General features: G+C 48.6%; 7 protein-coding genes and 2 long non-coding RNA genes across 39 annotated transcripts in view; 6 read left to right on the forward strand and 3 right to left on the reverse strand.

The window, feature by feature from the left end:
* Positions 1-8,065: 8,065 nt before the first annotated feature.
* On the forward strand, positions 8,066-32,091 carry LOC140207223 (uncharacterized). 4 transcript variants are annotated; one of them, XM_072275629.1, is made up of 9 exons: positions 8,066-8,155; positions 12,541-12,653; positions 13,248-13,319; positions 16,850-16,969; positions 26,318-26,434; positions 26,846-27,163; positions 27,737-27,879; positions 30,760-30,824; positions 31,147-32,091. In XM_072275629.1, the coding sequence occupies exons 2-9, from the start codon at positions 12,587-12,589 to the stop codon at positions 31,334-31,336; spliced, it is 1,092 nt and encodes a 363-aa protein (XP_072131730.1). In that variant the 5' UTR covers positions 8,066-8,155; positions 12,541-12,586; the 3' UTR covers positions 31,337-32,091. The 4 variants fall into 4 exon arrangements, with proteins under 4 accessions (XP_072131730.1, XP_072131732.1, XP_072131731.1 ...); XM_072275631.1 differs by having other exon boundaries at positions 30,760-30,864; positions 31,147-31,235; XM_072275632.1 differs by having other exon boundaries at positions 8,079-8,155; positions 12,471-12,653.
* A 14,723-nt stretch (positions 32,092-46,814) lies between these two features.
* On the reverse strand, positions 46,815-54,391 carry LOC140207227 (uncharacterized). Its single transcript, XR_011888531.1, has 4 exons — positions 54,124-54,391; positions 52,493-52,543; positions 48,548-48,877; positions 46,815-46,942 (listed from the first exon to the last, which is right to left on the reverse strand). It is a non-coding gene; the product is annotated as an uncharacterized lncRNA (long non-coding RNA).
* Positions 52,019-93,787, forward strand: LOC140207224 (uncharacterized). Of its 15 annotated transcripts, none has more exons than XM_072275636.1 (13): positions 52,019-52,162; positions 54,041-54,169; positions 56,630-56,749; positions 63,498-63,617; positions 66,689-66,808; positions 69,880-69,999; positions 73,514-73,570; positions 84,688-84,807; positions 88,931-89,047; positions 90,335-90,706; positions 91,635-91,777; positions 92,544-92,605; positions 92,910-93,787. In XM_072275636.1, exons 2-13 carry the CDS (start codon positions 54,103-54,105, stop codon positions 93,106-93,108), a joined length of 1,617 nt encoding a protein of 538 aa, XP_072131737.1. In that variant the 5' UTR covers positions 52,019-52,162; positions 54,041-54,102; the 3' UTR covers positions 93,109-93,787. The 15 variants fall into 15 exon arrangements, with proteins under 15 accessions (XP_072131737.1, XP_072131734.1, XP_072131739.1 ...); XM_072275633.1 differs by lacking the exon at positions 52,019-52,162 and adding an exon at positions 52,933-53,160 and having other exon boundaries at positions 53,637-54,169; XM_072275638.1 differs by lacking the exon at positions 52,019-52,162 and adding an exon at positions 52,933-53,160 and having other exon boundaries at positions 53,637-54,169; positions 69,883-69,999.
* Positions 93,788-106,607: 12,820 nt separating this feature from the next.
* On the reverse strand, positions 106,608-120,491 carry LOC140207776 (uncharacterized). Of its 2 annotated transcripts, XM_072276331.1 has the most exons (6): positions 120,413-120,491; positions 115,386-115,502; positions 111,193-111,627; positions 108,541-108,683; positions 108,066-108,130; positions 106,608-107,113 (listed from the first exon to the last, which is right to left on the reverse strand). In XM_072276331.1, the coding sequence occupies exons 1-6, from the start codon at positions 120,456-120,458 to the stop codon at positions 106,924-106,926; spliced, it is 996 nt and encodes a 331-aa protein (XP_072132432.1). In that variant the 5' UTR covers positions 120,459-120,491; the 3' UTR covers positions 106,608-106,923. The 2 variants fall into 2 exon arrangements, with proteins under 2 accessions (XP_072132432.1, XP_072132433.1); XM_072276332.1 differs by lacking the exons at positions 115,386-115,502; positions 120,413-120,491 and adding an exon at positions 115,077-115,225.
* Positions 120,492-125,981: 5,490 nt separating this feature from the next.
* LOC140207233 (C-type lectin domain family 7 member A-like) lies at positions 125,982-173,669 on the reverse strand. Of its 8 annotated transcripts, none has more exons than XM_072275662.1 (9): positions 173,619-173,669; positions 170,309-170,491; positions 162,141-162,313; positions 149,335-149,424; positions 135,404-135,517; positions 133,197-133,316; positions 128,951-129,093; positions 128,092-128,156; positions 125,982-127,070 (listed from the first exon to the last, which is right to left on the reverse strand). In XM_072275662.1, the coding sequence occupies exons 4-9, from the start codon at positions 149,399-149,401 to the stop codon at positions 126,881-126,883; spliced, it is 699 nt and encodes a 232-aa protein (XP_072131763.1). In that variant the 5' UTR covers positions 149,402-149,424; positions 162,141-162,313; positions 170,309-170,491; positions 173,619-173,669; the 3' UTR covers positions 125,982-126,880. The 8 variants fall into 8 exon arrangements, with proteins under 8 accessions (XP_072131763.1, XP_072131764.1, XP_072131762.1 ...); XM_072275663.1 differs by lacking the exon at positions 173,619-173,669 and adding an exon at positions 170,743-170,906; XM_072275661.1 differs by lacking the exon at positions 173,619-173,669 and having other exon boundaries at positions 149,335-149,429; positions 170,309-170,906.
* A 17,228-nt stretch (positions 173,670-190,897) lies between these two features.
* On the forward strand, positions 190,898-214,259 carry LOC140207231 (uncharacterized). Of its 2 annotated transcripts, none has more exons than XM_072275657.1 (9): positions 190,898-190,977; positions 191,669-191,755; positions 192,238-192,309; positions 193,972-194,091; positions 197,299-197,415; positions 202,860-203,012; positions 207,955-208,097; positions 209,283-209,347; positions 214,182-214,259. In XM_072275657.1, the coding sequence occupies exons 2-9, from the start codon at positions 191,689-191,691 to the stop codon at positions 214,222-214,224; spliced, it is 780 nt and encodes a 259-aa protein (XP_072131758.1). In that variant the 5' UTR covers positions 190,898-190,977; positions 191,669-191,688; the 3' UTR covers positions 214,225-214,259. The 2 variants fall into 2 exon arrangements, with proteins under 2 accessions (XP_072131758.1, XP_072131757.1); XM_072275656.1 differs by lacking the exon at positions 214,182-214,259 and adding an exon at positions 210,690-212,780.
* Positions 214,260-253,930: 39,671 nt separating this feature from the next.
* LOC140207235 (C-type lectin domain family 9 member A-like) lies at positions 253,931-259,258 on the forward strand. Its single transcript, XM_072275669.1, has 4 exons — positions 253,931-254,182; positions 255,387-255,529; positions 258,345-258,409; positions 258,956-259,258. Exons 1-4 carry the CDS (start codon positions 254,080-254,082, stop codon positions 259,152-259,154), a joined length of 510 nt encoding a protein of 169 aa, XP_072131770.1. The 5' UTR covers positions 253,931-254,079; the 3' UTR covers positions 259,155-259,258.
* Positions 259,259-275,485: 16,227 nt separating this feature from the next.
* Positions 275,486-281,176, forward strand: LOC140207237 (uncharacterized). The gene is made up of 3 exons (XR_011888532.1): positions 275,486-275,598; positions 278,153-278,295; positions 281,084-281,176. It is a non-coding gene; the product is annotated as an uncharacterized lncRNA (long non-coding RNA).
* Positions 281,177-287,684: 6,508 nt separating this feature from the next.
* The window catches only part of LOC140207228 (uncharacterized), a 13,290-nt gene continuing 12,616 nt past the window's right edge, over positions 287,685-288,358 (forward strand). For 2 of the 5 annotated variants that reach the window (XM_072275650.1, XM_072275651.1), the window contains exons 1-2: positions 287,685-287,980; positions 288,264-288,335. In XM_072275650.1, the coding sequence (XP_072131751.1) occupies positions 287,914-287,980; positions 288,264-288,335 (139 nt within the window). In that variant the 5' untranslated portion in view covers positions 287,685-287,913. The remainder of the gene's footprint in view (positions 287,981-288,263; positions 288,336-288,358) is intronic. The other 3 variants (XM_072275649.1, XM_072275652.1, XM_072275648.1) reach the window with 2 other exon arrangements.

The following is a 288,358-nucleotide window of genomic DNA, read 5'->3' on the forward strand; positions in this document are numbered from 1 at the left end:
AAATTACCTCGCGTTACTCATAGCCCTCTAATTTGCTGAGCTCCATGTACCGGTCCAAGAGTCTCTTAAAAGGAATGTGGCAGGGAATGATTGCAAGCCTGAGTCTTAAAGAGAAAGTGGCATAACCGTACCCCGGGAAATGGGGCTGCGGGAACCCGGATGCCTGTCCCGTTCAGTCGGCCACATGACACCTTCTTCGTGTCTGCATGAAGGTGTTCAGGTCACTGTAGATCCTCTGAGTTGTTCACAAGCAGGAACCCATGGACTTCAATTAAGACCATAAAACATAGGAGCAGAATCAGACCATCAAGTCTGCTCGCCATTTCATCAATGATGATCCATTCTCATCTCAGCTCCAGTCTCCCGCCTTCCCCCGGTTTCCCTTCAACTCTTGAATAATGAAAAATTTTTCAAACTCTGCCTTAAAATACTGAATGGCCGGGCATCCCCGGCTGCCTGCGGCAATGAATTCCGTAGATTCACCGCTCTGTGGCGAAGAAAATTCCTCCTCCACGCCTTCCTAAAGGTATCCCGTGATTTTAAGGCTGTGTTTTCTGGTACGAGACTTTCCGACAACAGAGAACCATCTCTTCGCATCCACTCTGTCATGGCCTTTTACAATCAGAGAGCTTTTCATAAGATCACCCCTCATTCTTGTGAATTCCAGCGAGTACAGGCCCCAGAAACATGAACCCGCCTTCACATGACAAGCCATTCAATCCTGGAATCAATTTCAAACAGGAGCACAGACTTTGTTCGATAAGGGATCAAAGCCTGTTCACGATACTGCAAATGCGGCCGCACAGTCTCCTTCTAAGTCTTAGCATTATATACTTGCTTTTACATTCTCGACCTCTCGAAATGGATAGGTGGAGGGGAACTGCATATCATGTATGAACCGCGAGTGTGTGACGGGGCGGGGAAGTAGAGGTTTCATTCTGTGTGGTACCAGAGAGAATGACATGGTGCAGTGTGAAGGGGTGTTCACCGTGCGTCACACGACTAGTGGTGTGATATACCTTTGCTGATTGAGCGTCACTCCGTGTCTAACCAGGAGAGTGTGTGATGGGACGGTGTGGATATGATTGACTCTGTGCCTACTCCTGGAGTGTGTGATGGGACGCTGTAGAGGGAGAGTCACTCTGTGTCTAACCCGGGAATATGTGATGGGACGGTGTGGAGGCAGCTTCACTCTGTGCCTGAACATGGGAGTCTGTGATGGGACTGTGTGGAGGGAGATTCACTGTGTGTCTGACTCCTGGAGTGTTTGATGGGACGCTGTAGAGGGAGAGTCACTCTATGTCTAACCCGGGAATATGTGATGGGACGGTGTGGAGGCAGCTTCACTCTGTGCCTGAACATGGGAGTCTGTGATGGGACTGTGTGGAGGGAGATTCACTGTGTCTCTGACTCCTGGAGTGTTTGATGGGACGCTGTAGAGGGAGAGTCACTCTATGTCTAACCCAGGAATATGTGATGGGACGGTGTGGAGGCAGCTTCACTCTCTGCCTGAACATAGGAGTCTGTGATGGGACTGTGTGGAGGGAGATTCATTCTGTGTCTGACCCCTGGAGTGTGTGATGGGACGGTGTGGAGGGAGATTCACTCTGTGTCTGACCCCGGGAGTGTGTGATGGGACGGTGTGGAGGGAGTTTCACTCTGTGTCTGACCCCAGGTATGTGTGATGGGACGGTGTTGAGAGAGATTCACTCTGTGTCTGACGCCGGGAGTGTGTGATGGGACGGTGTTGAGGGAGATTCACTCTGTGTCTGACGCCGGGACTGTGCGATGGGAGGGTGTGGAGGGAGATTCACTCTGTGTCTGACCCTGGGTGTGTATGATGGGACGGTGCGGAGGGAGATTCACTCTGTGTCTGACCCCGGGAGTGTGTGATGGGACGGTGTGGAGGGAGATTCACTCTGTGTCTGACCCCGGGAGTGTGTGATGGGACGGTGTGGAGGGAGATTCACTCTGTGTCTGACGCCGGGAGTGTGTGATGGGACGGTGTGGAGGGAGATTCACTCTGTGTCTGACCCCGGGAGTGTGTGATGGGACGGTGTGGAGGGAGATTCACTCTGTGTCTGACGCCGGGAGTGTGTGATGGGACGGTGTGGAGGGAGATTCACTGTGTGTCTGACGCCAGGAGTGTGTGATGGTATGGCACGAAGGCAGCTCAGAGGAAAGATGAATGCTCCTCTTGCAGGACGTAGGACGGCAGGGAAACCTCCAGTGTCTCTGAGAACTTCACCTGTCAGAAGTGCATCCGGCTGCAACTGCTAACACTTCGCGTTAAGGAGTTGGCAGTGATACCGGATGAAAATCAGAATCATTCGGAAAGCTGAGGACAGATAGCGAGGACAGACTGGGAGGAAGTTATGCCCAATGTGCAGTTCACAGGAGACTGGGGTACAGTCAGGAGGATGGAAGGGGTTAACCAGCCAGGCCCAGTGCGAAGAGCCCTCTGTGGCCGACCGGCTGAAAAACAGGTATAGCACTTTGTATTCTTCTGGGTGGGGGAGATGGGTGCATACGACCAAGTAGCGATGTGTCTCACAGGTCAGGACTCTGGCACTGAGTTCGGTTCTGTGGTTCAGGAGGGAAGGGAGGAGAGCGAAATGCGCTGTGGTGCTTGCGGGGTCATTGTTCGGGGAACAGATCTGTGTGCCAGAGGGTGATTACTGGATGGTATGTTTCCCTCCTGCGTGCCAGGGTTGCAACTTCTCCGATCGGGTCCTCAGCAATCTCAAGTGGGACGCTGAGCAGCCAAATCTCTGCCCGGGCTGGTGTGGCCAGAAATAGGATAATCACACAGATGAACACGTGGCCAAGCTGTCGGGGTCGGAATGAAGTCTTCAGATAGCTCGATTATTGGGTTCTCTTCCAAGGAATGTGAGCCCGGTGCATAAGAGACTGTTTCAATCCAATCCAAGTTTAGTTTTCATTCAACCACAGGTAATATCCATGAATACAGACAAACGGGCCAGCGTTACTCCAGTAAAAGAAAAATAAAACAAAAAACAAAATAATAATAAAATAAAACACGTAATACCAACAGTCACACGTGGCTCAAAGTACACACAATACTTCTGGGATGGAAAGATAGCAAGCACACGGTTGGTATCAGTAGTTTATACGATCACCCTGTTATACTGCTTTAAATACATACACATATATGCAAATCTGCAGTCGACCACAACAGAACATATCTTCTGCTGGGCGAGCACTAGGGGGCAGCACATGCGCCAGTTTGGAGGCCGCGCCACACCGCCCCCACATTGCACTGCTTCTTCAGTTTCAAGTAGTCTCTTACATTTCACTCGTGTATCCACCACTGACTCAGTCAGTGTATTCCACGCACCAACCGCTCCCTGAGTAAAAAAATCTTCCACTAATATCTCCCTTGATCTTCACACCCGTTAGCTTAAAGTCAAGGAATAAAATTACATATGACGTATATAGGAAACAGGGAGTAAATAAGTTGACAGAGGAGTATAAGAAGGGCAAGAAAATACTTAAAAAAAGAAATCAGGAGGGCTAAAAGAAGACATGCGCTTGCCTTGGCAGTCAAAGCGAAGGATAATCGAAAGAGCTTTTACAGCTATATTAAGAGCAAAAGGATTCTAAGGGATAAAATTGATCCTCAGGAAGATCAGGGTGGTCGGCAATGTGCGGAAACAAGGAAATGGGGGAGATCTTACATAGGTTTTGTGCGTCTGTATTTACTAAGGAAACTGGCATGAAGTCTATGGAATTAAGGGAAACAAGTAGTGAGATCATGGAAACTGTACAGATTGAAAAGGAGGAGGTGCTTGCTGTCTTGAGGAAAATTAAAGTGGATAAATCCCCGGGACCTGACAGGGTGTTCCCTCCGACCTTGAAGGAGACTAGTGTTGAAATGGCGGGGGCGCTGGCAGAAATATTTAAAATGTCGCTGTCTACAGGTGAGGTGCCGGAGGATTGGAGAGGGGCTCATGTTGTTCCGTTGTTTAAAAAAAGGATCGATAAGTAATCCGGGACAGTTTAACGTCGGTAGTAGGTAAATTATTGGAGGGAGTACTAAGAGACAGAATCTACAAGCATTTGGATAGACAGGGACTTATTAGGGAGAGTCAACATGGCTTTGTGCGTGGTAGGTCATGTTTGACCAATCTATTGGAGTTTTTTGAGGAGGTGACCAGGAAACTGGATGAAGGGAAGGCAGTGGATATTGTCTACATGAACTTCAGTAAGGCCTTTGACAAGGGGTCGCATGGGAGGTTAGTTAGGAAAATTCAGTCGCTAGGTATACATGGAGAGGTGGTAAATTGGATTAGACATTGGCTCAATGGAAGAAGCCAAAGAGTGGTAGTAGAGAATTGCTTCTCCGAGTGGAGGCCTGTGACTAGTGGTGTGCCACAGGGATCAGTGCTGGGTCCATTGTTATTTGTCATCTATATCAATGATCTGGATGATAATGTGGTAAATTGGATTAGCAGATTTGTTGATGATACAAAGATTTGAGGTGTAGTAGACAGCGAGGAAGGTTTTCAGAGCCTGCAGAGGGACTTGGACCAGCTGGTAAAATGGGCTGAAAAGTGGCAGATGGAATTTAATACAGACAAGTGTGAGGTATTGCACGTTGGAAGGGCAAACCAAGGTAGCACATACAGGGTTAATGGTAAGGCACTGAGCAGTGCAGTAGAACAGAGGGATCTGGGAATACAGATACAAAATTCCCTAAAAGTGTCGTCACAGATAGATAGGATCGTAAAGAGAGCTTTTGGTACATTGGCCTTTATTAATCAAAGTATCGAGTATAAGAGCTGGAATGTTATGATGAAGTTGTTATAAGGCATTGGTGAGGCCGAATCTGGAGTATTGTGTTCAGTTTTGGTTACCAAATTACAGAAAGGATATAAATAAGCTTGAAAGAGTGCAGAGATAGTTCACAAGGATGTTGCCGGGACTTGAGAAACTCAGTTACAGAGAAAGGTTGAATAGGTTAAGACTTTATTCCCTGGAGCGTAGAGGAATGAGGGGAGATTTGATAGAGGTATATAAAATTATGATGGGTATTGATAGAGTGAATGCAAGCAGGCTTTTTCCACTGAGGCAAGGGGAGAACAAAAGCCAGAGGACATGGGTTAAGGGTTAGGGTGGAAACGTTTAAGGGGAACATTGGCCGGCGGGGGGGGGGGGACTTCTTGTGGGAGTATGGAATGAACTGCCAGACGAGGTGGTAAATGCGGGTTATTTTTTTTTAACATTTAAGAATTACTTGGATAGACACATGGATGGGAAATGTATGGAGGGATATGGTCCGTCTGCAGGTCAGTGGGACTAGGCAGAAAATGGTTCGGTACAGCCAAGAAGGGCCAAAAGGCCTGTTTCTGTGCTGTAGTTTTTCTATGGTTTCTATGGTAAATATGAACACGTTCATGGGGCCACATTGTTGACCACCTTACAATCTTGGGGGCTTAGTGGAACAAATTTGTATGAAGTCGCAGTCTGTTACAAGAAACAAAAGCTTGTGATCTTGGCTGATCTTAACCGGAATTGACTGTGAGTCCCATACTGTGAAAGGACCAATGGGATAGATTGTCAAGTGTTTGAAGGAAAGCTGCCTTAAGCAGTACGTGTAATGTCTCCTACCGAAATGGGACAAGGCACGTGGCAGAATTTTGCTTAGGGGACCATTTGGATGGCAGTGACAGGATCGGCCCTAGACAGCATGCACTTACGAAGGGGAAAACATGCTTCTGGAATTTTGCTGTGGATGTAACTATGAAAATGGACAAGGGAGAGCCAGTGGATGTAGTGTACCTGGACTTTCAGAAAGCCTTTGATAAGGTCCCACATAGGAGATTAGTGGGCAACATTAGGGAGTTATTAGTGTGCAGTTTTGGTCTCCAAATTTGAGGAAGGACATTCTTGCTATTGAGGGAGTGCAGCGTAGGTTCACGAGGTTAATTCCCGGGATGGCGGGACTGTCATATGTTGAAAGATTGGAGCGACTGGCTTGCATACACTGGAATTTAGAAGGATGAGTGGGGATCTGATTGAAACATATAAGTTTATAAGTGATTGGACACGCTACATGCAGTAAACATGTTACCGATGTTGGGGAAGTCCAGATCTAGAGGCTACAGTTGAGGAATAAGGGGTAGGACATTTAGAACCGAGTTGACGAAAAACTTTGTCACTGACGGAATTGTCGATCTGTGGAATGCTGTACCTCAGAAGGCGGTAGAGGCCAATTCTCCGGATGCTTTTAAAAAAGAGTTAGAGCTCTCGATGATAGCGGTGTCAAGGGATATGTGGAGAAGGCAGTAACGGGGTACTGATTGTGGATGATCAGCCATGATCATAGCAAATAGCGGTGCTGGCTCGAAGGGACGAATCGCCTACTCCTGTACCTATTGTCTATTGTCTATTGTCTATTGTCTATTGGACCACTTTGCTTCTTGTGATGGTAATGCTATTAGATACAAGACATTATGGAAAATGATAGGTCTAACCTAGGGTTTGGTTTCGAAATTGGATAAAGGCCAACTTTACTGGGGAGGGGATTGATCTGCAACTGCAGACAGGGAGGGCCCATTCCATGAATAATGGGAAGCATTGAAGGAGAGAGCGACTTCAGTGTACATGACTGGGGGGCCGAGGAGCCGACTGGCAATGTACATAGGATTTGGGAATGGATTTGACGTTTAAGAGTTCACTAATTCATTTCTGGCCGCCCCGTTACAGGAAGAAATTGAGGATTTTTAGAGACGACACAGAAGCTGTTCAACGGGACGCTGCCTGGACCAGAGAACAAAATCTATAATCAGTGGTCGGATATTTTTAGCTTCGTTTCTGTGGAGCGGGGGAGTCTGAGGGAACACCTGACGTTGTTTATATCATCACGAAAGACACAGGTAGAAGAGGGAGCGGGTTTTCTTTTACCCCCAGGATTTGAATATCTAATAGCAGAAACATAAATTAAGGTGGCAGGGAGTATGTTGCAGGGAGATGAGTTTGGCAGGATTTATTTCATAGAGAGTGGTGTGTGACTGGAAAACGCTGCCAGCGCTGGTGGTGAGGGAAGATCCACAGGGGAGTTTAAGCGTCTCTTTAACAGTCACGTGGGTGTGCAGACGGGCATTGTGTCCGCATAAGGGATTGAGTTGAATTGGAAGGTCACAACTCTCTGGGCCGACAGGCTGCTCTGCTCTGTGATTACGTTCTCTGCTCTGTAGCAAGAGCAGAGAGTGATTTGAACTCATCAGGTGGGAAGGGCAGTGGGGTTGGTTAGATCAGAGAACTTGGCGATAAACACAGGGAACGACCACCTCAGAGACGGCATAAGCTGTGAACGATTCACAGAACCTCACTGTGACACCGAGATCGTCTTCAAAGGGCTATTGAAAGACCCTTTACAGTGTTTCGGTGTCACTGACACAACCCCCATCTGACACGAACACGCCCCGCATCGTGACACCAACACACTGACAGGGTCTGTACCGTATTCGGAACTCACTACTCAACGATACTGACGCATAGTCACGACCCGCACTGTAACTCTGAAATACTCACACGTATGGATAACACCCTCCGTCTCCAAACCTTGACGGCTTCGTCAAACTCTCCCTCTCCTACACTATACCCTGCCACCGTCACACACTGCCTTCAGTACACCATGCCTGACCCCGTCGCCCATCCCTCACTAAGAAGCCACACCGGCTCCGTGATCATCATCCTGTCATGCACACTTCGCCGTCTGCATTATACCGAGCGTTCTCTACGCCCCTCCCCGTCTCCGTGATACACTCCATCCGCTAAACTCTCCCCATCTACGTTTCCCCCTCCACCACTCTGCTCTCTCTCTCTGTGTCACAGGCCATTGAGGGGAGAATGAGGGAGAGATGACGTCTGGTGTTACAGCTCCCCCGTTCCACCGGATGTCTATCACCAGGATCTGAGCCTGTCAAAGCTCTGCATGCACGGGGCGGTCATGTGGTGGAACAACACTTGCATCAGTGGCTGCAGTCTCATCACCCTTTCCCTGGCCTCCTCTCTCCTCCCCTTCCTTCCTCTTCTCGCAGCACACCATCCGATCACACACACACACACACACCATCTCCGAGAGACACACTCCATTCGAGAGTACTGGAACGCCGAGGGCCGGGTAGTGGTGAGTGGGGAGATCGGGAGAGGGAGCTTCGCTCTGTGTCTGACCCTAAGATAGTGTGATGCGACACTGTGGAGGGAGCTTCACTCTGTGTCTGTCCCCGCGAGTGTGTGGTGGGACGGTGTGGAGGGAGCTTCACTCTGAGTCTTTCCCTGGGAGTGTGTGGTGGGATTGCATGGACAGAGCCTCGCTTTGTCTCTGACTTACAGTCATGGGTCAGTGGGCTCCGATCAGAGAGAGTGAGCAAGAAAATGGTAACTCACACGTTCTGCTCGAAAGGCTGCAATCTTAACACCTTTTCCGTGGCCTCCACTCTCCTCCCCTTCCTTCCTCTTCTCTCAGCACACCACTCCTTCTCTATGATTCTAAAGTGAGTGAGTGAGCAGCCGGAGATCAGGGTCCATATCGGTACGAACGATAGCGGCATGAATAGGCAGGTGTTCTGCACAGTGCGGTCAGGGATTTAGGCATTAAAGTAAAGGACAGGGCCGCTGCCCAACCCACCGATGTCAGGCACAGGAAGGCCACACAGTTTAGCAAGAGTTCAAGAGTTGCTTTAGGTGGGAGGGCTTCAGAATTTGCGATCAGTGCGTCTATTCCAAGAAAGGAGGGATCTGTTTCTGATTCATACTCATAGGTCAGAAGATTTCGGCGTTCAAATAGACTTGAGATAGGGAGCAAGAAAATGGTAACTCACACGTTCTGTTCCAAAGTCTGCAATATGAACACCCTTTCTGTGGCCTCCACTCTCCTCCCCTTCCTTCCTCTTCTCTCAGCACACCACTCCTTCTCTCTGGTTCCTAAGCGGGCGGGTCAGCGGTCGGAGGTCCTGGCCCATATCGGTACCAATAACGTTGGTATGAATCGGGAGGTGCTTCTGCAAAGTCAGGTCAGAGATTTAATTACTAAATTAAAGGATCGGACCACTATCCGTCACATTATTTCCTGACCTAGGAAGACTATACAGTTTAGCTCGTGGCTCAGGAGTTGATGTGGGTGGGAGGTCTTCAGAATTGTGTATCTTTTTTCCAAGGAAGGTGGGATCTGTACATAAGAGATACAAGGCGATTTACACCTAAACTGGAGTGGGACTGATATCTGAGCTGGACGATTTGCCAGGACTGTGCAGGAGAGGTTGGTGCACAGTTGTTAAACTGGAGTTGCAGGGGGCTGGGATTCAGAGCTTCAGAGCAGATAACGAGTCGGTGTGGAGACAGATGTTGGAAAGGCCTCAGGCAAAGGCAACTATCATAAGGATGTTCATGATGCGACTGGTGTCCTGTGCTGCGTATAATTCCATGCAGGAACTTTTTAAGAAAGGCAGGTGAGCTCAGGGCATGAATCAACACATTGAATCATGATAGTGTAACCATTATTGAGAATTGATTGTAAGAGGAGAAAGCAGGACAGCACAATTTTTTTCTGGGTTCCCTATTTTTAAACGGGATATAGTGAGGGATAAAGGAGGAGGGCTGACATTACTGGGCAGAGAAAATCTCACAGCCGTGCACAGTCAGAAGAGATAAAATAACTCGTGTAAGTGAGGCGGTGTGGGTGGAAATGAAGATTATGAAATGTATTACAATGTTCATGGGGCTACATTATAGACCAGCCGGCAGTCCGCTGGATTAGTAGGCATACATCTGCGGAGAGATCGCAGACTGTTGCAGGGAATATAAGATTGTGGTAACCGGTTTATTTTAACTTTCCACGTATTAGCTGAGTCTCATCCTGCAAAAGGCGCAGTGGGATAGAGTTTATCAAAAAAGTTCAGGGAATTTTCCTTAATCAGTATGTAAAGGTCCCAACAAGAAACATCAAAACTTGATCTCCTACTGCGGAATGAGGCAGGTCAGGTTTGTACAGGGGTACACTTTGTACCGAGTGAACATAGAACCTAGAACATAGCATAGTACAGCACAGTACAGGCCCTTGGGCCCACAATGTTGTGTCGACACTCAAACCCTGCATCTCATATAAGATCCCAACTTAAATTCCTCCATATACCTGTCCAGTAGTCTCTTAAACTTCACGAGTGTATCTGCCTCCACCACTGACTCAGGCAGTGCATTCCACGCACCAACCACTCTCTGTGTAAAAAACCTTCCTCTAATATCCCCCTTGAACTTCCCACCCCTTACCTTAAAGCCATGTCCTCTTGTATTGAGCAGTGGTGCCCTGGGGAAGAGGTGCTGGCTATCCACTCTATCTATTCCTCTTATTATCTTGTACACCTCTATCATGTCTACTCTCATCCTCCTTCTCTCCAAAGACTAAAGCCCTAGCTCCCTTAATCTCTGATCATAATGCATACTCTCCAACCAGGCAGTATCCTGGTAAATCTCCTCTGTACCCTTTCCAATGCTTCCACATCCTTCCTATAGTGAGGCGACCAGAACTGGAAACAATATTCCAAGTGTTTTATAGAGCTGCGTCATTACATCACGACTCTTAAACTCTATCCCTCGACTTATGAAAGCTAACTAAGCTTTCTTAACTACCCTATCCACCTGTGAGGCAACTTTCAGGGATCTGTGGACATGTACCCCCAGATCCCTCTGCTCCTCCACACTATCAAGTATCCTGCCATTTACTTTGTAATCTGCCTTGGAGTGATTATAGATCCATTTGTCTCGAGGTAATTATTGAAAAGGATTGGACGGTCCCAACCAGAGAGAGCGAGGAATACTTGATCTCCTACTGCGGAATGACACAAGGCAGTCCTCCACACTATCCACAACACGCCCAACCTTTGTGTCATCAGCAAATTTACTAACATGTCCCTCCACTTCCTCATCCAGGTAATTTATAAAAATCACAAATAGTAGGACCTCAGGGTCGCGGAGCAGATCCCTGAGGCACACCACTGATCAGCAGCCTTCATGCAGGGTATGACGTGCCTACAACCACTCTTTGTTCCCCTTGTATCCCATATCTCTTTACTTTCTCAAAAGCCTTGCATGGGGTACCTTATCAAATGCTTTGCTGAGATACTTATGCACTACATCTACTGCTCTAACTTCATCAATGTGTTATGGCACATCACCTAAAAAAACTCAATCAGGCTCGGAAGGCACGACCTACCTTTGACCAAGACATGCTGACTATTCCTAAACATATTATGCCTCTCCAAAGACTTTCCTGAGACTCCAGGACACCTTCTTTCTATAAACCTACATGCCCAAGCTTTTCCGTCCGCTGAAAGTCATCCCTACAATCGCCAAATTCCTTTTCGTTGTGAATACTGAAGCAAGTTATTCGTTAAGTACGTCTGCTATCTCCCACGGCTCCATACGCACTTTTCCACTCACCCACTGAGAGACCTGACACTTGACCACGTGCATTTCCCAATACCAGATCAAGTACAGCCTCCCCTCCTGTAGCCGTGAAGCTATCCCTGAGCAGCAGTGCAAAGCCTCAACACCCTTGCCTCCACCCTCCGCCCCGTACTTTCTGAAACAGCTAAAGCCCTGCACTCTAATTAACCATTCCTGATACTCAGTCATCCAGCTCTGTGTAATCGACCCAACACGATAGCTCCAAGTACAGATCCACGCTCTGGGCTCATCCGCTTTGTTCAAAGCTAGAACTTACCGGTGTGAATTGGGGTGATGTTGTTGCAGTGAAATGTACTATGGACATGTGTTCGATGTTTAGGGATCTCTTGCAGGATGTTAGGGATAAATTTGTCCCGATGAGGAAGATACAGAATGGTAGGGTGAAGGAACCATGGGTGACAAGTGAGGTGGAAAATCTAGTCAGGTGGAAGAAGGCAGCATACATGAGGTTGAGGTAGCGAGGATCAGATAAGTGACACAAATCCCTCCGACGTTCCTTCATTCCCCACTCCCCCCTCCTTTGCTTCTTCCTTCCTCCCATTTCTATTCTTCTCTCCCCCTTCGTCTTTGCTTCTATCGTCTACATTCCTTTCCCTTCATCCCTCCCCTTCTCGCACTCCACTTTCCGCCTTGTACCACATACTCACTCCTCTCTATTCTCCTCTCCGCTCCCTCCAACACCCTCTCTTTCTCCATCGGCTTCACTCTTACTTTTCCTTCTCTCCCTCCTCTCTCCCACCACTCTCCCATCACGCCCTGTTCTCTCATTACCTCTACCTACTCAGTCCACCTCCACACAGTTCCCCCTCGCTCTCTGCCGACCCCCAATCTCCCCACTCTGTCCCTCCAACTCTTTCTCCTCAGTCTCACTAGTCCTCCCGCGCCACTCTTAGCTCCGACGACCACCCTCTCGCAAAAACTCAGTCTCTCCAAATCCACATTTACCGCCACCACCTGCTTTTGTTTCCTCTTTTTATCAGCTATTCATCTGGTGTTTGCTGGTTTCGATCTGACTCCTTGTCAAAACTCCTTGTCTTCCTCTGACAATAGTCACGTCCCGTTCCTGAGCTCAGAGACGCGTGTAATCCTCGACAGGATGGACGACAGCGAGACTCACAGGAATGCGAAGTTCGCCAAGACGGACACACGGTCTGCTCCCCGAGGTGAGAGGGGTAGAAACACGGAGAGAGGGAGTTTCATTCTCTGTTTGTCCACGAGGCAGTGTGATGGGACACTGTGGAAGGAGCTTCCCTCTACGTCTGATCATACAACGGGGGTGGTGTGATACAACAGTGCACAAGGAGTTTTTCTCTGTTTCTGACCCCGAGAGTGTACGGTGGGACGGTGTGCAGGGAGCTTCACTCTGTGTCTGACCCCGGGAGTGTATGATGCGACGGTGTGGAGGGAGATTCACTCTGTGTCTGACCACAGAAAAGTTGGAAGGGAGCTAACACTCTGTGTCTGACCTCGGGAACGTGTGATGGGACGGTGTGGAGGGAAGTTCACTCTGTTCCTGACACCGGGAGCATGTGATCGCACAGTATGGAGTTAGCTTCACTCAGTTTCCGGCCTAGGACTGTGCGATGCGACGCTGCAGAGGGAAATTCACTGTGTCTGACCCCGGGAGTCAGACCCTGAGTCTGATCCTGGCGTGGTGTGGAGTGAATTTCACTGTGTGTGTGATGCCGGGAGTGTGTAATGAGACGGTGTTGAGGGAGCCTCAGGCAGTTTCTAACCCTTACTCTTTTTTGTCCAAGCTGAACCTGATGTATCGTATGCAGAACTTAAATTCAAGACCCGCTCTCAGCTCCAGGTCCGGACAGATGCAGGTCAGTTTCACTTTGCTAGTTTGACGTTGCTCATGAGTCCGTCGAAAGGTTTTCGGGCAAAAATGTCATTAATCCTAACGATTCCCTGTTTAGAACATAGAACATAGAATAATACAACACAGTACAGGCCTTTCGGCCCATAATGCTGTGCCGACTCTCAAACCCTACTTCCCATGTAAGCCAACACCATAATTTCCACCATATAGCTGTCTCGTAGACCCTTAAACGTCACTAGTGTATCTGTCTCCACCACTGACTCAGGCAGTGCATTCCACGCACCAACCACTCTCTGAGTAAATAAAAATCCTCCTCTAATATTCTCCTTGCACTTCCCACCCCTTACCTTAAAGCCATGTGCTCTTGTGTTGAGCAGTGGTGCCCTGGGGAAGAGGCGCTGGCTATCCACTCTATCTATTCCTCTTATTACCTTGTACAACTCTATTGTGTCTCCTCTCATCCTCCTTCTCTCCAAAGAGTAAAGCCCTAGCTCCCTTAATCTCTGATCATAATGCATTCTCTCTAAACCAGGCAGCGCCCTGGTAAATCTCCTCTGTACCCATTCTAATGCTTCCACATCCTTCCTATAGTGAGGCGACCAGAACTGGACACAGTACTCCAAGTGTGGCTTAAGCGGAGATTTATAGAGCTGCATCATTACATCGCGACTCTTAAACTCTATCCCTCGACTTATGAAAGCTAACACCCCATAAGCTTTCTTAACTACCCTATCCACCTGTGAGGCAACTTTCGGGGATCTGTGGACATGTACCCCGAGATCCCTCTGCTGCTCCACACTACCAAGTATCCTGCCATTTACTTTGTACTCTGCCTTGGAGTTTATCCTTCCAAAGTGTACCACGTCACACTTCTCCGGGTTGAATTCCATCTGTCACTTCTCAGTCCACTTCTGCATCCTATCAGTGTCTCTCCGCAATCTTTGACAATCCTCTACATAATGTACAGCACCACTAACCTTTGTGTCGTCTGCAAACTTGCCATCCCACCTTCTATCCACACATCCATGTCGTTAATAAAAATCACGAAAAGTAGAGGTCCCAGAACAGATCCTTGTGGGATACCACTAGTCACAATCCTCCAGTCAAAATATACTCCCTCCAACACGACCCTCTGCCTTCTACATGCAAGCCAATTCTGGATCCACCTAGCCAAACTTCCCAGGATCCCATGCCTTCTGACTTTCAGAATAAGCCTACCGTGTGGAACCTTGTCAAAACCCTTCGTAAAATCCATGTAGATGACATCCACTGCACTACCCTCATCTATATGCCTGGTCAACTGCTTAAAGAATTCTATCAGGCTTGTAAAACACGATCTGCCCTTCACGAAGACATGCTGACTGTCCCTGATCAAATCATGATTCTCTAAATGCCCAGAAATCCTATCTCTAAGAATCTTTTCCAGCAGCTTTCCCACCACAGACGTAAGGTTCAATGGTCTACAATTACCCGGACTATACCTGCTACCTTTTTTGAACAAAGGGACAACATTCGCCTCCCTCCAATCCTCGGGTACCATTCCCGTCGACAACGAGGACATAAAGATCCTAGCCAGTCTCAGTAATCTCTTCCGTCGACACGTGGAGCAGCCTGGCGAATATTCCGTCAGGCCCCGGGGACTGATCTGTCCTAATGTATTTTAACAACTCCAACACCTCTTCTTCCTTAATATCAACATGCTCCAGAACATCAACCTCACTCATATAGTTCTCACCATCAAGTTCCCTCTCATTGGTGAATACCGAAGAGAAGTACTCATTCAGGACCTCGCTCAATTCCACAGCCTCCAGGCACATCTTCCCATCTTTATCTCTAATCGGTCCTACCTTCACTCCTGTCATCCTTTTTTTCTTCACATAATTGAAGAATGCCTTGGGGTTTTCCTTTACCCTACTCGCCAAGGCCTTCTCATGCCCCCTTCTTTCTCTTCTCAGCCCTTTCTTAAGTTCCTTTCTTGCTTCCTTATATTTCTCAATAGACCCATCTGATCCTTGTTTTCTAAACCACATGTCGGCTGCCTTCTTCCACCTGACTTAGTTTTCTACCTCATTTGTCACCCGTGGTTCCTTCACCCTCCCATTCTTTATCTTCCTCACCGGGAAAAATTTATCCCTAACATCCTGCAAGAGGTCTATAACATTGACCACGTGCCCATAGTACATTTCCCTGCAAAAACATCATCCCAATTCACAGCCGCAAGTTCTAGCCTCATAATTTGCCCTTGCCCAATTAAAAAAAAATCCTGTCCTCTCTAATTCTCTCCTATCCCATGTTAATGCTAAAGGCCATGGAGCGGTGGTCACTGTCCCCCAGATGCTCACCCACTGAGAGATCTGTGACCTGTCCTGGTTCATTACCTAGTACTAGATCTATTATTGCAGGATGAGTCGGAGGGAATTTGTCGCTGAGGCGGCTGGGAGCGAGGAATGTGAGGGCGTGGAGGTGTCAGTGGGGACGGTGCGCTTTCAGAAGGGCGGAGTGGAGAGAGCGCCATGGGAGGGCGGTACAGAACGAGGGCTGTGGATCGGGGTGAAGTGAGAATAGTGTGGGAGGATTGAATGTCATCGGAGGGGCTGTGTTGTGGGAGCGTCTTGGTCGGGACGGTGAGGTGGAAATGTAACTGAGGGGAGAGCCCTGAGAGGTCGAAGGAGGGAGCTCTGTGGGATGGCAGCTGAATAAGGAACGCCGTGGGCAGGCGGTGATGAAGGACAGCTCTATAAAATTTTAGAATCTCTCTCTCCCCCTTCTCTCATCTCTCGCCCCTCTCTCTCTTCTCCCTCCTCTCTGTCCGATCTCCAGCTGTATCCCTTCGATTCTCTTTTCCCTCACTTTCTCTCTCACCCACTCTATCCTTCTCTTTCCCTCTTTCCCCCCTACTCATGCCCTCTCCTCTCGCTCGTCCTCTGTCCGGTTTGTTCCTCATCTCAGCCTCTCATTTCTCCTCTCTCCATTCTCTTGCCCTCAAACCCGTCCCTCTATCGGCCCATTGACTCTCTTTCCCTCTTTCAATCTCTCGTTCCTCTCCCCTACTCTGCCACTGACGCAATCTGTTCCATTCTCTCTCTCTCTCTCTTTCCCTCTGTCTCCTCTCCCGCTCACACTTTCCCTCTCTCTTCCTCCTTTTTTCCGTCTTCTCTCTGCTCCTCCCTCTCCACTCGTACTCGTTCGTTCTCTCCGCTCTATACCCATCTCTAAACCTCTCTCTCCTCCTTCCCTATTCTCTCTTCCCTCTCTCACTGCCCACTTTCTCAATCCTCTCCCCTCTGTCACAGTACCACGGTCTCCCACTCTCGCTCTCCCCTTCGCAGTCTCGCTGACTTGGTCTCTTCCACCATCTCCCTCCAACTTCGATCACGCATGTCGCAGCCACCTCATCGATCCATTTTACTCTGTCTTCCCTCACCCGTCTTGCTGTCTCCCATCCCCGTTGCTTACCTCCTCTATCCATACTAATCCCCCGCTGTCCCTCATGCTTTAGCACTCTCTCTCACATTCTCTCGCTTTCTCTACCAGATGGTCTAACCCCCATCTACTCAGAGCTGAACTTTCGGAAAGACGACGTCCCCATCAATGAGATTGAGGATCCTCCCATTGCTTCGGCACCCGGCAGGTTGCCAGACACGGAACAAACAGGTCAGATTTCTCAAACGTGACGTCATTCTGGAGGGATGACGTGTCAGATACCCAAGTGGCCAAGTGTGTAATGCGTCCGCCTCTCTGTCAGCTCGTTGCACAGACTGACCATCATCTCGATACCAAAAGGTTCTCGATCGGCACCCCAATTAAATCTCTTTCCTCTCTCACCTTAATCCTGTGCGCTCTGGTGGCCCTCGGTTCCAAGTTCAGCGAAAATAACCTTGAACGTCAACTCTGTCTGTGCCCATCCTGGCTTTAGAACCCCCTGAAGGGTCATTCCTGATCTACAACGTATAAAGTCGCAACCAGCCGAACTTTTCTTCGTAGCTCAGTCCCTGTAGTCCCAGCAACATCTCCCTCTGCACTCTTGCCTTTTCGTTTGCATCTTTCCTGGAGCAGGACGATCAAGGCTGAATAACATACACCTTGTGCGGCCTTACCGACGTCCTGTACAACTGCAACATGGCCTCCCGTTTCTGACGGTCTTATGGTCTAATGATTCTCCAGAGCGGTACACATTCTGGGACCTAACATCCACCTGATCAACCCTTCACAATTAAAATTAGTCAGATAGATCTCTTTGTGTTCCATATCTTCCTTCAGAATAGACAGCTATCTGGGACTGCTTAATTGCCCTGTTATAGTCTACTCTCCGTGCCGGCTCTGTCTTATCCGGTCAAATCAGCCCGACAACTCACTCTGATTCTCATCGAGAATCTTCCTGCCTCTTCTATCTTCCACCCGCCCGTTCATCCCCTCGCAACCCTCTATCAGATCTCATTGTCCCTTCTGTATCTCTACCAGCCTTATCTTCCATCTTCCAGAGCGATCTACCTTCAGGGACCTTGTGAATGGATGTGTTAAAGTCAGTGTGCAGTATGTCTACCAAATCGAGCAAATCAATCCGTCAAATCTCCCAGGTCGCCACAACGTTAGTCTTGCGGGACCATGGATCTGCGCCTGGAAAGTCTTCACTCTCCTGGGCGTAGGCGTGGGCAAGGTTGTATGGAAGACCAGCAGTTGCCCATGCTGCAAGTCTCCCCTCTCCACGACACCAGTGTTCTCCAAGGGAAGGAGGTTAGGACCCATAACGCTTGACACCAGTGTCGGCGCACGGGTCGCCACACCATCATACAGAGTAACCTACAAATTGGAAACATGAAATGCCTTATTGAGATCCCGTCCTGGTTCCTCACTCAAAATATACAAACTGCTCCGCCATTAACCACATGGAACTGTAGAGCACTGTGGACACAGCTGTGAACATCTCCGAAACCCGAAACCAGCCTCCCCTCCAGGAACTTTGTCAGCATTTTCTGCTATCTCGGTAAATCAGCTAGCATCATCAAAAATCCACATCTGCACAGGCCAGCCCATCTCTCTTCTGCAGTAAACCCATGGAAAGGAGGAAATGAAAGCATGTATCATCAGAACATAGAAATCTACAGTACATGGCAAGCCCTTCGGCCCACAATGTTATTCCGACTATCTAACGTACTACAGTGACTGCCTAGAATTTCTCTAGCCGCAAGACAGTCATATAATCAATGTGTGAAAAAAAGAACAAAGTTTTAACAATAATATAGCGGGGAGCAAAAATAGTGTGCAGTTGACCCTCTATCTTTTTCCTCTCTCTCACCAATTCTATCTCGCTCCCTCTGTCCCGCTCTCTGCTACTCCCATTCTACATGTCTCCCCTTCACTCTTTCGCTGTCGCTCTTTTTCGGGCAGCTCGTTCCATAGTTGGACCGCCGTCTGGGTGAAAAAAAAGTCGCATTCGGGTCCCCAATTAAATCTCTTTCTGCTTTCACCTCAGACCTGTGAGCTCGGGTTCTCGATTCTCCAAGCCTACAGAAAATGACTTTGCGCATTCACCTTTTCTGTGACCCTCGTGCTTTTATTCACCTCTATAAGGTCACCCCTGCGCCCATAGATGTAAAGTCCAGCCCTGCCTGACCTCTCTCCGTAACTCAGTCCTCGGCTCCCTGCAGCATCCGCTTAAATCTCCCTCTGCATTCCTTCCAGTTCAGTGACAGCAGGGCGACCGAAACTGAACACCGTACTCCCTGTGCGGCCTCACCGACGTCTTGTACAACTGCAACGTGACTCTTGCCTCCCGTACTCAGTGCCCACTCATGAAGGCCGGTGCGTCAGACGCCTTCCGCACCGCCCTGTCGACCTGTGACTTCACGCTCAGGGAACCGTGCACCTGTACCCCTCGGCCCTATGTTCTATTAAATTTCACAGGGTTACACTCGGTCACTGTGATAATTCTACCCTGTTAGTCCACTTCTTGAAATACAACAGCTAGCCCTTGTTGAATTCAACTGCATCAGCCAGCGCTCAGCCCTCTTCCCCATCTGACCGATATCCCCCGTAAGTGATACCGGTCTTCGCTTTTAACAACTCCACCAACGTTAGAGTCGTCTGCAAGCTCACCAGCAGCATCCTGTATAATCTGCTACAAATGGTCGATATATTTGTAAAAGTTCATTTGTCCCACTACCGAACTGCTGGTGAACACCGCTAGTGACGGGCATCCAGCCTGAGAAGCGATTTTCAACCTTAAAGCTTTGCCCGCACAACAAAGCCAATTTTACATCCAGTTAGCCACCCCTCTCTGCTTCGCACACCATCCTCTAGAGCGGTGTGCCATCTAGGACCTTGTTAATAGTCCTATTAAAGTCTATGTATGGTACATCTGCTATCAGTGCCAATTCTGTCTTTCCCGGTTAAATAGACCCGATTACTCTCCCTGGGTCTCAGACCATCCAGCTTCTCCCTCCCTCTTCTATTTTCCAATACCCCTCTCGTCCCCATCCCTCCCCCTATATCTGCTCCGTTCCTTGTCCGTCTCTCCCTACCTCCCTCTCTTCCATCTTCCAGAGTGATGTACAATCTGGGACCTTGTAAATGGACCTGTTCAATTCTACAAATGCCTACCAATCCGCACAAATCAGTCAGTGAAATCTCCCTGGGTTCGACACCATAATACAGAGTAGTCGACAGTGGAAAAATTTAATGCCTTATTGAGTTCCCATCCACCTCACTGCTCTGATGAAACGTCCTGGTTCCTCAATCAGAAATAGAAACTGTGACCGCAAGAAACTGTGGACACAGCTGAGCACAACTCTGAAACCAGCCTCCCCTCCCATGAGGTCTGTCTGCACACCCCGCAGACCCGATAAACAGCCAGTATCATCAAAGAACGACCCCACCCACAGCCGATATTCTCTCATCTTTACCCACACCACGGAAAGGAAGACACGAAAACATATCTCACCAGAACATAAAACATAGAACATAGAACATAGAATAGTACAGCACAGTACAGGTCCTTCGGACCACAATGCTGTGCCGACCCTCAAACACTGTCTCTCATATAAGCCCCACCTTAAATTCCTCCACATACCTGTCTAGTAGACTATTAAACCACACAAGTGCATCTGACTCCATCACTGACTCGGCAGTGCATTCCACGCACCAACCACTCTCTGTGTAAAAAACCTTCCTCTAATATCCTCCTGGAACTTCCCACCCCTTGCCTTAAAGCCGTGTCCTCTTGATTGAGTAGTGTTGCCCTGGGGAAGAGGCGCTGGCTATCCACTCTATCTATTCCTCTTAATATCTTGTACACCTCTATCATGTCTCCTCTCATCCTCCTTCTCTCCAAAGAGGAAAGCCCTAGCTCCCTTAATCTCTGATCATAATGCATACTCTCTAAACCAGGCAGCATCCTGGTAAATCTCCTTTGTACCCTTTCCAGTGCTTCCACATCCTTCCTATAGAAAGGCGACCAGTACTGGACCCAGTACTCCAAGTGGAGCCTAACCTGGGTTTTAGAGATCTGCATCATTACACGGCGACTCTAAAACACTATCCCTCGACTTATTAAATATAGCACCCCAAAAGTTTTCTTAACTACGCTAACCACCTGTGAGGCAACTTTCAAGGTAGTGTGGAAATGTACCTCCAGATCCCTCTGCTCCTCCACACTACCAAGTATCCTGCCATTTACTTTGTACTCTACCTTGGAGTTTGTTCTTCCAAAGTGTACCACTTCACATTTCGCCGGGTTGAACTCCATCTGCCACTTCGCAGTCCACTTCTGCATCGTATCAATTACTCTCTGCAATCTTTGACAATCCGTTGCAGTATCTACAATACCTTTGTGTCGTCTGCAAACTTGCTAAACCACCCTTCTGCCCCACATCCAGGTCGTTAATAAAAATCACGAACATTAGAGGTCCCAGAACAGATCCGTGTTGGACACCACTAGTCACAATCCTCCAATCTGAATGTACTCCCTCCACCACCACCCTCTGCCTTCTGCAGGCAAGGCAATTCTGAATCCACCTGGCCAAACTTCCCTGTATCCCATGTCTTCTGACTTTCTGAATAAGCCTACTGCGTGGAACCTTGTCAAATTCCTTATTAAAATCAGACCATGATTCTCAACTGCCCTGAGATCGTATCTCGAACAATCTTTTCCAACAGTTTTCCCAACACAGGCGTCAGGCTCACTGGACTATAATTACCCGGACTATCCCTGCTACATTTTTGAACAAGGGGACAACATTCGCCTCCCTCCAATCCTTCGGTACCATTCCTGTGGACATCGAGGACATTACGATCCTAACCAGAGGCTCAGAATTCTCTTCCCTCGCCTCGTGGAGCAGCCTGGGGAATATTCCTTCAGGCCCCAGGGACTTATCTGTCCTAATGTATTTTAACAACTCTAACACCTCCTCTCCCTTAATATCAACATGCTCCAGAACATCAACCTCACTCATATTGTCCTCACCATCATCAAGTTCCCTCTCATTGGTGAATACCGAAGAGAAGTATTCATCGAGGACCTCGCTCACTTCCACAGTGTCCAGGCTCATCTTCCCACCTTTATCTCTAATCGGTCCTAACTTCACTCCTGTCATCGTTTTTTTTAATTCATATAATTGAAGAATGCCTTGGAGTTTTCCTTTAGCCTACTCGCCAAGGCCTTCTCATGCCGCCTTCCTGCTCTTCTCAGCCCCCTCTTAAGCTCCTTTCTTGTTTCCCTATATTCCTCAATAGACCCATTTGATCCTTGCTTCCTAAACCTCATGCTTGCTGCTTTCTTTTAACTGACTAGGTTTTCTACCTCACTTGTCACCCATGGTTCCTTCACCCTACCGTTATTTATCTTCCTCACGGGGACAAAATTATCTCTAACATCGTGCAAGAGATCTCTAAACATCGACCACATGTCCATAGTACTTTTCCCTACAAAAACATCATCCCAATTCACACCCGCAAGTTCTAGCTTTATAGACTCATAATTTGCCCTTCCCCAATTAAAAATGTACCTGTCCTCTTTGATTCCATCCTTTTCCATGATAATGCTAGTGACCAGGGTGCGGTGGACAATGTCCCCCAAATGCTCACCCACTGAGAGAACTGTGAACTGACCCGGTTCATTACCTAGTATTAGATCTAGTAGGGCATACCCCCTACTCGGTCTGTCCACATACTGTGACAGGAATCCGTCCTGGACACACTTCACAAACTCTGCCCCATCTAAACCCTTGGAACTAATCAGGTGCCAATCAATATTAGGGAAGTTAAAGTCACCCATGATAACAACCTAGTTATTTTTGCTCCTTTCCAAAATCTGCCTCCCAATCTGCTCCCCTGTATCTCTGCTGCTACAAGGGAGCCTATAGAATACCCCCAATGGAGTAACTGCTCCCTTCCTGTTCCTGACTTCCACCCATAGTGACCCAAAAGAGGATTCTGCTACATTACCCACCCTTTCTGTAGCTGGAATAGTATCCCTGTCCAGTAATGCCACCCCTCCTCCCCCTTTTCCGCCCTGTCTATCACATTTAAAGCACTGAAATGCAGAAATATTGTGAATCCATTCCTGCCCTGGTGTCAGCCAAGTCTCTGTAATGGCCACTACATCATAATTCCATGTAATTATCCAAGCTCTCATTTCATCTCCTTTGTTCCTGATGTTTGTTGCATTGAGGTACACATATTTCAGCCCTTCTACCTTACTGTCTTTACACCGTTTAGTCTGCTTCTGTTTCCTCAAAGCCTCTCTGTATGTGAGATCTGGCTTTACTCCATGCACTTCTTTCACTGATCCATCGCTCTGGGTCCAATCCCCTTACAAATTAGTTTAAACCCTCCGAAATATGCTAGCATACCTACATGCAAAGGATATTTCTCTCCCTCGAGTTCAGGTGCAACCCATCCAATCTGTACAGATCCCACCTTCCCCAGAAGAGATCCCATTGATCCAAAAATCTAAACCCCTGCTCTCTGCACCAACTCCTCAGCCATGCATTCAACTTTCATCTTCTCCAATTCTTACAATCACTTTCACGTAGCACTGGCAGCAATCCTGAGAACGCCACCCTTGAGGTCCTGTTCTTCAGCCTTATGCCTAGTCCAGAACCTCACACATCAGGACCTCATCCCTCTTCCTGCCTATGTCGTTGGTCTCAACATGTATCACGACTTCTGGTTGCTTTCCCTCTCGTGCCAGGGTGTCGTGCACCCGGTCAGAGACATCCCGGACCCGGGCACCCGGGAGGCAGCAAACCATGCGGGTGTCCTTCTCACGTTCACAAAATCTCCTGTCTGCTCCCCTGACTATAGAGTCTCCAATGACGACAGCTCTCCTCTTCTCCATCCCACCCTTCTGCACCATCAGGTCAGACTCAGTGCCGGAGGACCTGCCTCTGTGGCTCACACCTGGACGGTCGTCCCCGGCAACAGTATCTAGGACAGTAACTTGTTGTTCAATGGAATGGCTACAGGAGTGCTCTGCACTACCTGTCTGCTCATCTTCGCTTTCCCCCCTCTGACTGTCACCCAACGACCTGCTTTCGACAGCCTAGATGCGACTAACTCCCTGTAGCTCTCATCTGTGACTGCCTCATGGAAACATGGAAATCTCATTGACCATAGAGCGCAATGTTGTGCCGGCCATGAGACCTCCTCGAGAAACGACCTCGAATTTTCCTGGCTCATAGCCCTCTATTATTTCTAAGCTGTAAGGGTCTCTTAAAATACCCTATTGTATCCGCTTCCACCACTGCCGCTGGCAGTGCATTCCACACACGCACCACTCTGTGAGAAAATCTTACCCCTCACATCCCCCTCGGTATCTAGACTATACTGAACTCTACCTCCTCGTGTTAGACACTTCAGCCCTGGGGGTGGGGGTTGGGGGCGGGATGCCTTTGGCTATCCATTCCATCAATACCCCTCATTATCTTGTACACCTCTACCCGACACTCTCATCCTCTGTCGCTCTAAGGAGAAAATACGAAGTTCAGTCATCCTATTTTCATAAGGTAGGCCCTGCAATCCAGGCAGCATCTTTGTAAGTCTCCTCTGCACTCTCTCTATAGCATCCACATCCTTCCTGTAGTGAGGTGACCAGAGCTGAACACGGTACTCCAAGGGAAGTCTGACCAGGGTCTTAAATAGCTGTAACTCGGCTGAAGCACAGCTTCTGTCGCCCTGGTATCAGACGATCACCTATTACGATAGCAGGTTCTCTTCACCTCTTGATCTGGGTACCTGCGCCCTTGTACCGTATTGCCTTCCTGCAGTGCACCTTCTCTGAAACTGTGATACTTTAGTTTGCATCGTGTTATTGACTTACCTTGTTCTACCACTTTCTGTATCTCTGGATGTAATGAGGATCTCTCCAGTTGGTGAGAATGTTAAATGCTAAGAGATAGTGCAATATTAAAGCCAAGACTGTAAACAGTTTTGATTAGCAGAGGGATCTTGCGGTCGAATGCTATTGCTCATGGTCAGGCTTTCTGATAGGGTGAAGAAGGCGTCTATCATGATTGCCATTTTTCGTCCCGATAATGAGTTCAAAACTCAGGGAGTTACGTTGCAACTTTATGAAAATCACTGATCGGGTTGCATCATGCGTTTTGAAAAGAGTTCTGGTCACCCAACGATAGGAAAGATGTCAAGTGCTTGGAATGTCTCTGGAGAGTGTTTAAAAGTCTGTGCCAGGTTTCGATGACGTGTGTTACAACGAGAGGTTGGACACTTGGGTAGTTTCCTTTGGAACAGAAGAAGCTGAGGGTAGATCTAATAATGGGTTATAAGATTATAGACAGAGTAGACAGACAGTTGCCTTTTTTTTCCCCAGAGATGTGATGTCTAATAGTAACAGGAATGCAATCGGGACAACATTGTGAGCCGAATCATCTTATGGCGTACTGTTGGCCTTTGTGTGACAAAAACATACCACTTTACTGAATCTAGGATGCTGGATGTCCTGAACACACAGGTTTTCACCCAAGTCTTTGCCGCAGACAGCAGAGATCCCAGTGCGGATCGATACATAACACCATCAGTCACGGACTGCCAACTGGCAACCGGCACATGTCTAAATTAGCACGAGCTAATTCTTAACGCAAATTCCCAACTAACTGCGAATTCCTGTCACCACAATCTTGCGAATGAATCTCCCATGAGAGGGACGTTGGCAAAGGCCTGTCTAATCTCAACTTTTCAACATCCCATTGACCTGCGCGTTTAACCCTCGATACCTTTCTACGTCGACAATTAAGTGTATCGCCGTTAATGTCTCCGCTTCTTTCGCATTTACCTTCCCAGAACCTACCCGGATTTAATCCCATCAGCAAATTCTCCACCGATCGACAGCTGATCCGCTACCCATTAAAACCATCCCGGTTGTATATTTAAAACATATTCGACCTTGAATTTCATCTTTTTTTTTCCCAAAACAAATATTTAGATGTATTTATTTATTGAAAAACTGTGCGGATCGGCCCGTCCAGGCCTTCAGACCGCGCTGCCCAGCAGTTCCCCAATCCCGGCCTAGACACTGTACATTTTACAGTGACCAATTATCTTAGCAACTGGTCTGTCTACGGATTGTGGGAGGAACCTGCAGCACCTGCCGGTCACGGGGAGAAAGTACAATCTCCCTGAGGCAGCTGCGGGAATTGAACCTGGGTCTCTGCGACTGTAAGGCGTCGTGCGAGCCACTCCCTTACCGTACGGCTCTTGCAAGCAGCCACTAAACATCCTCGTAAATCTCGTCTGCACTCTTACCAGATCAATGGAATCAGCGGGACATGTGTCATCAGATGCCAAGCCAAGGGATTTGAGCTGTCAGCGATGTCGGCGAAAAGTAGATGTGATTGAGAGAGGGAAGGGGTGATGGTGGTGGAAGTAGATGAGATTGAGAAATGGAAGAAGTGATGGTGGTGGAAGGAGAGAACACTCATGGTGGGTGGACGTAAGCCAAGAAGTGGGCCACGGTTGACTTCACACACACGCTAAATGGACTCTCTCCAGATGCGCATAAACAGGAGCCGAACGAGAATAGCGGAGATAGATCGGACGGTAAGATCTGCCTACTGTGCCTTGTTATGTGCGTCCTCGTCGCGATGATGGTCGGGCTCTCGATTTATGGTGAGTCGTATGGGCTCCGTGTGGACTTAGACCGTAAACAGAATGTAATTAAATGCTGTCGTAAAACCTCGTGACACTGACACGAAGCTCAACATGACATCGAAGCACTCTCACTGTGAAAACAACACACCACTCACCGTAACTCCAAAACAACACACCGACACACCTCTCAAGGAGACAACCGCACGCCCCTCACCATGACACGGTCACAGTAACGCTGCCACTGCCCTCACAGTCACACCGTCACGTTACGCACCGTCAAACCGTCCAGCCCACACGTGAAAACTATGCAGCCCTCACCGTGACACCGATACACCCGAAACCGTGACGCTGTCACTGCCTTCACCATAACACGGACACATCATTCACCGTGACACTGACGGCGGCGTCACCTGACAACAACACTCTCAGTGTTACAGCTTCGTCAGTCTCTGATCATTTGCGACCGAAACTACCGGAGACTTTGGAAACAGCATCAGGAGATGAACAGGACCCAGCTCCAATATCAACTAAATGTCCATGAGTTGAACTCAACACTTGAGTCCAGAATCTCAGAGTATTCCCGCATCTCCACACTCGAAAATAACATAACCGTCCTCAACTCGGACCTCTCTGTTCTGAATCGAGCGCACACCAATCTCCGTCATCAATTCAATCACGTCGACATGAAATACAAGAACATCACCGAAAGCAAAGCTCAGATTTGCCAATACCTCACCAGGAGAAGAGGTGAGACAATGTACCCCGCCTCTGTTGCTCCTCATCACAGGGGAGAGAGCGATGGGTAGAGGGTGGAGGTGGAGAGTTTAACTCTATGTCTGACAGCGGGAGTGTGTAATGGGGCGGAATGGAGGGAGATTCACTCTGTGTCTGATCCCGGGCGTGTGTGATGGGACGGTGTGGAGGGAGATTCACTCTGTGTCCGACCGGGGGAGTGTGCAATGGGGCGGCATGGAGGGAGATGAACTCTGTGTCTGACCACGGGAGTGTGTGATGGGTCGGTGTGGAGCGAGATTCACTCCGTTTCTGACCCCGGGAGTATGTGAGGGGACGGTATGGAGGAAGATTTACACTGTGTCTGACCCCGCGAGTGTGTGATGCGACGGTGTGGGGGGAGATTCACTCTGTGTCCGACGCCTGGAGTGTGTGATGGGACGGTGTGGAGGGAGATTCACTCTGTGTCTGACCCCGGGAGTGTGTGATGGGACGGTATGGAGGAAGATTTACACTGTGTCTGACCCCGGGAGTGTGTGATGCGACGGTGTGGTAGGATATTCACTTTTTCTTGTTCCTGATTTGCAGAGCAAACGTGTTTTCAGGACTGGATCAGAAAGGCAGACCGCTGTTATTTCATATCCACGTTGAAAACATCTTACATTGAAGCGAAGCAACATTGTTCAAACTTTGATGCAAGGCTACTGGAAATAAATTCGAAAGCAGAGGAGGTATGTGTCGCACCGAGAGAGGAGATATTTACAACAATCAGAATCTCCTGGGGTGAGACATAGAGTGAATCTTCCTCCACGTGGTCCCATCATAAACTACATTTGCCAGACACAGAGTGAATCTCCCTCCACACCGTACCATCACACACTCCCGGGGTCAGACTCAGAGTGAATCTCCCTCCACACCGTACCATCACACACTCCCGGGGACAGACACAGAGTGAATCTCCCTCCACACCGTCCCATCACACACTCCCGGGGTCAGACTCAGAGTGAATCTCCCTCCACACGATGCCATCACACACTTTCGGGTCAGACACAGAGTGAAGCTCCGTTCACACCGTCTCAACACACACTCCCGGGGACACACAGAGAGAGAATCTCCCAACACAGTATCCGATCACATATTCCCGAGGTCAGGCACAGAGTGAAGCTCCCTCCACACCGTCCCATCACACACATCCCGGTACAGAACCGAGTAACCCACCCTCCACACCGTGCCATGACGCACTCCCTGTGTCAGACACAGAGTGATGATGCCTCCATCTCGTCCTAACAAACTTTCGCGGAGTCAGTCAGAGAGTAAAACTCCCATAACATACTCCCAGGTATCGGACGCAGAGATGAAATCCTTCCAGAACGACCAGTCACACCTCGTGGTGACAGCTACAGAGTGACAGTCCGTCCACGGTGTTCCATCACACTTTGCCTGGGTCTGGAACAGGGTGAAACTCCCTCTAAAATGTCCTATCTCACCCTCCCGGTGTGGGACACTGAGTGAAGTCCAGTACATTACCCAGCATCACACACTGCCAAGGTCAGAAACAGAACAAAGCTCCATCAGAAGCTCCCCGGGATCAGCCTCAGAGTGGTAGTAGATAATCAGCCATGATCTCAGAATGGCGGTGCAGGCTGGGAGGGTCGAATGCTCTACTCCTGCACCTATTGTCTATTGTCTATTGATGCTCCTTCCACACCGCCCCAACACACACTCCCGGCTCAGACACAGAGTGAATCTCCCTCCGCACCGTCCCATCACACACTCACGGGGTCAGACTCAGAGTGAATCTCCCTCCACACGATGCCATCACACACTTTCGGGTCAGACACAGAGTGAAGCTCCGTTCACACCGTCTCAACACACACTCCCGGGGACACACAGAGAGAGAATCTCCCAACACAGTATCCGATCACATATTCCCGAGGTCAGGCACAGAGTGAAGCTCCCTCCACACCGTCCCATCACACACATCCCGGTACAGAACCGAGTAACCCACCCTCCACACCGTGCCATGACGCACTCCCTGTGTCAGACACAGAGTGATGATGCCTCCATCTCGTCCTAACAAACTTTCGCGGAGTCATTCAGAGAGTAAAACTCCCATAACATACTCCCAGGTATCGGACGCAGAGATGAAATCCTTCCAGAACGACCAGTCACACCTCGTGGTGACAGCTACAGAGTGACAGTCCGTCCACGGTGTTCCATCACACTTTGCCTGGGTCTGGAACAGGGTGAAACTCCCTCTAAAATGTCCTATCTCACCCTCCCGGTGTGGGACACTGAGTGAAGTCCAGTACATTACCCAGCATCACACACTGCCAAGGTCAGAAACAGAACAAAGCTCCATCAGAAGCTCCCCGGGATCAGCCTCAGAGTGGTAGTAGATAATCAGCCATGATCTCAGAATGGCGGTGCAGGCTGGGAGGGTCGAATGCTCTACTCCTGCACCTATTGTCTATTGTCTATTGATGCTCCTTCCACACCGCCCCAACACACACTCCCGGCTCAGACACAGAGTGAATCTCCCTCCGCACCGTCCCATCACACACTCACGGGGTCAGACTCAGGGTGAATCTCCCTCCACACCGTCCCATCTCACACTCCCGTGTCAGACACAGAGTGAATCTCCCTCCACACCGTCCCATCACACACTCCCGGGGTCAGACACAGAGTGAATCTCCCTCCACACCGTTCCATAACACACTCCCGGGGTCAGACACAGAGTGAATCTCCCTCCACACCGTCCCATCACACACTCCCGGGGTCAGACACAGAGTGAATCTCCCTCCACACCGTTCCATAACACACTCCCGGGGTCAGACACAGAGTGAATCTCCCTCCACACCGTCCCATCACACGCTCCCGGGTCAGACACTGAGTGAAGCTCCCACCACACCGCCCATCACACACTCCCGGGGTCAGACACAGAGTGAAGCTCCCGCCACACTGCCCCATCACACGCTCCCGGAGTCAGACACAGAGTGAAACTCCCTCCACACCGTCCCATCACACACTCCCGGGGTCAGACACAGAGTGAATCTCCCTCCACACCGTTCCATAACACACTCCCGGGGTCAGACACAGAGTGAATCTCCCTCCACACCGTCCCATCACACGCTCCCGGGTCAGACACTGAGTGAAGCTCCCACCACACCGCCCATCACACACTCCCGGGGTCAGACACAGAGTGAAGCTCCCTCCACACCGTCAAATAACACACTCCCGGGGTCAGATGCAGAGTGAATCTCCCTCCGCACCGTCCCATCACACACTCCCGAGGTCAGACACAGAGTGAAACTCCCTCCACACCGTCCCATCACACACGAGTCAGACACAGAGTGAAGCTCCAATCACATAGTCCCATCACACACTCCCAGGACGAGGCACAAGGGGTGAATCTCCCTCCACACCGTCCCATGACATACTCCCGGGGTCAAACACAGAGTGAAGCTCTCTCCAGACTGTCTCATCACACACTCCCCGGATCAGTCAAAGAATGAAACTCCCTCTTTCTCGACCATCCCATCCCACACTCCCGGGTTGAGGCATTGAGGGAAGTTCCTTCTTAAAATTAATTAAAACAATTAATTTCGCAGAATATTGTTTTCAACGCTCTCAGCCATCATTACGGCGCATACCGGTGTGGAAAATGCGAAGACGGGTGAGATTCGGATTGTTACTGCCATGTGGCTTGGGACTGGGTCAGTACGATTAGTCTGGGAAAACACTGGGGCTGTGGGAAGTGAGGGGGTCACGATCGTATATTAGATTCTGACGCAGATTGTTCAGGAAGTGTGGGGCAGTGGCATCTCTTTAGGGAGAGATACTGGTCTGTGAGGAGAAAATGGTTCAGGGGGTTAGTTTGGGGACCGACGCGTGGTTGTGTGGAAAGTGCGATTCAGTGGGATCAGTTTGCTGACGGTCTCGGTTGTCCTCCTGGAGCTGTCTTGACTCTGTTGATATTGTTTAACCTTCTTTGACAGGGAAGAGACTTCTAGTCTTATTTACAAGTATAGCACTGGAAGGTCCGTCTGCGTGAACTGCGACTCGGACGGATGGAGGAACTATTGCAATCATCAACACCGTTTCATCTGCAAGAAGTGTACACATTCGTGCACAGATATTCCTGAGAGGATCCAGGGTCTCTGTCAGCAGTCCGTAGGGCCAACTTGATTCACATTACAATCTGTTTTTCGCGCCCGTCTCTCTTCCCCTCTCTTATCCACGTCATCCTCAAATTCCCTCTTCACCCAATCTGTCCCTCCTCCAACCATTATTCCTCCACTACTCGCATCCCATTCCCCCAACACTCTCCCACATTCCTCTTTCTCCAACAATTTCTTTCTTTCTCGCCATCTCTCCCACTCTTCTCCTCTCCCTGCACCGTTCCCCACACCTCCTTCTCTGTTATCTCTCCTCCACCCACTCTCACCTCTCTCCTGTGCACTCTGCTAAACAGATTCCCGACCCTGGGGTAAAGGACTGTGCGCATTCAGTCTATCTATGCCCCTCGGGGTTTTATACACCTCTGTGGTGTCACCCGTGTTCTCCAAAGAATAAGCTCCTCACGTCAGTCCAGTCTCCACAACGCAGCCACTCGAATCCCCATAACATCCACGTAAATCTCCCTCTGTACCCTTTCCAGGTCATCTTTCCTACACCAAGGCGACCAGAACCAAATGCAGTACTCCAAGTGTGGCCTCACCAATGTCTTGTACAACTGCAATGTGACCTCCCGAATCCTATACTCAGTGACGAGCAGCGTGCCACATGTCCTGTCTGTCTGCAGCGCATATTTGTAACCGCAATCACGATCTGATCTATTGTCTGTGACTGATACCACCTGAGAGTTGATCATTTGCACAATTAGTACGGTGGAAAAATGTAAATTTTTAATGTAAGTTCCAAAAATTAATAAAAACAAAAAATAGCTGAATATCGAGGGTACTCATGGATTCAGGAAGCGTTTAATAATCTGATAGTGGAAAGGAAGTAACCTGTTTTAAATCGTTGAGTGGGGGCCGTCAGGCTCCTGTACCTCCTCCCCGATAGTACTGATGATGACAGGGCATTTCCCGGGTGGTGAGAGTCCTCAGTAATGGATGCGGTTCCTCTTGAACATGTCCCCGATGGAGGGGAGGGTTGTGCCCGCAATGGAGCTGATTGATCTAGAAACGTCTTCAGCCTCTGGCGACCCTCTGCATTGCAGCCTCCACACCAGGCGGCCATGCGACTGACCAGAATGCTCACCGCCGTACAACCTGAGACATTCGCGAGTTTTCAATGACAGACAACAACTCCTGAAACTCCTAACGTTTTAATCCCCTCTATAACGACAGATATATGGACGCTGGTGAAGGTACCTGCAGAGTCAGACTCAGACTAGAAATATCCAAGAGGACAGTAAGGAAACCCAGGAGGAAATGGATCTCGTGTGGTTGAGCACGGAGTGCTCAACACGAGTCTTTTAACTACAGACATCCCACGAGGGAATGAGGGAGGCAATAATTGTCAGGCTGAGTCTCAAATGGAAAGTAACAGCTCTCCATACTCCGGGGAACGAGAGTGACGAACCTGGATGAACGTGCCCTCGTAGGTTAAATAACATGCTGTTCCAGAAAGACATCACGGCTGCAGTCTATGATGTCCTCCTCAGGACTGCATCGAACAATTTAATTGTGCAGGTTAAGGTCCCCCATGACATCTGTTCTTCCATTCTTATATGCCCAGATGTTTCTCTGCTTCTCGCCTGTGACTCTGCAAAGATATTATTCGTTGACCAACTGACAACTCACACCAGTGATTTATTTTTTTCCCTTTACTATTAGTTATCTCTACCCAGATGGATTCAACATCCTGCTCCTTAGACTTCATATCGTCTCTCACAGTCGCCCTGATCTCATCATCAATGAAGTGTGCTACGCGTCCTCCTTGACCTTCCTGCCTATCCTTCTGTATTACCTGATATACTTGGATATTCAATTTGCCATCTCTACACCCTGCAACCAGGTCTCCATAATGGCCACTTAATCACACCCCTGTGTACTGATTTGTGCCACAAGTTCACTGACCTTATTTCGAAAACTACGGGCGTTCAGATAAAGTGATTTTACACTCATTGTGCTTTTCAAATCATGTCAACTTTCTCTCTTTACACATGAATTTTCTTCGCTTCACCTCACCCCGCTATTACCTTTCTCCTTTTTATCTTTCGATGGCGGAGGAGTCGGTGCAGGAGGGAAGGCTCCACGTCTCTGTAAAATTGGTCCTTGTTCCAGGGAAGGTGGGACCTGTTTCGACGGGAACAGTTTTGCACCTGAACTGGACGGGGACTAACATCCTTGCGGGAAGGTTTGCAAGTGCTGCTCCGGGGAGTTCAAACTGGATTCGCAGGGGGAGGGGAACCAATGTGTTAGAGCAGATAAGTGAGAGGGAGGAGGATGAAGGTCATGTGAGAACTGGAAGTATAGTGCATGGACTAAAGACAAATCTAACATATAAAGCGGCTTTGAGGAAAGAGAAGCAGAATAAACGGTGTAAAGGTACTAAGGTAGAAGGGCTAAAGTGTGCGTATTTCAATGCAAAAAGCATCAGGAACAAAGGTGATGAACTATGAGCTTGGATACATACATGGAAATATGATGTAGTGGCCATGACAGGGACTTGGCTGGCACCAAGGTAGGAATGGATTCTCAATATTCCTGGATTTCAGTGCTTTAAATGGATATGGGGGGGGGGCGCTGCTGAGGAGGGTTGGCATTACTGGTCAGGGATACTATTACAGCTACTGAAATGTGGGTAATGTAGCAGGATCCTCTTTTGAGTCAGTATGGGAGGAAGTCAGGAACAGGAAGGGAACAGTTATAATATTGGGAGGATTCTATAGGCCCCCTGGTAGCAGCAGAGATACCGAGGAGCAGATTGGGAGGCAGAATTTTGAAAGGAGCTAAAATAACAGGGTTGTTATCTAGGGTGACTTTAACTTCCCTAATATTGATTCACACCTGGTTAGTTCCAAAGGTTTAGTCGGGGCAGAGTTTTTTTATGTGTGTCCAGGACGGATTCCTGTTACAGTATGTCGACAGGCCTACTAGGGGGAATGCTATACTAGCTTTCGCATCAGGTAACGAACAGGGTCAGGTCACAGATCTCTCAGTGGGTGAGCATCTGGGGGACAGTGACCACCGCTCCCTGGTCTTTAATATTATCTTGAAAAAGGATAGAATCAGAGATGACAGGAAGACTTTTAATTGGGGAAGGGAAAATTATTAGGCTATCAGGCTAGAACTTGCGGGTGTGAATTGGGATGATGTTTTTGCAGGGAGTGATATCATGGTACGATTTTGAGCGATATCTTGAAAAATGTTAGGGATAAATTTGTCCCGGTGAGGAAGATAAAGAATGGTAGGGAGAAGGAACCATGGGTGACAAGTGTGATGGAGAATCTAGTCAGGTGGAAGAAGGCAGCATACATGAAGTTTAGGAAGCAAGGATCAGATGGGTCTATTGAGGAATATAGGGCAGCAAGAAAGGAGCTTAATAAATGAATTTCCACCTCAAAAACAGCATTCACGACTCCATTTATTTTTATAACTGTACTCACGGTTGCTATCCTACCAAGCAAGTGTTTTATTTTAATTTGAACATTCTGCAAACTTGCTGTGTAACGTCATAAACCTTATTAAACCTTTTACAGAATTTCGAAACATAATCTAACACGCTGCCACACACTTTTGGTTTCGACCATTGCTCCTTGAGCAAGGTAAAATGTCTTTTGGGCCTATAGTCGAAAATGAATTCAAATGGACTGAACCCCAGGGATACTTGAATTAATATTCTAACAGTAAATAAGAGTACGGGAGCCCCCTCATCTCAGTTTTCCCATTTTTCACACAATATGTTTTAACCATGGTCTTAAGCGTGGAGCTGTACAGTTCCAAGTCTCCCTCGGACTCTGTGTGATATGCAGATGACCCAGTGTGCTTAGCTCCCAGTTCTCCAACATCCCCAGGAATGTTCTCGAAGTAAAGTTACTATCCTGCTCAACTTTAATTCCTTTGGGCAGACCTACCAGTGTGAAAAAACTTACTGAATGCTTTTACCACAGTCTAAGCCTTGATGTTTCCGCGAGGCACGGCCTCAGGGAACTCAGACACTGCACACATAACAGTTAGCACATACTGATGACCAGTTGCAGTCTTTGACAATGGGCCTTCATACTCCACTATGACTCTAGAAAAAGTTTCACCAAAACTAGGTATCAGTTTAAGTGTTGCTACTTGAATAACCTGAATAAGTTTCCTTTCAACCTGGCAGGTATGGTATGTCCAGCAAAAAATCACAGCATGCTTTCTTAAATTAGGCCAGCAGAATTCCTTCATAATCTGTTCACTGTCTTTCTCTCTCAAAAATGTCCACATTAAGGCAGACGATGGGCCAGCTTTAAAACTTCAGCCTATAAACCATTGGAATTACTACCTGATACGCAATAGCCCAATCCTGACTTGCAGGCCCAGTGGCTGGTCTCCACTTCCTCAGCAACACCCCAACTTTGAGATAATATCCCATTGACTCTCTCAGTAGCACTTGTTCTATGAGAGCTATCTCCTTTAATGCTATCATTTCAGAATCTTTATTCTGTTCCTCTATAAAGTCCCTCCTGGATAAGGACAAACCTTTCTCAAACACCTTACTCTCATCAGTTTTACTACCCTCTACGTCCTGCTGGAAAATGGAAGGTAGAAAAGTCTGTGACACATCATCATACTTTAAACCATTTGGTGTTGCTATCATGGGCCTCAGCAGACTTTCTAAACATGCTCTGACTTACTACAAGAGTCAACACCAGTCCCTCTGTGTGAATCATTAGCAGCAGCATGCTCATGCGTTGAACTGTTAAGTCAACCTTACCATGGAGAGTTGTGCACCTCCCCCATTGTTTCCTCAACTTAGCACGATCACCAGATTTATAACTACCATGTTTATGTTATGGAAGAGGCCAAGCAATCCTTCTATCTTATTCCTACGGCTTTTCTTCAGACCTGTCTGAATAGCAACATCTACCGATAGTCTCTCCTGGTCACAACAGCACTACAAATTTTGTCTCTCAACGCCCCAAACTTGAACAACATCATAACCTTGAAGATGTTTACCTCCAAAGGTCAAATCAAAATTCAACAGAATGGCACATACTTCCTCAGCACTCCTGCAAACAGGGCCAAAGGTTGCAAAGCCAATCCAACCTTCACAAGTACTTTATTCAATAGTCCAGGAACAACACTTTTACCAATATTTTCAGTGGCATTGACTTCACCAATTTTTATCTCATTACTATGTTTTAGAACATTACCTAATGCAAGTGACTGAGAATTCTCAATTTCCACTGGTACCAAAGTTAACCCCAAGATCATCTGACACAAATGAACTGCATTCCTTTCCAACCAAGTCAGACACTTCAGGTTTTAACTGAGCTTCAACACAAGGTTCAGTACCCTGTGAATCCACAGGTACTTCAACAGCCTGAACACAGACAATTGGGAAAGCTGCCTCTTCTGGACCTTCATCCTTTCCCCCAGTTTCATATTCATGGTCACTCCGAACCTCCCAGATACTCTCTGGGTAACTCTCATCTGGAGTAAACTCAACCCCGTGGGTGAAAACAAACTCCTCTGCTGTCTTAGCAGACCCCCGCAGGGTGGCGGCATCCTCTTCACCGAGGTGTGCCATTACATCATCAGGAACTCAACTTTTAAATTCATCAAACAGCACAAGATCTCTCGAGCTGTAAAAGTCAGCAGGGTCCGACACTGAACCTCTCAGCTGCCACATCTCCCTCTCGAACTGTCTCTGTCTTTCTGCCTCTTCTCTCTCGAGCTGTTTCAGGAGCAACTCATGCTGCATTTTAATTTTTCCAGCTGAAACTGAAGCTTAGCTTCAGTAAGTACTTTACCTTCAGCAAACATTTTCAACACATCCTTAGTAAATTGTTTCGTCGAAATATAATATTCAACTATTTTTCTTTGAATTTCTACCTTAGTCAAACCTTCTTCACTGCCTTAAGTTCCAATTCCTCAACAATTGTCCGCAGCTCATCCTTTTTAGTTCTCTTCAAAACCACAGACTTTGGCGATGCCAGAAATTTCCTAACACCCAGCTCTGCTCTTTTTCCACATGACGAAATCAAATGGGATTTTCCGCAATCAATTCAAACAAGCAGCCCAAATAATTTGTTCATGTCTCGGACGTAGGCCCCAATTCTGTCACGTGCCCTGTGACGGGTTAAAGTACCAGCTGCAATGGAAAACACTTTGGAGTCCTGCATTGCCATTAACTAATGATATTTGTTAGTAACCACGCAATACAGTCGTATAAATGCAGATATCTCACACAGGTTAGCAGTGATTATATATTAGTGAGCGTGGAAATATATGAAAACCAAGCTTCTTCACGTCTAGGGGTAAATAGATAGTCTTACGATGATGAGTAAAGTTCAGTTCAGGTCGAGGTATTTAGTTGAGTAGTGATGAAGAGAGAGAGAGAGGGAAAGATCTGAGTCCTCAGGTGAGCTGACGACGCCGATCTTCCCGTTGTCCTCGGAAATCCTTTAGAAGTCACCGACTGTGTCCACAACAAAAGGCACCCTTCTTCTGTGGTGGAATTATCAACCCAGGCGAGGGTCGGTCACACGAATTATTCCCAACGGGTCACACCCTTTTCACACTGCGAGATCCTCCAAAACCCACTTTTTTTCTGTGGGTGCAACAAAGCTCATTCAGTGTCCAAAACCATATGTCTGTAGGTCTAACAGCTGCCCGTCTGTTTATCTCACCGCGCTGAACACTGTCTGTCCATCAGGCGGCTCCTCCCTTCTCTCTCGTAAGAACACAGAAGCTGCCAGTGTCCTTGTAGAAAGTGTAAGCAGGCTGTGAGCCGTCTTCGCTCTCTCGCTCTCTCTCTTTCTTTTCAAAGAAACAATTGATAGGGGTAATTCAAGACCCCGCAACACTGTGCAAAAATATAATTTGCCAAACTCATCTCCGTTGACCCTTCACCCTATCACGCTAATGAGGACACTCTGGTAATAGACATTTCTACCCTGGGTGAAAAGATACACGCTGCCTGTTCTATTTGTGTCTGACTGTGATGTAAACTTCAATATGAAGCTAAACCCGAGTTCATACCTATGCTTTTCTATAAATATCTTGTATCTATTGGCATTACCATCACTAGAAGCAAAGCGGCCGCCTACACAAACATCTGTCCCCTGCATTGTCCCATTCCTCAGGAAGAGATCGATTATTGCACTGTCTCGTTGGTACTTTCTATGCACTGATAAGGAAACCCTCTTGAAAACATTTGAAAAACTAACCCACTGGTCCTTTCACAATATGAGGATGACGGTCGATCCCTAGAAATATAAAATCACCCAACATCATAAACTAATGTCTCTTGCAACAGTCTGCGAAATCTCTACAGGTTTGTTCCACGAAGTGCCCGGGAATGTTAGGCGGTCGATAATGTAGTCCCATGAACGAATTTATGTCTTTCTTATTCCTCACCTACACCCTTAAAGCCTCACCTAGCCGAGTTATTCAGTCTGTCCTAACTGAGCACCGCCGTGATGTTTTACCTAACGGGTAAAACAGCCCCTCAGCCTGAATTACTTATGCCTTAGCACGACTATAAACAGCTGTAAATTGGAAGGTTGAGCTAACAGACCTGCCCCTCCTGCACCCAAGTCTTACTAATGGCTAGAAGATCGCGCTTCCAGGCGTTGAACCCTGCCCTGAACTCATCTGCTGTACTTCCTGTATTGAAATGTACGCCGCTCAGAACTCGAGCCTCAGCAGGCTCAACTTTTTGCTTCCTGACTTTGTTGAGCTCGTACCAACATCTGTCCCATACGACCCCACTATCTATCCTTATTCACCTCCATTCCCCATCAAGAAGGCCTCAAGGCCCCCCCCCCGCTACTTTCTGGACAGTAGACCTCACCAGTTCCCCACCACCACTACCCTCCTCCGGTTGGCGGAACTGGTTCTCGCACACAATAACTTCTATTTTGGCTCTTCTCACTTTCTTCAGTCTAAGGGTTTAGCTATGGGAACTCGCATGGGACCCAGCTACGCCTGCCTCTACGTTGGTTATGTAAAACAGCCTGTACTCCAGACCTATTGTAGTACTGCCCGCCAACTTTTCCTTCGGTACATTGACGTCTACATTGGTGCTGCTTCCTGCACCCATGCTGAGCTCGTCAATTTCATCAACTTTACTTCTAACTTCCACCCAGCCCTCAAATTCACTTACTGTATTTCGCACACTTCTCTCCCCTTTCTCGATGTCTCGGTCTCCATCTCTGGAGACAGACTGTCCACTGACATCTTCTACAAGACCACTGACTCTCATAACTACCTCGACTATACCTCTTCCCACCCCGCCACATGCAAAAATGCCATTCCCTATTCCCAGTTACTCCGTCTCCGCCGCATCTGCTCCGAGGATGAGGCTTTCCGTTCCAGGACATCTCAAATGTCGTCTTTCTTTAAGGATCGTGGTTTCCCTTCTGCTGTCATCAATGATGCCCTCACCCGCATCTCCTCCATTTCCCGCACTTCGGCCTTCACCCCATCCTCCTGCAACCACAACAGGGACAGAGTTCCCCTTGTCCTCACCTACCACCCCACCAGCCTCCGGATCCAGCACATTATCCTCCGCAACTTCCGCCACCTTCAACAGGACCCCACAACTAAGCACATCTTTCCCTCTCTACCCTTCTCCGCTTTGTGCAGGGATCGGTCCCTACGCAAATCCCTGATCCACACGTCCTTCCCCACTGATCTCCCACCCGGCCCTTATCCCTGTAAGCGTAAGTGCTGCACCTATCCCTACACCTCATCTCTTGCAACCATTCAGGGTCCCAAATAGTCCTTCCAGGTGAGACAACACTTCACTTGTGAGTCTGTTGGGGTCACCTATGGCATCCGGTGCTCCCGGTGCGGCCTCCTCTACATCAGTGAAAACCGACGCAGATTGGGGGACCGCTTCGTCGAGCACCTCCACTCCGTCCGCCACAACAGACAGGATCTCCCAGTAGACACCCACTTCAACTCTGCTTCCCATTCCCATTCAGATATGTCCATACAGGCCTTCTCTACTACCATGACGAGGCTAAACTCAGGTTGGAGGAGCAACACCTCATATACCGTCCAGGTAGTCTCCAGCCCCTTGGTATGAACATAGAATTCTCCAACTTCCGTTAATTCCCTCCCCCTCCCTTCCTCTATCCCTATTTCACTGCAGCCCCTCCCCCAGGTCTCTCATGGTTCCGCCTCCTTCTTCTACCACCCATTGTTTTCAGGGCTATGACGTCAATGCTTCCCCTCCTCCACCCCTTTGTCTTTCAAATTACTGGTCTTTCAACTGACGCGACAAGCATTCTTCAAATCCTTCCCCATCTTTCAATCTTCAGTCCTGACGAAGGGTTCCGGCCCGAAACGTCGACTCGTCGTTTCTAACTGATGCTGCCCATCCTGATGAGTTCATCCAGCGTACTGATAGTGTTGCTTTGACTCCACTATCTGTTATGCCATTCTGGTTTTCGTCCCCTGCAACTCCACACCGACCCCCTTTTAATGACAAACCTTCCCACTGGGATCTTTGTTCCACTGCAGTTCAGGTATAAACTGAGAGAGTTGATCGCTGGCCCAGGAAATGATGGAGCTGCGCAACGTGGGCGTGGTGTGTGGCGGCCTCCAGACCTGAGTCTGTGCTGCCCCTAGTGTTCGTTCGGCAGAAGACAAGCTCTTTTGTGTAGATTGTAGATAGTCATAGTCATAGCCACAGTCATACTTTCTGGATCACGGCGGAAATTGGTTTTCGTGACAGTTGGACCATAAATCATAAATGGTAATAGAACCATAAATAGTTAAACAGTAATGTGTAAATTATGCCAGTAAATTATGAAATATGTCCAGGACCAGCCTATTGGCTCAGGGTGTCTGACCCTCCAAGGGAGGAGTTGTAAAGTTTGATGGCCACAGGCAGGAATGACTTCCTATGACGCTCTGTGCTGCATCTCGGTGGAATGAGTCTCTGGCTGAACGTACTCCTGTGCCCAACCAGTACATTATTTAATGGATGGGAGACATTGACCAAGATGGCATGCAAGTTAGACAGCATCCTCTTTTCAGGCACCACCGTGAGAGAGTCCAGTTCCATCCCCACAACATCACTGGCCTTACGAATGAGTTTGTTGATTCTGTTGGTGTCTGCTACCCTCAGCCTGCTGCCCCAGCACACAACAGCAAACATGATCGCACTGGCCACCACAGACTCGTAGAACATCCTCAGCATCGTCCGGCAGATGTTAAAGGACCGCAGTCTCCTCAGGAAATAGAAACGGCTCTGACCCTTCTTATAGACAGCCTCAGTGTTCTTTGACCAGTACAAGACATTCGGAGACATTCAAAGTACGTAGGTATCGTTCTGTTTTTTTTTCTACATTATTTGTGCTTTGTGCCGTGTGCGACTCTTGGTATTGTGTTTTGCAGCTTGGTCCTGGCTGTATTCATGGGTATTCATATATGAGGGAATTACAATTAAACATACATTGAATTGAATGAAACCGTCACGTCCTGTAGAGGTCGCACCTTCCGTGGAAGACAGTCCAATGATCCACATATCTGAAGCCCTCGTTCGGAAAGCAACTCTTTAGCTCCATGTTAAATTGATTTTTTTTTCTCTATTACTGCAACACCTGCGCATACATAACTTTATAGAACTACCTCCCCTTTTATATCGATATTACTGGTACTCAAAACGACCACATACCATCGAGTAATCTCGTTCTCGTTTATGGAACCACTTTCTGCTCGCGCAACAAAGATAACCCGATCGCTACAGCTGGTCACATTTCCAACTTACAACCCCTTATTTCCTTCTGAGCTACAGAAACGTACTCAGTGCCAGAGACACCAATCCCCAGCACTCCGCCGTTCTAATAGTCTTGAATTGTGTGTCGGACACAGAGATTGTCCGTGTGTTTGTGTTCAGATGATGTGCAGGGAAGAGAAGAGAATTGGAAGAGGAGCAGGGTGGTGTTTATGGCAGCCGGGACGTGCTGGTGAGACAGCAGTCACTGGGAGGAAGCTGTGTCGAACCTAACGAGCGGCCTGTCCACACCGAACGATGAAGAGGCACAGAACCGAGAGATCGATATCCGGTGGTGGTGGTGGACCGGGGGTCGGGGGCGGGGTAATGTAACATCACACGTCACCTTTCCCTATTCCTCCTCAATATTCCACCATCTCAGAGGATCTATCCTGGGCCCAACATATTCATGCAAACTCGAAGATGTCATGAGGACATTCCCCGGAGCTTGGTAGGCTGCGTCTTTCAATTTCAACCTCAGACTGCCAATTATTGTCTGTAACATACCTTCACGGAATCTCTGTAGTTGAAGGCCTCGCACTGAGCACTCTGTGCTCAACCGTATGAGATCACTTTCCTGTCCTCCAGCTTGTGATTTTACCTTTGAATTTCGTTCGTGTCCTCTTGTTTATTACGAGTCTGAGTCTCGGAAATTGTCTTCTCAACCATCCATAGCTCTCTTGTTACAGAAGGGATTACAACATCAGGAGCTTGAGAAGATACGGTCTTTCATTGAAGACAAGCAAATGATCATTGGGATAATTATGACGGGTCGCCTCGCCGCCTGGTGTGGAGGCCGCAAACCTTCAGGTCGCAGGATGTTACATAGAAACATAGAAAATAGGTGCAGGAGTAGGCCATTCGGCCCTTCGAGCCTGCACCGCCATTTATTATGATCATGGCTGATCATCTAACTCAGAACACCGCCCCAGCCTTCCCTCCATACGCCCTGACCCCCGTAGCCACAAGGGCCATATCTAACTCCCTCTTAAATATAGCCAATGAACTGGCCTCAACTGTTTCCTGTGGCAGAGAATTCCACAGATTCACCACTCTCTGTGTGAAGAAGGTTTTCCTAATCTCAGTCCTAAAAGGCTTCCCCTCTATCCTCAAACTGTGAGCCTCGTTCTGGACTTCCCCAACATCGAGAACAATCTTCCTGCATCTAGCCTGTCCAATCCCTTTAGGATCTTATACGTTTCAATCAGATCCCCCCTCAATCTTCTAAATTCCAACGAGTACAAGCCTAGTTCATCCATTCTTTCTTCATATGAAAGTCCTGCCATCCCAGGAATCAATCTGGTGAACCTTCTCTGTACTCCCTCTATGGCAAGGATGTCTTTCCTCAGATTAGGGGACCAAAACTCCACACAATACTCCAGGTGCGGTCTCACCAAGGCCTTGTACAGCTGCAGTAGTACCTCCCTGCTCCTGTACTCAAATCCTCTCGCTATAAATGCCAGCATACCATTCGCCTTTTTCACCGCCTGCTGTACCTGCATGCCCACTTTCAATGACTGCTGTATAATGACACCCATGTTGTATGTGGATGTAGATTCAACCAGCGCCATCACGGTTAACCTCTCCCCGCCCCCCAGTATCCAGGACATCCTCAAGAGGGAATGCATCTAAAAGGAGGCATCCATTACAGATGCCCCTCACACCGGGACAAGCTCCAAGATTGTTTCTTACATCCGGGAAGAGACGCAGGATACTGAAAACTCAACGATTCGCGAACATCTTCTTCCCCAGCGCCATAATATTTTTGAATGCATAAACTCCACCACCACATGTTTGCGGTATTTATTATCCTTTTATATTTTCTAATAATCTTACATATTTGCGCCATACTGATGCTTCAAAAGAACAAACCTCAAATGGTAAATTCACAGTAATAAAAGAGAACGTGAATCCGGCAGAAAACATGCGAGACAGGTGGACAGGACATTTGGCTCTCTGGCCTTCATCAGTCCGGACACTGAGTATAGGAGACCGGAAGTCACTTTGCAGTTGTACAAGCCGTCGGTGAGTCCGCACTTGGAGTACGGTGTTCAGTTCTGGTCGCCCTGCTGTGGGAAAGAGCACTGAGCTGGAAGAAAAAAAAATGCAGAGGGAGATTTCCGAGGATGCTGCCAAGACTCGAGGGACTGAGTTATGGAGCGATGTCAGGAATTTTGAGACTTTATTCTGTGACGTTATAGAAGTGTATATAACCAGAAGGGTAACAAATAAGGCGAATGCAAGCACTCCTTTTCCCCAGGGCTGGGGTATCGAGAACATTAGGGCACATGATTAAGGTGACAGTAGCAGTAGAGAGAAGAGAGAGAGTGAGTGGGGTTAGATTTAGAAAGAAGAGTGGGATGGGGAGAAAGCGCTAGACAGGGAGTAGAGAATCAGGGGACAGAGATTGTGAAGAGACGGGAGAAGAGTTGCGGGGAAGGAGGCAAGAAAGCGAGGGGAAGGAAATGGGGATAAAATAGAGGAGGTAGGAGGGGGGGAGGGTGATAGTGTTTAGATGGAGCAGGGGAAAGAGAGGTCGGGAGGGCGAGTAAGAGGACGATGGAAGGAAGGAGGATAATAGGGTAGGGTCGAAGTGGCAGAGAGGGTGGGGTAATAACTGGCGGAGAGACATAAATGGGGCAGAAGGAGTGTATTTTCATTTGTTTCAAGTCGGCTCCTCGGGCTGTTGACAGAGATCCTGGATCTTTTCAGGAATATCCAGGCACAAAGGGGCAGACCTCTCGCAGATGAAACGGCGCTGAGCACTGCAACGGCGAGACCAACTGAGTGATGTACATTCACTGCACTGGGACTTTCCAGCGTTGATCTGGTACAGGACATGAGAGGCCACATTCCTATCAAGGAGGGATAAACAATCTGAAATGGGACAACGCAGCGCCAGCAGACAGTCCTGCGTCAGTCCCTAACATCACTGATACACCCCCTCATCGTTGAACTATAGAAGACCCCGAAATCTCTCACTACTCCACTTCCCCAGCCCAGGCCTGTGTCAGTCTCCAGAATACTCCGACTGACACATTATTTCCCTGCACCCCTGTGTCAGTCCCTAAATTAATCTCTTGTCCCAGCCTCTCCCCACAGACCGGTGTCAGGCCCCAGAATAATCCCAGTAACCCACCTTTTCCCCACGGCCCCGTGTCAATCCAACATTACTTCCACTGCCTCTATCTCTCCCCTCAGCCTCGTGTCAGTTTCCGGAAGAGCCCCACAGATCCACTGTCTTCCCACGGCTCCGCGACAGCGCGCAGAATATACCTGCATTTCCCACTCTTACTCCACAGCCCTGTACCAGTCCCCAAAGTGATCCCACTGCCCAACCTTCTCCGTGTAGATATTCAAAACACTCCCGCTTTGCACTTTCCACCCACAGTCTATGTCAGTCCACAAATTAATCCAACTGCTCGCACTCTACAAAGAGCCTGTGTCTGTCCCTGAACTAATCTCATTGCCCAGTCTTTCCCTAAAGATCTGTGTGAGTCCCAGATTGAGCCTGGTGCCTACTATCTCCTCACAGTGTCCGTTCCTAAAATACCCAACTGACACATTTTCTCCCCATAGATCTGTGCCAGTCCCCAAACAAATCAAACTGCCCCGCTCTCTCCCCGCAGACCCATCTCTATCCCCATAATACCCTCACTGGGCCACACCTCACCACTGAACTCTGCCAGTTCGCAGAAGCTCCCCTTACCCCACCTCCGCCACAGACATGAGTCAGTCCCCAAGCACCCTCCATTTCCCCAGTCTCTCCCCATAGACCAGTGCCTCTGCACAAATGAATCCATCGGCACACTCTCTCGCCACAGTCCTGTGTGCGTCCCGGAACAGATCCCACTTCCCACAAGCACGGTCTCAGTCCCAAAACTAAACCCACTGCACAGTCCATCCTCGCAACCTGTGTCAGTCCCCAAACTAATCCCATGGCCCACACTCGCATCAGAAACCTGAGTGACCTGAAATCTCACACGGGTTTGCATTTTCCAATCCAGTACGAACTGCCTTGTTCGCGGAGAGCTTTGTTAATAAAATTCTGTGAAATTAAAGTGTGATCAATTTATAATTGAAATCAGGATCAATTTAAGGAGTGCCACTCTAAGTTTGACACCGGTTGTGCGTGAGGTAGAGGTTTGTGTCTGACGCAGGGAGTTTGTTATAAGACTATGTGGAGGAAGCTTCACTCTGTATCTGATCCTTGGAGTGTGTGATAAGACTATGTGGAGGGGGCTTCACTCTGTGTCTGACCCCGGGAGTGTGTGATGGGACGGTGTGGAGGGAGATTCACTCTGTGTCTGACCCCGGGAGTGTGTGATGGGACGCTGTGGAGGGAGAGTCCCTCTGTGTCTGACCCCGGGAATATGTGATGGGACGGTGTGGAGGGATACTCACTCCGTGTCTGACCCAGGGAATGTGTGACGAGATGGTTTGGAGGAAGCTTCACTCTGTGTCTGACCCCGGGCATGTTTGATGGGACCGACTGGAGGGAGTTTCACTCTGTGTCTGAACGCAGAGGTGTGTCATGGGACGGTGTGGAGGGAGATTGACTTTGTGTCTGACCCCGGGGGAGTGTGATGGGACGGTGTGTAGGGCGATTCACTCTGTATATAACCCCGGGAGTGTGCGATGGGACGGTGTGGAGGGAGATTCACTATAGCGTGGATAAAACTTCCGTCGATATGACACATACCATTTCCTCTTTTGAACTGATTTCAAAAAGGTTTGATTCAGATTTATCACAATGTTCTTTCGCTGCATTATAATATCTTGCAAATGTGGATATAAAATAGCAGCGGTCTTCATTTCCGATCCAGTCCTGGGGACATGCTTGCTCTGGAACTGAGAAAAAAAAAGAACAGTAAATGTCCCTCCGTACGCCCAATACATCCGCCGGGAGTCAGACACAGAATGGGGATCCCTCCACACCGTCCATCACACACACATCTGCAGTTAATTACAGAATTTATCTCCCTACAATACCGTCCCATTGCACACTTCCGGGATCAGAGGTACAGTGAATCTCCCTCCACACCGTCCCGTCACACACTCCCGGGGTCAGACATGCAGTGAATCTCCCTCCATACCGTCCCATCACACGCTCCTGGGGTCAGACATAAAGTGAATCTTCGTCCACACCGTCCCAGCACACACTTCTGGGGTCAGACAGAAAGTGAAGCTCCCTCCAGCCGTCCCAGCACACATTCCAGCGGTTAGATACAGAGTGAAGGTCTCTCCACACTGTCCATCGCAAACATCAAGTGTCAGAACACCTGAAGCACAATGCAGGCCCTTCGGCCCACAATGCTGTGCCGAACATCTCCTTACCATGGAACCTCCTAGATTTATACATAGCCCTCTATTTTCCTAAGCTCCAGGAGTCTCTTAACTGACCCTGTCGTTTCGCCTCCAGCACTGCTCGCCGGCAGCCCATTCCACGCACTCTCTACTCTCTGCGTAAAAAAGTAACACCTGACATCTCCACTGTACCTACTTCCAAGCACCATAAAATATGCCCTCACGCGCTAGCCATTTCAGCTTTGAGAAGAAGCCTCTGAATGTCACGATCAATGCCTCTAAATTATCTTGTACACCACTATCAAGACACTTCCCATCCTCCGTCGCTCCAAGGAGAAAAGGCCGAGGTCACTCAACCTATTCTCATAAGGCATGCTCCCCAATCCAGGCAACATCCTTCTAAATCTCCTCTGCACCCTTTCTGTGGTTTTCACGTCCCTCCTGGAGTGGAGTGCACGGTACTGCAAGTGGGGTCTGACCAGGGTCCTGCATAGCTGCACATTAGATCTCGCCATTTTTAACTCAATCCCACGATTGATGACGGCCAATGTACCGTATGCCTTCTTAACCCTGAGCCAACTTGGCTGACTGGATCCCTAACACACTTCAGGGTTCAGAAGTTGAGTGAAGCTCCCTCTGCATCTACCCTTTACAAACTCCTGTGGTCAGCAACACAGTGATGCTCCCTCCGCAACTTCTCATCACACAACCTGTTGCCGGGCACTGACCCATCATACTCAGCCGTGGTCAGACACAGAATGAGGCTCTCTCCCCGCGGCCGAACCACACACTCCGAGGATCAGACGCAGAGTGAAGCTCCCCCCACAGCGTCCCAACATACACTCTCTAGTATGTAACTGAGGGAACCTCTCTCTGAACCTTCCCATGACACGCCCACCCCTGGGGGCCAAGCAGATAGTGAAATTCCATCCACACCTTCCCATGGTACTCTCACTGTGTCATTCCCCTTCCACAACATCCAATCACTCAAAACGGTGTCATACAGCAGCTCCCTCTGCACTATCCCATCACTCACTCCCGGAGTCAGACACAGACTGAAGCTGTCTCTCCGCGATCCCATCACACACTGCCAGAGAGAGGCACTGCTGAGTGATGAGGAGCGGGTTAAAGAGGGAGATGATGCCTCACCTCTTCTGCTGATCAAAAATTCACAGATTTGAGCCTTGGTTTCGTTGACGGATTTGTACTTCGTTTCCATGTCAGTGAACTGGTGACGGAGTTCAGTGCGCATTCGTTTGAGAACGGACAGATTAGAGCTGAGAGCAGAAATAATCTTGACACAGGTTCTCTGGGAGAGATCCAGGAAGGAAATCTCAGATATCTTGGATACAAGAGTTGAGTTTAACTCATCAAATTGTAGTCGACATTGGCGCTAGGTCCTGTTCATCTCGTGAGAATCTTCCCGTTGGAGCAGATTGTCTACTTCGGAGGTGATCTGAGACTGACAAATCTGTGATACTGAGAGAGATGGGGAACGATGTTCAGCGTTCAGAGTGTGTCAGCGTCACGCTACCGAACTAGTCACAGAGAGTACCGTGTCACTGTCACGGTGAAGTGTGTCACAGAGATGGGTGTACTGGTGGCACAGTGAGGGGCGGCGCCGCCACCGTGAGGGTCGTGTCTGTGTGACGCTGAGGGGTATATCAGTGTCCCGGTAAAGGTATTTTGTTTTTGTTACAATGGGGTCTGCGTCACAATCGTGGTGATGGTTGATTCCCTGTCTCAGTGCGGGATTTGTTCGAGTTGCTGTGAGGGACGTGGTGGTGTCACTGTGACAAGCCTTCTTTTTCTGTACCGGTAGAAGTGTAACGGGTCAAAATGAAGTGAATCTCGATGTCACGGTGGGGGATATGTCAGAGTGAGGTCTCTGGTGGTGTCACGGTGAGTGCAGTATCTGTGTCATGGTCTGGGGTGTGTCTAAGCCACAGTAAGAGGCATGTCATGGCCACGCTGGGTGTGAGGGTGTCATACTGAAGTGTGTGTCGATGTCACGGAGAGTACTATATCGGCGTCATTGTCAATTTAGGTGTCGGTACCACGCTGACGGGTTTGCCTGCGTCAGTGTGAGGTGTAGGTAATTGCCTCAGAGTGCGGTACATCGTGCTATGTTGAGGGACAATACTGTCCCGGTAAGCGTGTCGGTGTCATTGTGAGGTGTGTTTCGATGTCGCCTTGATGAGTTTATCATCAACAAAGAAAAACGTCCTTGTTTCGTTTTGTTAATTTCTAACTATATGAGTTTTAAAACTGCCATTAATTGTTTGATGTAGAATTTGTATTGCACTGGGGAATATCTTGTGTTTTTTTTTGATCGTACAATAAAATAGCGTTTTCTTTTCCTTTTCTTTCATAATACCTTTTGTCTTTTTTTTACTGAGCCATTTCTCGTATTCCACTTCTTTTTTCTTGAAGTGCCATTAATAGTTGCTTATATTTGTAAATGAATAATAATATCGATTGGCGCTTACTCTTTTCTCTCATTTTAGAAACTGCAACATTAAGACGTCTTATTTTGTTGTATATGTCAATTTTTCGTGTTTTTCTGTTTTTGTTATATTGCAGTGTTTAATTTCTTTTGGGTTTTGGGTGGTTCTCTTTTCAACGTATATCTTTTGAGCTGCCTTCTGCAGAAATGGAGGCAGATTTAGTGTTCGTTTATTCTCTAGCCTTTTCTTGGACTAGTTTCGGGACTTTGTGGGTGGAGGGTAAAGGATTTTTACTATTAGTTTTTTCAAATGGGCTGACTTAGAACTACAAAAATGTCTGCACTGTCGCGCTTCCAGTTCCTTTTAGATTTTTTGTTCCTCTTCCGATTTCATGAGTTTGCATTTTGGTTAACTTTTTGCACACCAAAGAGTTGATTCTAGGAACATATGGATCAGACCATTAATTTTGTTTATTGGAATACAAACGGTTTAAACCATCCGATTAAACGGGAAAAAAAGTATTTTAAAGTATTCCATAGATTGAATGCTCATATTATTTTTGCACAATGAACTCATTTGAGGGGAGAGGATAATCAGCTCTTCTTTAAGTTTTGGAAGGAATAGATCACCAATCCAACTCTCAGGCCACAGTCTAAGGAGTTTCATTTTTATAGATTCCTCAATTATATGTGTACATCATGACATTTTTTTCAGATCGGAATGGTAGATTTTTGGTAATTACTGGGTTACTTTGTAATTTAAAAAATCGTTATGTTTAATGCCTATGCTCCAATCGTGGATTATCCTGAATTTTTAAGCATTTATTTACTCCTCTCCCTAGTTTAAATGAGTAATATGTTGATAATGGATGGTGAATTTATTGTTGTTTTTGGCCCCCGATCGTATGCGTTTGGACAGGGCAGAGGTTCTCTGTCTCTCTATTTTCTCGCACCCCCACCTCTTTCTTTCAGCCGTGCCACAGAACCCCCGCACCCCACCTGACTCTGAGTTTCTGAGACCCAGGAATCCAGGAAATTCAATTAAATCCATCCCGACAGAGATTTAGCCATCGAATCGACTCTGCCGTTTCTCCGTTAGTGTGTTGCGGGACAAGGCAGAAGGGGCTTCACTCTGTGTCTGAACCCAGATCGTGAGTGTTTGTATAGCGCTGAAACTCTTCCTCCTTTCCCCTCGCGCCTGACTTACAATGGAGAACGTGATAGAACCCGACTGCGGTGATAAAAAATGGTGACGAGGGTGTACGAGCATTTCACGACCTGGCCAGCGGGTGGCGCCTTTCCTGGGTACAGAACAGCCGACCGGTATAGTTATCAGATATCAGTGAGGACGGACAGACCGGGAAGAGAGGAAGGATGAAACTGAGGGTGGTGGAGAAAGGAAGAGGGTAGGTAGAAACAGCGGGCTAAGTGAGGAGGGCAGTGAGATGGAAATGCATTGGAGAGAGGGTGCAGAACTAGTGAGGGAACAGGAGAGAGGAGAGAAATTGAAGCAGGTTAGGGACATTCATGGGGGATAGAGAGGGACTGAGTGAGGCGGGCAGCGTGCGATACGGAGAGAGAGAGGGTAGATTGAGGGAAATGGACTCGGACTGAGAGAGAGGGCAGCAGGATGGAAAGAGAGAGGGAGAGGGCGGGAAAGGGGAAAGTAATAGGAGAGAAAAGGAAGGACAGTGGGGAGGGAAGATTGAGGGGAGAGGGAGAGGGAGTGGGAAAGGGGAAATGGGCACAGATGGTGAGTGGGCATCAGGAAAAAAGAGTAGGAGAAGAAAGCGGTAGGTAGGGAGAGTGAAGACTGAGGGAGGCCGGAGAGAGAAAAAAAAGATGCGATAGAGCGGGAGATGATGGGATGGAGAGGGGGAAGAGAAAGTTAGAGAGGTTTGGAGAGAGGGAGGGAGAGGCAGAGATGAGGATGTCACTTCTGGGGAAGTGGTGGGGGGAGATCGGTGAGCCGGATATGGAGAGTGAAGAGGGTAAAACGAGAGGGAGGAGGTGGACGTTGGACAAGGAAGGAGAAAGCGAGAGTGAGGGAGAAGCATGAGGATAAGGAGGGAGAGGGGAGGAAGAGGCAGATTGAACGGATAGCGCAGCGGGTGGGAGACTGAGAGAGAGGCAGATGGAAATGAGCGTGAGGATGTAAAGCGAGGGGAGAGGGAGACAGGGAGTTTGGAGGAAGACTCACAACGCGCTGGAGGAACTCATCAGGTCGGGCAGCATCCGTGGAAACGATCAGTCAACGTTTCGGGCCGGAACCCTTCGTCAGGACTGTAGAGGGAGGGGGCAGAGGCCCTATAAAGAAGGTAGGGGGAAGGTGGGAAGGAGAAGGCTGGTATGTTCCAGGTGAAAAACCAGCAAGGGGAAAGATAAAGGGGTGGGGGAGGGGAGGCAGGGAGGTGGTGGCAGTAAAGGTGAAGAAGGAATAAGGGAAAGAAGGAGGCGGAACCATGAGGGAGGTGACAGGCAGCTGGGGGAGGGGGCAGAGTGGAATTGGGTAGGGGAGGGAGGGGGAGGGAATAACACGAAGTTGGAGAACTCTATGTTCGTATCAAGGGTGGAGGAAGAGGTAGAAGAGACGAAGTGGTGTAATGAATAGGAGAGGGAGGTGGAGAGGATTCCACTCTGGCCCTCACCTTGCCGTGCGCCGTGCCGTGCCGCGATATTCCCCTCCGGATTTTCCGAGTCTTCAAAGAGAGGCAGAGACACAGAGTGAGAGTCGGCAGGTGCGGAGGATTGGGGACGAGGCGAAATTCTCCCCATTGTTAGCCACCCCGACACCCTTCCCAGCTCCTATGTCCCCCTGCTCACCACTGTATCCCGTCAATCTCCCCATCTTTTTTCAGAACTACATCCTGCTTCCGAGCGAGGGAGACATGAGATTGGGAGAAAGACTTTCTCGCCTGTGTCTTCAAGGCCCATTTCGACCCTATATTCCACTCCTCATCTTGACCGACAGGGGTGGTTTAGCGCCCCTCCTTCTATCGGAATAACACCATAACCATCGCTCCTCTACCTCCCAGGATCTTACCTCCTTCTGTCCTTTTGCCCTTTGTCTACCCCTCTCGAAACGATAATTTCCTCCCACCCATCTCTACCCTCCACTTCCCTGCCATAAATCTACCGCTTCCAATAACTCTTGCACGTCCCTCCCTCCCCCCTCTCCACTCCCACATCCTATCCCATCTGCAGCCGCATTTCCCCCTCCCTTGCAAAACCCTCCCCTCTTTTGCTTCCTCTCCTCGCGTCTCCACAGAGAACAGCGGAGGATAATTGGAAACCCATCCTGCCACCGGGTTACAAAGTAAGGGAGGTGCGCAGGGGGGTGGGCAGGGTTTTCTGGGAGGGAGGGACAGATGCAGCGAACGGGAGATATAGATAGGGAAAGAAGGGGAGTGAGGAGGGAGGGTGGTGGAAGGGGTGGAGGGAGGTGTGGGATAAAGAGAGAGGGATTGAGGAGGTTGGGGAGTGGGGAAGAGGGATCGGAAGAGAAAGGTGAAGGGCTGTTACCAATATTCAGGACAATATAAACTTTGCATGAATGACACAAATCGCTCCGACATTCGTTACACCCGCTTCTCTTCTCGAAATCCCTCCTTCCGTGCCTTTCCTTTCTCTCCCCCTTCGACTAATCTCTCCCTCCACCGTCTATATCCTTTTCCCTCAACCCTCCCGTTCTACACTCCTCTTTCCTCTCTGTACCGCTCTCCTAATCCTCCTCTCCGCTTCCCCCCATTCTCTCTCTCTCTCCCTCTATTCTTCCCGTTCAAACGCCTCCAGGTTTCTCCCTCTCTCTCCCAATCTCATCGACTTCTAAGTTCGCACACATATACCTCGTCCTCTCCGGTTTCCCCGTCTCCAACACTCTTATCTTCCATGCTGTCCCACCTCTCTCCCATCACTCCTTCTTCTCTTATTCCCTATAACCTACTCAGTCCACCATCACACAGTTCCCTCATTCTCTCTGCTGACCCCCAATCTTCCCTTCTCTCTCCCTCCACCACTTTATCCCCACTCTCCCGACTCTCCGACCCCCGCTACTCTCATCTCTCTCGACCATCCTCTTCCACGCCCTCAAACTCTCTCCCCAACACTTGCCGCTCCCCCCGCCCCGGCTCTCGGTTCTTCTACTTGTCAGCTATCCATCTGGAGCTGGTGTCGGTCTGATTCTCCTGTCAACACAGGCTTCCTCTGACAACGGTCGCTTCCCCCTTTGAGCTCAGAGACGCAGAGAATCGTCGACAGGATGGACGACAGCCAGACTTACATGAACGTGAAGTTCGAAAAAGCGGACACACAGTCTCCTTCCCGAGGTGAGTGGGGCAGAAAAAACGGACGGAGGGAGTTTCAATCCGTGTCGGACCCCGAGTGTGTGTGATGGGACCGTGGGGAGGGGAGAAAAGCTCGCCCTGTGAATGACTTCGGCAGTCTGTGAGGTGACTGAGTGTTAGCAGCCGCACTCTGTATCTGACCCTGGAGGTGTGTGATGGGACAACGTGGAGAGAACTTCACTTTGTGTCTGACTCCGGGAGTGTGTGATGCGACCGGGCGGAATGAGCTTCACTCTGTGTCTGACCTGGGGAATGTGTGTTTGGACGGTGCTGGGGGAGATCCACTCTGTGTCTGACGCCTGGAGTCTGTGATGGGACGGTCTGGAGGAATCTTCACTCTCCGGTTGATCCACAGGAGTGTGTGATGGGTCGGTATGGAGTGACATTCACTCCTTTCCTGACCCGGGAGTGTGTGATCGGACGGTACGGAGGGTGCTACACTCTGTGTCTGACCACTGGAGTGTGGGTCGAGACGGCGTGAAGGGAGATTCAGTCTGTTCCTGACCCTGGAGTGTGTGATGGGACGTTGCAGAGGGGGATTCACTCCATGTATCACCCCGGGAGTGTCTGCTGAGACGGTGTAGAAGGAGCTTCTCTCTGTGTCTGACCACCGGAGTGTGGGACGAGACGGCGTGAAGGGAGATTCAGTTTGTTCCTGACCCCAGGGTATGTGATGGGACGGTACAGAGAGAGGTTCACTGCCTGCCTGACCCCAAAAGTATGCGATGGCGCAGTACAGAATGAAAATCACTCAGTTTCTAACCTAACACTGTGTGACGCGTCGCTCCAGAGGGAAGATAACTGTGACTGGCTACCGAAGTGTGTGATGGCGCGGTGTGGAGGGAATTACACTATGCGTCTGATACCGGGAGTGTGTGACGGGACTGTGTTGGGAGACCCTCAGACAGTTTCTGACCCTCACTCTTCTGATCCAGGCTGAAGCTGCTGTATCGTCCCTGACCCCCAACGTCAAGATCCTCTCTGAGCCTCGGGTCCAGAGAGATGGAACTCAGTTCCATCTTTGCTCGTTTCACGGTGTTTATCTGATGACTCAATTCCTGTCCTGAGATCTCAGCGCGAAAGTGCCCTTAATCCCAACGGTTCCCTGCTTGAGGATAAGTCAGAGGGAAATCCTCGGAGAGCGAACAATGTAAGGGCGTCAGTGGGGATGGTGCGCATTGGGAAGGGCGGAGTGCAGGGAGCGACGTAGGAGGGCGGTATAGAAGGAGGGCCGGCGAATCGGGGTTGTGTGGGAGGATGGATTCCTATGGGAGGGGCGGTGTTTTTGCACTGTCGCAGTAGGCGCAGTGTGGTGGAAATGTAACTGCAGAGGGAGGGCTGATGGGTCGAAGGAGGGAGAGCGGTGGGATGGCAGATGTAGGAGGAATGCCGGGGGGAGGCGGTGATGAGGGAGTACTCTGTAAAATGTTATACTCCTCTCTCTCCCCTTTCAAAACCCAAAATCTCTCCTCTCTCTCTCGCCCTTTTCTCCCTTCTCTCTTCTCTCGATCCCAACACAAGCCATATCCCTTCCCTCTTTTTTCTTCCTTTCACTCCCACCCACTCTTTCCTTCTTTTCCCCTCTACCTCTATTTGCCCCCTTCTCGTCCACGCTCGCCTCTCTCGTCCTCTCTCCGCTTTGTCCCTTATCTCAGTCTCTCATTTCCCCTCTCTCCATTATCTCCGCATCACTGCCCCTCCTCTTTATCGGCCCCTTCCCCCCTCTCTTTCTCTTCCTAGCTCCCCGTCCCCTGTAACTCACACTATCTGTTCTACTTTCACTCTCCCTCCCCCGTCTCCACTCCTTCTCACACTCTCCATCTCTCTTTCCCCCCTCTCTTTCCTCCCTCTCTCTGCCCCTCCCACTCACTCTCGCTCGCTCTTTCTCCCCACTCTCTACCCATCTCTCAACCTCTCCTTCCCCCTTCGCCATTATCTCTTCCCTCTCACATTGCCCATTTTCTCAATATTCTTCCCTTGTCACAGTCTCCCGGTCTCCCACACGTGCTCTCCCCTTCGCACTCTTCCCTTCTCCTTCGCACACTTGGTCTCTTCCGCCTTGTATGTCCCACTTCGATCACGCATGTCTCAACCACCCCATCGATCCCTTTTACCCTCCCTCCGCTTCTGTCTTCCCTCACTCCTCCTACTGTCTCTCATCCCTCTCTCCCCTTCGTTTATCTCCTCTTTCCATACTCTGTCTTCCCCTCTCTCACAGTCCACCATTCTCTAACATTTTCGCCCACTTCGATCACGCATGTCTCAAGAAACCCATCGATGCCTTTTACCCTCTCTCCCCTGCTGTCTTCCCTCACCCCTTCTGCTGTCTCCCATCCCTCTCCCCCCCTCGGTGATATCCTCTTTCCCTACTCTCTCTTCCCCTCTCTCGCTGTCCCCCCATTCTCTGACACTGTCTCTCAATTCTCTCGCTATCTCTTGCAGACGGTCTGAACTCCACCTTCTCAGAGCTAAACATTAGGAAAGACGAACCCCCCATCAATGAGGATGAGGATCCTCCCTTTGCCTCGGGATGCGGTGAGTTGCCAATCACTGCACAAACAGGTCAGATTCCTCGACAATGACGTCATTCCGGAGGGATGACGTGTCAGGTGCTCACGTGTCCAAATAAGTAATGCATCCGCCTCGACCGCATCTCTGTCAGCTCGTTCGATAGACTGACCACCATCTCGGTAACAAAAGGTTGTCGATCGGTTCCCCAACTAAATCTGCTTTCCCTTCTCTCCTTATTCCTGTGCGCTCTGGTTCTCGATTCCCCAAGTTCAGGGAAAATAACTGTGTGCATACACTCTGTTTGTGCCCCTTGTGGCTTTAGAAAACCCTGATAGGTCACCTGGGCGCTACAAGGTATAAAGTCGCAACCAGCCCAACCTCTCTTCATTACTCAGTCACTGGAGTCCCGGCAACATCTTCCTCTGCACTCTTTCCAGTTCGATTGCACCTTTCCAAGAGCAGGGCGATCAAAGCTAATAACGTAGTCCTTGTGCGGCCTTACCGGGGTCCTGTACAACTGCAACATAGTCTCCCGACTCCTGTATTCAGTGCGCTGACTGATGAATGCCTGCGCGTCGGACGCCTTCTTCTTCGCCTTGCCTCCCTGTGACTCCACTTTCTGGGAACGGTGCTCCTGAACCGTATGTCACTCTGTTCAACATCACATCTCAGCGTTCCTCCCCATCATTGTGAATGTATTACTCTAGGCTGTCTTACTGCAAGACGATAGCTCGCACTTATCCGATCTAAGATAAGCGGAGAGCGGCCAGCGAGTGAATGGGCCAGTGTAGGAAGTGGAGCTTTGAGGCTTTGGCTCAAGAAGTTCCGGCAGTTATGTCAGTTGGATTGTGCAGTCAAGTCAAACAAGATCGGAATAGCTCAGACACATCAGAAAGCAGCTGAATGGGCAATCGAGTTCAGGTGGCCAAACAGTTTGATTGGGCAACCGAAAATTGAACAGCTCAAACAAATAAAAAGAGGGATAGCTGAAGCAGAGCGGCCAGTGAAGGAGTGGCGCTTTGAGGCTTTGGCTCGAGAGGCTTCGGCGAGAAGAGGCGGAGAACGAGCTTGCTCCCAGAGAGGTATGCCGGGGTAGTTATTTAAAATTTAATTACCTTAGGAGTTGGTGATGGAGGCAGTAGATAGGGCAGTCCAGTGCTCCGATTGTAGGATGTGGAAAGTCAGGGACAGCGCAGTTGTCTCTGAGGACCGCAGCACCTGTTAAACCGAGTTCGGAAATTGGAGCTGGAGCTGCATGAACTTCGGATCATTCTGGAGGCAGAGGCAGAAATAGATCCGAGTTTTAGGGAGACAGTCACCCCTAAAAGTCAGGAGACAGATAACTGGGTGACTGTCAGGAGAGGGAAGGGGAATGGACAGAAAGAGCCGAACACCTCTGTGGCAGTTCCCATCAATAATAAGTACACAGTTTTGGATACGGTTCGTGGGGATCACCTACCAGTGTCTAGTTGTACTAGTCGCGTCTCTGGCACCCAGACTGGACCCTTAGCTCAGAAAGGAAGGAGGGAAAAGAGGAGAGCAGTAGTGATAGGGGATTTTATTGTTTGGGGGACAGATACCATGTGCTGTGGGAGAGATGGAGAATTGCGGCTGGTCTTTCGAATCCCTGGTTCCAGGTTCCACGGTATCTCGGATCGGATTCTCGGTATTTTCAGGAGGGACAGTGAGCAGCTAGAGGTCGCGGTCCACGTGGGGTCAAAGGGCATAGATAGGAGTAGGGATGAGATCCTGAAGAAGGAAAATAGGGAGTTAAGAAAGAAGTTAAAAAGCAGGACCTCAAGGGTGGTGATCTCGGGATTGCTGCCTGTGACACGAGACAGAGAGGGTTACGGCAGATGAATGCGTGGCTGAGGAGTTGGTGCAGGGGGCAGGGTTCAGATTTCTGGATCATTGGAATATCTTCTGACGAAGGTCTGACCTGTACAAAAAGGACGGGCTGCACCTGAACTGGAAAGGGACCAATATCCTGGCGGGCAGGTTTGCTGGAGCTGTTGGGGAGGGTTTAAACTAGTTTGGCAGTGGGGTGGGAATCAGAATGTGAGTGCAGAGATGAGGGTGGATGGACAAGGGCATGATGCTGTGTGTTCTGAGTTGGTGAGGAAGGACAGGCAGGAGACAAAACATAAATGTAGCCAGGTAGAGGGGTTGAAATATGTATACCGCAACGATAGGAGTATTTGGGGAAAAAAGGGGATGAACGTAGATCATGGATCAGTACGTGGAACTACGATGTTGTGGCCGTTATTGAAACTTGGCTGGAGGAAAAGCAGGATTGTTTGATGAAGGTACCGGGGTTTAGGCGTTTCAAACGGAATAGGAAGGGAGGTGTAGAAAAGGCGGTGTGGGCGTGGTGGGGGGAAGGGCAGGGTGGAGAAGCATAGCTGTCCGGGATAGTATCACAGCTATAGAAAGGTGCGACCCTGCAGAGAGACTGTCCACCGAGTCGTTGTGGGTGGAAGTCAGAGATAGGAAGGGATCAATCACTCTACTGGGAGTAGTCTATAGGCACCGAAATAGTCCTCGGGACACCGAGGAGCAGATAAACAGGCAGATTTTAGAATGGTGCAGGAAATACAGGGTTATAGTTCTGGGTGATCTCAACTTCTCTCATATTGACTCGCACCTCCTGACTGCAGGGGAGATAGATGGGGCTGATTTTCTCAGGGGTATTCAAGAAGGATTCCGGGCACAGTATGAGGACCGGCCGACGAGAGGAGAGGCCATACTGGATCTTGTTCTTGAACATAGTCAGATGGCAGACCTCTTGGTGGGGAGCATTTTGGTAAGAGTAAGCACAACTCCCTTAAAATTAGCATAGCTATAGAAAAAAGATAAAAACAGACAACATGGTGAAGTGCTTAACTGGGGAAGGGCTAACTATGAAGGGATGAGGCAGGAACTTGGGACGGTAAATTGGAAACAAATGTTCAAAGGTGAAAGCACGGAAGTAATGTGGAAGAAGTTTAGGGAGTACTGGTACTGGGTTCAGGATAGGTTTGGCCTATTGAGACAAGGAAAAACAATGGTGGGAAAAGGGGACCGTGGCTGACGAAACACGTGAGGCAACCCGTCAAGGGAAAGAAGGAATACACATTACATATAAGAGGCAGGGAGCAGATGGGCTCATGAGACATAGAGGGCAGCCAAGAAGAAGCTGAATAAAGGAATAAGGAGAGCTCTAAGAGTTCAGGAGAAGGCCTTCGCACTTAGGATTTAGGAGAACCCCAAGGCGTTCTATACGTATGTGAAGAACAGAAGGACACAAGAATAAAGGTGGGGTCGCTAAAGGGTAAAGAGGGTAAAATGTGCATGGAGGTGGAGGAGGTTGGGGAGGTCCTAAATGAATACTTTGGTTCAGGATTGGCAAATTAAAAGGACCTTGATCAGGGTGAGGTCGAAATAGAACAGACCTATGTGCTGGACAAGGTGGAGATAAAGGAAGAAGAAGTGCTGGATCTTTTTAAAAACATCAAGATGATGAGGTCCCAGGGCCGACGTGATATACCTCAGTTTGCCGTGGGAGAAGAGATCGCTGGAGCAATAGTTATGATAGGAGGTGCGAGGGATTGGAGAAAGGCAAATGTATCTCCCTAATTTTACAAAAGTTATAAGGAGAATCCTGGGAACTATAGACCGGTGAGTCTTATGTCGTTGGTCTGCAAACTAGTGGAAAGTATTCTTAAGAATAGAATCCACGAGTACTTGGAGCCGTATAGTGTACTGAAGAATAGTCAACATAACTTTATGAAGGGAAGGTCCTACCTCACAAGGCTAATTCAGTTCTTTGAAGAAGTAACAAAATAAATTGATGAGGGTAGGGCGGTAGATGTGGTCTACATGGATTCTAGCAAGGCATTTGACAAGGTCCCACCCAAGAGACTCATCCAGAAAGTCATGAAGCGTGGGATTAGTGGAACCTTGGTCCTTCAGATTTAAAAAAAATGGCTTAAAGGAGGAAGAAGACGGGAGTACTGGAAGGAAAGTGTGTGTTGCAGCTCGGTGACTAGTGGAGCACCGCAAGGATCTGAGCTAGGACCCCTGCTCATGTGATTTTTATAAATGACCCAGATGAAGAGGTGGAAGGATGGGTGCGTAAATTTGCGGATGACATGAAGGCTGGAGAAGTTATGGATGGAGCTATAGGTTGTCGAAGCTTACAGGAGGATACTGACGGGATGCAGAGTCGGGCATAATGGTGGCAGATGGAGTTTAATTCGGATCATTGCGCGCTGATGCAATTTTGAAGGACAAACCAGAAGGAGAAGTACAGGGAAAATGGTCGGTTACTTAAGAGTGGGGATGAACAGAGGGACTTTGAGGTTCAAATCCAGTCATCCCTCAATTTCGCTGCACAGGTTGATAGGTTAATTAAGAAGGCCTATGGGATGCTAGGCTTTATTAATAGGGGGATTGAGTTCAAGAGTAGAGATGTCATGTTGCAACTCTACAAATCTCTGGTGAGACCACACCTAGAGTATTGTATTCAGTTCCGGTTATCTCATTATAGGAAGGGTGTGGAAGCTATGGAGGGGGTGCAGAGGAGATTTACCAGGATGTTGCCTGTATTGGAAAACAAGTCTTATACGGCAAGTTTCGCAGAGGTGGGATGTTTCTTTCTGGACAGTAGAATGATTAAAGTTGACTTGATAGAGGTCTAAAAGATTATGAGAGGCATAGATAAGGTGGATAGCCAGTACATCTTTCCCAGGGCACGAATAGCAAACACCAGATGGCATATGTACAAATTTAAGGGAGGGTTGTTCAGGGGAGACATCAGGGGTAAGTTTTTTTTACACCGAGGGTTGTACTTGCCTGGAATGACTTGCCAGGTATGGTGGTGGAGGCTAAAACATTAGGGGTATTTAAGAGCCTCTTGGACAGGCACATGGATGAAAGTAAAATAGAGTATTCATAAGCAGTGTTGGTTTAGTACGTGTTTATAAAGGAATATATCGGTCGGCACAACATGGAGGGCCGAAGGGCCCATACTGTGCTGTAGTATTCTAGTGTCTAGAGTCTAATTTGGTTTTGCTGCTCTAGGCCCTCTTACCAACTAATCGAGATCCAACTGTAAGAAATAACTGTCTTCACTGTTTATCACACCTCCAACTTTTCTGTCGTCTGCAAGTTGGCCTACTGCGTATTGTATAAATGTTCGGTGTAGTTGACAGTGATGACTAGTCCCACCGTCGAACGACTGGTAAACACCACTAGTGACGGGCTTCCAGTCTGAGAAAAGAACTTCAACTCGAAGCCTTTGCTCTTTACGCCAAGCCAATTCTATGTCTAGTCAGCCATCCTTCCCATTGTCGCACACCATCTTCCACAGCGGTATACTCTCTGGGACCTTGTTAAAATCTGTGTACTTTACAACTACCACCCCGACTTGATCCGTCCTCCGCAATCAAATTCGTCAGACAGATCTCCTTCGTTTCCACATTATCCTCCAGAATAGACAACCATCTAAGCCTGGTTAATAGCCGTATTAAATTCAATGTAGGGAACATCTCGTTTCCGTGCCTGATCGGTCTTCCCCGGTGAAATCAGCCCAACAGCTCACCCGGGGTCTCACACCATCTAGAATCTCCCTGACTCTTCTATCTTCCACCCTCCCTATCTTTGCCTCTCAGGCCCTCCGCCAGTGACCCGTTGCTTCTCCGTCTCCCCCATCCCTCTCTTCCAGCTTCCAAAGCGATCTACCATCAGGAACCTAATGTTAAATTCAGCGTACACTATCCCTCCCAATCCGCATAAACCAGTCAGTCAAATCTCCTTGGGCCCCACACCATTATACATAGTAGCCTACAAAGTGGGAACATAAAATGCCTTATTCAGTTCCCAAAGGTCAAGTCTAACCTCCCTGCTCTCGTGACTCATCCTTGTTCCTCAATCAAAATGTAGAAACCGTTTCGCCCGTGACCGCAAGAAACAGCAGGGCACTGTGGACACAGCTGACATCAGCTCTAAACCAGCTTCCCCTCCATGAACTCTGTCTAAACTTCCTGCTGCCTCGGTAAAGCAGCCAGCATCATCAAAAATCCACATCCACACACACCCACGCATCTCTCTTCTGCACCAACCCCATGGGAAGGAAGATACGAAAACATGTTTCGGCAGAACATAAAATATAGAAATCTACAGCACATAGCAAACCCATCAGCCCACAGTGTTATTCGACCACTTAACCTACTATAGAGACTGCCTAGAATTTCCCTAGCCGCAAGACCGTCATATATCCAATGTGTGAAAAAAAAAGTTTCAATCATTAATATTACAACGAGCAAAATAGTACAGCCATAACTCTCCGGCTTTTCGCACTCACTCAGCAATTCTCTCTCACTTCCTCTGTCCCTCTCCCTCCCCACTTTTTCATCCTCTCCCTCTACCCCTCTGACCTTCACTCTTTCGCTATCGCTCTCACACCTCTCACTCCCGCTTCACTCGAACCTCGCTCCCTCTTCTCCATTCGTAGCTCCCTCTCCCATTTCTCTCTCCGTTCCCTTTCTCTACTCTCTCTCTCATTCCCCGCCTATCGCCTCCATCTCCCAGCATCTTTCCCTCTCCATCCACCCAAAACACCTTTTCTCTCCTGCTCGGTTTCTCCGTGTTTCATTTCACTCTCTCCCTCACCTCCTCTCCCTGCCTCTCAGCCCTTAATTCCCCCCTCATATAACAGTCTCTCTTTCTCTGTTCAATCTCTCTATCGTCACACGCCACGTTCTCTACCGATCGTTCCTCCTCTATTTCTCTCTCTCTCATTCGTTCGTTTCTGTCTCAGACCTTCTGAAATCCACCTACTCAGTGCTGAAACTTCGGAAAGACGAACTTCTCATCGATGAGGATGAAGATCCTCCCATTGCCTCGGGATGCGCCAAAATGTCAGTGACTGGACAAGCAGGTCAGAGTTCACAGCAATGACGTCACTCTGAAGGGGTCACGTGTGTACGCACAATTGTTCAAGTCCTAATGTATCTGCATTAATCACCTCTTCTGGCAGCTGGTTCCATAGACGGACAGCCGTCTGAGTAAAAAAAAATGTCGTCACTCGGGTCCCCAGTTAAATCTCTTTCTGCTATCCCCTGAGACTGCTGCGGTCTGTTCTCAATTCGAATAAGAGGACATGAGTTGAGAGTTAAAGGCCAAAAGTTTAGGGGTAACCGAAGAGGGAACTTCTTTACTCAGAGAGTGGCAGCTGTGTGGAACGTGCTTCCAGCAGAAGTGGTTGGGTAGGTTCGTTGTTGTCCTTTAAAGTTGAATTGGATAGATATATGGGCAGGAAAGTAATGGAGGGTTATGGTCTGGCTGCGGGTAGGTGGCACTAGGTGAGAGTTAGAGATCAGCATGGGCTAGAAGGGCCGAGATGCAATTGTTATATGGTTATAAGGTTAAAACTTTGTTCCTACAACAAAGCCAATTTTATATCCAGTTAGCCACCCCTCACGGTTTTGCACACCATCTTCCAGAGCGGTGTACCTCTGGGACCTTGTAAATAGCCCCGTTAAATTCTGCTATTGGCGCCTGTTCACGTTTCTGGTTCAATAGGCCCGATTACTCTCCGTGGGTCACACACCATCTAACACCTCCCTCCCTCTTCTATCTTCCAATCCCTCATCTCCCCCTCTCTCTCTTTAAATCTGCTCCGTTCCTTCTCCGTCTCTCCCTACCTCTGTCTCTTCCATCTGCCAGAGCCATCTACAATCTGGAACCTTGTGAATGGAATTGTTAAATTCTATGTACAATATACCTACCACTACTCTCAAAACAGTCTGACAAATCACCCTTGGTCCCACACCATTCTACAGAATAGCCTAGAATGTGGAAACGCCTTATTGAGTACTCTACACATCACATCTACCTCGCTGCTCTCATGGTCCGCCCTGGATCCTCTCTCAGAATATAGAAACTGCTCCATTCGTGACCACAAGAAACTGCAGAGCACTGTGGACACAGCTGAGATCAGCTCTAAACCAGGCTCCCCTCCATGAACTCTGTCCGAACTTCCTGCTGCCTCGGTAAAACAGGCAGCATCATCAAAAGTCCACATCCACACACGCCCACGCAGCTCGCTTCTGCACCAACCCCATGGGAAGGAAGATATGATAGCATGTATCACCAGAACAGAGAACAACGAAATCTACAGCAGATAGCAAGCCCATCGGCCCACAGTGTTGTGCCGACGATCTAAACTACAATTCAGACTGCCGAGAATTTCCCTAGCCACAAGGCCGTCATATATCCAATGTGTGCAGAAGAAGTTCAAACAACAATATAACAACGAGCAAAATAATACAAACATAACACTCTGGCATTTCGCACTCTCTCAACAGTTCTCTCTCGCTCCCTCTGTCCCTCTCCCTCTTCCCCTCTCCATTTTTAACCCTCTCACTCTACCGCTCTGTACTTCACTCTTTCGCTATCGCTCTCACACCTCTCACTCCCCCTTCACACGAACATCGCTCCCTCTTCTCCATTCGTCACTCCCTCTTCCATTTCTCTCTCCGTTCCCTTTCTCCATTGTCTCTCATTTCCCTCCTATCGCCCCCATCTGTCAGCATCTTTTCCCCTCCATCCGCCCAAAACACCTATGCTCTCCTGCTCGGTTTCCCCGTGTTTCTCATCACAGTTCACTCTTTCTCTCTCACCTCCTGCCCCTGCCTCTCAGCCCTCACCGTGCCTACGCCTACCTGGACAAGCCAGCGGGCACTGTGAGGGTCATGTTTGTTGACTTTTCCAGTGCGTTCAACACCAACCGCCCTGCTCTGCTGGGGGCGAAGCTGACAGCGATGCAGGTGGATGCTTTCCTGGTGTCATGGATTATTGATTTCCTGACTGGCAGAACACAGTACGTGTGCTTGCAAGACTGTGTGTCCGACAGAGTGATCAGCAGCACTGGGACTTCATAGGGGACTGTCTTGTCTTCCTTGATCTTCACCATTTACACCTCGGACTTCAACTACTGCACAGAGTCTTGTCATCTTCAGAAGTTTTCTGATGACTCTGCCATAGCTGGATGCATCAGCAGGGGAGATGAGGTCGAGTACAGGGCTACGGTAGGAAACTTTGTCACATGGTGTGAGCAAAATTATCTGCAGCTTAATGTGAACAAGACTAAGGACCTGGTTGTAGACCTGAGGAGTGCTAAGGCACCGCACCGGTGACCCCTGTTTCCATCCGGGGGTCAGGGTGGACATGCTGGACGACTACAAATACCTGGGGATACGAATTGACAATAAACTGGACTGGTCTAAGAACACTGAGGCTGTCTACAAGAAGGGTCAGAGCCGTCTCTATTTCCTGAGAAGACTGTGGTCCTTTAACATCTGCCGGACGATGCTGAGGATGTTCTACATGTCTGTGGTGGCCAGTGCTATCGTGTTTGCTGTTGTGTGCTGGGGCAGCAGGCTGAGGGTAGCAGACACCAACAGAATCAACAAACTCATTCGTAAGGCCAGTGATGTTGTGGGGATGGAACTGGACTCTCTGACGTTGGTGTCTGAAAAGAGGAGGCTGTCTAAGTTGCATGCCATCTTGGACAATGTCTCCCATCCACAACATAATGTACTGGGTGGGCACAGGAGTACATTCAGCCAGAGACTCATTCCACCCAGATGCAACACAGAGCGACATAGGAAGTCATTCCTGCCCGTGGCCATCAAACTTTACAACTCCTCCCTTGAAGGGTCAGACACCCTGACCCAATAGGCTGGTCCTGGCCTTATTTTCTGGCATAATTTACATATTTCTATTTAATAATTTATGGTTTTATTACTATTTATTACTTATGCTGCAACTGTAACGAAAACCAATTTCCCCCGGGATCAATAAAGTATGACTATGACTATGACCATAACCGTCTCTCCCGAATCTCTTTCTCTATCTCTGTTCAGTCTGTCTATCGTCACTCGTCCCGTTCTCTAACGACCTCTCATCCTCTATTTCTCAATCTCATTTTGTTGCTTTCTCTCCCAGAAGGTCTGGACTCCACCTACTCAGTGCTGAAACTTCGGAAAGACGAACTTCTCATCGATGAGGATGAAGATCCTCCCATTGCCTCGGGACCAGCCAAAATGTCAGTGACTGGACAAGCAGGTCAGAGTTCACAGCAATGACGTCACTCTGAAGGGGTCACGTGTGTACGCACAATTGTTCAAGTCCTAATGTATCTGCATTAATCACCTCTTCTGGCAGCTCGTTCGATAGACGGACAGCCGTCTGAGTAAAAAAAAATGTCGTCACTCGGGTCCCCAGTTAAATCTCTTTCTGCTATCCCCTTAGACTGCTGCCGTCTGTTCTCAATTCGAATAAGAGGACATGAGTTGAGAGTTAAAGGGCAAAAGTTTAGGGGTAACCGAAGAGGGAACTTCTTTACTCAGAGAGTGGCAGCTGTGTGGAACGTGCTTCCAGCAGAAGTGGTTGGGTAGGTTCGTTGTTGTCCTTTAAAGTTGAATTGGATAGATATATGGGCAGGAAAGTAATGGAGGGTTATGGTCTGGCTGCTGGTAGGTGGCACTAGGTGAGAGTTAGAGATCAGCATGGGCTAGAAGGGCCGAGATGTAATTGTTATATGGTTATAAGGTTAAAGCTTTGTTCCTACAACAAAGCCAATTTTATATCCAGTTAGCCACCCCTCACGGTTTTGCACACCATCTTCCAGAGCGGTGTACCTCTGGGACCTTGTAAATAGCCCCGTTAAATTCTGCTATTGGCGCCTGTTCACGTTCCTGGTTCAATAGGCCCGATTACTCTCCGTGGGTCACACACCATCTAACACCTCCCTCCCTCTTCTATCTTCCAATCCCTCATCTCCCCCTCTCTCTCTTTAAATCTGCTCCGTTCCTTCTCCGTCTCTCCCTACCTCTGTCTCTTCCATCTGCCAGAGCCATCTACAATCTGGAACCTTGTGAATGGAATTGTTAAATTCTATGTACAATATACCTACCACTACTCTCAAAACAGTCTGACAAATCACCCTTGGTCCCACACCATTCTACAGAATAGCCTAGAATGTGGAAACGCCTTATTGAGTACTCTACACATCACATCTACCTCCCTGCTCTCATGGTCCGCCCTGGATCTTCTCTCAGAATATAGAAACTGCTCCATTCGTGACCACAAGAAACTGCAGAGCACTGTGGACACAGCTGAGATCAGCTCTAAACCAGGCTCCCCTCCATGAACTCTGTCCGAACTTCCTGCTGCCTCGGTAAAACAGGCAGCATCATCAAAAGTCCACATCCACACACGCCCACGCAGCTCGCTTCTGCACCAACCCCATGGGAAGGAAGATATGATAGCATGTATCACCAGAACAGAGAACAACGAAATCTACAGCAGATAGCAAGCCCATCGGCCCACAGTGTTGTGCCGACGATCTAAACTACAATTCAGACTGCCGAGAATTTCCCTAGCCACAAGGCCGTCATATATCCAATGTGTGCAGAAGAAGTTCAAACAACAATATAACAACGAGCAAAATAATACAAACATAACACTCTGGCATTTCGCACTCTCTCAACAGTTCTCTCTCGCTCCCTCTGTCCCTCTCCCTCTTCCCCTCTCCATTTTTAACCCTCTCACTCTACCGCTCTGTACTTCACTCTTTCGCTATCGCTCTCACACCTCTCACTCCCCCTTCACACGAACATCGCTCCCTCTTCTCCATTCGTCACTCCCTCTCCCATTTCTCTCTCCGTTCCCTTTCTCCATTGTCTCTCATTTCCCTCCTATCGCCCCCATCTGTCAGCATCTTTCCCCCTCCATCCGCCCAAAACACCTATGCTCTCCTGCTCGGTTTCCCCGTGTTTCTCATCTCAGTTCACTCTTTCTCTCTCACCTCCTGCCCCTGCCTCTCAACCCTCACCGTGCCTACGCCTACCTGGACAAGCCAGCGGGCACTGTGAGGGTCATGTTTGTTGACTTTTCCAGTGCGTTCAACACCAGCCTCCCTGCTCTGCTGGGGGCGAAGCTGACAGCGATGCAGGTGGATGCTTTCCTGGTGTCATGGATTATTGATTTCCTGACTGGCAGAACACAGTACGTGTGCTTGCAAGACTGTGTGTCCGACAGAGTGATCAGCAGCACTGGGACTTCATAGGGGACTGTCTTGTCTTTCTTGATCTTCACCATTTACACCTCGGACTTCAACTACTGCACAGAGTCTTGTCATCTTCAGAAGTTGTCTGATGACTCTGCCATAGCTGGATGCATCAGCAGGGGAGATGAGGTCGAGTACAGGGCTACGGTAGGAAACTTTGTCACATGGTGTGAGCAAAATTATCTGCAGCTTAATGTGAACAAGACTAAGGACCTGGTTGTAGACCTGAGGAGTGCTAAGGCACCGCACCGGTGACCCCTGTTTCCATCCGGGGGTCAGAGTGGACATGCTGGACGACTACAAATACCTGGGGATACGAATTGACAATAAACTGGACTGGTCAAAGAACACTGAGGCTGTCTACAAGAAGGGTCAGAGCCGTCTCTATTTCCTGAGGAGACTGAGGTTCTTTAACATCTGCCGGACGATGCTGAGGATGTTCGACATGTCTGTGGTGGCCAGTGCTATCATGTTTGCTGTTGTGTGCTGGGGCAGCAGGCTGAGGGTAGCAGACACCAACAGAATCAACAAACTCATTCGTAAGGCCAGTGATGTTGTGGGGATGGAACTGGACTCTCTGACGGTGGTGTCTGAAAAGAGGAGGCTGTCTAAGTTGCATGCCATCTTGGACAATGTCTCCCATCCACTACATAATGTACTGGGTGGGCACAGGAGTACATTCAGCCAGAGACTCATTCCACCGAGATGCAACACAGAGCGACATAGGAAGTCATTCCTGCCCGTGGCCATCAAACTTTACAACTCCTCCCTTGAAGGGTCAGACACCCTGACCCAATAGGCTGGCCCTGGCCTTATTTTCTGGCATAATTTACATATTTCTATTTAATAATTTATGGTTTTATTACTATTTATTACTTATGGTGCAACTGTAACGAAAACCAATTTCCCCCGGGATCAATAAAGTATGACTATGACTATGACCATAACCGTCTCTCCCGAATCTCTTTCTCTACCTCTGTTCAGTCTGTCTATCGTCACTCGTCCCGTTCTCTAACGACCTCTCATCCTCTATTTCTCAATCTCATTTTGTTGCTTTCTCTCCCAGAAGGTCTGGACTCCACCTACTCAGTGCTGAAACTTCGGAAAGACGAACTTCTCATCGATGAGTATGAAGATCCTCCCACTGCCTCGGGACCAGCCGAAATGTCAGTGACCGGACACGCAGGTCAGAGTTCACAACAATGACGTCAGTCTGGAGGGGTCACGTGTGTACGCTCAAATGTTCAAGTCCTGATGTATCTGCATTAATCACTTTTTCCTGGCAACTCGTTCGGTGGACGGACCGCCGTCTGGGTAGAAAAAAAAGTCGTTACACGGTTCCCCGGTTAAATCACTATCTGCTATCAGTTTTGAACAATGCGCTCTGGCTCTCGATTCTGCAACCGCGAGAAAAAGACTCCGCGCACTCATATTTTCTGTGCCCCGCGTGGTTTTATACTCTTCTGTAAGTTTACCCTTGCGCTGAAAGTTATAAAGTCCCGACATGCCCGACCTCTCTCTGTAGCTCAGTACTCGGGTCCCGGCAGCACCGCGTAAATCTTCCTCTGCACTCTGCCAGTTCAGTCGCATCGCTCCGACATCAGGGCGACCAAAATTGAGCACCGTGCTTCAAGGGCGGCCTCACCGACGTCTTGTAAAACTGAATCGTGACCGCTTGCCTCTCGTGCTCAGTGCCTTCTTCACCGCCCTGTCTATCTATGGCTTTACTTTCAGGGAACCGTGTTCCTGTACCTCTCGGCCCCTATGTTCTATAAAATTTCACAGGGTTGCACCCATTCACTGTGATAATCCTACCCTGTTAGTGTTCTTCTTCAAAGACAAGAGTTTATTTTTTTTCTGAAATAAACGTCATTTGCCACTGCTTTACCCACTTCCCCATCTGACCGATATCCCTCTGTAAGTGATAACTGTCTTTACTGTTAACAACGCCGCCAACGTCAGCGTCGTTTGCAAGGTCACCAACAGCCTCCTGTAAAATCTGCTACAAATGTTCGATATAGTTGACAGCGATCACTGGTCCACCCATGCTCGTAACTTCCCTGTAATTCCATGGGCTCTTATCTTGCTAAGCAACCTCATGTGCAATACATTTTTAAAGCCAAGACCCTAGACAGTGTTGATTAGCAGAGGGATCTTAGCGTCCAATATCATTGCTCATGGCCATGCTTCCCGATAAGGTGGTCATAAGGCGGATATCCTGCTTGCCATTAACATTTGTGACACTAAGTTAACAAGTTCGGAAGTTATGTTGAAACCTGAAACAATCTCTTGTCAGGCTGAACGGGCGTATTTTACACAGTACAGGTCACCGCATTATATGACTGATGTGAAAATTATGGACGGCTACCGGAGAGGTTTAACAGGATGCTGCCTGTTAAGTGTCCTGCCGTGAAGTGTGCCCTGTCCTTTCGCGTTTGACTTCCCAGTGCGCAACGCCACACACGGTTAATCTCCATCTGCCATCTCTCCACCCATCTACAACTGATCTATACCCTACGGAATGCATCAGCGGTGTTCTGCACTTTCCACAGCGCCACCAATCTCTGCGTCGTCTGCGATTTCAGCGACCACTCAAGTCTGCCTTACACGTCAGAAACAACCGAATACGAGGTTGCATATGTCAACGATAATCAACCTTGAGATTAATCTTTTTTAAACAATATATTTAGATGTATATATGTATTGGGATAAAAAACACTGCTGAACAGGCCCTTCCGGCGCTACAGGCGGCGCTGCCCGACAATTCCCCCATTTAATACCGGCCGAATGACTGTACAATTTACTATTAGCAATCAACCTACCAACCGTTCTGTCTGCGCACTGTGGGAGGAAACTAGAGCACCGGGACGAAACCCACTCTGTCACAGGTTCAAACTCCTTGCAGCCATCGGCGGGAATTGAACCCGCGTCGCTGGTACTGTAAACCACTACGTTACCTTCCGCTCTTCCTCTTGCAAGCAGCCAAGAAATAAAGAAACACAAAGGAGCGCGAAAATCGCAACATGTTAACCCCTACACGATCGTCATATATCCAACGAGTAAAAATAGTACAAAGCTTGCAAACAATAATTCAACCATGACGAGTAATAACACAAACTTCTCTCATCAATTCTGTCTCGCTCCCTGTGTCCCTGTCCTTCCATGCCCCACTTCTTCCACCCCTCATTCAACCTCTCTCTCTCACTTGCGCTATCTCTGCCTCACTTCTCACTCCCACTTCACATATAACCTCGCACCACTTATCCCTCTTCTTCTCCCTTCTCTCTCCCTTCTCTCTCCCAATCTCTCTGTGTTCTCTCTCACCATTCTATTCCATCTTCCAGTCTCTCCCCCTCGTTCCCGTCTTCCATCTATCCCTTCTAACCGACTTTCCCCTTCACTTCTCCCTCTCCCTCACCGTCTGTCCCTGCTTCGCAGTCGTTCACCTCCCTCTCACCTCCCTCCCTCTCCCATTCTCTCTTCCCCTCTCTCTGCTCTGTGTCTCCGTCCACCAATCTTGTATAATGTGCTAAAATTGTTCGAAATATTTGACAAAGATCACTGGTCTCGGTCTGAAACATCGACTATACCTCTTCCTAGAGATGCTGCCTGGCCTGTTGCGTTCACCACCAACTTTGATGTGTGTTGCTTATCCTTCATGAGCTCTGTCTACGCTTCCCGGCGCCTCGATAAAACAACTAGCGGCATCTCAGTGTTACGTACCAGCAGCAATACACCACAAACTGAGTCAGGGTTTAATGTTAAACCGGTATATTTCTTTCTATGCCCTCAAAATAAAGAAAAATAAGCAAAAACACTCTTCTAAACAGAGGTTAGCAATGGAATGCGTTTGTGGCTCCCAAACAGTCAGGCTTAGGAGCAGTTCTTAAAGTTTTAAGACGGCAAGCTGAAAAGTTTCAGCTATCCACGGAATAGGTGAGTGTATAAACTTGTAAATGCACATTAAAATGCAACGAGAGGGAGATCACGAAGAATTTCACATGTTCCACGCTGGGAAAACGAAGTAACATTTACAGAAGATCTTTGCCGTCTAGTTGCCTTCCGAAATCCACTGCATAAATTCAGTGGGATATGAATCAGTTACAGATATGGGATGGACAAATGTCAGATTGAGCTTAACCCAGACAAACGTGAAATGTTGCACCTTGGTTGATTAAATGCAAAGCAAGTGCACATTATTAAACCAAGACACTAAACAGCGTTGATTAGCAAATAAATCTCTCTGCTCCCTCTAACACTTCTTTCCTCCCCTCTCACCCTCGCCCTTCCGCTACCACTCTCACACTTCTCACTCCCCCTTCTCTCATAACCTCGCCATCTCCATTCCCTCGCCACTCACTTTCCCATTCTCTCCCTGTTCTCTCTGCCGCATTCTATTGAAATTTCGTGCATATCGCACCAATTCATCACGTTCTCCGCCGTCATATCCTCCATCCATCCCTTCCACACTCTCTCTCCTACTCAGACTCCCTGTCTTTCCCTGTCACTTCTCCTCTCCTTCTCCTTCTCCCCCTGTCTCTCAGTACTTTATCTCCCTCATTAATCGCTGTCTCTCCTCCTCTCTCTACAACACTCTGTGCTCTTCTCTGTTCTCACTTCCAACCCTCCTCCAATTCTTTCTCGGTCTCTCTACCTTCTATTTCTCCACCTCTCTCACATTCTTTCGGTTTCTCTCCCAGATAGTGAGACATCCACCTACACAGCGCTGAACCTTGGGAAAGACAAACTTCTCATTGGTGAGTATGAAGATTCTCCCATCGCCTCGGGACCCGCCGAAGTGTCAGTGACTGCGCAACCAGGTTAGAGTTCACATTAATGACGTCACTCTGAAGGAGTCACGTGCTATGCGCACAAGTGTTCATTTTCCAATGCATCTGCATCGACCACTTCCTCTGGCAGCTTGTTCCATAGACGGGCCGCCGTCTGTGTTAAACAACAAAAAGTTCTCACTCAGGTCCCCAGTTAAATCACCTTCTGCTATCATCTTATCCCTGAGCGCTCTGTTCCATGCTTCTCCAAACCTAGAGAAAAGTGACTCTGCACGTTCACCTAGTCTGTGCCCCATGTCCCCTGTGGTTTTATACAACTCTGTAAGGTCAGCTCTGCGCTCCATGGTATGAAGTCCCAACCTACCTGACTTATCTTCATAATTCAGTCACCAAGGTCCCGGCAATATCCTCGTAAATCTCCTCCGCACTCTCTGCAGTTTAGTGTCATCTTATTTAGAGGAGGACAACGGAAACGGAAAACTGTACTCCAAATGTAGCCTCACTGACGTCTTGTTCACTGCAACGTCACCCCCTACTCCTGTACTCATTGCCGTGACTGATGAAGGGTAGCAGGTCAGACGCCTTCTCCACCGCCCTGTCTATCTGCGACTTCACACTATGAGAACTGTGCACCTCGAGTCCTGGGTCCCTTTGTTCTGCAACACTCCCCAGTGTCCCTGTCTACCTGTCATTCCACGTTCAGGGAACCGTGTCCCTGTACCTCTGGGTCCTTCTGTTCGACAACACTCTCCAGAGTCCCTGTCTACCTGTGATTCCACTTTCAGGGAACCGTGTCCCTGTACCTCTGGGTCTCTCTGTTCTATAACATTTCCCAAGTTTCCTCCCGTTCACTGTGTAAGTTCTACGCTGTTGTTTGCCTTCTTGAAATACGATAGCTTGAACATAATTGCATATGCTCCTGCACTTCCCCAGCCAATCGAGATCCCAGTGTAAGTGAAAACTGCTTTTACTGTTCACCACACCACCGACGTTAGTGTTGTCTGCAAGCTTAGCAACCGCATGATTTATGTTCTGCTATAATGACCGATATATTTGACAAAAATCACTGGTGCCACCACAGACCCCCCCCCCCCCCCAACACACACACTCCCCGGTGATCACCGCTTATGACGGGCTTCCAGTCTGAGGAACGAACTGCATCCCTAAACTTTTGCTCCTATCGCCAAGGCAATCGTATATCCAGTCAACCATCCCTCCCAGCGTCGCACACCATCTCCCAGTGCGGTATACCGTCTGGGAACTTATTAAAATCTGTGTACATTACGTCTACCACCCCGTCCTGATTAGTCCGCAATCAAATTAATCTGACAGATCTCCTTGAGTTGAATCAGCAAATTTGCTGATGATATAAAGATTGGCGGTGTAGTGGACAGTGAGGAAGGTTTTCAAAGCCTGCAGAGAGATTTGGACCAGCTTTAAAAATGGGCTGAAAAATGGCAGATAGAGTTTAATACTAACAAGTGTGAGGTATTGCACGTTGGAAGGACAAACTGAGGTAGAACATACAGGGTTAATGGTAAGGCACTGAGGAGCGCAGTGGAACAGAGTGATCTGGGAATACAGATACAAAATTCCCTAAAAGTGTCGTCACAGGTAGATATGGTCGTAAAGAGAGCTTTTGGTACATTGGCCTTTATTAATCAAAGTATTGAGTATAAGAGCTGGAATGTTATGATGAGGTTGTATAAGACATTGCTGAGGCCGAATCTGGAGTGTGGTGTTCAGTTTTAAAAGAATTTAAAAGGATCTGGCCGGGACTTGAGAAACTGAGTTACAGAGAATGGTTGGATAGGCTGGGACTTTATTCCCTGGAGCGTAGAAGAATGATGGGAGATTTGATAGAGGTATATAAAATTATGATGGGTATAGATACAGTGGATGCAAGCAGGCTTTTTCCACTGAGGCAAGGGGAGAAAACAAACAGAGGACATGGGTTAAGGGTGAGGGGGGAAAAGTTTAAAGGGGACATTAGGGTTGGATTCTCCACACAGAGGGTGGTGGGAGTGTGGAATGAGCTGCTAGACGTGGTGGTAAATTCGGATTCTTTTTTAACATTTAAGAATAAGTTGGAGAGATACATGGACGGGAGGTGTATGGAGGGATATGGTCCGTGTGGAGGTCAGTGGGACTAGGCAGAAAATGGTTCGGCACAGCGAAGAAGGGCCAAAAGCACTGTTTCTGTGCTGTAGTTTTTCTATGGTTTCTATGGTTTGTAGTTCCAGATCATCCTCCAGAGCAGTCTACCATCTGAGCGTTTTTTATAGATTTGTTAAACCCTCTGTATGGTACATTTACTACGAATTACTAGTCTGTCCTCCCCAGTCAAATCTCCCTGGGTATAATACCACCTATCATCTGCTTCCCCTTTCTCTCTTCTGCTCTCCCCACCTTTCGTTCTCCCGCCGAGTCCCACCGCCTATTCCTTCTCCATCTCCCCCTACATCCCTCTTTCCCATTTTCCAGACTGACCTAGCATCTGGGATGTGAATAAGGGAGTTGCTAACTATCTATTATATCTAACAATCTGGACATATCAGCCTTTCAAATTCCCCTGGGTCCCACAGCATTCTGCAGAGTGGTCTAGCAAGTTGAAAAAAAAAAATGTCTTATTGTGTTCCCTGTTCACCATGACTACTGCCCTGCTGTCATGAACAGTCCTGGTTCCTTACTAAAAATATAAACACTGCTCGGCCCATGACCACAAGGAACTGCTGAGCGTTGTGGAAAGAGCTGAGCCCAGCTCCGAAACCAGCCTAACCAACATGAACTCTTTCTGCACATCCTGCTGCCTCGGTAAAGCAGCCAGCGTCATAAACAAAAAAAAAATAAAAACAATTCCACCCATCCCGAACACTCTCTCCTCTGCACCCTCCCATCGGAGGGAAGATGCGAAAGCATGTCTGACCGGGCTCAGAGACAGCTTCTACAGCACTGTGATCAGACTATTGAACGGTCCGCCACTACGATTAGATTATGAGAACACTCAGTCCTCGTTTATTGACATTTATAAATGCATGCATGCATTAACAAATGATACAATGTTCCTCCAGAGTAATATTACAGAAAAACAGGACAAACCAGAGACTAACACTAACAGAACCACATGATTATAACAGATAGTATTAACAGTGCAAAGCAATACCATAATTTGATAAAGAACAGACCATGGGCACGGTAAAAAAAAAAAAAAGTCTCAAAGTCCCGAGTCGATCCACTCCCGAGTCCCGGATAGCAGGCGGCGAAGAGAGAAACTCCCTGCCATAAACCACGAGGCACCGACCACAGCCGACACTGAGTCCGTCCGTCCGAAACTTCGAGCCTCCAACTAGCCCCTCAGTTACAGCCTCCCGAGCGCCATTCTCTGCCGAGTACCTTCCACCTCGTCCTGGCCACCGAAACAAGCGAAGCGGAGGAATTGGGGCCTTCTCCTCCGGAGGTTCAGGATCACACAGCAACAGCGGCAGCGAAGCGAGCATTTTATAAATTTCTCCAGATATTCCTCCGTACTCTCATGTCCGTCTCCATCAAATCAGAATTGTGCACGGTCCCCTACTTGATATGATCTAAACTTGACCACAGAATATACCTCCTCGTGGCCATTGCCTGCTGCAGAGCATTTTCCCTGTAATAGTGACACATTATTCTGCATTCTGTTAGTATTTCATTCTGTTCTACTCCAATGAAGTGATCTGTATCTATGGACGTGTCTGGGATACCTCCTGTCTGTGATGTATATAATTTAGCTGGATGGCAATATAGATGGGTGGGTTGGTAAGATTACAGTTGATGCGGAGATAGGTAGTATTGTAGTTCGTGTAGACGGCCTGCAATGAATTAGTCATAATCATAGTCATAATGATACTCTATTGATCCCGGGGGAAATTGGTTTTCGTTACAGTTGCACCATAAATAATAAATAGTAATAGAACCATAAAGAGTTAAATAGTAGTATGTAAATTATGCCACTAAATTATGAAATACGTCCAGGACCAGCCTATTGGTTCAGGGTGTCTGACCCTCCAAGGGAGGAGTTGTAAAGTTTGATGGCCACAGGCAGGATTTAAGTACTATGACGCTCTGTGTTGCTTCTTGGTGGAATGAGTCTCTGGCTGAATGTAGTCCTGTGCCCAACCAGTACCTTATGTAGTGGATGGGAAACATTGACCAAGATGGCATGCAACTTAGACAGCATCCTCTTTTCAGACACCACCGTGAGAGAGTCCAGTTCCATCCCCACAACATCACTGGCCTTACCAATGAGGTTGTTGATTCTGTTGGTGTCTGCAACCCTCAGCCTGCTGCCCCAGCACACAACAGCAAACATGATCGCATTGACCACCACAGACTCGTAGAGCATCATGAGCATCCGTGGGATATGGATCAGTTTCAGATATGGGTTGAAGAAATGGCAGATGGAGTTTAAAGCGAACAAACCTAAAATCTTGCACCTTTGTAGGTCAAATGCTAAGAGATATCACACTCTTTCAGCCATGACTCTAAGCACTGTTGACTGGCAGAGGGATCTTGGGGTCCAATATCATTGTTCATGGACAAGCAGTCCGATAGGGTGGTGAAGAATGCGGATATCCTGCTTGCCATTATTAGTTGGGGCAGTGAGTTTAAAATTCAGGAAGTTATATTGCAACTTTATAAAAATCTTTAGTTAGGCTGAAGCAGGTTTATTGTATAGAGTTCCACTCACCCCATTATCGGAAGGATTTCAAGACCTTGAATAGCATCCAAAGAGGTTTAACGGGATGCTGCCTGGTTTCGCTGATTTGAGGGATTGGACAAGTCGGTTGCTTCCTCTGGACTGGAGGAAGATGAGGGGACATCTGGCGTAGGTTCAGAAGATCATAAAAGCCATCGACTGACTCGGCAGACATTGCCTTTTCCCTAAAGATGAAATGTCCAATATCACAAGGAATGAATTTGGAACAACATTACGGGCCTGTCCTGTGCTGTACGGGTTGGTTTGTGTTCTAGGTGTGACAATGTAAAACACAATTTACTGACTCTACGGGGCAGGACATCCTAAAAGCCCAAAAAATTGTTGAATATTTAGATTTCCATCCAAGTCCTTGCCACAGACATCAGAAGTCGAGCGTAACATCACTAGACGCGGAATTCCAAGCAATAATCGTTGCCTTCTTAAGCCAATTCCGAAAACAAATTCTCAAATTACCAGTTCATTGTGAATCACAGAAATCGCAATCATGTGAACGAAGCTCTTCAATATGTAAGCAGCCATGAAACAAAGAAACACAATGGAACACGAAAATCCCCACAACATTGTAATCCCCACAAAACCGTCATGTATCCAAAGCTTGAAAAAATAACGAAGCTTGCAAACAATAATACAAGTACGAAAAACAATAAAACCGTAACATTCTCTTGTTTCCCCCCTCTCACCAATTCTCCCTCGCTCTCTCTATCGCTTTCCTCCCTCTACCGTTTTTCCTTCCCCCCCCCACCACTCTCTCGCTCATTCTCACGTTCGCTGTCACCCTTCGCACTCCCTCGTCACACATAACCTCGCTCCCTCTTCTCCCTCCGCCACTCTGTCTATTCTCTATTCTCTCTGCCCATTCTCACCTTTTTTTTTCTGTCCATCACACCAACCTCGAACCCTCTCAAATCACTGCCCCATCCATACCTTCCACACTCTCTCTCCTACCAGGAATCCTCGTCTTTTAGCCTCACTACCGCTCCCGGTTACTTTCACTCCCTGCCACTTAGGCATCTATTTACCCCTCATTAATGTCTTGCTTATGGGTTGTTAACTTTCATAAGTTGAGGGATAGAGTTTAAGAGTTGCGATGCATCTCTGTAAAAACTCTGGTTAGGTCACACTTGGAGTACTGTGCCCAGTTCTGGTCACCTCACTATAGGAAGGATGTGGAAACATTGGAAAGGGTACAGAGGAAATTTACCAGGATGCTGCCTCGTTTAGAGAGTATGTATTATGATCAAAGGTTAAGGGAGCGAGGGCTTTACTCGTTGGAGAGAAGGAGGATGAGAGGAGACATAATAGAGGTGTACAACATAATAAGAGGAATAGATAGAGTGGATAGCCAGCGCCTCTTCCCCAGGGCACCACTGCTCAATATAAGAAATATGGATTTAAGGTAAGGGGTGGGAGGAACAAGGGGGATATTAGCGGATTTTTTTTTTTTTCTCAGAGAGTGGTTGGTGCGTGGAATGCACTGCCTGAGTCAGTGGTAGAGGCAGATACACTAGTGAAATTTCAGAGACTGCTAGACAGTTATATGGAGGAATTTAAGGTGGGGAATATATGAGAGTTTGGGTTTAAAAGTCGGCACAACATTGTGGGCCTGAGGGCCTGTACTGTATGTTGTGTATTACCCTGTGTTCTATGTTCTCCCACGACTCTCTCTTCCCCCTCGCTGATTTGTCTCTTTATCCTCTCTCCTACCATTAGAAACATTGAAACATAGAAAACCTACAGCACAATATCGGCCTTTCGGCCCACATTGCTGCGGCAAACATGTAATTACCGCGGGTTACCCATAGCCCCCTATTTGTCGAAGCACCATATACCTTTCCAGCAGTCTCTTGACCTACCCCATCGAATCCGGCTCCACCACCATCGCCGGCAGCCCATTTCCCGCACTCGCCACTCTCTGTGTAAAACACATACGCTGACATCTCCTCAGTACCGACTTCCGAACACCTTAAAACTGTGATCTCTCTTGACAACCGTTTAAGCCCTGGTGAAAAAAAAAATCTGACTATCAACCCGATCAATGCGTCTTATCATCTTATACACCTCTATCAGGACACCTCCCATCCTCCGTCGCTTCAAGGAGAAAAGGCTAAATTCACACAACCTATTCTCGTAAAGCATGCCGCCCAATTCAGGCAAGATCCTTGTAAATCTCCCCTGCACCCTTTCTATAGCTTCCACATCCTTCCTGCAGTGGGCTAACCAGAACTGAGCAAAGTGCACCAAGTGGGGTCTGACCATGGACCTATAGATCTGTAACATTACCCCTGGGCTCTTACGTTCAATCCCACGGTTGATGAAGGCCTATGCACCGTATGCCTCCTTAACCACACAGTCAACCTGTGCAGCAGCTTTGAGTGTCCTATGAACTTTAAGCCAAATATCACTCTGATCCCCTACACTGCCAATTGATACTACATTCGGCCAGCATATTTGACCGAGAAAAATGAACCACATCACATTCATCTGGGCCGAACTCTATCTGCCACATCTCAGCCCTGTTTTGTATCCTACAATGTCGCGCTCTAACCCCTGACAGCCCTCCACACTATCCACAACACCCCCAAACTTGGTGTCATCAGCAAATTTACTAACCCGTCTATTACTTCCTCAGCCAGGTCATTTATAAAATTCACGAAGAAAATGAGACCGAGAACAATCCCCTGAGGCACACCACTGGTCACCGACCTCCATGCAGAATATCACCCGTGTACAACCACTCATTGCCTTCTTTGGTCAAGCCGCTTGAGGATCCGCAAAACTATGTCCCCTTGGATCCCGTGCCTCCTTACTTTCTTAAAAGGCCTTGCTTGGAGTACCTTATCAAATGCCTTGCTAAAAATCCATATACACTGCATCTACGGCTGAATGTGTTTAGTCACATCCTCCTAAAAAAAAAAAAAAAAAAAATCGATCAGGCTTGTAAGGCCCGACCTGCCTTTCACGGAGCCATGCTGACTATTCTTAATCATATTCTGCCTTTCCAAATGCTCATAAATCCTGCCTTTCAGGATCTTCCCCATCAATTTCCCAAACACAGAAGTAAGATTCACTGGTTTAAATTTCCGCGGATATCTCTACTCCCTTTCTTGAATAAGGGAACAACATCTGCAGCCCTCCAATCTCCGAACCTCTCCCATCCCCATTGATGATGCAAAGTTCATTGCCAGAGGCTCAACCCTTTCCTCCCTCGTTTCCCACAGTAGCCTGGGGAGCATCTCGTCCGGCCCCGCTAACTTATCCAACGTTTTGCTTTCCCAAAGCTCGAGCGCATCCTCTTTCTTAATATCTACATGCTCAGGTTTTTCAGTCCATTGTACATCATCCGTACAATTGCCTGGATCTTTCTCCGTAGTGAATACTTCAGCAAGGTATTCAGTAAGTACCCCTGTTTTGACCACCTGATTCACATAGACTTTTCCACTGTCACAATTGATTGGCCCTATTCTCTCCCTCGTTATCCTCTTTCTGTTCACATACTTGTAGAATGCCTTGGGGTTTTCCTTAATCCTGCTCACCGAAACTTTGTCTTGGTACCTTCTGGCTCTCCTGATTTCATTATTAAGCTACTTCCTGCGTGGCCAAGTGGTTAAGGCGTTCGTCTCGTGATCTGAAGGTCGCTAGTTCGATCCTTGGCTGAGGCAGCGCGTGTGCCCTTGAGCATAGCACTTAACCACACATTGCTGTGCGACGACACTGGTGCGAAGCTGTATGGGTCCTAATGCCCGTCCCTTGGACAACATCGGTGCTGTGGAGAGGGGAGACTTGCAGCATGGGCAACTGCTGGTCTTTCATACACTCTTGCGCAGCCCTACACCTTGGAAAATTGCAAGGCGCAAATCTATGGTCTCATGTGACTAACAGATGCCTAAAAAAGGTGCTTCTTGCTAAGCATATAATCTTCTAGATCTCTATCTTTGCCTAGATTTTGCACTTTTCGTAAGCTTTTCTCTTCTTCTTGACTGTGTTTTTCAACAGCCTTTGTACACCACGGTCCCTGCGCTTTACCGTCCTTTCCCTATCCGTGTCTCTTTGGAATGTACCTATGCAGAACGCAAATATCCCTTGAACACTTGCCACATGCCGACTGTCCATTTCCTTTTCAACATTCGTTCCCAATTTATGCTTCCAAGTTCCTGCCTGATAGCGTCATATTTCCCCTTACTCCCATTAAAGGCTTCCCTAAAGTATTTGTTCCTCTTCCTCTCCAATACAAGATGAATGAGATCGAATTGTGATCGCTATATCGAAAATACTCTCCCAATGACAGACGTGACACCCGAGCTGGTTCATTTCCCGATACCAGATCAAGTACAGTCTATTCCGTTGTCAGCTTTTCTGCATGTTGTGTCAGGAAATCCTCCTGAACAGACCTAATAAACTCTAGCCCGTCTAAACCCCTTGCTTTCGGGAGATGCCAATCAATATTTGGGAAACAAAAATCTCCCACGACGACAATCCTATTATGATTACACCTTTCCAGAATCCATCTCCCTCTCTGTATTTTGATGTGCGTGTTACTATTGGGTGGTCCATAAAACATTCAGTAGAGTTATTAACCCCTTACTGCTTCTAACATCAGACACAGAGACTCAGTAGACAATCCCGCCATGACTTCCTTTTTTTTCTGCAGCCGTGACACTATCTCTGATCAGCAGTGACACGCCCCCAACTATTTTCCCACCCTCCACGTCCTTTCTGTAACATCTAAAGCCGGGCACTCTATGTAGCCATTCCTATCCCTGAACCATCCAAGTCTCTGTAATGGCCGTAACATTTCTATGTAACATCATCGCTCGGGGTTCTGAACCATGTTCTGAGCTCATCAGATTTATTCATGATGCTTCTTGCATTAAAATAGACACATCTTAAAAACCATCGGTCTGAGCGCGTTCATCTCTATCATCTTGCTATTTCCCCTCTAGCGCTGTTTCCATGCTTTACCTTTTTATGAGCTAACCGCCTATTTTCCACCTCTTCAGTTTGGTCCAACCCCCCAGCAATCCAAGTTTAAACTCTCACCAATAGCCTTAACAAGCCTCCCCGCCAGACTATCGGTCCCCCTCGGATTCAAGCGCAACCCGTCCATTTTCTAAAGGTCATGCCTGATCCAAAAGAGGACCCAATGATCCAGAAATCTGAATCCATGGTCGCTGCCCCAATCCCTCAGCTACAAATTTATCCTCCACCTCACTATATTCCTAAATTCACATGTCCCGAGGAGCAGACAGTAATCCCGAGATTATTAACTTTGAGGTCCTGCTGTTCAACCTCCTTCCTTACTCCCTGTAGCCTGAATTCAAGACCTCCACCATTTTTCTAACTATGTCGTTGGTACCAATGTATACCACGACCTCTGGCTGTTCTCCGTCCCACTTCAGGATAACATGGACGGAATCAGAAACATCCCGGTCCCTTGCAACAGAGAGGCAAACGACGATCCACTTTTCTTTCCTGAGTCCCTAGAATCGTTTGTCTGACTCCCTAACTATAGAGTCCCCTTGTAATTCTGTCTTCTTCCTTTTCCTACCCTTCTGAGCCACAGGTCCAGACTCTGTGCCAGAGGCGCGGCCATTGTTGCTTCCCCCAGATAAACTGTCCTCCAAATAGTAGTCAAAGAGGAGTACTTATTGTTAAATGGGACAGCTGTAGAGGTACTCTCTAGTATCTGACTCCTGCCTTTTCTTCTCCTGACTGTTCTACATTTATCTGTCTCCCGAGGCCCCGGTGTGACTACTTGCCTGTAGCTCCTCTCTATCAGCTCCTCACTCTCCCCGCCCAGACGAATGTCATCGAGCTGCATCTCCAGTTCCCTCGCCCGATCCCGGAGGAGCTGCAGCTCGACACACCTGGCGCGATGTTGCCGTCCGGGAGGCTGGGAGTCTTCCGGATTTCCCACATCTATCACCCCGTCGAGAACACCGTCCTCACAGACATAATTCCTGTTCTACTTCTCAAAAATACCTCACCTCGCCTCAACCCGTTATCGCTGAGGCCGGAATGAGCAGAATCCCTACCATTATGTCTCAGATCACTGCTTTGATAACTACATCCTTGATGAAGGCTCTGCGAGGCAGAATCTCCCTTTTATGCCCAAACCTTGCATACAATCCAACTCACTATCGAGGCGCCAGTTATAGACACTGACAGGCCACGTCCAATGGACTAAGATTCTCAAATTCCTCTTTTTAAATAAGCGCCGCAGACCTGCGATAAATCCCAATTGGTAAAGCTCTGTTGACGCCACCGACAGGCAATGTGTGTTCCGTACGGTCTCTCCACCTTCTATTTCTCTCTCTCGTTCATTCTCTCTCAGACGGTCTAAACTCCACCTACTCAGTGCTGAACCTTCGGAAAGACAACCTTCTCAGGGATGAGTATACAGATCCTCCCATTGCCCCGGGACCCGCCGGAATGTCAGTGATTGCACAAGCAGGTCAGAGTTCACAACAATGACACCACTCTCAAGAGGTCAGGTGTCGTAGATTAGATTAGATTAGATTCAGCTTTATTGTCATTGTGCCGAGTGCAAATACAAAACCAGTGAAATGCAGTTAGCATCAGACCAGAAATGAAAAGAATATGTTATTTACAAAATAACTGCGAATGAAAAGAAAGTGCTACGACACACAAATATAAAAGCACCGAGGCAGTGCAATATGTATACAATACTTCTTCGCGCTGTGATGTGAGGTTCAGCAGTGTCACAGCCTCAGGGAAGAAGCTCTTCCTGTGCCTGCTGGTGCGGGAGCGGAGTCTCCTGTAGCGCCTACCGTATGGGATTAGAGTAAAAAGTCCATGGTTATGGTGAGATGCATCCCTGATAATGCTTTTCGACCTGCCCAGGGAGCGTTTATGGTAGATGTTCTCAATGGTGGGCAATTGGGTGCCGATAATCCGCTGGGCAGTTTTCACCACACGGTGGAGTATTTTGCGGTCCGATACGGGACAATTGCCATACCACACTGAGATGCAGTTGGTGACTATGCTTTCAGTGGTACAGCAGTAAAAGTCTGTCAGTATCCTGGGACAGAGTTGAGCTTTCTTCATGCTCTGCAGGAAATGAAGGTGCTGTTGCGCCTTTTTGACCAGGGTCGAGGAGTTCAGGGACCAGGTGAGATCCTCGGAAATGTGGACACCAAGGTATTTGAAGCCTGATACACGCTCCACTCGAGCTCCGTTGATGTAGATGGGGACGTGAGTGTGGCCGTGTTAGCACAATGATCTCCGTGGTCTTCTGGGGGTTAAGGGCCAGGGTGTTGCCGGCACACCACGGGGCCAGGTGCTGGACCTCGTCCCTGTAGGCCGTTTCGTCATTCCCTTTGATCAGATCAACCACCCTACTTTGGTCTCGAACTTGATTATGGAGTTAGAACGATGTACAGCAACGCAGTCATAGGTGAAAAGGGAGTACAGGAGAGGGCTCAGCACACAGCCTTGAGGCACGCCTGTGTTGAGGCTGTGTGTGGAGGAGGGGAGGTTGTCTAAATTAATTGATTGGGTCTGTTATTCAGAAAGTCCAAGGTCCAATTGCAGAGGGATGAGCTGATACCAATCTGGCGAAGTTTGGCGATCAGCTTGGAGGGGATCACAGTATCGAATGCGGAACTAAAGTCAATGAACAGCATTCTGACGTCAGAGTTGGGGCTGTCCAAGTGAGTCAGGGCAGAGTGAAGTGCCGTGTAGTTGGCGTCCTCTGTTGACCTGTTGTTGCGCTAGGCAAATTGATGGGGATCCAGGATTGTGGGCAGACAGGATTTTAGATGAGATAGAACTAGTCTCTTAAAACAGCTTGTAATGATGGGAGTGAGAGACACTTGGCGGAAGTCATTCAGGACCGTGGCAGTGGAATGCTTCGGCACTGGCACGATGGTGGCGATTTAAGTTTGTAGGGACAACTGCCTGGCCAGTGACATATTAAAAATGTCAGTGAGAACCCCGGCAAACTGCCCTTCACAGACTCTGAGCACACGTCCAGGTATTCCATCCGGACCAGCTGCCTTCCGTACATTCACCCTGCTCAGGGTGACGCAAACATCGAGGGTGGAAACTGAGAGATGCAGTTCACCAGGTGGGAGATCCGCGTTCAGGCTGACCTCCTTGTTCTCTTGTTCAAAGCGAGCGTAGAAGTAATTGAACATATCAGGAAGAGAAGAGAGCTGGAAGGGAGCACAGTACTAAGTGGATTGAAGTCTGTAATCAGCTGTATGCCATGCCACATGAGCCGGGGGTCCGAGGAGTTCAAATGCTCCTCGATTTCCTGATTGTATATGTCTTTAAGCTGAGAGATTCTCCTCCTCAGGTTGGCCCTGGCTGAGCTGTAACCTCCCGGTCTCCAGACCTGAAGGCTGAATCTCTGACCTAGAGAGGAAGGGGACTTCTCTGTTCATCCATGGATTCTGACTGGGGGTGGGGGGATATTTGTTTTTGTGATGACTCTCTATCTACACAGTTGCTGAGGTGCTCAAGGACAGAGTTGGTATACAAATCAATGTTAACCTGAGAGCCTGTGGGGATACGGGCAGCAAACGCGCTCCAGTCTGTGTGCTGGAATTGGTGCTGAAGAGCAGAGTCAGCACCCTCCAGCCAGATCTTAATAGTCTTCATTGTGGGGCTGTACTTGGGAATCAGAAACAATGAAAGATAGTCGGACTGTCCCAGGTGGGGCAGGGCAGTGGCTTTATAAGCGTCAGCCACATTTGTGTAGACATCATCTAAGTTTTATTTCCCTTGTGGTACACAATACATTTTGGTAAAATTTTGGAAGCACGGTACGTAGGTTGCAATGATTAAGGTCCTCATCGACAATAAAGACTCCCTCTGGATGCAATGTCTGCAGCTTACTAATAGCGGCACTGAGGTCTTTCATGGCTACTTTAGCCTTGGCATCCGGTGGAGCATAAACTGCGACAGCAATGATGCATGTAATCTCTCGTGATTGATAAAAAGGTCTGCATTTAATAATCAGGTATTCCAGATCAGCAGAGCAATAAGTGTCAGAAGTGTTAGATTTACTGCACCATGATCGATTGACGTAGATGCATAAACCGCAAGTGTTCAAATTCTAATGCATCTGTCTTGACCACTTCCTCTGGCAGCTCGTTTGACGGACAGACCACTGCCTGGGTAAAAAAAAAAAAAAAAAGTTTTCACTGGGCTCCCCAATTAAACCCCTGTCTGTGATGTACATAAATGATCTGGATGATATTGTAGTTGGGTGTGTTAGAAGCATAGAATCATAGAAAACATACCCCACAATACAGGCCATTCGGCCGACAAAGTTGTGCCGAACATGTCCCGACCTGAGAACTACCTGGGCTTTACCCATAGCCCTCTATTGTTCTAAGCTCCATGTAGCCATCCAGGGGTCTCTTCGAAGAATTTATCGTTTCCGTCTCCACCACCGCCGCCTGCAGCCCATTCCACGCACTCACCATTCCCTGTGTGTAAAAAAAAAAACTTACCCCTGACATCTCCTCTGTACCTACTTCCAAGCACTTTAGAACTGTGCCCTCACGCGTTAGCGTTTTCAGCCCTGGGAAATAAAGCCTCTGACTATCCACACGATCAATGACGTCTCATTATCTTATACACCTCTATCAAGTTACTATTCATCCTCCGTCGCTCCAGGGAGGAAAGGGCAAGTTCACTCAACCTATTCTCTTAAGGCATGCTCCCCAATCCAGGCAGCCTCCTTATAAATCTCCTCTGCACCCTTTCTATGGTCTCCACGTCCTTCCTATAGTGAGGCGACCAGAATTGTGCACAGTACTCCAAGTGGGGTCTGACCAGGGTCCTATATAGCTGCACATTACCACTCAGCTCTTAAATGTATATAAATGATCTGGATGAAATTGCAGATCCGTGGGTTAGTGGGTTTCCAGATGATCCGCCGAAGACTGGCAAAGAATTCATTGGGACGTAGATCAGTTACAGATATGGTCTGGAGACCGGGAAGACGGAGCTTAACTCGGACAGACCTAAAATATTGCACCTTGGTAGGTCAAATGAAAGAAGTGACACACTGGCAAAGTCAAGACCCTAAACAGTGTTGAAACATAGAAACAGAGAAGCATAATAGAGGCATTCTTGCCTTTATTAGTTGGGGCATTGAGTACAAATGTCAGGGAGTTATGTTGCAATTTTACTAAACTCACTATTTAGTGTGAATCAGGTGTTTTGTCTACAGTTCCGGTGACCACATTATCGGAAGGATGTCAAGGCATTTAGTAGCCCACCAGAGAGGTGTAACAGGACGCTGCCTGGATTCGATGGCATGTGTTACAACGAGAGGTCGGACACCTGGGTTGCTTTCTCTGGAGCGGAGGGGACTCAGGGGAGATCGGACTGATCTCTGGAACGCGTCAGACACCTGTCAGCCTTTCCCAAGTCACGGAATTTGGACTCTCATCGATGACGGCTGACAGTAGATGTGATTGAGAGAGGGAGGGGTGATTGTGGTGGTAGGAGAGAGTGCGGATAGAGGGTGGGAGGGAGCACTAGTGGTGGTCACGGTGGAATTCACACACACGCTGAATGGTAGTTCCGCAGGTCCACAGGTCCGCATAAACAGGAGTCGAAAGAGAATTTCGGAAATAGATCGCACCGTAAGATCTGCCTACTCTGCCTCGTTACCTGCGCCCTTATCGCGATAGTGGCCGCGGTCTCGATCTTTGGTGAGTCGAATGGGCTCCGGGTGGTGTCAGACCATAAACAAACAGAGTGGAATGAAATGTTTGCGCAGAAGTTCACGGTGACACCGAATCGCCCCTCACAATGACACCATCTTCACTGTGACAACGACACGTTCCTCACCGTGACAGTGACACGACCCTCACCGTGACAGTGACATGACCCTCAATGTAGCACAGAAAAGACCCTTACCATTATAATGACAGTACCGTCACACGGTGCACGACGACAGCAGACTCACTGTAAAACCAACACGCCCATCACCGTGACACCGACACACCCCTCGCTGTGACACTGACACAGCCTTCACCGTGAGAGCTACACACCCTTCTCCCTGAAACAGACACTTCTCTCTCCGTGACAACAGCATTCACCACACTGTGACACCGACACCCCCAGCACCGTGACACCGTGCAGCCCACACCATTACACCAACACCCCCGTCACCGTGACACTTATACACCCCACACCGTTACACTGACACTCCTCTCACAGGCACACCGACACGACCCTTACCGTGACACCAACAGGCCCCACACCGTGACATCGCCACGCCCCTCACTGTGTCACGGACACTCCACCTCACGACACTCCATCACTCTGTGACTTCGACGCTCTCTTCACCTTGACACTTACACACTCCATACCGAAACACTGACACTCCTTCCACTGTGACACCTATACTTCACTCACTGTGACACCAACACAACCCACTCCGTCACCCTGATACACCACTCACTGTGACACCCACGCAGTCCTCACTGTAACACTGACACAGCCCTCTGCGTGACACTGACAAACCCTCTCTGTGACAGCAACACACCCATCACTGTGACATTGACACAACCCTCTCCGTGACACTGATACACCCCTCTGCGTGACAGCGCCACTCTCCACACCGTGACACAGTCAAGCCCGTCACTGTGACACCAACACACCACTCACCTTGACACCCACACTACCCACACCGTGTCACAGACAGGGCTCTCATTGTGACGCCAACATTCAACACACTGTGTCATAGAGAGGCCTATCACTGTGACACCCACACAGCCCTCACTGTGACACAGACACGCCACTCACTGCGGCACCAAGACACACCTCAGTATGACCCCCACACCGTGACAGCGACACTCCTCGGACCTTGTCACAGACAGGCTTCTCACTGTGACACATAAACTACCTTCATCTGACACAGACACACACTTCACTGTGACACCGAAACACACCTCACACTGTGTCACTGACACACCACTTACTATCACTCTCAGTATCACAGACTCGTCAGTCTCTGATCACCTCCAACCGAAACTACCGGAGACTTTGGGAACAACATCAGGAGATGAACAGGACCCAACGCCAATATCAACAGCAAGTCCATGAGCTGAACTCAACCCTTAAATCCAGGACATTTGAACACTCCCGCCTGCATCTCTCCCAGAGAAACTGTCTGAAGAATATTTCCGCCCTCAACAACAACCTATCCAATCTCGAAAACAACTTTACCATCCTCAACTCCGAACTCTCAGAGCTGAATCAAACACACACCGATCTCCGCCATGAATGCAATCAGCTCGAAACAAAGTACAGAATCATCACCGAAACCAAAGATCAGATTTGCCAGTACCTCAACAGGAGAAGAGGTGAGACGACATCCCTCATTTCCCCTCCTCCTCATCACGGGGTGGGGTGAGAGAAGGGGAGGGAGGGGGTGGAGAGCTCACCTCCATATCTTGCCCCGGGAGAGTGTGATGGGACAGTGTGGAGTGAATTTCATTCTGTGTCTGATCCTGGGATGGTGTGATGGGACGGGGTGGAGGGAGCTTCACTCTGTCTCTGACCGTAGAAAGTGTGATGGGACAGTCTGGAGGGAGCGACATCTAGTGTCTGACCCCGGGAGTGCGTGATGCGCATGTCGGACAGAACTTGACTCTGCGTCGGATCCTAACTGTGTGAAGAGACAATGCATAAGGAGCTTCACTCTGCGTTTGACATCAGATCCCTTTGGTAGCTCGGACGAAGCGGGCTTCGCTCTCTATCTGATCTCAGAAGTGTGTGATGAGCCGGAGTGGAGGGAGCTTTACTCTGTGCCTGACCCCAGACGTGTGTGATGGGACGGTGCGGAGGGAGATTCACTCTGTGTCTGACCCCGGGAGTGTGTGATGGGACGGCGTGGAGGAAGCTTCACTCTGTGCCTGACACCGGGAGTGTGTGATGGGACGGTGTGGAGGGAGCCTCACTCTGTGTCTGACCCCGGGAGTGTGTGATGGGACGGTGTGGAGGGAGATTCACTCTGTGTCTGACCTCGGGAGTGTGTGATGGGAAGGTGTGGAGGGAGATTCACTCTGTGTCTGACACCGGGAGTGTGTGATGGGAAGGTGTGGAGGGAGGGTCACTCTGTGTCTGACCCCGGAAGTGTGTGATGGGACGGTGCGCTGTGAGATTCATTCTGTGTTTGACCGGGGGAGTGTGCAATGGGACGGTGCGGAGGGACATTGACTTTTTCTTATCCGAGTCGCTGCAACGGGATTAATGGAGGAAGATTCACTGTTTCTTGTTCCTGAGTTGTAGAGCAAACGTGTCCCCCGTACTGGACCAAAGAGGAAGGCCGGTGTTATTTTATATCCACGTCCGTAAAATCTTATGATGGAGCGAGGGAACATTGTTCAAAATTTGATGCAAGGCTTCTCGAAATAAACTCAAACGTGGAAAAGGTATGTTTTACCGTGGGAAGAGATACCAACAATAAAGAACTCCCGTGGTGTAACGCACAGTGGAGTTTCCTTCACACCATCTCAACACACACTGCTGGTATGAGACACAGGGTGAAGCTCCTTCCACAACGTCCCGTCACAAACTTCCGGGGACAGAGACCGTGAATCTCCCTCAACACTGTTGCATCAAACACGACTGGGATCAGAGACAAAGTGAAGCTCCCTACACACCGTCCCGTCCACAGTCCCGTGGTCAGTCACCGAGAAGCTCACTCAACGCCGTTCCATCACACACTCCCGGGATTAGACACAGAGTGAAACTCACTCCACACCGTCCCGTCCACACACCCGCGGTCAGACACAGAGTGAATCTCCCTGAACACCATCCAATCAGACACTTCCGGGGTCAGACATAAAGTGAAGATCCCTCCGCACCGTCCCATCACACACTCCCGGGGTCAGACACAGAGTGAATCTCCCTGAACACCATCCAATCAGACACTTCCGGGGTCAGACATAAAGTGAAGATCCCTCCGCACCGTCCCATCACACACTCCCGGGGTCAGACACAGAGTGAATCTCTCTCTGCTCCTTCCCATCACAAACTTCCGGGGTCAGACACACAAAGTGAATCTCCCTCCGCACCGTCCCATCACACACTCCCGGGGTCAGGACTGGGTGATTTCCCCTCTGTACCGTCCCTTTACATGGACAGGCATTGAGAGAGACTGGTTCTAAACATTAATGAAGGGATTTAATTTCACAGAATTTTGTTTCCAATGATGTCACTCGATACACAGCGTACTGGATTGGAAAATGCGCAAACAGGTGAATTTGGACTGTTGCTGGTCTGTGCTGTGGGAGTGGGTCACTGGTGTTAGTTTGTTGACTGACACAGCGTTGTCGGGAGAGGGCTGTGCAGTGAGATTAATTTGGGAACTGACTCGGGATTTTAGGAAAGAGCGGTGCAGTGGGATTCATACGGCGATGTATTCGGGGCTGTGGGGAGAGCAGGGTTTCATGGGATTAGTTCAGAGACTGACATGGGGCTGTGGGGACATGAGTCGGATTAGTTTGGCGACGGTCACCGGTTGTCTGCTGACTCTGTTGAAATTGTTTTAACCTCTGATAGGAACGTCGCCTCTTATCTTCTGTACAAGGTGAGCTATGGATGGGCCACCTGCAGTAAGTGCGACTCGTACGCATGGAGTTACGATTGCAAAGGCGAATACAGATTCATCTGCGAGAAGTCTGCATATTTATACCTGGATATTCCTGAGGAGATCCAAGGTCTCTGTCAACAGCCTGTCGGGCCGACTTCAATCAAGTGACTACACCCCACTTCTCCCCATTCAATCTACCCCACTCTGAAACCCTCATAATTTCATACCCTCTCACCCTCTCTGCCCCTCCCTGCTACCGTATTTTCCTCCTCACCTCGCATCCACATTGCCCCCACTACCCCCCTCTCCCCATCTGAACTACTCTTCTCCCCTCCAGGCCCCGCTCTCTCCTTCTTTCCCCATTTATTCCCCCTTTCCACCCTTCTTCTCTCCCTGTCCTTCTTATTCCTAACTCATTCCGCTTCTTCCCCTTCCTCTCCACCTCCGACCCCATTTTCCGCCTCTCCTCTCTCGGTTCCCTCCACCCAATCTCGCCTCAATTCTGTGAGCACTGGCCCTCAGTTCACCAACCCAGGGGGAAAAGATTGTGCACATTCACCCTATCTGTGCCTCTCCTGGCTTCATACTTACGCTCCAAGGAACAAAGTCCGATCCTTCTTGCCTTCTCTCCATAACTCAGACCCTCGAGTCCCGGCACCATCCTCGTAAATCTCCCTCTGCACTCTTTCCAGCTCAGTGGCATCTTTCCTACAGCAGCGCGACCAGAACTGAACACCAAACTCCCAGCGCGGCCTCACCGACCTTTTGTACAACCACAACGTGGCTTCAGCGCGGTACAAAGATATAAAATTCACGACAATTGGGAAAATTAATAAATAGTGCAAAAAGGTGAATACCGAGGCAGTGTTTAAGTGTTCAGGGAGCGTTCGCTATCTGATATCGGAGGGAAGCAACTGCTTGTAAATTGTCGTGTTTCCCGGCTCCTGTACCCCTCCCCGATGTACCGATCAGCACAGGGCATTTCCCTGCGGGAGGGGGCCCTCGCTGATGGATGCGGTCTTCCCGAGGCATTCCTTCTTGAACATGTCCTCGATGGAGGAGAGGGATGTGACCGTGATGGAGCTGGTTGAGTCTAGAACCTTCTATGGTCCATGGCGACCCTCTGCGTTGCAGCGTCCACACCAGGCGACCATGCGACAAACCAGAATGCTCGACACCGTACATCCCTAGAAATGTGCGAGTCTGGTATGATGTTAAAACCACAATCTTTATTAGTAACTACTTAAAATATAGTAACTTAACCAAGATAAACAAACGTTAACGGTGTTATGAGTAGATATGTGTATAAATATAGCTATTTAGTTTGGGGGACAAGGCTTAGGCTCTTTAGATGGAAAAGCAGGAGTGTTCAGTAATCCACGAAATAAATTATTGGAGAGGGACATTTGCAATTCAAGGTAAAACGTAGAGAAAAGGTAAGTACAAAATATTCCACAGGTTTCACGCTGGTAAAACGAGATGGCAGTCGCCGTCGGACTTGTCTGACGTGTCGTTTCAAATGAACATATGAGTTATCCACGATAGTGACCTGTCACGGGAATATCGTATTCCAGAGGTTACCACACAGCACACACAGCAAATCCACTCCTATGGATCCTTGGAAGTGACAGTCACACATTCGTTGTGCACCGTGTGCCGAAATTAAAGTGAAACCTGCGGGTTCGGAACAACACCGACCCATAGCACACTGACAGGGTTAGACACAGAGTGAAGCTCCCTCCACACCGTCCCATCACGCTCTCCCGTGGTCAGACACAGAGTGAATTTCCCCCCATGCGGTTCCATCACACAATCGCGGGGTCAGACACAGTGTGAATGTCCCTCCACACCGTCCCGGCACAGACTCGCGGGGTCCGACACAGAGTGAATCTGCCTCCGCACTGTCCCAGCCCACACTCCCGGGTTCAGACACAGAGTGAATCTCCCTCCACACCGTCCCATCACACACTCCCATGGTCAGACACAGAGTGAATCTCCCTCCACACTGGCCCATCACACAATCCCGTGGTCAGACACAGAGTCAATCTCCCTCCATACCGTCCCATCACACACTCCCAGGGTCATACACAGAGTGAATCTCTCTCCACACCGCCCCATCACACACTTCCGGGGTCAGACACAGGGTGAAACTTTCTCCACCCCGTATCATCATACAGTCCCGCGTTCAGACACAGAATGAAGCCTCCGCCAGAACATCCTTTTACACAATTTGGTGGTCAAACACAAAGGGTGCAGCTCCCTCCGCACTCTCCCTTCCCCCCACTCCTGTTGTAATAATCCGAGAGAGGTTCCTTAAATAGTTTTCCATTCTCGGCATTAATCAAGGGAATTTCGTTTCACAGAGTTTTGTTAGCACGCTCATGTCATCCTTACACCTGCATACTGGATTGGAAAATGCGAAAAAGGGTAAGATTTGGACTGATCTGTCGGGTTAGAATTAGGGAATGACACAATACTGACGGGAGAAAATTGGATTAGTTTACGGACTGAAATATGTTTGTGGGAAGAAGTAGTCCATCGGGATTGTTTGTAGACCGTACGAGGTCTCGGGAGACGGTGGCACAATGGGAATATTTTGGGGAACGATACGTGTCTGTCGAGGAAGGGTAGGGCTGTGGGAATATCTTGAGGACGGGCAGGAACTCTGGGGAGGATCAATACCCTGGGATTATTTTGCTGACAGATGCCGGGCTGTAGGAATGCAAGACGCAGCGGAATTAGTTTAGAGAGGGACACGAAGTTATGGGGAGATGGGTGGAACGTGGCACTGAACTGATTTGTGAGAAAAACGTTGGGCAGCGGGACCTCTTTGGCGCAGGTGTGACCTGTACCAAAACGACGAGTTGCACTTGAATCCTAGGGCGACCAATATCCTGGCGGGGAGATTTGCGAAGGCTACTGGGGAGACTTTAAGATAGAATGGTTAGGGGGTAGGAGTCAAATTGAAGAGACTAGGATAGAGGAGGTTAGTTCACAATTAGAGAAAACTAGTAGACAGTGTGTGAGGGAGGATAGACAGCGGACAGAGAACTGCAACACACAGACCGAAGATGTAGGGGAGGAGGAAGAAAAAGATAGAAAAGTTGTTTTGCACTAATAGGGATAAACTGAGAGTAACATGTGGAGAGTTTCTGAAATGCATCTATTTTAATGCTAGGAGCATTGTGAAAAAGGTGGATAGTTTAGAGCTGGATTGATACCTGGAAATATGATGTTGTAGCTATTAGCGAAACATGTTGCAGAAGGGGTGTGATTGACAACTAAATATTCCTGGATTTCGTTGCTTCAGGTGTGACAGAATCGGAGGGACAAGAGGGGGAGGTGTTGCATTGCTTGTCAGAGAAAATATTACAGCGGTTTTTTGGCACGATAGATTAGAGATAGAACATGATTTACTCGTCGGCAGCTACAAGATAGAAACTACAGGATAGAAACATGCACTGAGCTTATCTGTTTTTCGTACAATACTTTCAGCATTGAAACACACTCAGCTCATAACATGAGACCCAGCAGGCTCAATCTTTTCCTTCCTGACTTTGTCTGAGATCTTAACAACATCTGTCCCAATAACCACTCCACTATCGGTTTTGGCATTCTGCTTTTCATCCCTCTGCATCTCTAGTTTAAAAGGCATAACGTGAAATATTACACGTTTGGTTCATATTTTAAGCCGATTACTTTTCCATTATTTCCATCTTGTACAATTTAAAAATAACAAAAAAGGAAAAGGGCCCGAAGCTAAAATTCGGGCAGCCTGCTTGGCCAGTACTGAGGAACACCCCCTGTGGCAAATATCACAGCTTGTAAACGCTCCCTATAGCCTGCTGAGAAACTTTCAATTCTTCTTCAGTAATATTCGGCCATTCTTCCAGCAAAACGTTTCTAGTTCTGAGAGATTCTTGGGCCGTCTGGCATGTCTTTTCAGATCTTCCACAGACTTTCGATGATGCTTGGGTCGGGGGACTGTGAGAGCCATGGCAACATCATCAGGTTGCGCCTCTTCAGGTAGTTTATTGTGGATTTTGAGGTGCGTTTAAAATCATTATCCTGTTGTAGAAGCCTTCCTCTTTTCATCTTCAGCGTTTTTACAAACAGTGTGCTGTTTTATTTATTTTTTTATTTTCCAGAATTTGCTGGTATTTAGTTAAATTCATTCTTCCCTCTTCCAGTGAAATGTTCCCGGTGCCATTGGATGCAACACAAGCCGAAAGCATTATCGATCCACCCCCGTGCTTAACAGTCGGAGAGGTGTTCTTTTCATGAAATTCTGCACCATTTTTTCTCTAAACATACCGTTGCTCATTGCAGACAATAAGTTCTGTTTTCACCTCATTAGTCCACGGCACTTGTTTGCAAAATGAATCAGGCTTGTTTAGATGCTCCTTTGCAAACTTCTGACGCTGAATTTTCTGGTGAGGACGCAGGAAAGGTTTTCTTCAGATGATTCTTCCATGAAGGTAATATTTGTGCAGGTGTCGCTGCACAGTAGAACAGTGCACCAGTACTCCAGAGTCAGCTAAATCTTCCTGAAGGTCTTTTTCAGTCAAACGGGGCTTTTGATTTGCCTCACCAGTAATCCTACGAGTAGATCTCTCGGAAAATTTTCTGGTCTTCCAGCCCTCAACTTAACCTCCCCGTTCCTGTTAACTGCCATTTCTTAATTACATTACGAACTGAGGAAACGGCTACCTAAAAACGATTTGCTATCTTCTTATAGTCTTTCCATGCTTTGTGGGCATGAATTATTTTAGCTCTCAGGGGGCTAGGCAGCTGCCTACAGGAGCCCATGGCTGCTGATTATTGGGATAAGGTTTGAGGAGTCAGAGTATTTATAAAGTTTTCAAAGTTGCATCACATTGCTTTTCCTAACGATGATTGTCAACAAGCCATAACCCTAACAAGCTAATTAAGGTCCGAGACTTTGGTAAAAGTTATCTGAGAGCTCAAATCTCCTGGGGTGACAAACCTTTGCATCGTCATCCTTTCCCTTTTTTTCGCTCTAAAATTGTACAAAACAAAACAAATGCACTAATCTTGATTAAAATGTTGAAAAGAATGTTTAAACTTTAACTTAATGAGTTTTGGAGATCAGGATGTTTTCTATTCTTGTACACACACATTGCATGCCACTCTACCTGTCCCGCTCCTGATCTCTGTCTGGAGGCTGTCCCGACGCCAACATTGTAAGAATTTATCACATATTCCTCAAATCATAGAGTGGAAAACCCACCGGAGCGTCCCATCACACAGTCCTTGGATCAGACACAGAGTGAAGCTCCATCCATACCGCCCCATCACACACTCCCGGGGTCAGACACAGAGTGAAGCTCCATCCACACCGTCCCATCACACAGTCCTTGGATCAGACACAGAGTGAAGCTCCATCCATACCGTCCCATCACACAGTCTTTGATTCAGACACAGAGTGAAGCTTCCTCCACACCGTCCCATCACACAGTCCTGGGATCAGACACAGAGTGAAGCTCCATCCATACCGTTCCATCACACACTCCGGAAGTCAGACACAGAGTGAATCTCCCTCCACACCGTCCCATCACACACTCCCGGGGTCAGACACGGAGTGAATCTCCCTCCGCACCGTCCCATCACACACTCCCGGGGTCAGACACAGAGTGAAGCTCCATCCATACCGTCCCATCACACACTCCGGGGGTCAGACACAGAGTGAAGCTCCATCTATACCGTCCCATCACACACTCCGGGGCTCAGACACAGAGTGAAGCTCCATCCACACCGTCTCATCAGACTTTGTCTGACACAGACACAGAGGGAAAATTCTTCTTCACTGTCCCGTCCTACACTTGCCGCCGTTCAAACACTATGTGTGGCTCCCCTCCACCCATTCATTTCGAGAGGACTGTGATGTAAAAGCAAGGTGGAATTTTACGGATCTGTGAGGTCATATTTGCAGCATTGTGATCTCAGTGACCTGTACTCGCTGGGATTGAGAAGAATGAGGACTGACCTTATGGAAAGTTCTCGGATGGTGAAAGGCTGTGACAGAGTGGATGTGCAGAGAATGTTTCCTATTGTAGGGGAGATTCGGACCAGATGACACAGCCTGAGAATAGAGGGATATCTTTTGGAAAGGAGATGAAGAGAATTTTCCACAACCTGAGCGTGGGGAATCTGTGGAATTCAAAGTCGCAGGGAGCCGTGGAGGCCCGGCCATTTGGGTATACTTAACGTAGAGTTTGATAGATTCTTGATTAGTCAGGGAATGAAAGGAGACAAGGAAAAGGCGGGAGAATTGGGGCTGAAAGGGAAATGGATGAGCCGTCATGAAATGGCGAGCGGACCCGATGGCCTAATTCTGCTCCTACGTCGCATGGACTTATTTAAAGTTCCTGGGATCCAGGTCGTCAGCAACTCAGAGGATCTATAGTGGGCCCAACACGTTCATGCAAACACGAAGGTATCATGTGTCCGACTGAACAGGACAGACATGCAGGTTTCCGCTACTCCTTTACCCAGAGTACGGCGATGTCACTTTCCTTTTAAGGCTCAGACTTGCAATTATTCCTTGCCACATTCCTGCATTGGAGGTTTGTACTTAAAGGCCTCTTGCTGAGCACTCGGTGCTCAACCGTCAGATATACGAGTCCAGTCCTACTGTTTGTGATGTTTTTCGATTGGTTTCGATTCTTCTAGTTTATTTCGAGTCGATGCATGCGTTAGTTCCAGACGTTAATATGTAAATCTGTCATTAAATGACTCTAGCTGAGCACTCAGTGCTCAATCGTAAGAGTTAGGTTTCCAGTCCTACTGTTTGTGATGACTTTCGATTGGTTTCCTGCCGTCTGGCTTATTTCGTGCCTGAGTCTGAGTTAATTCTAGACCTCACTCTGCATTTGTGTTCAACACTATCCATAGCCGTCTTGTCACAGAACAGATCACAACTTTAGGAGTGTGATCAGATGTGGGCTCTCATTGAAGATGAGGAAATTCCAATGGATGCACGTTGGAGATCATGTCGGATAGCCTCCTGGTGTGGAGGCTGCAACGCACAGAATAGCAAGAGACTCCAGAGCGTTACAGGCACAGCCAGCAGACACTATGATAGTCACACCCCTTCCAACCACAGACAAAACAGCGCAGCAGTCAACCGAAGACCCTCGCGAAACGAATCTCATTATACAGCGCTCTCCTCACAGACCTGAGACCGTCCTCAAACAAATCACACTGACCCAATTGGTCCCGACAGCCCCGTGTCAGTCTCCAAACTAATCTCACAACATCGTGGACCACTCACGGGATCCGGTCCATCGCCAGACTGATCCTACTGACCCAGTTTCTCTTCACAGTCCTATATCAGACCCACACGAATCCAACGGATGAACTCTACCTCGCCCACAAATCTATTTCAGTCCACAAACAAATATCCCTGTCCCACCCTCTCTCCGCAGACTGATGACAGTCCCGAAATGAATCGCTCAGCCCTGCTCTCTTCCCGCAAAACTTTGGCGTTCCGCGAATTAATTCCATGGACCCTATCTCTCCCAACATTATCGTGTCAACCTCCAAACTAATCCAGCTATACGGCGCTCAAACCACAAACACGGGTCCGCCGCTAAATTTGTACCACTGAAAAACCCTCTCCCACTTCCCTGCTTCAGTCCGCAAACTAAACCCACTGACGCACTCCTTGCACACAGTCTCTAAGCTAATTCATTTGTCCAACTCTCTCCCCTCAGATCTCTGTCAGTCCCCAAAGTAATCCCGCTTCCGAACTTCTTTTTTCTCAAAAATCATTTCTGTCCCACGTTCCCTCCATCTCCCCATAACTTCGTGTCACTCTCTAAACTAATTCCGCTGCATCTTACATTCCCACAGCGCTGCGTCAGTCAGCAAAATAATCCCAGGATGCTGATCTCTCCCGGGAGTTTCTGCGAGTCCTCAAGATATTTCCGTTCCCCTACCCTTCCTCAACAGACACGCAACGCTCCCCAAAATATTCCCATTGTGCCAGCCGCTCCCGACAACCTCGTACAGACTTCAAACAATCCCGATAGCCCCCTTCCTCCGACAAACCTATTTCAGTCCGTAAACTAATCTATATTTCTCCTCTCAGCACAGTGTCATACCCAAATTCTCACCCCACAGATCAGTCCAAATCTTACACTTTTTCGCATTTTCCAATCCATTATGCGGGGATACGGGTGACATGAGTGTGCTGACAAAATTCTATGAAATTAAAATCCTTTGATTAATGCCGAGAATGGAAAACTATTTACGGAGCCTCTCTCGGATTATAACAACAGAAGAATGTGAAGGGAAAGTGCTGAGGGAGCTTCACTGTGTGTCTGACTACCAAACTGTGTGTTAGGACGGTCTGGAGGAGGCTTCATTCTCTGTCTGACTACGGGACTGTGTGATGAGAGTGGGTGGAGGAAGTTTCACTCTGTGTCTGAACCCGGTAGTCTGTGATGGGACGATGTGGAGGGAGCTTCACTCTGTGTCCGACAGCGGGACTCTGTGATGCGACGGTGTGGAGGAAGCTTCACTCAGTGACTTACCCTGTCGGTGTTTTCACGAACCCGCAGGTTTCTTTTACTGTGGACTGTAGCTTTAAGAGCTCCAGACTGAGGGGGGACTATGACGTCAGTCACTGGCTGCCGTGGTTTGTGCAGATTAACCACAGTGAGAGTGTGTGTGTGTGTGTGTGTGTGTGTGTGTGTGTGTGTGAGAGAGAGAGAGAGAGAGAGAGAGAGATAGAGAGACGTTCAAAGTAGTAGAGAAAGTGAGAGACTGGGGAAGCCGGTAGCTTCACCTTGTCGCAGCTAATGCTTGGAACTCTCCAATACCCACAGGAGTGGGTGAAACATCGGTACACGGTGCACAACGAATGTGTGACTGTCATTTGCAAGGATCCGTAGGGTGGATTTTAGGTTGCCTGGGTATGCTGTGTGGTAACCTCTGGAAGACGATATTCCCGTGACAGGTCACTTTCGGTGATAATTCCTATGTGCATTTGAAACGACACGTCGGACAAGACCTACGGCGGCTGTCATCTCGTTTTACCTGCGTGAACCCTGTGGAATATGTCGCACTTACTTTTTCTCTACGTTTTACCTTGGAACCCTAATGTCTCTCTCCCATAACTTATTTCGTGGATTACTGAACTTTCCTACTTTACCGTCTCAAGACGCTGAGCCTTTCCCCCCTCAAGCTCAATAGTTTTCTTTCCACACAATACCGTTAACTTTTGTTTATCTTGGTTAAGTTACTATTTTATAAGTAGTTACTAATAAGGATAGTGGTTATAACATCAAAAACAAACTCGCACATTTCTAGGGATGTACGGTGTCGAGCATTCTGTCTTGTCGCATGGCCGCCTGGTGTGGAGGCTGCAACGCAGACGGTCGCCATGGACCATAGAATGTTCTAGACTCAGCCACCTCCATCACGGACACAACCCTCCTTTCCATCGAGGACATGTTCAAGAAGGAATGCCTCGGGAAGACCGCATCCATCAGCGAGGCCCTCTCCCGCCGGGAAATGCCTTGTGCTCATCGGTACCATGGGGGAGCGGGTACAGGAGCGGGAAAACTCAACAAATTACAAACAGTTGCTTCCTCTCCGCCATCAGATTGCGAACGCTCCCTGAACAGTTAAACACTCCCTCAGTATTCACCTTTTTTTGTAGTATTTATTACTTTTCCCAATTGTGGTGAATTTTATATTTTTTGCACGGCACTGAAGCTACGTTGTAGCTGTACAACATGTCAGTGAGGCCGCGCTTGGACCGTGGTGTTCAGTTCTGGTCGCTCTGCTGTAGAAAAGCTGACTCTGAGCTGGGAAGATGCAGAGGGAGATTCACGAAACTGTTGCCGGGACTAGAGGGTCTGATTTATGGAGAGAAGGCAAGAAGGCTGGGACTTTATCCTTGGAGAGTTGGTATGAAGCCTGGAGAGGCACAGATAGGATGAATGTGCACAGTCTTTGTCCCCTTGTTTGGGGTATCGAGAGCCAGTGCGCACAGAATTGAGGTGAGAGTGGGTGGACAGAACGGAGAAAGGAGAGTAGAGAATGAATTCCGAGGGTGAGAGGGAGAGGGTGAAAAGGAAGGAGTTGGACAGAAGAAGGGGAAGAAGAGAAGAGAAGTGGAAAGGGGGAGTAAATAGGGGGAGCGAGGGAGAGCTGGGCAGGGAGGGGAGAAGTGTGGACTAGATGATGGAGAGGGAGAGCAGTGGAGGAGAATGGGGATGATAGTAGAGGAGGAGAATAGGTATGAGGGAGGGGCAGAGCGGGTGGGAGGGGATGAAAATATGGGGGAGTGAGAGTGCGGTAGATTGAATGGGGTGATGTGGGGTGTCGTCACTTGATTGAAGTCGGCCCGACAGGCTGTTGACAGAGACCTTGGATCTCTTCAGGTATATCCGGGTATAAATATGCAGACTTCGCGCAGATGAATCTGTATTTACTTTTGCAATTTTAACTCCATCTGTTCAGTGTCCCTTTGAAGAACATCTCCGTGTCACAGTGAGGCCAGTCTGTCTCGTTCGCAGCTAATGCAAACGGTACTGTCCCTTCTGCAGTCAAGTTTCACTAATATCTGCAATGTCAGGCTCAGAGGCGTTGACCCCTGCCCTGAGCTCATCTGCCCTTCGAACAAATCTTCCTGCATTGAAACGTACGCCGCGCAGAACATTAGTCCCAGAAGACTCAACGTTTTGCTTCCTGACTTTGTCTGCGGTCTTAAAAGCATCTGTCCCAACAACCACTCAACTACCTGTAATGACCTTCTTGTTTATATCTTCCAGCAACTCCAGTTTATACCACCGCTCAACACTTTTAATGGCAAACCTGACCGCTGGGATATTAGTTCCAACCCAGTTCAGGTGTAAACTGAGAGAGTGGCTCAGGAAAGAGGAAATGAAGGAGCTGAGCAACGTGGGGCCGGTGTGGCGCGGCCTCCAGGCAAGAATCTCTGCTGCCCCCCAGTGTTCGCTCGGCAGAAGACAATCTCTGTTGTGAACAATCGTCTATTACGGTTCCATTCAATGTGCCCAGGGCCCTCAAGCTGCATAAATGCGTGTGTGTGTGTGTGGGGGGGGGAGTTAGTATTGTGTTTAGTAGCTTGGTCTTTGGCTGTATTCATGGGCTTTCATGTATGATGGAATTACAATTAAACTTAAATTGAACTGAATTGAAATGAAATGAAACCGTCTCGTCTGCAGAGGTCGCACCTTCCGTGGAAGAGAGTCCAGCGATACGCATATCTGAAGATAGTGATCCAACCCTAACTCTTCAGCCACAGTTGAACTGAACGTTCTTTTTAATTTTGGCCACACCTGAAAATACGTAAGTTTGCAGAACCGGCTCCCTCTTTATACCTATATACTGCTGTCCATAACGACCGCATACAGCGATAAATCTTGTTTTCGTCCACAGTACCACTTTTCTGTTCCCCATCAAATCCCTATCTATACAGCTCGCTACATCTAACCCCCTTCCCTTCTGAGCAACAACTACACTCTGTGCAGAGACGTGACCGATGAGACATTGCTCTGATTAGTGATTTGCATCTCCCTCCTTCCATCCAGAAATATCCGAAGTGGTGTACCACAAGGGGTCTCTGCACTGGCTCTACCTTTTTAGGCCCTTTCACTTTCCTGAATGACACAATTTTCTGTGTCCTGCACCCAGCGTGTAAATATCTCTTGTATGTCCTCCCTATAAACCCCTCAGTTACTCGAACGATCCCAAGTTCATCCAGTTCCAGCTCCAACTCTGCAACACAGTGTAAGGGGCAGCTCTATGGCCTTCTTACGCGTGAAGTTATCAGGAACCCTGGAGGACCTCCGCCTCCCCACATCCCGCATGGGGAGCATTCAATTGTCCTGCCAAGAATTGCTACCGCTCCAAATGTGCAATTATAAAGAAAGAAATGATAAATAAACTGAAAACAAATCAACCAACAGTTTTGTGCTTTCTGTCACTCGGGACTCTCCTCTCTGAAAAGAATCCATGAGTGACCCTAACCTGCTCTTCTTTTCAGTTCCATCTGATGCTCTAACCGCTCACTCCTATGCCTTTCTATCTCACTGTCCTTTCTACCTCCGCCCTCTCTTCCTCTCTTCGATCTCCCTTTCTCCATCACCCTGACGCTCATCATTTTTTTCCTCAGAGAGAGAGAGAGAGAGAGAGAGAGAGAGATTTGGGGGAGGGGAGGGTGGGAGTTGCGGGGTGGGGACCTCAGCACTGTCCAAACACTCACGATCGGTGGTCAGAAACAGAGTGAAGCTTCTTGAAACTTTATAAAGCACTGGTGAAGCTTCACTTGGAGTATTGTAAGCGGTTCTGGGTCCCTTATCTAATCCGGCCAGATGTGTTTGCAGTGGGAAGGGTTGAAAGGAAGCTCACGGAAATGATTCCGGGAATGAAACTTTTATCAAATCAGGAACTTTTGATGGCTGCAACTCAGAAGAATGATGGTTGTGTGTTTGTGGGAGGGGGCAGGGAGTGGAGTCGATTGCTGTAGTTGAAACCGATTGAAATTTTAGAGGCCTCCGTAAAGTAGATGTCCAGAGAAATTTCCCCATGGAGGGATAGTCGAAGACGAGTGGACCCATATCAGACCTTTTAGAACGGAGTTTTGGAGGAATTTATTTAGCCAGAGTCTGGTAAGTCTGTGGAATATGTTACACAGGCGGTTGTGGAGGCCGATATTAGCTATATTGAAGTCATAGGTTGACAGATTCCTGATTAGTCTGGGCATGAAGCAATATGGTGAAAAGGCAGGAGATTGTGGCCTAGAGGGAAATGGATCAGACTAGATGAAATGGCGCAGCAGCCTGAATGGGCCAAATGGCCTATCACTTCTCCCATATCTTACGGACTTATTTTAAGTTGCTGCGTTGCTGGCTTTCACCATCTCAGTAGAGCTATTCTGGGCCAAACAATTTCGCTCAAACACAAAGAAGGCGTCATGTTCCCGACAGAACAGCGGTGGGCATCAAGTGCGGGCACGCCCATTCTTACTAGCTGTCACTTTCCCTTTAAGACTCAGACTGCCAATTATTGCCCGTCAACATTGCTTCATGGAAATTCTGGAGTCAAAGGCCCCCTGCTGAGCACTCGGTGCTCAACCGTAGGAAATCCAATACAGTACTGTTCTTTGTGATTTAAACTTTGCATATCTTTACTGCCGTCTTGTTTATCTCTAGTCTGAGTATGAGTGTATTCCAGCCCATGCTCTACTCGTCGTATCCCAACCATCCATGGCTCTGTTGTTACAGAAGAGATTAGACCGTTAGCAGTTTGTGAAGATTTGGTCTTTCATTGAAGACCAGCAAATGGTCACTAGGAGCATTCCGTCTTGTTGCATCGCCGCCTGGTGTGGAGGCTGACACGCCCGACGTGGCAGGAGGCTGCAGATGGGTGTAGACCCAGCCAGCTCTGTCACGGACACAATCACCCCCAGCATCCAGGACATCTTCAAGTTGCAATGCCTGGAGAAGGCGGCATCCATCACTCAGACCCTCACCCCGGGATAAGCTCCCTGTTCATTTCTATCATCGGGGAAGAGACACAGGAGCCTGAAAACTCAACGATCGGGGAAACCTTCTTCCCCACCGAAATCATATTTTTGAAAGCATGAGCACCACCTGGATATTTTTGCGGTCTTTATTATCTTTTCGTAGTTTACATTTTTTTGCTCCGTACTGATCATGCAAAAATACAAATCTCAGGGCGATTTGTCACAGGTAATAAGTCACGTGTCGGGTGGCAAGAAACTGAAGGGAAGGAAAGTTGGGATGAAATAGGGGCGATGGGAGAACGAGTTTGCGGGGAGGAAGGTAAAGAGATGGAACATTGCGGGTAAGAGTGCCGTTCGTAGAGAGAGGAGAATAGGGTAGGGGCGAGAGGAAGAGCGGATGGGATTGTCAGAGTTGGGGAGGGAGATGGAATTGCGGTAAGAGGATGATGTCACTTGATTTACGTCGGCTCCACCAGATTTTGACAGAGATCCCAAATCTTTTCAGCAACGTCCGGGTGCAAAGATGCAGACTTCTCACAGATGAAACGGTGCTGATCATTTTTACAACTGCTAAGCCAACCAGATTTACATTCGCTGCACTCGAACTTTCCAGCGTCCATCTTGTACACGAGATTAGAGGCCACTTTCCTGTCATGGAGGTGTAAATAATTTCAAAAGGGACAGCACAACTCCCGCAGAAGTCCTGTATCAGTCTCCAAAATACAACCACTGACTCTATCTCCCCACACCGACCGGTGTCAGACCCCAAAATACTCCCACTGGAACTCAGTCTCTCCTCACTGACCGGTGTGAGGCCTCAAAATATTCTCATTGACTCAATCGGTCCTCACTGATCCTGTATCAGTCCCCCAAATACTCCACTAAATCCATCTCTCCACGCCGACCGGTGTCCGTCCCCAAAATATTCCCACTGACACAATCTCTGCTCACCGACCAGTGTCAGTTCCCAAAATACTCCCACTGACACAATCTCTCCTCACCGACCGGTGCCAGTCCCCTAACTACTCGCACTGACTCAATCTGTCCTCACCGACCTGCGTCAGTCCCCAAAATACTCCCACTTATCTTCTCTCTCCCCACATACCTGTACCAATTCCCAAAACACTGTCACTGACCCACTCTCTGTAGCCCGGTTTCAGCCTCAGATTAATTCCTGGCCCAACTCTCTCCCCACAGAGCTGTGACACTCCCCAAAATAACCCCACGATACTTCTTTCTCCCCACAGGCCCGTGTTACTCACCAAATTACTCTCAAATCCCGGCCTCTCGCCACGGCCTCGTGTCAGTCCCTAGGATAGTCCAACAACCCGACTCACTCCCCACGGAAACGTGTAAATCTATAAACTGATTCCCTTGCTCCACTGTCCCCATATGCCGGTCTGATTCCCCAAAATACTCCCGATGATCCACTCTCTATCTCAAGACGCGTGTCTGTCCCCAAAATACTTTCACTGCCCACACCTCCATGACATTACACAATTAATCCCACTGCCCACTCCCGTCCCGCAGCCTGTATCAGTCCACAAAAAAACCCACGACCCATTCTCTCCTGAAAAACCTAAATGATCGCAGATCTTACCCGGCTTTGCATTTTCCAATCCAATATGAGTTGTCTTGTTCGCCGAAAGTTTTGTTAACAAAAATCTGTGAAAATAAATGCCTGTCATTAATGATTGAAATCGAGCATAATTTAAGGAGCCTCACGCACTTTCTAACCCCCGGAGAGTGTGATGGGACGTTGTGGAAAGAGTTTCACTCTGTGTCTGACACTGGAAGAGTGTGATGAGACAGTCTGCAGGGAGTTTCAATCTGTTTCTGATCCCGGGACTGTGTGATGTGATATTGTGAAGTTAGCTTCACTCTGTGTCTGACCCCGGAACTGTGTGATGGGACCGTATGGATGGAGCTTCACTCTGTGTCTGACCCCGGGAGTGTGTGATGGGACAGTGTGGAGGGAGCTTCACTCTGTGTCTGACCCCGGGACTGTGTGATGGGACGGTGTGGATGGAACTTCACTCTGGCGTAGATACAACTTCTGTCGATCTGACACATACCTCTTCCTCTTCTGAATTTATTTCAAAAAGCTTTGAATCAGAGTCAGAACAATGTTGTTTCGCTCCATCGTATGATCTTTTAAATGTGGATATGAAATAACACCGGCCTTCATTTTTGATCCAGTCCTGGGAACACGCATGATCTGGAAATCAGGAATAAGGAACAGTGAATCTCCCTCCATACCGTCCATTCTGTCCGCTCGGAGTCAGACACGGAAAGGCACACCCCCGTGAACAGACATAGAGTGCAGCTCCCTCCACACCGTCCCATCACAGACTCCAGGGGTCAGAAACAGACCGAATCTCCATCCACACTGTCACGTCACACATACCCGGGGTCAGACAGAGAGTGAGCTCCTCCTCAAGGTCTATCAGAGACACCCGGTATCAACAGCAGGGTGAAGCACAGCTAGTAATAGACAATAGGCATTAGACAATAGGTGAAGGAGTAGGCCATTCGGCCCTGCGAAACAGCATCACCATTCACTGTGATCATTGCTGATCATCCGCAATCAGTACCCCGTTCCTGCCTTCTCACCATTTACCTTGACACCGCTGTTTTTCAGAACTTTAACTACTCATTCTCGAAAGCATCCAGAGAATTGGCCCTCACTGCATTCTCTGGCAGAGAATTGCACAGATACACATCTCTCTGGGTGAAAAAGGATTTTTTCTGAACTCCGTTCCAAATGGCCTACTCCTTATTCTTAATCTGTGGCCTCTGCTTCTGGACAGCCCAACACCGGGAACGTTTCCTGCCTCGAGCGTGTCCAATCCATTAATAATCTTATGTGTTTCAATCAGATCCGCTTTCATCCTTCTAAATTCCGGATTATACAAGCCCAATCCCTCCCATCTTTCAACATATGACAGTCCCGTCATCCCAGGAATTAACCTCGTGAACATGCGCTGCACTCCCTCAATAGCAAGAACGTCATTCTGCAGATTTGGAGACTAAATCTGCACATAATACTCTAGGTGTGGTCTCACCAGGGCCCTGTACAACTTCGGAAGGACCTCTTTGCTCCTATACTCAACTCCCTTTGTTATGAAGGCCAACATGCCATTAGCTTTCTTCACTGCCTGCTGTACCTGCATGCTTACTTTCAGTGACTGATGAACAAGGACACCTAGATCTTGTTGTACTTCCCCTTTTCCTAATTTGCCACAATTCAGATGGTAATCTGTCTTCCTGTTCTTGCCACCAAAGTGGATAACCTCATATTTATCCACATATAACTGCATCTGCGTTGCATCTGCTCATTCACCCAACTTGTCCAGGGCATCCTGCATTCTCATGACATCCTCCTCACATTTCACACTGCCACCCAGAATTGTGTCACATGCAAATTTGCTAATGTTACTTTTAATCTCTTCCTCTAAATCATTAATGTATATTGTGAATAGCTGCGGTCCCAGTACCGAGCCTTGCGTACCCCACCAGTCACTGCCCGCCATTCAGAAAGGGACACGTTAGTCCCTACTCTTTGCTTCAGAATTTCCTTCAGTTTCCTCCGTTACCCTAGGTCCTCTGGCCACTCGGTCCATCATCTCTGGAGATTGTTTGTGTTTTCCCTAGTAAAGACAGATCCAAAGTACCTGCTCAACTCGTCTGCCATTTCTTTGTTCCCCATAATAAATTCACCCATTTCTATCTTCAAGGGCATAACTGTAGTCTTATCTAGTTTTTCCTCTCTTCACATACCTAAAGAAGCTTTTACTATCCTCCTTCATGTTCTTGGCCAGCTTACATGCCTACCTCATTTTCTTTCCCAGTGTTGGCTTTTTAGTTATCTTCTGTTGCTCTTTAAAAGTCTCCCAATCCTCTAGTTTGCCCACATCTTTATAATGTTATACTTCTCTTTTATCTTATACTGTCCTTGATTTCCCTTGTCAGCCATGGTCGCCCCTTACTCCCCTTAGAATCGTTCTTCCTCTTGGGGATGAACTGATCCCGCATCTTCTGTATTATTTCCAGAAGTATCTGTCATTGTTGTTCCACTGTCATCCCCACCAGGGTGTCGTTCCAGTTAACTTTGGCCAGCTTCTTCGTCAAGGCTCATTCGTTCAACTGTAATACTGAGATTTCCAATTTCCCTTCTCCCTCTCAATTGTAAATTAAAACTTATCACACTATGGTCACTACCTCTTAATGTCTCTTTTACCTCGAGTTTCCTTATCAAATCCGGTTAATTACACAACACTAGATCTAGAATTGCCTTCTCCCTGGTAGGTTCCAGTATAAACTGCTCTAAGAATCCATCTTGGAGGCACTTCACAAACTCCCTTTCTTGTGGTCCAATACCGACATGATTTTCCCAGTCTACCTGCAGGTTGAAATACCCCATAATCCGCAGCATTACCTTTGCGGCATGCCAAACCCTGAGCGAAATTATCTCCGTAGCGCCGCATCACGCCCTCCCGCGTATAGACACTTGGTGTCTCTCGCTCCACACATTCCCATCACACACTCTCGGTGCAGGACCTTGGCTGTCGCTCCACCCCACCGTCCTATGACACACATTCGGTGTGACACTGTGGGTGTCGGTCCGATCGCACCTTCCCATTACACATTCCCGAGATAGCTACAGAGTATAGATTCCTCTCTGTCTGCCGTGATGAGGAGAGGGAGAATGGCGGATGTTATCTCACCTTGTCTGCTGGTCAGCAGTTGGCAGATTTGAGCATTGGTTTCGTTGAGAGTTCTACACTGCATTTCGAGGTGATTGAAGTTGTGACGGAGATCGGCTTGCGTTTGATGCTGATCAGAGAGCTCGGTGCTCCGGGGGGACAGGTTGCTTTCCAGGATCATCAATTGGTTTTCAAGGATGGAGACGTTGCATTCGCAGACAAATAATTTGTGTTCGAGCATGGAGAGGTTGTTGCTGGGGACGGAAACATTCTTGAGACAGGTGTCCAGGGAGAGCTTTTGGTGGGTATTCTTGGATGTCCTGGACTGAAGGGTTGAGTTCGGCTCGTGTATATGCAGCAGACATTGGCGCTGGGTGCTGTTCATCTCCTGATGTTGCTCCCAAAGTCTCTGGTACTTTTGATCGGAGGCGATCAGAGACTGACGGATCTGCAACACTGAGAGATACTGTGTAAGGTGTGCTAGTGTAACCGTGAGTGACGTGTCGGTGTTACATTAAGGGATGTTTTAGATATCACGTCGATCCGTGTGTTTGTGTTACGATCAGGTGCTTGTCCATGTCACGGTGAGATGCGTGTGCCGTCACTTTGAGGGCTTGTTAGTGTCACGGTCACGGTTGCTTTCGTGTCCCCATAAAGGCATGTCGGTGTCACAGTGAAAGGTAAGTCGTCATCACTCTGAGAAATATTTCGGTGTCATGGTGGTAGGCGTGTCGGTGTCACGGTGAAGTGCGTGTAAGTGTCACATTGAGAGGTGTGTCGGTGCTTGAAGAATTGTTGCGGGGCAGTAGTTTAGATTTTTTGGATCTTTGAGTTCTCTTCTGGCGGAGGTGCGACCTTACAAGTGGGATGGGTGACACCTGACCGCAAGGGATCCAGTTTGGGAGGGGTTACAAGAACTAAACGATTGGTTGTAAATGGAGTGATATGGTCGACGACATTGTTCTTAACAGGATGATTTGCGACGCTAAACGTGGACAGAATGGAGGAAAAAAAAACAGATGTGTAAAGTGTTGACGGTATTATATTTGAACTACCATTGTGAACTGAATGAGGCAGATAAACGTGGAGCACAGTTTTGGTTCGGATATATGAAGTTGTGGATATAGTTCTAACATGGCCGCAGGAAGATTATAGCTGGGAGATTAACGTCCAAGCATCGACATTGTATCGAATATGGAGTCAAGTAGACAGAGGGAGCGGCGTGTCTCTGTTGGTAAACAGCTCAATCAAATCATTGGAAAGATATGACTTTTATCGTAAGGTTTAGAATCGTTGTGGATCGAGTAACGAAACTGCAAAGATAAAATGACACTGATGCGGGTTATATACAGACTCCCGAATAGTGACGAGGATGTACTCTACAAATGCTGGTAGATCGATAAAATTAGGTTGGTGCTGTACCGTAAAAGGGGGAGGTGGTGGAGGGGATGTGTAGAATGCAAAGGAGTTGAACTTTTAGAGCGGCTCGTGGTTGAGCCCACGAGGGGAATAGTTATTCGGAATGCATGCTGTGCAATGGATGGGAATTGATTAGAGAGCTTACGGGAAAAGAACCCATCGGCGGCACAGATCACAATATCACAAAATTCATCCTGCAATTTGAGAAGAGGAAGCTGAAGTCAGATGTATTTGTATTACAGTGGAGTTACGGAGAGCTGAGAGAGAAGCTAAACAAAATTTACTTCGAGGGGAAAACTAGCAGGGGCAGGAATAGTTAGAATCTCTGGGAACAATTCTGAAGGCGCAATATCGGAACATCCCAAACAAGAAGTAGAGGTATTCTAACGGCCGTATGCTGATGACCCAAACACGGCTGACAAGAGAATCGTATCCAGCATGAAAGCCAAAGATATAGAAAAATATTACAACAATAATGGGAAGTTAGACGATTGGGAATCCTCTAAAAACTAAAGGAAGGCAACAAGAAAGTCATAAAGGGATGGTGGACGAAGTTAATCTAGCCAATAATATTAAAGATGATATAAAAGTTTCTGCAGATATATAAAGTGTAAAAGAGAGGAAAGGGTAGATATCGGACCGCTGGACAATGATGCTGGAGAGGTGGTAATGGGAGACAAGGAAATTGTGAAAGAACCGAATAAGTATTTTACATCAGTATTTACCGTGAAAGACACCAGCAGTATGCCCGAGATTTCTGATTGTCAGAGGGTAGAATTGGGTGACGGTGCCTTAACTATACAGAAGTTGCATGAGAAACTGAGATGTATGAAGGTCCGGAAGTCATTTTGAATAGATGGTCTACGTCCAGGTTCTGAAGCGGGTGGATGAAGAGATCATGGGTAGTTACTAATGCTTCTTCAAGAGGCATTGGGTTCTGCCATGGTTCAGAATGACTCGGAAATTGCAGATGTCACTCCACCCTTCAACAAGGGAGAGAGGCAGAAGAAAGGAAATCACTGGATTGTAGTTCTGACCTCTGAGGTTGACAATATATTGCAGTAGATTATCGAGTGTGTGGTTTCGGGTTGGAGGCACCTCATAAAATAGGCCAAAGTCAGCATAGTTTCCTTAAAGAAAAATCTCTCATGATCAATGCGTTGAAATACTTTGAAGGAATAGGACACTGGATAAACAAAGGAGCTTCAGTGGAGATTGTGTACTTGGATTTTCAGAAATCCATTGACAAGGTACCACACATGAGTCTGAATAGTAAGTTAAAAGCTTATGTTATTACAGGAAAGATAAGAGCATGGATAGAGCAGTGGCGGATTGGCAGGACGCAAAGTATGCGAATAAAGGGAGACCCTTCTGGTTGGCGGCCGGCGACTACTGGTGTTCCTCATGGTCTGAGGTGGGACCGCTTCTTTTTGCATTATATGTAAATAATATGGGTGAAGGAATTGCTGGCTTTGTGACCAAGTTTGTGGACGATACGAAGACAGTTATTGTTGCGAAATGGGAGAGGACATAGAAGGACTTACATTGATTGGGAGATTTAATCAACAATTGTCACAGGATACATTGTCGGCACGTGCACATTTGTAGCGGAAATAAAAGGGAAAATTATTTTCAAACGGTGAGATAACTACAAAGGTGCTTGGCAGTCCTCGTGCAGGGTTAATGGTAAGGCACTGAGGAGTGCCGTAGAACATAGCGATCTCGGAACACAGATACAAAATTCCCTAAAAGTGGCCTTACAGGTAGATAGGGTCGTAAATAGGAATATAGGAAGGATGTTGAAGCATTGGAAAGGGTACAGAGGAGATTTACCAGGATGCTGCCTGGTTTAGAGAGTATGCATTATGATCAGAGATTAAAGGAGCTAGGGCTTTACTCGTTGGAGAGAAGGAGGATGAGAGGAGACATGATAGAGATAGAAGTTTAAAGGGAACATTGCGGGGGGGGGCGCTTCTTTACACAGAGAGTAGTGGGAGTATGGAATGAGCTGCCAGACGTGGTGGTAAATGCGGGTTCTTTTTTAACATTTAAGAATAAATTGGGCAGATACATGGATGGGAGGTGTATAGAGGGATATGGTCCGTGTGCAGGTCAGTGAGACTAGACAGAAAATGGTGCGGCAGAGCCAAGAAGGGCCAAAAGGCCTGTTTCTCTGCTGTAGTTTCTATGGTTTCTATGGTTTCCCTAAAGGTGAATATGCTGGTTGAGTCTGTGGTGACAAAGGCAAATGAGACGCTAGCATTGATTTAGAGCGGACTCGAGTACAAAAGCAAGGGTGTCATGTTGAGTCTTTATTAAGCACTGGTGAGGCCTCACGTGGAGTATTATGAGCACCTGTAGGCCCCCTTATCTAAGAAAGGATGAGTTGACATTGGAGATAATTCAAAGGAGAATCAGCAAAATAACGTCAGGATTGAGAGGCTTGTCAAATGAAGAACATTTAATGGCTCTGGGCCTGTACTCACTGGAAGTCAGGAGCATGGAGGGCAAATCTCATTGAAACCAAACGGTGACACGAGGCTGTGCGTGTTCATGCCCGTGACGCTGTAAAGACACTGTATTGTCACACTGAGTGGCAAGTCGGAATCAGCATGAATAGAGAGCCGGTGAGGGGCCTGTCTGCGTCACGGTGATGGGCGTATTGGTATCACAGTGAGGGTCGTGTCGGTGTCACGTCGAGGAGAGTGACGGCGTCACTGTGAGGTCTTACGTGGTCACCTCACTCCACTCCGTTTCTTTAATGTCTGACTCCACACGGAGCCCATCTGACTCACCATGGATTGAGAGCCCCGCAATTATCGCGACGAGGACGGACGTAACGAGGCAGAGTAAGCAGATCTTACGGTACGATCTATTTCCGATGTTCCTTCTCGGCTCCTGTTTATGCGCACCTGTAGAGAGACCAGTCAGCGTTTGTGTGAATTCAGCCGTCTGCCCCACTGGGATTTCCTTCCACCCACCATCCACGCTCTCTCCTTCCACCACGATCACCCCTCCCTCTCCCAATCCCATTTACTTTCTAACCGTCGTCGCTGAGAGTGTTAAATCCTAAACTCGGCAAAGACGTTCTAATGTGGACTGATTTTTCGCAGTTGTAAATTGTTCAAAGGTTGGTAAGTATTTGAAAAAAGAAAGTTGATTTCATAATAAATGCATTTTATAAAAATGAGTTTTTAACTTCGAGTTCGGCTGCCTACATAAGGCAGAGGGTGCTGCCGGATGGGACATATTCTCGCTCGTGGTCTGTGATTAGTGACGTCCCGCTGTGACCTGCGCGGGGACCTCTGGTATTGTTGATGTATCGGATTGACATGGATGAAAATGGAAATGGGTGGGTTGGCACACTTGCAACGACCGAAGGGTTGATGATATCGTGGACAGTGTAGAAGATCGCCCACGGAGTCAGTGGGTTATTTGATCAGTTCTAAATGTGGGTGGAGAAAAGGGAGACGGGGTTTAACCTGGGTAAGTGTGAGGATTTGCGCTTTCCCAAGTCAAATGTAAATGGCCAGGACACAGTTAACGGCAGGACCCTTAAATTTCGACCTTCGAAGGGATCTTGGGTTGATCGTGCAATTGCGTAGGACGTTAAAGAGTTGACTTATGACGGGCCCTTGACAACGTCCCTTTCATGGCTGATTCACTCACAAGCTTGCCACGCATGGGATTCACATTGAACTGGCCATTTAGATTCCAAATCGGCCTGTCAACGGAACACAGCTGCGGCGGGTCGCTGGTTGGACGCCAGTGACAAGTGGAGTTACGCACTGATCCGCAGTGGGACCGCTGCTGTCTATGGCAATGTTTTCGATCAAAATCTGGCTAATCAACTTGGCTTTGTAGGTTTGGGAAACTCCGCCTAGTGGATTTGGTATATTGGTATGTTATATTCACACATAGACAACAGACCAACCAGTTCCGAACAGAACAGACCCACAGTGTTTTCCCGAGTACATTCCCTCTGGTATTCGACATTTCAAGTTTGATGAAAAAGGTACCAGCAATCTACTCTCTCAGTGCATCTCATAATCTTATAAACCTCTGTCATATCTTCACACAAATTCCGCCGCTCCAGAGAGAACAACCCAAGTGTCCGACCTCTCGTTGTTACACACGTCATCTAATCCAGGCAGCTTCCTGTTAAACCTCTCTGGAGGCTATCCAAATCCTTGACATCCTTCCTGTAATTTGTTGACAGGAACTGTATGCAATGAGGCTGATACAGCCTAATTAGAGTTTTATTAAGTTGCAACAAAACTCTCTGACTTATTAACTTAATGTCCCGACTAATAAATGCAAGCAGGCCACTTGCCTTCTGAAATAACCCATCAAAAAGCGTAGCCACATGTAATGACTCTGGAATCCAGGATCCCCCTGCATTCTTTGCAAGTCTTCTCCGCTATCCACAACATCACCCATCTTCCTAGCATCTGCACACCTACTGATCACCCATCTACATGTTATAACCAGATCAACCATATAACAATGACAGCACGGAAATAGGCCATCTCGGCCCTTCTAGTCCGTCCCGAACTCTGACTCTCACCAAGTTCCACCGACTTGCATGCACCACATAACCTTCCCTTCCTTTCCTGTCCATATATCTATACAACTTAACTTTAAACGACAACATCTAACCTCCCTCAACTACTTCTGCTGGAAGCTCGTTCCACACAGCTACCACTGTCTGAGTCAAGAAGTTCCCTCTCATGTTAGCCCGAACCTTTTGCTCTTTAGCTCTCAACTCATGCCCTCTTGTTTGAATCTCCCCAACTCTCAATGGAAAAAAGCCTATCCACGTTAACTCTATCTACCGCCCTCATAATTTTCAATACCTCTACACCGCCCCCCCCCGCCAACCTTCTACGCTCCAAAGAATAAAGACGCAACTTGATCAACCTTTCTCTGTAACTTAGGTGATGAAACCCAGGTCACATTCTAGTAAATATTGTCTGTACTCTCTCTATTTTGTTGACAGCTTTCCTAAAATTGGGTGACCAGAACTGTACACAAAACTCCAAATGTGGCCTCACCAGTGCCTCGTACAATTTCAACATTACATCCCAGCTCCTATGTTCTTCCAGATCGTTTATATACATCACAATCTGAAGAGGTCCCAGCCACTTCCATGGACACAGATCACTTCATTGGAGGAGAACAAGGTTGATCAATCACAGAATGCAGAATAATGTGTCACAGTTACAGAGCAAGTCCAGTGCAGGCAGACAATAAGGTGCGAGGGCCGGGACGAGGTAGACTATAAGGTCAAGAGTGCACCTTATCGTGCTGGGGGGCGTTGAATTGTCTGCTAACAGCGAGGCAGAAGCTGTCGCAGAGCCTGGTGAGACGTGCTGTCAGGCTTTTGTATCTTCCCCCGATGGCGGCGGGAGGGTAAAGAATGTCCTGAGTGGGTGCGGTTGGGGACTTTACCGTCGCAGCAGGACTTGTAGACAGACTGCGTGGAGGGCAGTCTGGTTCCCGTGATAATCTGAGCTGCCTTCACCACTCTGTAGTTTCGTGCGATCACGGGCGGGGCAGTTCCGGACCAAGTCGTGATGCATCCCACTTGGATGCTGTCTGCGATGTCTCTGTATGAATGGCGGGGGTCGACGGGAACATGCCAAGCCTTCAGCTTTTGAGTGTGGAACCAGTGCTATTCATGAGGTCAGTGGAGGAGAAATTTCAATAAGGGATTTATGGTTCCACACGGTAGGCTGCTCTGTAAAATGGTGTGGGGTCCATTATGATTTGACTGACTGATTTGATAGTGGAGGACCTATTTGTCTGGATTGCTGGATCCAATATATGCTGACATTAACATGTCCATTCACAAGGTCCCAGATGGTAGATTGCTGTGGTAGATGGATGAGGCAGAGATTAGGAAGGATATAGGGAGAGACTGAGAAGGAATAGAGTGGAGGGAGTGAAGGAGAAAGGGAGGATGGACGTTTGAAGCCGGAGGGAGATGCTAGATGACGAAAGACCGAGTGAGAGTTGCCTGAATGATTAGATCGGAGAGAACTGATCAGGCACGTAGAGCAGATGTAAGGACATGGGCATGAAGAAGTCTATTAACAAGGGCACAGATGGTTCGCTGCTCGGCAGGCTGATACAGAACCAAAGGAGATCTGTCTGACTAAATTGACTGCGAAGACCTGATGGGGTCTGACTTGCAGATATAATGTAAGAGACTTCAAACAAGGACCCAGATGGAATAGCACTCTCGTTGCTGGTCTACGGCACCGGTAGAGATGAGTGACTGGAAATACAATTGCCTCGGCAGTCAGAGCAAAGGTTTAGGGTTGATGTCCGTTTCTCAGACAGGAAGCCCGTCACTAGTACTTTTCACCAGGGGGTCGGCGTCGGGACCAATGATCTCTGTCAACGCTATCGACCATTCGCAGCAGATTACACAAGACGCGGTTGTTCAGCTTGCAGACAACACTAACTTTGCTGACGGAGTCAAGAGTGAAGACAGTTTTCTCTCTTAGTGGGATCTCGATGCTGGGGAAGTGAGCAGAGCAGCAGCAAACGCAACTTAGATCAGATAAGCGCGGGATATCTTACTTCAGTAACAATAACCCTCTTTCACAGGGTTCAGGTTCAACGCTGAGAAGTGTTGTAGAACAGAGGGACCCAGAGGTACAGGGACACGGTTCCCTGACACTGGAGTCACAGGTAGACAGGGACCCTGGGGAGTGTTGTAGAAAAGAGGGACCAGGAGTACATGTACACTGTTCCCTTAAACTGGAGTCACAGGTAGACAGGGACCCTGGGGAGTGTTGTAGAACAGAGGGACCAGGGTTAAAGGTACACTGTTCCTTGAAAGTGGAGGCGCAGATAGCCAGAGATCCCGGAGAGTGCTGTAGAACGGAGGGACCCATGGGTAAAAGTACACTGTTCGCTGAAAGTGAGGTCACAGGTCATAGGACGGAGAGGAGGGGAGCAAAGAGAGGGGGAGGAGGGGGAGAGGGTGAGACGGAGGGGAGAGTGAGGGGGAAACAGATGAGGCGGAGAGTGACAGAGGGTGAGAGAGAAGAAGAGAGGAAGAGGATGGGGTAATGGAGGATAGAGAGTGAAAGCTACGAAGTTAAAACTGTCGTCCATCTATCCGGAGACGGGGCTCAGGCAGAGCCGTGACGTTACATCCCACGTACGGTGCACCAGGTTCAGCTGGGGACAGCACAGGGAGGGTCAGAAACAGGGTGAGGCTTCCTCCACACCGTCCCAACACACACTCCCGCGGTCACACACAGAGTGAAGCTCCCTGCGCATCATTCCGTGACACACTCCTGAGGTCAGGCACAGAGTGAAATTCCAAATATATCGTCCCTTCACACACTGCCGGGGTCAAACACAGAGTGAAACTTCCTCCACACCGTCCCATAACACACTCCCAGGGTCAGACACAGAGGAAACCTCCATCTCCCTCTATACCGTCCCATCACAAATTCCCGCGGTCAGATACAGAGCGAATCATCATCCGCACCGACCCCTCACACACTCCCGCGGTGTGACACAGAGTGAAGCTCCCGCCACATCGTCCCTTCACACACTCACGGTGTCAAACTCTGATTGAATCTCCCTGCATACCGGCCCATCACACAGTCCCGGGGTTAGACCCAGACCGAAGCTCCCACTACATCGTCCCATCACACACTCCCGGAATCAGAAACAGAGTGTAGCTCCCTCCACGTTTCTAGGGTCAGACACAGAGTGAATCTCCTTCCACCGCGTCCCATCACAAACTCCCGCGCTCAGACACAGAGTGATGCTTTCCCTCTCTTTCTGCCCCACTCACCTCTGGAAGGAGACCGTGAGTCCATTTTGATGAACTTCGCATTCATGTACGTCTCGCACTGTCCTCCTGTCGAGGATTCTCTGCGTCTCTGAGCTCAGCGAGGGGAAGGAAATGTTGTCAGGGGAAGCCCGTGTTGACAAGGGGGTGTGACCGACACAAACAAACACCGGATGAACAGCTGATAAAGGGACCAGGGGGAGGAGAGAGATGGAGGGTGGTGGAGAGGGTGATCCGGAGACACGAGAGTGGCGGGGCAAAGGATAGAGAGTGCGGAGATAGTGGGGGAAGGGGAGAGAGTGCAAATCTGGTGCTGACGGAGAGAGAGAAGTGGATAACGGGGCAGACCGGTTAGAAAGGGCTGAGTGAAGGATATGTGGCAGGAGAGAGTTGGAAATTAAGGAATGGATATGGGGAAGCGTGAGGGGCCGGGAGAGGGTTAGAGAAATAGAGGCTGTGGAGACTTGGAGGGATTGGGAGAGAGAGGCCGAGAAAAGAGGACCGGAAAACAGGAGAAAGAGTGAGAAGGGAGACGGAATGTGATGAACGGAGAAAGAGGAGAGGGAGAAGAGTGAAAGCGATAGAGGGAAGTGGGGCTCATGGAAGGCAGGAATGAAGGAGAGGGAGTGTGGACGATGGAGGGAAAAAGTAATCGAGGAGGGAGAGAGAGAAGGTAGGAATGGAGAACGGAGTAGAGAGGGTGTGTGTGTGTAAGGAGAAGCAAGTTAGGTGTGAGATATGAATGTGATGGGGAATGCAAAGATGGTGGTGTATAGAGGGTGTAATTTTGGAGTTATCGGGTTGTGTGTACACCCGGATCAAGATAAGGAGTCGGGTAGAGGGCGGGGTTTCACCTCCCTGAGAAGGAGGAGGATGTTCCCAAAGAAAGAGGGATAGACAAGGTAGAGGGCTGAGGAGTAGGACACAGGAATTGGGAGGGGTTACGGATAGCCCTGCTCCTCTTCTCTTGTAGTCTGTGCCTCTCCGTTAAGGCTCGGAAATGCGGGACAAGTATCTCCCGGCGCACGGAGAGGTGAGGGACCGAGTGGAATCCTCTCCCCCTCCCTCTCCAATTCTCTACCCGCCCTCTTGTTCCTGTAAATCTCTTTCTCCCTCTCCTCTCACTTTATCTCCTCTCTTCCTCTCCAGCATCACCCTTTCCTCCATGTCTCTGTCTGTCTCCCGCGTCCCTGCGGAATTCGCTGTCTTTATCTCTTTCCCTCCCTCTCTCTCCATCTCACCCTCTCTCTCCATTTCACCCTCTCTCGCCATCTCACCCTCTGTCTCCATCTCATCCTCTCTCTCCACCCTCCCCCCTCACTGTAGCAGTTCTATCTACAACCTCTCTTTGAAGGCGTGCAAGCCTTCACACAACACATCAACTCGTTGAATAAAAATATTAAATTTACAGTAGACCACGTCGAGAAAAATGTAATGTCCTTTTTTTAGATTGTGGAGGACTTATCAAAGGAAATGGACAGCTGGATATTGAAGTTTACAGGAAACCAACGCAGACAGATCACTCTTTAAGGTTTGACACTTCCCACTCATTGGAACATAATTATATGTTATCCGAACACGAATATCACCGCGCCGAGAATAAGCCCACAAACATGACAGCCAAAGGCGGGGAGCACAAATATTTGAAAGAAGTCTTGAAAGCTTGTGGCTTCCCTGACAGACCTTCGTCAAGACAGCAACAACAAAAAAAAAAACAATGACGTCAGCCCAGCAGACAGCGATTAGGAGCAATACAGACGGGAAACACAGACTTCCCAGACGGAGCGGGAGTTTCAGAGTAGCTCAGACAGGTTTTCAACAAACATCAAGTCCCTGTGTTCTTTCAACCTGCACACTCACTCAGAGAGAAACCCGTCCACTGCAAGCCTCCTGAACCCAGATATACACAGAGCAATGTTTATATGCTAGCGAAAGCAATGGGGACTGCACAGATCTGTGCATCGGCGAGAAAAACAACCACTTCACAAACGGATGAGCCAAAATCGGAGTGCTCACCCATCAGGTCGAGATTCGGCTGTATATCTACACCTAAAGGACAACGGACAGACCTTTGATGGCAACAATTTGCACATATTGCACAGAGAGGACAGGTGGCTTGAAAGAGGGGTTAAAATAGCCATCTTTGTCAAACTGGAAAACCCATCCCAGAACAGAGGGGGTGTTGCACGACACCACCTGTCAGTTACCTACAAATCGGTCCTCAGATCCCAACCCCGCGTCACCATTGTAGGTCACACCTCCGTTCATGCAAAGATAAGACTCATGATTCTGTTATTACCTCTACGACTCTTACCGACCCTCACGTGATTTTTGTACCTTCAAACAACTCACAGAGTTTATCAGCCGGATAAGAGTCGCGATGTAATGATGCAGCTCTATAAAACTTGACCACACTTGGAGTACTGTGTTCAGTTCTGGTCGCCTCACTATAGGAAGGATGTGGAAGCATTGGAAAGGGTACAGAGGAAATTTACCACGATCCTGCCTGGTTTAGAGGGTATGGATTATGATCAGAGATTAAGGGAGCTAGGACTTTACTCTTTGGAGAGAAGGAGGATGAGAGGAGACATGATAGAGGTGTACAAGATATTAAGAGGAATAGATAGAGTGGATAGCCAGCGCCTCTTCCCCAGGGCACCACCGCCAAATACAATAGGACATGGCTTTAAGGTAAGGGGTGGGAAGTTCAAGGGGGATATTAGAGGAAAGTGTTTTACTCAGAGAGTGGTTAGTGCGTGGAATGCACTGCCTGAGTCAGTGGTGGAGGCAGATACACTAGTGAAGTTTAAGAGACTACTAGACAGGTATATGGAGGAATTTAAGGTGGAGGCTTATATGGGAGGCAGCGTTTGAGGGTCGGCACAACATTGTGGATCGAAGGGCCTGTACTGTGCTGTACTATTCTATGTTCTATGTTCATCTCCACTCTCTCCCCTCCTCTCCACTCTCTCCCCATCTCTCCCCTCATCCCCACTCTCTCTACTCATCTCCTCTCGCCTCAGCTTCGCTCTCTCTTCATCGCTTCCCTCCTCTCCATCCATCCCCTCATCTCCATTCTTGTGACAGTCCGATATCACCACCCGAGGTCAGAGACAGAGACAGCCTCCCTGAACAAGGTCCAATCACACACTCCCGGGATTAGACACAGTGCATCTCCCAACTCAGCGTCCCATCACACGGTCCGGAGGGTCATATATTCTCACGGACAGATACAAAGTAAAGCTCCAGCCACACCGTCCCAGCACACACTCCCGGGGTCAGACACAGAGTGAACCTCCCTCCACACCGTCCCATCACACACACCCGGGATCAAACATAGAGTGAATCTCCCTCCGCATGGTCCCATCACACATTCCCGGGGTCAGACACGGAGTGAATCTCCCTCCACACCGTCCCATCACACACTCCTGTGGTCAGACAAAGAATGAAGCTCCCTCCATATCGTCCCATCACACACTCCTGAGGTCAGACAGAGAGTGAAGCTCCCTCCACATTGTCCCATCAGAGATAGTATCTGTGTGTGAGTGGAGGTAATGCAGAAGGACCATGGCGAGAAGGAGTGCAGTGAAGTGGTGCTGAGGTTGCACTCACAGGGAGGAAACCATGGGGAACCACACGACCCGCCGGTTCACATAGAAATGCAAAGAGACTGAGCCCGAAAGATCGATATGAGGTGGACGGGAAGAAGTTGAACACCGACAGCAGCTTTACCCATTCTCCCAACAGTTCCTCTTCCTCTTCCATTTTCCCTGTGAACACAGAGAGGGAGGCGTTTGGGTGGCAGTGGGTAGTAACGGAGCCGTGGGGGCTGCAGGGAATGAGGTGGGTATCGGGGAATGGGCATCGGGGACGACAGGGGATGACGGAGAAGGGGCGGGTGTAGTTCCCTCAATGTCGCCAAAACAAAGAAGCTGTTTGTGGACCACAAGAGGAATGGAGCCAGGCTGAGCTCTGTTGACATCATTAGATCTGCTGTTGAGAGGGTGAGCAACCTTTAGATCTTCGGCAGAAAAATCACCTACCGGCTCTGTGGTGAAAAAGTCACAACGGCGCCTCTTTCACCTCAGAGTTTGACAAAGTTTGGTATGAGCTCCCCAAACCTAAAAACTTTCTACCCCGGTAGATTTGAGAGCATCCTGACTGTCTACATCATTGCCTGGCATGGGAACTGTAATTTCCTCAGTCGCAAGTAGCCAAATGCAATGTTAACATTCATGTTAAGCGGATTAGAATATAAAATCACGGATGTAAAGTTGATGGTTTATAACGCACTGGCGAGGCCTCACGGAGGACTGTGAGCGGCACTGGGTTCTGTATCTAATCCGGCCAGATGTGTTGGCACTGGGAAGTGTTGAAAGGAAGTTCATGGGAATTATTCCGGGATTGAAACCCTTAACAAATCAGAAAAGTTTGATGGCTGTATCTCAGAATAATGATGGGGCGGTGGGGATAGGGGGTTGTTGGTGTTGTTGAAACCGAACGACCGTATAAAGGCTTCGATAAAGTACATGTGGAGGGAAGTTTCCGTATGGTGGGAGAGTCTAAGGCCAGTGGGTTAACATGGAATAGCGGGCCGTTATTTTAGAATGGAGTTTTGGAGCAATTTCCTTTGCCTGAGTTGGGTGCATCGATAGAATTTGTTGCCACAACCGGCCGCGAAGGTTAAGGCATGATATTTATGGCAGAGTTTGAGGGATTCCTGATTAGTCAGGTCATAAATGGATGCAGGGAGACAAGCAGGAGATTGGGGCTGTGAGGGAAATGGATCAGACATGATGAAATGGCGGAGACAGATCCAACGGGCCAAATAGCTTAATTCTGCCTCTCCGTCCTATGATCGCATTTCACGTTCCTGAGTTGCTGTGTGTCAGCATCTCGAAGGATCTACACTGGGCATGCAAACACGGAGAAAGTATTTTTATCGGCATGGATTCAAGATTCGAAATCTCCATTTCCTGGAGTGTGGTTAGCTGTCACTTTCCCCTGAAGGCTCTCACTGCCAAATTTTGCCTGTCAGTAGTTAAAGGGCTCGAGCTGTAGGGGATCCATTTCTAGTAATACAGATTGTGATTTAATATTTGGATCTCGTCACTGTCGGATTGTTTATTTCAAGTCTGAGTCTGAGTGCATTCCAGACAATGCTCTACATCTGTTCACCACCACCTATAGATCTCTCGTTTCAGAAAGTGTTGCAAGGTCAGGAGTCTGAGAAGATTTGCCCTTTCATTGAAGACTAGGAAATGTCTACAGATGAACGTTGGGAGCATGCTGACTTGGAGCATCGCCGCCTGGAGTGGAGTTTGCAAGGGATAGGGTCACAGGAGCCTGCAGAGGGATGTAGATCACCCGGCGTCAAAGGCCCCACCTTCCCCAGCATCGAGGACATCTTCATCAGTGAGGCCCCTCACCCCGGGACAAATTCCCTGCTCAAAACTACCATGGGGAAAGAGGTACAGAAGCCTGAACACTCAGCGATTCAGAAACGCCTTCTTCCCCTCCACTATCACATTTTTGACCTCCTGTGCACCAACATCGACATTTTAAGGTTTTTATTATCTTTGTTTTTTTGTAATTCACATTAATTTTACATCTTTTCGCTGTACCGATGCTGCGAAAGAACGCATTCCAGGCTGCATAAGTATCAGATAATAAAACAAATAGCGATTCCGTTGGAAAACATCCGATACGTGTGGAGAGGACACCCGGCAGGCTGGTCTTCACCAGTCAGGGCACTGACTACAGGAGTCGGGAGATCACATTGCAGTGCGAGAACACGTCTGCAAAGCCGCTGTGCTTTATGGAAAATTCCATTGAACTGGATAGCGTGTACAGGAAGTTCTGCGGGGATATTGCCAGAACTCGAGGGACTGAGTTGTGGAGAGAGTGAGGGGAGGCTGGGACTTTATTCCCTGGAGCGTATTTGTAAATTTACAGAGTTCCCATAAACACAAGACGGGCACAGACAGAGGGAATAGGCATAGTCTTTTACACAGGGTTGGGTTATCGAGAACCGGACAGCACAGGATTGCGCTGAGAGTGGGTGGAAAGGAGAACGAGAGAGAGAGATAAGGGAGACGGATGGTGCAGAGAGAACGGGGAGGGAAGTGAGAGAGAGCGGTAGAGAGGCGTCAGAACGGGGGATAGAGTTGAAAGTTGTGGACAGAGCGAGCAGAGGAAGAGTGGGTGGAGAAAGAGCGAAGAAATAAGAGGAGGTGAAGGGGTAGAGAGAAAGTTAGATGGAGCGGGAAAAAAGCGGGTAGGAGGAAATGGCGAGAAAGAAGGTGATACACAGAGAGAGAGGTTTGTCGGTGTGTGGTGGGGAGAATATGGTTGCGACAAGAGGAGGAGATGGAGTAGGAAGGAGGGGCAGAGAGCGTTGGGAGGAAAATTGAAAGGATCCAGGAGAGAGAAGGAGAGAGAAGGAGGAAAAACTGGGGTTAGTCATTTGATTCATGTCGTCTCCATTGGCTGTTGACAGAGATTGTGGATCTTTTCAGGAATCGCCGGGAGCAAAGGTGCTGACTTCTCGCAGATGAAACGCCGATCACGATTGCAAGGGTAACTCCCAGGGTACGAATAGCAGTCTTTGCAGTCCGATGTTACAGAAGACACCTTGTACAAGATAGCCAAGGCCACATTCCTGTCCAAGAGGATTAAACAATTTAAACAGAGACAAAACAGCTCCAGCAGAGAACCCGAGCCGAGACCGTCCACAAGCTAATCCCATAACATCGCTCTCTCTTAACAGCGTGTGTCAGTCCGCAAACTCATCCCACTCACCCACTCTCTCTCCACAGCCCCGTGACAGTACCCAGACAGATACCACGATCCCAATGTCTCCCGACAATCCTGTGTCATCCCCCCAATAATCGTACTGACCCAATATCACCCCACAGCCCCATGTATTCGCAAAGGAACTGACAGAACCGCCTCCAAACCACAGTCCTCTGTCAGTCCCCTACAAATCGAACAGGGCCACCCTCTCCCCTCAGAACAAACACCACTGTCCCACCGTTTCACCACAGACTTCTGGCTGTCCCGAAATGAATACCACTGGTCAACACTCTTCCCTCAACCCTATGTCGTCCCAGATTAATCCCGTTGCCCCTCCCTCGACTCAGAGCTTTGTGTCTGTCTGCGAACATATCTCACTGCACCGCGCTCTCACCATCGCCTCTGGTCCATCTCCAGACTTATACCGCTGGCACCCTCTCTCCGCATCCGTGCGTCCGTTCACAAGCTAATCCCATCAACACACTCTGTGCCCACCGCTCTGTATCGGTCTCCAAACTAATCCAGTTGTCCTACTCTTGCCCCTCAGATCTATGTCATTCACCAAACTATTCCCGCTGTTGCTCCCTCTCCTCACAACCCAGCGACTATCTCCAAAATAATCCCACTTCACCGCGCTCTCCACCCCGACATGCGTCAGTAACAACATAATCTCCGTGTACTGATCTCTCCCCACGGCCTCCTGACAGTATCGGAAATAATTCCACTGCCCTGTCTTTCCCCGACAAACACGCAGGCCCGAAAAAGTTCCCTTTGTACCACACTCTCCCGACAACCTAGTGTAGTCTAATCGTAAACTAATCCCATTTTCTCCCGTCAGGACTATGTCGATGCCCAACTCTCACCCCACAGATCAGTCCAAATCTCACCAGTTCTCGCATTTTCCAATCCAATATGAACGGTCTCCGTCCACAAGTTTGCGGGAGACAAAGTTCTGAGAAATTAAAATTATTTGATTTACGCCAAAAATAGAAAACTGTTGACGGAGCTTCTTTCAGTTTATTTACAACCGGAATTGTGATGGGACGGTGCGGAGAGAGCTTCATTCGGTTTCTGACCGCGGGAGTGTGTGATGGGATGGAGTCGAGAGTGCTTTACTGTGAGTCTGATACCAGGAGTGTGTGATAGGGTGGTGAGGAGGGAGCTTCAATCTATGTGTGGCCCCTGGAGTGTGTGAGGGCATACTGTGAAAGGACTTAATAGTGTGCCTGATACCGGGAGTGTGTGATGGGACGGTGTGGAGGGAGCTTCACTCTGTGTATGGCCCCTGGAGTCTGTGATGGGACGGTGTGGAGGGAGCTTCACTCTGCGTCTGATCCCGGCAGAGCGTCATGGCATACTGTGAAGGGGACTTAATAGTGCGTCTGGTAGCGGGAGTATGTGTGGAGGGATCTTCACTCTGTGTCTGACCCCGGGAGTGTGTGATGGGACGGTGTGGAGGGAGCTTCACTCTGTGTCTGACCCCGGGATTGTGTAATGGGACGGTGTGGAGGGAGATTCACTCTGTGTCTAAGCCTGGGAGTGTGTGATGGGACGGTGTGTAGGGAGATTCACTCTGTGTCTAATCCCGGGAATGTTTGACGGGACAGTGAGGAGGGAGATTCACTCTGGTCTGACTCCAGGAATGTGTGCTGGGAGTGTATTGTGAGTTTTCACTCTGTATCTGACCTCGGTGGTGTGTGTTGATTACTGTGTTACTGCGGGATCTTCTCGTGGCGTGACACATACCGCTTCATCCCTTGAATTGATTTCGAGAAGCCTTGAATCACTGTTTGAACATTCTTGCATCGCTCTGAAGGAAGATGTGTCAACCGTGGAGACATAATAACACCGGTCTTTATTTCTGATCCAGTGCTTGGAACACGGTTGATCTGGAAATCAGGAATACGGAACAATGAATCTCCCTCCGCACCCTCCCATGGCAGACACACGCCCGGGGTGAGACACACAATGCGGCTCCCTCCACACTCTCGCTTCGCATACACCGTGGACCAGACACATCGTCAAAATCCCACCACACCGTTTCATCGCACACACGCAGCTGAGACGCAAGGTGTAGCTCATTCCACACCGACCCATCACATATCTCGGCTCTCTCTCTCCCCCCCCCCCCTCTCTCTCTCTCTCTCTCTCTCTCTCTCTCTCTGTGATGAGGAGCGGGCAAGGGCGATGTCGTTTTACCTCTGCTACTCGTCAGAAATTGGCAAATTTCAGCCTTCGATTCAAGAGTCCAGTTCAACTCATAGTCCTGCTGTTGATATTGCAACTGTGTTCTCTTCATCTCCCTGCACTGTTCCCAAAGTAGCTGGTATTTTATGTCGGAGATGATAGGAGACTGAAGAATCTGTGATACTGCGAGAGATGGCCAAGGATTTTCAGCATTTACAGTGACATGTGAGACAGCAGTACTTTACTGGGCGGGTCGCGGAAAGAGGTATGTCAGTGTCATGGTGTGGTGGTGTGGGGTTCATACTCAGGAGTGTGTAGGCGTCACGGTGACGAGTGCTATGTTACAGTGAGAATGTAATGGTTTCGTGTCCCAGTGGTGGGTTTGTATGTCACGGTACTGATCGTGTATGTGCCACAGTAAGGGGCCTGTTAGTATCAGGAATGAGGGGCCTATCGGTGTCACAGTCCAGGGCGCGCTGCCACCGTGAGGTGTGAGTTTGTGTCAGTATCACGGTGATGCTTGTTTCCGTGTCACAGTGAGGGGCATGTCGGTGTTGCGGTGAGGGCACAAGCAACAAGGACAGATGAGCAGCAGTGGCTAGGATTTCTGCGAAAACTGAGCGAAATGCAAGACAGATATATTCCAAATAAGAAAACATTATCGTATAGAAGAAAGACACTACCATGGCTGACAAGTGAAGTCAGAGCCGAAGTAAAAGCAAAAGAGAGGGCACAGAAGGACGCCAAAGCTAGTGGGAACATGGAGGACTTCCGAGTTTTTTAAAATCTTGCAGAAGGAAACTAAGAAGGTCATAAGGAAGGAAAAGATGAATTATGAAAAGCAGCTTGTGACCAATATCAAAGAAGATACGAACAGTTTTTTTTTTTTTTTTGAATATATCAACGGTAAAAGGGAGCCGAGGGTAGATATGGGCCCAATAGAGAATAATGCTGGAAATATTTTAATGAGAAGGAGCATTGGAACTGAATGCGTATTTTGCATCAGTTTTCACAGAGGAATTCGTCTGCAGTATACGGGACATTCAAGAGTGTCAAGGGAATGAAATTTGTGCAGTGACAATTACGGCAGAGAAGATGCTCAGGAAGCTTAATGGTCTGAGGGTGCAAAAATCTCCTGGACCTGATGGAATGCACCCTCGGGTTATGATGGAAGCAGCTGGAGAGGTTGCGGACACATTGCCGATTATCTTTCAAGAATCGATAGATTCTGGCATTGTACCGGCTGACTGGAAAATTGCAGACGTTATTCCGCTCTTTAAGAAGAGTGGCAGGCAGAAAAAAAAGAAACTTTTGGTCTGTGAGCCTGGCAACTTTGATTTGGAAGTTGGTGGAATCGGTTGATCGGAGTAGGACTGCACAGTACCTGGAGGCACAGGAGAAGAGAGGCCAACGCCAGCGTGTTTTCCTCAAAGGAATATCCTGCCTAACAAACCTAGGGCAATTCTTTGAGGAAATTACAAGGACGGTACATAAAGGAGATGCAGTAGACATGGTGCACTTGGATTTTCAGAAGGCCTTTGACAAGATGCCGCTCATGAGGCTGCCTATAAAAATAAGAGACGATGAAAATAAGAGGCTCAGAGATTAAGGAAGCAAAGGCTTTACTCTTTGGAGAGAAGGAGGATGAGAGGAGATATGATGGATCTGTACAAGATAATAAGAGGAATAGTTAGAGTGGATAGCCAGTGCCTCTTCCCCAGGGCACCACTGCTCAATACAAGAGGACATGGCTTTAAGGTGAGGGCTGGGAAGTTCAAGGGGGATATTAGAGGAAGTTTTTTGTACTCAGAGAGTGGTTGGTGGTGGAATGCACTGCCTGAGTCAGTGGTGGAGGCAGATACACTAGTGAAGTTTAAGAGACTACTAGACGGGTATATGGAGGAACCTAAGGTGGGGGCTTATATGGGAGGCAGGGTTTGAGGGTCGGCACAACATTGTGGGCCGAAGGGCCTGTACTGTGCTGTACTATTCTATGTTCTATGTTCTCTGGAATTATAGGGAGGTTATTAGCATGGCTCGGGCATTGGCAGGTTAGCAAAGAAAAAAAATGGGCATAAATGAATTAATTTCTGGCTGGCTGCCGGTTACCCGTGGAGTTTACACCCGTCGGTGTTGGGACCGCTGATTTTTACGACGGATTCATTGATTTGGACAACGGTATTGATTGATTAGTGCCTAAACCTGCCGATGATACAAGAGCGGGTAGTGTTGAGGAGGCAGAGAGCCTGCAAAGAGACTTAGATAGTTTCGGGGAATGGGCAAAGAAACGTTTAATGAAATACAATGACAGAAAGTGTATGATCATGTATTTTGGTAGCAGAAATAAACAGGCAGACTATTATTTAGGTTCGCAGGGAATTCAAAATGCAGAAATGCAAAGGGACTTTGGTGTCCTTGTGCAAATATCAAACAGATGAACATCCAGGTTGAGTTGATGTTGAGAACGGGAATGCAATGTGGACATTCATTCCTAGAGTTATAGAGGTATGGAAACCCGGTTTCGCGCCCCCTACAAAGCCTCGTCACACATTGCCTGGATGAGACACAGAGTGAATCTTTCTCCCCATGGCCTCATCCCACATTCCAGCGGTCAGACCTGGAGTGACGATCACTGCACACCGTACCGTCACGCTTTTCCGGGGTCAGATACTGGGTGTTTTTCCTTCCACACTGTCTCATCACACACTCCCAGGGTCAGACACCGCGTGAAGCTCCCTCCACAGCGCCCCTGACATACTCCCTGGGTCAGAGAACAGAATATAGATCCCTCCACAAAGTCCAATCACACACAGCCTTGGTCAGACGCACTGTCAATCACTCTCTCCGCGACCCCATCAAACACCCCAGCGGTCAGACACGGAAAGAAACTCCCTCAGCACACACGACAAATGTCAGAGGGAGAGTAATTCTCCCTCTTCGTCTTCTCATCACATCACCGAGGAAAGTGTCAGACACCCCCTGGTGAGTCACAGATTGAAGCTCTCTCTGAGCAGCCCACACCATGCCGGGCACACTCACGGGGTCAGACTCCCTCCACAACATCCAATCACCCAATCCGGTGTCAGAAAGAGTGAGTGGCCCTCCGCGCTATCCCATCACACATTCCTGGATTCAGACACAGAGATTAACTGCCTCTCCACGGTCCCATCACACATTCCCGGATTCAGACACAGAGTGAGGCTCCATCCACACAATCCCATCAGACACTCACTGATTCAGACACTGAACGAAGCTCCCACTGCACCGTCCCCTCACTCACTCCCGGAAGTCAGAGACAGACTGAAGCCACACCGTCCCATCAGACACTCCCGGGGTCAGATACAGAGTGAAGCCTTCTCTGCAGAATTCCGTCACATCCTCCTAGATTCTACAAAGTGAAAATCACTCTACATGGTACCATAACAGACTTCAGGGATCAGGCATGTGGTGAAGCTCTCTGGGTGCTGTCCCACTGTCAGATACAGAGTGAAGCTGGATCCATCCAGTCCCATCAGAGATTCCCTGATTCAGACATAGAGTGAAGCTGTGATGTTACGTCTCAAATTCCCGTCATCTGTCACAATGAATCCACCTCCACAGCGCCGCATCACACTCTCCTGGGTTTCGTGATAGAGTTAAACTTCCACCAGGCTTCACCATCACACACTCAGCCTGTCAAACACAGAGTGAATCTCCCTCCATCCCACCTCTTCACACGCTGCCGATGTCAAGCACAGAGTGAGCTTCCTCTCTCTATGCCTGCCCTGTGATGAGGAGCGGGTTAAAGAGGGGGATGATGCCTCACCTCTTTTGCTGCTCATTAGATCACAGATCTGAGCCTTGATTTCGTTGACAGATCTGTCTTTCCTTCCCGTCTCAGTACAGTTTCGGTCAGAGGTGATCATAGACTGACGAATCTGTGATACTGGGAGAGATGGTGAAGGATGTGTATCGTTTACAGTGACACGTGAGTCAGCGTCATGCTACCGAACGGGTCACAGAGAGTGTTGTGTGATTGTCACGGTGAATGGTGTCACAGTGAACGATGTGCTGGTGGCACAGTCTGAGGCGTCTGCGCAAACCTGAGGAGAGTGTCTGTCTCAAGCTGAGGGATATATCAATGACCTGGTGAAGGTTTTGTTGTTGATACAATGGGGTCTGTGTCAGCATCGTGGTGATGATTGGTTCCCTGTCTGATAGCGGGCCGTGTTCTACATTCTGAGAAGGACGTGTCGGTGTCACTGTGATAGGAGTTTCTGTGCCCTGGCGAGAAGTGTGCCGGGTTACAATGAAGTGTATCTCCACGTCACGGCGAAGGAAATGTCAGAGTGCGGGAAATTTTAGAATGACAGTTCTGGCGATGTCACAGTGAGTGGAGTATCTGTATATTGTGTGGGTGTTGGTCTCATTGAGCGGTGCGTGTCTGTGTCATCGTGAGAAGCATGTCATGGCCACGCTGTGTATGACTGTCTCAGGCTGACGCGTGTGTGTGTCCGTGTCGTGGAGAGTACTATGTCTGTGTCATTGTGAATTTAGGTGCCGGTATCACGGTAAGGGGTTTGCCTGTGTCAGGGTCAAGTGTGGGTAGTTGCCTCAGTGAGCGGTGTATCAGTGTTATGTTGAGGGGCAATGCTGTCTCGGTAAGGGGTGTTACAGTGACGTGTGAGTCTTTGTCACGGTGCGGAGCTGGACGGTTCGCTTTGAGGAGCCTCTCGGTGTTACAGTGCTTGTGTCTTAGTGTCACGGTAAAGGGCATGTCGGTGTCACTGTGAGCTGTGTTTGGGAGTCGCCTTAGCCAGGTTCTCTGGGAGAGATCCGGCTGGGAAATCGCAGATATCTTTGATTCAAAGGTTGAGGTTAACTCATGGACTGGTAGTCGACATTGGCGTTGGGTCCTGTTCATCTCTTGATATTCTTCCCTGAGGAGTTTGTAGTTTCGGTCGGAGCTGATCTGAGATGGTGAGCTATGTTTGGCGTTGACACTGTGTCAGCGTCAATCTACTGTTCGGGTCACGGAGAGTGCTGTGTCAGTGACACGGTGAGGATGTCACAGCGAGGGGTGTGTTGGTGGCACCGTGAGGGGCGTCGGAGCCACCGTGAGGTACGTGGCTGGGACACGCTGAGGGGTATATCACGGTACCAGCGTGTTTTTTGTTGGTGTCACGATCGGGGCTGCGTCAGTATCGCGGTGATAATTGATTCCCTGTGACAGCGAGTCGATGTTTCAGTGAGGGATGTGTAACTGTCACTGTGACAGGCGTTTCTGGGTCCGAATGACAGGTGTACCCGGTCACATCGCGGTGTATCTCGGTGTCACGGTGGGAGATATGTCGAGGTCACAGTGGCAAGTTTGTCGGTGTTGCAGTGACACGAGCGTCTGTGTCGTAGTGTGCGGTGTATTGGTGTTTAAGCGGGAAAATGTCGTTGTCACGGTGAGGGGTGTGTCTGTGTAACGGGGAAGGGTCTGTTGTGGTCACAGTGGATGTGTCAGTGTCATAGTAAGTTTAATGTTGTTGTCACGGTGAGGACTGAGTGGGTGACACACTGAGGGGCTTTTCGGTGTGATGGCGGGGGTTGAGTCTTTGTGACGGTGACTGTTATGTCGGTGTTTTGGTGGAGCGGCCGCCATGATAAGAGCTGAGTCGGATTCAAAGTGATGGTCGTGTCTGTGTCACAGTGACGGATGTGTCCACGTCACAGGGCGTGACGTGTCGGTGCCAAGGCGAGGGGCGTGACAGTGTTACAGTGAATATTTATTACATTACGTTGTGTGTTGGTATCACGTTGCGGGATATATCGGTACCATGTTGAGGGATGTGTTGGTGGGGGTTGTGTCTGTATCACAGTGAGGGGTGAGTCGTTGTCATGCTGAGAGACCCGTCAGTACCACAGTGAGGGATGTGTTGATATTACCGTAAAGGGTGTTTCTGGGAAATGTTGAGAACGTGTCGCTATTACAGTCGCCATTTTTATTCCCTACGATTTACTCGTTCCGGCCGTTGTTCAACTCACCATGAATCCACCAGCAGATACCCGTGATAACGAGGGCCGTTGTTAAAACGCAGATTAGCCATATGCTTGCGACTGATCTGTCTCTTCTTGTGGGTCGTTCACTGCCTATGTTGCCTGAGGACAAAATTGTTCCTTGACATTGTCAGTCCATCATCATATTCCCTGACCTACCCCACCTCTGCTCTTCCCACCTTTTGAGTTCAAATCACTCTCTTTCGCTGATGCAAAGCAGTGAACGTAAATCACAGAACACAACAGGCAGGCTTTTTTACACGGAGATTAGGTGGGACCGCCACCAGAGGCACAGGTTAAGGTCAGAGTTCGCTGGTCTATAATGAAGCCCGAAGAACGTGGTCATACATTTCTTATTCCTTATTTCCACCCAAAAATTCTCACTTCGAAGACTTTCTTTGTCTGTCTTCACTGTGTACTGCGGTAACATTTTCCCTGCCTCGTAAAGTCACCCCTCCTCCCTTAACTCCTTACGACTTTTGACGTCTGATAATAGTGAACCCCGAAACATTGAGCTGTCCTGCTTGCTACTCCTGCAGGCGAGTTTCAATAATGGCTACAATATCAAACGGCAAAGTGTTGATTCATGCCCTGAGCTCACCTGCCTGTATGTAAAACTCCCAACACTGAAAGATAAGCACTACGGGACACTTTCCACGTCTTGCTCGACCATGTGATGCCTGCCATTTTCTGACGTCTCTGGAATATCCGTCTCCAGATTGACTCCACTATCTGCTCTGCAACTCTGTGCCCTATCTCCCAGCAGCTCGAGTTTAACAAACTCTGTCCAAAAACCCTCCTGCTCAGTACTGGCAAACCACCCCGCTCGGATATTAGCTCTCCTCCAGATTGGGTCTATACTGCCTCATGACCCGCTTGCTAAACTGTATGGTCTTCCTATGTCCGCTCCGAGCTTCGCCGCTCCACTTGCCGCTGCCTAAATTTGTTTGCACTTGTAATGAATCCCGTCCCATGATTGTTTGCTGCTCAACGCCGGAAGTTCCGTAAGGTACTGATTTTAATGCACGCTCCCATAAAGGGTAAGTTCCAACTTTCTCGTTCCCTATCTCTGACTGGAGTCTGATTAAACGCCAAACTATCGCCTGACACTCTGCCGGTGTGAAAAAAAGGGCGAAGCTCCCATCTTCCCTGATTCTCACCGCTCATTAATAACCAGCACTTCGGATTTCAGTAATCCCGAATTATGTGTGTCTCCCGGGGATTGTGAATGTGTTGAAACCCGACAGAATCGGAGGAGGGAGGAGCCCAGACAAAGGGTGTTAAGATTGCAACCTTTGATGCAAGTTTCTTTTTTTTCTGTCCAAACGACCGGCCTGTGCATTCAGAGCTGTGGAGACACTCAGAGCCGAGAGATTAATAACCTGTGGAAGGGGCCAGTTGTGAGCTCTAAGATGTGGAGGTGTCTCGGGGATGGAGTTGGTCACGGAGACGGTGAGGAGCGTAGTGGAGTCAGGGCGTGACGGAGACATGGAGGTGTGCAGAGGAGGACGTGTGTCACTGAGTTCGGAGGTGTTTTTGAGGGGAAGGGGATAATGGAGACGGGGAGGCGTGTGTCAGAGTTACGATGCAGGACGTGTCGGTGTATCATTGTCACGATGAAGAAAGCGTCACTGTCACGGCATCAATCGTGGGATAAATTTAGGAGCTGAGAGGTAATGTTGCAATTATATAGGACCCTGGTCAGACCCCACTTGGTGTACTGTGCTCAATTCTGGTCGTCTCTTTACAGGAACGATGTCGGTATCATAGAAAGGCAGCAGAGGATTTTTACAAGGATGTTGCTTGGATTGGGGAGCAATGCCATATGAGAATTGGTTGAGTGAACTCGGTCTTTTCTCCAAGGAGTGACGGAGGACAGAGGTGACCTGATGGACAGTATAAGATGACGAGAGACACTGATCGTGTGAATGTTCAGAGACATTTTCCCAGGGTTTTTCTGGTTCCTGTGAGTAGGTACACAGGAGATGTCAGCGGTAAGTTTTCAACGTAGAGAGTTGTGAATCAGTGGAATGGGCTGCAGGGGACAGTGCTGGAGGCGGATCTGAAATGGTCTTTTTAGAGACTCCTAGATAGGCACATGGAGCTTAGAAAAATGGGCGGCTATGGGTAACCATAGGAGGAAAGTGAAAACTCTGAGATATGGAGATCTCTAGGGGATAGAGTTGGTCACCGGGACGGGGAGGAGCGTAGCGGAGTTAGTGGATTCCGAAGAAGAGCAATTGTGCACGGGAGAGGGTGTCGCATGGAGATGGGAGGTCTTCATGAAGGGAAGGGGTAATGGAGTCGGGAAGGGGTGTGTCAGTGTTACGATACAGGTCGTGACGGTATATCGATGTCACGATGAAGGACGTGTCGGTGTCACGGTGAGGTGTGTGGGGCAGTGTCACCGTAAGGGTTTTTACAGTGACCCATTGAGGGCGCTGGCGCCCAGTCCCATTCACAGTATGTGTATCCCAGCCTTGTAGACCAAAGTCCCTCTCTCCTTCAATACTTCCCACAATTCACAGTGTAGGCTGTTCCCTTTAACACCGACTTTAAGCAGAGTGGTAGGCTTATTCAGAAAGTCAGAAGGCATGGGATCCAGGGAAGTTTGGCCAGGTGGATTCAGAATTTGCTTGCCTGCAGAAGACAGAGGGTCGTGGTGGAGGGAGTACATTCATATTGGAGGATTGTGACTAGCGGTGTCCCACAAGGGTCTGTTCTGGGACCTCTACCTTTCGTGATTCTTATTAACGAAATTCATTCGGAAGTAGTGGTGGTGTAGATAGTGTAGAGGATTGTCAAAGATTGCAGAGAGCGACATTGATAGGATGCAGATTTGGGCTGATAAGTGGCAGATGGAGTTCAACGCGGAGAAGTGTGAGGTGGTGCACTTTGGAAGGACAAACTCCAAGGCAGGGTACAAAGTAAATGGCAGGATACATGGACGTGTGGAGGAGCAGAGGGATCTGGGGGTACACGTCCACAGATCCCTGAAAGTTGCCTCACAGGTGGATAGGGCCGTTAAGACAGCTTATGGTGTGTTAGCTTTCATAAGTCGAGGGATAGAGTTTAAGAGTCGCGATGTAATGATGTGGTTTTATAAAACTCTGGTTAGACCACACTTGGAGTAATGTGTCCAGTTCCGGTCGCCTCACTATAGGAAAGATGTGGAAACATTGGAAAGAGTAGAGAGGAGATTTACCCGGATGCTGCCTGGTTTAGAGAGTATGCATTGATCAGAGCTTATGGGAGCTAGGGTTTTACTCTTTGGGGAGAAGGAGGATGAGAGGAGACATGATAGATGTGTACAAGATAATAAGAGGAATAGATAGAGTGGATAGCCAGCGCTTCTTCCCCAGGGCACCACTGGTCAATACAAGAGGACATAGCTTTAAGGTAAGGGGTGGGAAGTTCAAGGGGGATATTAGAGGAATGTTCTTTACTCAGAGAGTAGTTGGTGCGTGGAATGCGCTGCCTGAGTAGTGGTGGAGGCAGATACACTGGTGAAATTTAAGAGACTACTAGACAGGTATATGGATGAATTTAAGGTGGGGCTTATATGGGAGGCTGTGTTTGAGAGTCGGCACAACACTGTGGGCTGAAGGGCCTGTACCGTTCTGTACTATTCTATATTCTATGTTTTTGTGCCGGCTGTATTCACGGGTATTCATGTATGATGTAATTACAATTAAACTTAAATTGATTTAAATTTTACTGAAATTAAAACGTCTCGTCTGGGGAGGTCGCACCTTCCTTGTAGGAGAGTCCAGTAATCCACGTAGAAGAGAGAGTTGTATTACATGTGTAGGAAACAGGGAGACATGAGGTTACCTTGGCAGTCAAAGTGAAGGATTGTAAGGGATAAAATCCGTCCTCCTGAAAATCAGAGTGGTCGCTATGTGCGGAACCAAAAGAAATGGGGGAGATCTCAAATCAAAGTTGCTGGCGAACGCAGCAGGCCAGGCAGCATCTCTAGTAAGAGATTCGGTCGACGTTTCAGGCCGAGACCCTTCGTCAGGACTAACTGAAGGAAAAGCTAGTAAGAGATTTGAAAGTTGGAGAGGGAGGGGGAGATCCAAATGATAGGAGAAGACAGGAGGGGGAGGGATGGACAGGTGATTGGAAAAGGGGGTATGAGGGGATTTAGGAGGCCCAGGGAGAAAGAAAAGGTGGGGGGGTGAGGACCCAGGGGATGGGCAAGGGGTGTAGTCAGAGGGATAGAAGGAGAAAAGGAAGAGTGAGAGAAAGTATGCGTGTGTATAAATGAACAACGGATGGGAAACGAGGGGAATGTGGGGCATTAGCAGAATTTATAGAAGTCAATGTTCATGTCATCAGGTTGGAGGCTACCCAGACGGAATATAAGGTGTTGTTCCTCCAACCTGAGTGTAGCTTCATCTTTACAGTAGAGGAGACCGTGGATAGACATGTCAGAATGGGAATGGGATGTGGAATTAAAATGCGTGGCAACTGGGAGATCCTGCTTTCTCTGGCGGACAGAGCTAAGGTGTTCAGCAAAACGGTCTCCCAGTCTGCGTCGGGTCGCGCCAATATATAGAAGGCCACATCGGGAGCACCGGACGAAGTATATCTCCTTAGCCAACTCACAGGTGAAGTGTCGCCTCACCTGGAAGGACTGTCTGGGGCCCTGAATGGTGGTAAGGGAGGAAGTGTAAGGGCATGTTTAGCACTTTTTCCACTTACAAGGATAAGTGCCAGGAGGTAGATCAGTGGGGAGGAATGGGGAGCGAATGGACAAGGGAGTCGCGTAGGGAGCGATCCCTGCGGAAAGGAGAGGGAGTGGAGGGAATTATGTGCTTAGTTGTAGGATCCCGTTGGAGGTGGCGGAAGTTACGGGGAATAACATGCTGGACCCGGAGGCTGGTGGGGTTTTTGGTGAGGACAAGGGGAACCCTATTCCTAGTGGGGTGGCAGGAGGATGGAGTGAGAGAAGATGTACGTGAAATGGGGGAGATGCGTTTGAGAGCAGAGTTGATGGTGGAGGAAGGAAAGCGCCTTTCTTTAAAAAAGGAAGACATCTCCCTCATCCTGGAATGAAAAGCCTCATCCGGAGAGCAGATGCGGCGGAGACGAAGGAATTGAGAGAAGGGGATGGCGTTTTTGCTAGAGACAGGGTGAGAAGAAGAATAGTCCAGAAAGCTGTGAGAGTCAGTAGGCTTATAGTAGATATCAGAAGATAAGCTGTCTCCAGAGATAGAGATAGAAAGATCTAGAAAGGGGAGGAATGTGTCGGAGATGGACCAGGTAAACCTGAGGGCAGGGTGAGAGTTGAAGGCAGAGTTAATAATGTCAACGAGCTCAGCGTGCGTGCAGGAAGCAGCGCCAATGCAGTCGTCGATGTAGCGAAGGAAAAGTGGTGTCAGATACCAGAATAGGTTCGGAACATAGATTGTTCAACAAAGCCAACAAAAAGGCAGGCATAGCTAGGACGCATACGGGTGCCCATAGCTACACCTTTAGTATGGAGGAAGTGGGATGAGCCAAAGGAGAAATTATTAAGATTAAGGACTAATACTCTTAAACTTAGACGGAGCAGAGTGATGGTAGAGGAGAAGTGATTAGGTCTGGAATCCAAAAAGAAGCGGAGAGCTTTGAGACCTTCCTGATGGGGGTGGATGTATATAGGGACTGGACATAGATGGTGAAAATAAAGCGGTGGGGGTCAAGGAACTTAAAATCATTGAAAGGTTTATGAGCGTGATACGCGTCCCGAACAAACGTAGGAAGGGATTGAACAAGGGAGGATAAAACCGTGTCGAGGTAGGCAGAAACGAGTTCGGTGGGGCAGAAGCAACTAAGACAATAGGTCTGCCAAGACAGGCAGGTTTATTGATCTTGGGAAGGAGGTAGAAACGGGAAGTGCGAGGTGTGGGAACTATAAGGTTGGTAGCAGTGGATGGAAGAACCCCTGAGGGGATAAAGTCGGTGATGGTGTGGGAGACAATGGCCTGGTGCTCCTTAGAGGGGTCACGATCGAGGAGGTACACGCGAGTTGTCTCTGTGCCTTGGCAAGGTAGAGGTCAGTACACCAGACTACAACAGCAAACCCCTTATCGGCGGGTTTAATAGTAAGGTTAGGATTAGTGCGGAGGGAGTGGAGAGCAGAGCGTTCGGAAGGAGTGAGGTTGGAATGGGAACAACGTGCGGTGAATTCGAGACGGTTGATGTTCCGGCGGCAGAGATCATAAATGTTTTTTTTTTTGTTTTTTTTTTGCGCCTGTATGGACTAGGAAACTGGAATGAAGCCTATGGAATTAAGGGAAACAAGTTGTCCGATCATGGAAATTGTACAGATTGAAACGGAGGAGGTGCTTGCTATCTTGAGGCAAATTAAAGTGGATAAATCCCCGGGACCTGACAGGGTGTTCCCTCGGACCTTGAAGGAGACTAGTGTTGAAATTGCAGGTGCCCTGGCAGATATATTTAAAATGTCAGTGTTTACGGGTGAGGTGTGGAGGATTGGAGAATGGCTGATGTTGTTCCTTTGTTTAAAAAAAAGGGTCGAAAGTTAATCCGGGAAATTATTGGCCAGTAAGTTTGACGTTGGTAGTGGGTAAGTTATTGGAGGGAGTACTAAGAGACGGAATCTCCAAGCATTTGGATAGACAGGGACTTATTAGGGAGAGTCAACATGGTTTTGTGCGTGGTAGGTCATGTTTGAACAATCTATTGGATTTTTTCGAGGAGGCTATCAGATAAGTGGATGAAAGGAAGGCAGTGGATGCTGTTTACATGGACTTCAGTAAGGCCTTTGACAAAGTCCCGCATGGGAGGTTAGTTAGGAAAATTTATTCGCTAGGTACACATGGAGAGGTGTTAAATTGGATTAGACATTGGCTCAATGGAAGAAGCCAAAGACTGGTAGTAGAGGATGGTTCTCAGAGTGGAGGCCTGTGACTAGTGGTGTGCCACAGGGATCTGTGCTGGGTCCATGGTTATTTCTCATCTATATCAATGTTCTGTATGATAATGTCATAAATTGGATCAGCAAATTTGCAGATGATTCAAAGACTGGAGGTGTGGTGGACAGTGAGGAAGGTTTTCAAAGCTTGCAGACGGATTTGGACCAGCTGGAAAAATGGACTGAAAAATGGCAGACGGAGTTTAATACAGACAAGTGTGAGGTATTGCACGTTGGAAGGACAAACCAAGGAAGAGCATACAGGGTTAATGGTAAGGAACTGAGGAGTGCAGTAGGACACAGTGACCTGGGAATACAGATACAAAATTCCCTAAAAAATGGCATCACAGTTAGATAGGGTCGTAAAGAGAGCTTTTGGTACATTGGCCTTTATTAATCAAAGTATTGAGTATAAGAGCCGGAATGTTATGATGAGATTCTATAAGGCATTGGTGAGGCCGAATCTGGAGTATTGTGTTCAGTTTTGGTCACCAAATTACAGGAAGGATATAAATAAGGTTGAAAGAGTGCAGATAAGGTTTACAAGGATGTTGCCGGGACCTTAGAAACTTAGTTACAGAGAAAGGTGAATAGGTTAGGACTTCATTCCCCGGAGGGGAATGAGGGGAGATTTCATGGAGGTATATAAAATTATGATGGGTATGGATAGAGTGAATGCAAGCAGGCTTTTCCCACTGAGGACATAGGTTAAGAGTGAAGGGAGAATGTTTAAAGGGAACAATTGTTAGGGGGGCTTCTTCACACAGAGAGTGGTGGGGGTGTGGGATGAGCTGCCAGACAAGGTGGTAAATGCGGGTTCCTTTTTAAAAAAAAATAAATAAATTGGACAGCTACATGGATGGGAGGTGAATGGAGGGATATGGTCCGTGTGCAGGTCAGTGGGACTATGCCGAAAAGCCAATCCGCCTTGAAGCATCAACCCCTCTAATTTCCACTAAATACTCTTCACTCTAACAATGCCTGCTCCGCTTGCAGCACCCCTCACCCTGGAGGAGTAAAGCCCCAAAGCCCCTATACTCCTGCTGATCGATCTCACTCACCGGCCTATTACACGCTCCCAGGTTCAGACACAGAGCAAAACTCCCTCCACACCACCCCATCACAGACTCCCGGGATCAGACATATAGTGATGCTCCCTTCACACCGTCCTATTACAGTTCGGGGTCAGATAAGTACTGAAGCTCTCTCCGTACCATCCCTTCACGCACTGCCGGTGTCAGATAAATACTGAAGCTCCTCACCCATGCAGGGAAGGGACGATTGAGGGAGAAGGAATATGAAAGTTGGAACGACATAGGAATAGAAGAAGGCAGAAAGAAAGGAATGGAAGAAGCAGAATAGTGAGGGATGACAATTGAACAGGGAGGTAGAGACGGCCGGATATGTTGGCACTGATACAGAGATTTTATTGTCCGAGAGATTTGCAACGACCACCACCCCGTCCAACCCCAACCTCCAGATGATTCCTGGTTTGAGCGTCAGCGCTCCCATTGCTCTGCTTATTGCCGGGGCTTCAAATTCTCTGTGCTCTGGAAACCCGCAATTCTTACCGCTGTAAGCGAACCCCCTCCCTCCAAGAAGACGGTACAGCAATAGATTGCCATTTTTAGACTGTGCAGCACTTATCAAAGAAAGCGGACATTTAGGTATTGAGGTTTACAGGAAACCAGCGCGCGCTGATCAGTATCTGAGATTTGACTCTCTTCACCCATTGGAACATAAGCCTGTGGTTATCATTATTTCAGAGAAGTTTTGAAAGCGTGCAGATACACTGACTGAGCCGCCATATAGACAACAAGCAATAAAAATAGCACGGACTTCAAATGGAGTTCAGGAGCTCTTTCACAAACCGTCCATCACCTCCTGTCTGCACCTTTTGCTCTCTGAATCCATCACTTTCCCCCTATCTATCCCCGTGCCATGTACCTACCCGCTTCACGTTCTCTCCTCTCCAGCTCCTTCCCTCTCTCTACCCTCTCTCCATATTGTTATGTATCCCTTGGGGTCATATTGTATCAGGGACTATACCTTTAGAAAGAGAGAGAGAGAGATTTGTTCCGCACAAGCACCATAATATTAAAAGACACAGAGGCGAAGACAGCTGTGAGATGGCCTTATGGTTTCTCTGCAACATGTTTACACTTTTGCAAGGATACTGCCAGCTTCTCTGTTCTCACAGAGAATGACCCCAGTTATATATATAACTGCTTGCATAGTTAATAATAACTACTATTAGTTGATAGCAATACTAGACTCAAAAGTGTTTTCCAGTTGTGCCCGGTTCTTTAATCCGTCATGGGGTACAGGACAACTCATCTTGCAATCTCACTGCCCTCCTTGGTTAGCCTTCTCTTTCTATCTCTCCACACTCTCTACCCTACTTTTTTCCCTTCCCACTCTCCCCCGTTTATAGTGAACGTTCACCGGAATGAAATGTGACCGGCCACTCACACTCAGTTCCGTTCCCAGGAAAGGCGCCGCGCACTGGACAGCCGGATTAGTTACATCCTCCACAGTAAGTAAGGGAGGAGGTGAAATGAAATGGGAACTTTGGAAATCGGGGGGGGGGGTGGGTAGTGGCTAAGGAGCTGGTGGCGCGGCAGGCGATGTGCTGGAGCGGCTGATACGTGTGTGTGTGTGTGTGTGTGTGTGTGTGTGTGTCTGTGTCTGTCTGTCTGTCTGTCTGCGTGTCTGAGAAAAAGAGAGAGAGAGAGGAGAGAGAGAGAGAGCGCACGACCATCGGCACCGCCCAAACAATTACTTCCGGGCTCAGACACAAGTACAGCGCCGTCCAGACCGCCCATCTCACAGTCCTCAGGATCAGACACAAAGTGAAGCTCCCAACACAGCATCACGTCACATATTCACGAGCTCACGGGGTCAGACACGGAGCGAAGCTCCCTCCACACCGTCCCATCACACGCCCTGGGGTCAGACACAGAGTGAAGCTCCCTGTGAATCGTCCCATCACACACTCCCGGGGTCAGACCGAGAATGAAGCTCCCTCCGCACCGTCCCATCCCTCACTTCTGGGGTCATAAACAGAGGGAAGCTCCGCCCTAGCTGTCCCATCACACACCAACGGATTCAGAAACAGAACGAATCACCCTCTTTACTCCCTCTCTCCCTTCTCACTACACACCATGACTTCAGCTTTCATGCAGTCTGTAATTGTGTGCCTGTCTCAGAGATAATATGTGTTTCTGACCAGACGTAGAACGGAGGAGGGAGGCGGAGGGGAGGGAGCGCTGTGAAGGGGTTGTGAGTTTGCAGACACTGGGAGGAAGAGATGTGAAACCACACGACCATCCTGTACACACAGAGAAGTAGAGAAGCTCGGAACCGAGACACAGATATCCGGTTGAAGTGTGCAGATGTAACACCGAAGGTGTGGAGGGAGATTCACTCTGTGCCTGACCCTGGGAAGGTGTGATGGGACGGTGCGGAGGGAGATTCACTCTGTGTCTGACCCCGGGAGTGTGTGATGGGAGGGGTGTGAAGGGAGATTCACTCTGTGTCTGAATCCGGGAGAGTGTGATGGGACGGTGCGGAGGGAGATTCACTCTGTGTCTGACCCCGGGAGTATGTGATTGGACGGTGTGGAGGGAGCTTCACTCTGTGTCTGACCCCGGGAGTGTGTGATGGGACGGTGCGGAGGGAGGTTCACTCTGTGTCTGACCCCGGGTGTGTGTGATGGGACGGTGTAAAGGGAGATTCACTCTGTGTCTGAATCCGGGAGAGTGTGATGGGACGGTGCGGAGGGAGATTCAGTCTGTGTCTGACCCCGGGAGTATGTGATTGGACGGTGTGGAGGGAGCTTCACTCTGTGTCTGACCCCGGGAGTGTGTGATTGGTCAGTGTAGAGGGAAAATCACTCTGTATCTGACCCCGGGAATGTGTAATGGGACGTTATGGAGGGAACCTCTCTGTATCTTACACATACCTCTTCCTCTTTTGAATTTATTTCGAGAGGCTTTAAATCACATTTTCAAATATATTGCTTCGCCACAACGCCTACTCTGGAAAATAGAAGCAAGGAAAAATGAATATTTGTCCGCATCGCCCATTACATCCGCCTGTCGTAAGGCACAGAAGGGGATCCCTCCAGACCGACTGGTCACGCATTTCTGGGATCACTTTTAAAGTGAAGATCTCTCCGAACCGTCCGATCACACAGATTCGCCGGGTCAGAGAGAGAGCGAAGTTCCCTCTGTATTGTCCCATCAAATAATACTAGTGTCAGACATACAGAAGATATTCCCAGCACACTCTCCCAAAACACATTACTGGATAAGACACAGATTGAAGTTCCCAAAACACAGTCCTAGTACATATAAACTACGTTAGGCACAGAATGAAGTTGCTTCCATACCGGCCGACCTAAAAATCCCGGGGTCAGAAACAGAGTGAATTTCCCTCCACACCGTCCCGTTACACACTCCCGGGGCCAGACACAGAGTGAATCTCCCTCCACACTCTACCATCACACAATCCCGCGGTCAGACATAGAGTGAATCTCCCTCCATACTGTCCCTTCACACAGTCCTGGGATAAGACACAGACTGAATCTCGCTCCACACCGTGCCATCACACTCTCTCGGGTTAAGACACAGGATGAAGCTCTATCCACACCTGTCCATCACGCACCTCGTGGTCAGATACAGAGTGAATCTCCCTCCACACCGTCCCATCACTCAGTCCCAGGGTGAGACACATATGAAGCTCACTCCACACCGTCCCATCACTCACAGCCAGGGTCAGGGATAGAGTGAATCTCCCTCCACACCGCCCCATCACACACACCCGAGGTCAGTATAAAAATAAAGGAGAAGTATAACACAGCAAAGATGAGCGGCAAGCCGGAGTATTGGGGGACTTAAGGAGCAACAGAAGGTAACTAAAAAACGAAAAGAAAATATCAGGTAAGAAGCTAAGCTGGCCAAGAATATAAAGGAGGATAGTAAAATCTTCTTTAGGTATGTGAAGAGGAAAAAAAGTAGTTAAGCCAAAGTTGGGCCCTTGAAGACAGATGTTATTCTGGGAAAAAAAAAAAAAAAGAAATGACAGACGTGTTGAACAGTTTCTTTGGATCTGTCTTAACTTGCGAAGACACAAACCATATCCCAGATGTCTCGGCCTGAAACGTCGACTGCACCTCGTCCTACAGATGCTGCTTGACCTGCTGCGTTCACCAGCAACTTTGATGTGTGTTCCCAGATGTAATAGTGGCCAGAGGACCTCGGGTAACGGAGGAACTGAAGGAAATTGATATTAGGCAGAAAATGATATTGGATAGTCTGATGGGACTGAAGGCTGATAAATCACCAGGGCCTGATGTTCTGCATCCCAGGGTACCTAAGGAGGTGGCTTTAGAAATGGTGGACACAAGGGTAATTATTTTCTAATGTTCTATAGATTCAGGATCAGTTCCTGCGTATTGGAGGGTATCCAATGTTATGCAATTTCTAAGAAATTATGAGAGAGAAAACAAGAAATTATAGACCAGTTAGCCTGACATCAGTGGTGAGGAAGATGCTGGAGTCAATTATAAAAGATGAAATAGCAGCACATTTAGATTGTAGTTACAGAATCGGTCCGAGTCAGCATGGATTTACGAAGGGGAAATCATGCTTGACTATTCGGCTGGATTTTTTTTTTTGACGATGTAACTATAAAAACGGACAAGGGAGAGCCAATGGATGTAATGTACCTGGACTTTCAGAAAGCCTTTGATAAGGTCCCACACAGGAGATTGGTGGGCACAACTGGAACACAAGGTATTGAGGGGAGGGGACTGACATGGATATAAAATTGTTTGGCAGACAGGAAACAAAGTGTAGGGATTAACGGGTCCCTTTCAGACTGTCAGACAATGACTAGTTGGGTACCGCAAGGCTCGGTGCTGGGACTGCAGCCATTAACAATATGCATTAATGACTTACACGAAGGGATTGAAAGTGACATAAAAAAAAAATTGCAGATGACATAAATATGAGGTTATCCACTTTGGTGGCAAGTCCAGGCAGGCATATCACTATCTGAATGGTGTCAAGTTGCGGAAAGGGGAAGTACAACGAGATCTAGATGTCCTTGTTCATTAGTCACTGAAAGCAAGCATGCAGGTACAGCAGGCAGTGCAGAAAGCTAATGGCATGTTTGCCTTCATAACAAGGGGAGTTGAGTGCAGGTACAAAGAGGTCCTTCTGCAGTTGTACAGTGCCCTGGTTAGACCACACCTGGAGCATTGTATGAAGTTTTGATGTCCAAATTTGAGGAAGGAGATCCTTGCTAATAAGGGAGTGCAGCATAGGTTAACGAGGTTAATTCCCGGGATGGCGGGACTGTCATATGTTGAAAGATTGGAGCGAATGGGCTTGTTTACACTGGGAAATAGTAGGATAAGAGAGGATCTGATTGAAACACACAAGATTATTAAAGAATTGGACATGCTAGATGCTGCGTGAATCCAGAACTTGAGCCCATAGTTTAAGCATAAAGGGTAGGCTATTTAGTTGAGGAAAAACGTTTTCACCCAGAGAGTTCTTAACTGTGGAATGCTCTACCTCAGGAGGCAGTGGAGGCCAATTTTCTGGATGCTTTCAAGAAAGAGTTAGATAGAGCTCTTAAATATAGTAGAGTCAAGGGATATGGGGAGAATTCAAGAACAGGGTACTGATTGTGGATGATCAGCCATGAATACAATTAATGACGGTGCTGGCTCGAAGGGCAGGTTGGCCTACTGCTACACCTCATGGCTATTGTATATTGTCAGGCACAGCGTGAAGCTCCCTCCACACCGTCCCAACACACACTCCCGGGATCAGACACAGAGGGAATCTCCCTCCACACCGTTCCATCACACACTCCCGGTGTCAGACACAGAGTGAATCTCCCTCCTCACTGTCCTATCACACACTCCCGGGATCAGACACAGAGTGAATCTCCCTCCACACCGTCTCTCTGCCACACTCACCTCGGGAAGGAAACCGTGAGTCCGTTTTTGTGAAATTCACATTCATGTAAGTCTCGCTGTCGTCCATCCTGTCGAGGATTCTCTGCGTCTCTGAGCTCAGAAAGGGAAAGCAACCGTTGTCAGAGGAAGACAGTTACGACAGGGGGTCAGACCGACACCAGCAAACACCAAACAAAGGCCTATAAAGAAAGAGGCCGAGCGCTTGGGGAGGAAGTGCCGGCCAGGACGAAGATTAAGGGTGTGAGAGCGGGTATTCTCGAGAGGTGAGAGCGGCGGGGGGAGGAGCTGTTAGAGTGAAGAGAAAAAGCAGGAGTGGAGAATGAGAGAAAGTTGGAGAGATCGGGGATAGAGAATTGGGTGACAGGGGACAGAAAAGGAGGAGCGGAGAGCAGGACCGGTGTGGGTCAGATATAGGAGACAATGGGTGCAACGTGGGGGTAAACGCGGGGGATAGTTGAAGAGAAATTAGGGGAGAGAGGGAGAAAGCACAGGGAGAGCTGACGGGGGAAAGAAATGGAGAGAGAGAATGTGACATGGAGGGGACGGAGAGAATGAGAGGGATGAGAGAGAGTGCTACAGAGAGGGGGGAGGAATATAGGGCAGGGACGTTAGAGGGAGATAGAAATAGAAGGGAGGGGGACATGAGTGGAAGAAGGGAATTGTTGAGGGATGCAATGAGTGAAGATGGAGTGAAAGACAGAGGGATACGTGTCTCTCATTCAGAGCCCTATTATCCGGCTCGACATCTCTCCACCCGCGTTTCGATCCTGGTTTGATCGTCGTTCTCTCCCACTGCTCTGCTCATCGCTGGGGATTAGGACCCTCTATACACGGAATACCCTCTTTGTATGTATCCAGGTATACACTCTATAGTTGGATACATAGATAGAATTATGATGTAGTGGTCATTACGGAGACCTGGCTTTACCAGGGCAGTAATGGATTCTCTATACTCCTGGAGTTCAGGGCTTTAAAAGGGATAAAGAGGGTGGGAGAAGGGGAGGATGCTTTTCATTACTGGTCAGGGAAATTATTACAGTCTCGGAAATGGTAGTAAATGTAGCAGGATCCTCATTTGAGTCAGTATCGGTGGAAATCAGGAACAGGATTGGAGCGGTTACTCTATTGGGAGTAATCTATAAGCCCCCTCGTAGCAGCAAAGATACCGGGGAGCAGATTGGGGGGCAGATTTTGGAAAGGTGTGAAAATAACAGGGTTGTTATCATGGGTGACTTTAACTTCCCTAACGTTGATTCGTACCTGATTAGTTCCAACGGTCTGAACGGGGCAGAGTTTGCTAAGTGTGTTAGGACGGATTCCTGTCACAGTATGTAGACAGGCCGGCTTGGGGGGAATGCCATACTAGATCCATTATTAGGTTGCGGACCGGGTCATGTCAGAGATCTCTCAATGGGTGAGGATCGGGCTTACGGTGGATTACCAGAGTTCCCTGGCCTTTAGCATTATCATAGAAAAGGATAGAATCTGAGAGGACAGATAAAAAAAAACTTATTTGGAGAAGGGCAAATTATGAGCCGATAAGGCTAGAACTAGCGGGTGTGAATTGTGAATTATCATGATGTATTTGCAGGGAAATGTACTCCAGATGTATGGTCGATGTTTAGGGATCTCTTGCAGGATTTTAGAGATACATTTGTTCCGGTGAGGAAGATACAGAATGGTAGGGTGAAGGAAACATGAGTGACAAGTGAGGTGGTAAATCTAGTCAGGTGTAAGGAGGCAGCATACATGTGGTTTAGGAAGCAAGGATCAGATGGGTCAATTGGGGAATAAAGGGTAGCAATAAAGGAGCTTAAGAAGGGGCTGATAAGAGCAAGAAGGGGGCATGAGAGGTCTTGGTGAGTAGGAAAGGTAAGGAAAAGAAAACCGATTGAAGGAAAACCCCAAAGCCTTCGTCAATTATGTGAAGAACAAAAGGATGACAGGAGTGAAGGTTGGACCGATTAGAGCTAAAGGTGGGGAGATGTGCCTGGAGGCTGTGGAAGTGAGTGAGGTGCTCAATGAATACTTCTCTTCGGTATTCACCATTGAGAGAGAACTTGATTACGGTGAGGACAATATGAGTGAGGTTGATGTTCTGAAGCATGTTGATATTAAGGGACAGCAGGTGTTGGAGGTATTAAAATACATTAGAAAAGGTAAGTCCCTGGGGCCTGACGGAATAAACACAAAGCTGCTTCGGGGGGCGAGGGGAGAGATTGCTGACCATCTGGCGAGGACCTTTATGTCCTCGTTGTCTACGGGAATGGTACCGGAGGATTGGAGGGAGGTGAATGTTGTCCATTGTTCAAAAAACGTAGTCGGGATAGTCCGGGTAATTATAGAACAGTGAACCTTACGTCTGTGTAGGAAAGCTGTCGGAAAAGATTCTTAAAGGTAGGATCTCTGGGCATTTAGAGAATCATGGTCAGATTAGGGACAGACGGCATGGCTTTGTGAAGGGCAGATCGTGTCCAACAAACCTGATAGAGTACTTTGAGGAGGTGACCAGGCATATAGATGATGGTAGTGCAGTGGATGTGATCTACATGGATTTGAGTACGGCATTTGACAAGGTTCTATGCGGTAGCCTTTTTCAGGAAGTCAGAAGGCATGAGTTCCAAGGAGGTTTGGCCGGGTGGATTCAGAATCGGCTTGCCTGCAGAAGGCAGATTGTCGCGGTAGAGGGAATACATTCGGATTGTGGAGTTGTCACTAGTGGTGTCCCACGAGGATCGGTTCTGGGACAACTAGTTTTCGTGATTTTTGTTAACGACCCGGATATGGCGGAAGAAAGGTGGGTTGGCAAGTTTGCCGACGACACAAAGTTTGGTGGTGTTATAGATAGTGTAGTGGATTGTCGAGGATTACAGAGAGTTATTGATAGGATGCAGAAGTGGTCTGAGAAGTGGCAGATGTGCAAGTCCCCAGATTCCTTGAACGTTGCCTCACAGGTAGATAGGGTAGTTAAGAAAGCTTTTGCTTGTTAGCTTTCATAAGTCGAGGGATAGAGTTTAAGTGTCCGGAGGTGATGATACAGATCTATAAAACTCTGCTGAGGCCACACTTGAGGTACTGTGTCCGGTTCTGTTCGCCTCACTACAGGAAGAATGTGGAAACATTGGAAAGGGTAGAGAGGAAATTTACCAGGATGCGCCCTGGTTCAGAGAGTATGGATTATTATCAGAGATTAAGGGAGCTAGGGCTTTACTCTTTGGAGAGATTGATGATGAGAGGAGACTTGATAGAATTATATAATATATTAAGAGGAATAACTAAAGGGTATAACCAGCGCCTCCTCCCCAGGGCACCACTGCTCAATGCAAGAGGACATGGCTTTAAAGTAAGGAGTAGGAAGGCTTTTTACTCGGAGAGTAAAGTGGGATGCACTGCCTGAGTCAGTGGTGGAGGCAGATACAGTAGTGATATTTAAGATACTACTAGACAGGTAGATGGAGTAACTTAAGGTGAGGAGTTATATGGGAGGCAGAGTTTGAGGGTAGGCACAACACTGTAGGCCGATGGGTCTGTACTGTGCTGCTATTCTATCCATCTCTCTCTCTCTCTCTCTCTCTCTCGCTCTCCCTCTCCCAGTGATGGGAGATTCACTGTGCGTCTGAAACCGGGAATATGTGATAGGAAGGTGCGGAAGGAGCATCACTCTGCGTCTGACCACGGGAATGTATGATATGACGGCGTGCAGGGATATTCTCTCTGTGTCCCATCCCGGTAGTGTGTGAAAGGGCGGTGTGGACTGAGCTGCACTTTGCTTCTGACCCCGGGACTGTGTGCTGGGACGGTGTGGCGTGAGTTTCACTCTACGTCTGTCCCCGCGAGTGCGTGATGGGACAGTGTGGAGGGCGGTTCACTCTGTCTGCCTGACCCTGGGAGTGCGTGATGGGACAGTGTGGAGGGAGGTTCGCTCTGTCTCTGACCCCGGCAGTTTGTGTCGGGCTGGTGGGGAGCGAGTTTCACTCTGTGTCTGATCACGAGAATGTGTGATGGGACGGCGTGCAAGGCGATTCTCTCCGTGTCTGCCTCTGCGAGTGTGTGTTGGGACAGTCGCCTCCATTGTGCGCCGAAGGGGCGGTACTGCTATCTCTCCCTCTCTCCCTCCCTCCCTCCCTCTCTCTCTCAGATATACACCAAAATTAGACCAGAAGAATTCGCTAAAAACAGTTCGCCGTTTTTTTTAGACTCTGCATTGTTTAACATTGAAAATGGACATGCGGCTATTGAAGTTTACACGGAACCAGCACAGGCTGAGCTTTATCTGCGGCTTGACGCTCATCTCCAATTAGAAAATAAGTCGGCGGTTATCAGTTTTTCAGAGATATCTTGGAAGCGTGCGGCTACACTGACTGCGCCGATATCAAACCACTATCTCCCTATCTATCACCCATGAATGTGATATGTGAATATCACCCGCTTCAATTTCGCAGCTCTCCGCCGCTCCAACCCTCTCTCTCCCCTCTCTCTCCCGAAACATTTCTATCTCATTTCCCCCATCACTGAACCTTCTCTTTCAGTCCTCCCAACCTCTCTACCCCACTTTCTTTCTTCCCACTCTCTCCGCTCACACTGATCTTTCACTTCACGGAAATGTGACAGTCGTTTCCAGGAAAGGTGCCGCCGGCGGAACAGTTGGGATCGGTTACATTCTCCACAGTAAATGGGACCGGAGGCGACTGGAGAAGCGGGGTTTGGAAATCGGGGGGCGGGTAGTGTTGGCAAATAGTGTGGTGGCGTTCGTGGCGACGTGCTGGAAATTGTGTGTACGTGTGTGTGTGCGCGTGTTTGCGTGTGTGTGTGTGTGTGTGTGTGTGTGTGTGTGTATGTAAGGAGAGACAGAGAGAAAGAGAGAGAGCGAGAGAGAGAGATAGAGAGAGAGAGAAAGAGAGAGAGAGAGCGCGAGAGCGAGAGAGAGAGAGAGAGAGAGAGAGAGAGAGAGATTTATCATCCGCAGAACATTTATCATCCGCAGAACAAATACTCCCGGGTTCAGGAACAGAGTGAAACCCCACCTCACTGTTCCATCACGCACTCCCGCGGTCAGACACAGAGTGAAGCTCCCTCCGCACCGTCCCATCACAAACACTGGGTGTCAGACGTGTGGTGGGAGATTTACTCTGTGTCTGAACGTGCGATTGTGTGATCAGACGATGTTGAGGGATCTTCATAGTTTTTCTGAGCCCGGGATTGTGTGATGCGGCGGTGTGGAGGGCGCTTCTCTCAGTGTCTGACCACTGAAGAGTGTCGTGCGAGGATGTGATGGGAGCTTCACTCTGTGTCTGCCCCAGGCGGTGTGTGATGGGACGGTGGGCAGCGTGTTTCACTTCGTGTCTGACCACGGGAATGTGTCATCTGAAAGCGTGCAGCGGGATTCTCTCTGTGTCTGACTCCGGGAGTGTGTGCAGGCGGGGGTTGGGGGAGGCGTGGTGGGGAGCAGTGAGCTACACTTTACCTCTGACCACGGGAATGTGTGATGGGATGGCGTGCACGGAGACTCTTTCTGTGTTTGTCTCCGTGAGTGTGTGATGAGACGTTGTGGAGAGAGCTTAACTCTGTGTCTGACCCCGGGAGTGTGTGGTGGGCCGGTGTGGAGGGAATTTCACTCTGTCTGACACCGGGAGTGTGTGATGGAAGTATGGGAGGCAGGGTCTGAGGGTCGGTCATCATTGTGGGCCGAAGGACCTGTACTGTGCTGTACTATTCTGTCTATATACCTCTCTCTCTCTCTCTCTCTCTCTCTCTCTCTCTCTCTCTCTCTCTCTCTCTCTCTCAAATCTAAACCAAATTTACACCAGAAGAATCCGCCAAAAACAGATAGCTTTTTATTTTAGAGTATGCAGTGTTTAACAAATAAAATAAACATGTGGCTATTGAAGTTTACACGTAAACAGCGCAGACTGAGCGGTATCTGTGGCTTGACGCTGATCTCCAATTACAAAATAATTCAGCTAATATCAGTTTTTCAGAGATGTCTTGAAAGCGTGTGCCGACACTGACTTGGCCGACATCAAACCACTCCTTCCCTGTCTATCAGTCATTAGTGTATCTATCCAGCTTTAATTTCGCAGATCTCTACCGCTCCCTCCCTCTCTCTCCCTAAACATTTCTATCTCATTCCCCCCTTCACTAAGCCTTCTCTTTCTGTCTCCCCACCTACACTAACCCACTTTCTTTCTTCCCTCTCTCTCTCCGCTGACACTGAGCTTTCACTTCACGGAAATGTGACGGGGTCGTTTCCAGGAAAAAGTGCCGCACGCTGAACAGTTGGGATCGGTTACATTCTCCACAGTCAGGAAGGGCGGAGGCGAAAGGAGAAGTGGGTTTTGGAAATGAGGAGGGAGTTGGCGAAGCGGGTGGTGGTGTGCGCGGCGATGTGCTGGAGCGGCTGTGTGTATCTGTGTGTGTGTGTGTGTGTGTGTGTGTGTATGAGAGAGAGAGAGAGAGAGAGAGAGAGAGAGAGAGAGAGAGAGAGAGAGAGAGTGAGCGAGCCTCGGCATCGTCAGAAAAAAACACTCAAACACTCCCGGGATCAGACACACAGACACAGAGTGAAGCTCCCTCCACACTGTCACATCACGAACTCCTTGGAACGGACACAAAGTGAAGCTCACAGCACACCGTCCCATCACACAATCCCGGCAGAGTGAAATTCCCTCCGCACTTTCCCATCACACGCTCACGAAGACACACAGAGAGACGCTCCCTCCACGCCTCTCCGTCAAGCGCTCAGCAGTTCAGACTCCGAGTAAACTTCTATCCACACGGCCCCATCACACACTCCCGAGGTCAGACACAGAGTGAAGCTCCCCCCACACCGTCCCATCACACACTCCCGGGGTCAGACACAGAGTGAATCTCCCTCCACACCGTCCCATCACAAACTCCCGGGGTCAGACACAGAGTGAATCTCCCTCCACACCGTCCCATCACAAACTCCCGGGGTCAGACACAGAGTGAAGCTACCCCCAAACCGCCCCATCACACACTCCCGGCTTCAGACACAGAGTGATGTTCAGTCCACACTGTCTCTTCTTACACTCCCGAGGTCAGACACAGAGTAAAGCTTTGTCAACAGTGTCTTTTCGCACACTGCCAAGAAGATACACAGACTAATGCTGGCTGCACACCGTTCCGTCACACTCTCCCGGGACTGGACACAGTGTGAATCTCCCTCCATCGAACCACAGATCCATAGAACATTAGAGCACAGAATCAGGCCTTTTGGCCCTTCTTGGTTGTGCCGGACCATTTTTTTTTCTGCCTAGTCCCACTGACCTGCATCTGGATCATATCCGTCCATACGCCTCTCATTCATGTACCTGTCCAAGTTTATCTCAAAAGTTAAAAATGAGCCCGCATTCACGACTTCATCTGGCAGCTCATTCCACACTCCCACCATTCTCTGTGTGAAGAAGCACCACCCCCCATGTTCCCTTTAAACTTTTTCCCCTTCACCCTTAACCCATGTCCTCTGTTTTTTTTTTTCTCTCCCCTTGCCTCAGTGGAAAAAGCCTGCTTGCATTCACTCTATCTATACCCATCATTACTTTGATGAGATAGAGTGATAATCCGAGATTATCACCCTCGAAGTCTTGCTGTTTAACTTCCTACCAAGCTCTCTATTGTCACTCTTCAGGACCTCTTCGCTCTTTCCTCCTACGTCATTGGCACCATGATATCTGGCTTATCACCCTCCCACTTCAGAATGCTGTGCAGGCGATCAGATACAGCCCTGAACATGGCATCCGGGAGGCATCAAGCCATCCGGGAGTCTCTGCCACGACCACAGAATCTCCTGTCTGTAGCTCTAACTATCGAGTCCCCTATCGGCGTTCAGAGAGGCGGGACTGCGCAGTCGTGTAACGTTGGGCAGTGCAGCGCGGCAGATTTAAAAGGGCAGAAGTCCTGCTTCGGGTTTGATTCGAAGAAGGAAGTCTGAGAGTCGGAGTGGGAGTGCCGAGAAAGATATTTTTGAAATTTTCGGTTTTTTTTTCTCCAACGGCGTTCAGAGAGGCGGGACTGCGCAGGCGTGTGACGTCGGGCAGTGCAGCGCGGCAGATTCAAAAGGAACAGAGCCTCATAGAGCAGGCAGCGTAGTTTGCGGGCGGCGGAGGGAGCCCGAAGCAGAGTGAAGACTTAAGGGCTTCGGCTCAATGGGCTTAGGCGGAAACGGGCGAGGCGAGGAAGGTTTGGCATTCATTTTCAGTTGTTATTTGAGGAGAGGGGCAGTATGAGTGTGAGGGCAGTTTGCTGTTCTCGGTGTCGGATGTGGGAGGCCCTGGAGTCTCCAAGCCTCCCGGACGTCTACATCTGCGCCAAGTGCATCGAGATGCAGCTCCTAAGAGACCGCGTTACGGAACTGGAGCTGCAGCTCGATGACCTTCGTCTGGTCAGGGAGAGTGAGGAGTTGATGGAGAGGAGTTATAGGCAGGTGGTCACACCGGGGCCACGGGAGGCAGACAAGTGGTTCACGGTTAGGAGGGGGAAGGGCAAGAGTCAGGTAATAGAGAGTACCCCGGTGGCTGTGCCCCTTAACAATAGGTACTCCTGTTCGAGTACTGTTGGGGGGGGGGGAACAGTTTACCGGGGGAAGCGACAGTGGCCGTGCCTCCGGCACAGAGTCTGGCCCTGTAGCTCAGAAGGGTAGGGCAAAGAAGAAGAGGGCAGTTGTGATAGGGGACTCGATAGTAAGGGGGTCAGATAGGCGATTCTGTGGACGCAGTCCAGAGACCCGGATGGTAGTTTGCCTCCCTGGTGCCAGGGTCCGGGATATTTCTGATCGTGTTCAAGACATCCTGAAGTGAGAGGGTGAGAAGCCAGAGGTCGTGGTACATATAGGTACCAACGACATAGGTAGGAAAAGGGATGAGGTCCTGAAAGGAGAATATAGGGAGCTAGGAAGGGAGTTGAGAAAAAGGACCGCAAAAGTAGTAATCTCGGGATTACTGCCTGTGCCACGCGACAGTGACAGTAGGAATTCGATGAGGTGGAGGATAAATGCGTGGCTGAGGGATTGGAGCAGGGGGCAGGGATTCAAGTTTTTGGATCATTGGAACCTCTTTTGGCGCAGGTGTGACCTGTACAAAAGGACGGGTTACATTTGAATCCTAGGGGGAGCAATATCCTGGCAGGGAGATTAGCGAGGGCTACTGAGGTGACTTTAAACTAGAATGGTTGTGGGGTGGGAATCAAATTAAAGAGGCTAGGCGAGAGGAGGTTAGTTCACAACAGGGGGATGGGAACGAGTGCAGAGAGACAGAGGGGTGTAAAGTGAGAGAGGAAGCAAAAAGTAATAAGGAGAAAAGTAAAAGCGGCAGGCCGACAAATCCAGGGCCACTTTCCAACATAACTGTATAAGGTCTAAGAGAGTTGTAAAAGAGCGCCTGAAGGCTTTGTGTGTCAATGCAAGGAACATTCGTAATAAGGTGGATGAATTGAAAGTGCAGATTGTTATTAATGATTATGATATAGTTGGGATCACAGAGACATGGCTCCAGGGTGACCAAGGATGGGAGCTCAGCATTTAGGGATATTCAATATTCAGGAGGGATAGACATGAAAGAAAAGGAGGTGGGGTGGCGTTGCTGGTTAAAGATGAGATTAACGCAATAGAAAGGAAGGACATAAGCCGGGAAGATGTGGAATCGATATGGGTAGAGCTGCGTAACACTAAGGGGCAGAAGACGCTGGTGGGAGTTGTGTACAGGCCACCTAACAGTAGTAGTGAGGTCGGAGATGGTATTAAACAGGAAATTAGAAATGTGTGCAATAAAGGAACAGCGGTTATAATGGGTGACTTCAATCTACATGTAGATTGGGTGAACCAAATTGGTAAAGGTGCTGAGGAAGAGGATTTCTTGGAATGTATGAGAGATGGTTTTTTGAACCAACATGTCGAGGAACCAATTAGAGAACAGGCTATTCTGGACTGGGTTTGAGCAATGAGGAAGGGTTAATTAGCAATCTTGTCGTGAGAGGCCCCTTGGGTAAGAGTGACCATAATATGGCGGAATTCTTCATGAAGATGGAGAGTGAGATAGTTAATTCAGAAACAAAGGTTCTGAACTTAAAAAAGGAGTAACTTTGAAGGTATGAGACGTGAATTAGGTAAGATTGACTGGCAAATGACACTTAAAGGATTGACGGTGGATATGCAATGGCAAGCATTTAAAGGTTGCATGGATGAACTACAACAATTGTTCATCCCAGTTTGGCAAAAGAATAAGTCAAGGAAGGCAGTGCACCCGTGGCTGACAAGAGAAATTAGGGATAGTATCAATTCCAAAGAAGAAGCATACAAATTAGCCAGAAAAAGTGGCTCACCTGAGGACTGGGAGAAATTCAGAGTTCAGCAGAGGAGGACAAAGGGCTTAATTAGGAAGGGGTAAAAAGATTATGAGAGAAAACTAGCAGGGAACATAAAAACTGACTGTAAAAGCTTTCATAGATATGTAAAATAGGAAAAAAAAAACTGGTAAAGACAAATGTAGGTCCCCTACAGACAGAAACAGGTGAACTGATAATGGGGAGCAAGGACATGGCAGACCAATTGAATAATTACTTTGGTTCTGTCTTCACTAAGGAGGACATAAATAATCTTCCAGAAATAGTAGGGAACAGAGGGTCCAGTAAGATGGAGGAACTGAGCGAAATGCATGTTAGTATGGAAGTGGTGTTAGGTAAATTGAAGGGATTGAAGGCAGATAAATCCCCAGGGCCAGATGGTCTGCATCCCAGCGTGCTTAAGGAAGTAGCCCAAGAAATAGTGGATGCATTAGTGATAATTTTTCAAAACTCTTTAGATTCTGGACCAGTTCCTGAGGATTGGAGCGTGGCTAATGTAACCCCACTTTTTTAAAAAGGGGGGAGAGAGAAACCGGGGAATTATAGACCGGTTAGCGTAACGTCGGTGTTGGGGAAACTGCTGGAGTCAGTTTTCAAAGATGTGATAACAGCACATTTGGAAAGCGGTGAAATCATCGGACAAAGTCAGCATGGATTTGTGAAAGGAAAATCATGTCTGACGAATCTCATAGAATTTTTTGAGGATGTAACTAGTAGAGTGGATAGGGGAGAGCCAGTGGATGTGGTATATTGGGATTTTCAAAAGGCTTTTGACAAGGTCCCACACAGGAGATTAGTGTGCAAACTTAAAGCACACGGTGTTGGCGGTAAGGTATTGATGTGGATAGAGAATTGGTTAGCAAACAGGAAGCAAAAAGTGGGAATAAACGAGACCTTTTCAGAATGGCAGGCAGTGACTAATGGGGTACCGCAAGGCTCAGTGCTGGGACCCCAGTTGTTTACAATATATATTAATGACTTGGATGAGGGAATTAAGTGCAGCATCTCCAAGTTTGCGGATGACACGAAGCTGGGGGGCAGTGTTAGCTGTGAGGAGGATGCTAAGAGGATGCAGGGTGACTTGGATAGATTGGGTGAGTGGGCAAATTCATGGCAGATGCATTTTAATGTGGATAAATGTGAAGTTATCCACTTTGGTGGCAAAAATAGGAAAACAGATTATTATCTGAATGGTGGCCGATTAGGAAAAGGGGAGGTGCAACGAGACCTGGTGTCATTGTACACCAGTCATTGAAAGTGGGCATGCAGGTACAGCAGGCGGTGAAAAAGGCGAATGGTATGCTGGCATTTATAGCGAGAGGATACGAGTACAGGAGCAGGGAGGTACTACTGCAGTTGTACAAGGCCTTGGTGAGACCACACCTGGAGTATTGTGTGCAGTTTTGGTCCCCTAATCTGAGGAAGGACATCCTTGCCATAGAGCGAGTACAAAGAAGGTTCACCAGATTGATTCCTGGGATGGCAGGACTTTCATATGAAGAAAAACTGGATGAACTGGGCTTGTACTCGTTGGAATTTAGAAGATTGAGGGGGGATCTGATTGAAACGTATAAAATCCTAAAGGGATTGAACAAGCTAGATGCAGGAAGATTGTTCCCGATGTTGGGGAAGTACAGAATGAGGGGTCACAGTTTGACGATAAAGGGGAAGCCTTTTAGAACCGAGATTAGGAAAAACTTCTTAACACAGAGAATGATGAATCTGTGGAATTCTCTGCCACAGGAAACAGTTGAGGCCAGTTCATTGGCTATATTTAAGAGGGAGTTAGCTATGGCCCTTGTGGCTTCGGGGATCAGGGTGTATGGAGGGAAGGCTGGGGCGGGATTCTGAGTTGGATGATCAGCCATGATCATAATAAATGGCGGTGCAAGCTCGAAGGGCCGAATTGCCTACTTCTGCACCTAGTTTATATGTTTCTATGTTTCTATCACTACCGCTCTCCTCTTCATCCACCCTCCCTTCTGCACTGCAGAACCAGACTCAGTGCCAGAGATCCGGCTATCGCAGCTTGTCCCAGGTAAGTCACCAAATCGGTTTACTTGTTGTTGAGAGGAATGGCTGCAGGGGAACCATACTCTGCTTGCACTTTCCCCTTCCCTCACCTGACGCTAACCCAATTTCCTGCGCACTGCTCCTTTGGCGTAACTACCTCCCTGAAGCTACTGTCTATAAACACTTCATTCTCCCGAATGATCCGGAGGTCACCCAGCTCCCGTTCCAGTTCCCCAACGCGTTTTTTTAGGAGCTGTAGCTAAATGCACTTCTTGCAGGTATCTTTGTCAGGGACACCAGAGGTCTCCCTGACTTCCCACATCCTGCAAGAGCAGCATTCCAACATCCTGTCTGACATTCTCTCTAAACTTGCTAGTTAAAAAAAAACAAATCTAATGAGAAAAATAAAAACAACAACAACAACTTAGGGAACCTACCCTCGCCTCTGCCTGTTCTCGCCGAAGCCTGTTGAGCCAAAACCGTCTAGCTCTGACGCTGTCGACTCCGACGATAGCAGCTACGAAGATGGCCGCTTCGCTAGAAGAATATTCTTTTAAAGCTTGCTAGCCGACCGGCTGTCTTCAGCTCCTCCGCTCCCAATTGGTTGGCCCTTTAAAAAAAAAAACGGAAAAGTTTGCGAATCCTTTCTATCTCAGATCTGACAACGGCCACTTCGATGAATGTACGTATCCCGCTTCAATTTCGCTCCTCTCTCTAGCTCCCCCCGCTCTCTGCCCTCTCTCCGGTGCCCTTTAAATCTCAATGCCTTACTGAAGAAGCATCCTCTTTCTATCTCTCCACACGCTCTACCCTCCTTTATCCCTTCCCACTCTCTCCCGCTCACAGTAAACGGTCACCTGATTGAAATATGACCGGGCCGTCTGTTCTGTTTCCAGGAAAGGAGCCGCCCACTTCGGTACATCTTCTTCATTAAGTAATGGGGAAGTGAAAGGAAATAGGGACTTTTGAAATAAAGGTGGGGCCGGCGAGCGTAGTGGCTAAGGGGGTGGTGGTGCGGGAGGCGAAGTGCTGCGGCGGCCTTGTGTGTGTGTGTGGTCGAGAGAGAGAGAGGGAGAGAGAGAGAGAGAGAGAGAGAGAGAGAGAGAGAGAGAGAGAGAGAGAGAGAGAGAGCCCTTGAGCCCTTGCACCGTCCGAACAACTCCCCCCGGGGTCAGACACAGAGTGAATCTTCCTCCACGCCGTCCCATCGCACAGTCCCGGGTTCAGACACAGAGTGAAACTCCCTCCACGCCGTCCCATGACACAGTCCTGTGTTCAGACACAGGGTGAAGCTCCCTCTGCATGGTGCCATCACACACGCCCAGGGTCAGACACAGAGTCCAGTTCCGTCCACAACGTCCCATCACACTGCCCTTTGTTGAGACAGAGTGAAGCTCACTCCACATTGTCCCGTTACACATTCCCGCTGTCAGACACAGAGTGAAACTCCCTCTACCCTGTCCCCATTACCCATTCCTGAAGTCAGAAAGAAATTAGAAGTCGCTCCCTCCATCTCTGCCCCTCTCACTTCTCGATTGTGGCGATGAGTCCGGTTTTACGAGCTGCACATTCATGTAAGTTTCGCTGTCGTCAATCCTGTCTCGGATTCTCTGCGTCTCTGAGCTCAGTGAGGGGGAGGGGAAGAAACTGTTGTCAGAGGAAGCCCTTGTTGATCGACACAAACCAACAGCACCTGAGCCGCTGATAAAGACAGCAGCTGTGAGGGGGGGAAGAGAGAGATTGAGGGTGAGAGAGGGGGTGGTCTGGAGAGATGAGAGTGGCGGGGTGAAGAATACGGAGAGTGTAGAGATTTCGAGTGAGGGGAGAGTGAGGGAAAGGTTAGGGCTTGGCGGAAAGAGAGACCTGGGACACAGGAGTCAGAAAGGGGGAGCGGAATGAAGGAATGGAGGGCGAGAAGTGGGAGGGAAGGGGGAGAGAGAGGGGTTAAAATAGGGACGGTGGAGTCTTGGAGAAAAATTAGGGGATAGAGTGAGAAAATGGAAGGCGAGCAGGAGAAACAGAGATAAGAATAAATAAAACGGACAGAGAGGGGGCGAAGGAAGAAAGGCAGAATAGAAAGCACCACAGAGAGGGAGGAGGGATGCAGGGAAGGGTCGATTGAGGGAGAAGGAATATAGAAGTTGGAATGACATTGGACGAGAAGAAGGGAGAGAGAAAGCAATGGAAGAAGGGAAAGATTGAGGGATGACGAGTGAACAAGGATTGAAAGGCGGACGGATATGTTGTCAGAGATGCAGAGACTTTATTGTCCGAGACATTTGTACCGAACACCACCCCCCACAACCCCAACCTCCAGCTGGTTCCTGGTTTGAGCGTCAGCGCTCCCATTGCTCTGCTTATCGCCGGGGCTTCAGACCCTCTGTGCTCCAGAAACCACGGCCCGGGGACAAACCAGCAACACCCACCGAAGTAAGCCAGCTCCTTCCATCCGAGAAGACGTCAGAGCAATAGTTTGCCATTTTTAGACCGTGTAGTATTTAGCCAAAAAAGCGGACGTTTACATATTGAAGTTTGAACCAACGCACGCTGATCAGTATCTGAAGTTTCCACACTGCACCCATTGGAACTTTAGCGGGGGGTTTTCATTAGTTCAAAGAAGTCTTGAAAGCGTGCGGTTACACTGACTGACCGGCCATACAGACAACAGAAAATAAAAATAGCAGGGACGTCAGCCAAACAGACGGAGCCCAGGAGCTCTCAAAAACCCTCCATTACCTGCTGTCTTTCATTTTCTCTCTCTGCTTCCCTCACTCTCCGCTCACTATCTCCCGATTTCTCTCCCATGAATGTCTCTAACCCCGCTTCAATTTCGCTCCTCTCGACAGCCCCCTCCTTTTCCCTCGTACCCCTCTCCCTGCTATGCCTTTCTATCTCACTGCCCTCCTCATGACGCCTTCTCTTTTGTCTCCCCACCCCTCTCTACCCTACTTTCTCCCTTCCCACCCTCCCGCTCACACTGACCGTTCACCGGACTGAAATGTGACCAGGCCGTCAGTCCCGTTCACAGGAAAGGCGCCGCGCACTCTACAGCCAGATTACTTACATCTTCCACAGTAAGTAAGGGGGGAGGTGAAAGGAAATGGGTGTGAGGATAATAGCTAAGAGGGTGGTGGTGCGGGAGGTTATGTGCTGGATCGGCTGTGTGTGTGTGTGTGAAAGAAAGAAAGAGAGAGAGAGAGAGAGAAAGAGAGAGAGAGAGAGAGAGAGAGAGAGAGAGAGAGAGAGAGAGAGAGAGAGAGAGTGAAAGAGAGAGAGAGAGAGAGAGCCCTCGGCCCTCGGCACCATCCGACCAACCACGCCCGGGTTCAGACGCAAGCACAGCTAAATGCAGACCGTCCCATCTCACAGTACTCTCGATCATACACAGAGTGAATCTCCCTCCACACTGTTCCATCACAAATTCCCGGGATCAGACACAGAGTGAAGCTTCCTCCACAAGGTCCCATCACACACTCCCGGGATCAGACATAGAGTGAATCTCCCTCAACACCGTCCCATCACACACTCCCGGGGTCAGACACAGAGTGAATCTCCCTCAACACCGTCCCATCACACACTCCCGCGTTCAGACACAGAGTGAAGCTTCCTCCACAACGTCCAATCACACACTGCCGAGGTCAGACACAGAGTGAAGTTCCCTCCACACCATCCCAGCCCACGCTCCCGGGTGAGACACAGAGTGGCCCCGGGGGTCAAACACAGAAAGAATATCCCTCCACACCGGCCCATCACACACTCCCGGGGTCAGACACAGAGTGAATCTCCCTCCATACCTTCCCATCTCCAAACCCGGGATCCGACACAGAGTGAATCTCCCTCCACACCGTCCCATCAAACACTCCCGAGATCAGACACGCAGAGAATCTCTATCCACACCGTCCCATCGCTAACTGTCGGGATCACACACAGAGTGAAACTCCCTCCACACCGTCCTGTCACACATTCCCGGGGTCAGACACATAATGGAGCTCACTCCACACCGTCCCATCGCACATTCCCGTGATGAAACTCAGAATGAATCTCCCTCCACACCATTCCATCACACACTTCCGCGGTCAGACACAGAGTGAATCTCTCTCCACCCCGTCTCATCACACGCTCCCGGGGTGAGACACAGAGTGAATCTACCTTCCCACCGACCCAGCACACACTCCCGGGTGAGACACAGTGTGGATCTCCCTCCACACTGGCCCATCACACACTCCCGGGGTCAGACACAGAGTGAGGCTCCCTCAACACCGTCTCATCACACACTCCCGGGGTCAGACTCGGAGTGGAGCCCCTTCCACACCGTCCCATCACACACACACCCGGGCTCGGACAGGGAGTAAATCTCCCTCCACGCAGTCACGTCACACACTCCCGGGGTCAGACACAGAGTAAAACTCCGTCCACACAGTCCCATCTTACACTCCCGGGGTCAGAGACAGACAGACCCTCCCTCCACACAGTCCCATCACACACACCTGAGCTCAGACACACAGTGAAACTCCCTCCATCCCTCCTTCTGCCCCACTCACCTCGGGATGGAGACCGTGAGTCCGTGTTTGTGATCTTCACATTCATGTATGTCTCCCTGTCGTCCATCCCGTCGAGAATTTTCTGAGTTCTCAGCTCTGATAGGGTAAGCGACCGTTGTCAGAGGAAGCCCGTTTTTACAGGGGGTCAGACCGACACCAGCAAACACCAGATGAAGGGATAATAAAGAGAGAGGCCAGGAGCAGGGACCGGATGTGCCGGGCAGGACGAAGGTTGAAGGTGTGAGAGCGGGTGTTCTCGAGAGTTGTCAGTGGCGGGGGGAGGAGTTGTGAGAGAAGGGAGAAAGAGGGGGAGAGGAGGATGAGAGAGATTTGGGGGAGTTCGAGAGAATGAACTGGGTGACAGGGGACTATAAAAGTGGAGGGAAAAGAAAGAGGGGGAGGGTCGTATGTGGGAGAGAATGTTTAAAGAGAGGGGGGGAAAAAGCCCGGGATATTTGAAGAGAAATTAGCGGACAGAGGGAATAATGTGAGGGTGAGCTGACGGGTAAAGAAGGGAGAAAGCGAGAGAGAAAAGGACATGGAGGGGGGCGAAGAACATGGGAGGGAGGAGAGAGAGTGCCACAGAGAGGGAGGTGGGATGCAGGGGAGGGACGATGGAGGGAGATAGAATGAGAAGGGCGGGAGAAGGGAGTGCAAGAAGATGATTAGAGAGAATTGCAATGAGCGAAGAAGGAGCAAATGACGGAGATGTATATGTCACTCATGCAGAACACCTATTATCCGGGAGAATTGTATCCCCAGGTACAAACACCCAACACCCAACCAAGCAAGCGAACCCCCACCCCCGAGTGAAATAACTCCTCACAGTCTCTCTCTCTCTCTCTCTCTCTCTCTCTCTCTCTTCTCTCCTCTCTCTCTCTCTCTCTCTCTCTCTCTCTCCAATCTGCACCAAATTTACACCGGAAAGGTCGCGGAAAACAGATTGCCATTTTTAGACTGTGCAGTGTTTAACAAAAAAAAAAAAGAACGGGTATGTGGACATTGAAGTTTACAGGAAACCATTCGCACGCTGATCTGTACCTACTGTTTGACTCTCATTTCCAATTAGAATATAACTTGGGCGTTATCAGTATTTGAGAGAAGTCTTGAAAGCGTGCGGCTACTCTGACTGGTTCTTCATCAAGACAGCAAAACAATAACAGGGACGTCAGCCTAAAAGAGGGATTTCAGGAGCTATTTCAAACACCCTCCATGACCTTCTGTCTATCCCTTTCGCTCTCTGCAAAAGTCACTGCCTCCCCATCTATCCCCATGAATGTACCTATTCCGCTTGAGTTTCACACTCTCTCGCTCTCCCTCCCTCTCTCTACCCCTCTGGCCGTGTACCTTTCAATCTCACTTCCCTCCTCACTAAGCCTTCTCTTTCTGTCCCCAACACCCACTGAACACAACATTCACTCTGCCCTTTCACGTCCGCGCACACAGAGAGGGAAAAAGAAGCGGGATGTTGGAAATGAGGGGTGTGTGGAGTATTTGGCGAAGGGGCTGGTAGTGTGCGTGGCGACGTGCTGGAGCAGCTGTGTGTGTGTGCGTGTGTGTATGTGTGAATGAGAGAGAGGGAGACAGAGAGAGAGAGAGAGAGAGAGAGAGAGAGAGAGAGAGAGAGAGAGAGAGAGAGGTACCTCGGCATCGGCAGAATGAACAGTCAAACACTCTCCCGGAGTCAGACATAGTGAATCTCTCTCCACACCGTCCCATCACACACTCCGGGGGTGAGACACGGAGTGAATCTCTCTCCACACCGTCCCATCACACACTCCCCGGGTCAGACACAGAGCGAAGCTCCCTCCAAGGGAAATGAGAGTCAAGCCGTAGATACCGATCAGCGTGCGTTGGTTTCCTGTAAACTTCAATGTCCACATAGCCATTTTGTTCGTTAAACATTCAAAAGTCTATGAAGGGCAATCTGTTCTTCGCGGCTTCCTCTGCTGTAAACTTGGTGCATCACACACTCACTTCACCTAGTTAGACAGAGAGAGAATTTCCCTCCACGCCATTCCATCACACACTGCCGAGGTCAAGCACAGAGTGAAGCTCCCTCCACACTGTCCCATCACGAACTCCCGGGAACAGAGACAGAGTGAAGTTCACGGCACACCGTCCCATCACACAATTCCGGGCAGAGTGAAACTCCCTCCGCACTTTCCCATCACACACTCACAAAGACACACAGAGAGAAGCTCCCTCCACGCCGCTCCGTCAGGCACTCCCGGGTCCAGACACAGAGTGAATCTCCCCCCGCACCGTCACATCACACACTGTCGGGGTCAGAAACAGAGTGAATCTCCCTCCGCACCGTCACATCACACACTCCCGGGGTCAGAAACAGAGTGAATCTCCCCCCGCACCGTCCCATCACACACTCCCGGGGTCAGGCACAGTGTGAATCTCTCTCCGCACCGTCACATCACACACTCCCGGGGTCAGAAACAGAGTGAATCTCCCTCCGCACCGTCACATCACACACTCCCGGGGTCAGAAACAGAGTGAAGCTCCCTCCGCACCGTCACATCACACACTCCCGGGGTCAGGCACAGTGTGAAGCTCCTTCCATCGAACAATAGATCCATAGAACATTAGAGCACAGAAACAGGCCCTTTGGCCCTTCTTGGCTCTGCCGGACCATTTTTATGCCTGGTCCCACTGATCTGCATCTGGACCATATCCCTCCATACGCCTCTCATCCATGTACCATCCCAAGTTTATCTTCAAAGTTAAAAGTGTAACCGCATTTACCACTTCATCTGGCAGCTCATTCCACACTCCCACCTCCTCTGTGTGAAGAAGCCCCTCCCCGCAATGTTCCCTTTAAACTCTTCCCCCATCCCACAACACATATCGTCTGTTTTTTTTCTCCCCTAGCCTCAGTGATAAAAGCCTGCTTGCAGTCACTCTATCTATACCCATCATAATGTTAGATTCCTCTATCAAATCTCCCCTTTTTCTACGCACAGAGAATAATGTCCCAGCCTATTCAACCTTTCTCTGAAACTGAGTTTCTCAAGTCCCGGCAGCATCTTCGTAAACCTTCTCTGCACTCGTTCAACCTTATTAATGACCTTCCTGTAATTAGGTGATCAAAACTGCACACTATACTCCAAATGCGGCCTCACCAATGTCTTATACAACCTCACCATAACAGTCCAACTCCTGTGCTCAGTACTTTGATTTACAAAGGGCAATGCACCATTAGGTATCTTTACTACCCTATCTACCTGTCCCACAAATTTTAGGGATTTTTGGATATATATTCCCAGATCCGAGATTATCACCCTCGAGATCTTGCTGTTTAACTTCCTACCAAGCTCTCGATACTCACTCTTCAGGACCTCTTCGCTGTTTCCTCCTACGTCATTGGCACCATAATATCTGGCTGATCACCCTGCCATTTCAGAATGCTATGCAGGCGTCAGAGACATTCCTGAACATGGCTTCCAAGAGGCATCAAACCATCCCGGAGTCCCTGCCACGGCCACAGAATCTCCTGTCTGTACCTCTAACTATCGAGTCCCCTATCACTACCGCTCTCCTCTTCTTCCACCCTCCCTTCTGCACTGCAGAACCAGACTCAATGCCAGAGATCCGGCTGTCGCAGCTTGTCCCAGGTAAGTCAACAAATCGGTATACAAACGTCTGTACTTGTTGTTGAGGGAAATGACCACAGGGGAACCCTGCGCTTCCTGTCCTTTCCGCCTCCCTAGCCTGACGGTAACCAATTTCCTGCGCACTGCTCCTTTGGCGTAACTACCTTCCTGAAGCTTCTGTCTATAAACACCTCATTCTCCCGAATGATCCGGAGGTCGTCCAGCTCCCGTTTCAGTTCCGTAATCCGGTTTGTTTAGGAACTGCAGCTGGATGCAATTCTTTCAGGTGTCGTTGTCAGGGACACCAGAGGTCACCCTGACTTTCCACAACCTGCAGGAGGAGCATTCCAACATCCTGCCTGACATTCTCTCCAAACATACTAGTTAAAAGAGACATCTAATGAGATAAAAAAAACAACAATAGCAACAACAACAACAACAACAACAACAACAACTTACCTGAACCTCCCCTCGCCTCTGCCTGTTCTCGTCGAAGCCTGTTGAGCCAAAGCCGTCTAACTCTGACTCAGTCCACTCCGACGATGGAAGATACGAAGATGGCCGCTTCGCTAGACGAAACTTCTTTTAAAACGCGCTCGCTGACCGGCTGTCTTCAGCTCTTCCGCTCCCAAATGGCTGGCCCTTTAAAAAAAACGGAAAAAACCTGCGAATCCTTTCTATCTCAGATCTGACAACGGCCACTTCAATCAGTGTATCTATCCCGCTTCAATATCACTCCCTTCTCCAGCTCCCTGCCTCACTCTGCTCTCTCTCCGGATCCCTTTCAATCTCACCGCCCTCCTCACGAAACATTCTCTTTCTATCTCTCCACACGCTCTACCCTCCTTTATCCCTTCCCACTCTCTGCCGCTCACAGTAAACGTTCACCGTACTGAAATGTGACCAGGCCGTCTGTCCCGTTCCCAGGAGAGGAGCCGCCCACTGGGCAGCCGGATTCGTTATATCCTCCACAGTAAGTAAGGTGGAGCTGAGAGGAAATGGGGCTACGGAAATAAACGCGGAGAGCGTCGTGACTAAGAGGGCGGTGGTGCGGGAGGCGATGTGCTGCAGCGGCTTTATGGGTGTGTGTGTGTGTGTGTGTGTGTGTGTGTGTGTGTGTGTGTGTGTGTGTCTGTGTGTGCGTGAGAGAGAGCGAGAGGAAGAGAGAGAGAGCCCCTGCACCGTGCGAACAACAGTCCGGTGGTCAGACACAGAGTGAAGCTCCCTGCAGCCCGTCCAATCACGCACTCACGGGTTCAGACACAGAGTGAATATCCCTCGACACCATCTCATCACACTCTCCTGGGGTCAGACACAGAGTGAAGCTCCCTCCACACCCTCCCATCACAAACTTCCAGGGTCAGACACATAACGAAGCTCCCTCCACACCGTCCCATCACACAGTCTTGTGTTCAGACTCAGGGCGAAGTTCCCTCTGCATGGTGCCATCACACATGCCCAGGGTCAGACACAGAGTTCTGTTCCGTCCACACCGTCCTATCACACCGTCCTTTCCTGAGACAGAGTGAAGCTCACTCCACCCTGTCCCAGTACCCATTCCTGGGGACAGAAAGAGATTGAAATTCCTTTCCTCCGTCTCCGCCCCTCTCTCTTCTCGATGGAAACCATGCGTCCAGTTTTACAAGCTGCATATTCATTTAGATCTCGCTGTCGTTAATCCTGTCTCGGATTCTCTGCGTCTCTGAGCGCAGCGAGGGGAAGCAACTGTCGTCAGAGGCAGCCCGTGTTGACAGCGGAGTCAGACCGCCCGAACAAACACCAGATGAGCAAATGATAAAAAGAGGAGCCGAGAGCAGGGGAGGAAGTGCTGGGGAAGAGGGAGATTAAGGTTGAGAGAGGGGGTTATTCTGGAGCGATGAGAGTGGCGGAGTAAAGAATAGGAAGAGTGTGGAGATTCAGAGGGAGGCGAGAGTGAGGGAAAGGCTAGGGCTTGGCGGAAAGAGAGACGTGGGTTACAGGAGTCAGAAAGGGGGAGCGGAATGAAAGTAATGGAGGGCGAGAAGTGGGAAGGAACAGGGAGAGAGAGGGGCTAAAATAGGGAGGGGTGGAGTCTTGGAGAGAAATTAGAGGATAGATTGAGAAAACAGAGGGCGAGCAGGAGAAACAGAGAGTGAGAATTAAAAAAAAAACGGGCAGGGAGGGGTCGAAGGAAGAAAGGGAGAAGAGAAAGCGCTACAGAGAGAGAGGAGGGATGCAGGGAAGGGTCGATTGAGGGAGAAGGAATATAGAAGTTGGAATGGCATAGGAAGAGAAGAAGGGAGAGAGAAAGCAATGGAAAAAGGGGAAGATTGAGGGATGACGAGTGAACAAGGAAAGAAAGGCCGACGGATATGTTGTCACAGACGCAGAGACTTCATTGTCCGAGAGATTGGTACCGAACACCACCCCCCACAACCCCAACCTCCCGGTGATTCCTGGTTTGAGCGTCAGCGCTCCCATTGCTCTGCTTATCGCCGGGGCTTCAGACCCTCTGTGCTCCAGAAACCACGGCCCCGGGACAAACCCGCAACACCCACCGAAGTAAGCCAGCCCCTTCCCTCCGAGAAGACGTCAGAGCAATAGTTTGCTATTTTTAGACCGTGTAGTATTTAGCAAAAACAGCGGACGTTTACATATTGAAGTTTGAACCAACGCACGCTGATCGGTATCTGAAGTTTCACACACCACACCCATTGGAACATTAGCGGGGGGTTTTCATTATTTCAAAGAAGTCTTGAAAGCGTGCGGTTACACTGACTGGGCGATCATACAGACAGCAGAAAATAAAAATAGCAGGTACGTCAGCCAAACAGACGGAGCCCAGGAGCTCTCTCAAAAACCCTCCATGACCTGCTGTCTGTCATTTTCTCTCTCTGCGTCCCTCACTCTCCGCTCAGTATCTCCCGATTTCTCTCCCAGGAATGTCTCTAACCCGCTTCAATTTCGCTCCTCTCCCCAGCCCCCTCCTTTTTTCCGCTTACACCTCTCCCTCCTATGCCTTTCTATCTCACTGCTCTCCTCATGACGCCTTCTCGTGTGTCTCCCCACCCTCTCTACCCTACTTTCTCCCTTCCCACCCTCCCGCTCACAGTGAAAATTCACCGGGCTGAAATGTGGCCGGGCCGTCAGTCTCGATCACAGGAAAGGGGCCGCCCACTGGACAGCCGGGTTAGTTACATCCTCCACAGTAAGTAAGGGGGGAGGTGAAATTAAATGGGTATGGGGGTAATAGCTAAGAGGGTGGTGGCGCGGGAGATCGGCTGTGTGTGTGAGAAAGTGTGTGAGAGAGAGAGAGAGAGAGTGTGTGTGTGTGTGTGTGTGTGTGTGTGAGAGAGAGAGAGAGAGAGAGAGTGGTGAGAGAGACAGAGAGGCCTCGGCACCGTCCGACCAACCGCGCCCGGGGTCAGACACAAGTACAGCTCCCTGCAGACCATCCCATCTCGCAGTACTCAGAATCATACACAGAGTGAGTCCCCCACTGCACTGTCCCATCACACACTCCCGGCCTCAGACACAGAGTGAATCTCCCTCCACACCAGCCCATCACACACTCCCGTGGTCAGACACAGAGTGATTCGCCCTCTCACAGTCCCATGACACATACCCAGCGTCAGAGACAGATGGAAGCGCCCTCCACACCGTCCCGGCTCACAACCTGTGCTCAGACACAGAGTGAAGCTCTCTCCCCACAGTTCCATAACACAACAACGGATCCAGAAACTGAAAGAATCTCCCTACTTACTCCTTCTCTCCCCTTTTCACCACTCACCATCACTTCAGTCTTTCTGTAGCCTCTAATTGCGTGCCTGTCTCAGAGATAATATCGGCTTGTGACTCGACGTGGAACTGAGGAGGGAGGAGGAGGAGAGGAAGGGCTGTGATTGGCTGGTGAGTTTGCTGCACTAGGCGGAACTGGTGTGAAACCACACGACCGGCTTGTACATACAGAGACGTAGTGATGCTCAGTACCGAGCGAGCGATATCCGGTAGAAGTGGCAAAACTAGCACTAACGGTGTGGAGGGAGATTCAGTCTGTGTCTGACCACGGGCGTGTGTGTTGGGACGGAGTGGAGGGAGATTCACTCTGTGTCTGACCCCGGGAGTGTGTGATGGGACGGTGTGGAGGGAGATTCACTCTGTGTCTGACCCCGGGAGTGTGTGATGGGACGGTGCGGAGGGAGCTTCACTCTGTGTCTGACCACGGGCGTGTGTGTTGGGACGGAGTGGAGGGAGATTCAGTCTGTGTCTGACCACGGGCGTGTGTGTTGGGACGGAGTGGAGGGAGCTTCACTCTGTGTCTGACCACCGGCGTGTGTGTTGGGACGGAGTGGAGGGAGATTCACTCTGTGTCTGACCACGGGCGTGTGTGTTGGGACGGAGTGGAGGGAGCTTCACTCTGTGTCTGACCACGGGCGTGTGTGTTGGGACGGAGTGGATGGAGCTTCACTCTGTGTCTGACCACGGGCGTGTGTGTTGGGACGGAGTGGAGGGAGCTTCACTCTGTGTCTGACCACGGGCGTGTGTGTTGGGACGGAGTGGAGGGAGCTTCACTCTGTGTCTGACCACGGGCGTGTGTGTTGGGACGGAGTGGAGGGAGCTTCACTCTGTGTCTGACCACGGGCGTGCGTGATGAGTTGGTGTGGAGGGAGATTCACTCTGTGTCTGACAGCGGGAGTTTGTGATGGGAAAGTGTGGAGGGAGATTCAGTCTGTTGTGAATATATCTTCTGTGTATCTGACTCGTAACTCTTCCTCTTTTGATTTTATTCCCAGACTCTTTCAATCAGAGTTTGAAAAATGTTGCTTCGCCACATCGCCTGCTCTGGAAAATATGAACAAGGAACGGTGAATCTCTCTCCGCACCGGCCATTGCATTCGCCGGTAGTCAGACACAGAATGGGGAACCCTTCACACCGACCCGTCACATATTTCTGGGATCAGTTGTAAAGAGAAGATCCCTCCGAATCGACCAATCAAACCGACTCGCCGGGTCAGAGACAGAGTGAAGCTCCCTATGTACTGTCCCATCAAATAATCCTGATGTCAGACATTCAGAAAAGTTCCCAACACACTCACCCAAAACACATTACCCGGATAACACAGAGAGTGAAGATCCTCAAACACAGTCCCAGTACATAATAATAATAATAAAAACTGCGTTAGTGCACAGATTAAAGTTGTTTTCATACCGGCCCATCAAAAAATGAAAGGAGGCAGACTCAGAGTGATGCTCCCTGCACACCATCCCATCACAGACTCCCAGGGTAAGACACAGAGTGAAACACTCTCTCCACGGTCCAGAAACACACTTCAGGAATCAGTCAAGGCGTGAATCTCTCTGACTACTGTCTCATCACGCACTCCCGCGGTCAGACACATCGTGAATCTGGATCCATACCGTCCAATCAGGCATTCCCGGAGTGAGACACAGAGTGAAGCTGTGTTGCTCCGTCTCACAGCCCAGTGGTCAGACAGGTAGTGAATCCCCCTCCAGGCAACCCCGTCATGGACTCAACGGGTCAAACACAGAGTGACTCTCCCTCCGTACCTTCTCCCACACACTCCCGATGTTAATCAAAAACTGACGCTTCCTCTCGCTATGCCTGTCCTGTGATGATCACGGGTTAAAGAGGAGGATGGAACCTCAGCTCTTCTGCTGGTCAACAATTCACAGACTTGAGCCTTGATACAGTTGACAGATCGTAGCGGGAGGAGGGTTGTAGCGGAGGGAGTGGGTCAAGGGTTATAGGGAGTTTTTGAGGGAGGTAGTGACAGAGACGGGAGGGGTGCAGTGGAGTTAGGATGTGATAGACTGGGAGAAGATTAGTAGACTACAGGGTTGAGAGAAACGCGGAGTAATTTGAAGAGGAAGTGAGTTACAGGGACGGGGAGGGCGTGTCGGTGTGTCGGGGTAAGATGAGCAGCGGGTTCATCTCACGGTGAGATGTGTGTCGGTGCCACGGTGTGATGTGTGAAACTGTCATCGTAAGTGGTCGTACCCTGTCCCGTTGAGGATTGTGAGGCAATCTCCGTACCATCCCGTGACACACCCTCCGTACCATCCGGTCACACACTCCCAGAACCTGACACAGTGTGAAGCTCCCGCTACATGACACAGACCCAGGGGTCAGATACAGTGCCGCTCCTTCCACACTGTCCCATCACGCACTGCCGGGGTCAGACGCAGAGTGAAGCGCCCTCCACACCGCCCCATCAGACACTCCCAGGCTCAGACACAGAGTGAATCTCCCTCCACACCGTCCCATCACATACTCCCGGGGTCAGACACAGAGTGAATCTCCCTCCACACCGTCCCATCACACACTCCCGGGGTCAGACACAGAGTGAATCTCCCTCCACACAGTCCCGTCACACACTCCCGGGGTCAGACACAGAGTTAATCTCCCTCCACACAGTCCCGTCACACACTCCCGGGGTCAGACACAGAGTGAATCTCCCTCCGCACCGTCCCATCACATACTCCCGGGGTCAGACACAGAGTGAATCTCCCTCCACACAGTACCATCACACACTCCCAGGCTCAGAGTGAATCTCCCTCCACACCGTCCCATCACACACTCCCGGGGTCAGACACAGAGTTAATCTCCCTCCACACAGTCCCGTCACACACTCCCGGGGTCAGACACTCAGTGAAGCTCCGTGCAGATCATCCCACCACTCACTTGCGGGGTCAGTCAAGCAATTAAGCTCCCTGAATATTTTGCCATCAAACTCCCGGAGTCAGAAATGTGATGTACCCCCTGCACTATTGCAACACACTGTACTGGAGTCGGAACAGTTGCGCAGCTCTCTCCCTCCTCCCATCTCCCCGCTCACCAATTCCCCGCTCAACAGCTTTCCAGTTGTCTCGAATTGTGTGTCTCTCGGAGATGGTGTTTGTGTGTGGTACCGGGTGGTGTGCTGCGGGAAGAGGAGGGTAGGGGCGGAGAGAGGAGGCCAGGGAAAGGGTGGTGAGGTTGCAGCCACTATCAACTGGAGTAGAAGCACTCCACCAGCCAGTGCATGCAGCTTTGTGGAGAGACTCAGAACCTGGTGATAGATATCCGGGTGAAGGGCGGCCTACGTCAGAAGTCAAATCTCCCTCACACTCTCCACAATTGTCTGTGATCACAGAAAGGGAGACATGTGCAGTGGCGACTGAGTTGGGGAAGTCTCTAGAGGATGCAGCCGGTCACGGAGACGGGGTGTGCCGTAGGGAAGGTAGGGAATGACGGGGAGTAGTGCAGGAGAGTGAGAGGTTGTCGCAGAAGGGGAGGGGTTTTGAAAAGGGAGGGAGTTATGCATACAGGGAGGAGTATGTCCGTGCTACGGTGAACCGCCTAAATCTGTGTCGGTATCGTTGATATGGTGGATTCCTGTTATGGTGCAGGACGTGTCGGTGTGCCGAAGAGGGGCGTGTTCCTGTCACGGGGAGGGTTGTGTCGGTGTCACCGAAACACTGTAAAGAGACCTTGAGTGTCACGGTGAGTGTTGTTTGTCTCGTTCACAGCGTCTGAGCTCTTTTGTGGCTTTTCCCTGTGTACGTCAATAGATCGTCAAATTCCTTGATTTGCCAAACCTCCTGCTCCTCCCATAGAGGGCAATGGTAACCCCAGGTAATTTCTCAGGTAAGGTCATGTTCGAAACGGCCTTGTGCTCTGAAGGGCCTGTTTTCTACGATGGGTTGAAATCTCTTTCTGCTGTTTCGGCAGACCAAAAAACGTGGATCACAGAAGAGAACAGACCCTTCGGCTCATAAAGTCGTGATATTCCAATTAAACTTAATCCGTTCTGCCGACACAACGCCCGTCTCTCATAATTCCCTGCATACCCACGTGCCTGTTAAGAAGCCTCTTAAACGCCTTTATGACCCTCCCTCCACCACCAGCGCTGGCAGCACGTTTCAATCACAACCCACTCTCTGTGACAACAGAAACTTGCCAAACTCCTCTCCCTTGAAATTACCCGCTCTCACCTCTGTTATTCGACATTTCCATCCTCGGGCTAAAAATACCTGTTATCTGCTCTGTCTGTGTCTCTCGTAATTATATAAACAACTGTAGCTGCTCCCTCAGACTGACCCGCTACAGAGAAAAGAAACGGAAAAATTCCGAGCTCTACTTATAGGTTTTGCTCTCTATGTTGAAATACCATGCTCCTAGGCGTTGGTCCCTGCCATCAGCTCATCTGGCTTTAGGACGCTACTTTCTGTATTGAAATGTAGGCAGCTCCGAACATGAGTCCCAACGGGCTCAGCCTTTTGCTTTCTGACTTTGTCCCATTAACCACTCCATTGCATGATATGCCATTCTGGTTTTCATTCCCCTGTAACTCTAGAATAAACCCCACCACTCCCCATTTTAATAGCAAACTTCCCGTTTGGATAATAGTTCCATTCCAGTTCAGGCGCGCAGACTCCCCGGTGGGTGGTATCTGTCATCTGTCAAGTAGGGGACCGTACACAATTCTGATTTGATGGAGACATACGTGATAGTGCGGAGGAACATCTGGAGAAACTTCTGATATTCCCGCTTCGCTGTCGCTGCTACTGTGTGGTAACCGGAATCTCCGGAGCAGAAGGCCTGATCCACGGCTTTGCGTGTTTCAGCGGCCGGGGCGAGGTCGAAGGCGCTCGGCAGAGGATGGCGCTCGGGAGGTTGTATCGGAGAGGCTAGTCGGAGGCACGAAGTTTTCGGATGGACGGACTCCGTGTCGGCTGTGGTCGGCTGCTTCCAAGGCATCGGCAGTTGACGGTGCCTGGAGGTTTATAGCAGGGAGTTTCTCTATCGGGGAATCGGGAGTCGATCGACTCGTGGTGTTTGAGAATTTTTTTTAACCGTGCCCATGGTCTGTTCTTTATCAATTCATGGTTTTGCTTTGCACTGCAGTAACTATATGTTATAATTATGTGGTTCTGTCAGTGTTAGTGTTTGGTTTGTCCTGTTTTCTGTAATATCACTCTGGAGAAACTTTGTATCATTTCCTCATGTATGCATGCATTTCTAAATGACAATAAAAGAGGACTGAGTGCTCTCATAACCTAAAACTGAAAGAGGAAATGCTAGAGGAAATGAAGGAGCTGACACAATGGAGGCGGTGTTGCGCGGCCTCCAGGCAAGAGTCTGTGACGCCCCCTAGTGTTCGTTCGGCAGAACAAGCTTTATTGCCTTGGATTATAGATTTTGGTGGCATTCAAAGTCCCCTGGGTCTCAAGAAGCTGCATAGATGCATATATACGAGTATGTGTGTTGGTATTGTGTTTTGCAGCTTTGTCCTGGCTGTATTCACGGGAGTTCATGTATGATGGAATTACAATTAAACTTAAATTGAAATCAATTGAACTGAAATGCAAACGTCTCGTCTGCAGAGGTCGCACCTTCCTTGAAATAGAGCCCAACGATCCACATATCGGAAGCCTTCGTTCCGACCCTAAGTCCATAATCCCGTGTTAATGTCAATGTTCTTTCTATTTCTAGCCACATTTGCGCATGAATAACTTCTCAGAACAGCCTCTCTGCTCCTACCGATAGTAGTGAGGAACGCTGAGGCTGTTTACAAGAAGGGTCAGAGCCGTTTCTATTTCCTGAGGAGACTGAGGTTCTTTAACATCTGCCGGACGATGCTGAGGATGTTCTACGAGTCTGTGGTGGCCAGTGTGATCATGTTTGCTGTTTTGTGCTGGGGCAGCAGGCTGAGGGTAGCAGGCACCAACAGAATCAACAAACTCTTTCATAAGGCCAGTGATGTTGTGGGGATGGAACTGGACTTTCTGACCGTGGTGTCCGAAAAGCGGATGCTGTCCAAGTTGCATGCCATCTTGGACAATGTCTCCCATCCACTACATAATGTACTGGTTGTGCACAGGAGTACATTCAGCCAGAGACTCATTCCACCGAGATGCAACACAGAGCGTCATAGGAAGTCATTCCTGCCTGTGGCCATCAAACTTTACAACTCCTCCCTTGCAGGGCCAGACACCCTGAGCCAATAGGCTGGTCCTGGAATTATTTCCTGGCATAATTTACATATTACTATTTAACTATTTATGGTTTTATTACTATTTAATTATTCATAGTGCAACTGTAACGATAACCAAAGATGACTATATGACTACTGTCACCAATAACGGCAACATACCAACGAGGAATCTCGTCCTGGTCCTCAGAACCTCTTTTCGGTTCCGTAACCAAGAAAACCCTATCGCTACAGCTCGTCACATCTCCACCATCCCACAATCTATTCCCTTCTGAGCCACAGAACTACACTCAGTGTCAGAGACATGACCCGTGTGATTTTCCTCTGCTTGCTCCTCTCTCCTCCCATCCAGAAGTATCGAAGCTGTTATACCTGTCAAAGAAAGGGTTGGCCACAAGGAGCCTCTGCACAGGAAATGACAGTGGAGTGGTTATTGGGCCAGATGTTGTTATGACCTTAGACAACGTCAGGAAGCAAAAGGTTGAGCCTGTTGGGTCTCATGTTCTGAGCTGAGTGCGTTTCAATGCAGAAGTATTGTACGAAAGGCAGATGAGCTCAGGGCAGGGTCTGCGACGGGAATTATGATATTGTAGACCTCAGTGAGACGAGGTTGCAGAACCGGCGGAACACTCAACATTCCGTGTTACAGTTGTATTAGTTGTGATGAAGCGGAAACAATTCAAGGGTGAGGGCTGTTTTTCTAGTCACATTCGCTTCATTGACAAAAACAGCGAGAGAGGGTTTCAAGTGGCTCTTTTACAGGGACGTGTGTGTACAGGGTATGCAGAGAGCTGGATGTTGTGCAGGCAGAAGTGATTTAGTTGAATTGGTATATCACAACGTTTCGGCCCGATGCGTCTGTTCTGTTCGGCAATTTACGTCCTCTGTTCTGTACGGGAGCAAAGAGTGATTTGAAGTCATTGCGTAGGAAGGGTAAAGGGTGGTGTAGCTCAAGAATTTTTACGATAGATTGTGAAAAAAGCGAACGGCCACTTCACAGATTGCATCGGCAGTGAACGAGCCACACAGCCTTCACCGTGACGCGGACACAGCCCTCAACGGGATCCTGAGTGACCCATTATGGTTACAGTGACACGCACCTCACAGTGACACCGACATCCCTCGCAGTGAAAACAACGCGCCCCTCATCGTGACACGTTAATATCGACGCCATGCACCGTGATACGGACACACTCCTCCCCGTCTCCATAACCCCCTCCAGATACCCTCCCAGTTTCTGTCAAAATGTCACTCTGCTACTCTCCTCCCCGTCACTGTCACACACACCCTCGTCTCCGTCACCCTCTTCCCTTCCAAGCTGCCCCGTCTCCGTGACCCATTCCTCCCCTGCAGACTTCCAAGTCTCCTTCATCCCTTAACTCACCGTGGACCCTTCCGTCTCCGTGACCAACAACAATCCATGCAGGCCTCCACGTCTCAGTGGCTTTCCCCCACTGTCAAATCTCTCTCTTGATGTTCACAGTTAATTGCGGGGAGAATGGAATCTGCCAGAGGTTATCAAATCTTTCGCTTTTGAGCCCCTGCAGAGATCTAAATGCACAGCCAGGATAGGTCGAAGTCAGCATGGATTTACGAAGGGGAAATCGTGCTTGACTAATCTTCCGGATTTTTTTGAGAATGTAATTATGAAAATGGACAAGGCAGAGCCAGTGGATGCAGTGTACCTGGACTTTCAGAAAGCCTTTGATAAAGTCCCACATAGGAGATTAGTGGGCAAAATTAGGGCACGTGGTTTTGAGGGCAGAGCACTGACATGGAAATTGCCTGGCTGACAGAAACAAAGAGTAGCGATTAACGAGTCCCTTTCGGAATGGCAGGCCGTGACCAGTGGGGTACCGCAGGGTTCAGTGCTGGGACCGCAGCTGTTTACGATATATATTAATGATTTAGATGAGGGAATTAAAAGTAGCATTAGCACATTTGCCAATGACACAAAGCTGGGTGGCAGTGTGAAATGTGAGGAGGATATTATGAGAATGCAGGGTGACTTGGACAGGCTGAGTGAGTGGGCAGATGCATGGCAGATGCAGTTTAATGTGGATAAATGTGAGGTTATCCACTTCGGTGGTATGAACAGGAAGGCAGATTATTATTTAAATGGAGTCAAGTTAGGAAAAGGAGAAGTACAACGAGATCTAGGTGTTCTTGTACATCAGTCACTGAAAGCAAACATGAAAGTACAGCAGCTAATGGCATGCTGGCCTTCATAACAAGGGGAATTGAGTATAAGAGCAAAGAGGTCCTTCTGCAGCTGTACAGGGCCCTGGTGAGACCACACCAGGAGTACTGTGTGCAGTTTTGGTCTCCAAATTTGAGGAAGGACATTCTTGCTATTGAGGGAGTGCAGCGTAGATTCACAAGGTTTATTCCCGGGATGGCGGGACTGTCATATGTCGAAAGATTGGAGCGACTGGGCTTGTATACTCTGGAATTTAGAAGGCTGACAGGGGATCTTATTGAAACATATAAGATTATTAAGGGATTGGACACGCTGGAGATAGGACGCTTGTTCCCGTTAAACGATGAGTCCAGAACCAGAGGCCACAGTTTACGAATAAGGGGTAGGCCATTTAGAACGGAGTTGAGGAAAAACTTTTCACCCAGAGAGCAGTGGATATATGGAATGTTCTGGCCCAGAAGGCTGTGGAGGCCAAGTGTCTGGATGCTTTCAAGAAAGAGATGGATAGAGTTCTTAAAGACAGCGGAATCAAAGGTGATGGGGATAAGGCAGGACCTGGATACAGATTGTGGATGATCAGCCATGATCACAGTGAATGGTGGTGCTGGCTCGAAAGGCCGAATGGCCTACTCCTGCATCTATTTTCTTTTGCCTATTGTCTATTGTCTATTGTCAAATTGTTTATCTCTCTCTGCAGACTCTCAGTATCTTCTACACACTTAGTTTTTCCAATCAATTTAGTATCATCAGCAAACTCAGATTCACGACACTGGATCCCCTCTTCCAGATTATTAATGTATATCTTGAGCAGCCGCAAACCCAGCACCGACGCCTGCGCACAGTGCTCATCACTGATTGCGAAACAGAGTAACGCCCATGTATCCCATTCTCTGTTTTCTATTGGTTAATCAATCCGATACCCATGCGAATCTCTCCTGCAGCCATCATTCAATAATGCATGCAACATCATATTTCCCAATCAGCAACTGCGCTAAATTCATCTTCTTATCCCGTGTACCGTGTGCATTCAAATATAACACCTTCACGCCTGAAATCATCCTCGATTGTGTCCACCTCCTACATTGCAACTCACACTACTGACTGCAAATTTGCCGTCAATAGCCTCTCCTCACGACACAAAGCCTCTGTTTGTAAACCAGTTGCCTCATCTTCAACACAATTATCCGCCTCTCCTGCGGACTTCATTTATTGAAATGCATGCAGTTCAGCACACTATTGAGAACATGTTTAACCTTCTGATTGCTAACTGTGTCTTAGTTTTGACCAACATGACCCCGTAAGCCTCTCTAATAAAGTCTCTTACATTTCCTGGGTGATAGCATCTCTCAGGATCTATATTGGGCAGCACATTGCTGAGGCGCAAAGGGATTTGTGGATCCTATTGCACAATTCCCTGCTGGTTCACTTACAGGTGGAGTCGGTGTTGAGAAAGGCAAATCAAACGTTCGCGCTCCTTTCCAGAGGGCGAGAATATAAATGCAAACATTTGACTGTAAGCTTTTAAAAGACACTGGTGAGGCCTAATTTGTGTGATCTATGAGTCGATTTGTCCCTCTTAGATAAAAAAGAAAAAGGATATGCGAACTTTCGGCTGGGTTCCATGCAGGTGAACCAAAATGTTTAGAATAACGGAAAACCTACAGCACAATACAGGCCCTTCAGCCCACTAAGTTGTGCCGAGCATGTCCCTACCTTAGAAATTACCAGGCTTACACATAGCACTCTATTTTTCAATGCTCCATGTACCTATCCAAAAGTCTCTTAAAAGATTGTATCGTATCCGACTCCACCACTGTTGCCTACAGCCGATTACACGCACTTACCACTGTCTGAGTAAAAAACTTCCCCCTGACATCTCCTCTTTACCTACTCCCCAACAACTTAAACCCGTGTCCTCTTGTGGCAACAATTTCAGCCCTGGAAAGAAGCCTCTGACTATCCAGGAGAGCAAACCTCTTATCAACTTATACACCTTTATCAGGTCACCTCTCATCTCCATCGCTCCAAGGAGAAAAGGCCGAGTTCACTCAACCTATTCTCATTAGACATGGTCTCCAATTCAGGCAACATGCTTGTAAGTCTCCTATGCACCCTTTTAGACCATAAGATCATAAGACAAAGAGGCAGAAGACGGCCATTCGGCCCATCGAGTATGCTTCGCCATTTTATCATGAGCAGATCCATTCTTCCATTTAGTCCCACTCCCACGCCTACTCACCATAATCTTTGATGCCCTGGCTACTCAATTACCTATCAATCTCTGCCTTAAATACACCCAATGACTTGGCCTCCACTGCTGCCCGTGGCAACAAAATTCCATAGATTCACCACCCTCTGACAAAAAAAAAGCAACTTCGCATTTCTGTTCTGAATGGGCGCCCTTTAATCCTTAAGTCATGCCCTCTAGAACTAGACTCCCCCATCATGGGAAACAACTTTGCCACATCCACTCTGCCCATGCCTTTCAATATTCGAAATCTTCCTATGAGGTCTCCGCTCAGTCTTCAAAACTCCAAGGAATACAGTCCAAGAGCGGACAAATTTTCCTCTTATGTTAACCCTCTCATTTCTGGAAGCATTCTAGTGAATCTTCTCTGTACCCTCTCCAACGTCAGCACATCTTTTCTTAAATAAGGAGACCAGAACTGCCCACAGAAATCCAAGTGAGATTTCACCAGCGCCTTATGGAGCCTCAACATTACATCCCTGCTCCTATACTCTATTCCTCTAGAAATGAATGCCAACATTGCATTCGCCTTCTTCACTACAGACTCAACTTGGAGGTTAACTTTAAGGGCATCCTGTACGAGGACTCCCAAGTCCCGTTGCATCTCCGAACTTTGAAATCTTTCCCCATTTAAATAATAGATGCCCGTTCATTTTTTTTTCTGCCAAAGTGCACAACCATTCGCTTTCCAACATTGTACTTCATTTGCCGCTTCTCTGCCCATTCATCCAATCTATCCAAGTCTCTCTGCAGACTCTCCGTTTCCTCAGCACTACCGACCCCTCGACCTATCTTCATATCGTCAGCAAAATTGGCCACAAAGCCATCTATTCCATAATCCAAATCGTTGATGTACAATGTAAATAGAAGCGGCCCCAACACGGACCCCTGTGGAACACCACTGGTAACCGGCAGCCAACTAGAATAGGATCCCTTTATTCCCAGTCTCTGTTTCCTGCCAATCAGCCAACGCTCAATCCACGTATGTAACTTTCCCGTAATTCCATGGGCTCTTGTTAAGTAGCCTCATGTTTGGCACCTTGTCAAGGGCCTTCTGAAAATCCAAATATACAACACCCACAGCATCTCCCTTGTCTAGCCTACTGGTAATTTCCTCAAAAAATTGTAATGGGTTTGTCAGGCAGGATTTTCGTTTAAGGGTTCCATGCTGAGTTCTGCTTATCTTGGCATATGCCTCCAGGTACTCTGTAACCTCATCTTTGAGAATCGACTCCAAAAACTTCCCAACCACCGATGTCAAGCTAACAGATCTATAATTTCCTTTCTGCTTCCCTACCCCTTCTTAAATAGCGGAGTGACATTTGCAATCTTCCAATCCTCCAGAACCATGCTAGAAGCTATCGACTTTTGAAAGATCTTCGCTAATGCCTCCGCAATCTCCACAGCTACTTCCTTCAGAACACGCGGGTGCATTCCATCTGGTCTCGGAGATTTACCTACTATTCAGCTTCCTGAGTGCGCTCTCTGTCGTAATTGTGACAGCGCAGACTTCTCCTGCCTGCCGCCCTTGAGTGTCCGGTATACTGCTGATGTATTCCTCAGTGAAGACTGATGCAAAATACTCGTTCAGTTCCTTTGCCATCTCCTTATCTCCCATTATAATTTCTCCAGTATCATTTTCTATCAGTCCTATATCTACTCTCACCTGTCGTTTGCTCTTTATATACTTGAAAAAGCATTTAGTATCCTCCTTGATATTATTTGCCAGCTTCCTTTCATAGTTAATCGTTTCCCTCTTAATGACCTTTTTGGTTTCCTTTTGTAAGGTTTTAAAAATTTCCACAATCCTCTGTCTTCACACTATTTTTTGCTTCCTTGTATGCTCTCTCCTTTGCTTTAACTTTGGCTTTTGCTTCTCTTGACAGCCGCCGTTGCATCCTTTTTCCACTCGAAAATTTCTTCTTTTTTGGAATATACCTGTCTTGCACCTTCCTCACCTCTCGCATAAACTCCAGCCACTGCTGCTCTGCTGTCTTTCCCACCAGTGTGTCTTTCCAGTCAGCTTTGGCCAGTTCCTCTGTCATGCCACTGTAATTTCCTTTACTCCACTGAACCGACACATCAGATTTCGGCTGCTCTTTGTCAAATTTCACAGTGAACTCAATCATGTTATGATCACTGCCTCCAAAAGACTCCTTCACCTCAATCTCTCCAATCACCTCCGGTTCATTACACAATACCCAATCCAGTACAGCCGATCCCCTAGTGGGCTCAACAACAAGCTGTTCTGAAAAGCCATCTCGCAGACATTCTACAAATTCTCTCTCGTGAGATCCAGTGCCGACCTGATTTTCCCAATCCACTCGCATGTTAAAATCCCCCACAATTATCATAACACTGCCCTTCTGACAAGCCTTTTCTATTTCCAGTTGTAATTTGTAGTCCACATCCCTGCAGCTGGTTTGGAGGCCTATAAATAACTGCCAACATGGTCCTTTCACCCCTGCTATTACTTAGCTCAACCCATAAACTGTCTGACCTCCCGATCCTATAGCACCTCTTTCTAATGATTTAATGTAATCTCTTATCAATAAAGCTACACCTCCCCTTCTGCCTCCCTGCCTATCCTTCCGATACACCGCGTATCCTTGGGCGTTCAGCTCCCAGAGACATGCATCCTTTAGCCAGGTTTCAGTCATGGCCACAGTATCATACCTGCCAATCTGTACCTGTACGACAATTTCATCCACCTTATTGCTTATGCTGCGTGCATTTAAGTATAACACCTTAAGACCAGTATTTGATACTTCTCGCTTTGATTTCACTGCAACTTTTTTGCACTGCAACTCATTCCAATGTCACACTGGTGGGGGCATTGGGAGCAAGAGTGGACCCAAATGCAAGACACATCTTGAGAGGCTACTTAGATTTAGTTTATTGTTCGATACCTGGAGAGCAAGGCAGGAGCGGGAAATACCGAACTGGACAGGGACTCAGGACTACGACTAGGCTGGGATCAAGGGTCTGGGCTAGGACTCGGAATCGGCTCCCAGAACTGGAGGAGACTTGAAGAGACTAGGGTATAGGCTCCGAGCCACAGACTCGGCAAGTGCTCAGTACCTGGGTCTTGCCATGGTCTCGGATCCCAGAACCAGTCAAGGACAGGACATGGGCTAGGGAGAGGAGGAACATAGTAACACAGATCCTCGGTCTCGGGGAGCAGATACAGGGAACCATGGGCACATACACAGAACACAGAGTCGGGACCCCTCCTTGCGTACAGGACATAGGGCCGGGACTCAAACACAGAACAGAGAGTCGGGACCCCTCCTTGGGTACAGGACATAGGGCCGGGATCGCACACAGAACAGAGAGTCGGGACCCCTCCTTGGGTACAGGACATAGGGCAGGGACTCATGACCCTCCGCTGGGTAACGGCAAGACGGCCTGACTTACCCCACGGAGGCAAGGACAAGACAAGACAAGACATGGCTCCCCGCGGGGCAACGGCAAGACGGCCTGATTACCCCACGGAGGCAGGACAAGACAAGACATGACTGCCCGCGGGGCAACGGCAAGTCGGCCTGACTTACCCCACCGAGGCGGGGACAAGACAAGACAAGACAAGACCAACACGAATGAACACCAGACAGTACCTATCTAGCTGCAGCGATGGTACTACACCGGAGTGCAGGCGGGGGCTGCAGACAAGGGCTAGAGGCGAGAGGGGCAGAGAAGGGATTCAGACAGGGGGGTTAGGACAGGAATCACAGACCACCAGGGCCAGGACCTGACTTAGAACTGGGAAGCCGCCAGGGTCAGGACTCGACTTGGTGCTTGAACGCCGCCAGGACTAGGACTGGAGTTGGTGCTTGCATGCCGCTAGGAACAGGACTCGACTTGGTGCTTGAATGCGACAGGACTAGGACTTGACTGGGTGCTTGCATGCCGCCGGAGACAGGACTTGACTAGGTGCTTGCATGCCGCCGGAGACAGGACATGACTTGGAGCCTCCGGGTAGTGGCGAGCTCTCGACTAGTCCCGGGTACTGGACAGCGTTTCTTGATTCCCTCCGGCAGGTTAACTGACGGACCCACCTCAGCGAGGAAACTTTGTAGGCTCGCTATGGCGAGGTAACTGGACAGGGTTGCTCCGGTGAGGAGAGGCGAATTTCCGGCACTCGCTTCGGCAGAGATTCGGCTTGTTCCTGCCTGGTGACATTGGCCGCCGTGACTTTGCAGACACACCCGCGCCGAACGGGTGAAAGCAGGAGATTATAAACTACCGGTTCAGCCGTGCGTTAATTGCCTCTAAATATCAAAGTCGACGGACACGGGAAAACAGGGAATCAACCGTCCAGATCGTATCATAAACAAGGTAAATTTAAAGGCACCCCGATCCGGACCATGACACCCAATGGCTACAAATTTGCCCCATCACCTGCCTGTCTTTCCTGAAATCTTTACTGCTCATTATATTAGATTTATTTCTGTTTTCCCTTCCCTCCGCTCTGTCATTCCGGTTTCCACCCCTTTGCCAAATTGGTTTAAACTCTCCCTAACAGCTCTATTAAACTTTCCCGCCAGGATATTTGTCCCCTTCGGGTTTGGGGGTAACCTGGCCATTTTGAGCAGGTCATACTTCCCCCAGAAGAGATCCCAATGTTCCAAGAATCTGAAGCCCTGCCCCCTGCACCAGACTCTCAGCTACGCATTCATCTGCCTGATCCGACTATTCTTGCCCTCGCACAGCCCAGGATCTGCAGCTTGTTGATTCGAACTGAGGAAATAATTGTGCTGAACGCTGAGCTGTTGCCAGGTAACCGCAGCCTGACGTAAGTTCTGCTATTTTCCAGATGGTCCGGGGCCCAGAGGAGAGCAACTGAGATGACAACAGTAGTAGAACTATTGTGGAGACAGACACATTGCAGAGGGTCGATGTCCTTCTGCATGGAGGCCAGTGACCTGCTGTATAACAGAGGGATCTGTTCTGGGACTCCTGCTCGTTGTGAAAGCTGGAAGGTGGCTTAGTCTCTTTGTCAATGTCACAAAAGTTGCGGGTGTTGTGGATAGTGTGGAGGGCTGTCAGAGATTACTGCGCGATATCGATAGGATGCAGAACTGGGCTGACAACTGGCGAGAGGAGTTCAACCATATCAGTGTGAAGTGGTTCATTTCGGCAGGTCAAATATGAAGACAGGACTTAATATTATTGGCGAGACTCTTGGCAGTGTGGAGTATTATAGAGATCGTTGGGTCCGTGTTAAAAAGGCTTACGATGTATTGGCCTTCATCAACCGTGGGAGGTAATGTTAAAACTATAGAAAAACTTGGTCAGACCGCACTTGGAATAGTGTGTTCATTTCTGGTCACCTCACTACAAGAAATATGTGAATACTATAGAGAGGGTGCAGAGGATATTTACAAGGCCGTTGCCTGGATTGGGGAACATGGCTTACGAGAATAGGTTCTGTGAACGCGGCCTTTTCTCCTTGGAGCTACGGAGGATGAGCTGTGACCTGATGGAGGTGTATCAGATGATGAGAGGCGTTGATCTTGTGGATAGGCAGAAGCTTTTATCCCCAGGGCTGAAATGGCTAACACGGGAACACACAGTTTTAAGGTGCTTGGAAGTAGGTACACAGGAGATGTCGGGGGTAAGGATTTCACACAGGGAGTGGTGAGTGCGGGGAACGCACTGACAGCGACGGTGGTGGAGGCTGATAAAACGGGTCTTTTAGAGATCTTGGATAGGTCCATGGAGCTCAGTAAAATAGAGGGCCATATGATAGGGAAATTCTTGGCAGCTTCTGGAGAAGGTTACTTGGACGGCACCACATTGTGGGCCGAATGGCCTGTAATGTGCTGTAGATTACTGTGTTCCAGCCAATAAACACTAACGCGTTATTTTACACTCGATGGTCGCAGAAGCAGCTTAGCCCACCCTCCCTGAACACTGGTATGATCGTCGCCCTTTTGAAGCGGATGGGATCCTTCCAAGGCAGAAGTGAGAGATTGAGGAAGAGCCTGGGGCAATCCAGTCTGTTTGTCGACACAGGTCTGCAGGGCTCACTCCAGGTACATCATCGGGGCCTGACACCTGGTGAGCGTTCACCCACCTCAAGGGCGTTCTGGCCCTATGCCCCGAAACAGAGATCGCAGAAAATCTCTCACCCCTCACCACTGACCAGCTGCATGAGCTCCTGACAGCGCTGGAGTATCCGGCCCCTCCATAATCCCTTACACCGACTCTCTGTCACCGACTACCCCTTTCTACCTCAGAGTAATCCCCCGTCTCCATCACCCCCTCCTTTCCCTAAACCTCTATTAAATCCTTCACCTCCTTACTCGACTGTACCGATCTCCCTCATCCCCAAACTCCCTAAAGCTACTCCCTGTTTACGTAGACCACTCCATCCCCAGCAGACCTCCAGATCTCTGGGTCCAACCCAAGCCCCTCCTCTCCAATTCACCCTCTCTGTGTTCACCGGGATTTCTGAGTACGATAGGGGTTTACTCCCTTTATATCGGATACCGGTCTCTCGGTTCTGAGGCTCTCAACAGTTCTGTGTGGATAAAACCACCATGTGATTCCTCTCCTATGTGCAATCTCACCACCCGGTCCCCGCCCACTCCACGCCTCCGCTTCCTTCCTCTTTCCTCTGCTTCGCAACGGCTCTCAGACACACACACACACGGAATCTTAGAAGCAGACACACAATTCAAGACTTCAGGAACGGCTGGAGGTAGGGAGGTGGTGGGGAAGGGTGGAATGGTGAGAGGGAGAAAAGGAGCGGGTGGGGGTGAGGGTGGGAGTGTGAGAGACAGGTGGGGGAGGGGCACGGAGGGACGAGTAGTGCAGGGGGAAAGAGGAACGGTGTGGGGGAGGGAAAGGGGAAGCGAAGGAGCGTGTGGACAGAAGGGACACAAACAGGAAGTAGCGAGACGGAGTGAACGAGGGGGTGAGGTGGGGAATTGCACTGCAGAATGTGAGAGAGGGATGGCTGTCCCGAGCCAAAAAAAACACCCAACGCCTTCCCCACCTTCGACAAGTCGGAAGCGATAAATATGGTGGGAGATGTGGAAGGAGACAGAGAGGGAATGCAAGAGAAATGAGGAATGGGACATAGGAGAAAGAAGGGGAAGGAGGGAGAAAGAGAGAGAGAGAGACAAAGAGAGAGAGAGGGGAATGAGAGGGAGAGATAGATAGAGAGAGCGAAAGAGAGAGAGAGAGAGAGAGAGAGAGAGAGAGAGAGACTGCTGTGCGATAAGGAAGGGAAGACAGAAAAGACAGAGGACGAGGAAGAGAGAGAGTGGGTTGGGTTTGTGTCCTGTGTCCAGTCACTCTCCATATCACTCTTCTCCCTCTATTTCACACTATCCTGCCCCCACCACATTCATCCCACACACACTCAATCACTCTCCTATCCCTTTCAGGAGATCAAGAACTCGATACGATGGATGAGAGCGAGACCTACGCGAACATGCGTTTCACAGGAGCGGACTCACAATCTCCTTCGAGAGGTGAGTGGTGCAGAGAGAGGGAGAGAGCTAAACATTGTGTCTGACACCCTGGAAATATGAGATGGGACAGCGTGTACGGAACTACACACTGTGCCTGACACCGGGGAGGAGGGTTGGTCGGTCAGTGCTGAGGGCGCTTTACTCGGTGCCTGACACCAGGAGCTTATGACGAGTCGCTGTGAAGGGAGATTTACTCAGTGACTGACTCTGGAATCTGTGAAGGGACAGTGTGGAGAGAGATTCACTGTGTTTCTCTCCAGGAAATAGGTGATTGGACTGCGTGGAGGAAGTTTTACTCTGTGCCTGCCCCAGGAGGGTGTTATGGACAGTGTGGAGGGAGCTTCAGTCTGTGTTTGACCCCGGGAGTGTGTCATGTGAAGTTGTGGAGGGAGTTTTACTCTGTGTCTGAACCCGGGAGTGTATCATGCGACGGTGCAGAGGGATCTTCAACCTGATTCTCACCCTTACTGTTGTGTTCCCAGCTGAACCTGATGTATCGTACGTGGAACTTAACGTCACGGCCCTCTCCGCTCCTCGGGTCCGGAGAGATGGAGGTCAGTATCATTTTTGTTGAATTGACTGTGTTCAGGTAACGTGTCCACTCCTGTCGAGAGATCTCAGCGCATGCGCACAGTTGACCCTAATGATAAGCTGCTGTAGAATAAGACGGAGGGAACCGGTGGCTTTGGCCATGATGTGGGAGGTCTGTGGGAGTGTCGGTGTGGAGGGTGCGCTCTGTGAGGTACGGTGGGTATTCAGCACCATGGCAGCAGGGAGCTATGTTTGGTGGGGACTGTGCGTTCTGCGAGGGGATGTGTGGACGAAGCGTTGTGGGATCGGGAACGGGGCAGTGCTGTGGAAGGCGTCAGAAAGGAGGGGTGCTCTGGGAGGCGTGGAGTGGTGGGTGTGCCATAGAATTGGGAGAGGAGGGATTGCCGTGTGAATCATCGGTGAGGATAAAGAGAGATTGAGGATGGGGAGCTGTGTGGGGCACGGAACAGAAGAAGCACCATTGGAGCGGTCGGTGAGGAAAGGAGGGACATCTGTGGGAGGGGTTGGTAAGTCGGGAACACCATTGGAGGGGTGCTGAATACGGTGGGGTGGCATGGAGGAGGCGGAGAGGAGACAGCGTTGCAGAATTTGAACGATCCTCCGCAAATTCTAACCATCTTTCCCTCTCTTCTGATCACCCTGTCTCCCTCTTTCTCTTCTCCTATACCTCCTCTCTCTCCCTACTTCCCCTCCCTTCTCCCCCTCCTTTGCCCCCTTCTCCTCACACCTCATTCCCTCCACTCTCCCTTCCCTTCTAAACCGCTCCATCTTTTCTACCACTTTCTCCCACTACCCCTCTCTCCATTCCCCTTCTTTTGCCCACTCTCTGTAAACTCGCTCGTCTATCAACACCCCTCTCTCTCTCTCCATCCCTCTCTCCCTTCCCACTAAACTCTCCCCTCCTCTTTCCCGCCCTTCTTCCACCCACTCCCCCTTTTCCCCCAATATCAACCACTCTCCCTTCCCTCACTTGCCCGACTCTCCGTATTGGCCCCTCTATCACACTCCACCATTCTCCCTTCCTCACTGTCGCTCTCTCCTTCGCACTCTTTCCCTCATTCTGTGCTCATTCTCTGACCTTCTGCAATTTGCCCCGTTTCTCCTTCCTTCATTTTCTCCTTGTTCTCTCCCCTTCGCCCCATTTTCCGCTTATCTACCGCTCCGCAACATCATCTCTTTGATGATCCCTTCCCCTTTTTCCCTCTCGCTCATGCTTTCCCTCCTCTCCCTTCACCTCTCTCACATTCTCTCTCTTCTTCTGCCTCTTACCCCCTTGCACTCCCAATTTTCTCCTTCCATCTGTGTCCTATCTTCCTCCGCTCTCTTTGCTTTCTCTCGCCCCTCTCCTTCTCCCTTCCGTTCTTCCCTCTGCCACTCTCTCCGTATCTCATACCCATACTCTCTCCCCATTCACTCACTCCCAATTTGTCGTCCATTGCCCCTACCGTTCATCATTGTCTCCTCTTTTCCATCCATCTCTCATCCTTTTTCTCCCCCGTCTTCACCCGTTCCTTCAACTTCTTTATCTTTGTCTTTCATCCTTTCTCCGCTTCACTTAACATACTCTCTCCCTGCTCTCCCTTCGCCTCTAACTGCTCGCTGTCGCTGTCCTCACTCCTCTTTCTCTTCCCTTCTCTCTCATCCTCCCTCGCTCGACGCCCCAGCTGGTCTGAGCTCCACCTACGCAGAGGTGAACTGTCCGAAAGACGAGCCCGTCATCGGTGAGGACGAGGCCCCTCCCATTGCCGCAGGATCCCGCAAGCAGACAACCAATGCCCAAACAGGTCAGAGTTCACCATTATGACGTCATTATGTCATATGCGGAAGTGTGTGTATTTTTAAGTGCTTAACATTTCTCTCCTTCAGCCACATTTCTTGCATCTCGTTCCACATACGGACCGCCAATTGGTTACAAACTTTTGTCACAAGGGTACCCAATTATTTTTTTACTCTCTCACTTTCTGCGTGTGCACTCTCTTCCGCGATTCTCCTTGATATGCGCATTCACCCTGTCTGTGCCCCTCGTGGTTTTATACACCTCTGTAAGGTCACCAGTGCACTCCAAGGAAGAATGTCCCTCTGTAAGGTCAGTCCTACGCTCCAAGGATTAAAGTTCAGAACTACACGACATCTCCTAACTAGGTCCCTGGAGTCCCCGCAACATCCTCGTAAATTTCCCTCTGCACTGTTTCCAGCTGAGTGACATTTTTCCTACAACACGGCCAACAAAGCTAAACACCCAGCTCCGATTCCGGCCTCGCCGGCATCTTGTACAACTGCAAAGTGACCTCCCAACTCCCGAACTCAGTGCCCTGACTGGTGAACGCGAGCGTGCCAAACACCTTCTTCACCGCCCTGTCCACCTGTGACTCCTGTCCTTCTACGGCCTCCTTCCTTCCTCAAAGCTAACTCTCCTCCACCAATCTCCACACAGCGCATTAATTCAATCATCCAAGTCTTTGACATAATATAAAAAGGAATAATTCACAACACGGAACCCTGTGGAACACCACAGGTCACTGGCAGCCAACCAGGAAACACACCCTTTATCCTCAAACTTTGCCTTCTGTTCATTTGTGGTCGCCCCATTACAGAAAGGATGCCGAAACTTTGGAGAGGCTGCAGAAGTGGTTTACCAGGATGCTGCCTGGATGAGAGGGCACAAGCTGTGCGGAGAGGATGTAGAGAATTGAGTTGTCTTCACCGGCTCTGAGGATGACGAGAGGAGATCTGATAGAGTTTTGTTAGATTATGAGACAAAGGGATTGACAGACAAACCGAATCTTTTTTTTTTTTCTCCACTGGGGCTGAAATATGAAATCCCAGAGTGCATGCAACCGAAGTGAATGAGTGAGGTTTGAATCGAGGTGTAAAGAGTCTGTTGTTTGGACACAGAGAGTGGTGCCTGGATTTGCGCTTCCTCGGTTGGGGTTAGAGACAGGCACAGTACAGAGTTTAACGAGATATTTAGGTAAGCCGATGAATGTGAAGGAAACGGAGAGATATGGAGATTGTGTAGGCAAAAGAGATGAGGATGGTTATCCATTTGATGAGGAATTCATGTATCGGGGAAAACTTTGTGGGCCGAGGGGCTGTGCTGGTCAGTCTGTGTTCTGTGTGTGCAAATACTTTACGGTATCTGCGAGGCAGCATGTCCTAAACGCACAAAGCCGTGTTGAACACGAAGCTTCCGTCCAAGTCTTTGCCACAGGCGGCACCGATCCGTGCGGAACACAACCAGTCACGGGCGGCCAACCTGCGACCGCCGCCCACTCTGTTCGGTGGGCAAGTCAACTTCGAATCCAAATGGCCCATTCACCGTGAATCCCATACATCGCAATCTTGTGAATGAAACTCCCACCAGAAGATTTATATAAAAGGCCCGTCTGCAGTCAACTCTGTAACACCCCATTGACCTGCGTAATAAAGCCGAAATCTCTTTTGAATGCACAGTTAAGCGCCTTGCCGTTGCAGGTGTCCTGTCCCTATACAACTGAATTTCCAGAGCGCAAAATCTCACACTAACCCGGGATAAACTCATCTACCATTTTTGACTCAGATCTTTAACAGATCCAAACCCACTGAATGTATTGGCGATCTTCTACACTGTCCACCATACCACGAATTTTATGTCATCTGCAATTTTACCAACCCACTCATATTCAGTTTCTTTGAAGTCGGTCCTAATGCATCATATACAACCTTGAGATTCAGAGCTTTAAAATTGACCTTGGATTTACATATTTATTAATAAACGGTGTGGAATCGGCTCTTCCACACTTCAAGCCGCGCTGCCCGGCAATTCCCCGAATTATTCCTAGCCTAATGACGGGACAATTGACATTGACCGATGAATGTCCCAGCTGGAACGTCTTTGGAATGTGGGAGGAAACCGGGGCACCCGGAAGAATCCTACTGGCTCACGGGATAAGGTGCAAACTCAATGCAAGCGGCAGCGGGAGCTAAACCCGGTTCGCTGGTAATGTAAAGTGTTTGCTGACCACTACGTTACCATACCCCCGACAACATGTTAATCCCTACAAGACCGTCATATATCCCACGTGTAAGAAAAGAAAAAAGCTGGGTAACAACAATTCAACTATGAAAAATAATAAACTCTGAATCCGGACGACCAATTCCCCGTGGATCTCAGGTTTCCTAATCGTCTGTATAAGCCTCCTCTGAGGGTCCCAGTCAAATGTCCAATTGAAGTTCACGAAGACAACGTCCTCGACTCTAACTTCACAGTTCAGCTCAGAAGCAGAAACAGAAACAGCCAGACATTAGACAGCCTTTGCCCAGTACAGGATTTAGGACTCTCAGCGATGACGGATAAAAATAGATGGGATTGAGAGAGGGACGGGATGACTTAACATAGAACATAGAATAGTTCTTCACAGTACAATTCCTTCGGCCCACAATGTCGTGCCGACCCTTAAACCCTACCTCCCATAAAATAAACATCTTAAACTCCACCATATACCTGCCTAGTAGTCTGTTAAACTTCACGAGTGTATCTCCTTCCACCGCTGACTCAGGCAGTGCATTCCACGCACCAAACACTCTCTGAGTAAAAAAAAAAAACTTCCTCTAATATCCCCCTTGAACTTCACATCCCTTCCCTTAAAGCCATGTCCTCTTATGTTGAGCAATGTTTTCCTGGGGAAGAGGCGCTGGCTGTCCACTCTATCTATTCCTCTTAAACCTTGAAGATCTATCGTGCCTCCTCTCATCGGCCTTCTCTCCAAAGAGGAAACCCCTAGCTCCCTTAATCTCTGATCATAATGCATGCTCTCTAAACCAGGCAGCATCCTGGTAAATCTCCTCTCTATCCTTTCCGAAGCTTCCACATCCTTCCTATAGTGAGGTGGCCATATCCTTCTTCTCGTGATCGTGGTGGAAGGAGAAAGCGTGAATGGTGGGTGGAAGGGGGTCGCAGTAGGGGACACGGCTGAACTCAGACGGACACACACTAAATGGGCTCTCTACAGGTGCACATGAACAGGAGCCGAAACAGAACATCGAAAATAGACGATACATGAAGATCTGCCTACTCTGCCTATTTACGTCCGTCCTCATCGCCATAGTGGCCGGGCTCTCGATCTCTGGTGAGTCTGGATGGAGTCAGAGAGTGGACAAACAGTGTGGAATAAATGTTCGCGTGAAATCTCACAGTGATGACGACACGCCCCTGAACATGACACCAACACACCCCTCACCGTAACACCGACCATATCTCTGGCCGTAACACTGACACAATTCCCACTATGCCAATGATACTGCCGGGCAGCTGTCGGAGCGGGCAGCGGTGTCAGCGGTAGCAGAGTGTAGGGCTTTGGCTGCAACGGGCTTCGGTGATAAACGGGAAGAGGCGAGAGCGAAGCGCCAACTCTTGTTTTCTCTCCCCCCCCCCCCCCCACCGCTTTCGCGAATCGGCCCGGACAGACAGGAACAGCAGGGCTCTCACAGCTAACGGTTTAAAAAGTTTGTCTGTTTGGCGAGGTAAGTGGGTGAGTAGACTTATTTTTCCTGTTTCATTCGTGTAGAATTAGATAGCATGCCTGCAGGGTTAGTGCTTTGTTCAGAGTGTCAGATGTGGGAATCCTGGGAGATTTCCAGACTCCCTGACGGCCACATCTGCGCCAGGTGCACCGAGTTGCAGCTCCTCAGAGTCGGTGTTAGGGATCTGCAGCTGCAGCTTGATGACCTAGTGCTTATCAGGGAAAGTGAAGAGGTGATAGACAGGAGCTACAGGAGTCAGTAGTCATCCCTAGGCTACAGGGGTCAGAACAGTGGGTCACTGTCAAGAGAGGGAAAGGAAATGCCCGGATAGTGGAGAACACCCCTGTGGCTGTCTCCCTCAGCAACAAATATCTTGTTCTGGATGCTGTTAAGGGGGATGACCTGACAGGGGGCGCTCACGGTGACCGGGTCTCTAGTACTGAGACTGGCGCTGTTATATAGGAGAGAAGGAGGGTGAAGAGAAATGCGGTAGTCGTGGGGGATTCCATAGTCAGGGGAACAGACAGGAGATTCTGTGAGCCTGACAGAGATACCTGCATGGTGTGTTGCCTCCCAGGTGCCAGGGTACGGGATGTCTCGGATATTCTAAAGGGGGAGGGTGAGCAGCCAGTTGTCTTGGTACATGCTGGTACCAATGACATAGATAGGACAAAGGAGGAGGTCCTGAAGAGAGATTTCCAGGAGTTAGGAAGGAAGCTGAGAAGCAGGACCTCCAGGGTAGTAATCTCGGGATTGCTACCTGTGCCACGTGCTAGCGAGGGCAAGAGTAGTCGGATCAGGCAGATGAATGCCTGGCTGAGAGACTGGTGTAGGGGGCAGGGCTTCAGATTCTTGGATAATTGGGATCTTTTCTGGGGGAAGTATGACCCGTCCAAAAAGGACAGGTTACACATAAACCCGAAGGCGACCAATATCCTGGCGGGAAAGTTTAATAGAGATGTTAGGGAGGGTTTAAACTAATTTGGCAGGGGGATGGGAACCGGAATGATAGAGTGGAGGAAGGGGAAAACAGAAATAAATCTAAGATAGTGAGCAGTAAAGATGTCAGGAAACATAGGCACGTGATAGGGCAAATGTGTAGCCATTGGGATGAGTTGCAGTGCAATAAAGTTACAGTGAAATCAAAGCAAAAAGTATCAAATACTGGTATTAAGGTGTTGTACTTACATGCACGCAGCATAAGAAATAAGGTGGATGATCTTGTTGTACAGTTACAGATTGGCAGGTATGATATTGTGGCCATCACTGAGACCTGGCTGAAGGGTGCATGTCTCTGGGAGCTGAACGTCCAAGGATACACGGTGTATCGGAAGGATAGGAAGGTAGGCAGAGGGGGAGGCGTGACTTTATTGGTAAGAAATGATACTAAATCATTAGAAAGAGGTGATATAGGATCGGAAGGTGCAGAATCTTTATGGGTTGAGCTAAGAAATCGCAGGGGTAACAGGACCCTGATGGCAGTTATTTATAGGCCTCCGAACAGCTGCAGGGATGTGGACTACAAATTACAACTGGAAATAGAAAAGGCTTGTCAGAAGGGCAGTGTTATGATAATTGTGGGGGATTTTAACATGCGAGTAGATTGGGAAAATCAGGTCAGCACTGGATCTCAAGAGAGAGAATTTGTAGAATGTCTGCGCGATGGCTTTTTAGAACAGCTTGTTGTTGTGCCTACTAGGGGATAGGCTGTACTGGATTGGGTATTGTGTAATGAACCGGAGGTGATTGGAGAGATTGACGTGAAGGAACCCGTAGGAGGCAGTGATCATAATATTATTGAGTTCACTGTGCAATTAGAAAAAGAGAAGCCGAAATCTGATGTGTCGTTATTTCACTGGAGTAAAGGAAATTACAGTGGCATGAGAGAGGAACTGGCCAAAGTTGACTGGAAAGGACAGTGGCGGGAAAGACAGCAGAGCAGCAGTGGCTGGAGTTTATGCGAGGAATGATGAATGTGCAAGACAGGTATATTCCAAAAAAGAAGAAATTTTCGAGTGGAAAAAGGATGCAACCATGGTTGACAAGAGAAGTCAAAGCCAAAGTTAAAGCTAAGGAGAATGCATACAAGGAAGCAAAAGAAGTGGGAGATAGAGGGTTGGGAAATTTTTAAATGCTTACAAAAGGAAACTAAGAAGGTCATTAAGAGGGAAACGATTAACTATGAGAGGAAACTAGCAAATAATATCAAAGAATATACTAAAAGGTTTTTCATGCATAGAAAGAGTCAAATACAGGTGAGAGTAGACATAGGACCGATAGAAAATGATGCTGGAGAAATTGTAATGGGAGATAAGGAGATGGCGGAGGAAATGAAAGAGTATTTTGCATCAGTGTTCACTGAGGAAGACATCGGCAGTGTACCGGACACTCAAAGGTGGCAGGGAAGAGAAGTGTGCGCAGTCACAAAAAAGACAGAAAAATTACTCAGGAAACTGAATAGTCTAAAGGTAGATAAATCTCCCAGAGCTGATGGAATGCACCCTCGTGTTTTGAAGGAAGTAACTGTGGAGATTGCGGAGGTATTAGCGATGATCTTTCAAAAGTCGATAGATTCTGGTATGGTTCCGGAGGACTGGAAGATTGCAAATATCACCCCGCTATCTAACAAGGGCACAAGGAAGCAAAAAGGAAATTATAGACCTGTTAGCTTGACTTCGGTGGTTGGGAAGTTGTTGGAGTCGATTGTCAAGGCTGAGGTCACAGAGTACCTGGAGGCATCTGACAAGATAGGCAGAACTCAGCATGGATTCCTTCAAGGAAAATCCTGCCTCACAAACCTATTATAATTTTTTGAGGAAATTACAAGTAGGCTAGACACGGGAGATACAGTGGATGTTGTTTATTTGGATTTTCAGAAGGCCTTTGACAAGGGGCCACACATGAGTCTAATTAACAAGATGAGCTGCCATTGAATTACAGGAAAGTTACATACGTGGATAGAGCGTTGGGTGATTGGCAGGAAACAGAGAGTGGGAATAAAGGGATCTTATTCTGTTTGGCTGCAGGTTACCAGTGGTGTTCCACAGTGGTCCGTGATGGGGCAGCTTCTTTTTACATTGTATATCAACGATTTGGATTATGCAATATATGCCTTTGTGGCTAAGTTTGCTGATGAAACTAAGATAGGTGGAGGGGCCGGTAGTGCTGAGGAAATGGAGAGTCTGCAGAGGGACTTGGATAGATTGGAAGAATGGGCAAAGAAGTGAAGAATGAATTACAATGTTGGAAAGAGTATGATCATGGACTTCGGCAGAAGAAATAAACGAGCAGACTATCATTTAAATGGGGAAAGAATTCAAAGTTCTGAGATGCAACGGGTCTTGGGAATCGTCGTACAGGATACCCTTCAGGTTAACCTCCAGGTTGAGTCGGTGGTGCGAAAGGCGAATGCGATGTTGGCATTGATTTCTGGAGGAACAGTGTATAGGGGCAGGGATATGATGTTGAGGCTCTATAAGGCGCTGGTGAGACAGCAATCTGAGTACTGTGGGCAGTTTTGGGCTTCTTATTTGGGAAAGGATGTGCTGACGTTGGAGCAGGTGCAGAGAAGATTCGCTAGAATAACTCTGGGAATTAGAGGGTTAACATATGAGGAACGCTTGTCCGCACTTGGATTGTATTCCTTGGCGTTTAGAAGAATGAGGGGGGACCTCATAGAAACGTTTCGAATGTTGAAAGGCATGGATAGAGTGGATGTGGCAAAGTTGTGTTCCATGATGGGGGAGTCTAGGACGAGAGGGCATGACTTAAGGATTGAAGGGCGCCCATTCAGAACAGAGATGCGAAGATTTTTTGTTTTTTTTTAGCATGAGGGTGGTGAATCTATGGAATTCGTTGCCACGGACGGCAGTGGAGGCCAAGTCATTGGATGTATTTAAGGCAGAGATTGATAGGTATCTGAGTAGCCAGGGCATCAAAGGTTATGGTGAGAAGGCGGGGGAGAGGGACTAAGTGGGGGAATGGATAAGCTCATCATAACATGGCGGAGCAGACTCGATGGGCCGAATGTCCGACTTCTGCTCCTTTGTCTTCTGGTCATATGGCTTATAACCATGATAAAGACACGGCATTCACCGTCACACAATCAAGACTCATCCTGACACCGGCACGCCATTCACCAGAACATGAACAATTCAGTCACCGTATCACGGCCACGACCTTCAACGAGACACAGATACACTCCTAACCGCAACACGGACACGGACCATGGCCGTTACACACCCGTGGCAGTCACACTGACCGCAACGTACCCCTCACTGTAACATCGACATTCCCACTGACCGTGTTACTGATAAACTCCTCAAGGCAGCAGCGAAACACACCTCGAAATGACCCCGACACGGTTTTCACTGTGACACTGTGGTACCGTACACTGTGACACCTTCACGCTCCTCGTCGTGATCTGCACCGCCTCGTGACAAAGATTCAGAAGTCACTGTAACACCCCTGACCGAGACAGTATCACCGCTCAACATAACGCCGATGCACCGCTCACTGAGGCAATTACCCACGCCTCATTCTGACACGGGCAAGCCTCTTAGCGTGATATCAAAACTCCTCAGCCTGACACTGTTACAACCACCGTGGCAATGACATGCCTCTCACCGTGACACAAACACATCCCTCTCTAAACACACCCCACACCATGACAGAGATGCTCCACTCACCTTAACAGCACCAGGCCCCTTACTCTGACATTTCCCACGCCGTGACATCGAGGTACACTTCAATGCGACCCGGCACAACTCTCACCGGGGCACAGAATCACCTATCACGGTGACACCGCCACGTCCTTCACAAGAACTTGATCATGACCCACATGATATTGACGCAGACCCCCATTGTGACAACAACATAACCTTCACCGACACATTAATATACCCCTCAGCGTGACACGACAGGCCGACGCCTCTCACTGTGACAACCTTCAACGTGACACTGACACAACACTCTCTGTGGCCCGCTCGGTAGCGTGTTGCTGAATCACGTGTCACTGTAAACGCTAATCATCCTTCACCATCTCTCTCAGTATCACAGATTCGTCAGTCCAAGTTCACCCTCGACCGAAACTACGATGAGTTAAACTCAACCCTTCAATCCAAGATCAATGAGATGGAAGCGAAGTACAAAGCTGTGAAGGAAACCAAGGCTCAAATCTGTGAATTGTTGACTAGCCGAAGAGGTGAGGCATCATCCTCTCCTTTGACCCGCTCCTCATCACAGGGCAGGCATTGAGAGCTGAAGGGTCACTCTGTGCTCGACATCGGGAGTGTGTGAAGAGACGGTATGGAGGGAGATTCCCTCTCTGTGTTTGACCGGTGAGTGCGTGATGGTGCTGCGAGGAGGAAGCTTCACTGTATCACTGAACCCACGAGAGTGTGACGGGACGTTGTGGAGGTGGATTCTTCTGTGCCTGCCCAGAGGATTGCGAGACGTATCTTTACAGCTTCACTCTATGTCTGACTCCGAAAATCTCTGATGGGACGGTATGGATCCACCTTCACTCTGTGTCTGACAGGCGGTTTGTGTGATCGGACAGGGCCCAGAGAGCTTCATCCAAGGTCTGACCCCTGAATGGTGTTATGGATTGGCGGAGAGAGAGTTTCACTCTGAACCCGGGAGTGTGTGACGGGGCGGTGCAGAGGGGGCTTCACCCTGTGTCTGAATCCGGGAGTGAGTGATGGGACGCTGCAGAGGGGAATTCACTCTGTGACTGAATCCGCGAGTGTGATGGGACGGTGTGGAGGGAGCATCACACTGTTCCTGATTCCCGGAGTGTGTAATGGGATCGGAGGGAGAGATAGCGTCTGTGTCTGTCTCCGAGAGTGTGTGATGGGACAGTGCAGAGGGGCGTTCACTCTATGTTACACCGGGTTGTGTGATTGGATGTTATGATGGTAGTCTGACCCCGTGAGTGTGCCATGGGAGGATGAGGGCGGAATTTCGCTTTGTGTGTGAACACGGGGGGGGGGGGGGGGGTGATGGGACGGTTCAGAGAGAGCTTCACTCTGTGAGTCGCCAGGGACTGTGTGATGAACCGTAAGGAGGGAGATTCACACTTTGTTAGACTCGGTGGTATGTGATGTGGCCGTGCGGAGGGAGATTCATTCTGTGTCTACCCACGGCAGTGTGTTATTGGACGAGAGGAAGGAGATTCGCGCTGTGTTATTCTCGGGAGTGTGTGATTGGACGGTGAGGAGGTAGGTTCCCTCTGTGTCAGACAGTTTGCGCTGTGGTGTGTTGAGAAGACGTAGAGGGAGAATCGGTCTCCCTCTGTTATTTGTCGTGTGTGCTAAGGCAGTCTCTTTCCGTGTCTAACCGCTGGAGTGTGTGATGGGCTTGTGGAGAGAGAGATTCACAGTGTGTCTGACCAAGGCTGTGTGAGATTGGACTTTGGGAAAGGATCTAAATTCTGATCTCTTACTCAGGGCATGTATAAGGGGCGGTGTGGAGGTAGCTTCACTCTGTGTCTGACCCCGAGAGTGCGTAATGAAACGGTGTGGAAGGAGTAACATTCAGAATCTGACACGGGGAAGAGTGTATTTGGAAGGTGTGGAGGAAACATCACCCCACGTCTGACCGCTGAAATGTGTGATGAGCCCATGGAGAGAGAGATTCACTCTGTTCCTGACCCAGGCAGTACGTGACGAGGCTTTGTAGAGGGAGCAAAACTCTCTGTCTGACTCCGGGAGTGTGTGATGGGACAATGCGGACGGGAGCTTCACTCCACGTCTAACACCTGTAGCGTGTGATGGGACGGCGGAGAGAGAGATTCCATCTGCGCCTGACCATTTTAGTGTGTGATCTGACCGTGTGCAGGAAGCTTAAAGTGTCTCACCCCGTGTGTGTATCATTGGACTCTGTTTGTGACACAGTATGCGTGTGATGGGAAGGAATACCGGAGGTGGGGGTGGGTGACTGCGTTTGGGAGGGCGGTTATGTGTGTGTCTGACACCGGGAACAGTGGCGCGTGCCTGGATGGTTTTCCGCTCTGTGTCTGATGCCAGGAGTGAGTGATAGAACGGTGCGGAGGGAGTTCTCTCGTATTCTGACCCCTGTGTTGTGTGATGTGACAGGGTAGAAGGAGCATCATACTGTGTCTGACCACGGGAATATGCAGTGGGAAGGTGGCGAGAGTGTTTCATTTTTATCTGATCACGGGCGGGTGTAACACGGTGGTGTTGGAGGAGGTTCACTCTGTGTTTGCCCGCAGGACTCTGTGTTAGGAGAGTGTGCAGTGAGCTTCACTCCATGTCTGACCCAAGGAATGTGTGATAGTGAGGTGGAGAGAAAGCTTCAGTCTGAGGCTGAACCGGGGACTGTGTGATGGACAGTGTGGAAGGAGCATCACTCTGTGTCTCACACCGGAAGAGTATGATGGGAACATGAGACAAGAACTTCATTCTTCGTCTGTTCCCGAGAGTGCGTGACGGGACATTGTGGATGGAAGCCCAATTTGTGTCTGACCCATTAGGAGGTGTGTGATTGGATGGCGTGCAGGCTGTTGCACTCTGTAACTGAATCCGGTGTCTGTGATGCCGAGGTAGTTTCATTCCGTATCTGATCTCGGGATTGTGTGATGGGATGGTATGGATGGAGATTCACTCTATGTCTGACTTTGGGTGCGTGTCATGGGATGGTGCGGAGTGAACTTTACTCTATGCCTCACTCCGGGAATCTCTGATGTGACAGTATGGATCCAGCTTCACTCTGGGTCTGACAGGCGGATTGTGTGATCGGACAGGGCCCAGAGAGCTTCACTCCATGCCTGACCCAGAATAGTGTTATGGCACCGTGGAGAGAGAGAGTTTCACTCTGAATCCGGGAGTGTGTGACGGGGCGGTGTAGCGGGGTCTTCACTCTGTGTCTGATTCCGGGAGTAAGTGATGGGACGGTGCAGAGGGCGCTTCACTCTGTCTGAATCCGAGAGTGTCTGAAGGGACGGTGTGAATGTAGCTTCACTCTGTGTCTGACTCCCCGAGTCTGTAATGGGATCGTAGAGAGAGACAGAGCGTCTGTGTTTGACTCCGGGAGAAGAGGGAAGAGTGTAAATGGACGGTGTGCAGGAAACTTCACTCCACGTCTGACCGCTGGAATGTGTGATGAGGCACGGAGAGAGATTCACTCTGTGTCTGACCCAGGCAGTAGTGACTTGGCTTTGTAGAGGGAGCTAAACTCTGTGTCTGACTCCGGGAGTGTGTGATGGGACAACGTGGACAGGAGCTTCACTCCACCTCTAAACCCTGGAGTGTCTGATGTGTCTGTGGGGACAGAATCTATCTGCGTCTGACCGTTTCAGTTTGTGATCCGACGGGGTGCAGGTCGCTTAAATTTGAGTCTCACCCCGGTTGTGTATGCTTGGACTCTCTTTGTGACACAGTGTGCGTGTGATGGGAAGCAATGGTGAGGGTGGGGGGGTGCGTTTGGAAGGGGGTTCATGGGTGTGTCTGACACCATGAACAGTGACGCGTGCTTGGATGGTGTTCCACTCTGGGTCTAATAACAGCGGTGTGTGACTGGACGGTGCGGAGGGAGCTTCTCTTGTATTCTGATCCCTGTTGTGTGAAGTGACAGGGTAGAAGCAGTATCATACTGTGTCTGACCACGGGAGTATGCGGTGGGATGGTGCCGATAGTGTTTCGTTTCCTGTCTGATCATGGGCGGGTGTAATGGGGTAGTGTGGATGAAGATTTACTCTCTGTTTGCCGCAGTTAAGGCAGTCTGCAGGGACCCTCACTCCAGGTCTGACCCAAGGAGTGTGTGATAGCGTGGTGGGGAGAAAGCTCCAGTCTGGGGCTGACCCTGGGAGCGTGTGATGGGAGAGTGCGGAAGGAGCATCACTAGCGTCTGACACCCGGAGAGTATGATTGACCGTGAGACAAGAGCTTCATTCTCCCCCTGTTTCCGAGAGTGTGTGACGGGTCATTGTGGATGGAACCCAAATTTGTGTCTGACCCTTCAGGAAATGTGTGTCTAAATTGCATGCAGGGACCTTCACTGTATAAGTAACTCCCGCTGCCTGTGATGGAACTGTTTCTGACCCTGCGCCTGTGTCACGGGAAAGTGAGAAAGAGCTTCACCTCATGTCTTCCTCCGGGTGTCAGTAATCGGATGGTGCTGAAGGAGATACGCTGTGACTTATCCCTGGAGTGTGCGATTACACACTGCGACAGCAGCATAACTCTGTGATTGACTCCTCGATTTTGTAGTGGTAGGGTGTAGAGGGAGCTTCACTCTGTGTCTGACCCCGGGAGTGTGTGATGAGACGGTGGGGAGGGAGATTCACTCTGTGCCTGACCCCGGGAGTGTGTGATGAGACGGTGGGGAGGGAGATTCACTCTGTGCCTGACCCCGGGAGTGTGTGATGAGACGGTGTGGAGGGAGATTGACTCTGTGTCTGACCCCGGGAGTGTGTGACGGGAAGGTGTGGAGGGAGATTGACTCTGTGTCTGACACAGTGTGTTTGCGATGGGGTGCTATGCACAAAGCCCCACTCTGTGTCTGACCCCAGGAATGAGTCTTCGCAGAGTGAGGAGGGAACTTCAATCTGTCTTCTACCGGGGCTGTCTGATGGCAAGAACATTGACTTCTCTAACTTCCATTAAGGCCCCACTATCCTTTCGTACCCTACCCTTTATTTATTTGTTTGTTCGTTTGGTTGTTATTACTATGATGTTGCCTTTTTTTTCTTTCGCTCTTTTTTTTTTCTCTCTCTGTCCCTCTCAGTATAACTCCGTACCCATCCTCTAGGTTCCCCTCCCCCTTTCTCTCTCCCTTGGCCTCCCGTCCCATAATCCTCTGCCTTCTCCCGCCTCGCACCCCTTTGCCAATCGACTTTCCAGCTCGTAGCTCCATCCCTGCACCTCCTGTCTTCTCCTATCATTTCCGATCCACCCCTCCCCCTCCCACTTTTAAACGTATTCCATTTCTTCTTCCGGTTATTCCTGACTAAGCTTCTCGGCCCGAGAAGTCGACTGTACCTCTTCATTGCAATGCGGCCTGGCCTGCTGGGGTCACCAGCATTTTCTGTGCGTGTTGCTTGGATCCCTATTCTATGTCTGTCTCCCGGCGGATGCAATGTACGGACGGAAGGAGATTCACTGTGACTTGTTTGGAATTTTCAGAGCAAACGTTTTCCCAGGACTGGTTCAGACATGAAGACGGGTGTTATTTTATATCCAGGATTGAAAGATCCTACGATGAGGCGAAGCTGCATTGTGAAAATTCTGATTCAATTCTTCTTGAAATAAATTCAGCAGAAGAACAGGTACGTGTCGGTTCGAGGGAAGACATATCAACACCAGAGTAAAGCTCAATCGACACCGTCACATCACGCACTCCCAGTATTAGACACAGAGTGAATCTCCCTCTACACCAACCCATTACACACTACCGGGTTCAGACACAAAGTGAATCTCACTCCACACCGTCCCACTACACACTACCGGGGTCAGACACAGAGTGAATCTTCCTCCACACCGTCCCATCACACACTCCCGGGGTCAGACACAGAGTGAACCTCCCTCCACACCATCCCATCACACACTCCCGGGGTCAGGCACAGAGTGAATCTCCCTCTACACCACCCCATTACACACTACCGGGGTCAGACACAGAGTGAATCTCCCTCTACACCGTCCCATCACACACTCCCGGATTCAGACACAGAGTGAATCTCCCTCTACACCACCCCATTACACACTACCGGGTTCAGACACAGAGTGAATCTCCCTCCGCACCGTCCGTTCACACACTCACGGATTCAGACACAGAGTGAATCTCCCTCCACACCGTCCCATCACACACTCCCGGGGTCAGACACAGAGAGAATCTCCCTCCACACCGTCCCATCACACACTCCCGGGGTCAGACACAGGGTGAATCTCCCTCCACACCGTCCCTTCAGACACTCCCGGGGTCAGACACAGATTGAATCTCCCTCCACACCGTCCAATCACACACTACCGGGGTCAGACACAGAGTGAATCTCCCCGCACCGTCCCATCACACACTTCCGGGGTCAAACACAGAGTGAATCTCCCTCTACACCATCCCATTACACACTACAGGGGTTCAGACACATAGTGAATCTCCCTCCACACCGTTCCATCACACACTCCCGGGGGTCAGACACAGAGTGAAGCTTCCTCCACTTCGTCCCATCAGACACTCTCGGGTTCCGATAGAGTGGATCTCTCTCTACTCCATCCCTTCACACATTCCCGGGGTGAGACAGAGTGAAGCTTCTTCCATACGGTGTCATAACACACTCCCGGATTCAGACACAGAGTGCAGCTCCCTCCAATCCCTACCATCAACATTTCCTGGATCAGGCAGGGTGTGAATCCCCTTCTGCACCATCCCATCAGACTCTCGCGGGGTCAGACAGAACGTGACGAACCTTAAATTGTGCTGGAATTCAATCATTAATCATAGCAATTTAATTTCACAGAGACTAGTCAAGAAAGCTATCAACGACCAACGTAGTTCATACTGGATTGGAAAATGCAAAAGCGGGTGAGAGTTGGTGTCATGAAAGTTGTTGAGGAGAAAGTTGGCCGTGGGATTAGTTTGGGGATTGATGTAAACTGCAAGAAGGGAGTGGGCAGTGGGATTAGTTTGGGAACTGATACAGGTGGCGAGAGGGAGCCAGCAGGGGGATTATTTTGCGGACTGACGGGTTCTGTGGGGAGAGTGTGGGATTTGGTAGTATTTTGCGGACAGGGAAAGGTCTGCGGGGAGAGAGTGGGGTGTTTGCATTTGTTCAGTGACTGACACAAATCTCTAGGAAGGAAAATTGTCAGTAGGAGTATTTTGGGGACGGACACTGTAGGGAGGGAGTGAGGCACTGGGATTAATTTGGGGCACATACATCTGTGGGGGGAGAGTGGGCAATTGGTTTAGTCTGTGCACTGGCACGGGCTATTGACAGAGTGTGTGTAGTTGAATGCGTTTGGGGACTGACGTGGAATGTGGGAAGACAGCGTGAAGTGGGAGTGTTTTGGTGGTTGGGAAAGGTCTGTAGGGAGAAGGTTAGGCAGTGGGATCATTTTCGGAACAGGCACGGGGCCGTGGGGACTGGGTGGATCTGTAGAGCGCTTTTGGGAACTGACACAGGTTTTGAGAGAGAGTTCGGCAGCGGGAGTTCTTTGGGGGCAGACACAGTTCTGTGGATAGAGAATTTTTTCAGTGGGATTAGTTTGGGCATTGACAGAGGTCTGTGGAAAAACAGTGGAAAGTGGGGGTGTTTTGGTTTCTAACACAGGTTTGGAACAAGAAGGCTGGGCAGCAGGATTATTTCCGGGACTCGCACGGGGCTGTAGGGAAAGAGTGTGAAGTGCGAGTATTTTGGGGACCGACACGGGGTCGTGCGGACAGAGCGAAGCAGTGTGTGAACTTTGAACTGACACTGATCTGTGGGGTGAGAATGAGAAGTCAGCGTCCTTTGGGGTGTAAAATCAGGCCTGTGGGGAGACTGTGTAGCAGTTGGAGTATTTTGGGGTCTGACCTAGAGCCTTGGGGAGCGAGTGTCGCTATGTGTGTATTTTGCGACCTATGGGGAGCAGCTGGGGTACTGAGATTATTCTGGGGTCTGACACCAGTCTGTGCGGTGAGATTGGGGCAAGGGATTAATTTTGGGGCTGACTCAGTGCTGCAGGGAGAGGATGGGCCAGTGGGAGTCTCTGGAGACTGAAACTGGGCTGTGCTGGGAAATTGGGGAAGTGGGTGATTTGGGTGTCTGCCACAGGTCAATGGTGAGGGAATGTGTCAGTGATTTTGGGTACTGACACAGGGCTGTCTGCTGCGGGAGAGTTGTACCTTTCAACTTGTTCACCCCCCACCCCGCCTCCCTTGCCAGGAAAGTGGCCTCTTATGTCGTGCAGAAGAATAAAGCTGGAAATTTCGAATGCAGTGAATGTAAACGGGACCGTTGCAAAAACGATCAGCACCGTTTCATCTGTGAGAAGTCGGCAGCTTTGTGCCCAAATATTCGTGAAAAGATCCAGGATCTTTGTCATCAGTCCGAGGGGCCGACTTGAATCAGATGACAACACCCTCTTTCTCCCCCATCTCCTTCTCCGCACCTCACAAACCCGTCCTCTCTTCTCCAATTCCCTGTCCTATTCTCCTCCCTCCTTCTATCGCTCTGTTACTCGCCATCTCGCGTTCCGTTTACCCTCGTTCCTCCAAACTCTCTCTCCATTCTCCTCCCCTCCCACCTGACCTATTATATCCGCATTTTCCCTCCTCTCGCATTTTTGCGTCCCTCTTCTCCAACTCTTCTCTTCACACTCTCTCTCCCGATTCTCTACTCCTTCTCTACCCCTCTCTCCCCATCTCACTCTGTCATTTGATTTATCCCTCTCCACCTCCCTTTTCTCTTTTCAGCTACTCGCACCTAAATCATGTGTCCTAATGTTGCTGATTCCCCATCCCTGGGGAAATAGAGTGCCTTATCTGTGCCGCTGGTGGTTTTATACACCTCTGTAATGTCACAGAATAAAACCTAAACATTCTAGGCCTCGCTCCATAACTCAGTCCGTCGTGTTCCGGCAGCATCCTCGGAAATCCCCATCTGCAGTTTTTCCAGCTTAGAGGCATCTTTCCTACAGCAGGGCGACCAGAACTGAAGACCGTACTCCAAGGGTAGACTCACCGTTGTCTTGTACAACTGCAACGTAACGTCCGACTCCCGTACTCAGTGTCCTGACTGATGACGTCCAGCGTGTCCAATGTCCTGTCCACCTGTATCGCAGGTTTTTCACCGGATTCACGGTCTGTTTTATTATCTGGGACTTGTACCACCTGGGATTTGATCTTTTTGAATGATCTGTAGGGCACAGATATGTAAAATTAATATGAAATGCCAAAAGATAAAAATACCACAAAGAATGCCGAGGTGGTGCTCATGCGTTCAAAAGTATGATAGAGGAGGGGAAGAAGGTGTTCCTGAATCGTTGAGTTTTCATCTCCTGTGCCTCATGTCCGATGGTAGTAACGAATAGGAGCTTGTCCCGGGGTGAGCGGCTTCAGTGATGAATGCCGCCTTCTCCAGGTAACGCATCTTTTTTTTTATTCAATTTCAAACTTGACTACATAGAATAATATCTACCCTCCCCCTCCCCTTAACCCTTCCCCCGTTACATACCTCTACCTAAAAAAAGAGAGACAAAAAAACAGGAAAAAAATGAAAAGAAAGAAAGACAGACTGCCTGGATATTGGAAGGTCTCCACATGTTCCATGGGATTCGAAATAAATTTCATATATGTATTTGTTTATTTCCCCAATGGACCAACATCTTTATCATCAGAGCACCTATATATATAATCCTATCTTTTGTAAATAAGGGCGCAAAATACTCAAAAATGTATCATATTTATTCCTTCAATTATAAATAATTTGTTTTCAAGTGGAATACAGCCAAATATTTCATTATTCCAACGATCCATACTTAAATACGAATCCGATTTCCATGTAACTGCAATAGCCTTTTTGGCTACTGCCAATGCAATTTTTATAAATTCTTTCTGAATTTCATTCAATTTAAGTTCCGGTTTTATCCCTTCAATGTCACCTAATAAAATAATATTGGATTATGTGGAAATTCTGTTCCAATAATGTGTTCCAATAAAACTCTTAAGTTTATCTAAAAAGGTTGAATTTTGAAACAAGACCAAGTAGAATGTAAAAAAGTACCAATTTCTTGATTACACCGAAAACATTGATCAGATAAGTTTGTATTTAATCTACTTATTTGTTTGCTGTGTAGTATATAATTGTTGTAAAAAATATATTGTACTAATCTGAGTCGAAGTTTTATTGTATTTGTCATATTGTCAAGACATAGTCTTGACCAACTTGCTTCATCAATATTAATATTCAAATAATTTTCCCATTTTTGTCTTGACGCATGGATTCCTTGTTTAATCAGATTATACATAAAATAAGTTTTTTTTTAAATTTTTTCCTTTTTGAATTATAGTTTCAATTAAATTAGGTTTCGATAATAACATTGTTTGACCCAGTTTCTCTCGTAAATGAGCTCTTAATTGAAAGTAACAAAAGTGTTATTTTATACTTTATATTTATTCTTTAATTGTTCAAATGACATCAATATACCTCCTTCATAACAGTCTCCTATACATCTAACCCCTTTTTGATACCAATTATATAAAAGTTGATTGTTGATTTTTAAAATTTGGAAGTTGTAAGCCTCCTAAGTCAAATTTCCATGTCAAGTTTCCCAACGATAAACTTGACATCTTACTTTTCCAAAGAAATTTCTTCACACATTTATTTAACTCTAATAAAGAAACCCTAATAAATAAAGACTGTAATCTATGAAATATATTCATTTTTATAGCATTAACTCTACCTACTAATGTTATTGGTAAGATCATCCAATTGTCAAAAAATTTTTTCAACAGTGATAAATAATTTAATGTATATAATTTATTTATATCATTATCAACTCTAATACCTAAATACTTTATGCCATTTATCGGCCATCCAAATTGAGTTGCTAATCCACATTGACTATAGGCTCCATTAGTAAGGGGTAAAATTTCAATTTTTTCCCAATTTATTTTATAGCCAGTAACTTTCCCATATTCTTCTAACCTAGAAGATAATTTCCGCTACGAATGCAATGGGTTTGTTAAATAAATCAAAACATCATCAGCAAATAAATTAGTCTTATATTCCTCCTGATTTACTCTAAAACCCTTAAAATCTGAATCAATTCTAATTAATTCAGCTGATGATTCTATCGCCAATAGAAGTAAAGCAGGTGATAATGGACAAGCTTGTCCAGTTGACCTTTTTAACTGGAATGGTGTTGAAATTAGGCCATTTGTCACTACTTTAGAGTTGGGATCAGTATTTAAGGTTTTAACCCAATTGGTAAAAGGTACTCCTAACCAATATTTTTCTAATATTTTAAATAAAAAAAAAATCCCACTCCAATCTATCAAACGCTTTTTTCTGCATCCAAAGCGACTACCATACTCATTTCCTCCCTCTTCTGTGCCAAATGAATTATACTGAGTAACCGAGTTACATTATCTGCCGATTGCCTATTTTCAGTAAATCCTGTTTGATCAGTTTGTATTAATTTTGGTAAATATTTAAATAATCTGCTAGATAAAATTGTTGCTATTATTTTATAATCCGTATTACACAAAGCCTGCACGATGCTGGTTTTAAAGGATCTCTCTCTCTTTTTTTGACAATACTATTAAAATCACTGTCAAAATAGACTCTGGAAGTTTATGTGTTCTTTCCGCTTGACGTATTAACTCCATAAAAGGAGAAATTAATAAAGCTTTAATTTTTTTTTGTAAAATTCAGGCGGAAAACCATCGTCTCCCGGAGATTCATTATTCTGAAGTGAACCTAAAGCTTCTTCAACCTCTTTTAATGTAAAAGGCAAATCTAATCACTTCTGTTTTTCCGAATTCAAATGTGGGAGAGTTATTTGTGATAAAAATCTTTCTATCTCATTACCATCATTTTGTGACTCCGATTGATATAATTCAGAGTAAAAACTTTTAAATGTTTCATTAATTTCTAAAGGTTTATAAGTAATTTTATTTGCACTTGTTCTAATTGCATTTATCGTTTTGGAAGCCTGTTCTGTTTTCAGTTGCCAGGCAGGAATCTTGTGTGATCTCTCACCCAACTGATAATACCTCTGCTTAGTTCTCATAATTGCTTTTCCCTTTCGATATGTCTCAAGCGGATTATATTGCAGCTTCTTGTTGACATGTTGTCTTTGTTAATTCTGTCATATGTCTTTGAGATTCTTTTTCTAATTATGTAATCTCTTTTTCCAGCCGGTACAGTTCTACCATATATTCCTTCTTAATTTTAGAAGTATAACTTATTATCTGACCCCACAAATAAGCTTTCATCGCGTCCCATAATAGAAATGTATCATCAACTGAATAAGAGTTTGTATCCAAAAAAAAATCTGTTTTCTTCATAAAATCAAAAAAATCTTGATGTTTAAACAATATTGAATTAAATTTCCATCTATTCGTCGATTCCTCCTTATCCATCAGTATTATTGTTATTATTAAAGGAGAATGATCGGACAATATTCTCGCTTTATATTCCATACTTTTCACTCTGACTTGATTATTCGTTGATAATAAGAAAAGAAATCTGTCCTTGAGTAAGTTTTATGTCTGTTAGAATAGAGCGCATAGTCTCATTCTCTTGGGTTAATGCTTCTCTATATATTAATCAAATTTAATTGTTTCATCAATGATGAGGTTAATTTTACTACTTTCGAATTTGTAACAGCCTTGGTTGATCTGTCTAATACTGGGTCTCGACAAAAGTTGAAGTCTCCACCTGTTAATATTTTATCGTGAGCGTCATCCAAATTCAAAAAGGCTTCTCCTATAAAAAATTTGCACCATTTACATTTGGAGCATAAATATCCATGACAGTCCATAATTACGAAAAAAAAGTTGACAATGTATAATTATATATCTCCCCGCAGAATCAGTTATTACACAATGTATTCTAATTGGTAACGTTTTATTGACCAAAATTGCAACCCCCCCCCGCTCGCTTTTGAATTAAATGAAGCTGTAATAACACTTCGCACCCAATCTCTTTTAATTTCTGCTGTTCTATCTCTGTTAAGTGTGTTTCCTGCAAGAAGGATATATCTACCATCATTTTGTTAATATGTGTTAAAATTATTATTCTTTTCACCGGTCCATTAGGTCCATTAATACTAAAACTCAAAAAAAATCAACATGTCAGTCATTATTCTCATCAACATTACTCCAATCTATAGCATTACTTAACATCTCAACTCTCATATTTCCTTGGTACATATCTTTAAAAATCACCATGTTGCTATATGTCTCCACCCTCCAATCATCCAGGCCAAAAGAAAGAAATAAAAGATACATAAATTATAAAAAAAAGTAACAAAATACCCCCTACCAATGTTCCGAATAACAAACAAAAACACAGCAACCCCTCCCCTCCATTTTGCGGGCCATGGTTGCCGCCATGATTACACACATGAATCCGGTAGCGATTGATCAGTAGTTGTTCCAGCTCCCCCCTAGTAAACAAACAAACTATATATATATATATATGTGTGTGTGTGTGTGTGTGTGTGTGTGTGTGTGTGTGTGTGTCTGCAGTTTGGGCTGCCGCCTGCAGAGCCCTTTGTTTATCTTGACATCTTAAACATTTTATTAAAATTGATCGCAGATTTTGGTCCCGATGTGGTTTTCGTCTAAAAGCTCTATCTGCCCTTTCAATTTCAATTGACCGATTTCCTCTTCCATTTGCAAATTTTCCGGGATCCATCTTTAAAAAAATTCTATTAGATCCCCCTCCATACCTTCTTTAAGACCAACAATCTTAATATTATTTCGGCTACTAAAATTTTCCAGCACTTTCACTTTTTTTTTTCCAACAGCCGTTTTCGTTCTGTTGTTCAGGCAAGGATATTATCTTCTATCTTTTCCACTCTATCTTTGGTGTCCTCCGATATTTCTTCCAAGCTTTCAACTTTCTTATCAGTTTTGTCCTTTTTTTTCATAACATTATCAAACATACCCTACATGTTTCTAGCATCTGTTCTTTTACCTTGAATTCAACCATTATTTGCACTAAGGCCTCTTTTATGTCTCCACGACGTACTTTATTTTTAATCTCCTCTTGTTCTTCTTTCTCCTTTTCTTCAGCAGTATTCACCGGGGAGTCTGATTCTAACTCCGAATCACTGTCACTTTCAGTGGCAATCGGTCCTTGTAGTTCGGCTTACACCGATTTGCGCATGCCTGCTTTTTTATGCATGTGAAATTCCCGCCTCTTCTTCCAGGAGACCGCTGCCGCCGCCGTTGTCACCCGCTCTTCAACGTGGGAGACAAAGTGTGTCTGCTCGAAAGGAGATCCAACCTGAGCCCAAGGTTCCGTCGCAGTAGTAGGCCCTTTTCTCTTCCCAGCTCGCGGTGTCGTCAAAACGGTAGTCTTCTTCGGTTTCTGTTTACAAGGCATATCTTAAGATAATCTTGTGTAGTTTATAAGTAGTTTTCAAACAAATATTTATTAACTTTGCTTTATTTAAACGATACTTTACTGTTTTTTTTTTACGGGAGAGCTGATTTCCACGTCTCGATCCTACGTCATCAAGTGACGTCCCCAGGAATCGCATCTTGAGGATGTCCTCGATGCTCGGGAGTGTTGTGCTCGTGATGGAGTTGGTTGAGTTTACACCCCTCTGCCGCCTCTGGTGACCTTATGCATTGTGCAATCCTCCCTGTTTCCGTGACTCCCTGCATCCTCTGCACCACACCCCGGACTAGTCACTCTATCCCTTCTCTTCACCTTTGCCCGTCTTCCCCTCCTCCTGCCCGTCTTCCCCTTGCTCTTCTGCACCCCGCTAGTCTCAGTCAACAACAGCAGGACCTGCACCCGTCCTTGTCTTCCTTCCTCCCCCGACGACCCACTTCGTCATAAACCCTCCTTCCCATCCCCGTCACCGTCAGCCACGGCTTCCCCTACAGCCCTAGCCTATTTCCTCCACCGCCAACCCCTTCTGCACACACCGTCTCCATCAATACTCCGTCCCCTTCACTCTTTGTCGTCTCCACTATCTCCTCCTTTCGAGCCTCCTCTCGCCGTCTCCTTGACACGAACGATCTTCTGCAGCCATCCACGTTTCCATTAACACTTTACCTCCTCCACAGCCCTCCTTCTCTCTGTTCATATGGAACTCTGGGGGAGGAATTGGGAGAGGCGTTGCCCTGTGTTACACCATCCCGCCATCCTCCACCGGATATCGATCCCACGGTTCTGAGCCTCAACACTGTTCTGTGTAGTGGTAGCAATGCCTGGCCAAAAGAGTTGAATGCTCCTCTTGCGGGATATGGGAAGGTGGGGGTCCTTCAGGGTTCCTGACAGCTTACCGTGTAAGAAAGCCATACAGCTGCCCTTACTCTGCGTTGCAGAGTTGGAACTGGAACTGGATGAACTTGGGATCGTTCGAGTAATAGAGGGGGTTATAGGGATGCCAATCAAAGAGGTATTTACACGCAAAGTGCAGGACACAGAAAGCTGAGTAAAATTCAGAATGTGAAAGTGGCTAAAAAGGCAGGGGCAGTGTAGAGATATCTTGTGGCCTACCCGCTTAATAACAGGTATTCCACTTTGGATGGGTGGAGAGAAGTGCAAATGACCGATCATAGCAAAGACTCATCGGTCATTTCTCCGGCACTGAGTGTGGTTTGTGGTTCAAAAGGGAAGAGGGTGAGATGTGGCGAGGTGTATCGATGGGGTTTTCTTTGGTTGGGGAACAGAAAAGAGGTACTGTGGGCGAGAACAAGATTTCTCGATGCTATGCGGTCGTTATAGACACCATATATAGGTAAAGAAGAAGGAGCCAGTTCTGCAAATTTGGAACAACGTCTTCGGATATGCGTATCGCTGGACTCCCTTTCACGGAAGGTGCGACCTCTACAGACGAGACGGTTTCATTTCATTTCAATTCAATTCAACTTAAATTTAATTGTAATTCCATCATACATGAATGCCCATGAATACAGACAAGGACACACACACACACACACACACACACACACACACACACATTTATGCAGCTTGAGGGCTCATGGACACTTTGAATGCCACCGTAATCTACAATTGTTCACAACAGAGGTTGTCTTCTGCCGAGCGAACACTAGGGGGCAGCACAGACTCCTGCCTGGAGGCCGCGCCTCACCGCTCCGACGTTGTTCAGCTCCTTCATTTCTTTTCTCTTGAGCCTCTCTCTCAGTTTACTCCTGAACTGGGTTGGAACTAATATCCCGGCGGTAATGTTTGCCATTGAAAGCTGGGGGGAGGGGGGGGGGAGGGGAGTGGTGGAATAAACTGGAGTTGCTGGAGGATGTAAAGAAGAACGCCATTACTGAGAGTTGACTGTTTGTGGGACAGATGTTTTTAAGTCCTCAGACAAAGTCAGGAAGCAAAAAGTAGAGCCTTCTCTAACTAATGTTCTGAGAGGCGTAAGTTTCAGTGCAAGCAGGATTGTTCGAAGGGCAGATGAGCTCAGGGCAGGGGTCCACGCCCCTGAGCCTGGCATTGTAGATATTAGTGAAACGGGGAGTGGTGTAGGGTTTGTGGCTGACAGTGACGAGTTTGGTCGTCGGGAAAGGAGGGTTGACGACGAAGGGGGTCGTAAGGGGTGAAGTGGCTTATGGAGAGAATTAAAGTGTACAGGGACAGCTGGTGATGACAGAGACAGGCGGTGTGTACAAGAGAGAGGGGTGGCCATGGAGATTGGCTCGGGTGAAGGAAAGATAACGTGATTAGAACCAAGAGTGGTGCCGCAGGACGGGGGATTGACAGAGATGGGGCGGGGGAGAGTAGCAGAAGAAGGAGTGGTTGACATGCGTAGTGGTGCAGAGGAGGGAGGGAGTCACGGAGACAGGGAGTGTCTTAGGGGAGGGATAGGGCGGGATAAATGCTGAAGGCGTCGGAGAGGGAGAAGATGACAGAGACGTGGAGGATTACTGGTAAGTAAGTACACGACCTTCTCTATCAAAGAGGATTGAAACAGAGAAAACAGCGCAGCAGTTATCCCTTCACACACTCCAGGGTTCAGAAGCTCACCACCCCCAGCACTCTGCCGTGCTAGTAGTACGTAATAGTGTATCTATCTCGGAGGTTGTGCGTGTGTTTGCGTTCAGATGGTGCGCATGGAAGAGGAGGGAAGGGTAAGAGAGGGAGGGCAGTGAAGGGGTGGTGAGATGTCAGTCACTGGGAGGAAGTGATGCCGAGCCACACCAGCGGCCTGTCCACACAGAACAGTGAATAGCCTCAGAACTGAGAGAACGATATGCGGTGGAGGGTGGCGTGGTGATGTAACACCAGACGTCACCGGTCCCCCTTCCTCCCCACAACTCCCTATGAACACAGAGAGGGAGAAGTGTAGAGGAAGGAGAGGGATGATGGAAATGTGGAGGGCTGTAGGGAATGGCGCGAATCGGGGAGCTGGGGAGAGGAGTTGTGGAAGGAGGGATAACGGATCGGCGGGGGCGCTGGAGACGGAGGGTAGATGGAGACGGGGTGTGTAGAAAAGGAAGCTGGTGATGGAAACCCGGAGTGGGGAGTGTCGGATAATTCCTGACTGAATGTGGCGAGGATGGTCGTCGGGAAAGGAGGGGTTGACGATGAAGTGGGTCGTAGGGGAGAACGGGGCTGACGGAGACAGCGAAGGGTGCAGTGACTGCTGGTGGTGACACAGACTGGCGGTGTGTAGAAGAGCGAGGAGATCAGCGAGACGGGCAAGGGTGAAGGGAAGGGACAGGGTGACTAGACCAGTGAGGTGCCGAATATCGCGGGATTGCCAGAAACGGGAGAGGGAGAGTAGGGGAAGAAGGAGTGACTAACATGGGTAGTGGTTGCAGAGGAGAGCGGGAGTCCCGGAGAGGAGGAGTATTTTTGGGAAGGAATAGGGTAGCGTAAAGCGGTTAAGATGTCGGAGAGGTTGGAAGTGACGGAGACGTGGAGGGGTGACGATGAGTACGTACACGAGTTGGGAATGTCACGTTGCAGTTGAACAAGATTGTTGGAGTGGGGCACTTTGTTCGGCTCTGCTCGCTCCTTCTCTTCTGTGACTCCTGTCTCGAAGGTCGATGTTAGAATCTTCGTTCAGGTGAGTGAAGCCTCGAAGAGCATCGGGTTCCGATATTGTACCTGGTAGGAACTTTGCCGACCAATATGCTGGATTGTCCAAGAAGCCGGTTGTGTGGAAGGCAAATACAAGGTTAGCATTCCTTTCCAGAGCAAGATTTAATTTGAAGGGATTGGAGTGTGCCTTGCTCTCACTTTCCCTTTAAGACTGACTATTTTTGCCTGTCAGATTCCTTCCTGGAGTGTCTGCAGTTAAAGGCCTGATGCCGAGCACTGAGTCATCAACTGGGTGATGCATTCCCAGCACTATGGCTTGTGATTGAAACTTTGGATGACTTTACTGCCGTCTTGTTAATTTTGTGTCCGAGTGTAAGGTATCCCAGACCTTCCTCTGTCCTTGGGTTGATCACCATCCAGAGCTCCCTCGCTACAGAAGGTGTTGCCACGTCAGGAGTTTGTGACGATTTGGTCTCTCATTGAACACGAGCAAATTTCTGCGGATGTCCGCTGGAGGGCGCTCTGACCATCGCATCACCGCCTGGTGTGGAGTCGGAAACGACCAGGGTGGCCAGAGGCTGCAGAGGGATGTAGTCTCAGCCAGCCCCGGCACGGACACCAAGCTCCCACCGCCGAGGACATCCTCGAGAAGGCAGCATCCATCACTGAGGACCCTCACCACCAGGAAACGCCCTGTGTTCGTTATTACCATCGGAGAAGCGTGAAAACTTAATGAGTCAGGAACAGCGGAACACCTTCTTCCTCTCCTCCATTACATGAGCACAATCTCGACAGTTTTGAGGTATTTACTATTATTTTGTAATTTACATTAATTTTCCATCTTTGCGCCGTACTGATGCTGCAAAAGAAAAAGAATCTCAGGTGGTACAACTCACAAAGAATAAATCAGATCGTGAATCTGGGACAAAAGATGCGATACAGGTGGACAGGACATTTGGAACACTGGCCTTCATCCGTAAGGACACTGAGTACTGGATGGAGCGGGGTGGGCGGGGTTCACGCTGCAAATGTATGAGACGTCCGTGAACCCGCAGATGGAGTAGGGTGTTCGGTTTTGGGTGCCCTGCTGCAGGAAAGATGCCATTCAGCTGGAAACAATGCAGGTGGAGATTGCCGAGGATGTTGCCAGGACTCGAGGAACTGAGTTATGGACAGATGAGGTAAGTCAGGACTTCATTACTTAGAATGTAGGGGTGACCTTACAGAGATGTATATAAACACGAGGGGCACAGATAGGGTGAATATGCACAGTCGTTCTGTCCAGGGTCGGGTAATCGAGAATCAGAGGTCACAGGATTGAGATGTGAGTGGGAGAGAGAGAGGGAGAGCGAGCTGGGCTGGATAGGTTGCGAGAGGGACGTCGACGGACCAAAGAAAAGAGAGGCTGAGATTGAGAGAGAGGGTGCGATAGAGGAAGAGGGAAGTTAAGTAGGGGCGAAGGGCAGTTATGAAGGGGGAGTGAGAGACTGGGATGAAAGAGGGGTTGTTAATTGATTCAAATCGCCCCCAGTGGACAGAGATCCTGGATTTCTTCAGGAATATCCGAGATCAAGGATGCAGCCGAAATGGCAGATGAATCGCAGATGAAATAGTGCTTTTCAGGACTGCAAAACGAATGCTGACTGGACGATTTACATTCAATGCATTCGATGTTTCCGGAATATGTCTTGTACAGGACATTAGAGGTCGCTTTCCTATCAAAGAAGGTTGAAACAGACTCAAGAGAAGCAAAGTAGACCCAGTAGACAAGGCCGAGAGTTTTTTCGAAATATTCCAACCACTCCATTCTCTCTCCATGGCCTCGTGTCAGTCTGCAAACTAATCACACTGCACCGCGATCTTCCCGCAGCCCCGTGTCAGTCTCCAAACTATTCTTATTGAACCTCCCTCTTCACACCTGTGTCAGTCTCCAAACAAATCCCACTGACCCACTCTCTCCCCACAGACCCTGTGTCAGTCTCCATACTAATCCCACTGATACTCCTCTTTCCCACAGTCTCTAAACTAATCCTACAGACCCACTCGCTCCCCAGAGATCTACGTCAGTCTCCAACCTAATCTCGGTGACACACACCAACAACGCAGTGCCCTGTCAGACCCAACCTCACCCGTCTTCTCATTTTCCACTCCAGTTATTTCCGTATGGGCAGCAGACAGCATTGAAACAAAATTCTGTTGAATTAAAATTAGTGTATTATTGCCTAGCAGGAGCTTCACTCTCAATCAAACCACGGGAGTCTGTGATGGGACGGTGTGGAGGGAGATTGACTCAGTCTCTCAGCCCTGAATTGTGTGATGGGACGGTGCGGAAGGAGGTTTTCTCTATGTTTAGCCCCAGGAGAGTGTGCTGGACAGGGGTGGAGGTAGCTTTATTCAGAGTATGAGATCTGGCGAGTGTGATGGGACTGTGCGGAGGGAGCCTCACTCGGTGACTGATCCCGGGAGTGTGTGATGGAACGGTGTATAAGAAGCTTCTCTATGTGTCTGACCCCGGCAGTGTGTGATGGGACGGTGTGGAGGAGGCTTCACTCTGTGTCGAACCCCGGGAGTGTGTGATGGCTCGGTGCAGAGTGACCCATCAATATTTGTCTCATCCTGGTAGACGTGGGAGACATGTGGATATCTCTTCTGGTGGTGTGACACATATCGCTTCATGCTTTGAACTCATTTCGAGGAGACTTGAAATAAAGTTTAAACATGGTTGCGTCGTTCCAGTGTAAGATGTTTCTAACGTGGACAGGAAATAAAACCGGTCTTTCTATCTGACCCAATCCTTCGAACACGTTTGTAGTGGAAATCAGGAATAAGGAACTGTAAATCTCCCTCTCCGTACCAATTCACCCGCATGTGTTTAGACGGAGAGTGCAGACCGTCCACTGTCCCACGTTTTACCATCACACACTCTCGTGATCAGAGGCAGAGTAAGGCTCACTCAGCAACCACTCAACACACTCTGTGAGATCAGACACACCGTGAAGCTCCCTCCACACCAATCACAAATTCCCGGGATGAGTCTCAGGGTGAAGGTCCATCCACACCATCCCAAAACACTTTTCCGTGGTCAGACACAGACTGAGTTTCCTCCACACCAATCTGAACACCGGGGGTGAGATCCACGGTGAAACTCCCAATACACTATCACTGCACATCCACCAGGGGTCAGAAAAAAGATTGAAGCTCCCTCCACACCACCTGAAAACACACTCCTCGAGTCAGACAAAGAGTGAGGCTCCCCCCTCACAGTCCCATCACTTATTGCGGGGATTAGAGACAGTGAAGACCCTTCCACTGCGTCGCAACACCCCCCCCCCCGGGTTCAGTGGCACGTGTAGCAACACGTGGAGATCCTGCTCTTTAATCTAATTCCCTGTATCCCTCGTCACGTATCCTCCCCATGCTATTCGTAGCCAAATCGAACACGACCACACTTGCTCCCCAGTGGGTCTTGGACCATCTGTACAATTGCAATACCGACATCTGGCTGCGGTTTATTGACAACAGCTCAGAGTTCAGCACAATCATTTCCTCAGTTCTTATCCACAAGCTCCAAATCCCGGGCAGTGCATCTCCCTCTGCAACAGATGTTTTGCTTCCTCATCGGGAAACCACAGTCAGTGCAGCTCGGTCATAACATTTCCCATCTACAGACAGTGCTGAAGTAGCAGAGAGAAATGGGCAAACTAGTGGCTGATGTAACACCGTGTCTAGAGGTGCGTGACCTCGCATTTTGATAGAAGAAATTAAAGTGTAGACTTCTTTCTAAATGCAGAAAAAAACATCGCAGTTCTACGGTGCAAAGGGATTTATGGAATTGCAGGATTCCCTCAAAAGTAAGTTACAAGTGGTCAGACGCAGAGTAAAGCTCCCTCCACACCGTCTCATAACACACTCCTGGAGTCTGGCGAGAGGGAATTTTTCAAACACCTACATCATTACACACTACCGGTGTGAGACACAGATTAAAGCTCCCGTTTACACCGTCACATCACTCACTCCCGGGGTCCGACACAGTAAAACTCCTTCTACACCGTCACATCACACTCTCCCGGGGAATGTCACAGAATGAAGCACATCACACTCTCCCGGGGAATGTCACAGAATGAAGCACCCTCCATACTATCAGATCACACACCTCTAGCGTCTACCGCCACACCATCCCATCACTCCACTCCATGTATCGACACAGAGTGAAGCCTCATCGAAACTGTGCCATCACAAACACACGGGGGTCAGAAAAAAATGTGAATCTCTCTATGCACCAAACCATCACACGCTTCCTGATTCAGGTACAGAATGAAGTTCCATGTACACTGTCCCATCGCGCAGTCTCGTTGTCAGATGCAGATTGAAGCTGCCGCCCCCCAACACCACCCCTTCCCCCCACCACCGCTGCACCATCCATGTGCACTCTACAGGGGGTCAGATACAATGTAAATAATCATAGTCATAGTCATAGTCAGACTTTATTAATCCCGGGGGAAATTGGTTTTCATTACAGTTGCTCCATAAATAATAAGTAGTAATAGAACCATAAATAGTGAAATAGTAATATGTAATTTATGCCAGTGAATTTTGAAATAAGTCCAGGGCCAGCCTATCGGCTCAGGGTGTCTGACCCTCCAAGGGAGGAGTTGTAAATTTTGATGGCCACAGGCAGGAATGACTTCCTATGACGCTCTGTGCTGCATCTCGGTGGAATGAGTCTCTGGCTGAATGTACTCCTGTGCCCACCCAGCACATTATGTAGTGGATTGGAGACATTGTCCAAGATGGCATGCAACTTGGACAGCATCCTCTTTTCAGACTCCACCGTCAGAGAGTCCAGTTCCATCCCCACAACATCACTGGCCTCCTCATTGTCACGTCAAACCCCACCTCATTGTCACGTCAAACCCCTCCTCATTGTCACGTCAAACCCCTCCTCATTGTCACGTCAAATCCCTCGTCATTGTCACGTCAAACCCCTCCTCATTGTCACGTGAAACAGACTCAGTGTCTGACAGAGAGCAAAGCTCGTTCCACAGGGTCCTATCACAAACTCCCGATGGAAAGGCAGAGAGAAACTCCCTCTGCACCATCTCATCACACAGTCAGGATCCTCAGAGTGAAGCGAGCTTTCTCGCGACGAATAGCACATTCCCAATTTCAGTCACTAGGTGTCGCTGCCCCTCGACGCACACATTCCCAGAACAGGACGCAGAGTGAAGCCTGATTCCACAGCGTCACAACACACACTCCCAGTGTTAGGTAGAGTGAAACTCCCTCTACACCGTCCCATCACGTATTACCGGGTCAGACACAGAATGAGGTTCCCGCCCACCATCCCATCACACACTCCCGGGATCAGACACAGAGTGAAACTCACTCCACTCCGTCCTATCACGCACCTCTGGGGTCTTCACAGGGTGTTACTCCCTCTGCACCATCTCATCATATAATTCCACGCTCAGAAATAGAGTGAAACTCCCTCAGCACCGAACAATCACACAGATCCTGAATCAGGTACGGTTTGAAACTCCCTTCACAACGTCTTATGGCCAACACCCAGGGTGAGACACAGAGTGAGGGTCCCTCCACACCGTCCCATCACTCACTGCCGGGGTCACACAGAGTGAATCTCCCTCCACACCGTCCCATCACACACTCCCGGGGTCAGACACAGAGTGAATCTCCCTCCACACCGTCTCATCACTCATTCCCGGGGTCAGACACAGAGTGAATCTCCCTCCACACTGTCCCATCACACACTCCCGGGGTCAGACACAGAGAGAATCTCCCTTCACACCGTCCCATCACACACTCCCGGCGTCAGACACAGAGTGAATCTCCCTCCACACCGTCTCATTACTCATTCCCGGGGTCAGACACAAAGTGAATCTCCCTCCACGCCGTCCCATCACACACTCCCGGGGTTAGAAGCAGAGTGAATCTCCCTCTACACCGTCCCATCACACACTCCAGGGGTCAGACACATGGTGAAGCCCCCTCCTCACCGTGCCATTATACACTCCCTGGGTCAGACACAGAGTGAATCTCCCTCCACACCGTCCCGTCACTCACACTCCCTGGGTCAGATACAGAGTGAAACTCCCTCCACACCGTCCTATCATATAGCCCTGGACTAGGCACAGAATGAAGCCCCAGCCACACTGCCCCATCAGACACTCTCGACGTCATACACAGGGAGAAGCTCTCTATGCACCAGACTATCACATTCTTCCCGAGTCAGGTACAGAGTGAAGCTCCATCCACTCATTCCCATCAGGCAGCCTCTTTGTCAGGCACATATTGAAACTACTCCCCCCCCACCCCCGCTTCAAGTTCGAATACCCCGCTTCATTGTCACGTCAGAGAGACTTGAGATCAGACAAATGCAAAGTTTGTTCTGCAGCGTCCGATCACAAACACCCGGTGGAAATACAGAGAGAAACTCCCTCTGTACCATCCCATCACACAGCCAGTGTCTTCATGGTGAAGCTAGCCGAATCTCTCACGTCCAGTTTCAGATACTAGGGGTCGCTGCACACATTCCCAGGGTCGCACACAGAGTAAATCTCCATCATCACTGTCCCATCATGCACCCCCAAATTCTGGCGAGAATGAAGCTCTCTCCACAGCCTCCGATAACATACACAGGGGGTCAGGCACAGTGTGAAGCTCCCTCCACACCGTCCCATTACAAACACCCGAAGTTAGACACGGAAGGGTGCTGCCATCGCATCAAACCATGAAAATCTTCCGGAGTCAAATACAGAGCGATGCTCCCACCGCACCGTCCCATCACACATTCTCGGTGCCCAGCGCATATTGAAGCCTTCCCACCACTCACAGCACACCCCTACCATCGCTGCCCAATGCAAGCCCATACTCCCGGGCAGGTATATTGCGAATATCCCTCTTTAATGTCACGTCTAGGGCATTTCCATTCCGGTGTGAAAGACACACGCTATCTGGTCTATTTGCGTCACGTATTGTTATAAAACTCAATACGAATCTAAACCTCAAGTCATGTCTGTCCCTTTTCCATAATAACCTTGTATCTAATGGCATTACCATCACTAGATGGAAAGTGGCCATCTGCACACATTTCTGTCCCGTGCCTTGTTCCATTCCGCAGGAGCATATCAAGTACTTCACTGTCTCGTTGGGACTTTATACCTACTGATTAAGGAAACTGTCTTGAAAACATTTGACAAACTGTTGCACTTGTCCTTTCACAGTGTGAGGCTCACAGTCAATACCAACATAGTTTAAATGACCCAATATCACAACCTGATGGTTCATGCAACAGATTCCGAACTCTCTGCAGATTTGTTCCTCTGAATCCCTGGAAATCTGAGGTGGTAGTTAATGTAACCCCATGAGTGAGTTCATACTTTTCTTAATCCTCAGCTCCACACATCCTAGTGCGCATGCGCCGGTCGTGCATGTAGCCTGGTCCAGCCGTTCCGATCTATTCTTACTTTCTTCTTCTTACTTTTTAATTTACGTTATTTTATTTTTTTTCTCACGGGAACACGTCGAAGTTGCACCCTCTCTAACATACTGGTAGAGAGAGTTTTATTTGGGTTTTCTTTAGCGCTGGAAATGGTTGCATCCCGACACGCGGGACAGAAGCAAGGTCGCATTGTGTATTCCACGGACCAGCAAATGCCGGCCGGCTTAGCGAGCAGCGCCGCGGACACCTCTGCTGAAATCCGGAGGGAAACGCGCGGAAGATGCAGAGGGGGATCATAAAGCCGAGGAAAGAGGACCGGGTCGAGACAACGGAGACTTTTGGAGAAGAGGAGTTCGGTGGGTAACACTGACCCGGCTGACAGAGAGTGCACTGAGAGTGGTAAGGGTTAAGGAGCTGGGTGCTTACTGTTCTGGCTAACAACGGATGGTGCAATCCGGGGTATATTACGATCGAGGAACGTGTTTGCAGACTAGATATTGAACTTTTTACTGTTGGACTTCGGCCACATTCCACCGTCATACAGCACTGGCGGCACGGGAGGTCGTTCTTGCCTATTGCCATGGAACTTGCAGCTCCTCCCATGGAGGGTCAGACACCCTGAGTCACTAGACTGGTCCTGGACTGATTTTCCATCTGTCATAGTTTGCATTTTGTTGTTTTATTGTTGGGGATTTTGTATTGCTATATTTACACTCTGTTCTTGGTTGGTGCGGCTGTGACGAAACCAAATTTCCCTTAGGATTTATGAAGTATATCTATCTATCTATCTAAAGCCTCACCTAGACGAGTTCTTCAGTGTACCCTAACTGAGCACCGCTGTGATGGTTTCCCTGACTAGTAAAGCAGCTCCTCAGCCTAAGTGAAATATGCCTTAGCTCGACTATAAACAGCGGTAAACAGGAAGGTTGAGCTAACAGACCTGCCCCTCCTGCACCCAAGTCTTACGAATGGCTAAAATATCATGCTTCAAGGCGTTGAACCCTGCCCTGAGATCACCTGCTTTTCGTACAATACTCTCTGTATTGAGACGTACGCAGATCAGATTATGAATCCCGGCAGGCTCAACCTTTTGCTTCCTGACATTGTCTGAGGTCTGAACAACATCTGTCCCGACAATGACTCCACAATCTGTTAAGGCATTCTGATTCTTTTCCCCCCGCAACTCTAGTTTAAACACCACACCGACTCCTTTTTATGACAAACCTTCCCACTGGGATATTAGTTCCACTGCAGTTCAGGCATAAACTGAGAGAGAGGTGCACAACCAGGAGGAAATCTGCAGATGCTGGAATTTGATGGAGGTGCACAACGTGCGGCGGTGCTGCGCGGCTTCGAGGCTGGAGTCTATACTGCCCCCTAGTGTTCGCTCAGTAGAAGACAGGCTCTGTTGTAGATAGCCGATTTTGGTGACATGCAAACTGCCCAAGTCCTCAAGCTGTTTATATATATGCCCGCGACCGCGTGTATGTGTGTGTGTGTGTGTGTGTGTGTGTGTGTGTGTGTGTGTGTGTGTGTCTGTGTGTCTGTGTGTGTGTGTGTGTGTGTGTGTATACACAAGTGTATATGTGTGTGCGTGCGTGTGAACACGCGCGCATGTGTAAATATTGCGTGAATGTGGTTAACTGATATACTACATGTGATTGCTATCTTTCTCTCTTATACACATTTTGAGTGCTCTGTGCCGTGTGTGATTGTTGGCGTTGTGTTTATCAGCTTCGTCCTGGCTGTATTCATGGGTATTCACGTATGGTGGAATTACAATTAAACTTACATTAAATTGAATTGAAAGGAAATGCAACCGTCTCTCTGTAGAGGTCGCACATTCCTTGGAAGACAGCCCAATGGTCCACATACCTGAAGCATTCGTTCCGATCCCAACTCCTTGGCCACGTGTTAACCTGGATGTTCTTTGTATTTCCGGCCACACCTGCAGATACATAACTTTGCAAATTCGCCTCCCTTTCCTATCGATGCCACTGGTTCCCATAACGACACAGAGTGAATCTCCCTCAACACTGCACAATCACACACTCACAGGGTTAGAAACTGAGGGAATCTCCCTCCGCACAAACCCATCACAGACTGCGGGGTTCAGACACAGAGTGAAGCTCCCTTCACACCGTCCCTTCCGGCACACCCGGAGTGATACACAAAATGAAGCTCCCTCCACCCCGTCCCCTCACGCACTTCCTGGGTCAGGCATGGAGGGTAGTTCCCTCCACACCATCTCATCACACACTCCAATGGTCAAGACTCAAATTAAAGCTTCCTCACCCCGACCCCTGGTACGATGCTGTGCTGTGCTGTGCTCTTGTATTGAGCAGCTGTGATACTTGCCTAAGGGGGTGTTGCCAAGTACTGACCATACTGTGAGCCAAAACTTTTGCCTCGGATCCTTTTCGTTTTTTTGTGATTTAGAAGCAGTAAAAGATGAAATAAAAGTAGTAGTCTTGCTTAAAATATTAAAGAAACTGCCATCTTTAACTTGATGCCGTTTGGAAATCAAGTTATCTCTTACTCCCTTAGCTATTCACAGGAACAGAAATTTTGACCACCGGTTCCCAAACTTTTGTACGTCTCTGTATATGGACCAGGAAACGCCCCCGCTCACTCACCCACTTAAGAATCATAGGAAAGGAATGGTGTGCTGAGGGAAGAGGAAGGAAGGAGAGGAGAGTGGAGGCCACAGAAAGGGTGTTCAGCTTGCCGCCTTTGGAGCAGAACGTGTGAGACACCATTTAAATAGAACATAGAACATCGAATAATACAGCACAGTACAGGCCCTTCGACCCACAATGTTGTGCCGACCCTCAAACACTGCCTCCCATATAACCCCCCACCTTAAATTCCTCCATATACCTGTCTAGTAGTCTCTTAAACTTCACGAGTGTATCTGCCTCCACCAGTGTTCAGGCAGTGCATTCCACGTACCAACCACTCTCTGAGTAAAAAACCTTCCTCTAATATCCCCCTTGAATTCCCAACCTTTACCTTAAAGCCATGTCCTCTTGTATTGAGCAGTGGTGCCCTGGGGAAGAGGCACTGGCTATCCACTCTATCTATTCCTCTTATTAACTTGTACACATTTTCCTGCCGCCCATTTCTGTCTGGAGTCTGTTTAAACGCCAAAATCCCCGAACCTATGTCTGTGAATCAGAGACAGAGCGAGGCTCCCTCCACACCGTCCCATCACACACTCCCTGGGTCAGACACAGAATGCAGCTTCCTGAACACCATCCCATCACACACTCCTGGGTCAGATAGAGAGTGAATCTCACTCAACAGCGTCGCATCACACACTCCCGGGGTCAGACACAGAGTGAATCTCCCTCCACACTATCCCATCACACACCCCCGGAGTCAGACACAGAGTGAATCTCCCTCCACACCGTCCCTTCACACCCCCCCCCACCTTCTTTTGCTTCTACTATCGACTTGACTTCCCTTGTCAGCCACAGCTGTACTATTTTACTATTTGCGAACTTCTTCATTTTTGGAATACACATGTCCTGCACCTTCCTCATTTTTATTTTCCTGAGAAACGCACGTCATTGCGGCTTTGATGTCATCCCTTGCAGACGGTGGTGGATAAACGGCAGACGGTGTTTAGACCGGTTAAATACTAAGAGATAGCTTGCTGTTAAAGCCGAAGCAGCTTTGATGAGCAGAGGGATCTTGCGGTCCGTGTTGGAAGCTCCCTGAATGTGGCTACGGTCACTTAACCCGCGACGGGTTAAAGAATCAGCAGAAATGGAAAACACCTCGGAGTCCAGTATTGCTATTAACTAATAGTATTTAGAAGAAACCATAGAAACCATAGAAAAAACTACAGCACAGAAACAGGCCTTTTGGCCATTCTTAGCTGTGCCGAACCATTTTCTGCCTAGTCCCACTGACTTGCACACGGACCATATCCCTCCATACACCTCCCATCCATGTATCTGTCCGATTTATTCCTAAATGTTAAAACAGAGCCCGCATTTACCACCTCGTCTGGCAGCTCATTCCATACTCCCACCACTCTCTGTGTGAAGAAGCACCCCGTAATATTCCCTTTAAACTTTTCCCCCCTCACCCTTAACCCATGTCCTCTGGTTTTTTTCTCCCCTTGCCTCAGTGGAAAAAGCCTGCTTGCATTCACTCTATCTATACCCATCATAATTTTATATACCTCTATCAAATCTCCCCTCTTTTTTCGACGCTCCGGGGAATAAAGTCCTAACTTATTCAACCTTTCTCTGTAACTGAGTTTCTCAAGTCCCGGCAACATCCTTATAAACTTTCTCTGCACTTTTTTCCAACTTATTAATATCCTTCCTGTAATTTAGTGACCAAAACTGAACACAATACTACAGATTAAGCTTCATGAATGTCTTTTACAACCTCATCATAACATTCCAGCTCTTATACTCAATGCTTTGATTAATAAAGGCCAATGTACCAAAAGCTCTCTTTCCGACCCTATCTACCTGTGACGCCACTTTTAGGGAATTTTGTGTCTGTATTCCCAGATCCCTCTGTTTCACTGCACTCCTCAGTGCCTTACCATTAACCCTGTATGTTCTACCCTGGCTTGTCCTTCCAACGTGCAATACTTAAAGCAATGAAGAGACGGAGGACAAGTTTGCTCGCAGTTAGTTTTTACAATGTCTTCTGCGATGGTGATATGCCTCTCATGTGAGATGTGGTAGTTTGCGGGGACGCCCATCTCCCGCAGAGTCACATCTGCCAGAACTGCAAACGGCTGGGCGATATTGAAGACCATGTAAGGAATCTGGATCAGCAGCTGGATAACCTTGGACTCATAAGGGAGAATGAGGCAGTCATAGATGAGAACTACAGGGAGGTAATCACACCTAGGCTGTCGGAAGCAGGTCATTGTGTAACAGTCAGAGGGGGGAAAGCGAAACTGAGCAGACAGGTAGCGCAGAACATCCCCGTAGCCATTCCACTGAATAATAAGTTTACCGTCCTGGTTACTGTAGGCGCGGACGACCGACCAGGTGTGAGTCACATTGGCAGGGCCTCCGGCACTGAGTCTGACCCTGTGGTGCAGAAGGGTGGGACGGAGAAGAGGAGAGCTGTCGTCATTGGAGACTCTATAGTCAGGGGAGCAGACAGGAGATTTTGTGGACGTGAGAAGGACACCCGCATGGTTTGTTGCTTCCCGGGTGCCAGGGTCCGGGATGTCTCTGACCGGGTGCACGACATCCTGGTACGAGAGAGTAAGCAACCAGAAGTCGTGATACATGTTGGGACCAACGGCATAGGCAAGAAGAGGGATGAGGTTCTGAAGTGTGAGTTTCGGGAACTAGGCAGAAGGCTGAGAACAGTACCTCAAGGGTGGCGTTCTCAGGATTGCTGCCAGTGCTACGTGACAGTGATGGTAAGAATTGGAGGAGATGGCAGTTGAATGCGTGGCTGAGGAGTTGGTGGAGGGAGCAGGGTTTTAGATTTTGGATCATTGGGATCTCTTCTGGGGAAGGTGGGTCCTGTGCAGATGGGATGAGTTGCACATGAACCCGAGGCGGAGCAATATCCTTGCAGGTAGCTTTGCCAGCATGGCTTCGGATGGTTCAAACTAATTTGCGAGGGGGATGAGACCCGCAGCGGTAGAGCAGTGAAAGAAGTGCATGGAGTAAAGCCAGATCTAACATACAGAGAGGCGTTGAGGAAAGAGAAGCAGAATAAACGGTGTAAAGGTAGTGAGGCAGAAGGGCTGAAATGTGTGTACCTCGATGCAAGAAGCATCAGGAACAAAGGTGATGAACTGACTGCTTGGATACATACATGGGATTATGATGTAGTGGCTATTACAGAGACTTGGCTGGCACCAGGGCAGCAGTGGATTCGCAATATTCCTGGATTTCAGTTCTTTAAAAGGGATAGAGATGTGGGAAAAGGGGAGGAGGGGTGACATTACTATTCAGGGATACTATTACAGCTACAGAAAGAGTGCGTAATGTAACCTCATCCTCTTCTGCGTCAGTCTGGGTGGAAGTCAGGAACAGGAAGGGAGCAGTTACTCTATTCGAGGTATTCACTACGCCCCCTGGAAGCAGCAGAGAGTCAGAGGAGCAGATTGGGAGGCAGATTTTGGAAAAGTGCAAAGATAACAGGGTTGTTACCATGGGTGACTTTAACTTCCCTTATATTGATTGGCACCTGATTAGTTCCAGAGATTTGGATGGGGGCAGAGATTGTTATGTGTGTCCAGGACGGATTCCTGTCATAGTATGTGGACAGGCCGACTAGGGGGAATGCCATACTAGTTCTAGTATTAGGTAATGAACCGGGTCAGGTCACAGATCTCTCAGTGGGTGAGCATCGGGGGGACAGGGACCACCGCACCTTAGCTTTTAGCATAATCATGGAAAAGGATAGAATCAGATAGGACAGGGAAAAGTTTAATTGGGGAAAGGCAAGTTATGAGGTTATAACGCTAGAACTTGTGAGTATGAATTGGGATGATGTTTGTGCAGGGGAATGTACTATGGACATGTGGTCGATGTCTAGAGATCTCTTGCAGGATGTTAGGGATAAATTTGTCCCGGTGAGGAAGATAAAGAATGGTAGGGTGAAGGAGCCATGGGTGACAAGTGAGGTGGAAATCTAGTCAGGTGGGAGAAGGAAGCATACATGATGTTCAGGAAGAAAGGATCAGATGGGTCTATTGAGGAATATAGGGAAGCATGAAAGGAGCTTAAGAAGGGACTGAGAAGAGCAAGAAGGGGGCATGAGAAGGCCTTGGCGAGTAGGGTAAAGGAAAACCCCAAAACATTTTTCAATTACGTGAAGAAAAAAAGGATGACAGGAGTGAAGGTAGGACCGATTAGAGATAAAGGTTGGAAGATGTGCCTGGAGGCTGTGGAAGTGAGCGAGGTCCTCAATGAATACTTCTATCCGGTATTCACCAATGAGAGGGAACTTGATGATGGTAAGGACAATATGGGTGAGGTTGATGTTCTGGAGCATGTTAATATTAAGGGGGAGGAGGTGTTGGAGTTGTTAAAATATATTAGGACGGATAAGTCCCCAGGGCCTGACGGAATATTCCCCAGGCTGCTCCATGAGGTGACGGACGAGATTGCTGAGTCTCTGACTAGGACCTTTATGTCCTTGTTGTCCACGGAAATTGTGCCGGAGGATTGGAGGAAGGCGAATATTGTCCCCTTGTTCAAAAAAGGTAGTAGCGATAGTCTGGGTAATTATAGAAGAGTGAGCCTTACGACTGCGGTGGGAAAGCGGTTCGAAAAGATTCTTAGAGATAGTTTCTGTGAGCGTTTAGAGAAACATGGTCTGATCAGGGATAGGCAGCATGGCTTTGTTAAGGACTGATCGTGTCTAGCAAGCCGTATAGAGTTCTCTGAGGAGGTGGCGAGGTATATAGATGAGGGTAGTGTAGTGGGTGTGATCTATATGGATTTTAGTAAGGCATGTGACAAGGTTCCACACGGTAGGCTTATTCAGAAAGTTAGAAGGCATGGGATCCGGGGAAGTTTGGCCAGATGGAATCAGAATTGGCTTGTCTGCAGAAGAAAGAGGGTCGTGGTACAGGGAGTAGATTCAGATTGGAGGATTGTGACTAGTGGTGCCCTACAAGGATCTGTTCTGGGACCTGTACTTTTCGTCATTTTATTAACGACCTGTATGTGGGGGTAGAGGGGTGGGTTGGCAAGTTTTCATACGACCCAAATGTCGGTGGTGCTATAGATAGTGTAGAGGGTTGTCGAAGATTGCAGAGATACATTGATAGGATGCAGAAATCGGCTGATAAGTGGCAAACGGAGTTCAACCAGGAGAAGTGTGAGGTGGTGTACTTTGGAAGGACAAACTCCAAGGCAGAGTACAAAGAAAATGGCAGGATTCTTGGTAGTGTGGAGGAATAGAGGGATCTGGAGCTACATGACAACAGATCACTGAAAGTTGCCTCACAGGTAGATAGGGCAGTTAAGAAAGCTTAAGAAGTGTTATGTTTCATAAGTCGAGGGATAGAGTTTCAGATTCGCGATGTAATGATGTAGCTCTATAAAACTCTGGTTAGGCCACATTTGGAGTACTGTGTCCAGTTCTGGTCGCCTCACTGTTGGAAGGATGGGGAAGCATGGGAAAGGGTACAGATGTGATTTACCAAAATACTACCTGGTTTAGAGAGTATCCATTATGATCAGAGATTAAGGGAGCTAGGGCTTTCCTCTTTGGAGAGAGGGAGAATGAGATGTGACATGATCGACGTGTACAAGATAATAATAGGAATTTATAGAGTGGATAGCCAACGCCTTTTACCCAGGGCACAACTGCTCAATCCAGAGGACATGGCTTTAAGGTAAGGGGTGGGAAGTTCAAGGGGGATATTAGAGGAAGTTTTTATTTTATACTCAGAGATTGGTTCGTCCGTGGAATGCGCTGCCACTGCCAGTGGTGGAGGAAGATACACACCTGAACTTTAAGAGACTGCTAGACAGGTGCATGATGAAATTTAAGTCGGGGTTTATACGGGAGGCAGCGTTTGATGGTCGGCACAACATAGTGGGCCGAAGGGCCTGTACTCTGCTGTACTCTTCTATGTCTATGTCTAAATGAAGCTGAACCCAGGAGCTATTCATGTAGCCAGTCCAAAATTAGAATAAGCTTCTTCAATCAGAGCAGCAAACAGAAAAAGGGAAAACCAGAAAACCTGGAATAAGGAACGATGAACCGGACTGTGAAGCGGAATGTGGACTTCACGGACTAGACCAAGAGAGCCAATCTCCTTTTTAAACGGACATTCCTCCATCCTGAGGCCGTGTTGACTAGTTTTATTATCGCCTCCGCTCACAACGTAGGAAGCCTTATCTCCACAGCTAATCAATTGGGGATCTTGAACATTTGATAGGTTTCAGTGAGGTCTCCACTCATTTTCCAGAATTCCATTGAGTACAGATCCAGATCAAATGCTCCTCCTGTGAAAAGTGTTTCAATGCCGGAACAAAAGGGTGCAGAGGGGATTTACAAGGATGTTGCCTGGATTGGAGAGCATCCATAATGAGAATAGGTTGAGTGTATTCGGACTTTTCTCCTTGGAGCGACGGAGATGAGAGGTGACCTGATAGAGGTGTATAAGATGATGAGAGGCATTGATCACGTGGACAGTCAGAGGCTTTTTCCCAGGGCTGAAAGCGGACAAAGGGACACAAGGGGACAGGGGTTTAAGGTGCCAGGGAGCAGGTAAAGAGGAGATGTCAGTAGTAAGTTTTTCACTCAGAGTGGTGAGTGCGTGGAATCGGCTGCCGGCAACAGTGGTGGAGGCCGATAGGATAGAGTATTTTAAGAGACTTTTGGATCGATACATGGAGCATAGAAATATAGAGGGCTATTGGTAAGCCTAGTAATTTCTGAGGCAGGGATATGTTCGTCACAACACTGTGGGCGAAGGGACTGTATTGTGCTGTAGGTTTTCAATGTTTCTACGTTTCCAATCATTTCCGTTCACCTCCATGGAACAGCGTCGAAAGTTAGCACATCCTTTTCGTCAAAGGAGCACAAATTGACTCACAATATACCCCAACTTAGGCCTCACCAGTGTCTTTTAAAACCTTACAATCAAACCTTTGCATTTATAATCTCGCCCTCTGGAAAGGAATGCGAGCATTTGATTTGCTTTTCTCACCACCGACTCCTGTAAGTGAACAAACAGAGAATCGTGCAACAGGATCCACAAGTCCCTTTGCGCCTCAGCTATTTTTTTTTCTCTCCGTTTAGAAAAAAACGTTTATAATTTTTTTTTTCTTTTCTAAGAAGGTACGTGACAATATACTTCCCCACACTACACTCCATCTGCTACTGCTTTGCTCAGTTCCCTAATCTGGCTTCAACACCACCTGCAGATTGGAAATGCTACGAGCGACCTGCACTGACTGCGGTTTCCCGATGAGGAATTCAAACGTTCTGTTGCAGAGCGAGATAGCCTGTCCCAGGCTTTGCAGCCTGTTGGATAGAACTGAGGACGTGACTGTGCTGAGCGCTGAGCTGTTGTCAATAAATCGCAGCGTGACGTAGGTATTGTTTTTTCCCAGTTGGTCCAAGGCCTGGTGGAGAGCGAGTGAGTTTGCAGCCTCTGTCTTCCTATTGTGGAGAGAGACAGAGCGCAGCGGGACAATGTGTTGCCCAGTATAAATCCTCAGAGATGCTATCACCCGGGAAATGTAAGAGACTTTATTAGAGAGGCTTACAGAATCATGGTGGTCAGAACTAATACACAGTTAGCAATAGAACGGTTAAACATGTTCTCAATAGTGTGCCGAGCTGCATATATTTCAATAAATGAAGGCGGCAGGAGAGGCGGATAATTGGTTTGAAGATGAGGCAACTGTTTACAAACAGAGGCTTTGTGTCGTGAGGAGAGGCTATTGACGGCAAATTTGCAGTCAATAGGATGAGTTGCAATGTAGAAGGTGGACACAATCGCGGATGATTTCAGGACTGAAGGTGTTATATTTGAATGCACACGGTACACGGAATAAGAAGATGAATTTAGCGCTGTTGCAGACTGGAAAATATGATGTTGCATGCATTACTGAATGATGGCTGCAGGAGCGATTCCTATGGGTATCGGATTGATTAACCAATAGAAAACAGAGAATGGGATACATGGGCGTCACTCTGTTTCGCAATCAGTGATGAGCAGTGTGCGCGAGGGTCGGTGCTGGGTACGCGACTGTTCACGATATACATTAATAGTCTGGAAGAGGGGATCCAGTGTCGTGAATCTGGGTTTTCTGATGATACTAAATTGATTGGAAAAGCAACGTGTGTAGAAGATACTGAGAGTCTGCAGAGAGATATAGATAGGTTGACAATAGACAATAGACAATAGGTGCAGGAGTAGGCCATTCGGCCCTTCGAGCCAACACCGCCATTCACTGTGATCATGGCTGATCAATCACAATCAGTATCCAGTTCCTGCCCTATCCCCATATACTTCGCCTCCGCTATCTTTAAGAGCTCGATCCATCTCTTTCTTAAAAGCATCCAGAGACTTGGCCTCCACAGCCTTCTGGGGCATAGCATTCCATACATCCACCACTCTCTGGGTGAAAAAGTTTTTTCCTCAACTCCGTTCTAAATGGCCTATCCCTAATTCTTAAACTGTGGCCTCTGGTTCTGGACTCACCCATCAGTGGGAACATGCTTCCTGCCTCCAGCGTGTCCCATCCCTTAATGAGCTTATATGTTTCAATAAGATCCCCTCTCAGCCTTCTGAATTCCAGAGTATACAAGCCCAGTAGCTCCAATGTTTTGGCATATGACAGTCCCGCCATGCCGGGAATTAACATTGTGAACCTACGCTGCACTCCCTCAATAGCAAGAATGTCCTTCCTCAAATTTGGAGACCAAAACTGCACACAGTACTCCAAGTGTGGTCTCACCAGGGCCCTGTACAGCTGCAGAAGGATCTCTTTGCTCTTGTACTCAATTCCCCTTGCTATGAAGGCCAGCATGCCATTAGCTTTCTTCACTGCCTGCTGTACTTACATGCTTGCTTTCAGTGACTGATGTACAAGAACACGTACATCTCGTTGTACTTCCCCTTTTCCTAACTTGACTCAATTTAGATAATAATCTGCCTTCTTGTTCTTACCACCAAAGTGGATGACTACACATTTATCCACATTAAATTGCATCTGCCACGCACCTGCCCACTCACCCAGCCTGTCCAACTACCCTGCATTCTCAGAACATCCTCCTCATATTTCACACTACCACCCAGCTTGTGTCATCAGCAATTTTGCTAATGTTACTTTTAATCCCTTCATCTAAATCATTAGTATATATTGTAAACAGCTGCATGCCCAACACTGAACCCTGCAGTACCCCGCTGGTAACCGCCTGCCATTCCGAAAGGGACCCATTAATCGCTAAGCTGCGTGGGTGAGGGTCTGGCAGATGGAGTACAACGTTGGTAAAAGGGATGTCACCCACTTTGGAAGGAAAAATGGGAGAGCAGTTTATTATTTAAATGGTAAAAATTGCAGCTTGCTACTGTGCAGAGGGACTCACAAGCTCCTGTGCATGAATCACAAAGGGCTGGTTTGCAGGTGCAGCAGGCTGTCAGGAAGGCAGATAACCATATATAGTTATATGGTTATATGGAATGCTGGCATTCATAGCGAGAGGGGCTGAATTTAAGAGCAGGGACGTTATGCCGCAACTGTTCACGGTACTACTGAGGACACGCCTGTAGTATGCGTGCAGTACCAGTCGCCGTACTTGGGGAACAATGTAGTGGATATGGAGGCGGTGCAGATGAAGCTCACCAGGTTAATTCCAGAGATGAGGGGATAAGACAATAAGGGGAGACTGAGTCACCTGGGACTGTATTCACTGGAATTCAGAAGAATTAGAGGAGATCTTAGAGAAACATTAAAAAAAAATGAAATGAGTATATAAGATAGAGGCAGGAAAAATGTTTCCACTGGGAGGTGAAACTAGACCTGAGGTTCGTTGCCTCCAGTTTCGGGCTAGTTGATTTAGGACGGAGATGAGGAGGTACTGATTTCCCCAGAGTGTGGTGAACCTACGGAATTCTCTGCCCAGTGAAGCAGTGGAGACTACCTTAGTAAATAAGGAGATAAAAGGAAGTGGAAGAGAAGCGATGGAAAGAAGGAATGTGTGGTGGGAGAAAACGGGAAGTGACGGAGTGTGGATGGGAGGAAGAGGTGAAGGGACGGAGGGAGATGGGCCGAAGTAGTTGGGGCTGGCGTAAAGGGGCAATGGATGTGAGGAAGGGGAAGGAGAGAGGAAAAGTGAGAGACGGCTGGACATCCCAGGCCAAATGGCACCTCATCCAGAAACCCAACCCTCGACAGGTTTAATGTGCAGGGAGAATGCAGGGAACTCCGTGGTCTGGTTGCAAGTGTGGGTGGGTGAGGATATCTCCAGTTCAGGGCGCCAGGGCTGTTGGTGGTGGGACGGAGGAAGAGAGCGGGACTGATGGAGAGAGAGTGAAATAATACAATGGGGAGGAGGAGAAGTTTGAAGGAAAATAAATGTAGAGAGTGCGTACTGAGGGAGGGAGAATGTTTGAGGAGGGGAGAGAGGTAGGAAGGAAAGAGAGAGGGAGGAATGCTGGGAAGGAAAGCGGAGAGTGAGGAGATGTTGGAGAAGAACAAGAGTGAGATACAGGAGAAGGAGAGAGAGGACAGAAAAAGAAGAGAGAGAGAGAGAGGGAGTGAGAGAGAGTGAGAGAGAGAGAGAGAGAGAGAGAGAGAGAGAGAGAGAGAGAGAGAGAGAGAGAGGGGAGAGAGAGAATGCCATGGTATAAAGTAGGAAAGAGAGAGTGCGCCATTGGACAAGGAGGCGGAGAAAGTCTGTGGAGGGAATTAATTTCGAGGGGAGATGTTACCCCACTCGGAGGGGAGGGTTTATTCACCACGGTGGGGGTTTGACCTGGGGCCGTGCTTTCTCGCAGACTGCAGATCTGAAGGTCCGGCGATTAGCAGGAGCAGTGACTGCATCGGACGCGTAAACCAGGAACCAACGGTGGATGCACATCTCCCCGAAAATACAGGTTCGATATGAGTGACACAAGTCTCTCCTTCATTTCCTTCTGCCCTTATTATCTTATCCCTCCTTTCCATTTCTTTTCTCCTTCCCTCCCCATTTTTTTTCCTCTCAACGTCCTTCGTCTACATTCCTCTCCTTCAACCCTCCCCACGCATCTCTCTGCCCTCTCTGTAGTGCTCCATTTGCCCCTCCCTCTGCTCCTCCCCGCTCCCTCTCATTCCGTTTCTCTCTCTCCCTCTTGTTCTCCAGTTCACCGCCATCTTTTCTCTCTCTCTCTCACAATCTATCCAAATCTCCTCACCCTCTATTTCTCTTCCTCACTCCGTCCTCCTCCCGTTTACCATCTTCTACACACTTACTTTCCCTTCTTTCCCATCTTTCACTCCACAGTCTCCCTCCTCTCAGCTCCTGTAGCATCTGTACACTGCCGCCCACTTCTCTCTGTCTCTGCAGATTCCCAATCGGTCTCCTCCCTTCCCTTCCCTTACTCCACACTTTCAACACTCCCCACTCCCCTCCAGTCTAATATCGCTCGGCCTCCCTCTCCAACATCCTCTTTCTCTGTGCTCCCCGCACTTCCTCTCCCTGCTCTGCCTTCATCTCTGTGTCAGCTGTCCATCTGGTGTTTGCTGGAGTCGGACCGCCTTATCGACACGGACTTCCTCTAATAACAGTTCCTTCCCCTTCGTGAGCTCAGGGACACAGAGAGTCCTGAACAAGATGGACGTGAATGTGGAGCTCGCCGAAATGGGCCCGCAGTCTCCTTCAAACGGTGAGTGGGGCAGCAAAACGGGGGTGGGGGGGGGGTGGGGGTGGAGATAGATCCATTCTGTATTCATAGAAACACAGAAACATAGAGAATAGGTGCAGAAGTAGGTCACTCGGCCCTTCGAGCCTGCATCGCCATTCAGTATGATCATGGCTGATCATCCAACTCAGAACCATGTACCAGCCTTCCCTCCATACCCCCTGATCCCTTTAGCCACAAGGGCCATATCTAACTCCCTCTTAAATATAGCCAATGAACTGGCCTCAACTGTTTCCTGTGGCAGAGAATTCCACAGATTCACCACTCTCTGTGTGAAGAAGTTTTTTCCTCATCTCAGCCCTAAAAGGCTTCCCCTTTATCCTCAAACTGTGACCCCTCGATCTGGACACTTCCAACATCGGGAACAATCTTCTTGCATCTAGCCTATCCAATCCCTCTAGGATTTTATACGTTTCGATAAGATCCCTCCTCAATCTTCTAAATTCCAACGAATATAAGCCTAGTCGATCCGGTCTTTCATCATATGAAAGTCCTAACATCCCAGGAATCAATCTGCTGAACCTTCTTTGTCCTCCCTCTATGGCAAGGATGTCTTTCCTCAGATTAGGGGACCAAATCTGCACACAATACTCCAAGTGTGGTCTCACCAAGGCCTTGTACAACTGCAGTAGTACCTCCCTGCTCCTGTACTCGAATCCTCTTGCTATAAATGCCAGCATACCATACGCCTTTTTCACCGCCTGCTGTACCTGCATGCCCACTTTCAATGACTGGTGTATAATGACACCCTGGTCTCGTTGCACATCCCCTTTTCCTAGTCGGCCACCATTCAGATAATAATCTGTTTTCCTATTTTTGCCACCAAAGTGGATAACCTCACATTTACCCACATTAAATTGCATCTGCCATAAATTTGCCCACTCACCCAACCTATCCAAGTCACTCTGCATCCACTTAGCATCCTCCTCACAGCTAACACTGCCGCCGAGCTTCGTGTCATCCGCAAACTTGGAGATGCTGCATTTAATTCCCTCATCTGAGACATTAATATATATTGTAAACAACTGGGATCCCAGCACTGAGCCTTGCGGTACCCCACTAGTCGCTGCCTGCCATTCTGAAAAGGTCCCTTTTGTTCCCACTCTTCGCTTCATGTCTGCCAACCAATTCTCTATCCACATCAATACCCTACCCCCAATACCGTGTGTTTTAAGTTTGCACACTAACCTCCTGTGTGGGACCTTGTCAAAAGCCTTTTGAAAATCCAAATATACCACATCCACTGCTTCTGCTCTATCCACTCTACTAGTTACATCCTCAAAAAAATTCTATAAATTCGTCAGACACGATTTTCCTTTCACAAATCAATGCTGACTTTGTCCGATGATTTCACCGCTTTCCAACTGTGTTGTTATCACATCCTTGATAACTGACTCTAGCATTTTCCCCACCATCAATGTTAGGCGAACCGGTCTATAATTCCCCGGTTTCGAGGATCCTCCCACCGCCCCGGGGCCCGGCGAACTGTCAATCACTGCACAGACAGGTCAGAGGTCGCAGTAATGACGTCATTCTGGAGCGTTTCACGAGTCATGCACCCAAGTCTCCAATACCTAATGCTTCTGAACAGAGCACTCGTTCCATAGACGGACCACCATCTGGGTAACAAAAGGTTGTCACTCGGCTGCCCAAGTAAATCTCTTTCCCCTCTCATCTTCGCCCTGGACGCTGTGGTCCTCGATTCTCCAGGCCTGGAGAATGTGATTGTGCTCATTTACTCGATCTGTGCCCCTCGTGCTTTGTACACCTCAGTAAGGTCATCCTTGAGCTCAACATAAAGACCCAACCTGCCCGACTTCTCTCAGTAATTCAGTCCCTGGCGTCCAGTCAATATCTGCAACTCTTTCCAGCTCAAAGTGTTGCAAGACTCAGCTAATAATGATCAGGGAGGCACAGGGCGATCTGTATTTGCCGTCAAGTACCCGTATTGTCTAATCTGACAAATAGATAAAGTACGAAATATTGCCTCCGCACCAGCTTATTTTTCAGCCAGCCATTCTTGTTTGGCAGTCAGCCATTCTTGTTTGGCGTGGTGTCAGGATTGGTCTCCTTTCAGATTAACCAGGCCGCGAGCCTTTTTTTTTCACCCTCAACCCGGCACGGATGGAAAGCGTGTCCGGGGGGTGGGGTGTTGGTGGATGTGGCCCGTCTTGGATTCGAACTCGGGAACTTTCGCTCCGGATCCGGCGCTGATGCTATTGCGTCACTAGCCGGTCGCCGTACCAGCGAAGTTATCCTGACCTTTCATGCTCGGTCAAAGTACAGAAAAGTTATTACTAGGTAGAAAGGAGTTTTTGCTGCTGGCCACATGTTCTTCGTAGGCGTTTTGACTTTCCACATGTCCAAGATTTAGTTGTTCTGTTTCTCAGTGACCTCTGGCAGCAAACTTGAAACGTCTTTTTTTTCCGAAATCATGAATTGCATTCCAGTGTCATTGGCTAGTGGTCACGTGTCTGACTTTAACACATTTCCATTGGCCCTACTCCATTTAATCTCCATTTAGCAGCAAATCACAATCTGTAATTTATGGCTCGCAGACCAACATCCACAATTCCGCGTGTTCTACCCAATCAAATAACGCCTCACAAATGACGTCTTATTTGGAAATGATCCCTTAGTTCAGGAGATTGCCTGTGACATCACTGTGTCTACTTTAAATTTCGCATCAACCAAGCGACTAACACACAAAATGGAGAACACAATCTCTTCTTGAAATGGCAGCCTCCCTCTCCTCCCTCGTGGCAGAAGCAAAGCCATCTGCATCTATTGTCCCTGATTCATTTGATATCACCAATCTTCAACTGCATTTCTTTCTGGCCAGCAAATAATATCCTTCCGACAGCAGGGCGAGCAAAACTGGACCCCGTCCTCGAAGTGCAGCCTCGCCGACACCATGTTCATCTGCAACGGGGCCTCCCCATTCCTCTACTCGGTGTCCTTACTGATGAAGCTCGGCGTGTCAGACGCCCCATTCACCGCCCTGTGTACCTGTGACTCCACTTTCAGAGATCCATGTACCTGCAGACCCGTGTCTCTTTGCTCCTCAACTCTCTCCAGGGACCCTCCAGTTCAGTGTGAACCTTTACCTTTGTTTGTCTTCCTGGAATATGAAAACAAATTAGTCAGTCAAATCTCCCTGGGCTCCACACCATTATACAGAATAGCCTATCAAGAGGAGGAATTAGTTAGACTTACTGGAGTCCCTATACTTTATCTCCTCTGCCCTGCCCTCGTCAGCCTTCTTGGCTCCTCAGTCAGCTTGGTATGTTCCTGTAGGACCTCGCCCATCTTTCCCGAGGCACCACCGAAAGCATCCAATCGCAATGCAGCTCGACTTGAGGGAAACTACTCCGTCCGTGACCGCAACTAAACTGCAGAGAGTCCAGGAAACAGCTCAGCAGATCAGGGGCACCAGTTTCAGCTCCACGGACTCTCTCGGCACTTCCCGCTGCGTCGCTACAGCAGACAGCCGAATAAAGATTCCCATCCACCCTGGATAATTGTATTACCCTATATCACCACCTATCGGTGGAAGATAGTAAAGCACGTTTCACCAGCCTCAAAGACAGTTTCTAACCTGCTTCATCAGACAATTTAATAGACCACTATTCTGATAAGTTGTATTCTTGACTTCAAAGTTTACCTCGCCGTCGCCCTTGCACCTTATTGACTGCATGAACTGAACTTCCTCTGTAACTGTGACACTTTACTCTGCATTCTGTTACTGTTTTCCCCTGTTCTACTCCAATGAAGGGATCTATATCTGTGGCATTCCGCTGGGACCTCTTCTGTCTGTGATGTATATGCCGGGGTGATGAGGAGTGAGGACAGTGGGAGAAACGGTGAGGAGGGAGCACAGTATAAATTAAAACACTCTCTCCCTTTTCTAACCTCATTCTCTTTCTCTCCTTCACTTGCCACGGTCCCTTTCTCTCACTCTTCACCTCTCTCTCTCTCTACCCTCTCTCCCTCCCTCCCTCTCCTCCTCCTTTATCACCCCGTCCCTCTCTCAAACTCTTTCCCCTACTGTCTCACACTGTTCCCTTATCTTCACCCTCTCCGCTCACTGTCATCCCTTCCTGAACCACACTCGTTCTGCCCACTTCTCTGTGTGCCTGTATTCCGCTCATCTCCCCTCCACGCTTTCCGCTCCTCCCTATCCAGCTCTATCTCCCTCTCCCCGATGGTTTCTCCTCTCGCTCTTTCCCCTCTCTAATACTATCTTCTCTCTCTTCTCCATCCTTCTCCCACAGATCTCCGCACACTCTCCCTTCTCAATCACCCTCTCTTTCAGCCCCCATCCTCCTCGCTTACCCCCTCTCTCTTCTGCTGTCTCTTCTCTCTCTCCGCGACTCTCTCCCCCATTTTCTACCCCTTTCTCAATCTCTCCCTAATCTGCCTGTCTGACTTTCTCTCCCAGACGGCCTGACCGCCACCAGCCCAGAGTTGAACATTGGGGAAGACATCGATGAGCGCGAGGATCCTTCCATTGCCTCGGGATCTGGAGGGATGCCAACCACTGCACAAACAGGTCAGAGTTCACAGTAGTGATGTCATTCGCTCAAGATATTCAAATTTCTAATTAGAAACATAGATACATAGAACACCTACAGCGCAATACAGACCCTTCGGCCTACAGAGTTGTGCCGGACATGTCTCTACCTTAGAAATTACCACGCTTACCTATACCCCTCTAATTGACTAAGCTCCATGTACCTATCCAAAAGTCTCTAAAAATACCCTGTCGTATACTCCTCCACCACCGTTGCCGGCAGCCCAATCCACGCACTCACCACTCTCTGAGTAAAGAAGTTACCCCTGGCATCTCCTCTGTACCTACTCCCCAACACCTTGAACATGTGTCCTCTTGTGGCAACGATTTCAGCCCTGGGAAAAAGCCTCTGACTATCCACACGATCAATGCCTCTCATCATCCTATACACCTCTCTCAGATCACCGCTCATCCTCCGTCACTCCAAGGAGAAAAGGTCGTGTTCACTCAACCTATTCTCATACGGCATGCTTCCCAATCCCGGCCACATCCTTGTAAATTTCCTCTGCACCCTTTCTAGGGCTTCCACATCCTTCCTGTATTGAGGCGACCAGAACTGAGCACAGTACTCCAAGTTTGACCGGGGTCCAATACATGCTTCAACAACTCCTCGCAGCTACTAAATTAAATTTCACTATTGATGAAGGCCGATCCACCATACGCCTTCTTAACGACAGGGTCAACCCGCGCAGCTCATTGGAGTTTGTTATGGACCCGGACCCCAAAATCCCTCCGATCCTCCACACTGCCAAGCGTCATAACATTAATATCATATTCTGCCATCATATTTGACCTACCACAATGAACCACATCACACTTACCTGGGTTGAACTCAATCTGCCACTTCTAAGCCCAGTTTTGCAGCATATCAATGCTTCGCAGTAACTTCTGACAGCCGTCCACACTATCCACAACACCTCCAACCTTGCCTTGCTGAAATCCATTTCCACTGCACCTACTGCTGTTCCTTCATGAATGTGTTTAGTCTCATCGTCAAAAATTTCAATCAGGCTCGTAAGGTATGAACTGCCTATGACAAATCCATGCTGACTACACCTAATCATGTTGTACGTTTCCAAATGTTCATAATTCCTGACTCTCAAGATCTTATCCATCAACTTACCAACTACTGAGGTCAAACTCTGTGGTCTATATTTTTTTTGAGCTATCTCAACTCAATTTCTTGAATAAATGAGGAATATACGCAACGCTCCAGTCCTCCGGAATCTCTCCCTCACCATTGATGATGCAAAGATCATCGGCAGAGGCTCAGCAATCTTCTCCCCCGCCTCACAGTAGCCTGGGGTACATCTCATCTGGTCCCGGCGATTTATCCAACTTGGTGTTTTCCAAAAGCTCCAACACATCCTCTTTCTTAATGCCTACATTCTTAAGCCTTTCAGCCTGTTGCAAGTCATCACTACAATCATCGAGGTCATTTTCCGTAGTGAATATTGAAATAAAGTTTTCAGTAACTTCCTTTGCTATTTCCTCCGGTTCCATACTCACTTTCCCACTGTCACATTTGATAGGTCCTTTTCTTTCGCGTCTTACCCCTTGCTCTTCACATGCTTGGACAATGCCTTTGGCGTTTCCTTGATCCTGCCCGCCAGCGCCTTCTCATGCCCCCTTCTGGGTCTCCTAATTTCCTTCTTAAGATTCTTCCCATCAGACTTATAATCTTCTCGCGCTCTAACATTACCGAGGTCTCTGAACCTTTTGTAATCGTTCCCTTTATTATCTTGTATATAAGATGACGAGAGGCATTGATGGTGTGGACAGTCAGTGGCTTTTTCCCCCAGGGCTGAAATGGTCGCCACAAGAGGACACAGTTTTAAGGTGCTGGGGAGTAAGTACGGGGGAGATGTCAGGGCTATGTTTTTCACTCAGAGAGTGGTGAGTGCGTGGAATGGGCTGCCGGCAACAGTGGTGGAGGCGGATACGATAGACTCTTTTAAGAGACCTTTGGATTGCGACATGGAGCTCAGTAACATAGAGGGGTATAGGTAAGCCCAGAAATTTCTAAGGGAGGACATGTACGTCACAACTTGTAGGCCGAAGGGCCTGTATTGTGCTGTAGGTTTTCTATTCTATTCTGTTCTATTCTTTTCCCTTTGACTGGAATAATTCATCTGCCTCGACCACTTTCCTGGGAGCTCATTGCACCTCCAGACTGTGCTGTTTATAAATAATCGGGATGAATTTGTAGATGGGTGCGTTGCTCAGTTTCATGAGTTGCACGATGCGACGATTCAGTGATATGAAGAACAACAGGATGACAGGACCGTTTAGAGATAAAGTTGGGAAGATGTTCCTGGAGTCTGTGGAAGCGAGAGAGGTCCTCAATGAATGTTTCTCGACGGTATTCGCCAATGAGAGGGAACTTGATGACGGTGCGGACAACATGAGGGAGGTTGATGCTCTGAAGTATGTAGATATCAAGGCATAGGAGGTGTTGGAGTTGTTAAAATCCATTAGGACGGATAAGTCCCTGGGGCCTGACAGAATATTCCCCAGGCTGCTTAACGAGGCGAGGGAAGGGATTGCTGAGCCTTTAGCGAGGAACATTATGTCCTCGTTGTCTAAGGGAATGGCACCGGAGGATTGGAGGCAATGAGGTTTGTCCCCTTGTACAAAAAAGGTTGTATGGATAGTCCGGTTAATTGTAGACCAGTGAGCCTCACGTTGGTGGTGGGAAAACGATTGGAAATGATTCTTAGAGAAAGGATCTATGGGCATTTAGAGAATCATGGAACAGTCAGCATGGCTTTGTGAAGGATAGATCGTGTCTAACAATCCTGATAGAGTTCTTTGAAAAGGTGACCAGGCATATAGATGAGGGTAGTGCAGTGGACGTGATCTATATGGATTTTAGTAAGGCACTTAACAAGGATCCACACGGTAGGCTTATTCAGAAAGTCAGAAGACATGGGATCCAAGGACGTTTTACCAGGTGGATTCAGAATTGGTTTGCCTGCAGAAGGCACAGTGTCATAATGGAAGGAATACATTCTGATTGGAGGGTTGTGACTAGTGGTGTCCCACAAGGATCGGTTCTGGGATCTCTACTTTTCGTGATAACGATATGGATGTTGGGGTAGAAGGGTGTGTTGGCAAGTTTGCAAACGAGACAAAGGTTGGAGGTGCTGTAGATAGTGTAGAGGATTGTCGAAGATTGCAGAAAGACATTTATGGGATGCAGAAGTCGGCTGAGAAGAGGCAGATGGATTTCAGCCCGCAGAAGTGTGAGGTGATACACTTTGGAAGGACAAACAGCAAGGCAGAGTGCAAAGTAAATGGCAGGAAACTTGATAGTGTGGAGGAGCAGAGGGCTCTGGGGGTGCATGTCCACACATCCCTGAAAGTTGCTTCACAGGTAGATAGGGTAGTTAGGAAAGCGTATGAGGTGTTAGCTTTCATCAGTCGAGGAATAGAGTTTTAAGAGTCGTAAGGTAACCATGCAGTTCTATAAAACTTTGGCTAAGCCACACTTGGGGTACTGTGTCCAATTTTGGTCGTCTCACTACTGCAAGGACGTGGAAGCATTGGAAAGGGTACGGGCAAGATTTACCAGGATGCTGCCTGGTTCAAAGAGTATGGATTATGATCAGATATGAAGGGAGCTAAGGCTTTACTCTTTGGAGAGAAGGACTATTAGAGGAGATATGAAAGACGTATACAAGATATCAAGAAGAATAGATGGAGTGCCTCTTCCCCAGGGCCTCACTGCTCAATTGTAGAGGTCATGGATTTAATGTAAGGGGTGGGAAGTTCAAGGGGGATATTAGAGGAAGTATTTTTACTCAGAGAGTGGTTGGTGCGTGGAATACACTGCCTGAGTCAATGGTGGAGGCAGACAGTAGTGAAATTTAAGGGACTAGTGGACATGTATATGGCGGAATTTAATGTTTAGCGTTATGTGGAAGGCAGGGTTTGAGAGTCGCACAACATTGTGGGCCGAAGGGCCTGTACTGTGCTGTATTATTCTATGTTCTATGGGTGTCATTGTGGATCGTGTTGAAAACTGGCAAAAATATTCAATGGGACATAAATCAGTCACAGATACGGTTGGAGAAATGACAGAGTTAAGTCCGTCATGTATCCAAAGTGTGAAAAAAGAACAAAGCGGGCAAACAATTATAGAACCGTGAACAATTAATAATCTCTGAATCCAGACGGCCAATAGTTTGTAGATCGCATGTATCATAATCTTGTGGTCTCCTGGACCTGATGGAATACACCCTCGGGCTGTGAAGGAATTGGGCGGAGAGATTGCCGAGGCATCAGGAGTTCCACAGGGGTCGGTGTTGGGACGGCTGATCTTTACGATGTTTGTCAATGATTTAGGCGATAGGATTCATGGATTTCTTGCATAAATTTCCGATGATAAAAAGATATGTGGACGAGCAGGTGGCGTTGAGGAAACAGAGAGACTTAGACAGTTTAGGGGAATGGAAAAAAGACGTGCCAAATGAAATGCGATGCTGGAAATTGTATGATCATGCACTATTGTGGATGAAATAAGCACGCAGATTACTATTTAAATGGTGAGAGAATTCAAAATGCCGAAAGGCAAAGGGACTTGGAAGTAATTGTGCAAGATACCCTAAAGGTTAATCTCCAGGTTCACTGGATGGTGAAAAAAGCGAAAGAAATGTTGACATTCATTTCTAAAGGTCTAGAATGTAAGAACTGCAATGTGATGTTGAGGCATCAAAAAGCACCCCTGAAACCACAGTTAGAGTATTGTGTGCAGTTTTGGGCTCCTGATATATACTGACATAAGACATGGTTCAGAGAAGATCTCGATGAGGGACATCTGGCAGCTCTTGGGCTGCCTTCCCTGGAGCTGAGTAGAATGAGGGGGGACCTCATTGAAACTTTTCCGATGTTGAAAGGCCTGAACAGATTAGATATGGAAATGTTATTTCCCATGGTAGCGGGGTCTAGGACAAGAGGGCACGACTTCAGGATTGAAGGGCGTCCTTTTAGAACTTAGATGCGGTGAAATTCGTTTCGTCAGAGGGTGTTAAATCCGTGGATTTTCTTTACCACAAGCAGCTGTGGAAGCCAAGTCATTGGGTGCATTTAAGGTAGAGATAGATACGTTCTTGATTAGCTAACGTTTCAAAGGGTATGGGGAGAAGGCAGGCGAGTGGGGATGACTGGTAGAATTAGATCAGCCCATGATTCAATATCCGAGAAGACTCGAAGGTCCGAATGTCCTACGTCTGCTCCCATATCATATGGTCCTATGGCCGTATGGTCTCTCCACAGGTGCGCATGAACAGGAGTCGAAACTGAAGATCGGAAATAGACCGTTCCGTCTGATCTGCCTACTCTGTCTAGTCACGTCCGCCCTCATCTTGATAGTGATCGGACTCTCGATCCATGGTGAGTGGAACGATCTCCGTGTGGAGTCAGACCATAAATAAAGAGAGTGGAATAAATTGTTATTGTAAAACACCACAGCGACACCGACACGTCCCTTACTGTAACAAGGATTAAAACCGACCACCATATCACGGACACATCCCTAACCGTGATAAAGACACGGTCTTCACCTGAACACAATGAAGACACACCCTGACACCGTCACGCCATTCACCATAACATGAACAATGCTGTCACTGTAGCACTGTCACGATCATCCACGAGACACAGATACACTGCTGACCGCAGCACGGATGCGGAACATCGCCGTGACAACACGTGGCAGTCACACTGACCGCAACGTAACACTCACTGTAACATCGACATGCCCCTGACCGTATCACTGATAAACTCCTCAAGGCGACACCGAAACGCACCTCACAATGACACCGAAACCCTCTTCACTCTGACACTGAGGTACCGTACACCGTGGCACCTTCACATTCCTCAACGTGATCCTCTCAGCACCGCCTCATGACAAAGACCCACACGTCACTGTAACACCCCTTACCGAGACAGTATCACCGCTCAACATAACACCGATGCACCGCTCACTGAGGCAATTACACAGAACATAGAACATAGAACACAGACTAGTACAGCACAGTACAGGCTCTTCGGCCCACAATGTTGTGCCGAACCTCAAACCCTGCCTCCCATATAAGCCCCCATTTTAAATTTCCTCCAGATGCCTGTCTAGTAGTCTCTTAAACTTCACTAGTGTATCTGCTTCCACCACTGACTCAGGCAGTGCATTCCACGCACCAATCACTCTCTGAGTAAAAAACCTTCCTCTAATATCCCCCTTGAACTTCCCACCCCTTACCTTAAAGCCATGTTCTCTTGTATTGAGCAGTGGTGCCCTGGGGAAGAGGCGCTGGCTATCCACTCTATCTATTCCTCTTATTATCTTGTACACCTCTATCATGTCTCCTCTCATCCTCCTTCTCTCCAAAGAGTAAAGCCCTAGCTCCCTTAATCTCTTATCATAATGCATACTATCTAAACCAGGCAGCATCCTGGTAAATGTCCTCTGTACCCTTTCCAATGTTTCCACATCCTTCCTATAGTGAGGTGACCAGAACTGGACACAGTTCCCACACCTCATTCTGACACTGTCACACGCACCGTGGCCATGACATGCCTCTCACCGTGACACAGACACACCCCTCTCTGTGAGAGTAGCACACCCCACACCATGACACAGTTACTCCACTCACCGTGACGTCACAAGTTCCCTCACTCTGACATTTCCCTCGCCGTGCCATCGGGATTCACTTCATTGTGACCCGGCACAACTCTCGCCGGGGCTCAGAAACACCTATCACAGTGACACCGACACGTCCCTCACTGCAACTCGAATATGCACTTCACGATACTGCCGCAGACACCCAATATAACAACAAAACCTTCACTGGGGCATTGATAAACCCCTCAGCGTGACACGACACGCCGACGCCTCTCAGTGTGACACCATTCACCGTGACACTGGCATAACACTCTCTGAGACCCACTCGGTAGCATGATGCTGACTCACGTGTCACTGTAAACGCTAAACATCCTTCACCATCTCTCTCAGTATCACAGATTCGTCAGTCTCAGACCCACCCTCGACCAAAACTGCCATGAGTTAAACTCAACCCTTCAAACCAAGGTCTCTGAGATATCCCACCTGAATCACTCCGAGAAAACCTGTCTCAAGAATCTTACTGCGCTCAAAACCAATCTGTCCGTTCTTGTACGAATGCACAACGATCTCCGGCACCAGATCACTGAGATAAAAACGAAGCTCAGATCCGTCAAGAACAGCATGGCTCAAATCTGTGAATTCTTGATCAGCAGAAGAGGTGAGGCGTCATCCCCCTCATTAACCCGCTCTTCACCACAGACCAGGCATAGAGAGAGGAAGCGTCACTCTGTGCTTGACATCGGGAGTGAGTGAAGAGATGTTATGGAAGGGGATTCACTCTGTGTTTGACCGGTGAGTGTGTGATGGTGTTGCGTGGAGGAAGTTTCACTTTATTACTGAACCCAGGAGAGTGTGATTGGACGTTGTGGAGGTGGTGTCACTCTGTGTCTCCCCACGGGATTGTGAGACGTAACATTACTGCTTCACGCTATGTCTGGCTCCGGGAATCACTGATGTGACGGTATGGATCCAGCTTCACCCTGTTTCTGACAGGCGGGTTGTATGATATGACAGGATCCAGAGAGCTTCACCCCATGTCTGATCAATGAATGGTGTTGTGACACCGTGGAGAGAGAGTTTTACTCTGACACCGGGAGTGTGTGATGGGACGGTGTGGAGGGAGCTTCTCTCCATGTCTGATCCCGGAAGTGTGTGATGGAAAGGTGTGGAGGGATCTTAATCTATGTCTGACCACGGTGGTGAGTAATGGGACGCAGTGGAGGGAGCTTCACTCTGTGCCTGACCCTGGCTGGGTATGATGTAACAGTGTAAGGGAGTTCTACTCTGTGTTTGTCCACTGGATTCTGTGATGGGACAGTGCTGAAGGAGACTCCTTCGGTGTCTGGCAACGAGTTGCATGATTGGAAGTTGCGGAGGGAGCTAAAGTCTGCTCTCACTCCGAGAGTGTGTGACCGGACGCTGTGGATTCAAATTCGATTTGTGTCTATCCCTCAGGAAATCTGTGACAGCATGGCGGGAAGGAGCACGTAACTGACTCTTGAAGTTTGTGATGGGAAGCAGTTGAGGGACCGACACCCTGTGACGGGTTCCGAGAGTGTGTAATTGGGTGTCGTGTAGGGAGATTTAATTTGAGTCTGACACCAGGAGAGTGTAATGGGACATTGCGCATGAGCTTCAATTTCAGTCCGACCACGGGAATGCGTGATAGGAGGCTGTGCGGGGAGTTTGTATCAGACCCCGGGCACGTGTACTGGGGCAGTTCACTGGGAGCCTCAATCTGTGTGTGATCCTGGGAGTCTGTAATGGACGGTGTGGAGGAAGCTTCACTCCACCTCTGACTCCGGGAGTGTGCGATGGGAGCAATGGAGGGAGATTCACTGTTCTTCGTTCCTGATTTGCAGAGGAAAGGTGTCCTGGGAACTGGACCGAAAGCGCAGATCGGTGTTATTTCATATCCACCTTGGAGAAATCTTATGATGCAGCGAGGAATCATTGTTCAAACGTTGATGCAAGTCTCCTCGAAATCAATTCAAACAAGGAAAAGGTATGTGTCACACCGTGAGAAGCGATATGGAGAACAATCATACACTCCCGGGGTTTAACAAAGATTCAATCATTGCACACCGTCACTCACACATCCCGGGGATAGACACGGAGTGGAACTCCCTCCAGAATCAGAATCAGAATCAGGTTTATTTTCACCGGCATGTGACGTGAAACTTAACTTAGCAGCAGCAGTTCAATGCAACACATAATCCAGCAGAGAGAGAGCGAGAGAATAATAAAAATATAAAACATAATGAAAAAAACAACAACAAATCAATCACGTATATTAATCATTTAAATTGTGTAGAAAAAATGTTGTAAAAAGTGAAGTAATGTCCAAATCCTCAAAGTCCATTCAGGAATCGGATCGTGGAGGGGAAGAAGTTGCTCCTGAATTATTGAGTGTGTGCCTTCCGGCCTCTGTACCTCCTACCTGATGGTAACAGTGAGAAAAGGCCATGCCCAGGGTGGTAGAGGTCCTTAATAATGGACGCTGCCTTTCTGAGACAGTGCTCCCTGAAGATGTCCTGGGTACTTTGTAGGCTAATTCCCAAGATGGAGCTGACTAGAATTACGGACTTCTGTAGCTCCTCTTGGTCCTGTGCAGTAGCCCCTCCATACCAAACAGTGATACAGCCTGTCAGAATGCTCTCCACGGTACAAATATAGAGCTTTTTGAGTCTGACAGAATTAAGTCCCTCCACACCGCCCCATCACACAGTACCGGGGTCAGACACAGAGTGAATCTCCCTCCACAAAGTCCCATCACACAGTCCAAGGATCAGACGCTGGGTCATTCCATCTCTGTCCCATCTCTTCACTTTTTCCTGCCGTCAGGCATGGAGAGAGGGTAATTGTTACCCTCAAGTTCGACCAGCATGCGTTTGTCTGGGGGTCGGGGGCAACACTGCCTCCGGCCCGGCCAAACTGAGAAATCTCGTTTGTGTGGATGTACCGTGATGTGTTGCCCGGTTACAAATCAATCCCACGAAATAACGAGCAGTGCACCGTATGCAATTAAACGATAGAGCTTCAGGGTTCTTAATTTAACTGTAGGGTCAGCATCGAAAACGAAGAGAAAAAGGGCCCATTTTAACGAAACAGTCTAAAGCGCTCGCTGTAGCTCACTCTTTTCCCGTCCGTTCGTTCTCCATCAATTTCCCACGGGCGTCGTCACCTCTCGACTCCATTCCAAGTCCGCTCAAGCCTGCAGTCTCCGACTTCCCCGTTCTGGCATCGTCTCTCGGCATCTTTTCTCGAACAAAAGCCATGGAACCCAGGCTCCCGGACACACAAGAAATTAAACCATCCCCATCGTGGGAGGCCACACAGTCCCAAGGGCCCATTATCTCGAGTCAGAACAGCTCGAGAGAATCTATCTGTCAGCAGCTTCCAGCACAGACGACAGCCTGCTGCAGCTGCTGTGTTATACAAAATGCAGACCAGCCACAGCCCTGCAGAACCTCGCGTCATGCTGTCTTCAGCTTCTGAGAGACGGCGCACCGCACGATCTAGTTTATCTGTGCATGCTCATGCTCTTTCTATGCCTGATGCGAGACACTGGATAGAAGCTTCCTTCACTGTGCGATCAGAATGTGGAACAGCCTTCCAGACGCTGTGGTTGGAAACAACTGCGACGATGGGTCCAAGCCTTCAAGAGCCGGGTGCACAAACTCCTATCCTCTCTGGGAGGGAAGTCACATGCTTCTTCATAAGCGATCATGCAGGGGACCCGGATGGCAATGTTTGGTTTTCGCAGGTAGAGTTAATACCTGACTTTCAAGAGCGCTTGTGAGTTATGTTCCGGCTGGACATAATCCTTAAACTGCCGGAGAAAAGTGCGGGAAAAAAAGCAGGTGCTATTTTCTCCCGATAGGGATTAGTTATTAGTTCCAAGTGCTCCCGTCACGTTTTGTTGCCCTAAAAAATTATCCTTCAATTTCTTTGAATTATGGAGGTGCCGGGTTTCGGTGGGACTTAAGTGCAGACCAATGAATACTTTTTCACCAGGATTTATTAGCGACCACAAAGGCAACAGTCTTTCAAAAACAGAAGGCAGGCACGAATCCGAAACGCAGGCAGAGGTCAAAACCAGGAAAGGCAGTCAGGCGACAGCAGACAAATCCAGAGCGCACAGGCAAGAATCAGGTACAAGAACGGGCAAAATCCAAGACGCAGAATCAGGCAAAATCGGTTGGCAGAAGCCGTGATGTCGGGCTGGAACGACACAGGTCAGAACTGGGACGAACTGGCAGAGAATGCTAGTCAAGGCGGGGTTGAAATGGGCGGGGTAATGAGTGAAAATTAGAAACAGGTGGGCGCAAATGAGGAGACGAGCAGGTAATTGGAGGAATTCCAAAAAAAGGAAAGGGGCTGGGCCAGAACCCACATGGCCAGGTGAAAGATAACAGAAGTTAAAGACTGTCGTGATCCAGAGCTACCAGCAGAGGCCCTTCAACCCAGTGTCCAGGCCGGATCCTTAACAGGAGAACAACATAATTCCCTCTGTCCAGTGGAGGCCATCATAATCATCATGGCTCCAGTATTTCTACTACTTTTTAATGCTTCTTAAGAGTATATATGATATTTTTATGTTTTATCGCTGAGCAGCAGTGAACCACCAGTTTGGCCTTTCCGAGTTCTCTCTGGGAACTAGTTGACTTGAGCAGCATTTCTGATCTGGCCATTGTTCACGATCGCACTAAACAACAATAAAACCCCAAAACACTGCTGCTGCAGAGAAACCATTACATCAGCAGTAACATTTCCCAGGGCGTTACATGCACAGTAATCGAAGGGATTTTATTTCACAGGATTTTGTTTCCAATTTTATCGACGATGAACACGGCTCCTACTGGATTGGAAAATGCGCAGACGGGTGAGGTTTGGACTGTTACGGGTCGTTGGTGTGGGAGTGACTCGAGGCCGTAGGGAAAGAGTCGGACGGTGGGGTTAGTTTTCAGACTGACACAAGGCCGTGGGGAGAGAGTGGGTCAGTAGGATAAGTTTGGAGACTGACACAGGTCCGTGGGGAGAGAGTCGGGCACTGATATTAGTTTGAGTACTGACACAGATCTGTGGGGAGAGAGTGGGTCAGTGAGAGAAGTTTGGAGACTGATGCAGGGTTTTAGGGAGAGTGCGACAGTGGGATTAGTCTGTTGACTGATGCAAGGTGGGCGGGAGAGGATGGTAGAGTGGGATTAGTTTGGAAACTGACTCGGTGCTGTCGGAGAGAGTGATGCAGTGGGATTCGCACGGCGATGTAGTCGGGGCTGTGGGGAGAGCGCGGTGTTATGGGATTAGCTAGAGACTGACATGGGGCTGTGGGGATAGCACAAATTAGTGGGATTAGTTTGGCGACGGTCTCCGGTTGTCTGCTAGATCTGTTTTGTCTCTGTTGAAACTGTCTAACCCTCTTTGATAGGAATGTGACCTCTTATCTTCTCTACGAGATGTCCCATGGATCGCCCAACTGCAGTAAGTCCCACTCGTACCAACAGAGTATCATTTTCGAAAGGAAACACAGATTCATCTGCGAGAAGTCTGCACTTTTATACCCTGATATTCCTGAAGAGATCCAACGTCTCTGTCCAGAACCTGACTGGCCGACTTCAACCATGTGACGACACTCCACGTCTCCGCATTCAATCTACCCCATTCTCACTCCCCCATAATTTCATCCATTCCTTCCCTCTCTACCCTCCCTCCTATCCTATTCTCCTCCTCTACTCGCATCGCCATTCTCCCCTACTACTCACACTCTTCCCATCTACTCCACACTTCTCCCCTCCCTGTGCCGCTCTCCCCCGCTCCCGCGCAGTTACACCCCCTTTCTAATCCTCTTCTCTTCTTCCCCTTCTTCTCTCCAACTCATTCCCTTTCTCCCTCTTCCTCTCCTCCTCGGACCCCATTCTCCGCCTCTCCTCTCTCGGTTCCCTCCACCCACTCTCGCCTCAATTCTGTGCGCACTGGCCCTCAGTTCACCAACACAAAGGAAAAAGACTGTGCACATTCACCCTGTATGTGCCTCTCCTGGCTTCATACCTACGCTTCAAGGAACGAAGCCCCATCCTTCTTGCTCTCTCTCCATAACTCAGACCCTCGAGTCCCGGCACCATCCTCGTAAATCTCCCTCTGCACTCTTTCCAGCTCAGTGACATCTTTCCTACAGCAGCGCGACCAGAACTGAACACCAAACTCCCAGCGCGGCCTCATCGACCTTCTGTACAACCACAACGTGGCTTCAGCCCGGTACAAAGATATAAAATTCACGACACCACTACGGGGGTCAGGGGGTATGGAGGGAAGGCTGGGGCGGGGTTCTGAGTTGGATGATCAGCCATGATCATAATAAATGGCGGTGCAGGCTCGAAGGGCTGAATGGCCTACTCCTGCACCTATTTTCTATGTTTCTATGTTTCTATGTTTCTACAATTGGGAAAATTAATAAATACTGCAAAAAGCTGAATACCGAGGGAGTGTTTAAGTGTTCAGGGAGCGTTCGCAATCTGATGTCGGAGGGGAAGCAACTGCTTGTAAATTGTTGAGTTTCCCGGCTCCTGTACCCCTTCCCGGTGGTACCGATGAGCACAGGGCATTTCCCGGCGGGAGATGGTCCTCGCTGATGGATGCGGTTTTCCCTAGTCATTCCTTCTTCAACATGTCCACGATGGAGGAGAGTGTTGCGTCCGTGATGGAGCTGGCTGAGTCTAGAACCTTCTATGGTCCATGGCGACCCTCTGCGTTGCAGCCTCCACACCAGGCGGCCATGCGACAAGCCGGAATGCTCGACACCGTACATCCCGAGAAATGTGCGAGCCTGGTTTTGATGTTAAAACCACTATCTTTATTGGTAGCTACCTATAATATAGTAAATTTAACAAGATGAACAAAAGTTAACGGTGTTATGTGTAGGTGTGTGTGTAAATATAACTATTGAGCTTGGAAGGGGAGGGGGGCGTGGGAAGGCTTAATGTCTTGAGGTGGTAAAGTAGGAATGTTCAGTAATCTACGAAATAAATTATGGGAGAGAGACATTTGTAATCCAAGGTAAAACGTATAGAAAAGTTAAGTACAAAATATTCCACAGGGTTCACGCTGGTAAAACGAGATGACAGTCGCCGTAGGTCTTGTCTGACATGACGTTCCAAATGCACATACGAATTATCACCGAAAGTGACCTGTCACGGGAATATCGTCTTCCAGAGGTTACCACACAGCATACCCAGGCAACCTAAAATCCACTCCTATGGATCCGACAAAGTGACGGTCACACATTCGTTGTGCACCGTGTTCCGATGTTTAACCCCCTCTTGTGGGCAGAGGAAAGTTCGAAGTCTTAGCTGCGACAAGCTGAGGTATCGGCTTCCAGTGTTTCCGTCTCTCTCTCTCTGTCTCTCTCTCTCTATCTCTCTCCCTCTCTCTCTCTCCCCCCCTCTCTCTCTCTCTCGCTCTCCCTCTCTCTCTCTCCCTCTCTCTCTCACTGTGTTTAATCTTCACAAACCACGGCAGCCAGTGACTGACGTCATTGTCCCGCCTCCTTCTGGCGCTCTTAAAGCGACAGTCTACAGTAAACGAAACCCGCGCGTTCGGAACAACACCGACCCACCACACACTCCCGTGGTCAGACACAGAGTGAAACTCCCTCCACACCGTCCCATCACACACTGTCGGAGTCAGACACAGAGCGAATTTTCCACAACACGGTTTGGCCACACAGTCCTGGGGTGAGAAACCGTGTCAACCTCCCTCCACAGCGTCCCATCACACAATCCCAGGGTCAGACACAGAGTGAATCTCCGCCCACAACGTCCCAGCACACACTCCCGGGGTCAGACATCGAGTGAAGCTGCCTTCGAACCTTCCCATCAAACACTACCGGAGTCAGACACAGAGTGAATCTTCCTCCACCCCGTCTCAACACACAGTCCCGCGGTCAGACACAGAAAGAAGTCCTCTCCAGACCGTCCTATCACAGAATTTGGTAGACAGACAGAGAGTGAAGCTCTCTCCGCACTCTGCCTTCACACATTCCTGTTGTAATAGTCCAAGAGAGGCTCCGTAGATTGTTTTCCATTTTAGGCATTTAACAAAGGAATTTAATTTCACAGAATTTTGTTTACCACGCTCATGTCACCCATATCCCTGCATACTGGATATCTTGCGGACTGGCAGGATCAGTGCCCAGGGATTATTTTACTGATGACACAGGCTGTGGGGAGAGAGCTGTTTGATGGGATTATTTTTGCGGATTGACTGCTAGAGCTGTTTTGTCTCTGTTGAAATTAGTTAACGCTCTTTGAAAGGAAAGTGGCCTCTGGTCTCCCGGACGTGGTGTATGATCGAATGTACGCCTGCAGTGACTGCGGCTCGCACGTAGAGAATGACATTTGCAATCGATATCACGGTTTCATCTGCGAGAAGTCGGTATCTTTGTTCCCGAATGTTCCTGGAAAGATCCAGGGTCTCTGTCAACAGACAGTGGGGCCGATTTGAAACAAGAGACCACCCCTCTTTCTCCCCATTCTCCCTTCGTCCACTCTCACTCCTCCATCCTCTCAAATTCCATCCTCACCCACTCTGACCCTCCCCCTACTCCATACCTCTCCTCCTGTTCACCCCAATACTCCACACTACACATCTGCAGAGCTCTCCCCAGCTATCCAATTCTTTCTCATCATTCCACCGACCCGGTCCCGCTCCTCTCCTCTCCCTCTACCTCTCTCTCCACACCTCTCCCACTGTTTCCTCGCATTTTTAATCCCGCTGTCTTTCTCCGTTCCCTCTGTCTAACCCTCACCCCTCTCTCTCCCCCTTTCTCCTCACTCTCTACCCCACTCTCTTACTCCGCTCTCCGTTTTCCCTCACCCCTCCGTCTCCCTGATTTCCCTCTCTTTACGCAAATCTGTGAGGTTACAAATACGCTCCAGGTGTCGTTCTCGATCGGAGCTGATGCAATAGCAATTGTACCACAAATACACTGACACACGTAATTCTTTTCAAACCTTCATTCTCTACTCATAACATGCCATAGGGCAAGTTACAGACTGATCTCCCAAAAGAACCAGTCCAGACACTGCCCCCGAATTACACAATTCCCCACAATTTATAACACTGATCAGGTAGAAGAAAATCTTACGATTGCAAGATTAGACAATATTAGAATCATTTCAATCACATGCTAAGATACAACTAGATGTAAAATAATCATTGGTCAGTTAGTTATAATTATTCTAAGCCAAAGCTAGCTCATCAGTTCCTCATTCGGACCCTTCCCCTGTTCTCCAGAACATTCCAGCCCTTACAGTATACTTCCCATATTTAGCTACACCGTGAGCTGCTTCTGAAGAGAGGATAGTTCCTTATTTGAGCCCTTGCCGAGCTTTAGACAATAATGACTGGTACGTCACCCGTTGCAGAGTGAAGCTTCTTTCTGACTTGTCCAAACTTGTCCAAAGCAGTAAGCTAAGGCGCTTACAAGTTGATCGATTATAAGTTAATTGTTGTCCTCTGTTTTCCCCCCTATTTACCTATCCCTTCATTCCATCACAGGGGGTTCAGTCCCAAACTTCCTTCCCCCTCTTTATACCTCAGTCCCGGGAGTCCCGGCAACATCTTCGTAAATCTCCCTCTGCACTCTTTCCAGCTCAGTGGCCTCTTTCACACAGCAGGGCGACCAAAACTGAACGTACTCCAAAGTGTGGCCGCACCGACGTCTCGTACAACTGCAACGTGACCTCCGGACTCCCGTGCTCAGTGTCCTCCTGATGTAGGCCAGCGAGTCGATGTACGATCCCCCTTGTCGCATGTTTTCTACCGGAATCACGATCCGATTTATTATCCTTGATTTATACGGCCTGAAATGCGTTCTTTTACAGCATCAGTGTGGCGCAAATATGTAAAATTAAGGTGCTTTACTAAAAATAATAAATAGCTAGAAATGTGTTGAAAGATGTGATATCCCAGGATTTGGAGTTGTTGATTAGGACTGACAGCATGTGTGTGCTGAGTAATCACATCCAGTCCACGCACACAAAATATTGAGACAAAAATCGTGCTGAGGATTGGTGAGAGCGGAGAGCCGGGGAGGGAGAGGGTTTTGCTCTGATTTTGACGAGGGTAGCCTGTCATGCGCTTGGGCGTCGTGGTGGAAGGGGACGGGGTGTGGAGAATACAGATAATAAAGGTGTGCAGGGAGGTTCACTCTGTGTCTGACCGCAGGAGTGTGTAATGAGACGGTGTTGAAGGAAGATTCACTCTGCGTCTGACCCCAAAGTGTGTGATGGGACGGTGTGCAGGGTGATTCACTCAGTGTATGACCCTGGGGGTGTGTGTGGGACTTTGGGGAGGGAAATTCACTCTGTTTGACTGCGGGATTTTGTAATGGGACGTTTTGAAGGGAGCTTCACTTTGTGTCTGATCGCGGTATTGTGTGATGGGAAGATGTATTGGGAGCTTCAATCTCTATCTGACCGCGATAGCATGTGATGGGACAGTCTGAAGGGAGTTTCAGTCAGTGTCTTACTCCCGAAATGCGTACCTAACACCTTCTGCGAAACTTACTGTGTGGGATGAGAGCGCGGAGGGAACTTCACACCTTTTCTTTCCCCGACTTTGCATGATTATCGTTGCTTAGGAAGTGTCACTCCGTGTCTCACTCCAGTAGCGTGCGATGGGATGGTTTGGATGTTGCCTCACTGTGTGGCTGACTGACGGAGTCATAGATCCACATAATTAAGGCTTTGGCACAACTTCCAATCAGAGATCGGGAGCGACATCCAATCAGCAAGGCTGGTTCAGCAGCAAGGGAAAATTAAGATAAGACAGGGGTTACTGCTGGTGGATTTGTTTTCAGTTTATGTGTTGTTTTCTTCTTTACAATTGCACAGTTAGAGCAGTAGACATGCCTGGAAGGAGAGTTGAATGCTCCTCTTGGAGGACGTGGGACGGGAGGGAGTCCTCCAGAGTCTCTGACAACCTCACCTGTGAGAAGGTCATCCGGCTGCAGCTCCTAACACTGGGCGTTAAGTAGTTGGAGCTGGAATTGGATCATTCGGGAAGCTGAGGGGTGATAGGGAAGACATATCGGGAGGAAGTTAGACCCAATGTGCAGTTTACAGCAAACTTGGTGACAGTCAGGGGGATCAAAGCGGTTAAACAGCCCAGCTCAGTGCAGAGTGCCCCCTGTGGCCAACCCCCTCAATAACAGGTACAACACTTTGCGTACGTCTGGGTGGGGTGGGGAAGGGTTTTAATGACCAAGAGGAGGACAATCTCCCAGGTCAGGTCTCTGGCAATGATTTCGGCTCTGTGGTTTCAGAAGGGGAGTGGAGGGCCAGCTGAGGCGAGCTGTGGTGATAGACGATTATTTATTCGGGGAACAGAAAAGAGGTTCTGTGAGCGAGAGATTACAGGATGTATTTTGCCTCCCGGGTGTCAGGGACGCTACCACTCGGATCGGGTCCTCAGCCATCTTAAGTGGGAGGGTCAACAGGCAAAGTGTGACACGTGCTGGTGTGGCCAGAAATAGGAAGACAGCACCCATTAAGAGGTGGTTAAGTGTTCGAGGTAGGATTGAGGGCTTCTGATAGTTAGAGCAGTAGACATGCCTGGCAGGAGAGTTGAGTGCTCCTCTTGCAGGACTTGGGACGGGAGGGAGTCCTCCAGGGTGTCTGACAACTTCACCTGTAAGTATGTCATCCGGCTGTAGCGTCTAACACCGGGCGTTCGGGAGTTGGAGCTGGAATTGGATCATTCGGTAAACTGAGGGGTGATAGGGAGGACATATTGGGACGAGGCCTGGAGGCCGCGCCACACCGACCCACGTTGCGCCGCCCTTTCATTTACTCCGTCACCGAGCAAATCTCACAGTTTCCACCTGAACTGGACTGGAACTAACATCCCAGCGGGTGGTTTTGGCATTAAAAAAGGGGGAGGGGTGGCGTTTGAACTAGAGATAGAGGGGGATGAAAAACAGAATGCCAAACAGATAGTGGAGCGGTTGTTGGGACAGATGTTGGGAAGACCAGAGACAAAGTCAGGAAGCAAAAGTTTGAGTCTGCTGGGACTTGTGTTCTGAGATGCCTACATTTCAATGCAGGAAGTATTGTACGAAGGACAGATGAGCTCAGAGCAGGGATCAAGGCTGGAATTATGATATTGTAGATATCAGTGAGACGTCGGCACAGGGCGAGCATGACCGTCAGCTCAACATTCCCGGTTTTGGGTTTATTCGTCGTGATGCAGCGGGAAGAATTCAAAGTTGAGAAGCTGCTCTGTTAGTCACTTTCGATTCATTGACAGACTCATGGAGAGAGAGATGCAAGTGGCTCTTTGCCAGGGATGTTAATGTGCAGGGAATACAGGGAGATGATTGCTGCGCAGTCAGAAGCGATTTAGCTCAATTGGTATATCACAACATTGTGGACCGAAGGGTCTGTTCGGTTTGGTGATTTACGTTCACTACTCTGCAGTAGGTTCAAAAACACAGATTTGAACTCATCAGGTGGGAAGAGTAGGGATTGAGTAGATGAAGGAATGTAACGACGTTTTGTGAAACACAGGGAACGACACTGCAGACTGCATAGGCAGTGAGCGATCCACACAGCCCTCACCGTGACACCGACACACCACTCACCATGACACGGACACAACCCTCACCGTGACAACGACACACCCCTCACCGTGACACCGACACATTGTCACCATGACACTGACATAAGCCTCACCATTACACGACATAACTCTCGAACGGACACTGATCAACCAAGTACCGTGACACCGACAGGCATCTCACCGTGACCCAGACACACCACTCACCGTGACATCGACACACCACTCACCATGACACCGACACAACCCTCACCGTGACACCGACACACCACTCACCGTGACACCGACACACCCCTCACCGTGACAACGACACACCCCTCACCGTGACACCGACACAACCCTCACCGTGACAACGACACACCCCTCACGGTGACAACGACACACCCCTCACCGTGACACCGACACAACCCTCACCGTGACAACGACACACCCCTCACCGTGACAACGACACAACCCTCACCGTGACAACGACACACCCCTCACCGTGACACCGACACAACCCTCACCGTGACAACGACACACCCCTCACCGTGACACCGACACAACCCTCACCGTGACAACGACACACCCCTCACCGTGACAACGACACATTGTCACCATGACACTGATACAACCCTCACCATTACACCACATAACTCTCGAACGGACACTGATCAACCAAGTACCGTGACACCGACAGGCATTTCACCGTGACCCCGACACATCGTCCGCCGTGACAAGAACGCGCCCTTCATCGTGGCGTCTGTACACGGACAGGAGCTGCACTGTAACAAAACCACACAGCTCAACAATAACGACATACCGGTACCGTGCACAGTAACACGGACTCGCACCTCAACGATACCGACATAACGACACGCCTTGCTCTTTAATACGGACACGCTCCTCCTTGTCTCCATAACTTACCCCCACTGTAAAACACGTCCCCGCTTCCGCCAACCCGTCACTCTCCTGCAATCCGCCTTCTCTCTCCACTTCACCACTCCCGTCTCCGTCACCCCGTTCCCTTACAAGCTACCCCGTGTCCGTGACGCACTCCCTCTTCTACGCACTTCTCATCTCCGTCATCTCCACCTCCACCGCCCCTCTCTATTTCCGTGACCCTTTCGCTCCCATGCACACCTCACCGTATCTGTCATCTCCTGAACCCCCGAAGCCCCTCCCGGCTCCGTAAGCCTCTCGATCCCCGACGCACCTCCACCCCCACCCCCAACTTCTCCGTCGCTTCCCCGCACCCGTCAAATCTCTCTTCCGGTGTTCTGAGGGAATTGTGCAGAGAATGAGGTAGTGTTTACAACTGCCCCTTTCCACAAGTTATCCATCTTTCGCTTCAAAGCCTCTCCACAGCCGTGAGTTCTCAGGCCGGTTGTGTGAGGCCACAGCAGTTGCTCCCAATGGCTGCAACCGCCCCACCCGTTCCCTGGCCACGACTTTCCTCTTCTTCCTTCCTCTTCCCTCAGCACACCATCCGGTCACACACACACCATCTCCGGGAGAAGCGCACGACCTGAGACTCCTGGGCACCGAAGTGTTCGGTATTGGTGAGAAGGGGGAGTGGGGGACGGAAGGAGCTTCACACTCAGGTGGAGTGTCGTTCAGTACTGCGGGGCTGGGATAATTCAGATAACAAACTCCGGGAATGAGTGATGGGATAACCTATAGTGAGCATCCTTGGTTGACTGACTAAGCGTGTGTGTTTTGGGGAGGTCTGGAGGTTGTTTCGCCCAGGATTTCCCTCAGCGAGTGTGTGACGGAACGGTGTAGAAGGAGCTTCAATTAGTGTCTGACTCCGTGTAGGTATGATGCGACTGTGTGGAGGGAACTTGCTTCTGTGTCCGTTACCGGGAGTGTGTGATGGGACAGTGTGGGGGAGCGTTACTCTGTGTCCGACCCAGGGTGTGTGTGTGATGGGACGGCGTGGAGGGTGATTCACTCTGTGTGTGACCCCGGGTGTGTGTGATGGGACGATGTGGAGGGAGATTCACTCTGTGTCTGACCCCGGGAGTCTGTGATGGTACGGTGTGGAGGGAGTTTCACTCTGTGCCTGACCCCGGGAGTGTGTGATGGGATGGTGTGGAGGAAAACCCACTCTGTGTCTGACCCCGAGTGTGTGTAATAGGACGGTGAGGAGGGAGGTTCACTATGTGACTGACCCCGGGTGTGTGTGGTGGGAAGGTGGGGAGGGAGCTTCACTCTGTGTCTGACCCCAGGAGTGTGTGATGCGACTGTGCGGAGGGAGTCTCAGCCTGGTTCCGACCCCGCGAGTTTGTGATGGGACGGTGACGAGGGAGTTTCACTCTGTATTGCCCTTATGGAGTGCATTATTCGATGATGTGTACGGAGCATCACTGATTGCGTGACCCTAGGTGTTTGTTTTTGTTGCTGTTGTGTGTGTTTCACTCCTGATCTCACACTGGAGTGATCGATGTGCAGGAAGCTTCTGTCTTATCGAAACCTTAAATTATGTGATGGATTGTTGTGGAGGGAGCGTCACTCAGTGTCTGTTTCCAGTAGTGCGAGATCGGATTACATGGAGCATGCCTTGCTCTGTCTCACTCGCAGTCAGTGGTCAGATGATTTCGGGTTTTGAAAAGACTCCAATCAGAGGTCGGGAGAGAGAAAATGGTATTTCACACGTACGGCGACTGTGCATTAAAATGCAATACTTCACTATAGTTTCGGCGTTTGATCAGCAACCAATCACGGAGCCGGAATCATTAGCATGTTCAAAAAAACAAAGTAGTAGCAAGCGGAGCGGCCATTGTTGGACTGGGCACTGCCTGACTGGTCATTCGATGATTTATCGGTTCCATACGTTAGCGAGGAGAGGTTTGAGTGTTTGTGCAGGGGACCGCGTTGCATCTAGTGATGGTAATACCATTGGATACGAGGTTATTACAGAAAAGCATATGTATTACCTTGGGTTTAGTTTCTTATTGAGGTTTACATCACAATCGGATGCAAATAGACCAGAAGGCGTGTATCTCTTAACTCTACGGTGGAAATGTCTAATGCCAGAGGGCCCGGGTTAAGGCGAGAGAGGGTATGCTCAATGGAGATGAGTTTGATAAGTTTTTTTTTTTTTTCGGAGAGATGGGTTGGTGATTGGAAAGTACTCCCAGCCCTGGTGGTGGAGGGAGATTCATAGAGGCGTTTAATTGGCTCTTTAACGGTCACGTTGGTATGCAGGGATTGGAGGGAGACGGACGTTGTGTCAACAGAAGGAATTCAGTTAAATTGGTATATCACAATCTTTGGGCCTAAGGTTCTGTTCTGTGCTGTGATTAAGGTTTGCTGCTCCGCAGAAAGATCAGACAGAGATTTGCGCTCACCTGACGGGAAAAGCAGGCGGTTGGGGAGATCAGGGAAATTGACGATGCATTGTCAAGCAGAGGGAAGTACCACTTCACAGACGGCAAAGGCTGTGAATGAGACACACGGACCTCACTGTGGCACGGTCACCGACTTCAGGGTGTTGCTGAAAGACCCCTCACAGTGTTTCGTTTTCATAGAACATAGAACATGGAATAGTGCAGCACAGTACAGGCCCTTCGGACCACAATGTCGTGCCGACCCTTGAACCTTGCTTCCCATATACCCCGCCTCATCTTGAATTCCTCCATATACCGGTCTAATAGTCTCTTAATTTTCACTAGTGTATCTGCCTCCACCACTGACTCAGGCAGTGCATTCCACGCACCAACTACTCTCTGAGTAAAAAACCTTCCTCTCATATACCTCTTGAACTTCCCAGCCCTCACCTTAAAGCCATGTCCTCTTGTATTGAGCAGTGGTGCCCTGCGGAAGAGGCGCTGGCTATCCACTCTATCTATTCCTCTTAACAGCTTGTATACCTTGATCATATCTCCTGTCATCCTCCTTCTCTCCAAAGAGTAAAGCCCTCGCTCGCTTAATCTCTGATCATAATGCATATTGTCTAAACCAGGCAGCATCCTGGTAAATCTCCTCTGTTCCTTTTCCGATGCTTCCACATCCTTCCGAGAGTGAGGCGACCAGAACTGGACACAGTACTCCAAGTGTGGCCTAACCTGAGCTTTATAGAGCTGCATCATTACATCGCAACTCTTAAACTCTATCCCTCCACTTATGAAAGCTAACACGCCATAAGCTTTCTTAACTACCCTTTCCACCTGTGAGGCAACTTTCAGGGATCTGTGGACATGTACCCCGAGATCCCTCTGCTCCTCCACACTACCAAGTATCCTGTCATTTACTTTGTACTCTGCCTTGGAGTTTGTCTTTCCAAAGTGTACCATCTCACACTTCTCCGGGTTGAACTCCATCTGTCACTTCTCAGCCAAATTCTGCATTGTATTAATGTCGTTTGCAATGTTAGACAATCCTCTGCACTATCCACAGCACCACCAAACTTTGTGTAGTCTGTAAGCTTGCCAACCCACCTTCTACCGAGACATCCAGGTCATTAATAAAAATCACGAAAAGTAGAGGTCCCAAAAACTATCCTTGTGGGACAACACTAGTCATAATCCTCCAATCCAAATGCGCTTCCTCCACCATGACTCTCTGCTTTCTGCAGCTGAGCCAATTCTGAATTCATCTGGCCAAACAGCCCTGGAGCCCATGCCTTCTGACTTTCTGAATAAGCCTACTGTGTGGAAACCTGTCAAATGCCTTCCCAAAATCCATATATATCACATCCACAGCACTACGCTCATCTACATGCCTGGTCACCTCCTCAAAGAACTCTATCAGGCTTGTTAGACACGATCTGCCCTTCAGAAAGCCATGCTGACTGTCTCTGATCAGACCATGATTCTCTAAATGCCTATTGATCCTATTTCTAAGAATATTTTCCAACAGCTTTCCCACCACAGACGTAAGGCTCACTGGTCTATAATTACCCGTACTCTCCCTACTACCTTTTTTGAACAAGGGGACCACATTCGCCTCCCTCCAATCCTCCGGTACCATTCCCGTGGACAACGAGGACATGAAGATCCTAGGCTCAGCAATCTCCTCTCTCACCTCCTGGAGCAGACTGAGGAATATTCCGTCAGGCCCCGGGGACTTAGCTGTCCTAATTGATTTTAACAACTCCAACACCTCCTCCCCCTTAATATCAGCATGTTCCAGAACATAAACCTCACTCATATTGTCCTTACCATCATCAACTTCCCTCTCGTTGGTGAATACCGAAGAGAAGTATTCATTGAGGACCTCGCTCACTTCCACAGCCTCCAGGCATATCTTCCCACTTTTATCTCTAATCGGTCCTGTCTGCACTCCTGTCATCCTTTTGTTCTTCACATAATGGAAGAATGGCTTGGAGTTTTCCTTTACCTTACTCGCCAAGGCCTTTTCATGCCCCCTTCTTGCTCTCCGCAGCCCCTTCTGAAGCTCCGTTCTTGCTATCCCTGTATTCCTCAATAGACCCATCTGCTCTTTGCTTCCTAAACCTCATGTATGCTGCCTTCTTCCACCTGACTAGATTCTCCACCTCACTTGTCACCCATGGTTCCTTCACCCTCGCGCCTCCCTCTCTGTGTTCAGCGGCAATTGTGGGAAGTCTGAGGGAGAAATGATGTGTGTTGCTTCACCTACCCCTCCCACCGAATATCCATCGCCAGGCTCTGAGCCTCTCCAAGCTCTGCATGCACAGGCCGGTCAGGTGGTTCCACACCATTTGCATCAGCATGTGCAATCTCACAACCCCTTCCCTGGCCTCCTCTCTCCTCCCCTTCCTTCCCCTTCCCCTTCACGCAGCACACCATCCGGTCCCACACACACAGACACCATCTCCGAGACACACATAGTTCGAGACTACTGGAACGCCGAAGTGCTGGGTATTGGTGAGTGAGGAGAGCGGCAGAGGGTGGGGACTGTGCACATTTTCTAACTCCAGTAGAGTTTGCTGCGATGGTGCGGGTGTACTTCAAATATTTGACCGCGGGTGAAGGATGGGATAATATGTTGTGAGTTTCACAGTTTGTCTAAACAAGGGAGTGGGTTTTGGGATGGTGAGGAGGGAGCTGCATTCTGTGTCCGACCACTGGGAGTGTGTGATGGTACACTGTGGAGGGAGCTTCACACTGTGTCTGACCCCGGGAGTGTGTGATGGGACGGTGTGGAGGGAGCTTAATTCTGTGCCTTACCCCAGGTGTGTGCAATGGGTCGGTGTGGAGGGAGATTTACTCTGTGTCTGATTCAAAGTCATAGTTAGGGGATTTTGGTGTTAAAACAGCTTCCAGTCAGAAATAGGGTGGAAGAAAATGGCGACTCACACGTTCTGCTCCAACGGCTGCAAGCTGAACAGCCGTTCTGTCGCCTCCACTCTCCTCCCCTTCCTTCCTCTTCTCTCAGCACACCATTCCTTCTCAATGATTCTTAAGTGGGTGAGTGAGCAGCCGGAGGTCCTGATGCATATACAGCGGCATGCAAAGTTTGGGCACCCCTGCTCAAAATTCCTGTTACTGTGAATAGATAAGCGAGTAAAAGATGACCTGATTTCCAAAAGGCATCATGTTAAAGATGCCACATTTCTTTAATATTTTAAGCAAGATTACTTTTTTAATTCCATATTTTAATGTTTCAAAATAACAGAAAGGAAGAGGGCCCGAAGCAAACGTTTGGGCACCCTGTATGGTCAGTACTTTGTAACAGGCGCTTTGGCAAGTGTGGTAGCGTGTAAACGCTTTCTGTAGGCAGCTAAACGTTTTTCAATTCTTGTTTGGGGGATTTTCGCCCATTCTACATTGCAAAATGTTTCTAGTTCTGTGACATCCTTGGGCCGTCTTGCATGCATTGCTCTTTTGAGGTCTATCCACATATTTTGGATGATGTTGAGTTCGGTGGACTGTGAAAGCCACGGTAAATCCTTCATCGTGCGCCTCTTGAAGTAGTCCGTTGCGGATTTTGAGGTGTGTTTAGGATCATCCTCCTGTTGTAGAACCCATTCTTTTTTCATCTTCAGCATTTTTTGTATTTTTTACAGAAGTTCATCATCAAACATTTCCATAAGATGTATTTCAAATACTGTATGCAAACCCTATCTCCAGAAAAGTTTGGATATTTTCCAAGATGCAATAACATTGAACATAGAACATAGAATAGTACAGCACAGTTCAGGCCCTTCGTCCCACAATGTTGTGCCGACCCTCAAACTCTGCCTCCCATATAAGCCCCCACCATAGATTCCTCCATATACCTGTCTTGTAGTCTCTTAAACTTCGCTAGTGTATCTGCCTCCACCACTGATCAGGCAGTGTATTCCACGCACCAACCACTCTCTGAGTAAAAGACCTTCCTCTAATATCCCCCTTCAACTTCCCAGCCCTTACCTTAAAGCCATGTCCTCTTGTATTGAGCAGTGGTGCCCTGGGGAAGAGGCGCTGGCTATCCACTCTATCTATTCCTCTTATTATCTTGTACACCTCTATCATGTCTCCTCTCATCCTCCTTTTCTCCAAAGAGTAAAGCCCTAGCTCTCTTAATCTCTGATCATAATGCATACTTTCTAAACCAGGCAGCATCCTGGTAAATCTCCTCTGTACCCTTTCCAATGCTTCCACATCCTTCCTGCAGTGAGGCGACCAGAACTGGACACAGTACTCCAAGTGTGGATAAACCAGAGTTTTATAGAGCTGCATCATTACACCGCGACTCTTAAACTCTATCCCTCGACTTATGAAAGCTAACACTCCATAAGATTTCTTAACTAACCTATCCACCTGTGAGGCAACTTTCAGGGATCTGTGGACACGTACCCCGAGATCCCTCTGCTCCTCCACACTATGAAGTATCCTGCCTAAAAGCAAACATCTGTGATATGTTAATTCACGTGAACCTTTATTTAACTGACAAAAGTACAAAGAAAATATTTTCAATAGTTTTACTGACGAAGTTAATTGTATTTTGTAAATATACACAGATTTAGAATTTGATGGTTGCAACACACTCAAAAGAAGTTGGGACAGAGTTAAAAAAAGATTGAAAAGTGCACAGACTATTCAAGTAACACCGGATTGGAGGACTCCGCATTAAGCAGGCTAATTGGTAGTAGGTGAGGTATCATGACTGGGTATAAAGGTAGCGTCCATCAAAGGCTCAGTCTTTGTAAGCAAGGATGGGTCGTGGCTCACCCCTTTGTGCCAAAATTCCCGAGTGAATGGTTATTTAGTTCAAAAGGAACATTTCTCAACGTATGCTTGCGGAGAATTTAGGTCTTTCAACATCTACAGTACATAATATTGTGAAAAGATGCAGAGAATTCAGAGACATCTCAGTGTGTAAGGGGCAAGGTCGGAAACCACTGTTGAATGCGCGTGATCTCCGAGCCCTCAGGCGGCACTGCCTAAGAAACCGTCATGCTACTGTGACAATTATAGCCACCTGGGCTCCGGAGTACTTCAGAAAACCATTGTCACTCAACACAGTCCGTCGCTGCACCCAGAAATACAACTTCAATCTGTATTACGCAAGGAGGAAGCCATACCTCGACTCTATGCAGAAACACCGGCGAGTTCTCTGGGCCGAGCTCATCTTAGATGGGCCGAAAGACTGTGGAACCGTGTGCTGTGGTCAGATGAGTCCACAATTCAGCTAGTTTTCAGGGAAAAAAAAACGGGCGTCGAGTTCTCCGTGCCAAAGATGAAAACGACCATCCAGATTATTATCAGCGAAAGGTGCAAAAGCCAGCATCTGTGATGGTATGTGGTGTAACAGTGCCCAGGGCATGGGTGAGTTGCATGTATGTGAAGGTACCATCGAGTCTGAGGCGTATATTAGGATTTTAGAGACATATGTTGCCATCAAGGCGACGTATCATCCGGGACGTCCATGCTTATTTCACCAGGACAATGCCAGAGCACATTCGGCACGGGCTATAACAGCGTGGCTTTGTAGACAAGAGTGCGTGTGCTTGACCGGCCTGCTGTCAGTCCAGATCTATCTCCTCTTGAAAATGTATGGCGCATCATGAAGAGGAGAATCAGACAACGGAGACCACGGACTGTTGAGCTGCTGAAGTCTTATATCAAGCAAGAATGGACAAAATTTCCAATTGCAAATCTACTACAATTAGTATCATCAGTTCCAAAACGATTAAAAAGTGTTATTAAAAGGAAAATGATGTAACACAATGGTAAACATGCCTCTGTCCCAACTTTTGTTGAGTGTGTTGCAGCCATTAAATTCGAAATTTGTGTATGTTTATAAATTAAAAGTAAGTTGGTCAGTAAAACTATTGGAAATCTTTTCTTTGTACTTTTTTCAGTTAAATAAAGGTTCGCGTGAATTAACATATCACAGATTTTTTTTTAATTGCAGTTCGGAAAATACTCCAACTTTTCTGGAAATGGGGTTTGTATATCATGTAATCATATTTGTCACAAATCCCCGAATAATATTTATCTGAGTTATACACTTATCGAAATGAAAGGAGAGAAAGACGAAGCGAAAGAAGAAAACTAACTGCAAGTACGGAGTGATCTTTTTTATTCAAACATATTCATTGACTTGTGAGAATAAAATCAGGCTTATGCGGTGTTATTTGGTTAAACCATTTTCCCCAGTATGAATCAAAATGTTCCAGCTTATGATTAACAGATTCTGTTATCTTCTCCATTTTGTAAATGCCCATTGTAATTTCCATCCATGCATTTAAAGTTGGGCTTCCTGTGATAACCATTTCCTGGTAATGGTCTTCTGTCCCAGCCACCAGCAGTCTATTCATTAAATATTTATCTCTTTTCCCCTTCTTGAGGTACACACCCAAAATATATGCTCTTACTTTCTATGTATTTATTTATTTTAAGTCTTTTTATTAATTATTATTGAAAATCAATAAAAAACATTAATATAGTCAGATCAACATATCAAATAACTGATTAACCAAGCTAAACAGTGTACCATTAATAAGAGGAAAAAAGATGTTAAAAATATATTTTTTTTGGAAAAAAGAAAGATGGTAAAAAGAACCTCTACTAACTAAACCAAATATAACAAAAAAACACTAACCGAAAAAAAAAAAACACACACATTAAAAAAATCATTGGTAGCACAATCCCGTAGCTGTACGCCATACACGCTTCCATAAAAGAAAACAAAGAATCAATCCGCCAACAGAATCCGATTACACAAGAAACAGAAGGGTACCATCTTAATTAACTCAAATCAAATGATAGTAACGGGCCCCACCTTTTCTTACAGTCAAATTGTGGATCAAAAGTTCGAATTCTACTTTTCTCCAAACTAAGACAACCGGCAGTTGTCCATGCTGCAAGCCTCCCCTCTCCACGCCACCGATGTTGTCCAAGGGAAGGGCAATAGGGCCGATACAGCTTGGCAGCGGTGTTACCGCAGACCACCGTGTGGTTAAGTGCCTTGCTCAAGGACACGACACGCTGCCACAGCTGAGGCTCGAACCAGCGACCTTCAGCTCACTAGACCGACACCTCAACCACTTGGCCACGCACTGACACATTAAGTAGTCTATTTTTGTATATACAGAAAGTGGGACAGAATAATGAATGTAATCCCTTTTGTCGGGGAAAAGGTCCCTCCATATATCTATTAAACTGACTTTCTCAAAAAGTGCATTCACTCTCTTATGTAACGATTTTGTTTCATAGAGTTTTCGATCGGAAGTGCTAACTTTGGTTGTAATTGTAGATTTAAGTCTCCTCCACATATTAGGAGACCCTCTGTTTCCGTTCCAATATATTAGTAATTTTATGAAAGAAATTAATTATAACTTCCTGGGTGCGCTTTATTTTCAACGGGGTATCTGAATTTCCATCTATATTCCCCCTTACCAGAATATATCTCACCTCCCTATCTCCCATTTCGAATACTTTTTCGAAATTTAGCTTGCTTCAGATAAGTATAACAACTCCTCTCTCATGTCCTGATTTATATGAGGAGAAAAACAAATTAGTGAAGCCCATTCTCTTTAGTTTTCCATGCTCTTTATTACTGATGTGAGTTTTCTGTAACGTATACTATATGGGCTTGTTTTTTTAAAAATTCATTTTACAGCGTTTGATTGGATTTAACAGCCTAGTGACTTTAAAACAAATGAATTTTACTTCGACCTTAGCCATGTGTATTTATCTGACAATATATCATTGAAATTAGCAGAATACAACTTAATCGATCTACTCCCTGAACAAATACAAACCAAGAATCGCGAATAACAAAAAAAAAAAAAGCCAACGAAGGTGTGTTTCCAAGCTGGGGTCTCTAGATGAACCTGGGTTCAGTTAGAGGAAACACCAGGCCGTGGGGGTTAGTCCCTCCTCCCTGTGAGTTGGTGGCCCCCATTACAGTACCCATAAAAATAAGTGGACATGTACCCCAGATCCCTCTGCTCCGAAGCTAAGCAGGGTCAGGCCTGGTCAGTACTTGGATGGGTGACCGCCTGAGACCTCGGCCTTCTTTACCTCCTTCATGATGGTTCAGAGGTAGGAACCGTTAATAAAAGTTGGATGTGTGAGTGCTGAGGCTCCTAGACTCCCATCCTGATGGTTGAGTGGTAATAATTTTCCTGAACCTGGTGGTGTGGGTCCTAAGGCTCCTGTACCTTCTTCCTGATATTGGGTGGGTAATAACTGTCCCTGAACTTGGGAGTGTGGGTCCTGAGGCTCCTATACAGCCTTTCTGTTGGTTGAGGGTTAATAACTGTCCCTGATCACGGTGGTGTGGGTCCTGAAGCTCCTGTACCTCCTTTCAGATCGTTGAGGGGTAGTATCTCTTCTTGAACCTGGTTGTGAGACACGTGAGGCTCCTGGACCTTCTTGCTGATGGTTGAGGGGTAATAGCTGTCCCATAACATTGAGTGTAAATCATGCGTCCAGTTATCTACAGTGAGCCAGTCTGCGATAAAGGGATGGTTGCAGGGTAGTCTCCCTTCAGTGAGTGTACTCGTGACTATTTATATCAGAAACGACATGAAGTCTCCCTGTGGCTTCAGAGTTTCTCGGTCAGCAAAACCCAATACCGTCACTCACTGTTCTCTGTTCCCTATTTACAGAACAGACGTGTTGCCAGGGATGGGTCAACAGGAGAGGAGCTTGTTATTTCATATCAACGGTGGCAAAATCTCACACTGGAGCGAAGCTAAACTGTTCAAACAGTGGTTGAAGGTTACTAGAAATGAGCTCACTCGAGGAAAAGGTATGTGCCAATTCATGTGAGGATGGCCACAAATTGCCCGGGGCCTGACAGAGCGAAACTCCCTCCAAAACGTCCCTTCACACGCTCCCGAGGCCAGACATAGAGCCCAGCTCCCTCAACACCCTCATATCACACACTCCCAGGGACAGACAAAGAGTGAAACTTTTTTCCACACAGTCCGATAGCACAATCACAGATTCAGACACCGAGTGAAGCTGCCCCCACACCAACTCATCACAGACTCCGGGGGTCAGACAAATTGTGAAGCTCCCTTCACACAGTCCCACCACACCATCCCGGGTAAAAGACACGGAGTGGAAATCCCTCCATACTGTCCCATCACACACTTCCGTTATCAGACACAGAGTAAAGCCCCCTGCACACCGCCCCATCACACATTCCCGGAGTAATACAGAATGAAGCTCCCTCCACACCGTCACATCACACACTCCCAGTGTCATAAAGAGTGAAACTCCGTCCACACCGTCCCATCAAACATCCCGGGATCAAACACAGAAAGAAGCTACTCCACGTCGTGTCATCAAACACTGTCGGTGTCTGACAGTGAGTGAAGCTCCCTCCACACGGTCCCATAACACACTCGGGGGTCAAACAAGTAGTCAAGCTCCCTCCCCACAGTCCCATCACACCATCCCGGGAAAAAAGACAGAGTGGAAATCCCTCCACAATGTCCCATCGCAATATAAGGGGATCAGACACAGAGTGAATCTACTCCACATCACATACTGCCGGTGTCAGACAGTGACTGAAGCTCCCTCCCCACCGTCCCATTACACACTCACCGGGTCATACGGAGTGAAGCTCCCTCCCCACCGTCCCATTACACACTCACCGGGTCATACGGAGTGAAGCTCCCTCCCCACCGTCCCATTACACACTCACCGGGTCATACGGAGTGAAGCTCCCTCCACGCCGTCTCATGACACATCGCCGGACTCAGACGCAGAGTGAAGCTCCCTGCACACCATCACATCACCTTCTCAATTCGAGTCTCGGGCACCGCTATTTTTTGATTGACGGTGTCAAGCTGTGACTTGATATCATTGAGTTGCTCGTTTACATCTCTTTGTAATCCCCGTATCTCTTCCAGAGGTTTTATCATGTTCGCCGCTTCACCTGAACGAGGCCCATCGTCAGCCTGGCGAGCACGCGTTCGAGTAGTAGAGACACGTGTTGTACCTCTCCCGTCCATAGGCTCCGCACTGATTCCTTTTTTATCTCCATTTCTTTTTCTCCATTCTTGCCCCCCTTATCAATTCAGATATTTTCGGAAGATCTTATATTTGATGAATGAATGCGGCAATATATGCGTTTTTTTTTCCGGAGTAGCTGTTGATTCAAGCTGCCATTTTGGGCGATGACGTCACCGGAAGATCCTCACTGCTGTCTTTAATTGACGGAACCCATCTTGAGTCTGAGCGTGTGTTTCTCTCTGTCTGTAACTGTCCTTGTAAAAAAGTAAACACGCTGCAGAGAAAACATAACACGAGCTGGTCACCAGAGCAACGAGGTAATTCTGCAGACAGTAGAAATTAACACAGAGCCAAACAGTCAGTCTCGGTTCCCTCTTTCTCCTTAAAATGACAGTCCACAGACAATATGAACAGTAGTGGTACAAAACGCTCCACACCCTGAAATGCCCCCCTTCCCCCGTCAACACGGTTCTACTGACACATCCCCTGACCGTCACTCTCAGTGCTACAGACTCGTCAGCCTACGATCATCTGTGAATGAAACTTTGCGAACAACGTCAGGAGGTGAACAGGACCCAGTGCCTACATCGTCAACAGATTCATGAGGTGAACTCTACCCTGGAATCCAGGACTTCCTAGAACTTCCTCCCGAATCTCTCCCAGTAACAGTTCCTGAGCATGGTGGTGTGAGTCCTGGGGCTCCTGACCTCATTCCTGACTGTTGAGTTGTAATAACTGTCCCTGAACCTGCTGGTGTAGGTCCTGAGACTCCTGTACCTCCTACCTGTTGGTTGAGGGTTGGTAGCTGTCCCTGAACCTGGTGGTGTGAGTCTGAGACTACTGTACCTTCTTCATGATGGTTGAGGGGAGTAACTGTTCCTGAGCCTGGTAGTGTGGGTCCTAAGGCTCCTGTACCTTCTTCCTGATGGTTTAGGGTTGATAACTATCCCTAGTCCCGGAGGTGTGAGTCCTGACGATCCTTTACCTTCTTCCTGATGGCTGAGGTGTAGTATCTCTTCCTGAACCTGGTTGTGAGACCCCTGAGGCTCCGGTATCTTCTTCCTGATGGTTGAGGGGTAGTAACTGTTCCTGAACCTGGTGGTGTGCGTCCTGAAGTTCCTTTACCTCCTTCCTGATGATTGAGTGCTAATAACTGTCCCTGAACCTGGTGGTGTGGGTCCTGAAGGTTCTTTACCTCCTTCCTGATGATTGAGGGCTAATAACTGTCCCTGAACCTGGTGGTGTGACTCCTGGGTGTACTGTTGTTTCTTCCTGATGGTTGAGGTGTAGTATTTCTTCCTGAACCTGGTTATGAGACTCCTGATGCTCCTGTACCTCCTTCCTGATTACTGAGGGGTTATAGTTTTTCCTGATCTTAGAGTGTAAATCATGAGATCAGTTATCTATAGTGAGCGATTCTGCGAATAATTGATGTTTGCAGGGAAATCTCCTTTTAGTGAGTAAACCCATGACTGTTTATATCAGAAACGACATGAAGTCTCCCTGTGGTTCAGAGTTTCTCGGTCAGCAAAACCCAATACCATCACTCACTGTTCTCTGCTCCCCATTTACAGAACAGACGTGTTGCCAGGGATGGGTCAACCGGAGAGGCGCTTGTTATTTCATATCAACGGTGGCAAAATCTCACGCTGGGGCGAAGCAAAACTGTTCAAAGGACGGTTCAAAGCTGCTGAAATAAGCTCAATCGAGGAAGAGGTATGTTCCACACCACGTGAGGATGCCCGCGAACTGCCCGGGGCCTGACACAGCGAAGCTCCCTCCACACCGTCCCATCACACACTCCCGGGGTGAGACAGAAAGTGACGCTCCCTCCACACCGTCCCATCAAACACTCCCACGGTCAGACACAGAGTGAATCTCCCTCCACACCGTCCAATCAAAAACTCCCGGGGTCAGACACAGGGTGAATCTCCCTCCACACCGTCCCATCACACACTCCCGGGGTCAGACACAGAGTGAATCTCACTCCACACCGTCCCATCACACATTCCCGGGGTCAGACACAGAGTGAATCTCCCTCCACACCGTCCCATCACACACTCCCGGGGTCAGACACAGAGTGAATCTCCCTCCACACCGTCCCATCACACACTCCCAGGGTCAGACACAGAGTGAATCTCCCTCCACACCGTCCCAACACACTCTCCCGGGGTCAGACACAGAGTGAATCTCCCTCCACACCGTCCCATCACACACTCCCGGGGTCAGACACAGAGTGAATCTCCCTCCACACCGTCCCATCAAACACTCCCACGGTCAGACACAGAGTGAATCTCCCTCCACACCGTCCCATGACACACTCCCGGGGTCAGACACAGAGTGAATTTCCCTCCACACCGTCCCATCACACACTCCCGGGGTCAGACACAGAGTGAATCTCCCTCCGCCCCGTCCCATGACACACTCCTGGGGTCAGACACAGAGTGAAGCTGCATCCACACCTTCCCATCCCACACTCCCGGGGTCAGACAGAGATTAAAGTTCCCAACACACCGTACCATCACACATTCCCGGAGTCAGACACAGAGTGAATCTCCCTCCACACCGTCCCATCACACACTCCCCGGGTCAGACACAGAGTGAATCTCCCTCCAGACCGTCCCATCACACATTCCCGGGGTCAGATACAGAGTGAATCTCCCTCCACACTGTCCCATCACAGAAGGAAAGGTTCAGACGCACCGTGAACCTCTCTCCACACAGTCCCAGGGTCATACAGAGTGAAGCTCCCACACACCATCCCATGGCACACTCCTGGGCTCAGACGCCGAGTGAATCGCCCCCTACAAAGGGTTCAGACGCAGGGTGAAACTCCCTCCACACCGTCGAATTAAACACCCCCGGGGTCATACACAGAGTGATGCTCCCTACACAGCGTCTGATCGTACACTTCCGGGACAGGCACAGGGTGAAACTCCCTCCACACCGTTCCATCACACACTGCCCGGGTCACAAACAGTGTGAAATTTCCTCCGTCCTATCGCATTATACACTCAAGGGTCCAACGATAACGTTACATGCAGAATGGTAACGAAAGAAATTGTATTTGACAGGATTATGTTTCCAAAATTTAGATGGAAGCAGACATTACTGGATTGGAAAATGCCGAGGCATGTGAGGTTTGGAATGACTGGTGGCTGTGGGGAGAGCGGGGCGGTGGGTTCATTTTGGATACCTACAGGTCCTGTGGTGAGGGCGTGGCAGTGCGATTGGGTTGGGGACCGACATCGGACTGGACCGGGCAGTGGGCAGGGTGATTAGCATGGGGACTGATAGAGGGCTCTGGGGAGAGAGTGGAACAGTGCAATTTGTTTGGGGACTGACATGAGGCTGCGGGGAGATAGTGGGACAGTGGGATTAGTCTTGTGACGGATACAGGGTGGGAGGTGGAGAGTGGGACTGTGGTACTAGTTTGGCGACTGACTCTGCACTGCGGAGAAAGAACGGGCCAGTGCGCGTAGTGTGGTGTCCGACACGGAGCTGTAGTGAGACAGTGGGCGGTGGGATTAGTTTGGAAACAGACACGGGGCTGTGGTGAGGGAGTGGGGCAGTGGCATTATTTTCGGGACTGAGAGGCATCTCGGTGGGTTGAAAGAGGATCAGTAGGATTAGTCTGGAGTCGAGAAGTGGCTGCGAGGGAGAGAGGGGAGTGTGGGATCGGATTGGGTCTGATGCAGGGTTGCAGGGGACAGACTTGGGGCTGTGAGGAGAAAATGGTGTATCCAAAGTAGAACTGTTAACAGCCCCGACTGTGAATCTCGCCGATCAGTGATTGACTGCGGGCAAATGCAACCCCTGTTTCCTTTCCTGTTCCATGTTACAGTGGGCCAGCAGAAAACAATTTGCTGTCCAAGGCGCTGGGATCAGTCTGCAAGAGTTATGCCTCCTAACCCGGCGGTGCCGGTTGCTCCAGGGAGAATTATTTCGTCTGCAAGACTACTGCTATTTCCTGCCCCGTTTACAAAGATCGACGACCTGGCATGTATTTGGAATGTGGGAGGAAACCGGAGCAGCCGGAGGAAACCCAAGCGTTTACGGGGAGAACTCATTATAGGCAGCAGCAGGAATTGAACCCGAGTCACCAGAACTGTAAAGCGTCATGCTAAACACTACGCCTCCCTCCCGCCCTCCACCACCACCTTTTTTTAAAAGTTTAATTCACCTGTAAGAGGACTGGAAGGGTCGGTTAGCGAGTTTGCAGATGACATCAACAATTGCTGGTGTTGGACACAGTATGTTGGGTTGTCGTGGGACATTGACGGGATGCAGAGATGGGCAGGGACGTGGCAGATAGCGTTCAATCCGGTAACGTGTGAGGCGGTTGACCTTGAGAGGACGATCTGGAAGGCAGAGATCAGAGTTAAGGTCAAGGTTCTTAACAGTGAAGTGGAACAGAGGGATCGGTAGATTCACGTCCATAGGGGATGAGAGACGCTGGAGTGAGGGATTAGAGAGGGACTGAGAGGCCTGAAAGTGGACGACAGGCAGGGAGAGGGGGATGGAGAGAGAGGAGATGGGAGAGGGGAGAGGGAGGAGGAGCGGAAGGGGAAAGAGAGGTAGTGAGGGGGTCAGTGGAAGCGGGAGGGGGAAAGAATGGAGGGAGTGGGAGGGGGGACAGAGTGGGAGGGAGTGGGTTGGAAATGACGCACTCCCTGCATCACACGCTGATTAAATCTCCCTCCACACAATGCTAGAATATTCCAGGAAGAGCATTGGCTCGTAGCTTGTTAAGCAGCCTCATGTGTGGCACCACATCAAAGGCCTTCTAAAAATTCAAGTGCCAAGAGCAACCGATTCTCCTTTGTCTATCCTGCTTGTTATTTCTTCAAATAATTCCAACAGATTTGTCAGTCGAAAATTTTCCTTGAGGAAACCACGCTGACTACGGCCTATTGTATCATTTGCCTCAAAGTCACCCGAAACCTCACCCTTAACCATTGATTCCAACATCTTCCCAACCGCTGAGGACAAGCCAACTTCCCTTCTTCTGCGTACTCTCCCTTCTTGAAGAGTAGAGTGACACCTGCAATTTTCCCGTCTTCCGGAATCGTCCCAGAATTATCCTGAGAAAAGGGTGACATAGGGTCAGAGAATGTTGAATCTTTGTGGGTGGAGTTAAGGAACTGCAAGGGTAGGAAAAAAACATGATGGGAATCACACGTAGACCTCCAAACTGTAGCCAAGATTTGGGGTTGAGACTGCAAAAGGAGCTGAAAAGGGAAAGTCAGGAGGGTAATGACACAACTGTAATGGGCGGGGGGACTTCAATATGCAAGGGATTGGGAAAATCAGGTTGGTGCCATATCGCAAGAGAGGGAATTTGGTCAATGTCCAGGAGAAGGCTTTTTTGAGCAGCTCGTGCTTGAGACTACTTGGGAAAGGCTATCGTAGATTGGGTGTTGAGTAGTAACCTATATCTAATTAGGGAGCTTAATACAAAGGAACCCTTAAGAGGCAGTGATCACAATATGATTGAATTCGTACTACAATTTGAGAGGGAGAAGCGTTAGTCACGAGTATCTATATCGCAATGGAATAAACGGAATTTCAGAAGCATGAGAGAGGAACTTGCCCAGGCGGATTGGAGGAGGATACTAGCGGGGATGGCGGCCGAGCAGAGATGGCTGAAGTTTGGGGAATAGTTCATAAGGCGCAGGGACAGAAGCAGTTGTTCTCATACCACTGGTGTAGGCAACCGTGGCTGACAAAGGAAGTTAAGGACAGCATCAAAGCCAAGGAAAAGGCATAGAAGGTAGCGAATGTAAGTGGGAAGTTGGATGATTGTTGCGTTTTTAAAATCCAACAAAAAGCAACTGAAAAACTATAAGAAGGGAAAAGATGCAATATGAGGGCAAACAAGCCAATAACATAAAGCAGGATACTAACACTGTATAAAAAATATATAACGAGTAATGGGGAGTTCCGAGTTAATATTGAACCTCTGGAAAATGAGAATGGTGAGGTAGTAATGGGCGACAAAGAAATGACAGATGAACTTAATGGGTACTCTCCATCAGTCGTCACCGTGGAAGATACTAGCAGTGTGCCAGTGGTCCGCGAGTGTCAGGGTGCAGGAGTGAGTGCCGTTGCGACTACAAAGTTAAAAAGTGCCAGGCAAACTCAAAGGTCTTCAGGTGGATAAGTCACCTGAGCCAGATGGACTGCATCCCAGAGTCCTGAGACAGGTTGCTGAAGAGATAACGGATGCATTGGTCATGATCTTTCAAAGATCACTTGATTCTGGCATGGTCCCGGAGGAATAGAAAATTGCAAATTTTCACTGCACACTTTATGTAATGAGGAAGGCCAAAGGGAAGGAATTATAAAGCAGTTCGCCTAACCTCAGTGGTTTGGAATGTGTTGGAGTCTATTAATAAACTTGAGGTTGTCTGGCACCTGTTGACTAATGATTAAATAAGTCAAAGTCAGCTTGGTTTCTGTCAAGAGTATTCTTGTCTGACAAATCTGTAGAGGAAGTAACCAGCAGAGTGGACAAAGGACAGGCAGTGTATGTCATTTACGGGACTTCCAGAAGACATTTGATAAAGTGCCATGCATGAAGCAGTTTAACAAGATAAAATCCTCTGGCGTTACAGGAAAGACACAGGCTTGGCTAGAGGAATGTCTGACAGGTAGGAGACAGCCAGTGGGAATCAAAGGCGCCTTCTCTTGTTGGCTGCCAGTGACTAGTGAGACTCGTCAGGGGGTCAGAATTGGGACCGCTACTTTTCACATTGTTTATCAATGATTTCGTGGAATACATGGCTTTGTGGCAAAGTTTGCGGATTAACCGAAAGTAATGGTAGGGGTCAATTTCATTATCAAAATCGCAGAACAAAGTTTCTTAAAAGACACCAATCAATCAGCCTCGACCACCATCGCTGGAAATGCATTCCCGCTCTGTGGCAACCCACCACTTTCTGGTGAAAAACACCCCTCCAACAACCCCTTGTACCGTCTTCCAAGCACCTTAAAACTATGACCCTACCCGCCCGAGAACAGTTTACTTTTCATTGACAAATAACATGAAACAACGGACTGTGTGGAGGGAGCTTCACTGTGTGTCTGACCACGGGAGTGTGTCATGGCACGGTGTGGAGGGAGATTCACTCTGTGCCTGACCCGGGGAGTGTGTGATGGGACGGTGTGGAAGGAGCTTTACTCTGTGTCTGAACACGGGAGTGTGTGATGAGACAGTGTGGAGGGAGATTCATTCCGTGTCTGACCCTGGGAGTGTGTGATGGAACGGTGTGGAGGGAGATTCACTCTGTGCCTGACCCCGAGAGTGTGTGATGGACGGTGTGGAGGGAGATTCACTCTGTGTCTGACCCCGGGAGTGTGTGATGGGACGGTGTGGAGGGAGATTCACTCTGTGTCGGACGCCGGAAGTGTGCAATGGGACGGTGTGGAAAGAGCTTCACTCTGTGTCTGACCCAGGCAATGTGTGATGGGACTGGGCGGAGGGAGATTCTCTCTGTGTCTGAACTCGCGAGCGAGAGAGAGAGAGAGAGAGAGAGAGAGAGAGAGAGAGAGAGAGACAGAGAGAGAGAGAGACAGACAGACAGAGAGAGAGAGAGATCGTGCACCACTGGACTATCCTCAACTCTATCCGAGGGAGTGGGCTCATTCAACACGTCGGATGCTGGGGCTCTGTCCCGGGGCAGTGGTTTCTCGCAGACAGAGCGTCTGAAGCCCCGGCGATTCTCAGGAGCTGTGGGAGCTTCCGACGCGTTATCAGCAACCAACCACGGCGTGCAAATCTCCAGGACAAGGGAAGCTCTGTATGAGTGACAGAAATCCCTCCGACATTCCGTCCTTGCTCATACCTGCCCTCCTTCTCTACTTCCCTCCTTCCTTTCCTTTTCCCTCTCTCCCCTTCGGATTCCTCTCTCCCTCCATCGTCTAGATTCCTTCTCCCTCATCCCTCCCCTTCCTGCACTCTCTTCTTTCTAGATCGCTCACTCTCTCCTCCCTTTCCTCCTATCCGTTCCCTCTCATTCTATCTCTATCTCCCTCTCTTCACCCCGTTTGCTCGCCCTCTCTTTTCCCCTTCTCCCTCCCAATCTCCCTCCGAATCTCCCTCTCTCTATTTCTCTCCTTTCTCCCTCCCTCCTTTCCCCGTCTCTATCGCTCTCAGTTCGCTCACTCCCAACACTCCCTGTCACCCTCTTCACTCTCCTCCCCGCCGCACTAAACACTTTCTCTAACGCTCCCATCCTCTCTCCTCCCCGCACTTCCTCCGCCTGTTCTCGGTTCCTCTCCTTAGCAGCTGCTCATCTGTTGTTCGTTGGTGTTCGGTCGGACACGCTTGTCAACACGGGCTTCCTCTGCCAACGGTTGCTTCCCCTTTCTGAGCTCAGAGACGCCGAGGACGCTCGACAGCATGGACGACAGCGAGACTTACATGAATGTGAAGTTTACAAAGACGGACGCACAGTCTCTTTCCCCAGGTGAGAGAGACAGAGAGACGGAGGGAGGGAGCTTCGCTCTGTGTCTGACCCCCGGGAGTGTGTGATGGGATGGTGTGGAGGGAGATTCACTCTGTGTCTGACCCGGGAGTGTGTGATAGGACTGTGTGGAGGGAGATTCACACTGTGTGTCTGACCCCGGGGTTGTGTGTGATGGGACGGTGTGGAGGGAGATTTACTCTGTGTCTGACTCCAGGTGTGTGTGTGATGGGACGGTGTGGAGGGAGCCTCACCCTGTTTCAGACTCTCACTGTTCCGTCCCCAGCTGAACCTGATGTATCGTACGCGGAACTTAATGTCAAGACCCTCTCAGCGCCCCGGGTCCGGACAGATGGAGGTCAGTTTTATCTTTGTTGGTTT

Source organism: Mobula birostris, chromosome 13, assembly GCF_030028105.1.
Source record: "Mobula birostris isolate sMobBir1 chromosome 13, sMobBir1.hap1, whole genome shotgun sequence".
In the NCBI taxonomy this organism is placed as follows: Eukaryota; Metazoa; Chordata; class Chondrichthyes; order Myliobatiformes; family Myliobatidae; genus Mobula; species Mobula birostris.

What these genes read in the sequence shown, in the direction of transcription:
- LOC140207223 (XM_072275629.1), top strand. Translation starts at nt 12,587, where the DNA reads ATGGACGACAGCGAGACTCACAGGAATGCGAAGTTCGCCAAGACGGAC. An exon ending in CCAGGTCCGGACAGATGCAG is followed by an intron (nt 13,320 to 16,849) that starts GTCAGTTTCACT and finishes TTTCTCTACCAG; the next exon opens with ATGGTCTAACCCCCATCTAC. An exon ending in GCCAGACACGGAACAAACAG is followed by an intron (nt 16,970 to 26,317) that starts GTCAGATTTCTC and finishes GACTCTCTCCAG; the next exon opens with ATGCGCATAAACAGGAGCCG.
- LOC140207224 (XM_072275636.1), top strand. Translation starts at nt 54,103, where the DNA reads ATGGACGACAGCCAGACTTACATGAACGTGAAGTTCGAAAAAGCGGAC. An exon ending in GTCAGTGACTGGACAAGCAG is followed by an intron (nt 66,809 to 69,879) that starts GTCAGAGTTCAC and finishes TTTCTCTCCCAG; the next exon opens with AAGGTCTGGACTCCACCTAC. An exon ending in GGCCGCGGTCTCGATCTTTG is followed by an intron (nt 89,048 to 90,334) that starts GTGAGTCGAATG and finishes TATCACTCTCAG; the next exon opens with TATCACAGACTCGTCAGTCT.
- LOC140207776 (XM_072276331.1), bottom strand. Translation starts at nt 120,458, where the DNA reads ATGAATGCGAAGTTCATCAAAATGGACTCACGGTCTCCTTCCAGAG. An exon ending in TAAATTCAGAAGAGGAAGAG is followed by an intron (nt 108,131 to 108,540) that starts GTATGTGTCAGA and finishes TTATTTTCACAG; the next exon opens with ATTTTTGTTAACAAAACTTT. An exon ending in ATTGGAAAATGCAAAGCCGG is followed by an intron (nt 107,114 to 108,065) that starts GTAAGATCTGCG and finishes CCTCCATGACAG; the next exon opens with GAAAGTGGCCTCTAATCTCG.
- LOC140207233 (XM_072275662.1), bottom strand. Translation starts at nt 149,401, where the DNA reads ATGGACGACAGCGAGACTTACATGAATGTGAATTTCACAAAAACGGAC. An exon ending in CTCACGGTTTCCTTCCCGAG is followed by an intron (nt 135,518 to 149,334) that starts GTGAGTGTGGCA and finishes TTTTGTCCTCAG; the next exon opens with GCAACATAGGCAGTGAACGA. An exon ending in ATTGGAAAATGCGAGAACTG is followed by an intron (nt 127,071 to 128,091) that starts GTGAGATTTGGA and finishes CCTCTTGGACAG; the next exon opens with GAATGTGGCCTTGGCTATCT.
- LOC140207231 (XM_072275656.1), top strand. Translation starts at nt 191,689, where the DNA reads ATGGATGAGAGCGAGACCTACGCGAACATGCGTTTCACAGGAGCGGAC. An exon ending in GGCCGGGCTCTCGATCTCTG is followed by an intron (nt 197,416 to 202,859) that starts GTGAGTCTGGAT and finishes CATCTCTCTCAG; the next exon opens with TATCACAGATTCGTCAGTCC. An exon ending in TAAATTCAGCAGAAGAACAG is followed by an intron (nt 208,098 to 209,282) that starts GTACGTGTCGGT and finishes TTAATTTCACAG; the next exon opens with AGACTAGTCAAGAAAGCTAT.
- LOC140207235 (XM_072275669.1), top strand. Translation starts at nt 254,080, where the DNA reads ATGCACAACGATCTCCGGCACCAGATCACTGAGATAAAAACGAAGCTC. An exon ending in ATTCTTGATCAGCAGAAGAG is followed by an intron (nt 254,183 to 255,386) that starts GTGAGGCGTCAT and finishes CCTGATTTGCAG; the next exon opens with AGGAAAGGTGTCCTGGGAAC. An exon ending in TCAATTCAAACAAGGAAAAG is followed by an intron (nt 255,530 to 258,344) that starts GTATGTGTCACA and finishes TTTATTTCACAG; the next exon opens with GATTTTGTTTCCAATTTTAT.